General features: G+C 51.2%; 2 protein-coding genes, 1 non-coding gene and 2 pseudogenes across 9 annotated transcripts; 1 reads left to right on the top strand and 4 right to left on the bottom strand.

Moving 5' to 3' along the window:
* Positions 1–20,900: 20,900 nt before the first annotated feature.
* LOC135268915 (5S ribosomal RNA) lies at positions 20,901–21,009 on the bottom strand (annotated as a pseudogene).
* An 11,401-nt stretch (positions 21,010–32,410) lies between these two features.
* On the top strand, positions 32,411–120,248 carry SLC6A6 (solute carrier family 6 member 6). The gene is given in 16 exon segments (XM_064362064.1): positions 32,411–32,665; positions 46,574–46,595; positions 46,597–46,616; positions 74,587–74,822; positions 76,296–76,430; positions 78,166–78,400; positions 88,467–88,599; positions 97,262–97,396; positions 98,540–98,643; positions 98,772–98,896; positions 102,873–102,985; positions 107,728–107,865; positions 108,960–109,062; positions 109,591–109,691; positions 112,712–112,882; positions 115,729–120,248. Coding segments are annotated over 16 exon segments (2,166 nt in total). The 5' UTR covers position 32,411; the 3' UTR covers positions 115,870–120,248.
* A 1,749-nt stretch (positions 120,249–121,997) lies between these two features.
* Positions 121,998–187,001, bottom strand: GRIP2 (glutamate receptor interacting protein 2). 7 transcript variants are annotated; one of them, XM_064362068.1, is made up of 24 exons: positions 186,917–187,001; positions 157,411–157,434; positions 156,940–157,075; positions 155,905–156,050; positions 155,128–155,214; positions 154,519–154,594; positions 153,183–153,328; positions 151,594–151,741; positions 151,314–151,483; positions 148,977–149,102; positions 148,294–148,443; positions 144,919–145,105; positions 144,288–144,433; positions 143,403–143,483; positions 142,069–142,135; positions 141,840–141,985; positions 140,182–140,326; positions 137,301–137,440; positions 136,543–136,722; positions 135,327–135,507; positions 133,586–133,691; positions 126,846–126,989; positions 125,622–125,768; positions 121,998–124,622 (listed from the first exon to the last, which is right to left on the bottom strand). In XM_064362068.1, exons 1-24 carry the CDS (start codon positions 186,975–186,977, stop codon positions 124,464–124,466), a joined length of 3,099 nt encoding a protein of 1,032 aa, XP_064218138.1. In that variant the 5' UTR covers positions 186,978–187,001; the 3' UTR covers positions 121,998–124,463. The 7 variants fall into 7 exon arrangements, with proteins under 7 accessions (XP_064218138.1, XP_064218136.1, XP_064218135.1 ...); XM_064362066.1 differs by having other exon boundaries at positions 142,069–142,132; positions 157,354–157,434; XM_064362065.1 differs by having other exon boundaries at positions 157,354–157,434.
* On the bottom strand, positions 162,022–162,124 carry LOC135268920 (U6 spliceosomal RNA). Its single transcript, XR_010337260.1, has one exon. It is a non-coding gene; the product is annotated as a U6 spliceosomal RNA (small nuclear RNA).
* Positions 187,002–204,513: 17,512 nt separating the features above from the next.
* Positions 204,514–206,389, bottom strand: LOC105731420 (inactive rhomboid protein 1-like; annotated as a pseudogene).
* Positions 206,390–282,085: the final 75,696 nt, after the last annotated feature.

The raw sequence follows: 282,085 nt of genomic DNA on the forward strand, positions 1-282,085 counted from the left end.
GAAGGTTAGCCTTTATTACCATTATGAGCATTATCCGCAAGTTCTCAAGATTGACACGGACTTGAGCAAGAGTCCAGGAAATCTGTGGGGAGCACAGTGAGGGCCAAGCTCCTTGGGGTGTTAGCTGAAGGGTGAGGGGGCAAAAAGACTAGAGGGGAGAGGAAGGAGGAACTGAGTTTAAGCCCCTGCCAGCCACTGCTTTGCTGTGTGACTTTGGGCAAGTCCAGTGCCCTCTCTGGACGTCCATTTTACATTCAGGACATGCACAAAGGCCCTCCCAGCTCTGCACCTGTTTTTTGGTACCTGCTATGGGCAGGTGGAACAAATTAATTAAATTAATTTGAATTCATTTTAAAAATTAAATTAAAATAAAAAAGGTTTAGAGGGGGATTGGAACCCCCATGGCCTCCCCGTTTCTTCCTCCCAGTGGGGCTCACTTTCCAATGAAGGTAATTGAGTCATACTGGCTATTTGGTTTTTCCTATGCACAGCGCTCCTACCCTCCCCACCAGACTGTGAGTTCCTGGGGGTGGCCATGCTTGCTCCCAGTGCTCTGTGAAGCTCGAGCTCAGGTGTCCTTAATGCCAGGCCAGCTCTTCCTCCTCCTTCCAGACTCAGCTAGGCTACATTTCCTCCAGGAAGCCTTCCTGGACCCTGGCTGAGTTAGCTGAGTGGGCCTCCTCAGTGCCTGCACCTCCCCCTCCCATGAGGGGGTCTGGTTTGGGGTCTGTCTTCCTTCCAGGTACCCAGAGCAGGAACCACACTGGCCGGGCATCTGGAGTGAGCAGGGGATGTTGCCCAGCAGATGTCTGTGGAATGGACAGGTCCTGAAGTGCCCACGGGAGCTTGAGAAGAAATCCGAGTAGGTTGGTCAGCTCCAGCTCAACCCCACCTGGCTGGGACCTCTGGCAAGTGACCTACCCTGCCCAGCCTCCCTCCTGCCACCTGTTGGATGCCAGCAAGCAGGCATGTTGTGAGGATTAAGTCAGTCAGGAGACTCTGAGCCTGGCGCAGCTCTAAAGGCAATGAACTCACCTGGGAGAGAGCTCGTCCCCTGCAGATGCTGTCCTGGCCTGCCACCTGGCTCGGGGGTTCACCTCGGCTCCCCTCCACCTCTTGCTATTCTGACCTTTTAGCAAACAGCAAGCACGTCTCTGACTCTGAACTCTCCCAGGTAACAGCATCTACAGAAAATGTGAGAACTGTGCCCTGTCTTTATTATATTGTTTTCATGGTACCTTCTGTTTATAGCAGCCTTTTCTCAGCTATGACGTGGTGCTTCCTTTTTTAAATATGCTGACCTAAGCCAAGTTCAGTGTCTCATGCCTACAGTCCCAGCAACTCTGGAGGCTGAGGCAGGAAGATGGCTTGAGCTCAGGAAGTTGAGGCTACAATGAGCTGAGATTGTGCCACTGCACTCCAGCCAGGGCGATACAGCAAGACCCTGTCTCTAAAAAGATAAATGAACAGGCCAGGTGCAGTGGCTCATGCCTGGAATCCCAGTGCTTTAAGAGGCCAAAGCAGGAGGATCGCTTGAGCCCAGGAGGTCAGAGTTACAGTGAACTACGATTGCACCACAGCACTCCAGCCTGGATGACAGAGCAAGACCCCGTGGCTAAAATTAAATAAGCAAATAAATCAGCGGACCTAGGCAATAGCATCAGGTAGCAGAAGAGCTATGCACGAGGACCCTGAGAGCAAGTGAGCCAGGTTCAAATCCCAGCTCTGCCTCTTCATTGCGATGTGCCCTCAGGCAGGTCTCCTTGCCTCAGTTTCCCCACCTGTACAGTGTAAGGATAGCAGCAGGACCCCTGTCTGTCTGAGGGCTGTTGCGAAAGTTGATGTGTGCTAAATTCCTAGAGCTGGGCTTAGGGAACAGTCAGGGCTCCCTACCGTGAAGACGTTTTACAAAGTGAGCTGACATAAGTGAGCCTGGTGACCTACAGACACCACAGCCTGGGAAACGTAGGCCCAGTCCACCCGCTCCACCTGCCCTGCCCCAGGAGGCCTGCTGCTACCTGCCCACCTCCCTGGCAAGCCCCCGGCAGCACTGCCATAATCCCCAGGCTGGTAAACACATGATTAGGTTTCTCAGCCTTTGTCCTGTTACTCAGAGTGGTTCTCAGGCCCCGAGCACTCCTCCCACCAGCCCCTCCCCATACCCTGACTCCCAAAGCCCTAGGCCCCAGGCCCAACTCAGCCCCTAGTCTGTGCCTCAGTTTCCTCATCTGTGAAATGAGCTCCTGGGGAGCTGCCCAGCACCTCTCCAGAGCACCTTCATTCATTCTGCCTCCACAGTGGCCAGTGCACAGCTCCCAGGCCCTCTGTCTGAGCAGCTCCTCCCCTGCTCGAAGCCTCTGACGGCTCCTCACTGCTCTCAGCCACTCCCCCTGCTGCCTCAGCTAGTGTCCCGGCCAGGCCTCGTGACAAGTGATTCCCCCATAAGTCCCTCATGCTCTTCCGGTTTGGCCTGAAGCCCAGAGGCCTCTTGGACCAGCCCCACCCCACCACCTGCTGAAATCTTATTTGTACTTCAAAGTCTCAGTCATGCCACCCTCCTGGACAGAGCTGGAGACCTGGGATCAGCCAGGCCTGCCTTTATATCACTGCCCACTACTCACTTGCTGCCTGGTCTAGGCTAAGTTGCCTTGCCTCTCTCAGCCTCAGTTTCCCAATCTGCAAAACAGATTCCTACTGGAGGTTAAGGATGATGTAATTTATTGGATGGTTTCAGTGCTCTAGACATGCCGCCAGGCATGTTACCAGCAGGATTTCATTTTTTCTTCCCAGCTGTTCTGTGACGCAGGGCACAACCAGCATTCAGAAGCAATGACATCATATACGCTCATTCATCTAATCCTCGGAGCAATGCCATAGGAGAGGGACTGGGACTACCCCCACTTTATATATGGGGAAACTGAGGCACGGGATGGTGAAGTGAGCAGCCTGAGGCCGCACCCTAATACATGACAGGGCTGGGATTCACTACAGGCAGCCCTGCCCCTGGACCCTTGCACTCAGCCACCGTGTGACAGGATCTCTGAACGTCCCCATTTTAGATGGTGGAACTGAGATCCAGAGAGAAAAATGACTCGTCCGAGTCTGCACAGCTGGGACTCAGCAGAGCCCGACACACAGCAAGTGCTCTGGAAACATTTTCCCGATCCTACTTCTCAGACCTGGGGAATCTGGGTGGTTCCTAGCTGACACTGCCCCTCCATTCCCCTTTCCTCATCCCAGGGGTCCTAGAAGATCCAAGCTGGACATGGTGGGCAGGGAGGAGTGCCTGGTAGGCTGAGGCTGCTTCAACTGCTGCCTCCAGCTGCCCCGGCTTGGGGCCCTGTGCCTGCAGTCTGGGGACTGGGCTGCTGGGCTCCCTGGTGCTCCCCACCCCACATTCTAATCTATCCATCCCCACCCCCATGTCTACCTGTGTGCATTTGCTTCTGTTCTCTTCACTTTTGCCCCTGACTGTATCTGACTCCCAGCCTCCTCTCTCTCTCTCTCTCTCTCTCTCTCTCTCTCTCTCTTCTACTCCATTCCCCATCTCTGCCTGCTTTCTCTGTGGGGTACCCACTCTCTGACTGGGCTCCTCTCTGTCACTCTCTCTCGTCATCTCTGAGGTATGGGACACGTATCCATGGTTCTTTACCACAGACACTTGGGGCTCTCAAAGGTAAGAACGTCCAGCTGGAAATGACTTAGAGACCACCTTGTTCCACCAATGGCCAGTCAAGGCCAGACACACCTGAGATCACTTGACAGGTGAGAAAGGGTAAGAAATTCCCCCACTCCACGGATTCAGCCATGCCGTGCTGAGCATGGGGCCCCCAGGCTCTGCAGCCCCTCCTCCTTCTACCCAGCTCCCAGACTGCTGGGGCCTCCACACAGCAGCCCACCCAAGGTTGGCAGGTGAGGACCAAGGGCTCTGCCTGGTGAAGAATAAACTCCGCAGAAGTTTCAGTGCAGAAGAGAACACTTGGGTGGCTCCGGGAGAGGTTGTAAGGGAGGTAGATACTATACATGTACCTCAGTTCCTCCACCTGTCTCTCTGCATCCATGATCTCTCCATCCCTTGAAGGACCACGTCTGGGCAGGACAATGGGACCATTTTCAGGGCCCTCTGGAAGTGGCCTGCCTGCTGGTGTTGACAAACACCAGCTTGGGGGACATGTTACCCTTCCGTCCTTGGTCACAATCAACTTCTCACTGGGCCCTCTCCCTACCCCAAAACCCAACCTTTCTACGGAGTCCTCCAGGCTCAGCTCAAGAGCCTTTCTTTCAGGAAGGTTCTGTGCACCCCACCCTCAGCTCTAAGGTCCCCATCCATTTCCCCTCCCCAGCTGCCTCACTGGTTGTCTCTCTAGGCTCCCCTGCTTCTCCTCTGTCTCTCTCTGTCTCTGTGTGTGTGTGTGTGTCTCTCTCTGTCTCTCTCTCTCTCTCTCTCTGTCTCTCTCCCTGGCTCTCTGGCTCTCTCCCTTTGCCACCTGCCCCCACATCCCCACACCCTGCCACTTACCAGCCCCACTTCCCTTGCTGTCGGCGTTTACTCCAGAGTCATGTAACATACTCCCCATCCCGCCCTTAAACTCTGTTCCCTGACCTCAGTGCCAGACCCTGTACAGGACACTGCCCTCTCACGTCCCATGGAATCCGACACCCCCATGCAAGGGGTCCACACTGGACAGAAGAGAACGCCGGGGCTCAGACAGAGCAGGAAACCTGCCTGAGGTCACATAGCCCAAGTGGTGGCAACAGCAAGGTCAACACCAAAACCGTCCAACCCAATTCCCGGCTCTTGAATAGACCTGCCGTCTCTCCAGCTGGGATGGGGGCTCTGTTCAGCCCAATCACCTCACATGGGGTCTTTCTGAAATAGATAAACCACAGGGGTGGGATGGGGCCTTGACACATAGCGCCACCCAGAGGAGGCTTCCCAGTAGGGACTGGGCGGCATGAGCCCTGAGCCCTGAACCGTTTCTGAGGGTGACCTGAATTGGCTCTTCCTGCTGGGTCTGTGTTTGTGTCAGGCTGGTGCCTGAGGGACGTGAGGGTGGGCAGGCTCCCCTGGCACAGCTGCCCCTGCCAGGATGGGCAGGGCCTGTACAGGCGCCAAGGGTTGATGATCTTTGCAGGGTGGGCAGCCAGGGCAGGCTGTGGAAATTCTGGGAGAAGCAGCTGCCTCTCCCCAAGGAGTGGGAGGGGGGAGGTGGGGAGAGGAGGGTGGCAGAGACAGCAGGAGGAGGGGTTTTCCTCAGGCTGTCCTTGCAGTGACGTGCCTGCATGTCTGGGGCATGAGCTGACTGCCCAACTATGTCCACGGCCACCTACCAGGGCCCGCCCACCCTGGGGACAGGGCCGGCAGCCAGCGGCTCCAGGCTCCAAGATGCTCATCAGCAGCTTTGTAGGTTTCTTTCTGCCTGGGGACCCAGGAGGAAAGACACAGCCTTGCTTCTAGGCCAGGTGAGGGTCTAGGCACCTCCCAAAGTACACCCAGAGGGGAGGAAAGAGAGGTGCGGAGGAAGCGGAGCAGCCTAGGGTCACAGCCAGTACCTGCTCTGTGATGAGAGCTCGTCTGCTGCCCCATTCTAGCCCCTAATTCTCAGTCACTCTCGGCCCTCCAGAGCCCTGTGTAGCACTTGCCCCTAACAGATGTCCAGTGCATGCTTGCTGAATGAGCGAATGAATGAAAACAGAGAAAGCTGGGATAGAGGCACCTCGATGCCCTGAACAAGGTTCCCGCCTTCCTCTGGGCAGGTACGGCGATGATCCCCATGTTACCAGTTAGGAAACTGAGGCTGAGAGTGGTGTCCTGGGGCAGGACAGTGGGCCCATCCTCAGGGCCCTCCGGAGGTGGCCTGCTTGCTGGCATCGACAGGCACCAGCTTGGGGGACAAGCACCAGCTCAGGACTCTCCTATCGGTGCCCCGGCAGGAGGTGTCTTACAGAGCCAGCGTCCACCCTGTGGCCTGCATCTTGTGTCCCTAAGCTACCTCTAGGGTGAAATGAGGCCACGGATGGATTTGGGGCTGGGAGTGCTTTCCGACCACTGGGCTACCTGCCCAGTGGATGCCAGGTCAAGCCCCCTTCCTGGCCACCCCCTGAGGACTGAGGTGGCCCCGGGACTAGGTCAGCTGAATGTTTCTTCCCCTTTCTGATCACACCATTGAATATAAAGGAGTCTGGGAACCACATCTTTGGAGTTCAACAGTTTTTTATGCCCTTGAGAAGCTGGCTGACCCCACACAGGCTCCTTAACCTCTCTGAGCCCCAGTTTTCCCACCTATAACACAGGACCTCAAATCATGCCACCTGGATCAGAGGGAATCAAACAAGGAACAATAAAAGGGGTTGCAGCCTTGCATGAAGTACTATACAGCAGTGAAAAGGCGTGAATGGCAGCTGCACATGCCAGCACAATGAGCCTCAGAAACACGGTGGAAGGAGAAAAGGCAAGTTCCAGATGAAACATTCGGTGTGATCCACTTTACATGAAGATTTTAAAAACACACATTTGGTATACACTATTTGTCAATATATACATATGTATTAACAGTAAAAGAATAAAAATATACTTTGAACAAGAAGCATCAAGTTCAAAACAGTGGTTAGCTTTCGTGAAGACATGGAAGCGTAGATAGGTATATGTTTATGTTTATGTTTATGTTTATGTTTTGAGACAGAGTCTCACTCTATCACCCAGGCTGGAGTGCAGTGGTGCAATGTCAGCTCACTGTGAACTCCATCTCCTGGGTTCAAGTGATACTCACACCTCGGCCTCCTAAGCAGCTGGGATTACAGGTGCCCACCACCACACCTGGCTAATTTTTGTATTTTTAGTAGAAACTGGGTTTTCATCATGGTGGCCAGGCCGGTCTCAAACTCCTGACCTCAGGCGATCTGCCCACCTCGGCCTCCCAGAGTGCTGGGATTACAGGTGAGAGCCACCACGCCCGGCCTGGCAGGTGTATGCTCAGCCAATCCAAAATACAGGTTTGTTACAATTTGGCCTCCTCAGCATCAGCAGTCCTCCTCTCTCTCACTGTCCAGGTAAGAGAGAATGGGGATAAGTGGTGTTTTAGGGTGTATTTTGACAGGACTTGCTTTGGGGTTGCATGTGCCCCCAGGCAACTACTTAACCTTGCCAAGCCTCAGTTTCCTCATCTGTGAAATGGGGAAACAACCCCTGCATGGAGTATTGAGAGGACTCAAGGCAGCCATGCACATAAAGCCCTTCATGCAGTGCCTGGTACACTAAGACACTCCTTCAAGTGGGAACAGTGGGAACAACTTTGGTCATGACTAACTTTTGAGGTGGACTGGGAGTGGGGGTCTGTGTGGCGAGTCTGAGACTTGAGGCCCCAGAGCTTATTAGCCCACTAGTAGGCCAGGCCTCTGTAGCTCCCCCCGTGGAGAGAGGTCAGGCCTGAAGACACTTCACTCCATAGCAATCCCTGCAAATCCCTTCCCGTGAAACTCACAGGCCCCACTAATCAGTCACATGGCTGACCTTCAGCACAGAAGCTGATCCACACATGGGTCCACCCACCTCCTCCCGCTGCTGTGCAAGCCCTGGCCTGGGGTGTCCGCTGCCCGGGGAGAAGAGAGGCCCAGCCAGCACCAGAAGCCCGGCACGTTTCTGGGAGCTGGACTGAGAGCTGCCACACCTGCATCTGGACTCTGGGTGCCCACTTACAAGGCCTGAGAATAGGCCTGGCCCTGGGTTGGCCTGGCTCTGTGACCTTGACCGGTGCTTTGAGCTCTGAGCCTTGTTTCCTCATCTTTTAAATGAGTGTATGATGGGCCCGCAGCAATAAGATAATGCGTGGAAACTGCTTGGCTGGATGAAGCTTCCTTTATTATTGGTATTTATCTCAAGGTCATCCCTAGGCTCTCTCCCAGACTCAGCAACATCACTTTAACCCCATGAGGTCAGAGCCCCAACCCCCATGTGACACTGTCCTCTACTTGCCTAAATTCTCCTGGACGTCAAAACCAGCTAAATGCCACCTCCTCCTGGACCTTCCCTGGTTTCTGCAGGGCGGGGAGCTTTCTCTGCCCTCTGAGGTCCTGCTGCCCTTCAGCCCAGCTCTCCTGGCACCTCTGGCTGTGAATTTGAGACTCAACTGTGTGCAGTACTCTTGCTAAAGAGGCTCCTTCAGGCTTTGGTGGCTGCATTCATCCTTGCGCCGTGCACAGGGCTCTGTTCACTGAATGAATCCTTTGCCATGGATAGAGTTCTGGGCTTAACTGGAAACTCCACGAGGCCAGGCCTGCTTGCTTCATCCCTGTATGTCCAAGGCCTAGCATGGTGCCTGGCACACAGGGTGCTTGGGGAATGGACAGGGAGGCTAGTGGGCTAGTGAGGCTTTTTCCTGTTCATTGCCATCTGATGCCCATATGCCTGCAAGCTGGTCCTGGGTAGTCTCACCTCCTGAGAGCCACACCCTGTGTGGCCCCCTCCCACACTGAAGGGAGCTGACCTGTGTGACCCAGAGGATATTGCAGAATTGATGGTGTGTGACTTCCGAGGTTAAGTCATATAGGCATTGCAGCTTCTGCCCTACTCTCTGGAACCACTTCCTTCAGGGGAAGCCACGGGTCTAGTACCCTGCACAGAGGAACTGAGTCCTTCCACCAACAGCCAGCACTGATTCCCAGTTTTGTGAGTGAGCTGCCTGGAGAGTTGAGCCTCCAGCCCCAGGCCAGCCTTCTGATGACAGCAGCCCCCCGCTGATACCTTGATGGTGACCCATGACAGTGACCCTCCTCATACTGCCAGGCAGAAGCACCCAGCTAAGCCACTCCCAAATTCCTGGCTACAGAATATAACAAAGAGTTGTGGTTTTGAGTCTTTCTGTTTGGGACAATTTGTTACACGGTGATGGGTAACTGATACGGACAACCTGAACTCCAACCATGTCTCTTGGGACCAGTGGGATTTCAGGCAGAGGCTGCCCCAGGTTGCCAGAAGATGGCCGGCCAAGTGCAGATCACACACAGGGCTGCAGAGGCCTGATCCTCACCTCCCAGACACAGTGGGGGAGGTGTGAGCCTGAGTCCTGGGCAGGGGGAGAGAGTGCTCTGTCCCAGCCCCAAGCTGGGAACTTTGTGTTCCCAAGAGTCAGGCATTGTTTGTCACTCTGGGGTGATGCGCATGTGCTCCCTGAAGGCAGAGGAGAGACACTGGGCCTCCTGGGTGATTCATAGTGTTCAGGAAGGAAGGGCTGAGTGAGTTCCTAATCAGGAGCTGCTGCAGTCCTGCCTGGTAACCAGTTGTTCTGTTTCTGCATTGCAGCATCAAACCCGGTAAGCCAAGGTTTCCCCGAAAGCAAGCACACTCAAGTAGGACCAGGACATCTTCTCTGCCAGACCACAGGCTGGGGGCAGCACACGAAGATGAACTGGCCATGACCTCCATCCTCTGGAAGCTCAGCTCCAGCCAGCTAACATTGATTGAGCACCTTCTGTATGTGGGTGCTAGGGGTAGCACCACACTACTCAGAACTACTTAGAACCCAGCACTTCTCCATTGGGCACCGTCATTGCCTGCTGGGACTGGTGCAGTAGCCTCCTCACAGGACTCCCTGCTTCTGTCCTCGCCCCAAGCCTTACAATCCATTCTGCAAATGGAGGTCAGCAGGGTCTCTACAAATGATAAATCAGATCACGTCTCGGCTGCTCAAAACCCTCCACTCACCCTGACATAAAAATGAAAACTTACCTTCAGAGTGGAGAGATCTGGGGAGTCACCACCTGACCAATCTGAAATCACTGGGACCACCTGACATTTTGGACCTCCTGGTGGCATGAGATATAAGGAAGACAGCCCCACTTGGGCTCAACTTATTCAAGGCATTTCTCTTTATTAGGGAGGCGGAACCCATTAAATGTCCCCGTAAGGAAATCATCAGATACCACAACTGTCCTGGACTCTTCATAAGAGTCACAATTGCCAAACACACCCCAAATGGCCCTCAGTGGGAGAATGAGTAAACTGGTTTCTCCACACCGTGCCTACGGTTCAGCTCAAAAGGCTACAGGACGCACGTGTAATGTGAAGCACTCACTTTGTGCTGAGCAAAAGAGGCCTTGGACACAGTGTACACACTGCATGTTCCATTTCCATGAAGTTCTAGGACAGCCTAAGCCAATCTGTGCTGACAGAAGTGAGGATCTGTGGGTGCCTCACGTGGGGGCAGGGATTGCCTGGCAGGAGCCAGAGGGACCTTCCGGGAGGCTCAAATGTTCTGAATCTTCATCTGGGAGATTACACATGTACAAATTCCCAAGCTGCACATTTAAGACTTGTTTCCTCTACGTCTGGCACATCTCAATATTTTTTAAAAATAATCAAATAAATAAGCTTTTTTGTTTTGTTTTTTGAGACTGAGTCTCGCTGTCACCCAGGCTGGTGCGATCTTGGCTCACTGCAACCTCTGCCTCCCGAGTTCAAGCAATTCTCCTGTCTCAGCCTCCTGAGTAGCTGGGATTACAGGTGCACACCACCACACCCGGCTAATTTTTGTATTTTTAGTAGAGACAGAGTTTCACCATGTTGGTCAGGCTGGTCTCAAACTCCTGACCTTGCAATTTGCCCGCTTTCACCTCCCAAAGTGCTTGGATTACAGGTGTGAGCCACCATGCCCAGCCATAAATAAGGTCTTTAAAAGGTCTATGTGAGGGCCAGGTGCAGTGGTTCATTGGAGGCTGAGGCAGGAAGATCACCTGAGCCCAGTGAGACAGGGATCTTGCTCTGTTGCCCAGGCTGGAATGCAGTGGCACGGTCTCAGCTGACTGCAACCTCCACCTCCTGGGCTCGGGTGATCCTCCTACCTCAGCCTGTCGAGTATCTGAGACTACAGGCATGTACCACCATGCCCAGCTAATTTCTGTATTTTTTTGTAGAGACGTGGTCGTCATGTTGCCCAGGCTGGTTTTGAACTCCTGGACTCAGTGATCCACCTGCCTCTGCCTCTCAAAGTGCTGGGATTATAGGCATGAACCACTTCACCTGTCCTACAAAAAATTGGCAGGGTGTGGTGACTTACCCCTATAATCCCAGCACTCTGAGAGGCCAAGGCGGGTGGATCACTGAGGTCAAGAGTTTGAGACCAGCCTGGCCAACATGGTGAAACCCTGTCTCTACTAAAAATACAAAATTTAGCTGGGTGTGGTGGCAGGCACCTGTAATCCTAGCTACTCGGGAGGCTGAGACCGGAGAATTGCTTGAACCCCGGAGACAGAGGTTGCAGTGAGCCAAGATCACGCTACTACACTCCAGCCTGAGTGTACAGAGTGAGACTCAGTCTCAAAAAAAAAAAAAAATTACCCAAGCATGATGGTGCACACCCGTAGCCCCAGCTTCCTACGAGGCTAAGGCGGGAGGATCGCTTGAGTCTAAGAATGCGATGCTGCAGTGAGCTGTGATCACAGCACTGCACTCCAGCCTGGGCGACAAGAGTGAGACCCTGTCTCAAAATAAAATAAAATAAAATAAATAAAAAGTCAATGTCAAAGATAATGGGTGGGAGACTCTCTGAGTTTAAAAAGGTTTAAAATGGCATAGCAATCAAGTGCAACATGTAAATTTTCACTAGATCATAGGAAATAAATGAAGGGAGGGAACAAGAGAGCAAAGAAGGAAGAAGGAAGTAAAGAAGGGAGGAGGAAGGGAGAGAGGGAGTGGGGACAAAGGGAGGGAGGGAGGGAGGAAGGAAGGAAGGAAGGAAGGAAGGAAGGAAGGAAGGAAATCCATCAGCTAACCCAGGTATGTGAAACATTTTAGGATTTGAATATGGGGTGAGTATTAGGGAGGTATTTGCATTTGATTTTCTTTGGTAATAACGGTATTGTGTTTATGTGGAGGAATACCCTCTCTCTTAAAAGACACGTGAATACTATGTAGACGTAGGAGGCATGAAGTCTGCAAGTTACCTTCCAATGGCTAGGCAAAAAAAGGGCAATGCATCAGAATATGAACAGTGGTGGAAACTAGGTTGGATATATATGAGCGCTTATTCTATAGTCTTTCAATTTTTCTATATTTTAGGACATTTTTATAAAAAAGAATTGAAGGTACAATGAATAAAATCTAAGGTCCTGGCTATGGCCTGTGAGGCTATGTCATCCAGCCCCTGCCTCCTCTGATCTCAGCCCCTTCAATCCCCCCGTTGTTCTCCCTGCCCCCACCCTCCCACCCACACACAGGTACACAAGCGCGCGTGCACACACACACACACACACACACGGCACACGGCACACATACACATAACATTCTCACCAGTCAACCCTGGAGCTGGGAGAAGTGGGGAAATGGCTGCCTCCACTGCACAAAGATGAATCTCTCTTTTCTCCAGCTGAGAAATCTTTCCAAAAAGGCCCCGCGCAGACTTTCTCTTACGTCTAGGCTCCCAGAACCTAGTCACGTGCCCACCACAGGCCTGTTGTTGGCCACAGAGAATGGGATGGCTGGTACTGCTGAACCAATGCAGATAAGTCCCCTGTGGTGGGACCTATTGCCCCCTCCCCCTAAATCAGAGTTCTCTTGGCCAGGAGGAAAGGGGGCGGCCACTGGGGAGACAAGGCCGGGGTGGCCATCGTGCATTTCTGGGACTTGGAGACAGTGAGGCTCTTTTGCATTTGGACCTTCCAGCAGGTCTGGGGAACAGCTGATGGCCTCAAACCCCATTCTCCAGATGGGGCAATGGAGAATCAGAGGGATGGAATGACTTCCCACTCCTGGCTGGTCCAAGCCCTAAATCACTGTAAGTGGAAAGGCTGCGAGGGCAGGATGGGCAGAACGTGGTGTGTGAGAGGTTCCGCCGGGCGGGGAGATACAGCGAGGCTTCACTGAGGTGGGTGGTGCTCGGTGCTTGGAGCGTGGAGGGGATTTCAGTGGAGGCTGGAGAAAATGTCAGGTGGGGCACAGAGAGAGCAAGGACAAGGAGGGCAGAGCACCAGGTGCATGTGGGCAAGAAGGAGCTGGGAAGGAGGGTGGGGCCAGATCTGAAGGCCACTGGAGTGCTGGAGGAGAGACTGGTCTTTGTTCCACAGGCAGTGAGGAACTGCTGAAGATGCTAGGGGTAAGGGCAGAAGCATCTAGAGAAGCTGCGAGTAGCAGAGGAGCGAGATGGAGACCAGGAAACCGTGGAGGAGGCTGGTGCAGGGCTGTGGACACAGAGGTGAGACTCAGAGACAGCTCAGGAGGCTGGGGCTTATGGAGCCATTTCTTTTGAGAGAAGACACCCCAGGAAGGAAGTCCATTCTGTTCCTGGCAATGCATGTCAGCACCTCATACTCGGGTGGTAAGTTCTGCCCATGCTAAATCGAACATGCAATTTCTCAGTCTGATTCCCACGCCACTGGGCCAGCATCCATCGAATGCAGTAAGTAGGTGAAAGCCAAGTCGTGGACAGGTTAACGGTCTGGTCCTGGTGGACTTGGGAGCCAGAACACCCCTGCTGCGCCCCACCAGCTCCATCCTGATGAACTGTGTCCCTGGCCTCTGGAGCCTGTTCCTTGTCTGTGCAACTGGGACCTGAGCAGTCACAGTGGCAGTCCACACGTGTGAGGCCGGCTCTGGGCTCTTTCCCTGCACTGCCCCAGGTAGACCCCCATGGCCCCGTGGCTGGGGGTGTGCAGACACATTTTACAGAGCAAGGGTGGCGCCTGAACTTATGGAGACGTCCTGAGGATGACAGGCATCAACAGACAGCAAGCACAGCTTCGGTGTGAACATTGCCCTGGTCAGGGCACGCGGAAAGTCCCCTCAGAGCCTGAAGAAACAGCCATGGGAATCTTCAGGAAAGACCCCGGGAGGTAGAGAGGGGGTGGAGGATGATGGGGCGGGGAGGTGGGAGACAGCCCTGTGAGCTGCCAGTATGACGCGGAGGTTGTGCAGCGGGCTGTGGGAACAGCACTGCGGGAAGAGGGAACAGCCTTCTCCCTGGCTCCAGGCTCTGGGGTGGCAATGCCAGCGCTGCTGCTGTACCTGGGGAGGACCGCGCTGATGGGCCCCTCCTCCCCTCCCCTCCACTCACCTGTGTGTGGTCTTGGGCAAGCCCCCCACGCCCACTGAGCCGTAGCATTCCTGAGAGAGGGGTCAGCCTGGCTCAGCTCTGAGGTCAGCTCCACCCCAACCCAAGGCAATGACTGAGTTGTACAGGATCCCAGCTCTTCCGGGCCATAGCTGGAATCGTCCATGGCACATTCTATGCTCACACTTGCTTTTCCCACAAGATTCCAGGGAGCCACTGGGAGGCTAGCTGGTGCCCGTTCAAAGCAGCAAGCTGTTCCTAGCCACTAGCCCCGGGTCTGAGAGCCCACCCCTCAACCTTTGCAGTGATCATGCCCGAAAGGGCTGGAGGAAGGGAGAGTCCCAAGGAACAGGTGCTGAGCCCTGTGAGGTGGGATCCTGTCCAGGATGTCATTTCACAGAGGAGGCCCAAGCACCCAAGACATGGCCTAGTGGGACTCCCAGGGGCCAAACCCCCATGACCACGCCCTTCCTGCCACCTTACTAGCAATGACCATGTCAGCGAACCCTGGCCCAGCTGTGGCCCTGAGCCTGGAACACAGGACAGGCCAGTTTTGCTGGCAGGGTGGTGGGATCAAATCAGGGCTAGGGTCTTGGGCTCCCGTTAAGAGAGTCTCTGAGGGTGGCAGGGGTCTGGGGGAGGGACTGAGTTGGGACTGACCCCCTGGTGCCTGGAAGTCCTAAGAAACAGAAAGTGGTCGGGCATGGTTCCTCATGCCTGTAATCCCAGCATTGTGGGAGGCCAAATAGGGAGGATCACCTGAGGTCAGGAGTTCGAGACCAGCCTGGCCAACATGACAAAACCCTGGTTCTACTAAAAATACAAAATAATTAGCCAGGTGTGGCAATACATGCCTGTAATCCCAGCTACTGGGAAGGCTGAGAAAGGAGAATTGCTTGAACTCGGGAGGCAAAGGTTGCAGTGAGCCAAGATCTCGCCACTGCACTCCAGCCTGGGAGACAGAGCCAGACTCCATCTCAAAAAAAAAAAAAACAAAAAAGAAAAGGAGCAGGAAGGCACCAAGAGATGGGAGGCCCCTAGACAACTAGGGAAGGTAAGGCTCAGCCCTTTATTGCACAGATGGAGTCACTGGGGCCCGAAGAAGGCGCCCCACAGCAAGTCGGCAGCAGTTCTGGACCCCAACCCAAGGCTGTGAGCTCCTGATCCTGGCGCCGTCTGCACAGACAGGCACCCTCTCTGTGCCTCCTCTGGAGTCAGGTGTCCAGGATTCCAGCCCTGCCTCTGACCCCCTCCCAGGTAGATTGCTTTATTTCCTTGTTGGCAAAGTGGGGCTGATAATAGCACTTGCCTCATTGGGCTATTGTGAGGATTCAATGAATTGATGGCAAACAAAGACATCAGTACTGCTACCATCACCCCTGTCCCCTCCTTCCTCCTGCCTCTACTCCCCATAGAAGCCTCTCCTCACTTCCTTTTCTCTGCTAAAAAGAAACAAAAAAACAGGCATCCACCTGGTCAGACACGTTTTATAAAAACAAAAAAAGGTGAAGCTCAGAGCTCCCTGGAGGCTTTGCCCACCAAGGGAAGCCTCTTATACCCACAGCATTGTCCCTCCCTGGGGTCTTGCTGCACCTCCTTACCAAAGAGCCCAAAGTGCTGGACACTGTCCCAGCTCCTCGATCCAGGTGAGGACGCTGAGGCCCATGCGGTGAGGTTGTTTGCCCAAGGTCACACAGCTTGGACATTCCAGTGAGGCTGCCCTACTCTATGTGCTGGGGACCCTCGGTGGGGTCCCCAGTGAGATTTCACTCTTCATCTGTCATTCATCCTTCATTTTCGTGTTTCCTGATGGACCTCATGTCTCTTAGAGAAATGTGCAAACCGTCCTGTTTACTTCTGCCACCCCGAGTCCCTAGCACAGAAGGCGCTCCTGACCAGAAGCTGAAGAAACATACACAGAAGAGAGTATTTGAGAACCTAATATGCGTGTGCTTCAGGCCTCCACATGCACACGCAGCTTCCTCCTTGAGCCACCTCCAGCCCCTCCACTCTATGGAACCCCACCTTGCTAGGGCCATCGAGGGCGGATCTCCAGGTAGGCACAGCCATGTCACCTATCAATCCTCTTTCACTGAGCCTTCCTTTAACTCTGTTCATCTCTCTCCTTCCTGATTCCCATGTTCGTCTTTTGGCTTCCATGACACCCTGTCTTCTGGTTTCCTTCAGCCTCCTGCCCTTCCTCTTCAGGCTCCTTTGTGAGTTCCTTCAAAGTGGGAATTCTTGTCTCTCTTAATGTATGCTTTGCCTGGGTATTCTTGCGAATTCTCCATGGTCTAACACCCTGGTCAAGGAAGGCTTTCCTGAGGGACACCTAACCTCAAACCACCAACAGGAGCCTCTCCCTTAATCAAGGCAAGAAGAAGGGAACCAGTCTCAGGTGAAATCTAATAGTGGTAAAAATCACCATCAGGAGAGACTTCCTTCCTTTTCTTTGGATCAATAACAAGTATTCTGACACAGAAGCAGGAGAACATCAGCATTTATTGGGCATCCTCTGTGCCAGGCACTGGCCAAAGTGTAATTTTATTTACTCTTCACCAGTCCAGAGAGGATTGGAGTGAAAGGTGTTCGTTAGCTTCATCTGTGTAACAAGCTATCCAGAAACTAAGGGACTTCAACAATATCTATTCAGCTGTCAGTTCTGCAGGTTGGCCGTCTGGGCTTGGCTCAGTTGGGTGGGTCTGCTGCCGGCCTGGCAGGGTTCCTTATGAGTCTGTGGTCAGCAGATGGGCCTCCCCTGACACGGTCTGTGGTCCCCATGACTGGAGAAAGTTCTGCTCTTGACACCAAGAGCAGAAGTTGAGAGGCATCTAGGTGCCCAGGTTCCCACCACATTCTCTTACCCCAAGCAATACACAGAGTCAGCCCAGATGCATCCTGCCTCTTACTGGGGAGGGCTATCAAGTATTACGGCCGCTTCCCAATATGTCACATGGTCACCCAGCTAGTAGAAACAAAGTGGCTGGGTGGACTCCCAGTCTGGCACCCCCTCCACAGACCCAGACTGAGGCGCCTTTCCTTAGCTCCTTTCTGTGAATGGAGCTCAGGCCTTTGAGTCTGGAGAGACAGGCCTTACCAGAAGGGTGGCTCCAAGGATCCCAGGCAGGCCAGTGACAAGCAGGGGCTTGACTGAAGAGGAGGATTAAGGGCACTAAATCTGTCCCTCGGGCTTGAAGGATGGCCAAGGTACAGGGCACCTGGCCAAATGCAGGCCTCCGAGGAAAGGGGGCAAGCATGCAGGCTTTGCCATCCTGGCCGGAGGGACCTCTGAGCCTCCAGCACACACCAGCACCCTGCTGGGTCCCATGCAGGTCTGGCCTTCACCCCGACTAGCAGCGCACACAGATGCCACAGGCACCATCCCCCAGACGATGTTACCACTTAAGGACCAAGGCTGTGAAATGAAGGGGCTTTGGGACATGCCTGGTAGAACTCTGTAATTCCTACTTTCCAGGTATCAGACCTTGGGCTGGTTACTTTTCTCTCTGCACTTTGATTTCCTCCTCTGCGAAATAAATTTGGAAATTATGCCTTCTTCCCAGATACTGAGGATTCAAGAAGACAGCACAAAAAGTACTTCTCTCCAGGCCAGCACATGGATATGGTCTAGAAACATCAGCCATCATCAACCATAGTCCAGAGTCCGCAGTCCCCTTTCCAAGTTTCTGAGTCCAAATGTGTCTGGCGATCAGAACGACAACTCGGAGCATGTTCCATAAATGTCACATGTCACCAGGTAGGGTGTGGGGTCGCCTCCCATAATCAATCACACTGATATTTCTACAGTGAAATCTATGACTATTCACAGTAGGTGGGCTGGGCATGGTGGCTTAAGCCTGTAATTCCAACCCTTTGGGAGGCCACGGCAGGAGGATCGCTTGAGCCCAGGAGTTCAAGACCAGCCAGGGCAACATAGCAAGGTCCAATCTCTACAATAAAGAAAAGAAAGAAAGAAAGAAAAAAAACCAATAAGTATATGAGCTAAATCATTTCTTTTCTTTTCTTTTTCTTTTTTTTTTTTGAGACGGAGTTTCGCTCTTGTTACCCAGGCTGGAGTGCAATGGCGCGATCTCGGCTCACCGCAACCTCCACCTCCTGGGTTCAGGCAATTCTCCTGCCTCAGCCTTCTGAGTAGCTGGGATTACAGGCACGCACCACCATGCCCAGCTAATTTTTTGTATTTTTAGTAGAGACGGGGTTTCACCATGTTGACCAGGATGGTCTTGATCTCTTGACCTCGTGATCCACCCGCCTCGGCCTCCCAAAGTGCTGGGATTACAGGTGTGAGCCACCGCGCCCGGTCCGAGCTAAATCATTTCTAAATAGTTTCACAAAATTTCAAGTTTTGCCACCGTACTTGGTTTTTTGTTTTGTTTTTTCAGAACTTTTTGAATACGGAAATTGTGGATAGAGGGTTCGCTGGACCATTATAATCCTTAGTGACTCTCAACGTTGGCTGCATATGAGAGTGAGCTGAGGAGCTTCTTAAAGGCAGACTCTTGGGCCTCACACCACACCAGATGAATTTGTCTCAGGGGTGGGCCCGGGCATCTCTTTAAGAAGCTCCTAAGATGAGTTTGATGTGGACTCCGGGAGGAACCACAGTTCTGTAGATTATGAAACCGGATGGGGTGGGGCCTAGCTCACATAGAGTATCAGGGAAGACTTTCCCAAGGACAGGACCAAAGGATGGGCAGAAACCAGCCAAGTGAAGGGAGTCAGTGTTCCCAGCAGAGGGAACAGGGAACACACAAGCTCCCTGTGGTCGGAAGGGAGGCAGCTGTGAGTCAAAGGAACTGAAAGGTCCCCAGAGTGGCGGGAGCTTGGGAGCAAAGGGGACACAGCCCAAGCTGAGTTCTGCTTCTGCAGTTGAAGCAGGGACCCTTCCTGAGGGGGACATCTGTGTAAATAGGCAAATAGACACTCTTCCCAGAGAAAAGTAAGCAGCAGCCATGGTCCTTTCTTCCTAGCCAGGGTAGAAGGGTACATTAAAATCAGAATGTGTGGGGCTGGGAGGAGACACAGATCCACTAATGTGATTTTTTTTTTTTTCAGACAGAGTCTCACTGTTGCCCAGGATGGATGCAGTGCTAGATCTCGGCTCACTGCAACCTCTGTCTCCCTGGGTTCAAGTGAATCTTGTGCCTCAGCCTCCCAAGTAGTTGAAACCACAAGCACATGCCACTTCGCCCAACTAAATTGTTTATTTTTAGTAGGGATAGTGTTTCACCATGTTTGCCAGCCTGGTCTCAAACTTCTGACCTCAGGTGATCTGCCTGCCTCGGCCTCCCAAAGTGCTGGGATTACAGGCGTAAGCCACCGCACCCAGCCTAACCTGATGATTTTACAGTGTTTTCAGCTTTAAAATTATGTGGGTGTCTTTTAGTCAAACAAACTATTTTGCCACTGTCCCTATAATGATTGGAGCAAAGTAGAGGTGATGTTTGGTGTCTGAAGATCTGGATCTCCCCAGATCTCCTTGGGACTCTATGGAACCCAGTTTAAAAACACCAGGGAACCATGACTCAGAGAGAGACCCTGGGATTGTCCAAGGCGCCCCCAGCCACCCCAAACAGGGCTGGAGTCCCTCTCCCAAGAGACTGGCCTGGGCAGTGCTCCCCAGACTTTTAGCTGTCAGGTCTTCCTGCATAAATTTTCCTTTTGCTGCAGCCCATCTGTTATGGATCACATTGTGCTTCCTCCAAAAGATATGTTGAAGTCCTAGCCCCTGCTACCTGTGAATGTGACCTTATTTGGACATAGTGTCTTTGCAGATGTAATCAAGTTAAGATGAGGTCATCAGGGTGGGTCCTAATCCAATAGACTCGAGTCCTTATAAGAAGAGGAACATGTTAACACAGGGACACAGAGGAAGATGGCTACGTGATGACAGAGGCCAGGAGTGGAGTGATACAGCTGCAAGCCAAGGAACGCCAGAGACTGAGAGAGGCCAGATGCTAGGAAGAGGCAAAGATGGATTCCACCAGGAGCCTCAGAGGGATCTACCACCTTGACCTAGGACTCCAGCCTCTGGACTGTGCGAGAACACGTGTCTGTGTTTTAAACCACCAGGTTTGTGTCACTTCAACACAGCAGTCCTAGGAAGCAAACCCACCTCCTAAATCATTATTCATTTAATTTTTTTTCTTCAAACAGACTCACTTTTAAACAACTTGCACACGTTTTGCCAGAAAGGAAAGCTTCCATCACTGCCACAAATGCAAGACCACAATTCTTTCTATAAATAGATGATGCCTTAAAAATGCAGAAAATGAAAACCAGTCAACCTAGCTGGCTGCAGGTGCTTGATGGCCTGATCTGGGAACATTTTTGTTCAAAAAGGAGGGGAGCAAGTGACCAAGGTGGTGAAGATGCCCGAGCACCTCACTGAGGCTTCTCCTTGATTGATCAACTGGATAAATGAGAACTTAAAAGAGAAAATGTATATTAGGGAAGTTATAGTTAACAATCATTTGTTGTCTATTTCAAAGTAGCTAGAAGAAAAGAACTGAATGTTCCCAACACAAAGAAAAGAGAATTTTTTTTTTTTTTGAGACAGAGTCTTGCTCTGTCACCCAGGCTGGAGTGCAGTGGCACAATCTCAGTTCACTGCAACTTCCACCTCCCAGGTTCAAGCTATTCTCATGCCTCAGCCTCCTAAGCAGTTGGGACTACAGATAGACGCCACCATGTCTGGCTAATTTTTGTATTTTTAGTAGAGATGGGGTTTCACCATGTTGGCCAGGCTGGTCTCAAACTCCTGATCTCGTGATCCGCCTGCCTTGGCCTCCCAAAGTGCTGGGATTACAGGCATGAGCCACTGCACCTGGCCAAGCCAAAAGCCTACAGCACCTGGTATTCCCAGACAGTCTCCCATCCAATTACTAACCAGGCCTGACCCTGTTTAGCTTCCGAGATCGAGCGCGTTCAGGGTGGTATGGCTGTAGACTGTGTTTTTCAATAGAGACGAGGTATCTCTATGTTGCCCAGGTTGGTCTCAAACTTCTGAGTGCAAGCAATCCTCCGGCCTTAGCCTCCCCAAATGCTGTATTACAGGTGTGAGCTACTGTGCCAAGAGTCTGAAACTCTAACAAGCTCCTGAGAGTTTGTTATGGACCCAGGCTGTGGGTCCATAAGGCACAAAAGGAATCCTGAGAGTGCAGGGGAGAGGCTCTCAAAGTCTGGCCCCCAGACCAGCAGCTTCACCTGGGATCTAGTGAGAAAAGCAAAGCCCCAGCCCAACCCAGACCTCCTGAATCAGAAACTCTGTTATGGGCCCAGGAATCCTAATCCTACCTAACAAGCCCTCCAGGGGCTTCTGAGGCAGCTGGCATTTTAGAACCACTGCTACAGGAGGTACCAGTTCTCAGCCTTGGTGGCCCAGGGAGAAACTGAAAAAATTCTGAGGCCTGGGGTCCCACGCTCAGAAATTCCCATTTAAATGGGCATGAGGTGGTGGTGGCAGCTGCTGCTTCTTTTTCTTCTTCTTTCTCCTTCTTCCTTTAAAATAAACCTCTCCAGGCAATGTGAATGTCTCATCAGAGCCAGATCCTTGAGCTAGAGGGTGCTGGGACTCTGAGCATTCCGGTGGCCCAGACAGCCCCAGGCAGGCCTGATTCCTCTGCATTCTTGCCCGGGGCCTCCCAGTGACTGCCTTCTTATAGTTGGTTATTTTTCTCTCCCTCCCCAAACACAACAATTCAAAATATTCCCAGCTCCCAGACCATAAACAAAGCGAGAGAGGCGAGCTCCCTGACTGTTTTGTTCCCACTTATGGCCTGATCCAAGGCTGGCCTGATTGGGCCTTCGGGACTGGTCATCTGAGCTGAGGAGGGGTGGGCCGTCTCTCAGGCTGCCCCAGCTCCACTCCTGGATTCCTAGGATCCCTCAGCTCTAGGTGACCCCAGGTACCCCCCAAAGCTACTTCCCCAGGGAAACAGAGGTCAGCTAGTGATTGCATGACACAGAGAAATGCCCAGAAGGTCCCTCTGGTATCTGGTTTCCAGCCTTGGGGGTAGATGTGTGGGCTTTGGGACTCAGATGTATATTCAGTTCCAGGCTCTGCCTCTTACCAACTGTGACTTTAGGCAAGGGATCAACCCCAAATTGAGCCTTATTTTGTCCATCTGTAAAATGAGGATGGTATTAGAGCCCCATCGAGGGTGAATGTGAAGGTCAGAGCCTGCACAACATGAGTGCTCATGATTACCACTGTCATTCTGATGATTTCTGCCAGGATGGCAAAATCAGCCAGAGTGAGCGAGAGGAGAGCCGTGGAGGATGGTGGGAAGGAGGCACAGGAAGTTGCCCATCTGGGTCTCAGGTGCCTGACCTGGGCCTGGGTGTGGAGTGTGGGAAGGGAAGAGACATTTTGGAGTGTGGGAAGGGAAGAGACAGCTCCAGGCTACCAAGGAGGATACTAGACAGGCCCTGGGGAGGAGAGAAGCTAATACCCTCATTGGGCAGGTGACACCGAGGGCGGAGGTGACTTGTCCCATGGGAACTTGAACGTGGTCTCTAGAGGCATTATCATCCCTTGTGCTTTGATGCTATTTGTAGCCTTTAAGCCTGTTATTCTACGCTTGTGTATTGAAAGGCTCGGGCCCAGCACTTTCCTTATTTGACAAATGTGTTGTCCTCTGTGGGTCAGTGGTCGAGAAAACCACTGGGATGACACCAGGACACCCCTGACACTGGCAGAGTTCTACCCCGAGACGACAAATGCTGCAAATACTGTCTCAGTGTTGAAAAGTTACATGTCGGGCTAGTATGCTGTTAAGTACAAGCTACCCTGCCCTCCCACCTTGGCGTGCTTATTTTCATGGTGAGCTAGAGGCCAGCTTAGAATGTAAAATTCCCAGGCTCCTTGGAGCTGGATTCTGCAAGTGGTGGCTGGGGAGTGCCAGCCCCCATCTGAGGCACTGGCCTGTGGCCTTCCCCTCACCCCTCTTCTCCTGCCATTCCCAGCTCTGTCATCCCCCTTGAGCAGCTCTGAGCCATACAGGGGGACAACCCACTTTCCATTCAAGCTCAGCTCCCAAGCACACCCCCTTGTCCACCCTTAAGCCGGGGTAAACACCAGTGCACCTCTCTGCCCTCAGCAGAATAAATGGGGGAAAGGCCCATGGGCAGGGAGTCTGGAGCCTGGGGTACCCAGGGTTCAATCTGGAAGCTGGAGGGCTCTGGCTCAGGTTGGGCACATCCCTTGGACCCTGTGGAATGTGTATATGACCTTGTGGGAAGGTGTGCAGCCACAAGAAGGGGTCCTCTTGGAACTCATAAGCATGAGCTCTTCTGTCTGGGGTCTAAGGGTAGTCCTAGTGCCTTCTGCACAGCGCCAATGCAGAGCCAAATGCAGGAAAGGGCTGCTCATGGAAAGACACACAATTTGGGTTATTATTATTATTTTGTTTATTTATTTATTTTGAGATGGAGTCTCGCTCTTGTTGCCCAGGCTGGAGTGCAATGGCATGATCTTGGCTTACTGCAACCTCTGCCTTCCAGGTTTAAGTGATTCTCCTGCCTCAGCCTCCCAAGTAGCTGGGACTGCAGGCACAAGCCACCATATCCAACTAATTTTGTATTTTTGGTAGAGACAGGGTTTCACCATGTTGGCCAGGCTGGCCTCAAAATTCTGACCTCAAGTGATCCACCCGCCTTGGCTGGGTGCTGGGATTACAGGTGTCAGCCACCGCGCCTGGCCTCATGTTACTATTGATGGTGACATGGAAAGCCTCCAAGGCTGGCCGTACGTGTGGCAGAGAAAACAGGAACTCACAATCTGGCAAAGGCATCGATATTTACTGAGCTCCTACTGTGTGCCAGGCACTGAGCCAGGTGCTCACAGATACTTTCTCATGGACCTCTCCTACTAGCCTGGATGGAGGCTGTTAGGATGGAGGTTCCGGATGGAGGAAGCTGAGGCTTAGAGAGGATGAACCACCCTACCCAGGCCCACACAGTGGAGCTGGGATTTGAATCCAAGTGTATCAGACCCTAAGCTATGAGCCCTGCTTCTTCCCATGGGCCAGAGGAGCAGCAAAAGCTAAGAGGTGATGACAGAGCCGCAGAGATGGGGCAGGAAGGAGGTCGCCACACAGCCAGGGGGAGGGTGAAAGGGGTGTCTGGTTTTGGACATGATCCCAAAGACCTCTGTTATTTAGTGTGTGACCTTACTGACAAGATGTGGGACGGCTGCCTGCAGGGACCCCGATTTTCCTTACGGATGGTCTAGGGAAGTAAGAAGAAAAAAAATATTCCCTTGGGTTATAATAACCTTTTGTTTGAGCCAAATTTTGCCCAAGTCCAACCGCCTTGGAGCACAGTAATAATTCTGCCATCCACCGGCTCTCACTGTTCATGCTTACGACACGCAGGCGGAATCTGTTTGTTCAGCGTTCAGGCTTTAATGCCCTGCAGCGTCCATGTGCTCAGCTCATGACCACCATGCATGACTTGGGACTTCTAAATGGGACCAAGAAGTCTCTGACATGTGATTTCCTGGAAAGCACATAGGAGTTCGGCCCAGATCCAGACTTGGCACCTAACTTGCTATGTGACTGTGGACAAATCACTGAACCTTTCTGGGCATCAATTACCTCAAACATAAACGGAAGGTGGGCAGGGAGGGGACACCCACCTCCGAAGCCCCAACATCCCAGAATGCGACGTATTCAGGTAATAAGGGAGTTTTTCTCTTTTCTTTTTGTTATTTTAAAAATTGATATGTCATAGTTGTACATATTTTGAGGGTCCATATGATATTTTGATAACTTGCATATTATATGCTATGATTAAATCAGGGTAATTGGGATCTCCATCACCTCAAGCATTTATCCTTTCTGGCCAGGTGTGGTGGCTCACATCTGTAATCCCAGCACTTTGGGAGTCTGAGGTGGCCAGACCACTTGAGGTCAGGAGTTCGAGACCAGCCTGGCCAACACAGCGAAACACCGTATCTACTAAAAATACAAAAAATTAGCCGGGCATGGTGGCGAATGCCTGTAGTCCCAGCTACTCAGGAGGCTGAGAAAGGAGAATCGCTTGAACCTGGGAGGTGGAGGTTGTAGTGAGCTGAGATCGTGCCACTGCACTTCAGCCTGGGCTGGAGTGAGACCCTGTCTCAAAAAAAAATAGTAAATAAATTAATTTAAAAAAATAGAAATAATAAATAGGAATAAAAAATAAACAAGAAATTCCGAATCTCCAGCCCCACCCCAGATCTGCTGAGTGAAGTTCGTATGTTAACACATCCCACCGTGAGTATGAGCACTGTTGGGTTGAAGCCGGGCTGGGACGTCACCTTGGCTAACCTCATGCCACAGATGGGGAGACTGAGGCAGAGGGAGGTGGAGGTCCTCCAGGCTTACAGAGCCACTAATGATCCACTCAGGGCCTGGAACCAGGTCTCTCCAGGGGAGATGGGGAGGGGAGGGGGCTCTTGTTGGTGGAGCCAAATGTACAGTCTCAAAGACTGGCCCCTTTCCCCACAGCTACACAAGTGGTTAGCTTTGCAGTTTGTGGAACAGGGTGGTAGTGTAGGGGGCAACTGCAGGCAGCTCCAGCTCCATTCATTCAGCAGAATTTGTTGGACATCTGCCATGGGCCTGCGCACTGCTGTAGGCCCTGGGGACACATGAAGTGGGCAGTCTAGTGTGAAAACAGACATAAACAGGTCAATATGTAAATGATCAAGGTCCATTCACCCCTTATCCAAGTTAGGATGAGAATAAAATGAGGCGATGGCTCAAGGCTGGTGCAGGGGAGGGAGAAGGCGGCTGGGACTGTTGGAGACATGGGGTCCGGGAAGGTCTCTGGGGATGAGACACTGGAGCTGAGGCCTAGAGAAGAGGAGCCAGTCCTGGGTAGGACTGAGGGAAGTGCCCAGGGCAGGGGGCAAGGCAGGAGCAAAGGTCCTGAGGCAGAAAGAGCCAAGCATGGAGTTGGAGGGGAAGTTAAGGGCCCGAGAGGCTAGAGGTGAGGGAGGCAGAGGAGTGTGTCCGAGGTGCGGGTAGGGGGTATCTCAGGGGCTGCCAGGAGTTTGGCTTAGTGGTGGCATGGTTCGGGCCATGGGGTGCTTCAAAGCAGGAAGGAAGCCTGAGTGGGTCTGGGGGTTTTCCTTGGGATTTTTACTGAGTTCTACACTTCCTACGGTAAAACAGGAAACTTGATAGCACAAACCAGTATGGCCTCCCCCAGGTCAAGGTGGAGCCCCTTCCCATCCCTCAGGTTCTCTCACGACTTTCTGATGGACCCCACCTCACCCCACCACCACCCCAACCCCAATCCCCACCCCACCCCACCCTACCTCACCCCACTGCCACCCCCTCACCCACTCCCCAGCCTCCCAGCCTTCTCATCCCACCTCACCTGTGGGTCTGTGGCTCTGGTTTCTCTCACTGGGCTCAGTGTTTTGGAGACACCTCTCTGCCCCCTTGGTTTGGAGCCTCTCCTAGCTCGTTCCTTTTCACCTGTGAGTTGCAGTCCTTCCATTCTCCTATTGATAGATACAGCCAGGGCTATTTCCATTTTGGACTCTATGAATACCACTGCCATTCACAAGTCTTTGGGTGAAGGAACATTTTAATTTCTCTCTGGCCAGTGACCTGGGCGTGCTCATGGCGGTGTGTTTAATTTTATAAGAAACTTATAACCTTATCAAAAACTGCCAGAGTAGCTGGGCGTGGTGGTGTGCCTATAGCCCCGGTTACTTAGGAGGCTGAGGTACAAATCACTGGGGCCCAGGAGTTCGAGGCCAGCTTGGGCAACACAGCATTTTTTAGACACTTTGTCTCAGAAACAAGAAAAGAAAAGAAAAGAAACCACCAAATTGTTTGCTGCAACGGCTATATGCCATAGAGAGTCCCAGGAGTGGAGATGGGCTGCCGGGCAGGAGAGGAAGCCAGGGAGGAAGGTGGCCCCTGCAGTAAGCCAGAAGGGAGAGAATGTGGCCTGGCCTGGGGTGGCTGTGAAGCTGGGGAGCATCTGTCTGCAGTGCTACTGGATGAATAAATGTGCTGTGGGTCCTCAGGCCCCTGCAGGGCTGGCTCCAGCACTGACACCTTCCCTGTCTGTCCAGCTCTGGGGCAGTTTTGCTGTGCCCACTGAAGGAGAAGAGGAAGTAAGCCCAGGCACTTGCCACCCATAGACCACATCCTGCAAGGGTTTCCTGGGGTCCACTGTGCTCCAGGCCCCATGCTGGGACAGCTTGGCATCCCTGCCTCCTGGGTGCTCCCTTTCTGGGGCTCCAAGTTAGGCAGAGACCAAGGCTGCAGGAGGACAATGGGCAAAGTGCTTGGCGAGAGGGAGCAGCAAGGGTGAAGGCCTGGAGGAAGGAAAGCCTGGAGCACACAGGTGGCAGGGGTGGAAGGGGGCCCCTGCTTTTCAGAGGGGGTCCGTGTGCCAGGGACCTGGCTCGATGTTTCACATCAACCATCTCCACTTACTCCACACAACAATCTGCAGCAGAGGGGTTATGATTAATTGGACTGTACAAATCAAAAAACCAAGGCACAGAGAGCTTACGTTATTCACTCCAGGTCACACAGCCCATGAAAGATGGAGCTGAGATTTGCAAGCAGGTAAGAGGAGGGTGGTGGGCAGGAAGCAAATCCCTGAAGGCCCAGATGCTCTGACAAAGGCTCTGCAGCCACCTACACACCCAGAGATGTGGACACACTGCAGTGTGCCAGGAGATACCGGCCAGGTCAGGGAGGTAGCCACTCAGCAGCCCCACCACTGACCCTTGGTCTCTTCAGGGCTGCTCCCAGGATGATGTTCTGAGAGTTGTAAGAGGTTGGCCAGACGATCCTCGATCCCCAGCAGGATCCCTGAGCTGGCCTGGTGGCCCAGCGTGGGCTGCACCTCTCCCAGACATCGCAACAACTCTTGTTGGTCACCTGATAGATGAGACAAACTCTTCCCCAGCAAGGGACAAGAGGTTTTGTTCAAAGTCTTGGATCAATTTTATTTTACTTTTGAGAGCTGTTGAAGAAAGTATCATCAAGTAGCTTTTGAAAAATCCCATTCACTGTTTTTAAGTGGATGGCTGTAGACTACAGTCTGAAAATCGTCCCTCCAGGAGCTCTGTCTGGCAATCGATTTTCATTCTTGAAATGAGAAGAATTAGTCCCAGTGGAATTTCAGCCTAGTCTGTGGTTCTGAGGGGAACCTCTGCCTGGCTTTCCCTGAAGCTCCCTCTTTGTTGCCAAAGCTTTTCATTTCCCTTGTTGCTCAGTTATCTTCGAGAGGGCAGGGTGCACAAAGTGTACCATGGGTCTCAAACGCAGGCCCCTGCAGGGGCCAGTAGGTGACAGAAAGGAGCAAACTAGCCAGGAGGGAACTGTGGCACCCTGGGGAGCCCATGCCCTCATGTAAGAGGGTGGCTAATGCCCTTCAGCTCCAGGACATTGCAGACAGGTGGGTAATGGGTCCAGGTGGGGTGGCCCCATTTTGCCATATTTCAAGAGAAACCAGGCATTCAGGTTTTGTTGTTGTTGCCATTGTTGTTTGGAGACAGGGTCTTGCTCTCTCGCCTGGGCTGGAGTGCAGTGGTGTAATCATAGCTTACTGCAGCCTTGACCTCCCAGGCTCAAGTGATCCTCTTGCCTCAGCCTCCCAAATAGCTGGGACCACAGGCATGCGCCACCATACCCGGCTTTGGGAGGCCGAGGAGGGTGGATCACAAGGTCAGGAGTTCAAGACCAGCCTGGTCAACATGGTGAAACCTGGTCTCTACTAAAAATACAACAATTAGCTGGGCGTGGTGGCGGGCCCCTGTAATCCCAGCAACTTGGGAGGCTAACATAGGAGAATTGCTTGAAACCAAAAGGCGGAGATTGCAGTGAGCTGTGATCACGCCACTGCACTCCAGCCTGGTCAACAAGAGCAAAAACTCCATCTCAAAAAAAAAAAAAGAAAAAAATTTTTGTAGAGATGGAATCTTACTTTGTTGCCCAGGCTGGCCAGAGTTTTGAAATGTGAAATCTCTAAGTTTTTATTCACAGAAATTAACTCCAAACACATTAAAACTCAGTGATGGCTGAAGAAGAGCATCTGGGAGCTGGATTTGGTTTAAGGCCACAGTTCAAGACCTCTCTCCTCACAATGGCTCAATGAAGCAGGGTCTTATTTTATCTCATATTACAATGAGGAAACTGAGGCTCAGTGAGCAGGCCGGCAGGCCCAAGTCACACAGCTGGGAAGCCATAGAGCTGAGGTGGAGTGAGGGTCTGTGGCCCCTGCTCTGAGCTCTGTTCAACCTGTGCCTGCCCCTAGCTTCGGCACCGGCTCCTCTGGGCCCCACCCCCAGTCTGACCATCTCTTTTCCACCTCATCTGCCACCTCTCCCTGGGCTGAGGTTGGAGCTCTTCTTACCTCCTCCTCCTCCTTTCTTTCCTTGGGGCTGGGTTTTTTTTGTCTGGCAATCACCACTGAGAATCCACTCATTCAAGATTGTGACGTGGCCTGGTCTGGGGTGGCTGTGAAACTGGAGAGCATCTGTCTGCAGTGCTACTGGATGAGTAAATGTGCTGTGGGTCCTCTTGATTGGAGCCAAGTGGCCTAGGTTTGAATTCCAGCTCTACTATTTGCCTGCTGAGTGACCTTGGGCAAGTTACTTAACTGCTCTGTGGCTCAGTTTTACCTTCTTCTAAATGGAAGAAATATTCGTACCAATCTCATAGGGGTGTTGTGAGGATGAAAAGGGTTAACATATTAAAATGCACTTAACTGTGCAAGGTATATAGTTAAGTGCCAAAGAAAAGTATGTTAAAATAAATGCATCGGGCTGGGCGCGGTGGCTCACGCCTGTAATACCAGCACTTTGGGAGGCCGAGGTAGGTAGATCATGAGGTCAGGAGTTCAAGACCAGCTTGACCAACATGGTGAAACCTGTCTCTACTAAAAAAACAAAAATTAGCCAGGTGACCTGTAATCCCAGCTACTCAGGAGGCTGAGGCAGGAGAGTTGCTTGAACCCAGGAGGTAGAGGTTGCAGTGAGCCGAGATCGCACCACTGCACTCCAGCCTGGGTAACAGAGTGAGACTCCGTCTCAAAATAAATAAATAAATTAAATTAAATTAAATTAAAATGCAGCAAACACTTATTGAGTACCTCCTGAGTGCCAGGCCTATGATAGATTCCAGGATTCAATGGGGGCAGAAGGAACAGATCCCATCCCTCATGGAGCTGGTAACTGGATAGATGGTTCACTGGTGCGTCCTGCGCCAGCACTACCTGCACAAGGCTCTGCTGGTCTACCTGGAGGTCAAAGGATCCCATGCGCCTTTCCAGATTGCAGCTCTGAACACACAGCTCCTCCTGCCTCCCGCAGCCACTGCCCTTGCTCACTCTCTCAGACCCTCAAGCCCAGCCCTGCCACTGACAACCTTGTTCTCGGCGTCTGCCACAGCAGGCGCCTCTACTAGAACTTGCTTCCTCTCCCACCAGCTTCACTGCTCTTGGCTTAGTCAAAGCCTCTTTTTGGTCCAAATCTCAACCCCAGAGTCCCCTCCCCGCGCTAGGAACTGCCCCTTTTCCCTCAGCCTTTGCATCCTGTGCGACCACACATGCACAGAGCGTCTGAGGAGGTTTTGCTTACCGTCTGTTCCTGCAGCTCGTGAGGGAATCTCATATCTGAAGCAGAGGATATGGGAAACCCAGACACTCCTCTTCCTCAGCTTCCATTTTCTCACCTATAAAAGGGTACAGTGACCCTGAACTCAAAGGAGAGTGCTCAAGTGGCGAGAAGCAGATGTCACATGGGCCACTGGGACCCTAGAGGCACTACTGATCCCCAGGTGCTTCCTGGAAGAAGGGGCACCCACCTGGGCCAGCAGAGAAGGGTGGGGGAGGGCGCCAGAGGCAGGCAAGGAAGGGCATGTGCCCAGTGGTCTGGGTCTGGCTTGGCTGGAGCCAGTGTGAGAAGCGCCTGCTGGAAGGTCAGGTTGCAGTACAGCAGCAGTGGCCTGCAGGAGGACACCAGGGAGAGACAGTGTCACTTTGGAATGCTCCTTAGCATCCTAGGGCTGCACAGGGAGAGCAGCTGCAGAGCCCCTCCAGATGGGGGTCCTGGCCTGAATGGGGGCGGCTCTTGGCCCGGCCTCTGTGGTATTTCTTCTTTTTTTTTGAGATGAAGTCTCACTCTAGTCATCAAGGCTGGAGTGCAGTGGCCCGATCTTGGCTCACTGCAACCTCTGCATCCTGAGTTCAGGCAATTCTCCTGCCTCAGCCTCCTGAGTAGCTGGGATTACAGGCACCTGCTACCACGCCCGGCTAATTTTTGTACTTTTAGTAGAGACGGGGTTTACGCCATGTTGGCCAGGCTGGTCTCGAACTCCTGACCTCAGATGATCCGCCTGTCATGGCCTGGGATTACGGGCATGAGCCACCGTGCCCGGCTGGTATTTCTTCTTTTATTCTCCGTGTAAATGGTGGAAGGATCCGGCTCTCTTCTCCCGCCTTCTAGGTGCAGAGAGAGAAAGAGGGGAAAAGAGAAAGCTGGGGTTTGGGGTTCTCACAGCATTTCCCTCTCATGCTGCCAGGGCGGGGCCGTGGAAAATGGTCCCTGAAGGCCCGTTCATTCAAATAAGGACAAGAATAATGGCACACTCCCCATCTCCATTTAAAAATAGTCACATTAGCTGACACTGGCTTGGCACTTCCTAGATGCCGGGTGTGTTCCGAGCTCTCTACGCTGTTAACCTTGGATCCTCATAACAGCCAGAGGAGACAACCGCCTATTGTCCGTTCCATTTTCTAGATGAGGACACCGAGGCACAGAAAGTATGAGTCACTTGCCCAGGGTCACGCAGCCATGGCAAGGTCAGGATTCTGGAGCTCTGTACCTGGGTTCACACCACAAGCTCAGGCCGCCCTCCCGCCGCTGGGGAGGGCTTGGTGACCGTGCCCACTTTTCGGAGGGGCATACCGAGTCTCCCAGAACGTGGACAGTGGAGTTCGAGCCCGGTCTGGTTTGCACCTGGCTGCTCCAGGAGCCCCGGGCCTGATTCTAGGAGCCTGGCGGGAAGGCAAGCAGTGGGGTTTGGAGGCTGCTGCGAAGGCAGGGTGGAGGCGAGGCGGGTCGGGTCCGTCCTGCTCTTCTTCCGCTGGCAGCAGGAGCCCAGGGCAGGCTGCCACACCTGGCAACAAGCGCCCGCCGCGCGGCATGAGGGTGTGCGCGCGCGCTCGGCGAACCCGGTTCTTTGTGTGTCCGAGTCCATGCGCGCGTGAGTGTGTGCGTGTGTGTGTGCGCGCGCGCGCGTGTCCGCACTTGGGGCGGGGCTGGACGCCCAGGCCCCGCCCCGGCCCCGCCCCCGGCCCGGCAGAGCTGGTATTTTTCCACCCAGCAGGATGGGTGATGCTGAGAGCTGCCTGCTCAGACAACAGACACGCGAGGTCAGGAAGAAGCCGCTTATAAATTACCGCTTCCTTCGCGCCGCCGCCAGCGCCGAGCCCCGAGGACCGCGAGCCCAGAGGCCGAGCCGCGCCGAGAGGGAGTGCGGAGCGTTCACCCCGCGGGCCAGAGAGCGAGCGGGCAGACAGACCCCAGCCGGCGGAACCCGGCGCAGCCGAGTGGAGCGCGGGCGGCGCCGCAGCCACCCCAGGTACCTGAGGGACCGGGAGCCAGGCGCGGAGCCGGCGCTGCCCGCCGTCTGCAGCCCCTCCCCATCCCGGCGTCGCCGCAGTCCCGGCCTCCTCCCCTCCGCGTGCCCCCATCCGGCGCCCCTTTCACCACCGCGGAAGGGACAGAGGGTCGCCTGCTCAGTCCCCCTGGCGGGGCTGTTATTGTTTCCTTGGCGAAAGGGCTCCGGCTCCTGGTGCGGGCGGCAGGTGTGTGTGTGTGTGTGCGCGTGTGTTTTGTGTGTGGTATGTCTGTGTGTCTGTCTCCGTCTGGATGCCTACATGTGCCTCTGTGTCTCTATGTCTGTGTGTTTCTGAGGGTGGCTGTTTCACCGTGTCCCCAGCAGCGTGCACATGTGTGTCCCGGTGCATGTCTGCTGTTCTCTGTGTGCTGGACTGTGTGTGTGTGTGTGTGTGTGTGTGTGTGTGTGTGTGTGAGAGAGAGAGAGAGAGAGAGATACCTGAGTGTGCTGTCTTTGGATGTGTGCTCTTGTGTGTCCCCGTTTGTGTCTGCGTGAATCTGTGTATGGGGGGCTGAGTCTTCCAGGCCCTGGCTGTGTGCACGTGCATGTCCCTGAGTGTGGTTGTGTCTCCAGGTCCCTGGTTGTGGGCACTTATGTGTCCTAGGCTGTACCCAAGAGGGTATCCCCAGTACCTAGAGGGTCAAATGGCCAGAGCTGGTTCTCCAGGTCAGGCGCTGAGGAGAGGTGATAGGGCAGCATGGCTCCATAGGTGCTGCCCAGGTGGTGTGCAGGTGGCAGTGCCAGTGCCCAGCAGTCCTGAGTGGTGGGACCAAGGCCCAGAGGGACAGCCAGGGGGTAGCAGACAGCCGGCAGGGCCAGAAGAACACTTCCTCCTCCAGACTGTTTCCCTTTCTTCTGTGGGTTCCTCTTTTAAGCAGGAGATCCTCGTCCCCCTCCCACTAGGGAAGCCACACAGAGAGAATTCCAGGGACCTCCTCCTACAGCCCCAAAGCTTCAGCCTGGACTGGAGAGGAGACCTGTAGGCGGCTCTCCCAGGCAGGGAGGTGTGTGCCGGGCAGGGCCACTGGCCTGGCTATTTCGGTCACTGCTGGGCCTTTGCCAGATCCCGGCCTCCCTAAGACCAGCCCCAAATGCTTGGGAGGCAGCCTGGGCCCCCATTTCCTGCCTGGGGAAATAAATCAGCTCAGTAACTGCCCAGACACTTGAATGGAGGGTCTTCGGGCTGAGGTTTAGTGGCGCGTGGCTCCATTTGGACCTCAATAAATTGGCTCCTGCTTTGGCACAGCTGACATTCAAATAAATGTTACCGAGGAGATCTTTTTAAAATTTCTTTGTAATTTTTTGTTGGCTACAAGGAAAGGGATCTTGTCCAGAGTCTCCTAGCCAGAAGGAGTTTATTTTTATGAGAGAGAGAACGGGTGAGTGCTTAGCAACCACCTGCCTCCCTCTCGACCAGGGAGTCACCCAGGGAGTGTGGGGTGGGCATGAGGTGGTGGGGGGAGGAATTTCATTAAGATGGTTTTGGAGAGATGTTGGAGAGGGCCTGGCACGGCTAAGAACCCCCAGTAGGGTGGGATTGGTAGAATGGTGGGAGGTGTTAGGCCTGGCTCAGCCCCCAGTTGACCTTGGGTAACCTTTTTTTGGCCTCAGTTTCCTTACCTGTAAAATGGGTGGGGAAGACTGGTTATAGAGCAAACCAAGGACCAGAGGTAGGAGCTTGTCCCCAGGGAACTGATTTAAGTCCTATGCTGTGTTTTAATGGGTGAGTGACCTTGGTTGATTCCGTTGGTTTCTTTGAGCCTCGGCTTGGCTGTCTGGGCAGCAAGGACGCCAGTGCCGGCCTCACTACGTCCTTGAGGGGATTGAGGGAAATGGTAAGCTGCAAAGCCGGCCTCAGCTGTAAAGGGGATTGAGGTCCTTGTGGTAAGCTGTAAAGCCGGCCTCGGCTGTAGAACTGCTGATTAGAGGGTGTCACGAGGTCCTGGGTCACTGTGGTGTATGGCAAGGGCCAAGGTGCATTCTGGAGCCTTTGTCCTCTAGGGACACCCTTGTACTAACCCATGTCTCAGCTGCAATCATCCTCCCCCACCTCATTCTCGTCACCTCAACTTGTGGTGATTGGGCCACATCTGCTTTGCAGAGTCTGGAGGCCTGGTGAGCAGTACCCATTTTACAGATGGACAGACTGAGAGCCACCTAAGAGGCTTTGCCTTGAGTAGACAAAATTCAGTTTCAAAAGGCTTTCCCTAGCTCAGCTGTGAGTTTTGGCCCCATGGGGCTTTGGTCACTGATATCCTGGGGAGTTGAAATTGAACTGGGGCCTGGGGAAAATGAGGGACAAAGGTGCCCCAGTCCTCAGCAGGAGAGTGAGCATAGGGGACCCATTTGCACCTTGCCTCTGTCCCTAGTTGCTCATTCTCCCTTCTTTGTGCCTTCCCCCAAGCCCTGCAACCCATCCTGCTGCAGGGGTCAGCTCTCCACGAGGCAGTCCAGGCTCTGGGGACTGTGTTTTCTAACCTGAACTCGTCCGCCTGTCAGTTTGTCAAAGGATTTGAGAGCTGTACTTCTGAAAGTCTTTCCAAAGGTCCTGAATGATAAGACACTTGTGAGTCATTGAACACATTCCCGTATATAGAAAAGAGCTGAGAAATAAATTATAAGGGCTCCCCGAATGCAGCTCAACTGCAGCCGGGGGGGTCTGCCTAGGAATTGGGGTTGGCATGGAATCCCAGGGCCACCCTGGCAGGTAGATGCCGATCCCCCACTTCTGCAGAAGGTCATGAGCAAGTCAGATTCTTTGGGGCTGCATCTCACTTTCCTATGTTTGCCAGCTTGGCCAGAGCGGTCGTTTGAATTTATGGGTTGTGGGGAGGAGCTGTAGATCTGCAAATGCCTAGGGAAGTCTTCAAGTGAGAACGAGAGCTCTTTTTTAATGTGCCTCATTTAGTTGGTTAATAGACCTTGGTTAAGGTCAGCTCTAGGCCGGCACTGGGTTCAGGGCAGAGTGTTGGCTTTCTAGGAGCTCCTGTCCCAGAGATAGAAGCATGTGGTAGCTGCAGTGGCCATTACCACCCATGGGGTACAATGAAGAAGACCCAAGGAGCGGCTGAGTGTGCAGTGAGGGTGGGGTAGTAGGCAGGAGGCACTTTTGCTTCTTAGAGGACGCAATCTCGGAGTTGCCATTGTCTGTGGGTAGAGAAACAGGATGGGCTGTCATTCTCAACAGGGGGCAGAGCAGCTACAAGGGCACCATGGCGTAAAATAACCAAGCATGTTTGTAGAACAGGTTCCTTGCGTCCTGGCTGGAGAGAGGAATAGGAGCCAGATGGTGGGGGGTCTTTTTATTTTTTATATATAAAAATAGAGACAGGGTCTTACTAAGTTGCCCAGACTGGTCTTAAACTCCTGGGCTCAGGCAATCTCCTCGCCTTTCAGCCTCCCAAAGTGTTGATTATAGGTGTGAGCCACTGTGCCCAGCCGGAGGGCCTTGAATGTTGGGTAAGTGGGCTTGGGCTTTCTCCTGAGGGCAGCAGGTGGAGAAATAGGATCATACTGAGTTTAGGGATAGTGAGGGAGAAGCCAGTCAAGCCTGGAGCCCAGGAGACCCCTGATGGTAAGTGAAGAACGGAGCTGGGGTCCTGGAGACTGAGAGCCACCAAGCCAGTATCAGGAAGGGCACAAAGCATTTTCTGTACCAGTGAGTCTTGCCCTGAGCTCTTTCTGTAAACATGATGGTGAAGGCCTGAACATGCCATTTAACAGGTACACAGGCCATTAACTTGCTGGCTTTGACCTCCCTGAAGCATACAGCTCTAGTGTCTCTAGGTGAGTTATGCCTGTCCTGGACGGGGCTGAGGAGTTTCCCTTCCCGCCTCACCTGGTCAGAGGCTTCATTTGGAAACCTGGGCAGAGGCTGCTGCCAAGGGTGGGAGTTAGAGGTATGAGAGGGAAAGCAGAGAGACTGAGGAATTGTTGTTCTGTTTCTAAAGCTGTAGCTTGCCATGGCCAACCAACTTTCTCTTGGAAAAAATCAACATACAAATAATAAACCATTTAAAACAAAAGAGTGGGGAGGGAATGGTGAGGGAGGCAGGTGGGCTGCCCTAACTGTGGTCAAGCCTCAGAATTGCCTGGGATACTTAAAAACAAACAAACAAACAAACACATTCAGACTTCCAGGCCCAGCCTGGACATACTGAATCAGAACCCCCAGGTGGTGTGGAGCCTAGGAATCTGTATTTTTAAAGTTTTTCTTGTGAATTTTTAAGACAGAGTCTCACTTTGTTGCCAAGACTGGAGTGCAGTGGTGCAATCACAGTTCACTGCAGCCTTGATCTCCTGGGCCTAAGCAATCCCCCCACCTCAGCCTCCCATGTAGCTGAGACTACACCTCCAGGCTAATTTTTGTATTTTTTGTACAGATGAGGTTTCACCATGTTTGCCTGGGCTGGTCTCGAACTCCTGGGCTCAAGCGATCCTCTCACTTCAGATGATTTTTTAAAAATATTTTTAAATTAAGGTATGATTTACATGCAGTAATATGCAAAGATTCTGTTATGGTTTGATGAGTTTTGACAAATGTATACACCTGTGTAACCACCACCCAAATCAAGATATAGAACATTTCCAGCACCTCAGATACTTTCTCGGTTTTTTTTTCTTTTCTTCTTCGTTTTTCTTTGAGACAGAGTCTTACTCTGTCTTCCAGGCTGAAGTGCAGTGGCACAATCTCTGCTCACTTCAGCCTCGACCTCCCCCGGCTCACATGATCCTCCTACCTCCTCAGGCTCAGGTGATCCTGCCACCACAGCTTCCCAAGTAGCTGGGACTACAGGCACATGCCATCACACCTAGCTAGTTTCTTCTGGATTTCTTGTACGGGCAGGGTTTTGTTGTGTTGCCAGGCTGGTGTCAAACTCCTAGGCTTAAGCGATCCACCCATGTGGGCCTCCCAGAGTGCTGGGATTACAGGCATACACCACCATGCCAGGCTCACTTTCCAATTTCTGTCACCATAAATTAGTTTTGCCAAGTCTAAATCCTCATATAAATGGACTTGTGTAGTATATACTCTTTTGTGTCCATTTTTTTCTGCCTGACGTTGCTGGGATCCATCTGTGCTGTTGAGTATATCAGTAATTGATTTTTTTTTTTTTTAATTGCTGAGTAGTCTCCCATTGTATGGATGTTCCACAATGTGTTCATCCATCCTGGGTTTTTTTTTTTTAACTATTTTTATTTTTATTTTTTGAGACGGAGTCGGACTCTGTTGCCCAGGCTGGAGTGCAGTGGTATAATCTCTGCTCACTGCAGCCTCCACCCGCTGAGTTCAAGCAATTCTCCTGCCTCAGCTGCCTGAGTAGCTGGGATTGCAGCCGCCTGCCACCGCACCTGGCCAATTTTTGTATTTTTAGTGGAAACAGGGTTTCACCATCTTGGCCAGGCTGGTCTTGAACTTCTGACCTTGTGATTCACCTGCCTTGGCCTCTCAAAGTTCTGGGATTACAGGCGTGAGTCACCGCGCCTGGCCTGATCCATCCTGTTGATGGACATTTGGGTTGTTTCCAATTGGTGGGGGCTATTGCTAATAAAACTTCTATCTGCTTTTAGGTACAAGTCTTTTTGTGGTCATATATTTTCCTTTCTCCAAGACTAGAGCTGCTGGGTTGTAAGGTAGACATATGTTAACTTTTTGAGAAACTGCTAAAGCATTCACTTTTAATTACAAAAGTAATATACCTCAAGCAATACAAAACTGCAGAAACTAAAAAGTGATCCTTTCAGATCATTTAAAAAAATGTACAAACTGATCTTCAGTCTGTCCACCTGCCTGACTGTCTATCATATCTCTTTCTTGTTTTTTTGAGAAGGAGTCTCGCTCTGTTGCCCAGGGTGGAGTGCAGTGTCGTGACCTCGCCTCAGCTCACTGCAACCTCTGCCTCCTGTGTTCAAGCAATTCTCCTGCCTCAGCCTCCCAAGTAGCTGGGACTACTGGCATGCACCACTATGCATGGCTAATTTTTGTATTTTTATTAGAGACATGGTTTTACCATGTTGACCAGGCTGGTCTCTAACTCCTGACCTCAAGTGATTCACCTGCCTCGGCCTCCTCCCAAATGCTGGACAGCCTATCATATCTCTCTCTTTTTTTTTTTTTGAGACGGAGTTTTGCTCTTGTTGCCCAAGCTGGAGTGCAATGGTATGATCTCGGCTCACTGCAACCTCTGCCTCCCGGGTTCAAGCAATTCTCCTGCCTCAGCCTCCCGAGTAGCTGGGATTACAGGTATGCGCCAATACGCCCAGCTAATTTTGTGTTTTTAGTAGAGACGAGGTTTCTCCATGTTGGTTAGACTGGTCTTGAACTCCCAACCTCAGGTGATCCGCCCGCCTCAGCCTCCCAAAGTGCTGGGATCATAGGCGTGAGCCACCTCACCCAGCTCATATCTCTTTCTTAATATAAGGTTATACATTTCCCTCCGCATACAGCTTAAACTATATCCCACAGGTGTCCACGTGGACATAGACTCCTTTTTGTTACTTACTGGATCAGTTTTCACTTGAGTTTTGATTTCCTCTTCGATCCAGGCATTCTTCGGGATCTGTTTAGAAGCTAGCTGTGGTTTGGTTTTGTTTTTAACAAAAATGGCATGATACTGTTCTTGGTTCTGCCACTTGGTCTATTCCAACAGCAGGCCATGTGGACTGCAGCACATCAGAACGCATGGATTTGCCAAGCCATTCCGAACAGCCAGCCTGCATTTGGGAGCCACTGACTTCGCATTTCCTGTCTGATTACCCCCAGTGCTGTCAGCTCAGTAAATGAAACACCCCACCCAGGACTTGCCCGGGAGGGTGCAGAGGAGCTGACCGAGCCCATTCAGCATTCTGAGAAGGGAAGGAACTCATATTTATTGAGCATCCACAGTGCTTCCCCCTTGCTGTTTCAGAGATGAGTTCATCAGAAAAGTGGTTGGCCCCAGCTCACTCAGCTAGGAACGAGAGGAAGGAGTGCTGGACCCAGAGTCCACCTGATGGCTCAGCACATCCTTATCCCACTGGCTGCACTGCAAACATTTATGAGTGCCTACTGTGTGCCAGGCACAGGGCCAGGGCCAAGAGGGCAGGGAGAAATAAACAGCCCCTGTGCTCAAGGAGGGAGGGTAGATCTGTATCGGGAGGAGGTTAATGAACAATCTAAGATGGTTTATGCCAAGGGCAGGCCAAGGTGGTGAAACCCTATCTCTACTAAAAATACAAAAATTAGCTGGGCACGGTGGTGGGCGCCTGTAATCCCACCTACTTAGGAGGCCTAGGCAGGAGAATCACTTGAATCTGGGAGGCGGAGGTTGCAGTGGGCAGAGATTGCGCCACTGCACTCCAGCCTGGGTGACAAAGGAGACGTAGACTCAAAAACAAACAAAAAGGAGCCATTGTTCATAGATGTGGCTCCCCTGCTCCCCGCTTCCAGCCATACCCACCATTCCCACCATTCGTTGCTTCTGTGAAACACCCCTTGGCAGGGAAGGATTTAAGGACAGTGTTAATGCCTCTGCCTTAAACCTTTTATGATATTGTTCATGACTCTCAGATCCTGGTTTTGTCACAACTCATGGGAAAGGGAGGTGGGAGGGCAAAGCTCTATCAATCGCAAAGATTCCTTATGGTTTGGCTGCTCAGAGACACCCCCAGAACCCAGGATGGGGTTCCTGGAAAGCTCAGGAAGGAGCGTGGAGCCTAACACATGACGAGCAGCTCTGGCCGCTGTGTGGACTAGAACGTGGCAGGTAGGGAGAGGGCTGGTGGTCGCCAGGAGAAGGGTTGGGCTGGCAGTGGAAGTCTTCCTCCCTCAGTAGGTATCCGAGCAGTCCTGGGCTGGAAGGCAGAGGGCCGAGCCCTCAGAGTTCTGCTCATGTTGGGTCCTTCCTGACCTGGAGGCTCAGGACCACATCTCTGCGTGCTCCCTCCTCATGCTGGGATGCCCTGAGAAGCCCTTCCTTTCAGGACTTTTCTTTGCACATAAGTGCCAAGTGACTCCCTGCCATGTTCCAGTGGAAAGTCCTTAACCCGAGGCTGCTGGTTGTTTGGTTGGAGGGGAGGAGTATGGCTGGCCAGCGATTTCAGCAGTGTCATGCTTCGTGGGTGAAGGGTGCCGGAAGGGGGAGGTCCTAAGGGACCCGCCCTCTTGCCCCACGGCTAGTCAGCACTGTGAGGGAAGACTCAGGTCATGATCTCAAGGACATTCATTCCTTCAGAGATGACACCTGGTGTCTCCTCTGCAGGTGGACATCACACCAGCCCAAGACAACAGCCTCTTCACTAGCCTCTGTGCCTCCTAGGGACCTCTCTGTGCCATCCGGGGACCAGCTCTCTGCATGCCACTCTCTTGCTCAAAAGCCTTCAGTGGCTCCCTAGTGCTTTGTGAAATCAAGTCCAACCTCCTTAGCCTGGCATTGGAGGCCCTTCGCGATCTGGCTCTTGGCCAGTGTTCACGCTCACCTACCGCAGCTTCTTTCCTCTGTTTGTAGTCCAGCTGGTTTCTGCTCCTCGCTAGCCCGAAGCGTCAGTCTCTCTCGGCCCTGCCCATGCTGGTCCCTCAGCCTGCAAGGCCCTCCCTCTCATCTAAAGGGCGAGCTTGGAGCTGCCAGCTCTAGGAAGCATTCCTTGAACCTCTTAACAGTGCCTGGCACGTAGTAAGCACTCAACAAAGATGACGTGAGTTAAAGTGGACTTCAGCTTGCCCTGCTCTGAGCGCTGTGGTCCTTTCCTCTGGCCTGAGCTCAGACCTTTATGGTCTTACCTTATACCCATGCACCTGACTGGGGACACATCAAGGGGAGGGACGGATGCTCCAGCATTTAGCATAGGGGTCTGGCACACAGTGGGTGCTCAACATACAAATCAAGATAGCCTGATTCCTACTCTGAAATGAGAACCTATGGTGAACATCTGGGTGGCTGCAGGCTTGGAAATTACATTCACCCGTCACCATCCATCCATCTAACAAATACTTGTTCCAGGCCCTGTCCTAGGCCCTGTCCTAGGCCCTGGGGATGTGGCTGGTGAACAAGACAGACCAATCTGTACCCTCATGGAGCTGTCTGTCTGGCAGGGCTGTGGATGTCAAACAAAAAATTACACATGCATAGCTAATGCCCTTTTAAAATCAAAGACCCTGCATCTGGCACTGCAACACAAGGCTTAGAACGCCCTTGGCCTCTGACTTGCTCTGTGACCTAAGTGAGTCCTTTCTCCTCTCTGGTCCTGTAAGGGGTGGCCCAGATTTTGTATTTAAGGGAAATACCTTCTGAATAAAGAGAGAAAAGACCATTCTATCCATGTGGAAGCGCGTGTCACGACATGGGGTGCTGTCCCTGCAGGACTCCTTTAAGGATGCAGTCGTCCTCTTGGTGGCTTTTTAAGATGTCCCAGCCTTGGCTCTGAAAGGTGTCCTGATTTGGGGACAGGAGTTCTAGAGTTACTCTGAGCAGAACTGTAGCAACAGGCTTTTAGTAAAGAACACTGTCTTGAGGAACAATAATGTGGATTCTGCTTCTACCATTAGTAGAAGAATATCAATTAGAACAGACTTTTAAAAAAAGAAAAGCAAAATCTTATCCGGGTGCGGTGGCTCATGCCTGTAATCCCAATACTTTGGGAGACCAAAGCAGGTGGATTGCTTGAGCTCAGGAGTTTGAGACCAGCCTGGGCAACATGGCAAAACCCCATCTCTACAAAAAATATAAAAATTAGCTGGGTGTGGTGGCATGCACCTGTAGTCGCAGCTACTTGGGAGGCTGAGCCTGGTAGGCAGAGGTTGCACTCAGCTGAGATGATACCACTGCACTCCAGTCTGGGTGACAACAATGAGTCAGCACGCCTAGGTGGGGTCAGGGGCCCTGAATTTCTAACCAACTCCCAGGTGCTGTGGACAGTGCTGGTCTGGTGATCACTCTGAGTCAAGGAGATAAACAGTGCTGTTGGGTGCCTCCTGTGCATTTAAAACCAGACCCTATGTTTCCTGAACATCCTCTCCTTGATCCTCACCGAAGACGCCATTATTCTCATTTTGAATACCTGAGGCCCAGCTGAGGGCAGGTAACTTGCCCAAGGTCACACAGCTGGGAGCCTGCCGGCGTTCGCGCTGGGCCAGTGCCACCTTGGAAAGGATGCTGTTGGGGAAGCCTTTTACTACTGAAAAGCGTCCTTGCTCCAAAAGCCGCAGGAGGCTTTTCAAGACAGCCAAGTCGGATGTAAATCAGGGGAGAGCCCAGGGCCAGCCAGACTGCTGACAGCGGGGCGGCCTGGGTCACCGTGTCCGGACAAGGCCCACAGCGGGATTTGGAGCTGGCGTGCTGCCTGGGAGTGGGGGAGCCGTCAGGGATGCTCTGGGTGCCTGAAAGACCAGCCTGGAGATTGCTGGAGCCTAAAGAGGCACCTTAGCCTCTTACATCCTCCCCCATTATTTAGATACATTCTAGGGAAGACGACTGGCTGGAAGGAGCAGCAATGGGATTGCATGAACTGGGACCTGCTGCTTCTGTTGTTTAAAGACTGGCTCATCCCTGCAGCCACGCGGGCATTCTCCATAATCACGGTCTGCTTTGAGGACAGAGAGGGCATGGTCTCCTGCTGGCTGGGGCTTTATTTTCACAGTGAGCTATCTTCAGCAACTGGGAAACTTAGAACATATAGTGAGTCTGAGTCCTCAAATGCTGCCCCTGGCCCAGCACTATGGGTATCACCTGGGAGCCGGCAGAATGCAGAACCTCAGGCCTCACCCAAGACCTGCTCAGTTAGACCTCAGGGGTGGGGCCCGGCAATCTGGATTTTCAAGAGCCCTCCAGGCAATTCTGCTTTGTGTTTAACTTAGAGAAGGGCTGATGACCTCTCTGGCTGTGTGCCTGGGGGCGGGGTGGGGCTGGGAGGGAGGGTCAGGCCTAACCCTTGCCTGTGATAACTAGAGTGACAGGGGCTGCGGCAACCTCAGGTGTTCTGTCATCCACATCCTTCCTCTTTTTATGTGGTGGGGGGAGTGTGTCAGAGACATACATAAAATTATGCAGCAAGTTCAAGGCAGGGTATAGGTCTGGATTCTTATATTGCAAATGGCAGAAATCAGTTCAAACTGACCATTTTTATTTTATTTTATTTTTTCTGAGATGCATTCTCACTCTGTCTCCCAGGCATGAGCCATCACACCCAGCCCAAACTGGCTTTAAAAATAAAAAAGAACATTTACTGACTCTTTTAACATAAAAGCCCAGGGCCATACTTCAGCCCGAGTTGGGATCCAGGTGCTGAAATCTGTCTTTGGGACTCAGTTTCTTTCTCTCATTTCCCGGCTCTGTGTCGGTCTATGCCTGCTTCATTCTCCATGGGTGCCCTAGCTGCTCATCAGCGTGGTGCAGCAACCCCCCTGCCCCACCAGTGTAGCCATCCCAACCAAGAAAGAGCCTTCTTTTTCCCCAGTATTTTTAGCAAAAGTCCGAATCACCTCCCTTTTTGACCAGGCTGATCAAGTGCCTATCGCTGAGCCAATCATGACAGCCCCCTTCTGATTGACTAGGGCTGGCTCACATGCCCACCTAGGAGGAGGAGATAGAGTCAGCCCATCTAGACCCCATGGGCCAAAAGCAGACCTGTGTGGGCCTCCCAGTGGAACAGGTTTAGGCTGTCCCCAGAAGGGCCATGGGTACCAGCAGGCTAGATATATGGACTTTAGTGCTATTCTCTTTTTTTTTTCTTTTAAGAGACAGGGTCTCTGTCACCTGGCTGGAGTGCAGAGGTATGATCACTGCTCACTGCAGCCTCAACCTTCTGGGCTCAAGCAATCCTCCCACATCAGCCTCCCAAGTAGGTAGGACTACAGCCATGTGCCAGCATACTCAGCTAATTTTTAAATTTTATTTTTTTGTAGACAGGTCTCCCTACGTTGCCCAGGCTGGTCTTGAACTTTTGGGCTCATGATCCTCCTGCCTCAGCCTCCTGAAGTGCTGGGATTACAGGCATGAGCACACCTGGCCTTTAGTGCAAGTCTTATCCTCCTCTCTGAACTGGGCTGGTCTCGTGTAATTGGTAAGGTTTTGCCCCAAACAGAATTATGCTCTCCTTCCTCTGGTTCTCTTAACATTGTGCTTTAAATAGGCTGCCTTCATCTTTCACTTTATCCCACTTCCCTGTATATGGTCTAGGATAGGAAGGTACACATTGCTACTTCCACCACTCAAACCCATGGCAGACATTACTAATCCACCCAGCCTCACAGAGCCCAGAATGGAGCTGTGATGGCCTCTGTGTCATGTGCCCAGCCTCTAGCCCATGGTTCCAGGGTTTATGAGCTCAGAGACCTTGGCTGAGTTGTCCACTGCTGAGTTTCATGTGCCCAGTGCAGTGCCCAGTACAGTAGGTGCACCGTAAGTTGTTGACTGACTGTTCCTACCTCACAGTATCTTGGACTCAGTTGGCGCCAGTGTGAGCCTGTTGAATGTGAAGGCCCTAATGAAACAATGAGGTCATCTAATTTGGGGGACAGGGAGCTCTGGAGCCTGCTGGACTGGCATTTACTGACACTGGCAAGTGTGCCTCTGGGTCTGGGAAAGAGACTGCCAGGGCTGGGCTGCAGCTACAGCAAGGAAAGGGGTCCTGGAGGCCTCTGCCTGCTCTTCCAGACCCACTCTCTCACACCCTCTCCCCCAGAGACACCCCTGCCCATCTCTGCTAATCCCAGTTTAACAGTTCATTGAAAAGATGAGAAGAAACCATTTCCTGACTTTGTGCACTTAGATTCCAGGAATCCAGGAGAGCCTTCCAGCCTCAGGGCAAGGAGCCTTGCTGGTAGGAGGAGGTGATCTGCCCCCAATTGCCTATTTCCCAAACTGAGCTTCTACTGAAAAAAACAACAGAACCAAAAAAAAAAGTCTTCTGGGTTAGGCACTTCTGGGACTGCTTGGCTCAGCAAAGCTCAGCAGATTTCCTGGGCACAGTGATTCTTACCTCTGAACTGGTTGGTGAGGACCACATTCCCCAAGGATCTTCTCCAAGGCCCCTTGCTCTGGCCCTGCTATGCTCATGTGCCCCTCAAGAATAGTCAGGCCACGTGACTGAGCTGGTGGGGCACTCAGGAGTGTGGGCTTTCTCTGGCTGGGGCTGTGGAGCAGCTTACCCATTTGCAGCTGAAATCTGTCCCCCTCTGACCAAGGGTAACATGCTGGTTCTTGTTGCTGACTGAGTTTTGGGGACCCGGCATTCGGGAGAGGGGCATGTGTGAGTGAAAGTGCATGTGTGTCCCATGTGGGTCTGTGTGTGGCTGTGAATGTGTGTGGCTGGCACAGGCAAGTGTGTGTGGGGCTGGGAGTCTGCATATGATTACACATGTGTCTGAGTGTGTCTGTGTGTGAGCATGTGTTGGCACATGTGAGTCTGTGTGTATGAGCCTCAGCGTCCTGGCCTTCCATATGGGTTGGTGAGCCCCTCCCCAGCACACGTTTGGTGGTTACAAGTGGATGGAAGAGCTGGGCGCGGTGGCTCACGCCTGTAATCCCAGCACTTTAGGAGGCCAAGGCAGGAGGATCACGAGGTCAGGAGTTCAAGACCAGCCTGGCGAACATGGTGAAACCCCCATCTCTACTAAAAATACAAAAAAATAGCCAGGTGTGGTGGCAGGTGCCTGTAATCCCAGCTACTCGGGAGGCTGAGGCAGAAGAATCATTTGAACCCGGGAGTCAGAGGTTGCAGTGAGCCGAGATTGCACCACTGCACTCCAGCCTGGGCTACTGCACTCCAGCCTGGGCAATGGAGCGAGACTCTATCTCAGAAAAAGAAAAAAAGTAGGTGGAAGATCGGGGGCCCTGTGCACAGTCTGCCTCTAACCAGATCTCTTCTTTCTGTCTCTTCCTCTCTTTGCAATAGATCCAGAACCAGAACCACAGCCCCTTCTGAGGAGCTTCCAAACGTAAGTGACCTTGGACCTCCCGGTGGGATGGGTGTCTTACACTGTGCAGTGACCCGACGTGGGGGGCTCAGGAGCTCTGTGTCTCCTCCAGGCTCTAAGAGGAGAAGACAGGACCCCTAAGGCCTGCAGACCTTGTCCACACCTCACCTCCAGGTGGCAGGTCCCCTGGCCTGCGTTGACCACTCTGTGCCTGCTTGGTCCTCAGCCAGTCTGTGCCAGAGAGGGCACAGGAAGGCCCTGCAAATGGGCCAACCACTGGTTTCAGAGACCCAGCCTGGGCCCTGTCCTGGTTCTGCTGCAGAGTAGCCTGGGGCAAGACTGCTGTGGGGAGGAGGCCCTCACTGAGTTGATTCTGAGGATTGAGGGTCTGAGCTTGGCTCCGTCTCTAATCTATTAAAGATTTGTTGTTTTGAGACCAGGTCATACTCCGTTGCCTAGGCTGGGGTGTAGTGGCGTCATCAGGGCTCACTGAGCCTCCATCTCCCTAGGTTCAGGTGATCCTCCCACCTCAGCCTCCCTAGTAGCTGGCACTACAGGCATGTGCCACCATGCCCAGCTTATTTTTGCACTTTTTGTAGCAACAGGGTTTTACCATGTTGCACAGGGCACGGTGGCTCAGGCCTGCAATCCCAGCACTTTGGGAAGACAAGGCAGGAGGATTGCTTAAGGCTAGGAGCTCAAGGCCAGCCTAGGCAACGTATTGAGCCCCATCTCAGCAAAAATTAAAAATAAATAAAATTATAAATAAACAAATATGCAAAATGGAAAACCTTTGCTAAAGTTGCAAGAGTATTACAGTGGCCTCGCATTATGCCCTTCGTTAAGATTTTCCCATGGGTAACATTTGCTACATTCATTTCATCTCTTTCTCACTAATATGTTAAATAAAAATAACCATGTGAATATTCTTCCATTTTTGCTGAATCACTGGGGTAAATTGCAGGCGTGATGCCCCTTAACCTCAATCCTTCAGGTCTTTCATAAGAGCAAGGCCATTCTCTTATATAACCCTGGCACAGTTACCTACCCCAGGAAACTGATTTAACATTGATGCGATTCTGTTATCTATGGATCTTAATGGCATTGTGCTGATGGTCTCAGTGTTTACGGCAGCTTTATTTTTCTTTTAGTTCAGGATCATCATCGTGTTTTTAAAAAGGGTTTAAGGGGATGTCTTCTTCACTGACTTAAGACATTAACTACTCTAGGGACTTCCAGAGTCTTTTAATCCTCGGCATTCATTAAATACATTTTACAATGGGATTTGGCCTGTGTGCACACATACGCAAACATGCGTGTGAAACTCAAACTCTGAAACTGAGGTTTCTCAGATTATCCTCGTACTCACCATCTGCTGTGCTCTGGTATGCGTCTCATTTTGTAAAAATGATGGTCTTGACCCCTTCCCTTGATGTCAAGATCCACTGTGGACTCTGCTTTGGAATTTGAAAACTCTGGCTTCCTGGGCAGAAATTTCTAAGGGGGAAGGTTAAGCTCCCACTAGTCCAGGGTTGGGATTGGTTGATGTGGGGTCCCCTTGAAGCCGGGACCAGACAGGCATTCATTTGTGGCCCAGAGCTCCTCAGCCTACTGCTGCTGACGGCTGGACCAAGTCCTTCCTTTTCATCAAGCCCCTCGGGCCTAGAATGCTTAGTCACAAGCAGCCCGATCCCAGGGAGATGGATTATTTGCGCTGTGACATTGGGCAGGTGTGTTCCCCAGCCAGCCGCTAGGCAGGCGTGGAGGTGACCTACACGATGCTGGCCTCCAGAGTCATCATCATCATAATTATAGACGTCAATAATAATTGCTAATACTTCCTGGACTCAGCATGCTCAGATGGTGCGGAGAGGTTTCATGTATTAACTTATGTATCTCTGTCAACCCTAAGAAGTTGGGTGTGCTCTTGAAAAAATGTGACATAAATTTATTGAGTGCTTCCTGCACATCAGGCACTGCTAAGCATGTCACAGACCCACACACAGCCTCCTGTGGGGTGGGTGCTGATGTCATCCCCATTGTACAGATTGGGAAACTGAGGCTTGGAGAGATGAATTGATTGTTCTCAAGGTTACACAGCTAGGAAGGATTTGAACCTAATTGAGCTGACCCTAGCCCACTTCCTTAGGCTGGGAGCGGCCTCTGGTTCCAGCCTCTTCCTCTTAAGGCCTTCCTCCTGGTTAATGAATAGTCAAGGGCAGCTGGGGAATGAGGCTTCTGCTGCTGTGAGGCTGGAATGTGAGTTCTGCTTCCAGATAAAGAGTCTTGTGCAAGGGGCCCTGCTTGGGCTGGCAGCTTTATAGGTGTAAGGTTTGTTCTTGGGTTCTTGCCGAGTTTAAAAGGAAGAAACTGAGGCCAACACAAGAAGATCCAATATGAAGGAATTTATTCAGGCTCCCGGGCGAGGTTCTGCGGTCCGACAGGAGGGGCCGGAGAAGTCGCACGGACTCCTCTCAGACGTGGGGTTTTATAGGGAGTGGAAGAGCTCGATTGGTTGTGGGAGAGCAGGACTACTATTGGGTAAGGTAACCTTTGTTTGCATACAGGACTTGGCTGCTATTGGTTAGAATTACTCGGCTGCTATTCGCTAGAATCACAAGACCCTGCTTGCATACTGGGTTCTTTAAGGGAAAGCCAGGCTGTGCGAGAAGGGGAAAAGGGAACAACCCGAGCATGTCTGAGCTTTCGGAAAAAAGAGAAGGGTGGGGGTATGCGTCCAAGCTCCCGGCGAGGCAACCGGCCTTACAATAGGCAATAAACAGAGGTTGCCAGTTCTTCTTTTTGAGGCTTGCTGATGTATTTGCATGTGGGAGCCCATTTTATAGAAGAGCCTGAGAGGCAGGTTTGCCCCCAGATTTATCTGATGCCTCCTCCAAGCAGCCCTCTTGGCTTACACTTTCTGAAAGGGCTCCTCGTCCCCCTGACATAGCAGGGGTGTCTAGAGGAACAGGGTGGAAGAACAGATGCTGTCACCTCTGAAGTCTGAGCACTGATGATGTCCGCCCTCCTCGCTGGGCACGTCACTTAGGGGCTCAAACCTTCAGGTTCTCATCTGAGAAGGGGCATGATACGGATATGTGAATTGATTGGTTGTTCAGTGGAGCCTGAACTTTAATGAACCAGCCCAGAAAAGTATTGCTGACAGGGATCAACCCATGTAGTGGAGTCCATGGAGCTGGGGAGTCAGGCAGTCCCTAGTTCAAATCCCAGCTCCAGCCCTGCCGGCTGCATGACCTGCAGGGGTCACTGAACTACTGTGAACCTCAGCTAACCCACCCCTAAAGTGGAGCAATAGCAGCACCCAGGAGGGTTAGAAAGACAGTGATCCTGGGATTTTGGGGTGGGGGTAACCTCACCACTTTTTTTTTTTTGAGATTGAGTCTTGCTCTGTCACCTGGGGTGGAGTGCAGTGGCACGATCTCTGTTCACTGCAACCTCCACCTCCCTGGTTCAAGTGATTCTTCTGCCTCAGCCTTCTGAGTAGCTGGGATTACAGGTGCCCACTACCATGCCTGGCTAAATTTTGTATTTTTAGTAGAGATGGGTTTCACCATGTTGGTCAGGCTGGTCTTGAACTCCTGACCTTGTGATCCTCCCGCCTCAGCCTCCCAAAGTGCTGGGATTACAGATGTGAGCCACTGTGCCCGGCCAACCTCACCACTTTGTAAGCACAGTGAGGTTAAGTGCTCAAAAGGCCTAGCACAACAGTGCCAAGCACCCCACATGCAGTTTCTCATTTTATACCCCAAGGTGAGCCCGCAGAGCAACTCCCCATGCCCTCAGCCATGGGGCCAAGTCCAGAAATCAGATTCACCTTCCTGGTGCCTGGGGTAATTTAAGGAAGAAAGGAGATTCTTAACAGGGAGACCCACTCAGGACTTGTCCTGAGATCTCCCATGGGGTATCTGCCCCCATGCCCCCCACCCATTGTAAACTGGTAGATGTAGGGGGTGTTAGTATAACAAGCCTGTGACTTCCAGTGTTGTCAGAAAAGGCCACCTCAGTCCTGTTCAACAAGAGTGCCAGCTTCAACATTCGCTTCCTGGAAGGCCCAAGACCATAAAGATATTTATTGTTTACTCTGATTATTAAAGTCATGCATTTTTGGCCAGGCAAGGTGGCTCATGCCTATAATTCCAGCACCTTGGGAGGCTGAGGTGGGCGGATCACTTGAGGTCAGGAGTTCAAGACCAGCCTGGCCAACATGGCAAAACCCTATCTCTTCTAAAAATACAGAAATTACCCATGCATGGTGGTGCGCACCTGGAGTTCCAGCTACTCTGGAGGCTAAGCAAGAGAAAACAAGCTGCTGGATTTGGCCCAGTGGCCTGTTTGCTGACCTTGTTGTAAGCAGTGATTTGTTGAATAAACCAGCATTTATTTAATTAATTCCCTAGTGATAGGAAATTGGCTGGTTACAGTTTCTCTGTCTTGTAAACCACTTTGCATTTTGTTTGTTTGTTGAGACAGGGTCTTGCTCTGTCCTCCAAGCTGGAGAGCAGTGGTGCGATCCCAGCTCACTACAGCCTTGACCTTCCAGGCCCAAGCCTTCCTCCCACCTCGCCTCCTGAGTACCTGGGATTACATGCATGCCACCATGCCTGGCTAATTATTTTTTGTAGAGACCGGGTCTCACTATGCTGCCAGGCTGGTTTCAAACTCCTGGGCCCAAGTAATCCTCCTGACTTGGCCTTCCAAAGTTCTGGGATTATAGGCAAGAGCTTCCACGCCTGGCCTCTATTTTCAACTTTTGTAAAAGACACATAACGTGAAGCTGACCATCTCAACCACTTGAAAGCGTACAATTCAGTCGCGGGAAGTAGATGTAAAGCGTTGTGCAGCCAGTTTCCAGAAGTTTTTCATCTGGCAAAACTGAACCCAGTGAACGCCTTTTGAGTGGGCGTCTTTACAGGTTGGTCCGGGCAAGAACTGGGCTTGCTGGTCGAATGGGGTGCACATGTTTGAGATGCTGGGCATGTGTTGATGAATCATTGACCCTGCAGAGGTTGCCCTTATTTACACTCCGGCCTGATATCACTGACAGCCCTGGGGCATCGAGATGGAGTGGTGGCACCTCCCTGGGGAGCTCCTGCCTTCAGGACTTTAGGAAAAGGGATTTAAAACGATTTATCCTAGAGAAGCAGCTCCCAGTCTGCCAGCCTTCCTCATTTGGGGAAGACAAGAAAAACCCAGTAAGCAAAAAATAGCTCTGAATACTGGGCCAGACTTGAGGCTGAAAAACACACCCCATCCTCTAGAGGAGATGTGCCGGTAGCGCCTGTGCTCAGGGGTCCCCTGAGCCTCAGTGTGAATGTCATTCGGTTTCTACCCTGCTCTGTGACTCTGGGCACATCCTTTAACCTCTCTGTGGGCTCCAGGGTCCTCTGTCAAAATGGGCCTGAGGTAGAAGCTCCCTTCTCTAGCTGTGAGGGTCAGGAAAGAAAAACTATGAAAGTTCGTAGCGCAGGGACAGGCACATAGCAGTTCTTCAATAAATGATAGTTGTCATTGTCATTGCTAGTATTATTGTGATTGTTTTTGGCACCTCTATCTCAGAGAAGTCTGAATATATGCATAGTAATCACATCTGCAGCCCTCTGCAGTTTGCACGGTTTACCCAGCTTTGATACCTGCATCATCTTGTAGGGTGGTTATTATTGCCCCCCATTTACAGGTGAGAAAACTGGGGCTCGGGAAGGCAATGAGAAACTGGAGGTCAGCCACATGTCAGGACAGGGAGCCTCGGTTTAGCCTGTGTCTTTGGCTTTGGTCTTGCACATGGCTGCTGCTGGGAGACGGGGCTGGGGCAGGCAAGTGCCTCCTGTCTGGCCTCAGCCTTGCAGGAAAGCTTGGGCCTCAGGTGGAGCAAGGACACCTTGGATGCAGCTTCTTGACCAGGCTCTTGGACCCAGCAGGGGGCAGAGGGGGATTTCTTCAGGGAGGGGCTTTTTCAGAATTGGCAGGGACGTTCAGGACCTTGGCTGCCCACCTCAGTGAAGTCTGAGGGGAGTTCCTGGAAGGCATTTCCATCTGTCCATGTGTTCTCAGTCAGTGGACAATTAAGTCCAGAAGCCTCCATAAAGAGCAGTCACCTCCAGGATCCCTGGGGCTGCAGACAGCCTCGGGGGTTTTGGGGGGCTGGCTCCTCAGGTGCCTAGGAAGGAAGGTGCCCTGGGGTCAGTGTTCAGACCCAGCTGCCCGCAGGGACCTCCAGGGTGCCTTTGTCTGCTCATGTCTCCACCCACTTACTGGCGGAGCTGGGACAAGTCCCCAAACCTCTGTGTGTGTGTGCCCTCTGATTCACAACATGAAAACGAGTGAATAGAGTAAACCATTTATTCCCAGGGTAGGTTCTTGGGGTAGCAGTGCCGAGCTCGGGTGAGAATCTCCACCCCTTCGATTTAGGAGCCGGTGCCCTGGTGCGGGGGCTCTCCTCCGAGCTGAGCGTCCTCCTCTGTCAGGCACAGAACATGTGCAGTACAGGGCTGGTGCCCAGGCCCCTCCCCAGCCTGGCTGCTCAGTGGCTCACCCTCTGGGGGCCTGCACTCAGGCCACCCGGGCTTCCTGTCATTGCTTCTCAACCCTGCCCTCGTCCCAGTCAGAGGTAGAGCTAGAGTCGCATCCCTACTCTTCTGCCTGTCAATTCCTAGCGGCAGCTCAGCTCCCGCGTCCAAATCCCCATCCTCACTCTTCTTACTCTGTGGAGTCCCACCTGGGCCATTGTGTTACAACAGACTCACCCTCCTACCTCCTTTGCCACCTGTGTCACAGGGAGGGGCTAGGTTCTCATTTGTGTTTTTGGGTTGAGTTTTCCTGAGAGCTCTGCTAGTCTCACAGCCTCTCAAGTCTTTTCTGGGCATCCTGCCTGTCCCTGACAAGGGTCTGTCTCTTGTCTCTTAAGTGACTAGGGGCCCAGAGAGACCAGATTCCGATGAGGAATCCAAGACTGGGTCTACATCAATGAGAAGGAAGCCAGGATTGATTAGCAATGTCTGTCAAGGGGGCAGGGTGGGAGGAGGTGGCATGTGTGTCGTCCACGTGACACCCTTAGTAATGGGCATTTGCTTTGGAAAAACTGTAGAGGAGCCCAGAGGACTTCAAAAGGACTCTACAGCCAGCAGGCAAGAGGTCTTCTGGATGGGAAGAAGTGGACAGAGTGCCTCTGGAAGGACAGTGTGCCCAGGGGAGCACTGCTGTGCCAGGCCTTCTCATGCCTCGGTGTGATCTCACACCTGAGATGAGTGTGAGACACTCACACATGAATGTTGCGGGACAACATTCATTCACTTCGTACTTACTGAGCAACCGCTGTATACCAGGCACAGTGCTAAGTGGGACAAAGGCCCTAAAGATGCCGTTGGTGTAGAGCCAGGAGGCTGGGCCTCATCTAGAAGGAAACTGTTTGTGCCTGTGGGCTTGTGAGTCTTTCTGCCTCCACTTTTTCATCCACTCTTCCTTATAACAAGCCTCCTGAGGCTCAGAGAAGTGCAGTGATCTGCTCAAGGTCACACAGCACCTTGAGACCTCAGGCCTCTGCTCCTCTCAGAACCACCCTTCCTATTGTGGGGCTATCAAGAGAATAGTCTTTGCTGCCGCTTCTTTGGGCAAGTCCGTCTTCCACCTGCGCCTCAGTTGCCCCATCTGTAAAATGGACCCTATGATATCTACTGGGTTAGCAAGTGGATATAGAAGAAAGCAATTTGGTATTTTGAAAATACCAAATGTGTCTTATTAATTAATATTGGCCATAATTCAGGGCAGATTTATTCACATTTAACAATCCAGGCATTCAGGGAAGTCTCTCACCCAGAAAGAGACAATTAGGGAGTGTGGCCTTCTGTGGGCCAAGCGATCCCTGTGCGGCGCAGTCCGGAAGCCTCACTGCTGGGTTCTGGACCTGCTGGATGTTCTGGGGAGAAGGGTTTTCCCAGCTTAAGGTCATGGAGTCAAGACCTTTTGTTTCTCTTTGGCCTTTCTAGTCCATTTGAGGAAGTCACCTTTTTAAACCCCTGCCAGCTCTGCTGAATAGGGGAAAGGCCCCGGCAAGAGTGTGTGACGTCAGGGGAAGTTTGGGGAAAATCTCTAAGCATATGAACATTGAGAATTGAAAGTCTGATCAGTCATTTAAAAGTTATGGACTTTTGCTGTGGCTCAGGCCCCAGCTGTGGCTGAGGCCCCCAGAAATGAGCCGCCCTCTGTTCAGCCTGGGAACGTGTGTGGGAAGATACTACAAATCAGGACCCTGTCAGGGGTGGGGAGGGTCTCTTGAAGGTACTCTGGGCACGAAAAGTTTAAAAAGAAAAAGCTCCCAGAGGTCTTGAATGACAGAAATATGCCAGTTGGCCATCAGACAGTGAGGCCATTCCCAGTAGGGGAAACAGCCCAAGGAAAGGCCTGGTAGACAGTGGAAGCCTGGAGTGACTTTCTAGAAGCCCTAAAGAGTACAGCTTGGCTGGGGTGTGTCCTGCTCTGGGCAGTGGGGAGGGGACGGGGTGGGGGTGGGGGTGGGTCTGGCTCAGTGACCTCGGATCTGTTCAGAGTGATTGGTCTTGATTCACTTTGGGGGACCAGCCCAGAAACAGGAATCCTTATTTCATGGTTCCAAGTGCCCCTTAAAGGTGGTGCTTGTTGTTTTGACAACTGGCTTCTGAGCAGACAAACCCTGACTTCACCCAAACAGGAGAATCACAGGCGCGGCCACAAGTCCCCAGAGGAAACCCACTCTAACGAGGTGTCTAACCCAGTTTGCTGACTCACGTGGTTTTGGGAGCCCGTGGAGTGCATTGGGAGGGAGGGGATGGGGACGCAGCACTGTCAAAGGAGGCTCCGTTGAAGCTGCCTGTTTGACACACAATACCGGATGGAGAAACCATTTAGCTGGTATTTTCCCAGTGTGGCAGTTCTGGAGCCCAGAGGTGTTTGTTTCTGCCTCTCCCAGCACTTAGCTAGTTGCTAAGAAGGGGCGGAGTCAGGGTAGTGTTGGTTGAAGGAGGGCATGAAATGAAAGATGGCTGATCTTTCTCGAGCATGGAGTATCCTGTTTCTCCTGAGAGTAAATCCAATTGTGTATTTGAGGCACTTCCTTGTACTTTCCTTGTGTAATTTGAGATGGCCCATTTTACAGATGATGCAACTGAGGCCCCCAGGGAGAAGTGACATTCCTAGGTCACACTTGCAGCTGGTAAGGGGTGCAGTGTTAGGTTCCGACTAAAATCTTCTAGGTGATGCAGCATAGGTGAACGGTGGAACTAGGCAAAGCTTATTTGGGAAACAGTCCCGCAGGAGCTGCCTACACTGGTAATACAGAGCCCAAGCAGCAGAGGCAGGGAGGGCCCCTCCTCCCCACTCACATTGTGGGGAGGAATTATGTAGAACTTGGCCATCTGGGGGTCAGAAGGAACTGCTTGACCAAATAAATAGATGGGTCAATTAAAAAGGACGGATTTCTTGGCTATATATAGTTGTGGCCTAAATCTCAGGTATCCTTGCCCCCAAGGAGTAAAGGGAGCCGTTTTCAGAGGGCCCAGGCTATGGACAGAATAAGCTGATTACATCCTGGGCTACAGTGGGTGGGATGCTTTGCAGGAGTGAGAGGAAGCTCCAAGGAGGTGCTGGGGGGGGACTCGGGGCAGAGAGGGAGCAAGGCAACAATTGCATTTCCAAAATGATGTGGGTTGGGAGACCACCCTTGGATTCTGCTCCTTCCCCTCATCAACTTATTTGAGATTAGTCACACCTCTGGATATCAGCCACCTACTTGCTCAGGCCAGTCTGAATTCAAATGACTAAACATTTCTTCCCTAGCCTTCAGGGTCAGTATTTAGTAATCACAGCCGGTATGCAGAACTGTCACCAATTATGAGTATAATTAAATAGGAAGATCCATGCAAGCACTAAGCACTGGACCTCGCACAGCTGGGGCTGTCAGCGGCTGCTCCTGTGATTGAGACCAGCTGCCATCCGGCTGGTGAAGACACTTTTGATCTGGGCTGATTCAGGAGACCTGGATTCTAATCCTTGAGTTAATTTGAAAGTAATTCCCCTGCCTTCTGCTGGTTTCAGTTTCCCGGTGTCAGGTTGAAGGGGAGACACTTCCTGGTGTCAAAGGTCACAACCAGGCGGTGCCCCAGAGCCCAGTGGTTATGGATCCACACTCCAGTCAACCACTTCCTGGCTGTGCAATCTTGGTCCAGTCACTTATTGACTCTGAGCCTTAGTTCCTTATCTCCATTTGGGGTAAGTCCCCCCGCCCCCTGCCCCCCGCCGCCACGTCTCGTAGGGTGGCTGGTTAAGTATTGAGTAGAATAATGCATCCACATGCTGATTCCCGAACCTCACACGCAATCACGCAGCGCAGGGAGCTGGGATTGCCCACGGGGTTGGAGGATTTTGCATACATTTAACGCATTTCGAGTGTGCTTTTAAGCCCCATTAGACTAAGATGCTACAAAGGCTCACTACTTTTGGACTAATTAAGAGAAAAGTAAGCTGCTGTAATCAGTGAAACATGATTTAAGGAAAGAAAAAAACATTTGGCATGATTAAAACATCTCTATTAGCTAGAATTCTGTAAAGTGCCATCACAGTGCCAGACACACTATGTCAGCTGCAGTTATTATTATTTCAGCTATACAAGAACAGGTGGAATTAGGAGAACCAAGGGTTGCTATGGCAATAAGCTGAGCCCCTCCTCATCCCTACCTAGGAGGAGGCCTGGCCCCACCCAGAGCTTCCTGTGGTCTTAGTGGGGAAGAAGAAACTTTTGGACCGGCTTCCCAAGGGAGGCTGCACCTGAGGACTGAAGATGAGCAGGAATGTGTCTTCCAGGGCCTAGGAACGGTAGGGCCTCCCAGAGACAGCATGGAGGTGGGGAGCTCTGTGATAAAGGAACCCCGCTCTGGTGTTAGTTCTGCTGCGGAGCGTCCTTATGTGGTGTATTTTCCTGGAAAACACAGCCTCCTGGCACCCAGCGCTATACTGGAAGGGGCATTGTGACCTCCTGCTCAGATATTCTGAGGCACAGAGGCTGGGCGCTGGGTGTCTTCCACACTCTCTCTGGCTTCTTCTGTGCCTCAGTCTCCCCTGCTTCCAGTGAGTAAGTGGTGTTTGCTTGTCCACTCATCGTGTCCCCTTCTGCTCACAGAGCCTCTGCCCCTTTCCAGAACCACTCTGGGCTCCCTGCTGTGATCATGCCCTGTGTGGTCACCTGAGAAATGGGGTTCAGTGGGCTCTGCCCGCAGGGGGAGTGTGCAGGAGGCCAGTGTGGGAGCTCTTTGTTCATACTTAATTCCTGGCCACCTGGGTGGCCCTGTCAGAGCCCCAGTGGGACAAAGGTCTTCCCCAGAGGCCCGAAGCTTGGAGGAGGGCATGGCTTCTCTCACTGAGGATACTTGCCCAGGTTGCCCCTGCAGACCATCAATGGGAGCCTCAGTTTTCCCACCTCAGCCCAAATCCTTGCCGGAGGCAGCCTCTCAGTACCTGAGCTGACCCAGGGCGGGTCGCCAGGTGGACAGGTTTGGTGGAACCCTCCGTTGGAGCCAAGAACCTCCATGGGGTTTGGGGCTCTGTGTTTTCTAGGCCTGGGAGAGAGCTCCCCAAATCAGTAGGGAGCCCTGCTGGTCCTAGGACATCCAGGCAGCAGAGGAGGGAACTGGAGGTGCAGACCAGACCTAGGACATGGGAGACCAAGGCTCTCATCCAGACTCAAGCAGCCCTTCTCCACTTGGACCTCAGTTTCCCCACCTGTGCAATGGAGGCATTAGGCCAGATGATAGTGTTGAATTTCACAAGCTACTCCAAGTTCAAAAACAAAATTTGGATTGAGAGGTGGAGTGGCCTGCCCTTGGGCTGGCACACTTTTTATTTGACCACCATATGGGGATTTTTTTTTAAGTGACCAACTGCTCTCACCATGATATAAAAGGGAAAACCACATAGCAAAAAATAGTAAGACCCCCAAAAGTGTAAGGCTGTAATGTTAGAAGGCAGGGATGTGTCACACTGTGGGCTGGGGAGGTTTTCATTCCAGAGTGGCACAGCCTGCAGCCTGGCCTCGGGCAGCCACAGAGTAGAAGCCCTTTGGGAAGATCTAAGAGCCAACCACAAGAATTGAGGCTGTCCTGAGTCCTGCTACAGGCAGGCAGCCCTTCCAGATTAGCCCCAGCCTGAGGAAGTGTTCCCCTTTACATGTGAAGTTTTAAATGTACACTTCTCTGGGCACCCAGCCATGTCCTAAGCAATTAACTTGGTGTGATCGCCATCCACCCTGTGAGGTCGATGCCATTATCAGCCATGTTATAGGTGAGTAAACCAAGGCACAGACCATATGCTGCCCAGAGTTGCAGAGCTGGGGTTTGAGCCCTGTCAGCCTGGCTTCAGAGCTGCCTGGCTAGCCCCACCTTCCTTTCCAGGCTTCCATCTCCTTACTGTATGTGAACTTGGCATTAAGCTGTTGGACTGGGCCGGGCATGGTGGCTCATGCCTGTAATCCCAGCACTTTGGGAGGCCGAGGAGAGTGGATCACGATGTTAGGAGTTCAAGACCAGCCTTGCCAAGTTGTTGAAACCCTGTCCCTACTGAAAATATAAAAATTAGCCTGGCACTGTTTCAGGTGCCTGTAATCCCAGCTTCTCGGGAGGCTGAGGCAGGAGAATCGCTTGAATCCTGGGGGTGGAGGTTGCAGTGAGCTGAGATTGCGCCACTGCACTCCAGCCTGGGCGACAGAGTGAGACTCCATCTCAAAAAAAAAAAAAAAGATGAAGTTGTTGGACTGATGTGTCACTCAATGATGCCTAAGTGAGGTGTCCCCAGTGCCCAGGGACCTCAGCCAGGAGCTGTGGGGTTTCAAAGTTGCCACGTCGAGGGGTTCCAGTGTCTGATTTCTGCAGTTGCAGCCATCCTGGGGGCTGCTAGCGAGGTAACATTCCTCTCCTGAAGGTTTTCTCTCCAGCTGCCCAAGGTGTCCATGGTAACCAGCAGGTGGAGAGAAGCTTCCTGGCCACCCTGCTCCAATGAGCTGCCCTGCTGTTCCCTCCTGTGGGTTGTGGGGACTGCTCTGCAGGTCCACAGCAAAATCCTTTTCTACTCTCAAGTCCAGTTCCCAGCCTTCCATCTCCCCAGCTTAGCAGGTGCCACTATCTCAAGGGCCAGAAGGGTACTCAGTACTTTGCATGGGGAACTGCAGGCCCTGGTCTGGTCCCCCACTCCTGCACTCTGCTTTCTGCCCTGAGATGCTCCCCTAACTGCATCCTAAGGGCTAGGGAAGGGAGGTGACAGCAGGTTTTCACATCTGTGCTCAGATCCCCAGGGACCCACCAACCCAGGGGACCCACGTTGCTCAGTCAGCAAGAATATTGATGGGGACCCCAGGATCTCCAGTCACACCCACTGCAGAAGAGGAGGCTGGCCCCTGAGAAGCCTGGGGAGAGACAGTTGGAATAGAAAGGAAGGGGCAGCTAGGAAGAGGCCCAGGTGTTAGGATGACACCCCGAATCTCAGAACCAGTTGGCCGGTGTTCTTGGCTCTGTGAGACAATCTGTAAAGCACTCAGCGGGCATGGCACCCAGGAGATGCTCAGCAGGGCCTCAGCTCAGAGTCCGTGCTGCCCGGCATTCTAGGGAGAATGCTGGCCAATTTTGTCATCATCCTGATGGCGTGAACTTTCTAGGTGCCTGCCATAGGCCAGGCACTATCCTAAGCAGTACATGTTTGGTTCTTTAATCTCTCAACAACCTCACAGCCTAAGTACTGTTAATTACCCCCATTCTATATTTGAGGAAACTGAAGCACAGACAGGTTTATTTATGGTGTGCAACTTTCTCTCCTGGAGAGGGTCCTTTCACCAAGAGAAGGGCTGTGTGTGCAGGTGTGTGGGAGGGACAGTGGGGACCCTGCACCTCCAGGCTGCTGAGTCTCCTGAGAGCAGGTCTAAACCACAATCCGGAATGGGGCAAGCCTCACCTTGGTCAAGCAGTGTCACCAGTGCCTCTGGTGGCCTTTCCTGCCATTGGTCCCTATGCCTAGGGAGGTGATGTTTAAGGGACAGATGTTTCTGCTCTTGGGGAAGCCCCACCTGCTGCCTCCACTGGAGAGAGAAAGTGACCTCCCTCTGCTGGGGTGACAGCAAGGGGTGCTCCTGAGTCCCAGGCAGTGTGTCTTGCAGCTCATTCCTGTCCTTGGAGACACTGCCTGTGGCCTGCTTGGCTGAACTGTGCCCCTCACCTGCTGCAGAGACAAGGCTGGCCAGGCTTCTTTTTCCCTCTGCACCCCCCGGCCCCCAGGAGTCGGGGTTGATTCCCAAGGCTTCTCCCCCCAGGATCAAACATGCAGGCCCCACTCAGCTGCCCAGCCCCAGAAGCCCGAGGTCACCCCTGCCAGCCTTTGCCTTGATTTCTCAAACTGCCTTTCTCTTTAGCAAGTGGCTAAAGATGTGTTGGCTTTGTCCTGGGCCTGCATCTGGGTTCTGCCGCTCGCTACGGAGTAACCTTGGCCAGGCCATGTCTCCTCTGAGCCTCGTTGTCCTTATTTGTGTTTTTAGTAGAGACAGGGTTTCACCATGTTGGCCAGGATGGTCTCGATCTCTTGACCTCATGATCCACCCACTTTGGCCTCCCAAAGTGCTGGGATTACAGGCCTGAGCCACCACCACGCCTGGCCTGTTTTCCTTATTTATAAAATGAGGGCCAAGGTTCCCATCTGCCAGGGCCCGGTGAGGAGCAGCAGCAGTAGGGAATAAGAGACCCTCTGGCAAACTCTCAAGTCCAGAACAAATGGCTATTGGGGTGATCCTGGACTTAGTGGGGCTGCAGAAGTGAAACTCAGCCTGGCCCAGCCCCTAGATGCTCACAGTCTGACAGATGAGACGTCTGCGCACACACACATCACATGCATGCACTCTCATCAGCCAGCCTTAATCTCTTTCCTGAGCTGATTTTGTTTGACGTTTTGCCCAAGTATCTCCCAGTTTGTTAGCACCACCATTCCCAACCTCACCTGATTTTAAGATTCACTTGGGAAGCTGGTTAAACAAGATGGATTTGTGGGCCCCCACCTCGAAAATTCAGTCAGTAGGTCTGCAAGGGTCCAGGTGTCTGCATTTTTAGCCAGTGTCTCAGGTAGCTCTGCTGTTCCCCGTGTGAGGATTTTGGTCATCCACTGATGCCTCCTAAGATCCCAGAGACTTCAGCAATGAATGACTTTACAGATTATGAGGCCCGTTTACAGGTCAAGAAACTGAGGTTTCCCAAGGAGAAATTTGAACTTTATCCGTAGTTGCACAGTTCTGAATGAGAGTCCAGTGTCTGGTGGATGGTGGGGGTGATTCGAGCTGGAGGATGTTAGACAGAAGAGTCTTGGGTGGGCAGGAAGGGCTTTTGCGGGGTGGTGACACTTGGGTCAGGGTCTTCAAGCTGGGTGGGATCTACCTAAATAGAAGAGAACCCACAGACCTGAAAGGGGCAGTGCCAGGGAGACTCATGCTGGGCAAAAGGAGAAATAAGGTGGCAGAGACTGGGAGCAGGGCAGACAACTCTGGTGAGCCGGAGATTCCAAGAGGAGAAGTTTAGATTGTCACCCAGGCAGCTGGGAGTCACTGATAGTTATTGAGCTGGGGGCTGACATGGGAGGCTTTTGGGGTTTGCTAGAAACAAACCTGGCTAAGCAGGTGGGAGCAGAGGTCAGGGCATGCCTCCAAGGAGTTTCCAGGGGTTTCCAAGAGGCCACAGCACAAGTGACAGGCCACCAGAAGGTATACCATATCCCCAGCACTCCCAGAGTTTAGGCAAAAGTGCAATGGAAGGTTGAGGGAGATGGCTCCCACTGGCAGTTGCCCTGGGAGGTGGCCTCCGCACAGAGGAAGACCACAGTTGAGAAGTGTCAGTCCTCCCTGCAGCCCAGCCCCACCCAAGTATGGACTGTAGTGCTGAGCTTTTCCTCTGGCCAAGCAGTAGCTGCTGTTAGGCACCATCTTGTAGTGCTGGAAGTTGCTGCCTCCGCTGCACCAACATCTGCCAACCTGACAGAATGAGATACGACCCTCATCCAGCCAGGTTTGGAATAAGAACTTACATTCGCCTCTGGTGCCCACTGTATCCCACCGGGTTGGGGTTGTCGGGAATGTCCTGCCCTCTGCCACATCTTTCAGGCCTCAGTTTCCTTTCTGTGAAATGAGTTCCTGCCAGCTCTGATGGGGCCGTCTGTGGAGGAGGCTGAAGACTGTAGCTTTGTCCTGTCCTTGATCTGCTGTGGGGCCTAGGCCTCAGTTTCCTCATCTGTGAAGTGGGCTTGCATGTGGTTGTGCCAAGACCTCCGAGGCCCCGTTGTGAGTCTTTGATTTTGTGTGGGATCCCAGGGGATGCCCTGGCACTTGGCAAACCTTTAGAGACAGGAAAAACTAACTTCAAAGTCATTATTGGAAGATGCTCAGGAGCAGACATATTGTTGTTGTTCATCTGTAGAGTTTTGACCATTTGATGGGAAAGGGTGCTCAGAAGTTGGGAGCACATCCTGGTCCACCCTTCCCCACTGTCCACAGCCCCCAGCGTTTGCCATTGCAGTTTGCTCTGTTGCCCGTAGAGGAGCCCTCAGAATGCCTGACATGGGAGGCTGTTTGTCCCTATGTGGAGTGTCCCCAGAGCCCTGAGCCCTCAACATTCCATCCGACAAATCCTCATTGTGCTGGGCCTTATATTCTAGACGTCAGGAAGCAGGCCCTGGGTGACTGGGGAGTGACAGACAGCGACAGTACAGGCTGGGAATGCAGGGACAGAGCTGTCCTGGAGGCTGGCCTATCCAGGCTGTGAGGGGTGCCTGCTCATTAGGCAGGGGAAGAGTGGGTGGGACTGAGGGCACAGCACAAACCAAGATGTGGGGGCCTGAGAAAGCACGGTGTGTGCTTCAGCAGCCCCGGGGGTCTTGGGCCGATTCCGGATGGTGGAGGGGCCTAGGAATCGCCTTCCAGATAAGTGGAGCAGGCCCCTGTATTCCGGAACACAGCGGCCACCAGTGACAGACGGTGCCAGTTCCCCTCCCTATCTTGCTAAATCCCAGGCTGTTCGGCTCCTCTAGCACCACACTCTGGTTGAGCTGAATTTCTGAGTCTGAGTGAGGTGGGGCAGAGGTAGGAAGGAAGAAGAGGAGAAACATGTTTAAAAGAGGAACAAGGAGCGGGAGGTTGTTTGCAAACATTTAATGACGGAGGAGTTTCACATACTGTAGACGGGATATTGTACCCATTTGAGTGAGGGTAACGCTGAGGCTGAAGAGAGAAGATGACTTGCCCAAGGCTGTATGGCAGAGCGCCCTGGCTGGCAGAGCCCTGGTGACAGAGTTGGGGGTGGCCCGGCTCCTGCACGCGCACCCCTTAGCTGACTCTCTCACTGGGGCCTGTATCCTTCCAGTTTCCATAGAGCAAGGGAGGGGCCGCCTTCTGTTTGCTTTCACAGCCAACAAGGAGCAGAGCTTTAGGGTTCTTACAGCTTAAAAGGGGAAGGTCAAGAAAATGGCAACCAACCTTTCTCTTTTCTTGAGTTTCTTTTTTGTGGCCTCCAGAAATAATCCTGGGCTCTGCAGAGCCTGTTTCAGGCTCATGGTCTACACTACCCTGCCCCCATTTCCGGCAAAACCAGGCTGAGGGCTGGGCTGCTAGCGAAGCTGACAGCAAGAGTGACAGGCCTGTCCTGTCGCTGGTGAGTCAGTGCCAGGAGGTAGCTGCCTGCTGACTCACCCACTCCTTCCGCAGGCTCCAGGGGCCCCTGCAACAGCCTGACTCCAGCCAGACCTGGGCCATGGGTGAAGCGGGTGGAAAAGGGGCTTGGCTCCCTCCAACCCTTCGCCTAGCCCCTGCACCCTGGAGCCGGGCTGCAGGCAGTGTGGCCGTTGTGCTGTCATTGGCCTAAACAGCATTGCAACAGGAAAACAACCCCAAAACTCCAGCCTTAAGAGCAAGTCCAACAGTGCGCGACTCCCCAGGTCAGGAGCCAGGCTTTGCGGAAGCCCCCATGTGCACAGAACCTGCAGGTGTGCCCACTCTCAGCCCTGCCTCTGGCTGTGGAAACAGGCCTTCGAGTACCCAAGGTAGGCATCGTGGTGGCCCTCCCGGAGCTCCTCCTCCTCCTCCAGCCCAGCTGTGGGCACCAAGTGTCCTGGAAGCCTACTGAGTGGTGTCCAGGGTCCCCTCAGACAGATCCCAGGGACTTGACCGTCCTCCATGCGTCCAGCTGTCAGGCCCAGCTCTCAGGGGCTCTTTGACCAGAGGTGTCTTTGAAGACTACTCTTGACCAGACACAGAACCTTGTCCTTCGTCTTAACTTGTAGAATAATTTTTGTTACTTTAGCAAAACAAGCCCCTCCCTCCTTCTCTAGATAGACTAAGTGCTGTGAAGGCGGGAAGGTGACCCGGTACCCCTGTGATGGCCCTGGGCCTGGCGTGTAGCAGGTACTAGGTCAGCCAGAGCTTTTGCTCCCTCTGGCCACCTCCCTCAGGGAGAATCACCCCAGGTGGGCGAGTGCCTGCTCAGAGCAGAGTGGGCAGGTGACTTCCCCAGAGCACATGGCAGCAAAGGGTGACCCTGTTCTTTCAGAGCCTGGCTTCAACCGTGGAGCCGGCAGGGTTTGGGCTTCGTGCACAAGGATGTGGTTGTGTTTGTGCTACAGTCTTAGGTGTTAGGTCCTTGGCCAAGGGGAAGACATTCCAGCCACCTGCCCCACAGGTTCTCAGATGTTGGTGAGGAAGCCAGGCAGCCGAGGTGTGGGGTTAAGGACTCCACAGGCTCTACCGGAAAGTGTTAGCTGGGCGTGGTGGCTCACATCTATAATCTCAGCACTTTGGGAGGCCGAGGCAGTTGGATCACTTGAGGTTAGGAGTTTGAGACTAGCCTGGCCAACATGGTGAAACCCGTCTCTACTGAAAATACAAAATAATTAGCCGGGTATGGTGGTGCATGCCTGTAATCCCAGCTATTCAGGAGGCTGAGAAACGAGAATCGCTTGAACCCAGGAGGCAGAGGTTGCAGTGAGCCAAGATCGCACCACTGCACTCCAGCCTGGGCAACAGAGCTAGACTCTGTCTCAAAAAAAAAAACCAAAAAGTCACAAGGGAAAAACCCAACGTGGGCCTTTAAGTTCTCTTTCAGAGTAGAAGGGAAGGATTGGCCAGGTGGTCAGGGACAAGCCAGGGCTTTTAGCCAAAAGCATTGAGTCCTCACTGGGGCAGCACAAAAATCAGGATAAATCCAGGTTCTAACCATGGCCTTAGGGGCCCCCATCCCCTCTTCCTCTCTGCCACACACTGGCTTTCTGTTTCTTCACTATGTGCACCTTGGCCCTCTTTGCTGTTCCCTGCTGTTTGTTTTTTTTTTTGTTTGTTTGTTTTTTGAGACGCAGTCTTGCTCTGTGGCCAGGTTGGAGTGTAGTGGCGCGATCTCGGCTCACTGCAGCCTCTGCCTTCCAGGTTCAAGCGATTCTTCTCCTCAGCCTCCCAAGTAGCTGGGACTACAGGCACACACCACCACGCCCAACTCATTTTAGTTGAGACAGGGTTTCATCACGTTGGCCAGGCTCTTAGAACACCGTTCCCCCAGTTCTTTGCCACTCAGGTCTCAGCTTCAGTGTGGTTAAAAGCTTGTTTTTTAGAGCCGAGCTTCTGGGTTTGGATCCCAGCTGTATGACCTTGGGCAAGTGGCATCACTTCTCTGGGCCTCTTTCCGTCATCCCGGCTGCTGAGGAGTGAGTGAGTTGGTGCCTGGAAGGGGTTTGGCATAGGGCCTGGCCACAGCGAGTCCTCAGTGAGCTGCTGCTGTTATGAAGTGTCACCTCCGCAGAGGGGCCTGCTTTGTTGCCTTCTCTGTGCTGGGCACTGTCGTAAATATTTGCTCATTGATGTGTTTTAATTTACGTCTATCTCCCATTCTGCAGGTCAGCTCGGTAGGGCTCACCCACTGTCTCCAGTTCTAGGGCAGTGCCTGGCACATAGTAGGGTGAGTTAACAGCCACTGCTTGCCAAAGCCACCCATGCCCTTGTTCTACCCCTGGACTTCTGAGCTGCAGAGGGAAAATGACTTGGCCTGAGTGACCCAGCTTTCTGGCCCCGCCCACTGCTCTTTCCCTGACTCAGCTGCTTGGGCTCTGCCGTGGGGTACCTCTGTTTGCAGCATGGTGTGTGCCCCACACACCTTCACCTAGGGCAGCGCTGGCGACCCTGCCTTGTCCCGGCCCTTCCCAGGCCATCCTGCCACCAGGAGCCTGCCATGCCTACACCCCTCCCCCTGCAGCTGGCACGGTGGCACTCTCCTTGCTGCCGCTCCTCTGCTGCCAGGCTGTGGTTCTCTGGGGCTTTGGGCCAGGTCCTGCCACTTCCAAGGAGATGATAAAACAATTTGGACCCAGTCCCCAGACCTTGTGTTCACCTGCCAACGTTTTTATGAGGGGAAGGTGACAAGTTGGCTGTCTGTTGGACTCATATGGTGCGTTGCCACCCCCAGCGTTGTTCCAGAGGCCCGTTCTTTGCAAAACCTGCTCACTGTCATCTACTCTCCCCCAGCAAACCGCAGACCTAAGAAGAACTACCTGGTCTCTCTGGTCCCCGTCCAGAGGTCACCTTGCGCCTGGGTGGCACCAAGGCCATGGAGTCGGAATGTGGGTGCAAATCCTGGCCCACTGCCCTGTAGCTGTGGGACCTGGGACAAGCCTTCCCCCCTCTCTGAGCCTCAGCCTCCTGATCTGTAAAAGGTAAGGCTGATGAGGCTGGCGGTGAGGTAGAGGCTTCTCTGCAGGTTGCAGGCTGAGTGTGATCCAGGCAGGGGGCTTCCAGCAGAGGTCGGAGGTCTCTGAGGGTAGACCCATACTTTGGTGGGGTGGAGGTGGCAGTTAGGAGAGGGGAGGACCTCACCCAAAGATGTTGAACCCCAGGTGGATAGCAAGCCCTATCCCAGAGATGGCAGGCCGAAACAATTTCCTCAACAGAATTCACTTTCACTACGACCAGAATATTTTTGCTCATTGTTTCAGCTTTGTTCCGGGCAAAACAATGCCTGGTTTCCTGGATGACCTCACCGGGACAAGCCATCAGGGCTGTAGGCCAACCTGATCAGCATCTCCGCACGAGCCCATTTTTCCCTTTGCCATGGACACCCTAGGTGACCTGGGGCAATAGTGTGACCGAAGAGGACAAACTGGCCACAGGCCGAGTCTGACCCCCTCTGTATTTGTGTTTGACCCAGGTGGTAGTTTAGAAACTGAAAAATGTATGTGTGACTACAACCCAGATTTCAATATCTCTTGAGAAATTGGAGGATCCAGTGCCAATGGGCCCCAGTCCCAAAGGCACCTGCAGCAGTGGGATCTGGGGAGAGCTGCCTGTGAGAGTCCAGAATCCCCCGTCCCCTGGTTGCCACTCTTCCCTGCAGCCTCCCCACCCCAGTGGACTCCTGTCCTTTGCCCACCAGGCCCCTGGAGGCTTTGGAGCTCGCCATGCTTCAGTTAGCCTTTCCCTGGGAGTAGATAAGCAGCAGATACAGGCCAGATGATACAGTTCAATGCTTCAATCTCTTAAAGGTGTACTTTAAAAATATATACAGAAGAGGAAAAAAAGCCTTTGATTAGTTTCCACTTAAAACAGCTACTCCACTTAGAGTGGTGGAAAGCACTTCTGCTTTTTTTCTCATCTCTTTAGGGACAGGGTCTTGCTTTGTCATCCAGCCTGGAGTATAGTGGCGTGATCACAGCTCACTGCAGCCTCCAACTCCCAGGTACAAGTGATCCTCCTGCCTCAGCCTCCTGAGTAGCTGGGACTGCAGGTGCGCACAACCACACCTGGCTATTTTTTTTTGACTTTTTGTACAGACAGGGTCTTACTGTGTTTACCAGGCTTATCTGGAACTCCTAGCCTCAAACCATCCTTTCACCTCAGTCTTCCAGAGTGTTGGGATTACAGGCGTGAGCCACCATGCCCACCCAGGAATAGCACTCTTAACTACAACTCAGGTTTTTTTGGTGCTTAATTGTTAAACACTAGGGCCAAGGAGGGTGCCCTTGGCAGGCATCACTAATAGATCCCGGCCTTCCTGCTCACTGAGCCTGTACCTAGCCCGGAATCTATGGAGACAGTGGTCCAAGGAACCCCATCAGGCCCATCATATGCTCCCTGTTTGCTAGAGGAGTGCTCCAGTCCACCATGCCATCTGTCCTGCCTGAGCCTGTGCTGTTTCATCAGCTGGCCTGGCCCAGCTCTGTGGCCCTTGGCACTGACTGCTCCCCAGGCCCTGTCTGACCTCCTGAGCCCCATCTCCATCATGTGGCCCTTCACTTCCCTGTTTGCCCTTGCCTACTTCCCCAATTTGTCAGCTGGCTTGCAGCTGGCTCCTTATAGACACCAGACCCCATTTCATTTTGTAAAGCAAGTGACCCATAGCAGCTACAGTAGTTGAGAGCATGGATTTCTGAGGCCAAGACAGACCTGGGGGCATTTGAAGCTCAAGTGGCCTTTTCCTCACTGTGTGACTGTGGGCAACTAACTTCACGTCTCTGTGTCACATCAGCACAGGAAGGATGGTAGCAGCACCCACTGAGGGAATTAGCTAAGAAAATGAAAACATGCTTGTAGTCAGTGCTCTTTTTAAAAAGATGCATATTCTGCTTGTGTATACGGTCAGTGCTTGATAAATGCAGCTATCTTTTTCTTAAATTTTTATTTTTATTTAGTAACTTTTTTTTTTTTTGAGACAGGGTCTTACTCTGTCACCGAGGCTGGAGTGCAGTGGGGCAATCATGGCTCACTGCAGCCTTGACCTCCAAGGTTCAAGTGATCCTCCTACCTCAGCCTCCTGAGTAGCTGGGACTGCAGGCGCATGCCGTCACACCCAGCTAACTTTTGTAGTTTTTGTAAAGATGCCGTTTTGCCATATTGCCCAGGCTGGAAATTTTAAAATTGATAAAAATTTTATATATTTATGGTGTATAATATGATGTTATACATACGCATCCATTGTAGAATGGCTAGATCAAGCCAGTTACATATCACCTCACTAAGCATTTTTTTGTATGTAGTGAGAACACTTAAAATCTACTCTCAACAGTTTCCAAATACACAATATGTTACTAATTCTAATCACCGTGACATCGTGACGTACATAATAGAGCTATTGAACTTATTCCTCATGTGTAACTGAAATTTTGTGGTTTTTGGCCAGCAATTCCCCCATGCCTCCAACCATCCACCTTTTGTTTTTTAAATTATTTATTTATTTATTCATTTATTTATTGAGATGGAGTTTCACTGTTGTTGCCCAGGCTGGAGTGCAATGGCATGATCTCAGCTCACTGCAACCTCCACCTCCTGGGTTCAAGCAATTCTCCTGCCTTGGCCTCCTGAGTAGCTGGGATTATAGGCATGTGCCACCATGCCCGGCTAATTTTGTGTTTTTAATAGAGATGGGGTTTCTCCATGTTGGTCAGGCTGGCCTCGAACCCCTGACCTCAGGTGATCCACCCGCCTTAGCCTCCCCAGGTGCTGGGATTACAGGCGTGAGCCACTGCACCCAGCTGAGACCTCCTTTTTCTAAGTTTTGCTCAGTGCCTGAGGCCCAGGCAGACCAGGTGGGAACTATGGCCTTGAATCTGTCTCCTTTCCACCTGTGTGTGTAGCCTCAGCGAGGGTGCTTGCCTCCCTGTGTGAGCCTCAGCTTCCCTTATCTGTAAACTACCAAAGTGTCTCTTCCACACTAAGAGTGTTGTAGGAGAACAGGAAACTGTTTTCACAAACAGCTCAGCCCAGCATGAGTCCTTACAAATCTTAATATTAAACAGAGGGAGAGCAAAGGGATGTTGTATCAAGCCATGGTGTCACTGGCACGGGGCTGTGTCTGACTGCGTGTGTGCCAAATCTGACCAGGTGATCTGCAGTTGGTTTCAGGCACGGCAGGCTCTGGCTGTCACCTCTGGAACACAGAGACAAGGAGAATGTTCAGTTGGGCACGGGAGGAGGCTTCATCCCATAGCCTCTGTATCAGTCAATTCTAATCGCTTGTAGCTATAATAACCAAAGAGGAAGCTCTTAAAATGGGGAATCATGTATCTCGGCTGCTGCAAAATAACCCTGGGCCCAGTGCCAAGGAAAACAGTCCTTGTTGGCGGGTGCAGGGATGCCTGTGGAGGAGGACTCGCTCCTGAGCACTCACCGCGCAGCGGGGTGGCCAATTGTGTGTGTGTGGAGGCTGGGGTGGCTGGCCTAATTGCAAGTTTGCGGAGGTGCACGGAGATACTCCAGGGACTTCCTGGAGGGTGTCATCTGAGGTCAGGCTGAGCGCCAGAGAGAGTGGAGGTAGAAGCGCCTAAAGGCTTAGCTACAACATCACGATCACTGTTACTCCCAGCTGAGTGACCTCGGGACGTCACTTGTCATCTCTGGGCCTTGCTGATCTCACCCTGGGGAGTATGAAGGCTTTATATACCCCAAGGCCAGGGGTGGACCGGATACCAGTGATAGTGGTAATGAGAGGAGATAGTCGCAAGTCATAATAGTAGCTGCTGTGTGTGGAGTGTGTGCCATATCCTTTTCTAAGCACCTTCTGCACACCCCCTCATTTAACCCTCACGACACTCCCATGGGGAGGAAGCAGCTACCCCATTTTATGGATGAGGACACTAAGGACCAGTGGAGTTGAATGACTTGCCTGAGGTCACCTGTTTGGGAAGTGGCTCTCAGCTTCTGGGTCGAGGCTTATACTCTGGTCCCCATAGGGGCCAGGGTGCCTGGGGCAGCTGGCAGGGAGCCAGGGGGCTTTCTACACTGTGGCTCCAACAGCCAGGGGGAAGGTTCCGAGGGGACTGAGCCTGAGCAGTAGGAGGGACTAAAACAGCTCTGTGTGGCCTGTGTCCCAAGGAGAAGGGGAGGGGGAGGTTGGGGCCAGAGGGTTGGCAGGGGGGCGCGCTGGGACCTGGTGGGCTGTGGTGAGGAGGCTGTGCTTTTTTCTAGGGGTGATCAGAGGGTTGGGGGGGCATGAGGACCTGATTATGCTTTTTAATCTGCCTTCAGCTGCTGCGTTGAGAATAGATTGGGGCGGGCAGAGTAGCAGCAGGGAGACCTGTGAGGAGGCCGCCACAGATGCCCATGCAAGGGCTGAGGGGCCTGTCACTCGTGGTTGCCATGGTGACGGAGCGATGTGGGTGGATGCCAGGAATGTACAGGCGGGTCTTGCTGGAATGGGCTTTTGCAGGGACAGGGCTACTGGCTGTGTGTTCTTCAAGGCATGTGAACCTGTGGCTGCAGCCCCCACAGGTGGAGAGGTGGGTGCACCTTGGAAATGAGGAGTCGGGAGACCCCCACCATGCCAGGCATGTGACAGGTTCCCACTCTGCCCTATTCGAAACCCTCACCCCATCCTGGCTCAGCCCCAGGTGGTGGGACGATGGGGTCCTGAGTGTGGAAGGGTGTGGAGGCCTCCTTTTGTAGGAAACCAGAGCCTAAAGCAAAGGGACTTGGGGAGCCCCGTTTGCTCTTCCTCCATGTTTCTAGAGGGGTCTCTGAGTGTTACTGTAGCAAGTGGGTCTGTGTGACCAGAGGGCAGAGCTAGGACTCTCAGACACAGTGAAGCAAACCCCCCAACGCCTTGCGGGGATGAACTTGACCCATCCCAGCTGCCAATGAGGTCATGAGCTTCTGGGTGAGGAGGCTTCAGGGTCATTTCCTGAGAAACACCTTCACTCGGAGGGAGTTGAGTCTCACATCCTCCAATTATGCACCCACCAAGCCAGCCCGCAATAGGCTGCCCTGATAACCATCGGGGGGCTGTGCAAGTCAATGCTGGAACAATGCTGGCCGCTAGGACTATTTTTACAGTAGCCATTGGCCTGCCGCATCCCGCGCTTGGCCCCGAGGGAGCAGGGCAGAGAAAGGCGGCGCAGATGCTCTGGTAGACAGAGGAAGGGCTCCGTGAGCTGCCCAGCGGCTTCAGGAAGCCTTTCTTAGTCTGCTGGCCGCCAGATAGTGAAACAATTGGGGTCCCCCACCCCGAGCCAGGGAGAGGAAGGAGGTGTGGGGGAAACAGGGGTTTTGTTGTGCTTTTGTGCCTCTGTTCCTCGAGCACAGCCCCTGTGGCCCAGTGGCTGGGGCCAAGCCAGCACATCCCCTCTCCACACCCCAAGTCCTCAGCCAGCTACTGCCTCACCCTGTCTACAAGGCCCTAAGGCCAATTGACTCTCCTGGTCACACGATTGGCAAAGCCGGGGTTTGCAGTTATCACCAGCTGCCTGTGGATGCCACTCTGGGATCCATCTACTCAGCAGTTCTTGCCTGACAACCTACTGTGTGCCAGGCATGGTGCCGGGCTCTGGGACACAGTAGTGAGCAAGGCAGGTGCGGTCCTTGTCCCCAGGAGCCTCTATTCTAGTCAAGGAGATAGACGACAGGGACTCGAGGAACTGAACAAGATTACTTTCAGGTAGTGTTAGGTGCTCTGATGAGAAGACAAACTCAGATGCCCACCAGAGCCAGCCAGGCGAGTGCATCCTAAGCCGAGTGGCAAGCTGGCCAGGGTGTGGCCACGTGACAAGGCAATCACATCTGCTCCAGCCAGTGGTCACCATGAGGAGTATGAGCTCACCGTGGTCTGATCTTCCAATTTTTCAAGAGAACTTAGAATTCTTGACTTTTCTCTGAACTCTGATTATTTCAGTGTTGGCCACCAGTTTGATCATGAAGACAAGTTGTATCATGGAATGCTTGGCTCTGAGTCAGCTACTTCTGCTGCCATCCTTTTTATTCTGCAGGTGGGGAAACTGAGGCTTAGAGAGGGGCACGTAGGCCTAGTAGCTCTGGCTTTCCCTGCTCATCCGTTTTCTGTGTCCTTCTGTTATGTCGTGGGTCAGCCCTTGAAGGCAGGGGGCCCGGCCTTGAGCTAGAACTCAGAATGCTCTTGGTAACCCTTGTCAGTTCTCGGAGAGCCGGGGGTATCTGCCTTCTGCACAGATGGCTGCACTGGATGTGACTGTGGCCGGGGGCTGAGCTGCCAGGGAGAATGAGCACTTGGGGACCTTAGGAAGTAGAGAAAGAAGAGGCTCTGGCCTGGCTGGTGGCAGACCTCCCTCTAGACTGGAGGCCAAGCAGAAGTGGGCTAAGGGTTACCATGAACAGCTGCAGGGAGCCAGAGGGCAAGGGAACCTGGCTGATAGGATCTACAGCGTCAGCCCCTGGAATCAGAGCAAGCCAGAGGATGGTTAGAGAAGGGTGAACAAATGGGGATTAACAAGCACTCTTGCATATTCCTCACCAGTGCCAATCCCATATTTTTTTCTGCTAGAGATGTGACTGGTTAATAAACTACAAATCTGTTTCATAAATACCCATTCTCTATACTTGGATGGCAACCCATTCTCAAATACTGTTTTCTTTCCAGCCTAAAACCCTATTCCTCGTTCATTTCCATCTATCCTTTTTTTTTAACTTACAGTTATAAATGGTCACCCCTGTGTGCTAGGCACTGTGTTAAGGCATTTGCAAAATAGGAGCTTCCATTTTTTTATTTTAGAAATCCAAATTTAGAAGATAGTATCTGTTAATTTCTAGAAACTGCATGCAGGCTGTTATTTGGCAGATGCCTAGAACTGCCTGGGTGTGCTGCATTTTGTGAAAGACAATGCTAAGGCTGGGGTGCAGGCTAAAGTGTGACACTCAGGTGACAAACATGGGGGCCCCTGGTGCTTCTTTTCAGCAGGTGCCTGGGGAATGGAACCTGCCGATTCTGTGGGCTGCAAGTGTCCACAGCCTGAATCTTGAGGTTCCCGGTCCCATGAAGGGGTCTGAATGACTCCTGATGTTGCTGTCAGAGCATTGGACAGACGAGGGGATGCCTCACCCTCTGCCACAGGCCTGGGCAGGTGGGAGTCAGCTCATGGATGATTGGAAGCAGAGGTTGTATCTGAGACACACAGGCAGTCTCTCATCAGCTGCACCATGCTCTCTTTTGTCCCCCGTAGAAAGAAAGGAGATGGCCACCAAGGAGAAGCTACAGTGTCTGAAAGATTTCCACAAGGACATCCTGAAGCCCTCACCAGGGAAGAGCCCGGGCACACGGCCTGAGGACGAGGCTGAGGGAAAACCTCCGCAGAGGGAGAAGTGGTCTAGCAAGATCGACTTTGTGCTTTCTGTGGCTGGCGGCTTCGTGGGCTTGGGCAACGTCTGGCGCTTCCCGTACCTCTGCTACAAGAATGGTGGAGGTGAGCCTGGGTCAGGCCACAGGGGAGCCCCTCCAGAACAGAGCAGTCTAGGAGCTGGAGGCTGGGACCAGAGCATGGGTGGCCTCTCTGTGCCCTGCTTTCCCTGGCCCCACCCCCTTGACCTCCGTGAGGTCAACCTGCCATGCCCCTGCCAATCCCCATCCTTAGAGACAGGGGATAAGTCTGACTGAGAATCAGGGTGCTGTTCTGCAGGGCCTTGCTGTGTTACCTTGAGTAGGTCCCTCACCCTCTCTGATCCTCCAGTTTACCATCTCTGAAGAGGCGGGACAAGGTCAGGCCTGTGTCTCCCAAGCCCCAGACATCCACACACCTCCTTATCTGTCCCCCATGTCTACTTGCCTCTGACTGTTTCTTTATCTTTCCTTTAACATTCATATTTGCTTTTCTAACTTCACCAAATGTACTCCAGAGCGCAAACTGTTTCTCACATAAATGGAAAACTGGTATCATTTGTCGTGCTACAAAGGGATCCAGGAATATAAAGTACAGGGAAGATAGTCTTTAAATGTAGTGACTGCGCTTGGTTGGGTTGATGAGTTGGTTGGCTTGGATTTTTGGACTTTGGTTTGCTTTCGTTTTTGTTTTTGCCTCCTGAAGGCTCTGAGCAGGAGCCCTCTGCCAGGTCTTCTGTTACGGGTGTTGACGTCAAGCAGCACCTAATGATTTAGGTGCTTTCTTGCTGGTGCCACGAGGGGCTTGAAGAGAACTGGATAGGGAGGAACTGCCCACGGCTGGTTCTGCTCGTTGTCAGATGCTTGTGTGTCAGCGGAGATGGGCATGCCTTGTGCTGCTCACATCGGCAGAACCACCTTCTGGGGAGTTCTCCCTTAGAGCCTGGTTTCTTAACCTTCTGTAGGTCTCAGGCCCCTTTGGGACTCTGTTGAGTGTCCTAGACGCTCCCCAGAACAAAGCACATATACTAGACCCAACTTGCCCACAGTTTCAAAGGGTTTATGGACCCGCTGAAGCCATTAGTGGACAGCAGGTAGGATCCCGTGCCCCAATGCTTTGCCCCACCTTCCTCCCCTCAGTCCCGTCCCCGCCAGAGATGCCTACCCTCTACCCCTTACCACTGGGCAGGCCTGGGGAGGGTAGGCAAAGGCCCCAACAAAGTGGCAATGTTTGAGTGGGTCTTAGAGGCCAAGCAGACCTTGTTTAGAGGGACGGATGTGGAGGAGGCAGGCAGGTAGTAGGCACAGCTGACACGAAGGCTCTGAGGCTGGAAGCCCCTGGTAGATTTGAAGGTGAGAGGGAAGGCACACTGGAAAGGCAAAACCAGCTGGCCAGGCGGGCAGGGCCTGGAGCATTTCCCACCAGGTCCAAGAGTTTGGCCTTGAGCCTCATGTCCCTTGTGCATTCTCTCTGGTTCCATTGCCTGGGAGGGCTTGGGAACCTTCTGCATCAGCGCTGCCATGGCCACAGCCTCACCCTTGCCCATTCTGCTCTCTGCAGGTGCGTTTCTCATACCGTATTTTATTTTCCTGTTTGGGAGCGGCCTGCCTGTGTTTTTCTTGGAGATCATCATAGGCCAGTACACCTCTGAAGGGGGCATCACGTGTTGGGAAAAGATCTGCCCCTTGTTCTCTGGTGAGTATGGGACAGAGGTCATTTTAGGGGCAGCCTGGTACTCATCAATGCCACACATTTTTATTGAACACCTATTGTCTGCCAGGTTCTTTGGCGTCTCATGCACATCACTTAGCTCTGTGCCTGACACACGATAGCGGCCAGTACAGCAGCAGTGTGGTGCAGATGCTGCTGCTTAGGAGTACAGGGAAAGGAGATGTGGCAAGTGCCTAGCAAGCAGTAGCTGCTCAGTCAGGACCAGCATGCCCACTTCCCTAGGTTGTTGCATAGAGAAGCCAGCCGCCACGCTATTCACAGTAGCAAAGACCTGGAATCAGCCTAGGCGCCCATCAGTGGTGGACTGGGTAAAGAAAATGTGGTGCAGATATACCGTGGAAAACTATGCAGCCCTGAAGAATAGCAGTGTGTCCTTTGCAGCAACATGGATACAGCTGAAGGTCATTGTCCTAAGCAGTATTAATGCAGAAACAGAGAAACAAGTACCACGTGTTCTTGCTTATAAGTGAAAACTCAACCTTGGGTACACATGGGCATAAAGATGGGAATGATAGACACTGGGGACTCCAAAAGGGGTGAGAGCAAGGGTTGAGAAACTACCTGTTGCATACTGTGTTCACTATGTGGGTGACGGGATCGATGGAAGTGCAAACCTCACTTTCGTGCCATATACGCCTGTAACAAACTTGCACCTGTACCGCTGAATCTAAAGAAAAAGGAGAAGCCTGTAGCTGCCTGGCAGTAGAGTGCAGCACATAAGTATTCAGGTTCAGGAGACCTTCTCTGAGTTCAAGTCCCATTTCCTCCCCTTGATGGTTTTGTGACTTTGAGAAGGTCACTTTGTACTTCACTTTTCTCATCTATAAAATAGAAATATAGTTGTGTGCTTACGTCACAGGGTTGCTATGAAGACAAAATAACATCGCCCTGTAGAAGTGCTTTGTACACAGTCAGCATCAAATGAATTGTAGCTTAATTAGTCCTATGTTTAGAACTTAGTATCCACACAAAATCATCACTGTTATGATTTAATTGCCAGGGATAGGAATATATGTGAGTCTGTTCATTCGGTCATCCACATAAATCCATTTATCCTTAAGCCTTTCTTCCATTAAACCACTCAATAATTAGACTATCCATCCATTTTCCATTCATCTACCCGTCCAGCCATTCATCTACCCAAGCTTCTAACCAACTACCATCAATCCATACATCCATCTAACAAATTATCTATGCCACAAATGAATATCCATCAATCCAGCACTTACCATTTTAGCTATTTATCCATTCATCTAGCCATTTATCCAATCATCTAACTATCCATCTGTTTACTCATCCATCCATTTATCTCATCCATTCAGCTATCCAACCATCTAACCATCCATCCAGCCAACCAGCCAGACATCCAATCATCCAGTCAACCATCCTCTTTATTATCTACCTTTGCATCCATCCATCCATTTATCCATCCATCTAACCATCCAATCATTATTCTATCCCCTCTGCCCCCAGTCACTCATCCTTCAATTCATCTAACCATCCCATTTACCTCACCGTCTGTTGTTTCACCCGTCCATTCGCCCAGCCGTCCATTTATCCTATACATATTTGGTGGTCACTGTTGAAGGGCCTCTTATGGCCTGGGGCCTGGGGATACCATGGCCTTCCAGTTGAGTATGTGGCCATGGTGGGTCTGGCCTCTCGTGATGTTTGCTCATCTTGTTTGCCCAACCTGCAGGTATCGGCTATGCCTCCATTGTAATTGTGTCCCTTCTGAATGTCTACTACATCGTCATCCTGGCCTGGGCCACATACTACCTGTTCCAGTCCTTCCAGAAGGAGCTGCCCTGGGCACACTGCAACCACAGCTGGAACACGCCCCACTGCATGGAGGACACCATGCGCAAGAACAAGAGTGTCTGGATCACCATCAGCTCCACCAACTTCACCTCCCCTGTCATCGAGTTCTGGGAGTAAGACCACCTCATTGAAGGAAGGAGGAGGGCATGGGCGGGGCAGAGAGGATGGCCCACTTCCTTATCTCCTCCCTTGGGATGTGGGAGCCACTGTCTTCCGGGCATTGGAAGGAGGATGCAGATCTGGAGATAAATTTATGCCTTTGACCACAGACAGACCTGGAATCCCAGTTCTGCCACTTACTGGCTGTTTGACCTTAGGCAAGCCACTTCTCCTTTCTGAGCCTCAGTTTCTTTACCTGTCAGATAAAGAGAATGAATCATTACTACCCTGATGGGATCCCTGTGAGGCAGGTATGCATACTTACGTTGTCTAAAAATGATACAGTTTTCTTAATGTATTTTAGAAAAAATATATTCTCTGTTATTGCACAGAGAAAAATGTGTATATGGAGCTGAAGTAGTTAAGTGAAAAGTGAGTAGATAGAGTGAAAAAGATGCATCAGTTAGCTTTTACTGTGTAACAACCATCCCCAAACCTGGTGGCTTTAAACAAGCATTTATTTAGCTCTTGATTGTTTTGCTTGTTGGCAGTTTGGGCTGAGCTTGGCTGGGCAGTTCTGGTCTTGGGCTCCTTCATGTGTCTGCAGGCATCTGTAGGTCCTCCGGGTATCTCTTCTGGGGTTTGGCTGGCTATTGGCTGGGGTGTGAGGGGTACTGGTCCATGTGGTTTCATCACCCAGTAGGCTAACCTGGGCTTGTCACTGGCTGCTAAGCAAGCACTCTAAGAACAAGAAATGGGCAAACCCCAAAGCCCAAGCGCTTTTCAAGCCTCTGTCTATATTATTTTTGTTCATGTCCCTTTGGCCAAAGAAAGCCACAAGACAAACCCAGATTCAAGATGTGGAGGAAATAAATTCTGTCTCTTCATGAGAGGAGTGAAGAACTGTAGTCAGTAACTACAGGGAGGATACAGAGGACAAACATCAGAAAGGTGGGATGTGGAATCCTGATTTTGGGGAAGTCTTGAGTGAGCTGATGTGTAGGGAAATTCTTCTAACATAATGCTTAGAGGCTGATCAAAAATAGGCTAGTGCATCATTTTCCTCTTCATCATAAGCCAGCCTTGGGGCTCAGCACTCAAGTGCAGCCCCTTGACCCTGGACATAACTGAGATGAGGCCTTGTGTGGAGGTTGTGAGCCAGGGCAGGGATGCTGTTAAGGAAGAGGGTGGTTCTGAATCATCCCGAGATGATAGTCCCTGTCTTTTGTGTGTGGTTTTGCCGTTTTCAAGGTGTGTACCCACCTCTTAGGAGCTGGCCCAGGAATGGGCCAGAGAGGAGGGAGCAGCCTGGTGACTGGCCCCAGCCATGCTTTGGGGTCAGGGCTGGGGCATCCTTGGCAAAGAAGGGGTCGGTTGCCCTCACTGCTGTGGAACCCTTACTTGGGTGCTCCATGTCACCGGCCCTTCAGTGTATGCTTAGGGCAGGTCCCTAGGCCCACTGTCACTAGGGGTTCCTCTTACATATTGTTTGTACATGTATATTTTCCACGTACAAACAAAAGGGACATTGGAAGCACAATCATCGCCCCTCCGTTCCCTGCTCCCTGGGGAGCTGAGTTCACAGACAAAGAAAGGCTGGTACTTCCTTCTTCTCACTTGAATGGGGTCCAAGGCACAGCCCTGTCCTTTCTCTGCTGTTCTTGGCACAACCTGAAGACTGGGCCTGCCCGACTCCTGGACGCTGGCACTCAGCCAGCTATTGAGGGCGTCTGCTGGGACCTCCTTGCCTCAGCCATTGACTGACCTGCCTGGGTTCGAACCCTCAGTCTGCCACTTGTAGCTTGGACAGATGCGTCCCACTCTCTGGGCTGTGGTGTCCTCACCTGCATCTGGGGAGACGGCATTGCTGCCCTCCCAGGGTTGTAGGGTGGCCCTGACTGCATGAGATCATGGGTGGCCAGCCCTTGGAATCTATTATTATTATTATTATTTTTGGAGATGGAGTCTCGCTCTGTTGCCAGGCTGGAGTGCAGTGGCGAGATCTAGGCTCACTGCAACCTCCGACTCCCCAGTTCAAGTGATTCTCCTGTCTCAGCCTCCCGAGTAGCTGGGATTACAGGTGTGCATCACCATGCCCAGCTAATTTTTGTATTTTTAGTAGAGACAGGGCTTCACCATGTTGGGCAGGATGGTCTCAATCTTCTGACCTCGTGATCCGAACGCCTTGGCCTCCCAAAGTGCTGGGATTACAGGTGTGAGCCACCATGCCTGGCCAGAATCCATTATTTATCCAGTACCCTTAGTGCATAAAACTGCCCCTCCTGGCAGTTTCTTTAAGCGTTATGACCTTAAAGAATCACCCCCTGTTGTAAAAGGGCCATTCTTTTCTCGGTTCTGCTTATCTCCCTGTTGTCTGGGACCCAGGGGTCTTGGAGAAGGAACTCATGGGAGCAATGTGAGGTCCTCAGGGTGGCCAATCCTCACTCACACCTTCCAGGAGGACTGGGCTCTCGGGGGTATTCTGGAACCCTTCCCTTCCAGAATCTTCATTCTGAGCACCCCAGCTCCATGTTCCGGCCTGGAAGACACTGACATTTATCTTTGGAAAGTGTCTGGTTCTTCAGGCACCTTCCCAAGCTCCTGCATAATCCACGTGGATTTGCTCTATCCAGAGAGCCCTGGCGTCCGGCCTGGTACTCACCTGCTCCGGCTGTCACACCTATCCTACCCCTGCATCCCCAGCCCCAGGTTCCAGCAGAGCTTTGGGAGACCACTTGAACATTCACAAATAACTTGCCCTCTTTCTAGAACCCTGGGGAAGACTGGGGGCCATGGAGCAGGGTCCTGGAAAGCAGGCTTAGGCAAGGCCAGCGCTGCCTCCTGTGACCTGCCTTCGCAGCGCAGGCCGAGGCTAGAGAGGTACGCCGGGAACAGCTCAGTTCCAACCCTGAGCCAGGTGCCATGGGCAAGAAAGACCCGGCCTCCTGCTTTCAAGAGCCTTCTCTTTTCTTGGCATGCAACCGTGGAAAGGCAATAGTCGACTCCCATGAGCATAGTACTAGGAACTTGCCCCGTCATTTCATTCAGTCTCTGCATAGGCTTTCTAAGTAGGGGAAATACCTAGGCATCATGCAGAACTCTTCTTTCTACCTCGAATCCCACGTCCAATTCACACGTCCCCCTGGCTCCCCCTTCAGAGTATACCCAGAATCTGAGCACGGGCCCCATGCACTGTCACCCCCACGGGACCCCCATTGTCACTCTCCTGGACACCAGCACTGGTCTCTTGGATCTCCCCGCTGCCTTGTCCTTGTACTTCTGTCATCAATTCTGAATCCACCCTGTTATTTTCCAGCTCAGAACCCTCTCATGGCTTTTCCCATGCTATGATCTCACCCTGCCAGAAAGGATTGAGACTATTTCAACACAGCAAGCGCTCACTGGGTGCTGAATTTCCTCATTAGTTCTTTGTCTTCATCCACCTGCATGGAGCAGCAAGTCACTACCTCTCTCTGACCTCACTTCCCCATCTGCAGCTGGAGGAGCATATAAGCTGGGCTTTGAAGGATGAGTAGGAGCTCACTAGGCAGAAAAGGAGAGTGGAAAGACAGTCTAGGTAGGAGGAACAACCCATGCAGAGTCCGCATTCTGAAAGCACATGAATGTTTGGGATGGTTTGGCTAGAGCATAGGATGCACGGGTGAGTGATAGGTGGGGCCAGGGAGAAGGGTCGAAGCCTTGAATGTGAGGCAGATACATTTGGGCTTTGTTCTCTTGGAGGAGGAACCATGGAAGGCATATGAGAAGGGGAGTAGTGTGACTGAATTGAATGGGATTTTTGGACATCCTTTAGAGAACACACTGGTGGGAAAGAAGCTGGATGTATGCTGAGCACTGACTGTATACGGGGCCTCAGAGGGCTCGACCTTCAGAAGGTCTGGGTTCCCTTTGGGGTGAAACTTATCTGAATCCCCCTGAAGATAATCACCAACCTGCAGTGTCTGGCTCTGGGGTTTCTCTCGAGTGAGTCTTGTTGGGAAATTTTTGCACGTTGCTGTCTAGGAGCTGGTTGGGCAGCAGAGCGATGAGGATACCCAGGAAGGTTAGTCTTGGCAACCCTCAAGCTGAAGCCCAGCCCCAGCCCTTGCTTCCTTTCACTTCTCTAACATGCCCCAGACGCATAGGTCCCTGGCCTGTCTTTTTCTTCAGCAGGAGTTGCTGGAAGGTGCTCAGGAGTCCCTGGGTGTCAGGGATACAAGGCACTGGGGGAGCAGAGACATCTCCCTGCTTCTGGGTATAGGGAAGGTCCCTATTGACCCTCCCTGCCAGCCCCTCTTCCCTCTGTTTTCACAGAGGAGGCAACAGAGCAGCAATGGGTGACATTCCCCTTTCCTTTTTGGGGGAGACACAGCCCAACTCTGGCTCCCACACATCCCAGCTGCACGACCTTGAGACAGTGCCCTCACCTCTGCACACCCCCTTCTCTCCTCTGTAAACGGAAGTAGCACGGCCCCAACGTCTCACAGCCTGGCTTGAATGTTATGGAGCAAAGACCAGGGATGTACTTTGCAGGGGGCCAGGGGACACTGAGGATACAAGATGTACAGTGCCCTGCCCAAGGTCACACGTGCAGCTAGAAGGAGCAAAGCTCCCAGCCCTGGCATTCAGCACTGTATTCTGCCTTCAGCTCCCTTTCTGTCTGTGTCCCCACTAGCCACCAGCTAAGAATCCAGGCCAGGCCTGGGAGTCCATGTCCACAGTCTCAGGTCACATTGTGCCACATGTGTGTCTCCCTATTCCCAGGTTACTCATGGGGTCTTCTCTCAGCTTGGACCCCTATGCCCACCCTGTGTGCAATGCCAAGTCACCATTCTCAGCAGGAGCTTGTGAGCTACCCTTTCCCAGATCCTCATGAGAAGCCACTGGGGCCCCAGAGACAGCCGAGTTGCTCTGGGACGGGGAAGCAGAGTTTTTATCCCCTGCTGGTCCTTGCTGTCTGGGGTCACCTCCATCCCAGGGTCACCCTGGAGGACAGAAGAGGCCAGACCTGGCCAGATGCCCTCCATCAGCCTGGAGCCGAGTCTTCCTCCTAGGCTCCTCCAGAGCCCCCTGGGAGCTCCGCACGTATCATTAGACTTTATTAGAATCAAAGAAATGAGTCATATTTGCAAACAAGGCCTGCTCAGCCAATCTTCCCCTGCAGCTGTCGGAAGGAGGAGGCGGTGGAGAAAGGCTGCATGGCCCCGTGCTCTGGGCGGACGGGCCCTTTTATAATTGTTGCCTCCGCCAGTCTCCAGGGGAGAGCTATGGCCAATAAATGGCTGGCCTGCCGTCAAAAGGAAACGATTTGGCCTGCTAGGAGGACGTATTTACATCTCTGAGTGCCGGCTGGACGGCAGCAGGGCGGCCAACTCAAAACAGACGTCCAGGCGATTCTTTTTTGGATCCCACCCTGGAGTGAATCATTCCTATTCTTGGATAAGAATGCAGCTTACCTCGAAGTCTCCTCCCTCTGTATGAGAGAGACGGGGAAGCTGGGGATGCTGGGGCCCTTGCCAAGGCCAGCACCAGGCCCAGCACATGAGATGGCTGGTCCCCAGGGTGGCATCAGAAAAAAGGAACCAGGTCCAGGGTTGATTTCTATCTGAGTGATTTCAGGTGAATTCCTGAACCCATCTGAGCCTCAGTTTCCCCATCAACCAAATGGGTATAATTAATTTACTCAACTAAGGTCAACTGAGCCCCAATTGCATGCCAAGCACTGTTCAGTGATAAGACAGACATAGACCCTGCCATCTTGGGATTGACATTCTAGTAGGACAGACAGACATTGAATAGATAGCACATATAAAATTGTAATATAAAAGCAGTAAGTGATGAGAAATAGGGCCAGGGCAGGGGAAGGAGAGTGACCTGGGATACTTTTGACAGAGACCTGGGATACTTTTGACAGAGGGTGGCCAGGAATGGCTGCCCTGGGGAAGTGGTCTTTGAACAGAGACCTGAAGGAAAGGGGCGAGGCATCTTTGGAACAAGTGGCCAGGGGAAGCAGCTAGGTCCAAGTCCTCGAGGCAGGACCGCATTCAACCTGTTCAGGAATGTCGGAAGGAGGAGGCGGTGGAGAAAGTCTGCACGGCTCCGTGCTCTGGGTGGACGGGCCCTTTTATAGTTGACTTGCTCGGGGCAGCTGACCAGCTAGGGTGGCTGAAGGAGGAGGAAGTGACCATGCAGTCTGGGGGATGAGGGTGGGGCTTGGGTGCCCACACCCCCAGCCTGCCCAGGACACTTCCCCTTTACACCCGCTGACCTGTGTGGTTACTAATTGGCACCCACTCACTCTTAAAAGTGTCTGAGTCTGAATGGCAAGGTCAGGAGGGCCTTGTTGGCCAGGGAGTGGGAGCCTGGGGAGGATGTGGAGCAGAGGAGGGAGGCGGCCTGACTTAGGTATTGACAGATTCCCTCTGACTCTTGGGGAGTGGAGGCAGTGGGTGGGAGGGTGGCAGGAGTGGAGGGAGGAGAACCAATGAGGAGGCTGCTGGAAATCATCCTGGGGGCGTCAGGCCTGAACGGGGCGGAGACAGTGTGCTGGGAGAGCTGTGTGAACACTACGGGGAGCCCGCCAGCCTCCTCTTGGGGTGCTTAGGAGGCACAGGTGAGTGGCAGTGCACCATGGCGTTCCCTCAGCAAGGCACTCTACAGTTTACTGAGCATGCCCTCACCTCTGGGTGGGGATTGGCTGGGGTCCTGATCGGCTGCTTTGTGGCTGGGAAGACCCTAGAAGTCAGACATGGAAGGGACTGGAGGGCCCTGCCTGAGATTCAGCCTCCATGGCTGCCCGAGATGTCTTTGGAAAGAATGTTGGTTGCTCTGGCCCTGAGCCTGTGTCAGGCTGTGTTGTGACAAAGCCTGATTGATGAGATACACTGGTTTCAGTCCTCGTACGTTCACATGGCCCATTGTAAAGCTTTTCAGGAATTTAAAATAACTTTTTTAAGGGTGATAAGTGCACATTAAAAACATTGAAATAGTGAAAAAAATACATTGCAACGTGCACCTCCCTCCCCTGCACAGGCAGCAACTGCCACCAGCTTTTTGTGTGTCCTGCCAAAAATAGTGTGTGCGTATTCAAGCACAAATGTGACTCTGTCTCCCTCCCTCTTTACACAGTAGGGAGCATGTCACATGCACGGTTCTTCACCTTGTTTCTCTTCCTGCATTTTATCTCCAGGACATAGCTCCTTAGTAGGACACTGAGAACTTTCCCATTGTTTCACAAGCTGCATTGTATTCCAGCGTGTGCCTGCTCCTCTTGATGGCCATTTGAGTCGTTTCCAATCTTTCACTCTACAGACAGCACTGTTTGGGGTAGACACTATGTCTCTGGCCACCCATGCAGGTGTAATTATAGGAGATCATCTTAGGAATGGAATTGCCTGGTCAAAGCCAACGTCCCTGGATGGCACCATGAGAGCCTACAAAGGGACTACCACCAGCAATGGCGAAGCAGGCGGAGGACTCATTTTCTTTGTTGTGGACTCCATAGCTGGCCAGCTGCCCCAAGCAAGCCAGGGTGGCAGCCTCCCATCAGTACCGGGCACCACTGGTTTGCCCAGCATGGTGGTGGGAGAAGAGCAGATACTGTTGGATGAGCTGGCTGCCGGCTGGGTATGGTCAGAATCAGGGCTCTGGGGCATTAAGCTGCTCATCCAGCTTGCCCTGAAGAATCAAAGGAAAGGTTGTCTTGTGACTGGGCATCTCATCTGCATATAAACCCCTCGTCCTTGCGATGTTCAGGGTCTGGTGGGCAAGACGGACATTTCCCCAGTGTGGGACAGGACAGCGGAAGACAGATGGGCTCTACAGTGAGGATAGGCACCTGCTGGGTCTGGGAGAGAGTGGAAAGGTGCTCTGCCTCCTCTGCTGGTGCTGCCCATTCACAAGGAAGTCTTGGGCCTCTGCCCAGCCCGCCGTGGCTTTCATTGAAGGTGCTGAGCCCTGCAGGCTGAATGAGGAAAGGCTTTTTGTTTTAAAGCCATGGCAGCCGCCAGATCCACATGCTTGGCAGAGCCCCAGCTGGGATGCAGTTGGCTGCCAGCCTGCCCTATAGAGATGCCCCCGGCCCCAAAGTGCCAGGTAATCCCAGCATGTAGCAGAGGACTGAAGACATTGTTTTTAAAATTTAGGCTCTGTTTTCTTTTAAAATCAGACCAACAGTGTAATGGAGTCAGACAGGCATGGGCTTGGGGTGGCAGCTCTGTGTCACCTGCTGGTGCTGTGACCATGGGCAAGTGGACCCTCCAAGCCTCGGTTTTCCCCGTCTGTGAAATAGGGTGAATGGTCTCTACTCCTTGGATCAGATGAGATAAACTGAAAAGGTCTTGAAAAGCAGACAGTTGCTGGTGGCTTTTATTTGCTTGTCAGCATTATCATGATGTCATCACTGGTGCCAGGGGGAGCCCACAGATGTCACTGTGACCAGCAAGAAAGGGGCAAAGAAAAGCTACCCCGTCTTATGGCTGTAAGTGGGAGTATTTTGCAGATTGGTGTACAGTGACACGTGAACTTGCCTCCTCCCAGTTGAGTCTTTTCATTCACTCATTCACTCAGCAGGTCCTTATTGAGCCCCTCCAATGGGCCAGATGCTGTTCTAGGTGCTGGGAACACAGCAGTAAACTAGAGAAAGGCCTTGCTTGAATGCCAGCTGAGAAGGGAATCTTGGATTTATTCAAAGTGCTTATGTTGAAGCTTCTTTAGGAAAAAAAAAAGACATGATAAAGGGTCTAGCCCAGTGTGTGTTCCAAGAACCAGAGCCCTGACTGTGGGAGTAATCCTACGGATTGGCTGAGAGCTTGGGATGTTCTGGAATGCTTTCCCAACAGCATCCTGGTCAGGACCTGTTATTCCCATTTTACAAAAGGGGAAACTGAGGCACAGAATCATACTTCACTCCCTGCCTTTCCTGCATGGGAGCGTGACCTTCAGACAGGGAGCTGACTCCCATTAGAAGGAAACTTAGCTTTCTCCAGGGGTTCGCAAACACCCTGGAGCATGGGGACCTTGTCTCTTGTGCAGCAGTCTGTGGTGGACAGGTAACCTGGGAGGCCCCGTGGACAGGGCCGCTGTCCCTGTGCTCAGCGTGGCTGTCCTCAATCACTGTTGCAGCAGTCATAGCTCTGGGACCATGGGTGCCACTTCTGGGCATCAAGTTTCATGGCCTGGGCTGTCAGTACCCTGCACCGCCCTGGCCTGCTTTCAGATTCTATCGTCCGCAAGAATGTCTGTGAGTAGGTGCTTGTGTGCCTGTTTAGCAGGACAGCAGGAATCAGCACAGGTCAATGGGAAGCTTAGGTCTGGACTCCGAGGACCCATGCTCTGCTGTGTCATCCTGGGCAGGGTTGATGGCTGTCCCATGCCAATTATTTTTAAAACTGTTTACCTACTTCACTCTCAGACCCTCAACACCCTGGCAGGGCCGGGGAGGAAACCAGCACTGGTCAGGTGCCAGCTGTGTGCCTGAAGCTTCCCTGGACATCTGAACACCACAGTCACATCTGTATATGTCATCAAGTGCTAGCTGCATCCCAGACCCTGAAGTTAGGACCTTGTGTGGCTTACATTTTAGTGAGAGATCCAGGTCACACGGGGATGAATAAAATAAAAGGGACAATGTTGGGAGAAGGCAGTTACCCCCATTTTGCAGATGAGGAGTGGGAGGTCTGGAAAAGTTGGCTAACTTGCCCACAGTCAGTGACTGAATGAACAGTAGAGCTGAGAATTGAATCTAGTGTTTGGCCCATGGTTGGCACTGAAGAAGGTTCTGCTGAAGTCCCAGCGGAAAATCAGTGCCCATTTCACAGATGAGGAGACTCAGGCTTAGGGGTTCCTTAACTTAAACCTGGGTTTGCTTGAGTCCGGAGTCTGAGTCCATCCTTTTCTTGCCTTTCCAACAACACCGTCTCAAGACAAAGGGGATTCCTGGGTTTGGAAAGGTGAGGTGACTTGTGTAAATGCAGCACCTCCGGTGGGATTTGACCCCCAGCCTGTTAAGGTCCTGGCCTTGGCTCTTCCTGCCCCGGGGCCAGGCCCCTCACTGACTCCTGGCTCTGTGTTTGCTTCAAGGCGCAACGTGCTGAGCTTGTCCCCTGGAATCGACCACCCAGGCTCTCTGAAATGGGACCTCGCACTCTGCCTTCTTCTCGTCTGGCTAGTCTGTTTCTTCTGCATCTGGAAAGGCGTCAGATCCACTGGGAAGGTAAGTTGGACTTCTGTCCCTCCCCTGCCTCCTGGAGAGCTGCTTCACGCTGGCCCTCTCCCCTTCTTCCTGCCCATAATAAGCCACACCCCAGGAGGGAGGTGGCCAGTGGTGGTGTGCTAGTGAGCCCGCCCTCTCGGAAAAAGTAAAAGCCAGGTTTGTAGAGTTGGTATGGGTGTCAGTGCTCCCAACGTGTCTGCTTTCAAGCTGTTGACAGTTTAATGACCAGCTCACAGAATTCCTGAACACTGAAGAATCAGGCTCTCTGGAACCTGCGTGAGCTAGTCCCACCCACCAGCTTTCTCATCTCAAGCTATTGGCAGTCAGTGCAGATGGTAGCAGGTAACTAACGTTGACCTTCCAATAAATAGGTTAGGTGGTAACAGGAGGTTAGCCAGCAACCGTGGTAAGAGCCATTAGCTCTTACCCTCGCTTTGCAGAGGGGGCTGCAACCAGCCCCATCAACATTGCAGGGAGCTTCGTGGGCTTGCCCCAGACCTGCAAACCCAAAGGCTGCGTTGTAACATTATCCCCAGATAATCCAAAGGCACTTTATGGATTGAGAAGCACTGGCTTAGATTTTAGCTCTAAATCAGATTAACTGAGTTGTCTTATAACTAACATTTCAACTGGCACCTCCAATGTTAGTTGTTCACGGAAGTGTTAGCTGATAATTAAATCATCCACTCATGGCCAGGATGTTAGCTGTTAACTAAAGTATTATCCATAACTGGAGTGTTTGATACTGATTAGTATGTCACACAGTGACTGAGATGTTAGTGATTAACAAATGTAAAATGTTAGCTTGTAATTTTAAGGTTTTAGGTATAACTGATATATTAGCAATAACTTGTAATTTTAAGGTTTTAGGTATACTGATAATATTAGTAATAGCTTGTAATTTTAATGTTGTAGGTATACTGACATATTAGCAATAGCTTGTAATTTTAAAGTTGTAGGTATAACTGATGTATTAGTAATTGCTTATAATTTTAAGGTTTTAGCTATAACTGATATATTAGCAGTAGTGAAAATGTTAGCCAACGTCTGAAACATTACTTGCTACTAACTAGAGCCAAACTGTTCCCTGATAACCTAGACACTGGCTGTTGTCATGGCTGTGCTGATGCCAAAGGCTGATGCAGGGGGTTGCTGTGATCAGAGGTGTGAGCCTGAACCCAGAGCCCTAAGCTATAAAGAACAAAGGCGTTTGCTCCTCTGCCTTTAGGCAGTGCTCTGTGCCTTCCCCAATGACTCACATCCCAAAAAAGCGAACATTCTCTTTAAGACCAAAAAACCCCCCAAAGTCAAAGGAGTGTGTTAAGGTAGCATTCCAGGTATAGCTGTGAGCAGTGACCTTAGCTGCACCAGCCACAGAGTGGAACTGAGGGTTGAGGAGTGTGCTCTCCCTGGATGAAGAGCCCCTAAAGAGGCGAAATCGTGGATTTGTACAGATCCAAGCAATTACTGCAGTCACCCACCCAGCAAGGCCTGGAACTCTGGGGTTGCAACAGGTAGAATGAGGGTGATCCTGTGCACCCCCCGCCGACACACACAGTGCCCTCTGCCTGTTTCTTGGGGCAGAGCCACCCTGCTATCCTGAAGCCCCGGCTAGAAAGGAAGCAGCCCAGACCTTGGACAACTGCCCCTGTACACCAGGGAGCACGGTCCAGGCAGGAGCAAGGAACGTGGGTATTTCCTGCACCTCCTTGGAGAGCACCCTCACTGTGCTACCTGGTTCTCTGTCTTACAAGCACACCATTTTATTCCTTTCTTTAAGCAATGAGAAAACTCAGGCTTATGGACATGAAGTGATTTGTCCAAGGACACTTCCTCTGCTCTGAGCCTGTTTCATCATCTATAAAACAGGTGGTAGTGAGGGCAAAAATGAGGTGTATTAAACATCCACACAATGCTTGGCACAGACAGTTCTGTAAATGCTAATTCCCTCCTTTTTTTTATTTTTTTTATTTTTGAGGCAGGGTCTGGCTTTGTTGCCCAGGCTGGAATGCAGTGGCACGATCTCAGCTCACTGCAGCCTCCACTTTCTGGGCTCAAACCATCCTCCCACCTCAGACTCCTGAGTAGCTGGGACCCCAGGCGCATGCCACCCTGCCCTGCTTCGCTCTGCCTCAGTTTCCCCACACGGAAGTGAGGAAGTGTCTGTGGAGCACTGGTCCTGAGCAGTGCTGGAGACATCATCACTTACTTATGCACTAGTGTTTTTTGAGCCTCTGCTGTATGCCAGGTGCTTTGTAGAAACAGGGCCAGGGGACATGCAGTAGTTTACAAAACAGAAAATTCCTGTGCTCCAGGAGCTGATGGCCTGGCAGGAAGAGTCAGGTTGCAACAAAACGAATATGAAAAATGTATAGGAGTCAAATGGTGATGACAGCTGTGGGAAAAAGTCAAGCAGAGGAGAATGGGGAGTGTTGGGAGCAATTTTAAATAGGGCGGCCAGGCAAGGCTTGCCAAGAAGGTGACTCTAGACAAAGATATGAAGGAAGTGAAGGGCTGAGCCAGGTGAGTATATGGAGGGGAAAATCTCTAGGGACAGGGAATAGCCTATGCAAAGGAGGTGTGTTTGACCCAGACCCTTGGGGAGCACCCAGTCTGTTGGAGGAGGCTGATGTCCACCAGGGACAGTGAGCAACTTTTGAGACGCAACGCAGAACACAGGAGAATAGTGTCAAAGCCAGAAGAGAGAGTGCCAGGCTGCAGCTGTGGCTGAGCAAAGACGTGACCTTCCCGGGGTCCTCCCATCTCACCCCTAGCAACAGCCTCCTTCATGGGGTGGCTCCAGGCCTCGCAGGGGTGGGTGTGATTCCCAGAACAATAGCAGAGCCTGGGCCAGGCCAGAGAAGCCAAGACAAACACAGTCAGGCTTTGTGGACTTCCTCAAGCCCCATGGCTGAGAGGCTGTCTGCTAGCTGGCCATGGCTTCCAGCCCTGGCCACAGACCAGGTTTGTGGCCAACGTAGGGGCTGGGTCCCCAGGCAGCAGACGGGGCTCATCCTGGCCAAGCCCCTGCTCCCGTGCATGGTCCAGCAAGGAGGAGTTGAAGGGTAATGGAGGGAGGGCCCCAGCCTGAGAGGCTCAGGACCTGAATTCAAGTCACTTTGCTTCCCTACGTTGCAGTTTCCTTTTTTGTAATTTTCACTGTTTTGTGGGTCCGAAACTAGGCTGCCATTAATCCATTCAACAGATAGTGATGATGGTGGCAAGAGCGCAGTAGCCCGTGAGTGCTGGGTAGCATTCTTAGTGCTGCTAGGTAGCTCACTCAATCCTCCTCATGTTTTGGAGTATGTGCTGTTATTTGTCCCATTTTACAGATGGGGAAACTGAGGTCCAGGGGGGCTCATTACCTTGCCCAGCATCACACAGCTTGTCAGTGGCTGAGCTGGGATTTGGACCCAAGCAGCCCCACTCCTGACCTGGGTGCCCCACTCTCTTCCACCTCCTGAGAATGCAGTAAGTAGGGAATGTGGCAGGCATGGCCCTGCTGTCACAGAGAGGGGTCTGGGAAGGGGGCAGAGATCCAGACACTCATACAGGAAGTGCAAAGCCTGCAGACGCAAAGAGGAGGAGGCCCCGGAGTGAGCACAGACGTTCACTGAGGTTGGGCTCTTCCTTGTCAGCCTTTGGAGCAGCTCTTCTTGTCTGGTTGGAAACAAAGTAGGGGGTGGTCAGATCTAGACCTTTTTAGCTCTGGATCCCCCAAACTGCATGACTTAGGACAAGTCCCTTTCACTTTCTCAGCCTCACCTTCCCCATATGTGAAATGAGTTAGTGACGCCCCCCCCACCAACCACGGAGGCTCTGACAACCCTCAGGGCCTGCCTAGGATCTCTGGGATCAATGGCGAGCCCTGCTGCCCAGACCTTTACCTCCCAAAGGATGCCCAGCTCCCCCTGCTGCTCAGCCACCCTCTTTTCTACTGCCCCGAGGGGAGGGAGAAAAGTTGCCCTTGAGAGTTTCCCGAACAGTTGGGCCACAGAGCTTTTGGGTCTAGGGCTCAGAGGAGCCACAGAGGTTCACCAGCAAAAGTGGAAAAATACCACGTCCCATGGCAAGCCTGCTGGGCCAGCACCAGAGGCCCCTGGCAGCGGCTGGCACCAGCCTCTCCCTTGCAGATCCCGGGGGAGCCATGGAAAAGTTGAAAGCATGGCTCTCAGGGGCTTGTCCTTGGAGCAGCAGATTCTGCAAAGCAAGGGTGGCTTCCAAACACACAGTTGTAAACCAAAAACCATCTGAGACAGGGGCTCAGTCAGCTTAGAGGTTTATTTTGCCAAGGTTGAAGATGTGCCCAGGAAAAAGAAACAAGAGCCACAGTAGGATCTGTGATCTGTGGCCTGCACTTTTTCCAAAGGGGGTTTTGAGAACCTCAAAATATATAAAGGGGAGGCCCAGCCCAGTGGCCCACACCTGTAATCCCAGCATTTGGGAGGCCAAGGAGGGCAGATTGCTTAAGTCCAGGAGTTCAAGACCAACCTGGTCAACATGGTGAAACCCTTTCTCTACTATAAACAAAAATTAGCTGGGCATGGTAGCGTATACCTGTAGTCCCAGCTACTCGGGAGGCTGAGGTAGGAGGATTGCTTAGGCCTGGGAGGTTGAGACTGCTGTGAGCTATGATCGCACCATTGTACTCTAGCATGGGTGACAGAGACCATGTCTTAAAAAAAAAAACCTGTAACAGGGAAACAGCAGGAGGGGACAGAGGAACAGGTAATTATACACAGTGTCTCTGCATTTCCATAGGGTGGGAGCACACACAGTGGAGGGAGACACATACCTGGATGTGTGGGCGGTTGGGTAATTTCTCGTCTCTTTGTGCCCTACCTGTGAAGATGAGCTGGGGGTTTACATTGTCAGATACATGGCCTGTATCTCCCAGCTCTCTGCTGGAGAATAGAAGGCAGGCCAGTTTGTTTGTTTGTTTGCATGACTCAGTTCCCACGCTTAACTGGCCTTGCATGGTGAGTTTGGGTCCTGAGAGTTTCTCTTCTCATCACACCGCTGAGGTGGCGTGACCAGGGTGTGGGGAAGAATGATGACACACATCCCAAAGGTGTGGGGACCTGACACCACCTGCCCTAGATACATCCCGCCTCCGCCAGCACTAACTCTGTGATTGGGCGGTCTCCTTATCTAGAAAATGCAGATGATGCTGGCGCCTGGCTCTTCTAAACTGTCTGAGGAGTAAATGAGTTAAAACTCATAAAGCTATTAGCTGAGTGCCCCACACACAATCCGCACTCCATAGTGCTTGTTAAATAAACTAACCAGGGTAAAACAGTGAAAACAAGGAAAGCCACCTCCACACCCCTGTCCCCACACAAAGCCCTCTGGCCACAGCCCGGCTGCTTGGCCCAGTGGAGGCCCGGCTGGCTTTGAAGTGGCCGCCCTCTGGGGACCCCTGTGGGGCTGCTGTCAGCAGCTATTGTTCGCCAGCCTGGGTGTGGCCCACGGGGGGCCGCAGAGGTGGGAACTGGTGGGGCGCCTGGCCGCCTGGCCGCCAGTCCTCAGGAAGGGAGAGGCAGGTTGGTTTTCTTTTTTCACTTCTTTCCCCGCTTCTGTGGCTTCCTGATGTGCCCCCGCCCTCCACGTCTGCCTTCCCATCCTTGGGAAATCATGTGGGCTCCTGGCCTCAAGGAGAAGAGATGCCGGTGGCTGGAGAAACTGAGGGCTGGAGGAACAAAGGATGCCCGGGGGCAGAGGCAGGAGTAGGGCTCACCCTCTGTGTTGGAGGGCCGGCCTGACAGTGCTAGCTAGGAGGCTTGTTGAATGCTCACGGCAGGCCAGGGGCTAGTGAGCAAGGTAAGCGCTCCTTATCCTCAGTGGACAGATGGGGAAGCTGAGACCCAGGTCATCAGCTAGGAGTGGTAGAGGCAGCGTGCGACCCCTGGTAGAGGCAGCTCCCCAGCTGATCCACAGCTTCTCCGCCCCTGGACCTGGAGTGGCAGAGTGGGAGGCAACCTCAGAGCTCCTGCAGTCCCAGCCCCTGACTTCCAGGTGGGGAAACAGAGTCCCCAGGGGACAGCAGCTTCCTGGAGGTCTCATGGCAAGCCAGCATCTGAGCTTGGCTTCAGACCTGAGGGTCTGCCCACCGGCTACCCTCTGGTCTCAGGGAGAATCAGTAAACTGCCAGTGGTGGAAGGCTTTTTGCCGCCCTTCTCTGTGTGGGCTGTGGGGCAGGTCCCCACTCTGCTGCTTAAGGCCGTGTGACCCTGGGCAAGTGATGGACTCTCTCTGGGCCTCAGTTTTCTTGCTTGCAAAATGGAGGTAGTAATAAAACTTACTTCCAAGGATGAGGGCAGGAGCCAGTGAGAATAGATGTCACAGCATTTGAAATAGTGCTAGGCACACAGTAAGTGCTCAATAAATGCTGCCTAGGGGTTGTTGGGCTGAGGGCAGCTGAGCTGAGCAGGCCCTGAAAGCTTCCTTTTTGCCCTTTTCTAAAGCCCTTTTTCGTTGTTTCTACTCAAAGGGATCATGGCCATGAGAATTTGCTCTGTTGAGGGTCCTGGTGCCAGCTGGGTGAGGGTTTGGGCTCTGTCACTGTCTGTCAGTGTCTGTTACACACTTGGGTCCCAGCAGTGCCCTGGCACTATACCCCCAACTCCATGGGCACATTTGTCCTGTTCTCTGCATCTCAATTTCCTCTCCTGTAAAATGGGTGCATTCCTCCCAGGTCCCCTGATCTCCAGGCATGGTGGGGGGCTCTGCCAGCTGGTCTGTATTTCAGGGTGGCCACCATGAACTTGCATGTTGAAGCAAAATACTTCATGCCTTTCTGCACAGGTTAGCCCTCCACAGGCTCTGGGTTCAAATCCTGGACTCCACTGATGCCCTAGATGAGTCCTTAAAGCCCACTGAGCCTCAGTTTCTCCACTGTAAACCACCGTCCTGGGGTCCGTGGTGAGGATGAAGTGGGCTTGTGCCTGGGATGTCCTTATTCAGCCAGTGCCCTGCCTGGTACACTAGGATCTAACTGTCCACTCAGCCAGCCAGGTACCTTCATACTCCTCGCAGGCATCCACCCTGTCTGGAAACTCCTTGTGTTGGATAAGATGGGAAAGTCCATCCGTGAGAACTGAAGCCACAAACAGCACTTACAGGACAGGAGGAGAGAAGGTCCTTGGAAGGAGATGGCCATATCATTTCTAGTCCCCACCTCACACCTGATCTTGGCCTGTCTGGAACATGCAGTGTGACCCAGGGAAGGCCATGGGTCTCCCAGAGGCCCAGCGAAGTGGGGAGCCTTTTTCATTCCCAGTTAAGGGCCTTTGAGAGACCTCATTTTCTTCCCCGAAGGTCCCATCCTTCCAGCAAAATCAGTGTCAACAACAGGCCCCCTTTTTGGAGCACATACTGAGTGGCGGTGTCACAAGCATCATCCCATTGAATCCTTGCCTCAACCCTTGATGAGGGGCTTCTATTACTCTTATCTGAATTCTGTTCATGGGGAAACAGGCCCAGAGAGGTTAAGCAACGTGCCTAAGATCACACAGCAAATGAGGGGACAGAGCTGGGATTTGAACCCCTGCTTATCTGACCCCTAACCATAGGAATTATACTAAGGTTATAGTTAGTTGTTAGCTAATATGATCTGCATGCCATGGGCACATGCCATGGTTGGCGACCACTGGACTGGGCCTTCTACACATGCACGTGATAGCTTACTGTCTGATCTTGCATTTTCCATCTCTACCCACTGGCATGTCAGTTTCATGGAGACAGAGATTTGTTTTCTGTCTTATCTACCACTATGTTTTGTGCTGAGATGGTGCCTGGGACAAATTATCTATAGGATGTTTTTCTTTTAATCTCAGTAAATCTGTGAGGTGGGCCGGGCACAATGGCTCACGCCAATAATCCCAACACTTTGGGAGGCCGAGGTGGGTAGATCACTTGAGGCCAGGAGTTCAAGACTAGCCTGGCCACTGTGGTGAAACCTCATCTCTACTGAAAATACAAAAGTTAGCAGGGCATGGTGGCGCATACCTATAATCCCAGCTACTTGGGAGGCTGAGGCAGGAGGCAGAGGCTGCAGTGAGCAAAGATTGCACCATTGCACTCCAGGCGACAGGGCAAGATTCTGTTTAAAAAAAAAAAGAAAGAAAGAAATCTGCCAGGTGCAGTGGCTCACGCCTGTAATCCCAGCACTTTGGGAGGCCGAGGCAGGTGGATCACCTGAGGTCATGAGTTCGAGACCAGCCTGGCCAACCTGGTGAAACCCCGTCTCTATTACAGATACAAAATTTAGCTGGGTGTGGTGACAGGTGCCTGTAATTCCAGCTACTCGGGAGGCTGAGGCAGGAGAATCACTTGAATCCAGTAGGCGGAGGTTGCCTTGAGCCGAGATCATACCATTGTACTCCAGCTTGGGCGACAGAGCGAGACTCTGTCTCAAAAATAAAATAAAACAAAAAAGAAATCTGTGAAATGGGTACCTGTATACACCCAGATTACAGATGAGGCAGCTGAGGCCCAGAGTGGTTAAGCAATGTGCCGAAGGCCACACAACAAGTGAGACAGCAAACTTGGCTCCAGAACCCCTGCTCCTGATCAGTGCTCTCCCTTGCCCTCTGAGAGGATGCTCAGACTTAGCAGCAGCAGGTGATGCCCATGGCCCCCTGAATCCCTCTCACCCTTGCAGGTCGTCTACTTCACAGCCACTTTCCCATTCGCCATGCTCCTGGTGCTGCTGGTCCGAGGGCTGACGCTGCCCGGCGCGGGCGCAGGCATCAAGTTCTATCTGTATCCTGACATCACCCGCCTCGAGGACCCACAGGTACTGCGGGACTGGGACACACCATCCTCCCTCCCACCCAGGGCTGGGCTGGCGCAAGACAGGGCAGGGTGCAGAGGCCACTGGCAGCACCTCTTCCGTGGTTCTTCAGTGCACAGGTCTAGCTGGGCCACCGCCCCCTGGTACTTTCCTGTGGTGGGTGTGTCTGTCCACAGTGCTGATGGACCTCTCTAGTTGTGTGCGTCTCTTTTCATGTCAAGGATCCCTGAGGCTGGAGAATCTGCTGATTCTCCAGAATCAGAGAGGCTGCTTTAGGCCCTGTACCAGGTAAGGGGGGAGAAATCTGATGAGCAAGTCTCCCCGCCAGACCCAGCTTCTGCTCACTGCAGCCGCAAGGGCTGCTGCATCCTGTGGATGGGAGAGTTGGGGCCTGGAGAGCTGCAGGCTTTCTTGGCTGAGAGTGAAAATCAGAGTTGATGGCTTTGGAGGGTTGAGGGACAAATACCGAAAGCCCACTTTCCAGTACTCAACCTTGTGACCTCAGGGAGGTGGAGAAATCCCTGGGAGATTTTCTGAGTTTGTTTGAGGACCTGTATCCCCAGTGCCTTTCAGTTGCTTCCCAAGGGCCTCTGCTCTCCCTTCCCACCACCCTTCCCCCTGGTCAGGACACAGGTGGGAAAGGGGGTGGCCAGCCTCGGAGTGCAGCTGGGAAGGTGGCTGCCTGGCCCTCCGGAGCTGCTTGGTGAAGACTCTGGAGAGCAGCTCTGCCTGCACAGTCCCTCGGAACCTCCTTTCACATTCTAACTCGGGGGTGCACGAGCAGTAACATCGATGGCGGTGATAGCAACCTTGACTTACGGGCTTGCCATGTAACTGGCACTGGGCTGAGTCTCCAATCTTTGAACCTGGAAAATAGCTCTATGGGGTAGGGCCGTGAAGCCCATTTTCTAGATGTGAAAACTGAGGCTGCAGGAGTGATATTTACTTGCCCACTGTCATTCCAGGGTTGGAATCCAGATCTATCTGCCTCTGAAGCCTCTTAACCCTGATACTAGGTCACTGGGAGGTGGGGTGTTTGATTTCTGGGGCTCTTTGCAGTTCAATATTGCCCTCGCTGCTTCCTCCATCCAGGAAGCCAGCTCTAACAGCCCCCCCTCTCTTCTTGCAACCTCCCTCCCCTCATAGGTGTGGATTGATGCTGGGACCCAGATATTCTTCTCCTACGCCATCTGCCTGGGGGCCATGACCTCACTGGGGAGCTACAACAAGTACAAGTACAACTCGTACAGGCAAGTGTTGCGCCGGCGGGTCTGGTGGACTTTAGAAATGATGATGATGTTTAAAGAAAAAGAGAAGTAGGGAGCGTGGCTTCCTTGTGTTCTGAATTAACTTGCTCCCTGACATATGTGTAACTTAGGGACTGTATGCTGCTGGGATGCCTGAACAGTGGTACCAGTTTTGTGTCTGGCTTCGCAATTTTTTCCATCCTGGGCTTCATGGCACAAGAGCAAGGGGTGGACATTGCTGATGTGGCTGAGTCAGGTACGGTGGTATCGGTGGCAGTGGTGGTGGGCACTGCCACCTAGTGTGTAAGCCAAGTACTGCAGGCATGAAGCCAGACCCCAGGGGGCTTTGGGGGGGGACGAGCCTGGTTTCTAAAATGGACCCCCCCCACCAAGACGTCCCCCAAATATCAAAGAGTACAAAAGCCAAATTTTAAACATTTTTATTGCGATTTGGCCCAAGGGGTGGCAAAAGCATGGGGGGTGGTTAAGTTGGGGAATTTTTAGCTACCTTAGTGTGGTCTTCCCCGCCCCCCACTCCTTCCCCAGCAAACTCCTGGTTTCCACAACAGAAACCACTTTCCTAACTCAGGCCCAAGTCAGCCACCAATCGGCATTCCATCACCACCTTCTCAGCCTTGGTTTCTGTATTTTGCACTTTGCTCCCAGCACGCTCCCTCTAAGCAGACGCATTCATCCATTCCACCGATTTCTTGTGAACGAGTCCCCACTCTGTGTCAGGCACCACCGTAGGCACTGGGTGCAGCGTGTGAGGGGAGGGGGGAGGTGAGGGGACGACCTACTGGGACGGTGGCAGATCCAATTGGGGGTGGGTTATAAGCACAGTGTCACCCCTCGGGGTGTGGGCCCTGTTGACCAGGAGCTCTTCCTCGGACTACCTGGAGTCAAAGACATGGAGGATGACAGTATCTTAGAATCACGGACTCTGCACAGACGGAGACCTTAGGAATCTGGGATCCCAGCGTTCTGGCAAGGTGCTTCTGGAACCTGAGAATCATGGGGTCTTCAGTTGTTAGGATCTGCAGCCTCTCAGGTGTCTTGATTCTGGGACTTGGCTGTGGCTGTTTGAGGTCCTGGGCCTGCAGCTTTAATTGCAGTGTCTTGGGTTATGGGATTCTCTCAGGTTCCCAGGGTCCTCCAAGTCCACCTTTCTGGCCTCTTCACCCTTTCCTGGCCCTGCACAGTTCACTTGGAGGGTGGTCATCAGTTGGTTTTGTTACTTTACATGCCAGGCCCCCAGCCCCACACCATCCATGTCCTCATTTCTTACAACCTCTTTGGGGCCAACTGGAGGCAGGCAAGGGTCCTGGGCTGAGGCTCCTTCCGAGCTGATGGGAGAGCATGAGGGTTGTTAACTTCAGGGACCATCTTGTGTCTGACTAGGAGCAGACACAGCCGGAGGCCCCGCCCTTCCACTGCTGTTGACCTCCTGTGCCATCTGTATTTGGAACATGAGGCAATGTCCTGGTCCCTGAGTCCTAGAGCCCCAGCATTGGAGGGTCAGAAAGCACCTCAGCATCATGCATCCAGATGTTCCCTTCTCAGATGAGGAGACCAGTAGCCTCCGAGCAAGGGCTTTGCTTGGGCTAGGTGGGGCCACAACAGGGCTTTCTGAACACCCTGTCCACTGTTTCTCCACCCGTCACACGCTGAACAGGCCTTCTGACACAAGGGTCCCTCTCCTGCCACCCGCCCCACCCTGGACACATGCAGCACCTCTGGCCTTCCAGTGTGAGAATTTGTCTGGGCCCCATGTGGCCTAGCAGAGCACCCGGCCCCTCCTCACTGTCTTCTTTGCTTGGTGGAGCCCTGCACTGCCCAGCCCCATCTTTCACCCCAACAGCACTGCAGGACTACCCTGGCAAATCCACGCAGCACCCCCACACTCCTCTCCACTGTCCCTGCTTCCAATGTGGACCCTCAGATGTTCCTCCACCTGGCCCAAAGAGCCCCCAAAAGCAGGCCAGAGACTGAGAACACAGAATGTAACTCCAGAAGTCCCCACACCCCTTTGGGAGTTTGGCAGTTAGAATGGTGAGGGGGAGCCAGGGACGATTTCTACCTCCTCTGCAGATGGCTTGCTTTCAGCTGAGGGCTTGCAAAGCAATTGCAGTTGAGTGGGAATCTCCAGGAGTATGGAGTGAATTTGGCAGTGGGAGATACAGATAGACACATACAATAGATCTTCCTCCATGGACAACTAGGTACTTTCATAGACACATATATCGTCAATCTAAGTTGTTTCTTCCTCCCATCCACTTCAAACACCTGTCATTTATTCCCCACGGTGATGTCTGAACAGCCGGCACATCAAGGGTGATTATTTCTCTAATAAGCTTTTAACAAGCACCATATTGAGCGAAGTGCATTTGAACAAGATAATTATTTAGCCTAACGGAGTGCAAACAAGACGTAGCATGGCACACTGTCTGCTAGCAGAGAGGCATCCAGAGGTTCTCGGAGTGGCTGGGTTATGTCTCCTGGACTTCTCTCTCTTGAGTTCACCATGCACGTCTAATGAAAGACACTCAGACTCTCCTGGAGGCTGGCTTGAGAAAGGCAAAACTGAAATACAGAAACGAGCGAATTGAGAATCTTCACAACGTCCCTGGCGGGTGGGGGTGGGGGGGCCCATTTTGCATCTGTCTCGCAGCTAGCTGGACTCGATTTCTCTTTCAGTGTGGACCAGTCAGGGCCAGTGCCGATGCGCTGGGGGGTGCCAGCGGGGCCCCAGCCTGGGTGGGAACACCGCGGCTTTTGACTCCAACTTCAACTTTGATTCCAAAGCCATCTCATCGGGTCCTGGGGGCCGTATTTTTCTGAACCTGGCCCTGGTTCCTTTGGGCATGTTCTGAGCAGTTTTGGACTTGGTAAACCCCCACTCCTGGGGGGTTTTCCAGCATCTCAGTGACCAACCACCCTGTCGCTGCCCAAGGATGTATTTTGGTCGGGTTTTCTCTGGATTGTAAAAGGACGCACCCTTCCCTGCCACACTGGGGGGTGTTAACACCGTATGATGTGGTTTCTGGTTCCAATTTATTGTAAAGCTGGGTTTTGCTTTTTGTTTTTCATTCTTGAGCCATTCATCTGGTTTCTAATCCCTGCTGAACAGCTTCTGCTCTGGCCCGTTTTGTTTCCCGCTTCTTGACTTTTTTCTTTTTTTTAAGTTGTAGATTTTACTTTATCTTTTGCTGCCCTCGCTTCTCAGACCCAGAGGTCTCAGTTAACAACTAAATTCTTTGCGCTGGCATCCACTTTCAGGCAGGCTGGGAACAGGAGGAGACATTTCTTTCTGTCTCCAGAACATCTCCCATCAGAGGTACCCCTCAGCTGGCAGAGCTCCCGTCTCCCCAGCGCTGCCTCAGGTTCTGTCCAGATCCCGTCTTTTGAGACCCAGACCCCGTTTCTAGGGACATGACACCCACCTCTGAAATTCTGAACACAGGAAGGCTCTTTGTGAGTCATTTATGGCCACCTGCCCCTCACTTTTCAGGTGGGGACACTGAGGCCCTGAGAGAGTATGGGGTAATTCAAAAAGGAAACTGGGGGAGGAAGATTTGGATGCAGGCCCCAGGGCTTGCAGGCCTGGAACCCTGCCCCTGGGCCCATGTTCCCTCAGCTCCGGGCCCTGGTTGGCCTAACCTTGACCTTGTGGGGTCTGAGCTTGCCAGGGAGGGCCCTGCAGATGCACCCCTGAAGAGACATGCCCCCTATTGGGCATATGGGCATGGTTTTCTATTGTTTTTCTTTCCACTCCTATGGTGTTTTAGCCATTAACTCAAAAATAGAAACCTTCCCTTTGCAAAGGAGACTGTGGGTGGTCAGGTCACCACCGCACTCCCCCACCTCCTTCCAGCAAAGGCTGTCGATGCGATGGCTTTGCTTTGGGGTGGGGGGATCCTCCCTTTCCTGCAGACTGAGCCCCGGGCTCCATCTGCATCCTACCCCAAATAACCATGCCCTGATGGATGCTGGTTTGTGAGGAGGCCGTGTGTGCTGCGTAGGAGACAGATGCTAAAACCGGGCCCCGCCTGAGCCCCAGCGTGTCCCACCCAAAAGCGAGACAGGCCTGGTCTCTTTCCCCAGGCCAGAGTTCAGACCTGGCTCCCCGCTGCATTTGATTCTGAGTGTCTTTGTGTGAGCCTGGGGTTCCCAGTGGCTTGGTGGCTGATGTCTCCTCCCCTGTGCCCCTCCCCATTTTCTCTCCTTTCTAGGTCCTGGCCTGGCCTTCATTGCCTACCCAAAAGCTGTGACAATGATGCCGCTGCCCACGTTTTGGTCCATTCTTTTTTTTATTATGCTTCTCTTGCTTGGACTGGATAGCCAGGTGCGTATAAGTCCTGGGATGGCCCTCGGACAACTGCCCCTGTGGGGAACCTGACTCTGGGACAGCTTCCTTATTCCATCTGGGAGGTGGTCAACCCCCTTCCCCACTCCAGTCAGACTTCCGGTGCTTCAGCTGCAAGGGTTCCTCCAGGGCCCCAGGAGTAGAAAAGGCTCAGGGTCCCCAGCAAGGGGACAGGAACGACCAGGGTGTGTGGTTAGTCAAGCCACAAATGAGGAATTGGAGGTCGTGACTCAGTAAGTCATGATGCGCTCCAATGGAGTGTCCAGCGGGGTGCAGGAGGACGTGGCAGATGGGCGAGTCAGACAAGGGACCGACATTTCTGTGTGAGCTGATCATTGTCTGGACCATGGTAATCAGTTGCAAGTGCTCAGGAGAAGCCTACGCCAGACTCCGGATTCTCTGTTCCCCGGAGCGTGCGAGGGGCTAAGCTCTGGCTCCCTCCCGAGCTTCATAAACGGCACAGGCAGGGAGCCTTGCGCAAACCCACCCTGACCTCTGGCTGTCCCAGCTTCTGCCCTCCCAAGGCAGGACTCTTATCTCCACTGAGCTCTTTCCTGCACTTCTGAACCCTACATCCCACCCCTCCAGGGCTCGGGCCTCCACTAGAAGGTGACTCATGGCCAGGGAATGCCAGTGAGAGCCACTGAGTGCTGCGTCTGACTGTAGAGCAGCCCGTGCCTGGTGCAGTCAGCGGCGCTCGGAGAACAATTCACTTGAGCTCCTGGGCCCCTTTCCCTGGAAATAGGTGTGTTTTTGACACGGTCTTGTTGAAACGACAGTTCAGAGCACAGACAGGACTCCAGGAGTGGGGAATTAATGGCATGTGGGGCAGGCGGGTCGCGCGCTCAGGCCAGCAGGAGTCTCGCAGACGGCACCATGCAGGTGGGCTGCTGAGAAGCAGGTAGGATGAAGACGGTGTAGTCGGGGTCTGGGGGCCTGAATGACTCTTGGGAAGCTTTTGAGCAACTGAGACCCCCTGAGAGGTTGGAGCCTGCAGCCAAGGTGGGAAAGCCGTCTGTCCCCCTCCCCACGGGCCACAGTCTTCAAAGCCAGTGTCCCAGGAGGGTCCCCAGAACCTGGTAGAGGAGAAGTCTCTGAAGGTCAGGCAGAGGAGGGTGAGTCCAGAGAGAGGAGGCGGCCAGCCAGCAAGGTCAAGAGCAGGGCGGGGGATTTGGCAGAGAAGGGGGCAGGATTAGCGGAGAGGACAGAACGAAAACATCAGGGAGACGGAAAACAAAATCCTCCTGCAGTTGTGGATGGACTTGAGCTAGATAAACAAGCAGGAGGACTCCATTAATCATTCCTAGTTAATGAGTTTGGCCTTCGGAGGCCCCAAGCAAATGGCTTTTATAACTTCTTCCAGAGCTCTAAGTGAAAGAAAAAAACAAAAACAGAAGTTAATAAATGACAAGGCATGACATCTTCATGGGCCCAGAATAGGCCACTTGGGCTTTGGAAACGGCTCCCTGAGCAGATGGAGGTGGTCACTCATTAGATTTTCTCCCCAGGAGGTGGGGCCTGGTAGAGGACACGCATCTCTCAAGGAGGCCCCATGCCAGCGGCACACATAGAGAATGTCGTGGGCCCTCACAGCCACTCCTCCTGTTTTGCAGAGCAAGGAACTCAAGGCTCAGAGCAGTTAGATGACCTGCCAGGGACAAGGGTAGAAACTGAACCTGAGTCACTGGACTCCCAGGCTCCGTGTCCCAGGGAACCAGGATGGGAATCTGGTGGCACTGGTTGGACTTCCTCCTTTGCATCTATTTGCTTTGTGAACTTGGGGAAATGGGGAAGGTTTTGCAGATGCCAGCAGTGTGCCTCATCCACTGCCAGCACTGTGACAGGATCAGAGCCTGCCCCCGACCTTGAGAGGTGTTCACTGGGTGCCAGGCCTCAGGCCAGGCTTCTGTGTGTGTGTTTAGGGTAATACACACATTTTCCATCTTGACCAGGTTTAAGTGCACAGCTCAGTGGTGTTAGTACCCTCACACATTGTGCAGCTGTCACCAACATCCATCTCCAGAACTTCTTCCTCTCCCCAGATGGAACCTCTGTCCCCATTTAACACTGACTCCCCAGTCTGCCCGCCTGTTTTTGTACATGAGCTCCTTAAGCTGCAGTGTTGCGATACCTGGGTACTATTATTACCCTTCTTATAGCCAAGGAAACTGAGGCTTAGAGAGACCAAGAACTTAGCCAAGGCTCCACACAGCTAGTTAAGGGCTTGACGCCCGGTCTGCCTGTCCCCAGAAACTGTCTCTTATCTGCTAGTTTGTCCTCATTGGCCTTCCGCTTGAATCCCCCAAAATAACTTCCTCCTGTCAGAAGTATGGAGACCTACAGCCAAAAGACAGAGGCCTCCTGCTGATATCATTGCGTCCTGGGCAGGGGAGCAGGGGGCGTGACCCTGGCTCATCAGGGGTTCCCACCATTGATGGGAGCAGTCTGTCTGGCCTAAGAGCCATCATACTGCTGTGTGTTTCTTGGTGAGACAGGGTAGAGAAGTCAGCCTGGAGGCAAATGCCTATTGCCATCCAGACTACCCAAGAGGGACACGGTTTTTTGTTTGTTTTAAGATAGTCTTGCTCTGTCACCCTGACTGGAGTGCAGTGGCACAATCTTGGCTCACTGCAACCTCCACTCCCTGGGTTCAAGCGATTCTCCTGCCTCAGCCTCCCAAGTAGCTGGACACTACCACGCCTGGCTAATTTTTGTATTTTTAGTAGAGATGGGGTTTTGCCATGTTGGCCAGGCTGGTCTCAAACTCCTGACCTCAGGTGAGCTGCCCACCTCGGCCTCCCAAAGTGCTGGGATTACAGGTATGAGCCACTGCCTCCAGCTGGGACATGGTTTTTTAACAAATTGCGAGAGGAGATGAGAGTTAGAAGCCACTCCTGCTGCATGCAGAGAGCTCACCCAGCCCGCTGATTGGGTTAACGGTTATCTTCCACTTGCAAATTTACTCTAATCATTTCAAATCTTTCTCAACATACCTGCCAAGTGGGCAAGATACTCCCATTTCACGGAGAGGAAAGTGAGGCTCAGAGAAGCTGGTCGCACAACTGTTGAGCGAGGGAAGGCTGAAGAGGCTGGGAGAAGCATGGTGTTCTCCAGAAGGGCGGAGAACTGAGAAATGGGGGTTTGTGCTGGTCTTGGCCCTGATTCACAGCGACACTGGCCCTTCCTGTCTTTAATTTCCCCATCTCAAAAAAGGAAAGAAGTTTTGTTTTTAACTCCTTTTGAAGCTTAGCATTTGAGCTGCAGGTTTGCTGTAATTCAGTGGCTATTTAGGTTCAAAACCCCTTCAGCAGACACATCAGTCAGAGGTCAAAAAAGCAGTCCCTTCTCTTGGGTCCCTCTCGAGAGCCTCCTGCTCATCTTTTCCCTTTTTCCTGGAGGCAGTCTCATCTCTCCAGCCCCCTTCATCACACCCAAGGAATTTCTCCTCGTTTGTTCCTTCCCTGGCTTGTCCTGCGATGTGTCCCAAAGGAGGAAGGGGTTAGATTTGTCTGGTAGGAATGCTGGGGAAACGTCCTTCCCCAAAGCCTCGTTCAGATGAAAGAACAGCTGCGTCCAGGTTGGATTAGCTCTTCAACTTTTGAAGGAATCAGATAGGTCTTGGAGGGTGTGTTGGCTGGCAGGGAAGTTTGGGTGTAGCCATCCAAATTTAAAGTGCTGCATGTGCTCTTTAACCCCGAAGCTTCTCTTCTGAGGCTGTGCTACAGGCACATGTGCACAGGTGCCTTCGCACAGGAGGAGAGGAAGAGTCGAGTCCGTAGAGCATCCGTTGGGCAATAGATCAATGGCAATGCCTACCCACAGGGTGGAGTTTTATCAATTACAAAATGAGGCAGCTTTCTGTGTAATGATGTGGAATGACCCCCAAGATAAATGGTTAGGCACAGAAATGGAAAGGTTTAGAAAGACTGAGAATCCCCCTGGAATGTTGCCTACAGAGGGGCCTTTTCGAATCAGCTTCTTTACCTTTGGGAGCCCAGGGATAGGGTCCTGGAGTCCCAGGCAGCAGGTGATTACACACACAGCGTGTGCACACGTGCAAAGTCCTCTTATGGGCCCGTGATCCCCAAAGGGTTAAAAGCCACTGTGTGAATCTGACCTGAACTGCCTGCCATTCCACTGATGGGGAAACTGAGGCTCAGACTTCCCCTGAGCTGCCAAGCAAGTTGGTGTTAAGGTCCATCCATTCATCGCATTTGCTGAGCAGCCAATGTGTCTGGCTGGGCTCAGCATTCAAGGCCCAAAAGTGAGTGTGATACCACCCTTATCTTTTAAGAGGGTGGAGATCAACGAGGGAGGTTGTCATGGCAACACATTCATGCCCCTGGATGTGCCAGAGCAGAGGGTCAACTCTGGCTTCAGAGGTGCAGTTGTTCTCAAGCTGAGCTTTGGAGGGTGGGGAAAGGCATTCTGGCGGCAGAAACAGCCTAAGCGAGGATGCAGAGATGTGGAATATTTGGGGAGCTGGGTATGGATAACCACACGTTGTAGCATCTGGCTCCAAGGAGTGGATGGCAGGACTGCCCAGGCACAGCCAGGGAGGCCAGGCTTCCACGCTTGGACTTGATCTCACAGGCCAGTTCTGGACACAAGGCTGGTCTCCTGTGCTCCTGCATTGCGTGTGCCTGGGGCCTTCCCTCCTTGCATCAGGCAAGGGTGTCCTGAGCATCGGCCGCTCACCAGCTCTCTCTTCCCCTCTTCAGTTTGTTGAAGTTGAAGGACAGATCACATCCTTGGTTGATCTTTACCCATCCTTCCTAAGGAAGGGTTATCGTCGGGAAATCTTCATCGCCTTCGTGTGTAGCATCAGCTACCTGCTGGGGCTGACGATGGTGACGGAGGTAGGTGGCTCTCTCACTTGTGTTTTGGGCTTGGCGCTCCAGTGCCCCCCTCAAGGCCATAGTGGAGGCAGCAGCTAAGTGAGAGGGCCAGGCAGGGGCTTCATCTCCCAAGCCCACACAATTCAGGGGTCCTGCGTGGGCCAACACTCGGGGCAGCGTGAGGAGGCTCAGGAGCCCACAGCTGACCCAAACTACCCAATTATTTTGTCTGTTGCCATGGCAACACTGTGGCCACCCGCTGCCCTCTGTCCTGCTAGGCCTGGGAAGAGGATCTTCAGCTGAAATCCATTTTCACAACAGCTCTGTTCACCCATGACTATGTGCCCTTCTCAGGCCTGGGGGGAGGTGGAGACATTCTCAAGGGTAAACTCAGGCCTCCTAGGAAGTACCACGTAGGTCACCTGCCACAGGGCCAAGGCCTAGGGGGTGTGGGTTGATGGCGGGGGCGCATACACTATTCAGAGGGTGGGCAGGGGCCAGGAGGATGGGTGATTTCAGATGCAGACAAGAGAAGCAAAGAGCAGAAGGGAACAGGAACATCTAAGACGTGTCTAGCAAGAGACAAGCCAGAGGAGATGAAGGTGGTACTAAGAGTGGAAGCCCAGCATCAGCCAGGGCATGCTCTCTCCTGCATGCCCCCCACCTCCCCTGTTTCCCAGGATCGGGTCCCATTTAACAATTCTCTGAAAACCCAATTCAGGGCTTCACTTCACCATTTTTCCTTACCAGAAGGAAAAGTGTTTTTCTGGAGGTGTTTATAAGAACCCCCACCCTGGAAGTCAGATTGCAGGGCCACTCCCTGAGCAGCTGGTGTCCCTAGAATCTTCTCTGTCAGCTGCACTTGGTGTGAAACATCTCCTTGGGAAGCAGGTTCCTGTGGACCTGTCATTTTGCTTTTATTTATCCGTGTATGTGTTTTTAATTACACTTGTCAAACATGAAGTTGAGCATCTTTTTATATATGTATCTGGTCATCATACCTTTGCCATTTTTCTCTTGGGTTTTTAATCTTATTGATATGCCAGAGCTCTTTGTGTATGAAAGAAATTAGAGACCAGTAGGAAATTGACCTTCTGTGGTTTTTTTCTTCACAGGGTGGCATGTATGTGTTTCAGCTCTTTGACTACTATGCAGCTAGCGGTGTATGCCTTTTGTGGGTTGCATTCTTTGAATGTTTTGTTATTGCCTGGTTATATGGTGAGTACCGATGTTTTCACTTCCTTTCTCAAGGCCCTCCTTTGGGCTTCTCTACTTAGAAGCTTCAGAAGCAGAGGAGACTAACGGGAATTCAATTTGAGTTGAGCAGTAGGCCCTGCCTACCTAGACTACAGAAATAATCTCACTGTAGCCACACTGAAGAGCCTCCTGGTGCTAATGGTGCGAGGTGTGACTAGATGCTTTCACACACTTGGAACTTGGTTGTGCAGGCCCCAGAATGGTCCCTTTTTACCTCCTTGAGGCCTTGGGTTTGGGTTCGGGCTGTGCCTAAGATTGCACACCTAGGGTTTGGGGTGTGCCTAAGATTGCCAGAAAAATGAAAGATGCAGAGTTACATTTGAATTTCATGTAAATGTCTGTTTCTGCCATACTTGGGTATCCATGGTGTGTAGATGCAGAGGCCTGGATCAGGTCCCAGAGAACCCCCCTCATGGCCCCTGAGCCCCTGCTGTGCTGATGCTGGCCTTGGACGCTGTGTCAGCACATGTCGCCCTCTGTCTCTTGCAGGTGGTAATAACCTTTATGATGGTATTGAGGACATGATCGGCTATCGGCCCGGGCCCTGGATGAAATACAGCTGGGCTGTGATCACTCCAGTTCTCTGTGTTGTAAGTTCCATTCCTGTGGCTCTGGCTGGTGGCCTCTTCTCCCCAGGGCTTGACATTTTCACCTGCTAAACCATCTTTCATGCAGCATCTCTTCAGTGTGGGCTTGTAATAAACCCAGCTTCAGTGCTGCCTGGGAGAGGGGAGGAAGGCTGCTCCAGGCGGTTAGCTTGAGTAGAGTTTTGAAGGGTGAGTAGGAGTTTGTCAGGAGAAGAAAACAGGAAGGGCATTCTGGCAGAGGAGTCAGCCTGTGCAAAGCCAAGACATCCTGAAAGAGGAGGGTATATCTGGGGCATGTTGAGATATCCAGGGGATCCAGAATTAAAAGCACATCCTTTCCCCAAACCCTTCCAGAGCTCATGAGCTCAGTTTGGGTCACTGGGGAAGAAGAAGGGCCTTTGGGATATCTAGTAGAGAGGTCATAGCCATTGGAAATGGGAGTGGTAGCTTAGTGAGGGGAAGTCCTGGGTTCTCCCAAGGATACGGAAGCTTTGGACTCATCCAAGCCCAAGGGTACTGGTGTGCCACGTTGTTCTTCCCATGAGGATGCTCTCGCCCACCATGTTGGAGTTGGCCTTGGCACCTGTCCATGCCGTCTGCTTCCTGGTCCCACTCCAAGGTCCCAGTGAATGGGAATTCCTCCATGGCAAAGCCATCAGGGTTTGCAATCAGTCGTGACCATTGGCACTTATTGCCAATGGGCAATAAGGCAGGGAGACAACATCCACCCTGCCTTCCTCACCTCCACTCTGGGGAGCACAAATGGCCCAATACTCCTTGGATTTAGAAACCAGGTGCTGAGGAGAAATAGGCCCTCCCCTCCGTGACCTGCTGTCAGGCCAGACTAAGTCGATGTTACTGTTAACTCATGGTATGACATCGAGCAAGTCATTTCCCTCTGTGGGCCTCAGTTTCCCCACTTGTAATACCAGGAGACTGTGAAGTAGGCCCCCGACGGCAGCTCACAACCTTAGACTGCTACTGTTAATTAACATGCATGAGGCCTTTTCCTCCGAAGTGCAGATTTCCCCCCACAAAAATAAGTAACGGTCAGAGCCAGTAACCACAAGAGTTGGCGGGTTTATCTTTGGAGATGAGTTTAGTTGGCCCACTCGTGTTCTCATCCTGGCTTATTGTTTGCTTGTGAGTAGCTCTTCTCACCACTCTGACCCTCAGTTTCCTTATCTCCCTCCCCGAGGAGCTGGATACGTCAGAGACAGGCTGCATTCCCAGGTGGTGAGATGAGGTCACCCTCATGGGGAGGAATGGGAAGCAGGCTGCAAACTCCTCCTGCATGGGAGGGCCCAGGGCAGCATCTCTTGGGAATCACTCATCTGAGCCACAGCCCTATACATAGGGACAGGAGCAACAGCAGGGCCAGGCTTGCAGTAGGTGCCCAGTAAAAGGTGCCTGCAGGCTAGTGCTCTCCCTCGCCCCATTACCGACTCTGCTTTAGAAAGACGTGTCTTCCTGTCAGATCCCAGTTACGAGGTGTTGAAGAGTTAGGCCATTTTCACATTGTGGACCAGTCCGAAGCCACCCTGGGCCTTCCTCAGAGACACTGTCATTCTGGCTAGAAGCAGAAGCCCCAGGAGCCCCCAGCCAGCCTTAGGTGCTCTTCTCACAGGGAAAGGTGGGCTTTGCTCCCTTTGGAGGTGCAGGGCTGACCCCACCCCACCACTCATGCATGCTGATGGCCACTGGCCATTAGCAGGGACCCAGGGCTGGCTGTGGATACTGAATAGGGCAAGGCCCAGTTGTCCAAGCCCCTGGGGACTGGGTCAGGGGTCACCCTGCTGCCTGCAGCTCAGAGATAGAGATGTGTAGGGCAGCTCAGAGATAAGAGACGGAGGGTGGCTCAGAGATAGAGATGGAGGCGACTCAGAGATAGAGATGGAGGCATCTCAGAGATAGAGATGGAGGCGACTCAGAGATAGAGATGGAGGCATCTCAGAGATAGAGATGGAGGCGGCTTAGAAATAGAGATGGAGGCGGCTCAGAGATAGAGATGGAGACGGCTCAGAGATAGAGATGGAGGCATCTCAGAGATAGAGATGGAGGTGGCTCAGAGATAGAGATGGAGGCGGCTCAGAGATAGAGATGGAGGCGGCTCAGAGATAGAGATGGAGGCGGCTCAGAGATAGAGATGGAGGCATCTCAGAGATAGAGATGGAGGCATCTCAGAGATAGAGATGGAGGCGGCTCAGAGATAGAGATGGAGGCGGCTCAGAGATAGAGATGGAGGCGGCTCAGAGATAGAGATGGAGGCGGCTCAGAGATAGAGATGGAGGCGGCTCAGAGATAGAGATGGAGGCATCTCAGAGATAGAGATGGAGGCATCTCAGAGATAGAGATGGAGGGCGGCAGTGGGGGAAGAAAGGCTTTCATCTACACTGCTAGCAGTTATTGTGCTCCTGCTATAGGTACCTGGAGCTGCACCGGGTGTTAAAGAAACTGGACAAGATGCACACGTGCCTACTGTCAGATTCACAGTCTGGCAGAACACGTGTGCCCAAGGGATGGTTACAGCCACTCTCTTTCTGGAAGGAGAGGTCTGGGTGGTGCCTGGGCAAGTAAGGCAGGCCCAGTGGAACGAAGTCAGGATGAGAACAAGATGAGGGGGAAAGAGGGCCAGGCAGAGGAAACAACCTGTGCCAAGGCCCAGAGGCCAGTGGTGGAGGAGCTAGAAGGAATTTTTCAGGGTGGCTGGAGTGTGGGCGTGGAGGGAGAGCTGGGGCAAATGAGGGAGGAAGGGGCGCAGCTCCTGCTGACGCTGCCGGCCACACCGAGGAGTTTGGGCTGCATCTGCTGGCGCTGGGAGCCACAGAAGGGTTTTGAGCAGGGAAGTGGCTTACTCTGCACCGGGCGGAGATCCTTATGGCAGCAGAGAGGGTGTGAGGCCTGAGCCAGTCCTTTCCCAAGGAGAGAGACCCTTCCCTCGGGTTGAGGCCTGTCCTGGTCCCAGAAGCCCCCACCCTCCAACACTCAGGACCCCTCTCCTGACCGCCCCCATCTCTCCGCAGGGATGTTTCATCTTCTCTCTCGTCAAGTACGTACCCCTAACCTACAACAAAACATACGTGTACCCCAACTGGGCCATTGGGCTGGGCTGGAGCCTGGCCCTTTCCTCTATGCTCTGTGTTCCCTTGGTCATCATCATCCGCCTCTGTCAGACTGAGGGGCCATTTCTCGTGGTGAGTGCTTGGGCCCAGCGCCAGGGGAGGTGGGAGAAACGAGGCCAGAGGTGGCTGTTGTCACTTTGCTGCGTGACCTCGGGCAAGTCACCTGCCCTCTCTGAACCAGTTCCCTCAGCCGTCCAGTGGATCAGCTTGTGGGCAGGAGAATGCATTGTAGGAAGGCAGGAAGCAAGCGCAGTTCTGTGGGAGAGGCTTTACGGAGAAGGGAGCAGGGCTGTGGGCGAGGAGGAACTTGCCAGGTGGAGAATGTGGGAGGGAAGGGTGTTCCTGGTGTTGGCAGGGTAGGTGTGGGCAGTGAGGCTGGAGAGGTGACTGTAGCTTTGGATGCCAAGCTAAGAGCTGGGACTTTATCTTGGGACCAGTGGGGCTGTGTTCCTGAAACGATGAAATGAAGCCAGGAGCCTGGGGAGGAAGCCTGAGCCCCACCCAGATGCCTTCTCTTATTGTGGAGCCAAATTTAGGATCATCCCAGCCCCTGCTGGGGTCTTGCTCTGGATCTGTGGCGGCAGCCAGACCTCTGCCCCCATGCCTGCCAGGGCCTTCCCTGGCCCCACCTACCTCCAGCCTCCTCTCAGAAATTCCTCCAACAGCTCTGGAGATCCTAGGCCCTGGCAAAGCCCTGGCTCTTTCCAAGAAATTCTTTTCTCAGAATCTCCCTTAACCTTTTGAGCTTGGGCTGGCTCCAAGAGTGCACTGTTTTGTTCTGGGCTGTTTTTATTGTTATTCTCTTTTAAAAATCTGGAGCCAGGATGTCCTGGGGTCCTGGCTCCCCCCATGGGCTGGGTCCTGTTTCCTCCTGGGCAGGGGAATGGCCTGGAGATGGTGCTGGTGGTGGGGGAGGGAGGGGAGACTGAGGAAGCCAGCAGGGGCAGGAAGAAATCCTTGAAACTGGCGAGGCCCCTGGGGTTTTCCTCGAGTTCTAGACCCTTTCTATTTTTTTCAAAGGATAGAGGGCAGGACCACAACCGGTCTTCAGCCAGAACGCTGAATGGCCCTGTGAGCTGTTAACAGACTGAAATACTGGGCCTGGGGACACACAGGGAACAGTGATTGTCCTAAGCCCTCCAGCTGCCCCCTCAATACTCCAGGCCAACCCAACCAGAATTTCCAGAATGTCCTTACTGTCCAGAAACCAGAGGCTTCCTTAGGGCACAGCAAGGGTCTCTAAGGTTCTGATTGGTCTAGGGGTCTCTGTCTGATTGGTCAGTACCCACAGCAATTACATACCATTTGTTCAGGGGACACCCAACAGGTCACTAACTTAGTGTCCTTTAAAGCCTCATTTAAAAATATTGGTCCAGCCCACATTTAAAAGTTTGGGCGGAATGGGGTTGGCACGGGGGAAAGAGGTGGGGAATGGGTGAGGGCAGGCTCCACCCCACACTGGTACCCTGTCCTCATGTGCCAATCTGACTTCACCAAAGCCCCCTCTGAAGGCAGCTGAGCCACCATCTGTCTCTTTTCCCGTGTGCCCCTCCGGGGCTCCCACCTGCACAAGTCATCAAGGTGTCCTCCCACCCACGAGCGTCTGTCTGAGCCAGGTTCTGGCAAACCCAGACCTCTGTCCCAGGATGACTCCAGCTGCGCCTGACACTCCTTCGTAGGCAGAGCCCCAGGTGGCTGCCTAGGGGTTTGACTCCCCTCCATCCTCCCATGCGCAGCGCATTGTGTGGACATGGAGAGGCAAAGTGATAGAGGGAGAGCTGCCAGGTGGCTCAGGTGAGGGAAGCCACGAGGTAGGGCTGGGAGCAAACTGGAGAAGGTGCTGAAAGGAGGGAACCAGAGCCCACAGTTGCCAGATCTTGCAACTTTTTAAGAAAAGATGGAAAACTGGATTAAAAAAAAAAAAAAAGAGGGTCTTGCTCCTTTGCCCAGGCTGGAGTGCAGTGGCACGATCCCGCCCTCAAACTCCTGGGCTCGAGCGATCCTCTTGCCTCAGCCTCCTGAGTGCTGGGACTATAGGCACATACCACCATGCCTATAGTCCCAGCTTTTATAAAAGCAGCTTTTAAATACTCGTAACATACCTAAGTTGAATATAAATGCCTAGAAAGAGGGCTTTTTTTTGTTGTTCTTTTGTAACTGCTGGCCTATTCGAGTCTCTGAGTGGACACTTGGCAAGAGATGGGCTGGGGGTGGGAAACTGAGTCCCAGTTCTGACATGGATTTTCTGGGTGTCCTTGGAGAGGGACCCTCAACCAACTATGAGGGCAAAACTCACCCTGCTCAGGAGTAATCTAGAATTCCCATGCAGCTCCTCTTCCTTGGAAGGGCAGCTCAAATGCAAGAGAGGTTCTCCAAGGCCTTAAGACAGAAACCCTGCTGGGAGGACTGGATGCCTTCAGGGAACTAGGGAAGACCTGTCTCTGCAAGAAGGCAGGAAGTATAGCTTATGGGAGGCTGAGGAGTGTGGAGCTTCTCCTTGGGGAAGGTAGGAGCCATGGAGGCTTAAGACAGTTGTCCAACTCAGGGCATACACAGGACAGGAACTAAGCTGCTGCTTTGCAAGGCAGAGAAATCGGGGAGGGAATCACAGGGAGGCATATTTCAGTTCCATAGAAGAATAAAACATGTGAAGGGCGAGTCCCCTGTCCCTGTAGGAATGTAAGCAGGTGTTGGCCAAGGAAGGAAATTACCAACAGGAATTCTGCCTTGAGTCAGGGCCTAGCAGAACGTTAGGAGCACCTTAGTTCAATTAATTCCGTTATTTCCAAAAAGGACAAAAACAGGAGATCCAGAGAAGGTGTAAGTTTGCCAAAGACCACACAGCACATCAGCCAGTTCAGGAGGAGTGAGATGGCCCACCTGACTTTTCCTCCCCACTCCTGTCTTCCTTCTTCCAGAGAGTCAAGTACCTGCTGACCCCAAGGGAACCCAACCGCTGGGCTGTGGAGCGCGAGGGAGCCACGCCCTACAGCTCTCGCACCGTCATGAACGGCACTCTCATGAAACCAACACACATCATTGTGGAGACCATGATGTGAGCTCTCTCGGGTCGACGGGGCCGGCCGCTTTCCTGCTGTTTACTAACATTAGATTCTCATAGGACCAGGTTTACAGAGCTTTATATTTGCACTAGGATTTTTTTTTTGTAATTGTCACAGAAAATGTAATTGTTCATGTGTATGTGTGGGGGTGTGTGTGTGTATCGTGCGTGTATGTATTTTGTTTTGATTTGGGGGATATTTTGTACAAAAAGAAAACCCACGGGAAAATGTCCGTGGAGAGGCAGAGCTTTCATACTGAATTAGATGTATTTTATGGGAATTTGGTAAATTTTTCTTTGTGTTTTTTTTACATATAAGTATATATACACTTAGAGATTGTGATAGACTTTTACCACTTGAATCGGTCTTCTTGCCAGCAATAGATCTCATTTTCAAAAGCAATTCTTCGGTGCTGTGTAGCTGGCAGGAAGTTCTGTCCAGCAAATGCAGGATGGAATTTTCCTGGGACTCCAGACCCATCTTAAGGTGGTGTACCTTCCAAATCCTGGTTCAGATGGAAGAAATAGCAGGCCAGTGGATCCACTAGCTGGCAGACCCAGAGGGAAGGAGAAAGGAGGGTGGTGAGGAGATACCTTATGAATCTTGGCTTAGCGAAGAAGAAAGATTCCAAATGAATGAACCAACCCTTCACATAAGAGACTGGCTGAAGCTGAATGAGGAAGCCCTATAGCAGATTCTCATTCTAAAAGCAGTAGAAACTTGTACCAGATGCAAAATCCCCCTTTTAATTTTGAGATGGTGGGTGGATAGTCAATAGACAGTCAGAACTATTGGCCAGAGAGGGAGCAGCTGGAGATCCAAGAAGGCTGGCAGGAATGGGGCTGACAGCTTGACCTCGCAAGAGGTGGCCAAGGCACAGGGGGCCACAGTCCTTCCTGGAGCACTGGAGGCAGAGAAGGACCAGAGGTCCTCCCGGCAGGAGCTGGGGTCTCAGGGCTCAAATGAGTCTGTTGCATTTGAACGGGGTCATAGCAGGTTCTGGTCATGCCCCAGGCAACATCTCAGCATCTCTTAAAGTTGCCTGCAGGAATGAAGCACGACACACCTGTTGAGGGATGAGGGGAGCGGTGGGGAGGTGAGTGGACCAAAGGATGTGGGCGCCAGGCGAGCAGATGGGCCCCGTGTAGGGGAGGGGTGCTTTCTTTCCTCATCTTCCCGCCCTCAGCTCTGTGCTCATCTCCCAGAGCCTGGGAGACTCCTGCCAAGCCCTCATTCAAGATGCCACCCCGGGCTGCCCTGGCACCTAGCACAGCACACCAAGAGCAGCTTTTGAGTCTGGATCCTCCACTGGGGGAAGTGCTCCCGGTTCAGAACAAGGGCAGCCCGTGGTGATGACCTAGGCTATAACAAAACTCTTCACTTCAAAACCCCTGCAATAGCTGGTGTCAGACATTCACCACGTGGGAACCCAAAAGAGAAGGCTAAGGAGAGTTTTCTAGAAGGTTGGGATTGTCGGGGTCCTGGCCCGCACAGAACTGGCTTGACCAAGGGCCTTATATAGAGCAGAGGTTGTCTGAACCAGGAGAGAAGGTACTACACCTTTCAAATCCCGTGGGCGGACACACCCCACCCAGCCCCTATTTGGACCTAAACTGTGCCATTTGAACAGTCACTTCCAAGCTCAGTCTAAATGGAACCGAAGCGTGATCACGCACAAAGGCAGTGACTGCCTCGAGGGGTGCAGACTGGAGAGTTTTCACAGCAGGGGCTCTTGGAACCCTGGAACCCCCTTTTTAAATTCGGGAGGAGGAGTAAGCCTTTGATGCCCCCCTCCCAAGGGGCAATTCTGAACCCCGTCTTTGGCAAGCATACACATTTCACTGTTTCCAAAGCTATCTACTCTGCCAAACAACACCCAGTCCTATTCCAAACTCTCCCCGATTCTAACCTGTTCTTATTTTTGTATGTATTTATGGTTGCCGTGGCGTCTGATTTGATTTTACTGTTTCTTCCTGATTTTATGGAGTAGCATCGTGACCTATTTTCCTTTGTCTTATGTAACTTTAGTAAACTAACCACTGTCAATGATTGAGGGCAGGTGGCACGTGGGGAAGAGGGGGCTTGGCACGCAGTGGCTACCTGGGCATTTGTGGTCATTTCATGCTCCGTCTCCCCAGCAGGGGCTCCTCCCCGGGTGAAAGGCCACAGTATTTTGGGTTGGTAGGCAAATTGCAACATTCTGGACATGGCCTGAGGAAGGCCTCTTCTTATAAGATTCCCAGACCAAATTCTAGACCAAAGACATATGCAGACCAAGTCCCCAGGCCCCGCCTGGAAGGAAGGCCGGCCACCTTCCCCAAGCCGTTCCTCGACCCTCCCCCGAGGCACCTGTCTCCAATCGCAGCCCTCTCACCCAGCCCTGGCTCTGTGTGCAGAGCATAGCTCTGCGAGTACCTGTGTAATAATGCTCAACCTTCATGTCTCCGTATAAACGAAACTCCATGAGAGCTCGTGACTCTGGTCCACTTGCCTATAGAAAATGGGCAAAGTCCTTCACCTGCTTTCTGCTTGGGATGGGTCAGAAATGCTGGTGCCCGCACATAGCCCAGCCAGCCAGATCTGAAAAGGAAGTGAGGGAGTTGTTTGAAGCAACTTTTTAAGATGGAGAAATGGGAGATGCTGTGTTGAGATGGGCCATGCTAGGGCCACAGTGGAGATTCCTGACTGTCAGGGAGACAAGGGCCTCCAGGGTTCCCTAACCCAATGCCCTGGTTGTAAATGAGGAAACTAAGGCCCAGGGAGGCACTGTGAGCCAGGAATGGAGCTGGACGTTCTTAAAGCAGCTCAGCGGCAGGTTCTCCGAGGTAGGTGCAGGGAGTAGTGAGGGTAAGACCAGGGCTACGTCGAGCAACATCTTCAAGGTCTTTCTGACAACCAAGGACAAGCCTTGATGAAAAAGGAAATGCCCTGCCCACCACGTTCAGGGATGAGGGGAGTAGCAGCACCCACACTCCCACCACCCTCGCAGAACAACAGGGCCCATGCTGTGGCTTGGTGAGCTGGGTAACTCTGGCCTCGGGTAGAGGTGGCGAGCACCTGCACACCCCAGCGCTGCACGGGTGCACCCTTCTTCCTCCCAGCAGCCCTTGGCGAGATTGGAATTGAGATCCCTGTTTGCGCAAGAGGGAACTGAGATGCAGAGAAGCCAGAGGTGGGCCAGATCCTTAGGCAGGATTTAGATGAAGTCACCCTGGCTCCAGACTGACCCCAAGGCTCTGCGGGGAGTTCGCAGGCAGCATGAGGTGGCCTTGGATGCTCTCCTTCCAGGACAGCATAACCCTTTGGGCCATGTGCAGCTCCTTCACTGCCCCCAGGCCCCCAGCACACCCCAAAGACAGTGGGGAAGCACAGGTGGGAGCAGAGCATGTCCCCCCAGCCCAGCTCAGGGCATTCTTGTATCACCCGGGTACTGTCACCCAATGATCCCCTGCCCAGCCAGCATCTCCCAGCACAGCCCCGCTCCCTGGGGAAATGCTCTGGGCAGCCAATCTAAAGGCAGAGGCACCTTACTGGCCCACCCACCCCCCCACACCTGAGACTCAGACACAAGCCAGGAAAGGACCCAGGAGAAAAATCCTTCAAGGTGGCCTGAGGTCCCATCCATCCCTGAGACCCCTGTGGTCCCAGGCCAGGCTGTCTGTGTAGATGTGGTAAATACCTCTGTGTGCAAAGTTGAAGTACAAAACCACAAGACTAAACAAAATAAACCCAGCAAAACTTGTAGAGGTGGGCAGTCCAGAAACCAGGGGGCAGCCTCCCCCTTTCCTTCTCTCCCTGACCCCCAGAATATGTATTGTTTTAATAGGAAGCAGTTTTTCATTGTTCTCTTGTGGATGTCACTACAGGCATGTTCTGACGTGTTCTTTGAGGGATGGAGCATCCTGTTATATATTTGGCTTCAAATTGAGATGTTGGCATCATTTTTTTTTTAACCCAATTAATCTTCCAATCCCTAGCAACTGTGACTCTGTATTTAGCACAAGAGAAAGCTGAGAACGTGGGTCTTGCCTCCTTCCAGATATATGTCTGGCTCATCAGGACATTTTTTTAAAACTTCAAAATATTTTTAAGGTATTTTAAACTTTTATAAAAAAAAATCAACCAACAAGAGACTCTTCTGAGGAGGAACATTTGTATTTGAACAAGATCCGTGGTGTGTAGTTCAGTCTTGCAGTATACAAGCGTTTGTGTGTAAATGTTTTATGATATGATTCCCTGTATTTTGCAGGGGTTTTTTCTCTTTTGCTTTTTAGATAAATATGTATATCGATATTTTAAATTCATCTTTGCTTTTTTTAGAGGAGTTTGTAATCACCTTATAACGTGAAAATAAACATTTCCTTTTTAAAATCCAACACGTGTGGGGGTTGTGTTCTGGTGAGGGATTGTCCCCCGCCATGTTTGGCAAACACTTTACATTTTACAAAGCGCTTCCCATCCAATCTCAGGACGCTCCTCAAAGGTAGGTATTATCCCAGGTTAGAGGCTCCAACACGGATGCTCACAGGAAGTGGCTTGCTCAGGGTCACAAGGCTAGTCCATGAAAGATCCTGGATTCACACCCAGGCCCACGAGCTCGTGGTCTGCTCTGACTGGCTGTACTGATTCTACCTGCTACGTGCCTGGCCCTGTACAGCTGGGAGATCTGGCAGCAGTCACCCGAGCCTCAGTCTCCCCATCTGGAATAAACCATTGTCCCCATCAAGGCCACCAGGAGATTGGAGGGGATGCTCTTAGCCTTAGGTGCTCACCTGCTGCTGCTGTCAGTCCCTCCTTTTTAGCCTTGGGCTGCCCTCCTGGAAGTGCAGGAAGCAGAAGGGTGGCCGGATGGGGGAAGGGTAGTGAGGAGCTAACCTGATCGTCCTCCTCCCACTCCCCCACCACCAGGCACAGTCACTGATTAACACCCAGTTAGGGGCTCTCTGGCCTCAGAACTGGTCTGTGTTCGGGGCAGCCTTCCTGCCCACAGCCTCCCCCACCCTTTGGGTTGGACAAAGTCGGGAATCATTCAGGTCCTTTGCCCAACTAACCAGTCAAAATTCTCAGTAACTCATTTATAGACAATGTTGAATAGAACACCACCCTACCCCCATTTTCTGGCTCTCTCTGACAGCCTCTGCCTCCCTCCCTCCCTCTCTATGTGTCCTGACCATGTGGCTTGTGTTCAAGCCCTGGTTCCATCCCTTGCTACCCGTGTGGCCTTTGGCAAGTTACTCAAACTCTCTGTGCCTGTTTCCTCATCTGTCATGATGGGACAAGAATAGAGCCCACCTCCAAAGGCTGCTGGGAGGATCCAGCAAGTTCTTACCAAGCGCTCAGAGCAGTGCCTGCTGCCTGCCTCGGCCTTTCCCTGCCTGCACCGCTCCCAAGATAGGATACTCACTTCCTGGGAAGAAGCTCTTCCACCGATCACAGAACTGTGCCCCCCGCCCCCCGCAATGGGGCCTGACCCTGGCCTCTGGGTCCCAGGCCCCACAGCTCACCTGCCCTAGATACCCTCTGGACACTCCAGGGCAGCAGCTGGACCCCAGGCCGGCCTCCTGCCACTACCTTCCCACCCTGGGCTAAAGAGACTCCACACGCAGGCACCATTGTCTGCCTCTGGTCTTCTGCTGCACAGGGCATCAAATCCATTACCTCTTCATGCCTTCTAGACCACTCCCTGCTACCTCCAACCTAGTCTCCACCCCATTTCCCTCCCAGGCCTTCTCTTCCTTGAAACCGGCAAACTCATTCCTACCTTAGGGCCTTTGCACAGTTGGCTGTGCCTGCTGCCTGGGACATTCTTCCTCCAGGTCTCCAGGGAGGCTGGCTCCTGCCTTGTTAGTTTTTTGTTGTTGGACTTTATGCCTTTTGAAATCATTCTTTACTTGCTTACTTGTTCATTGTCTGCCTGCCACCAGAATGTGCAGACATGACCTAAATCTGTCTGATTCATGTCGTATGCCCAGGGGCTGGATGATGGAAGCAAACGGCAAACTTTTTGAATTAATGAATTCATCAAAAGCAGGTGAGATGTCATGAGACCCATACAGAAGCTGACTCTTGCCAACCCATGATGTTTTTTTTCTTTTAAAAAGCAAACACCCTACGCTAGGTGGATTTAAATAATTTTATTTTAAAAAATAGTCCCCATAGCACTTACCCCCAAGCCACTGCAACCCCTGGTGGGACAAAGACTTAGACGAGGGCCCCAAACAGACCATAGGCAGCCTTTGCAATACAGCCCCTTGGCGTGCTGTGCTTCCCAAGAGTCCTAAGAAAACCCGATGTAGAAAAATACTTTACAAGGAATATGTTCTAATCTCAGCCAGAGAAAAATACAGCTTTGGGGGAGGGGGCAGGTAGAAGGGGACATGTCACAGGGGCTGTTCCCAAAATGCATAGGCAGGCAGGACGCTCGCTGGGGCAGGGTGTCAGGAAATGTCAAGTCTGGGATGAACCATCCCCATGAGAAGCCAGGAGAAATATTGCATATGAGGAGGCCGGCGTGGCTGGGAGGCCCGCCGTGGGCCTGATTGCATACGTTTGGGAAAATGGTAGAGGCCTCAGCCCGAGGAGGGAGACGGGGTATTGGTTAGAGTCGGGGTACATCTTCCCTCGCCTGGAGTCCTGGAGTCAATGCAGTTTTCCCAAGCCGAGAGGCCCTGAGAGTGTGTCCTGTTCAGCCCTGTTGCTTAGCAGAGGTCCAGAGAGGCTGAGCCACCTGTCCAAGGTCACACAGCTATGGCTGCTTGTGTCCAGAAGCCACACCTGTCCTGTGCCATGCTTTCCCTCACCTCCAAAAGTGAGAGCTCTCGGCTTTTGCTTGGTGCCCTGTGACAGGCAGTACCCTTTCACCCTGGGCTGAGAACACAGGAATCTAAGATGGCAGAGGCGCTGGGCACCCCAGGCACAGGCATGCCGGGCCCTCAGGGAGGGTGCCTGGGGAAGTGGAGGGGAGGGGTGAGGGGGGCAGGCCCCCTGGAGACAGCGTGGGCAGGTCCCCAAGGAGGCCTTGGTGGTCCAGCAGAGATGGTTCTGGCCCTGACCAGGAGGACTATGTCTGCTCAAGACTGTCCACCCATGATCGTCCAGAGGGGCTAGGGGTCCAACACAGACTGGGTCACACAGCAAACAGATAACAGACCCAGGGCGAAAAGAACAGGCCTCTTGACTCCTCGTCTGTTCCCTCCAATGGAAAAGCACGTTTCTAGCCTCCAGGCACCCCGGGTTGGAGACAGGTGGAGGTGGGAGTGGGTGCCCCGTTTTCCTGAGACTCCTGTGAGAGCTGGGCAGGCAAAGCACATCCCCAGCCTCGACTTCACCCCTACCCACTCCACCCCAGGCACCACTCGCCAGACCACCAGGGAGGCCCGCGCCCTTCTCAAAATGAAGACGGTCTCTGATTCGTGGACATTGAGGACAACAATTTTAAGGGATGCTGGTGCTTCCAGATTTCAAGTGGGAATAGACTTATTTTAATGAGCACTTTGGACACCCTCCGCTGGGCAAGAGTGTCCCATCTTTTTCTTCGGCCTGTGTCTCTACCATCTCCCTCCCTCCGCTAATCTGGCTGTAAAGAGGAGTGCTACCGCCTCCCAGGTCCTGTGTCCATCGCTTTTCGATCTTCATTGGATGGCAGGCGAATGAAAGCGCCAGGGTCTTTTGTCCCAAAATGACCCCTCCCACGTGGAGGAGCTTGGGCTGAGTGGGTGTGCAGATGGGTCAGCGGCCACACGACCTACAGAAGAAGCAGGAGGGCTGAGAGCCCAAGGCCCACAGAGCCTGCCCAATGGGCCCAGAACTACAGTCTTAAGTCCCAAAAGCTTCAGACCAAGATGCTGAAATGAAAGAATCACCCACTTTCAGAATCAAAGGGCCAGCACTTCCTGGGATCCCAGATGCCCCAACTTAGGAGTCTCATAAGTGGGGACCAGACTCTGGGAATCTCAGAATCTCAGGTCTGGGAAGCCCCAAACTCCCATTCTGGAGAAGAGGAGCTGAGCTCCCATCTGAAGCAGCGTCCTTCCTGGCAGCTGAGTCTCTAGATGAAGTGGCTCCCCTTCAGGAAGCCGATCCCCTGAGTGTGTGCGCACGCATCATGGAAACGCCTCATGCCCCAGTGCATGACTGCGCTGGGGTATCTAGTTCCTGCCTGCTCACGTCCTGTGACCCAGAACTCACTCCTCCTCGCAGCTCATTCCAGCTCCATGGCTCTGCTGGGAGGAAGTGCTCCCTACATCTTCGACCTCTCCACAGAGGTCCCACAGGGACCCGGGGCAGCCCCCAGGCCTCTCTCCTCTCGGCTGAGCAGCCCGTCCCAACCCTTCTTAAGGGAGGCTCCTCTGGGCATCTTGGAGACCCAACTTAGCAAGAGACCCCAGTTGTCATTCCAACTAGGGTGGACCTCCCTGCCTGGCACCCCAGTCACCACAGACCTGGGGAACAGAGACCAAGCCTCATCCCCAGCTCAGGGTCTGCCAGACCAACAGATGGATGAACGGGTGGCCATTTCTCCAGCCCAGCTACGTGTCTAAGAGCCAGGATCTGCCTGGTGGCGCCTTAGGAGTCCGGCCCACATGCTGACTTCAGAGCATCCGGGGACTGCTGGGGCCTGGCGCTCGGGGGGCCCGGCTGCTGTGTGCCAGCGTGTTGCGGCTGATGACCAGCTCCAGGACATCGCCCGCCTCGACCAGGAGTGGCACCACCAGGCAGCAGTCGAAGTCCCGTGTGCGGACGTGGTTGACCTGCATGGGGCACAACCAGGGGAACAGAGCCAAGGCGTCAGCCTGGCTGGGCGGAAGGGTACAAGAGCCATGTGATGTCCTCAAGGTGGGCCCCGCCCCCGCCTTGACACAAGCCCTGACAGCTCCAGCACCACACACAGAGGAACATGCTTCCTCTCACTTGCTCTCAGTCCTTCCCTGATGGTTCATCAAAGCGAAAGTCCTAGGAAGGGGCGGGGCTCCCTTTCATACCCCTCTAACTTTCACTTTTCTCCCTTTCTCCCATGAAAGAGCAGACCACACACTCAGAGAGCCTCCTGCCTAGAACTGTGTGATGTGACACTGTCTTCTATTTTATTTGCATTTTACACCCACTTCCTATTTCAAAGCAAGGGTTGCTAGATTTTTCACTCTTAATGGAGACAGAAAGTTTCCTTTCAAAGTAAATGTAAGTTGAAAAAGCGCCGTCAATTTAGAGAAAACATGAATTGAGTAAATTTCATATAAATATGGCAAAAACCACACTGAGGGAGGAAAAATAGCCAGGGCATGAGAATGGGCAGCTGGGGTGCCCAGCACAGGATGCGGCACATCTCCCAGGCTCCCTCTCGGTTAGGAAGGTCATATGAGGGGTTTGGTCCATCGGCTGTGAAGCAATGTGGCGAGTGTTGCTTGTGGGTGAGGGCAGAAAAAAATCTGCGTGTGACTGTACAGTCTGTCTGTTTCCTCTGCTGTGGGGTCTGAGGAGGCCATGTATCTTAGAGGGTCAATTCCAAGCTGGGTGGATGCTCCATCAGCCCCGGGAGAGGAAGGCCCCCACCGGCCCACAGTGGGCATGGGGTGTAAGTAAAAAGGTCTGTGTGTGCTCGGCCTCTGAGGCTCAGGGTGCTGGGGCCCACAAAGCAGCTTAGGCTAACCTGACTCAGACGAGCACATTGTCGTGCCCTCTTCACAGCCCATAGATGCAGGCTCTTTCCCCACCCTCAGGCTCCCACTATGGCCCCCCTGCCCCAGCGTTACCTGAAGGACCCTGTCCAAGGGACGGAGGCCCCCACGGTGGGCTGGGCCGTCAGGGCGCACAGTGTGGACGTAGACACCTTTTTCCAGGAGGCCATCCGAGACACTGAAACCGAAGTCATTCCGCATGGGGTCCTTGTGCAGGGTCACCTGGAAGCAGCAGGAGGAGGAGGTTCCTGGAACTCTGACCTTTGCCCCCAGCCTCCCACAATAGCCCAGGTCCCTTGGTCTGGCATTCAGTGCCGCTGGCCAGTCACACACCCCCCAGGCTGCAGTGCCCTAGCCTCCTGCCCCTGGGTATTCACCCACTCCCGCCCCCATCCCTCCTCTCTCCCCCAGCAGATGCTCCAGACCACGACACTCCAGCACAAGGGAGCCCTTAGGAGTGACTTCCTTTCAGCCCTTCCTCAGTCCTCTGGCTCTATCAGGGAGGAGACCTGGCCAGGGCGCTGTTCCCTCCCCTGACCCTCACTCGTTCCCATTTACCAAAGAGCTGCTCAGAGCTTCTAAGGGCCATTGCCTAGGGGTTGTCCTCCTCCATGTATCTTATTTTTATATAGTGACCTATAGATGGCACAAGACACTGGCTTCTCATTGAAGGTAGTGATGTAAAGATGTGAGATATGTACAAATCACACCCACACATAGAAGGGTTTATATGTTGTAGGTAAATATGTGTGTATGATATATAAACTAAGGCCGAGTGCAGTGCTCACAACTGTCATTGCAGCACGTTGAGAGCCTGAGTGGGCAGATCATTTGAACCCAGGAGTTTGAGACCAGCCTGGGCAACATGGTGAAACCTTGTTTCTAAAAAAATACAAAAATTGGCTATCTCTAGTAGTGCACGCCTGTGGTCCCAGCTACTTGGGGGGCTGAGGCAGGAGGATCACTTGAACCCAGAAGGTCAAGGCTCCAGTGAGCCATGATTGCACAACTGCAGCCTGGGCAACAGAGCCAGACCCTGCCTCAAAAAAATACATAGATAAAATAACTTAAGTGGGGAAAAAAAAGCACATCTACTTAAAGAAAAATAATAATAATAGACAAGTGTGTATCACAGGTGTGTGTGTCACCCAAATGATGAGCATTTTGGAAAACTCAACCAGGTTTTGTGGTGGAGGAGACTAAAGCCCGAGAGAGGCAGGGCCCCTCTGGAGTCCCACGGCGGTGCTCATGGCGCCAGGACACAGGTCCAGGTCTCCTGTGCTCACCCCCAGTGCCCACCTTGTGCATCTCCAAGGGTGTCGGCAGTAGCAGTTCCTCCATCTCTGCAGGGGAGGCTCGTACCTCCCGGCCCCTCTGCCAAGGCCGGTGGCCAGGCCTGCCCTCGAGGGCCACCCTCTGCACGGTGCCTGTCATGATGGATGCCTGCAGGGACACGGCCCTTCTTTCAGATGCTTGTTGGCTTGCCACAGCAGGCAGTCAGCCTGCGCTGACACCTACTATGTGCCAGCCACAAAGGGAGCAACAGTGAACGGGACAGACGTGGTCCCTGCCCATTGGGGCTGGGTCCAACAGTGGTGGAGTGGAGGGTCATGAACCAATCACACTAACAATGAGAATAACCATCACTGGCGCTTCATCATTCGCGCTCACCCAGAGCTAGGTCAGTTCTTAGCACTTCACACCTGTAACTCCTTTTATTCTCTACAGTACAAAGAGGCAAGTAAGTACCTTTTTGTTTTCACTTTACAGATGAGGAAACTGTTTATTTCCTTAGAGAGATAAATAAGATTTGAACCCAGAGTCTAGTTCCAAGGTCAAGAGTCTTAACCACTCTGCTACATGGCTAATCACAAACATAAGTAAGATAAAATTATGCCCTGCAGTAAGCATTACAGAGGTGAGGCGCTCCGGAAGTGAGAGCCTGGGACAGGTGGCCCCGGTCCTGTGTGAGGGATCGGGGAAGCGTCCAGAGCTGAAATGGAAAGGACAAGGAAGAAGAGGCCGGGGAAGAGTCCCTGGCAGAGGAAACATCACGTGCAAAGCCCTGCAGGGCTGGGCGGCAGATCTGGAAGCAGGCTCTGTGGCTGCTGGCGATGGCCCAGTCCTGCAGTGCCCCGTAGCCCACAGTAAGAAACGTGAACTTCATCCCAGGAGCAGCAGGGAGTCCCGGAAGGACTGAAGCCGGGTGGAGAAGGTGACATAACCAATCTGTGGCTCTAGAAGCGTGTGCCGACTGCCACATGAAGACTGGATGGCAGGGGCGGGAGTGGAGGCTGGGAGGGAGACCTGTTAGGAGCCATGTAGTTGTCCAAAGAAAAGACACCGGTGGTCTGGACAAGGATGGTGATAGTGGGGAAGGAGAGAGGGAGCGGAGTTAGGATGGGCTCAGGGAGGGAGGGCTGCGCAGTCGGAAATGCCGAGCTCTAAGCTGCCAGCGGAAGTGTGTGGCCCTGAGGGAAACAGCTTCACACTCAGGCTGGGAAACCCAGAGATGGAGGTGTGGGTGCTGGAGCTGCTGGGAGGGGAGGATGGACTTCTTACCTGTGACATCACACAATCTCAGAGGCACACAGGTGTCTCCCCAGCCTAGAAACATCTCTCCTCCTGCCCATCACAGTAGCTGAGTTCCCACTATTAGTGCACAGTTCTATCTGACCATTTGGGGTGGAGGGTTTGGTCTTTTAGGGATCCCCTAAGGGAAGGTAGATTATGATTAAAATGTTTTAGGCTGGTCACAACGGCTCATGCTTACAATCCCAGCACTTTGAGAGGCAGAGGCAGGAGGATTGCTTGAGCCTAGGAATGCAAGGCCAACCTGGGCAAACATTGCAAGACAACGTCTTTACAAAATACAAATATTAGCCAGGTGTGGTGATGCATGTCTGTGGTCCCAGCTACTAGGGAGGCTGAGGTGGGAGGATCATCTGAGCCTAGGGGGTGAAGGGTATAGTGAGCTGAGACCATGCCACTGCACTCCAGCCTGAGCAACAGAGCAAGAGCCTATCTCTAAAAAATAAAAACTGTTTTAGGGTCAAACTGTTGCATTGGAGTGGGGAGGAAGATAGGAAAACGGGGGAGGGTATTGAATAACGAGGCAGGGAAGTACCTTTTTCTCATCTTAGAAATGATCTTCACCTGCCTGGAAGCCAGCATCCAGAAAGAAAGACACGAGACTCCTCACTTCGGGAAAACAGAGTTATTAAAACATAGAATCACAGAGTCCAGGCATCACAGGGTCTTGGACTCCTGAAACTGTAGAATTCAAGGACTTCCAGTTAAAATACAGACTGAGCTGATACAGGAATTTTACACCTCCCTCCAAACACATAGAGATTATAGATTTCATTTTTTTAAATAAACACTTTCAAAGCAAGCAAGAAAGAAAAATTCAGAGACAGGGATGAGCAGGAGTGGAACCGTTTGGCTTATGGAAGTTAGTGGCCCATGGAAGGTAACAGAACGAGACATACACATTTGGAGCTGGGGTACTGTTCAGGGAAATCAGAGTGCAATCTCAAAGCAGAAAGCTGGGTACCATTCCGGAAAGCGAGTGCCGTCTCATTGCTGGATGGGGACTGGAAAATGTCTGTCCGCAGGGGTACAGAAGGGAACCAGCAGGACTTGAACAGGTGGGGATGGGGAGGATCACCTGCGACAAACTGGAACCCTTAGCTTCACGTGTGCATGAGGGTGGGGCCAGAATCTGCCTTCCACAATAGTGCAGAAACACTGAGCTGAGGAATGACTTCAAAACCAGTCTGGAACTGGTGCAGTTCAAAGGCCAAAGCCGAGATGTGTGAGGCACAATATCACCAATAGGTCAACAGTGTGGGGCACAGCAAGGCGTGTGCCTGGGAAGAGACCACAGCTGGAAGCAGTGCAGTGATAAGATGAAAAGGCCCACCTGCCCACAGACAAAACAAGTAGGCAAATCCACACCCCGGGAACTAAAAACGAGGAACTTGGCACAGTGGCTCAAGCCTGTAATCTCAGCACTTTGGGAGGCTGAGGCAGGCAGAACACCTGAGGTCAGGAGTTCGAGACCAACCTGGGCAACATGGCAAAGCCCTGTCTCTACTAAAAGAAAAAAACTCAAAAATTAGCCAAGCATGGTGGCATATGCCTGTAGTACCCAGCTACTCGAAAGGCTGAGGAAGGAGAATTACTTGAACCCAGGAGGTGGAGGTTGTAGTGAGCCAAGATCATGCCATTGACTGCACTCCAGCCTGAGCGACAGAGTAAAACTCCATCTCAAAAACAAAACCAAAAAAAAAAAAAAACCCTTGAAATAAGTCTGTTTACAGGGGTGTCCAAACTTTTGTTTTTCCTGGGCCCTATCAGGGAAATTGTCTTGGGCCACACATAAAATACACTAACAATAACTGATGAGCTTCAAAAAAAAGTGGAAAAAAACTCATAATGTTTTAAGAAAGTTTATGAATTTGTGTAAAATTCAATGCTATCCTGGGCCACATGTGGGCCACAGGTTGGATAAGCTTAGTTTAGGATATGTAGAAAAATAAGAAAATAAAAAGCAAAAGTCATTAAAAAAAAAGACTATGAAGATTTAAAAAAACAAAAAATTATAGGAATAAAAGATGGAGAAGTTGAAACATGATATCTAAGAAATGAGTTACACAGTAGAATAAATACAGCCAAAGAGAGAACTCGTGAATTGGAAGACAGATTAAGGAAAGCAGCTAGCACACAGTACAGAGAAAATATGAAAGAAAAGTTAAGAGACATGGGGGGCAGAATGCTTGGAGGACAGGTGCCCAACATACCTTAACAGAAGGCGACAATAAGGAGGCAATATTGAAAATACCATGACTAGGAATTTTCCAGCATAGAAGGCAAACATGAGCCCTCCGACTGAAAAAACAGACTGAATCTGTAGTAAGACAAATAAACTCTTACTGAGACACATCAGAACAAGACAGCCAGCCATCACAGAGAAAGAAATCCTCAAATCTCCTGGAAAGAAAAGACACAGGACTTTCAAAGGAATGACAATGAACCTAACAGCAGCAACGATCATTGCCAGAAGACAACAGAGTAATATCCTCAAAGCCCTGAGTAATTGCTTAATTTCATAGTCAACTAAACTATCACTTAAGAGCAGGGGTGAAATAAAGACATTTATAAACTTCTAAATTGATTGGCAAAAAAATAAATAAATAAATAAAGACATTTTCAGAACACAGAGCCTAGAGCAGTTTACCACCTAACAAGATTCTCAGTGAAAGAATATCTTAAAGGATGAACTCAGAAAAAAAAGGGTATGCAAGAAGCAAAGGCGGTAACAGAAATTGTCAAATATTCTGATAAAGCCCCACGCTCATGAATTTTGAGTAATTTATAAACAAGTTGGGAGATGAGAGGAGATAGTCTGGAGAGAAGTGAAAGAATCCTATAGTGCATGTCTTAAGAGGAGGACAAAGGTATTGCTTAGACATGTTAGAAAAACAAGTTAAGAAAAGATACTGAAAATGTAAGGTGAGGCCAGTGGTCTCTCCAAATAATTGTTTAGCCATAAGAAAGGAGGAAGTACTGACACATGCCACAACATTAAGCTAAGAGAAAAAAGCCAGACACAAAAAGTCAAATACACACTCCACTTTAATGAAATATCCAGAATAGGCTACTCCATAGAGACAGAGTAGATAGTGATTGCCAGGGGATGGGAAGAGGCAGGAATTGGAAGGTACAAGTTTTCATTTTGGGGTGTTGGAAATGTTCTGGAATTAGAGCCACTAAATTGTACACTTTAAACTGGTTAAAATTGCAAATTTTGGGCCGGGTGCCGTGGCTCACACCTGTAATCCCAGCACTTTGGGAGGCCGAGGCAGGTGGATTACCTGAGGCCAGGAGTTCAAGACTAGTCTGACCAACATGGTAAAACCCCATCTCACAAAAATAAAATAAAATAAATAAATAAATAAAACTGCAAGTTTTATATATGAGTTTTTATCATGATAAACAAAAATTTTACATTAGTATCATTTAAAAGGCACTGGACTAAATAAAATTAAGAGAGACTTAAGAAACATATTGATCAGCTCCAAGCATGGATTAGACATTAGTTTGGACAATTTGGGTCCAACTGAGGAAATCTGAATATGGTCTTGGTATTAGGAAAGATTAAAATATATAGAAATGGAAAAATGAAGTAGCTAGCTAAAAAAGCAGTCTACAGACAGTACATACATCATGATTTCATTATCTGAAAATACACATAAACTCATTAAAACAGTAACAGTGGTGATCTATGGGTGGTGGGAATGTTGTGTCCTTTTGTTTTATTTTTACTTATTTTTTGATTTACTCATTTTTTTTATTTCTTATTTTGATTCTGCTTTGCTTATCCAATTTTGCACCATACACATATATAACTTCAGTAATAATAAAAGGTTTCAATGTAAAAACTGAATGTTGAAAGTAAAACAAATGAATTAAAGATATCGCTACAAGAATACAAACAAAATTTACAATTTCCAAATTGGAGATTGTGGAGAGAGTGAGCAGTAATGAAAAATGTATCAATAGAAAAAAAATGAAAGATGGATGATCAGGAGGAGTATAAAGAAAACAGAATAAATATGAAGTATAAATTATATACTAGAATTAAGTTTAATTATATGTTTTTTCAGGTGTACCTCTGATTGAAAGGTTTAATTATATTAGTAGTCACAATAAATATAAGTAGACTAAATTTATCTTTAATAAAAAGAGAACACACTATGTATAGTATACAACAGAAACATATTTAAAACAATGATACAGTAAATTTGAAAACAAGCAAATTGGCCAAGCACAGTGACTCACCCCTGTAAACCTAGCCCTTTGGGAGCCTGAGGCAGGTGGATCCCTTGAGGCCAAAAGTTCAAGACCAGTCTGGCCAACACAGTGAAACCCCATCTCTATTAAAAATAGAAAAAAATTAGCTAGCCATGGTGGCACATACATTTAATCCCAGTTACTTGGGAGGCTGAGGCATGAGAATCACTTGAACCCAGGAGGTGGAGGCTACAGTGAGCTGAGATTGCACCACTGTACTCCAGCCTGGGCAACAGAGTGAGACTCTGTCTCAAAAAAAAAAAAGTACATTAGCAAAATTTGGGATGCAGCCAAAGCAATACTTATAGGTAAATTCATAGCTTTAAAAAATACTTTATTTGAAAACAAGAAAGACTGAAAATTAAGGTGCTAAGAAACCAAGAAAAGTATCATTACTTAAACATAACAAAAGAGAATATCAAAGCTAAACAAACAAATGAGTAAACCAGAAAATAATAAAGCCAAAAATGTGTTCTTTGAGCAACCTAGTAATTGGCAAGACTAGTGGAGAGGAAAAAAAAAGACCCCAATCAACAATATTAGGAATAAAAAGGGAGCAAAAGCACAGATAAAATAGAAATTTAAGTAAAATAAAATTGCTCTCAGAGTGGAAGCTAGATCCTCTCTAGATCCTCCTGGGCAGCTTGTTGTATTCACTGAACAGTGTTGGCCTTACACAAAGCCACATTCACCTCTGGTTTCCCACAGTCCCTTATTTCCTGTGTCGTCACTGATGTTAACACCCACACGCTTCCACAGGGCATGCCCAGAACCACGTTCATGTATCACACGTACATACACAGATACTAAAACTGCCCCAGTGCACCTACATGTGCACACTCACACATGTTCTGAAATACACTCTGCAAGTGAGTGTGCATGAGCATGCTCCCACGCATGCATATACATCCGCTCTCAATGTACACAATGATGTCACACATATTCCATGTCCACATAGATAATATGTAGTATCACAGTGCTCTCAATCACACTTGCACGTGAGTCCATGCACAGTCTGTACATATGTGAAGACACCTTTCCCCAGCAGGTGTCCAGGTGAGTGCGTACATACACGTTACACATGAGCACGATCCCATCAACATGCCTGCCTCCCATTGCACACATAAGAGGGTGCACAGCCCCAGGTGCCCCACACAGGCCTGCAGGGCAGGTGGCCATACCTCCAGTTCCCTCAGCAGCTCTGACTGACCACATGACTCCAGGTCTTCGAGAGCTTCTCCAAACACTCGCCAGAAGCCCTCCTCTCGGGCAGGGCCAGGGGCTGGGCTGTAACGTAGGAACCAGAGAGCGTCAACTCCTGGTACGTGGGTGGGCGGGCTGGGGCCTGAGGAGTCTTCGGGGCCCCAGGACCCAGCGCTGGGCTCGAGAGGCCATAGGGTAGGTGGGCGGGCAGGCAGGCAGGCATCCTCAGTGGCAGTTCTGGGGCCCCAGGGCAGTGGTTGGTGACACAGAATAAGGGAAAGACGCAGTTAGGGGCGACCAGGACTGTCGGTGGCCAGTTAGAACAGAGGCAGATGAGACGGGGTGGAGAGCGGTGACACAGGATGCCTGGGAAGAGAGACAGAGGACAAACAGACGAACAGACAGAGAGGAGATCCATGGTATAGCCCCAGAGGACGGCCCCTGGCCCCGCCTAGACACATGGCACCACGGAACAGTGACAAGGACAGAGCTGGAGCCAGCAAAGACACAGATGGATGGAGAGGATGAAATATCTGTGCTGGGGAAGGGGTCGAGACCACCCATAACTCCCATCACAGGTTGTATGAACCCATTATCAGCTCTAACACTGAGTCTCAGAAAGTTAACAATTCACATGTTCACACTTCACAAAGCCACTTGCCAATTACAAAGGCCTCGGCAGTTACACGGCATGCTGTGGTTTGCAAAGCACTTGCTCTTTTATGAGGGCACATGGGCTTTGCTCTCTGAGGGAGCTTAGGAATAAGGATGTGCTGCCTCCTTCCCTATCCATGTAACAGATGAAAAGACAGAGGCTGAAGGACACTTGCACCATTCAAGTCAGTTCCACAAACATTTCCTGAGCTAAGTCTTCTGCTGGGCACAGGGATATAGAGGAGAATAAGGTGTGGCCCCTGTTCTTACAGAGCTGGAAATGCATCTGCAAAATATACCTGAGCACGTACTAGGGGCCAGGCATGGAGCTGGGGTGCCACCAAGTAGAAATGACAGCTAAGTAATTAACCAGATAGACATGAGGTGGTTAGGCCACCAGGAGACTTGTAGGAGCAGCTGTGGGTACCAGAAGGGAGGGAGGAGTCCCTTCTGCCTGAGAAAGACGGGGAAGCTTCCCAGAGGCAGGAGAATTTGGGCTGAGTTTTGAAGGATGAGTAGGGATTTGCCAAGAGAGACCAGAGGAAAGGCACTGAGGCGGAAGGACCGCCTGATCAAAAGCACCACGGTGCAAGGGTGGCCTGGGCAGATGAGGAACAGCATTTCTCCACAGCCTGCTCTCTGCAGGAGCCTTCTCCAGCGGCTGAGCCACTCAGAGCCACACGGCACAGCCCAGGGATGGTGCCGGTGAGCTGAGGGCCCTCGAAGAAGGCCATCAGGCCATCTGGGGTAAGTCAAATGGGTCTGGGTTCAAGTCCTGAGTCTGCTGCTGCTCTTCTGAGAACAGGAGACGACCAGAGTTGGGAAAGGCAAAGCAGGCTGCTCCCACCTCCACACCTTCGTCCCTCCGTGCCCTCCAGCAATCTGCCCTTCCCTCTGTCTCGGTCTGGCTGAGGTGGCTCTGCTCAGTGCTTCTCTCCCAGGAGGCGCCTCCTCAGGAGCCCACCAAGATCCTACATTTTCCCACCGCTCTGGCACAGGCACCCTCGCCCACCCCAGCCAAGTCACCATGGCTCCCTCCTCCTTCATGGTGCTCCCACCACAGACCTCGTTGGCGGCTCCCAATCCTCCTCCTCCTCCTCCTCCTCCTCGGGGAAGCTCTCGTCAGCGGGGGTTGGGGTATAGCTCGTCCTCCGGGGCTCGGTGGGTGGGGGGCTGCCCCTCAGCCGGCCGGACCTCCACTCCTGCGGGGTCACTCCCCGGGCTGCCGTCTGTGGCGTGTAGGACCCTGGCGGTGGAGAGAGGGCCTCTGAGTTCTCTGCGACCTCACCTTGCTTTCTTGCCTGCCACATTTCCAGCTGCGCTGGGTGACCTTGCGGAGATCTTTGGTCCTCTCTGGGCCTGCGTCTACCCAGCCCTCTGAGGGCCTCTGCCTCCTAGCATCTCCCTGGAGCTCCCGGTCATCCAGAAGTTAATGCCCGGGGCTCTGTGACTGTCCCAACTCCATCGGCCTGGGCTTGGCCATCACCCTGCCAGGGAGGGAGGCTGAACATGTGGCCCACCCTCCACCTCCTGCCTTTGGGAGCTCTGTAGGTCCAGCCCTAGGAAGTGAGCTGAGATGCTTACGGAGAGCTGGAGACAGGGAAGCTGAGGCCCAGGGACAGCAGGTGTCGGCAGGCAAGGACGGGCTGCAGCCACCCACGGCCCGGAGAGGCCTGGCTCCACTAGTCCTCTGAGGTGGACCGTGGGGAGTTCCAGTGGCTCTGGGCCACTGAGGCCAGCCAGCCAGCCACCAGACTCAGACGCCTCCCCGAGGCCACCCCAGGTCTCAACGTGCATTGGCTGGGGAGGGAGCCCCAGAAGTCTGCCCCACATCGGGTCTTGTAGGCTGGGATGGGAGGGGGCTTTTGGCTGCCCTATTTTCAACTGGATGGAATGAACATTGTTGAGCACCTACTGTGTGCCAGACATTGGGCTAGGAAGGAAGGAAACAGTAGAATAAAGACCAACTTGGTCCGTAACTTCACAGTGGGGAAAGCTAAACAGCCAGGGTGGGGCCCACGGTTCTAAATCAAAAGATAGGGCTGCAGTACACGCTCCCAGGAGCAAGGGGCCCCAGGAGCGGCTTATGGAGCCAAATCAGGCCTTCCTTCAGGAAGGGCCCCTATAGGATGCCAGGAGAGGCGCACAGGAGGGACGGGCACAGGAGGGAGGGACGGGCACAGGAGGAAGGGACGGGCACAAGGAACAGTCCCGCACAGGTCCAGCAGCTGGGGTGGCCTGGAGAGAGCATCTCACTTGCCCAAGGGCCCCAAGGTGCTACCTGGGCCCCCAAAGCCACCCTCGGTGGTCGAGCTGTCCCAAGACTCCACAGCACTGTCCACACTGGGCACAGCAGGCGAGAAGCGGGCTGCTGGCATGCCTCCCTTCAGGGCCTCTGCTGGGTCCTCATCAGCATCGCTGGTCTCACTGTGGCTGCCCGCCTTGTGGGGTAGGAGGGGGCCTGGGAGGAGAGCGGGGCGTCACTTCGGACTTCACAGACACTCCTAGCAAGCCTCAGTTTGTACATTTCAGCCTGGTCTGGAAACTTACAGACAGTGAACCCTTCTGAGCTGACATATGGCTGTGGCACTAATAAGCAAATCTGTTTCACAGATGGGAAAACTGAGGCTCAGGGACACTGAACAGCATGTCCGAGGTCACACAGTGAGCACCAGTGGAGGCTGGATTAGCTCAGGCCCCTTCCACTGCCTATGGTGGCTGTTCTACCAAGGCATGAGGGCATATTCAGGGGCCACTGAGGAATGCATGAGTTACGGCCATGAAGCATACACACATGAGCACCTTAAGAGGCAGGAAGTCATGAAGAACAGGGTTCAGACCCAGATTCTGCCCAGCGCCAGCTATGTGGCCTTGGGCTCATCACTCCCCTCTCTGAGTCTTATCTCCTTTGCCGTTGGAGGCCCACCTCCACAGGGCTGCAGTGAGGACTCTGTGAGGGTGTGCAGGCAAAGCCTGGCACAGAGGGATTGCCCTTCCTAAACGTGCTGGGTGGCCCCCAGGACATGAAGCAAATCTCACGGTCTAGCTGCTTCTTGATCTTCAGTGTGACGGTCTCTCCAGCCACCTGCAGGAGGTGGATGGCCTCGCTCAGCGGCCGGCCCTTGAGGCTAACGCTGTTGATGGCCAGAATTCGATCCCCCACATGGATGGCACCAGTCCTGAGGAGTGGATGCAGGGAAGAGAGTGGGAGTTAGACACTCAGGGCCTCAGAGGGACGGTCTGCTCTCAGGGAACCCAGGAGAGCCACAAGGCACAAGTCTGGCTGACCCCAGTTAAACCTAGCTGCCAAAAACAAAAGCATGAAAGTATGATCTTGGATCACATTAATTGAGATATAAAGTGTAGAATCTGGGAGGGGATTATCCCACCTGACTGTAGAATTAGGTTCTGGAACAAGTGTCCAGCAAAGGTTTTGAGAATGGTTTGAATCCCACATACTAGCTGCCAAATACTTGCTATGTGATCTTGGGCCAGTTTCTTAAACCCTTGAGCTTCAGTTTCCTCATCTGTAAAATGGGGGTGGTAATACTAATTTTATTATCAAATCATAACTGAAGGGTGAATGAATGGAATGGATTCCTACTTCCCTCCAGCAGACACCCTTGGTAGCTATCGCCCTTTCCTGGGCCTCAGTTTTCCCACCTGGAGAATGGGCATAATCACCAGCGCCCAGCAGACCTCACAGCAGAGCATGAAGGGCTGACGAGGCCAGGCAGTGGCACTGCTCTGGCCCAGTGGTTTCTACCTGGGCACCCATTACAATGACCTGAGGAGCTTTTTGAAAATGCAGGTGCCTGGGCTCCACCTCTGACCAATTAAATAGTATCGTTGGGGGTGGGACAGGAAGGTGACTCTGAGGAGCAGCCAGGGCTGAGCAGGGGAGAAGCTGTAGCAGCTGTTCAGAGGACCTGAGCCGGGTAGAGGAAAAGGAGGAAGAGGACTAGGGTCAGGGGTCTTGAACCTCTGGGACTGTAGATGTCACCCCAGGAGAGTCATGCTTGGGCATTGCATGAGGGTAGTGAGTGAGGCAGGGGATGGTGGGTTCAGGGAAGGGACCAGAGCTGTGGTGTCCAGTATGGCAGCCACCAGCCACAGGTGGCTGCTGAGCCCCTGAAATGTGACTGCCCGAATTGAGATGTACTAAAAGCAGACAATTCACACCAGATACGGAAGGGGTAACATGAAAAAGATTAGAAAACATGATCGTAATCATTTTTATGTTGGTTATATGTTGAAGTAAATATTTATATATACTTTTTTTTTTGAGACGAAGTCTCGCACTGTCCCCAGGCTGGCGTAGAGTGGTGCGATCGTGGCTCACTGCAACCTCCGTCTCCTGATTGAAGTGACTCCCCTACCTCAGCCTCCCAAATAGCTGGAATTACAGGCATGCACCACCACACCCGGTTAATACTTGTATTTTTAGTAGAGATGAGGTTTCACCATGTTGGCCAAGATGGTCTCGATCTCCTGACTTCATGATCCACCCACTTCGGCCTCCCAAAGTGCTGGGATTCCAGGTGTGAGCCACTGCACCCAGCCATAAATATGTGTGCATATATATATATATATATATATTTTTTTTTTTTTTTTTTTTGAGACGGAGTTTCGCTCTTGTTACCCAGGCTGGAGTGCAATGGTGCGATCTCGGCTCACCGCAACCTCCGCCTCCTGGGTTCAAGCAATTCTCCTGCCTCAGCCTCCTGAGTAGCTGGGACTACAGGCATGCATCACCATGCCCAGCTAATTTTTGTATTTTTAGTAGAGACGGGGTTTCACCTTGTTGACCAGGATGGTCTCGATCTCTTGACCTCGTGATCCACCCGCCTCGGACTCCCAAAGTGCTAGGATTCCAGGTGTGAGCCACCGCACCCAGCCATAAATATATATTTAAGATGAATTTCATTTCTTTTGCTTTGCAAATGTGGCTACTAGAAAGTGTCTGATTAAATTTGTGGCTCGAATTATATTTCAGTTGGACAGCACTGAGCTACATCAGCCCGGCGAAGGCAGGAGGGTTGTCGGTGCAGCCCAAGCATCCAGGACGGAGGGGACAGGCACACACAGTAGGTGCCAGCACCTGCTCTAGCTGATGAAGACATTGGGGTCAGAACGTCCCACACCGACCTCTGCAGTCTGCCCGGAGTCCAGCAGGGGGCGCTCCAGGAGCAGGGTCCAAGTCCCGGAATCCCTCCCATTCTCTCTCCCCACCCGCCGAGCCGCCGCCCCTCCTGCGCCGAGCCCTCCTACCGGACGCTTGCCTCTGCAGCCCCACCCCGCCATGCTCCCCTTTCACAGCCAGCTTGGCGCTGTGTGCTGGGAGCTCACCGCTTCCTTGCCTGCCGGATTCATCCCTGCCCAGCTGTGGGGAGAAGACTCGGTCTCACCCACACTGGGGGTCCGGTTCCACCTCTGACCTTCACCCCACCCTGGGGCAGGGCTAGGACACCCTTGTTCTCACAGCTCCCTCAGCTGCTACAGTTTCAGAGTCTAGGGGCAGCAGGGACAGTCCCCCAGTGCCTCAGGAAGGCCACAGGCAGTGCTGGGACCAGGGTACTCGGGCACTGCCCCATCCTATTCAGCACACAGCGAGCGCTCCAAATGGGCCGACTTTCCAGAAACAGGTAAGCGGGGAGCAGGAGGATGCACACACCTTGACCCAATGCCTACCTGCGCCCAGGAGGTCCGCTGGGGTGCGGTCCTCTGCCCTGGCAGGCAGGGGCTGACACTTTACAAATGCAGACCCGAGTCTCAGAGAGGGGAAGTGACTGGCCTGATGTCACCCACGGTGTCAGTGTTGGCACAGGGGTCAGAATCTTGCTTGGCTTTGCCAAAGCCCCAGCTCTTGTTTCCTGGGTTCCCCGAGCCCACCCTGTGTCCCCACAAAGCCCCAGCTCACCTCTCAGCCAGGCCACGCTTGGTGAGGCCTGAGATGACGATGGGGTCAAAAGGTTCCTCCGTGCCCGAAATGGTGATGCCCAGGGGGCCCCCGTAACGCTTCAGCTCCACCGTGTAGCTGACAGCACCCGTGGTCTCCAGCTCGTCTGCAAACAGGGGAACCCATGAGGAGGAGGTCCCCAAGGGGCAGGACAAGGAGCTGGTTACCCCCAGCTCCCCAAAGCCTTGGCCTCACTCATTCATTCATTCATTCACCCAGTCACTCCTGCTCTGACTTCAGGTAGCACAACCTGGGGACCCTGAGGCCGTCTTCTGCCCAAATACCAGTAAAGAAAAATCACACCTCACCCACAGTAATCACAACAACACCGATGAGAAGAAGCAATGGCCTCTCTTCCTCCAGCAGCCAGCAGGAAGCGAGCAGAACCCCTGATCATCTTTTTCTTTTTTCTTTTTGTGACAGAGTCTTGCTCTGCCACCCAGGCTGGAGTGCAGTGGCTCAACCTCAGTTCACTGCTGTAACCTCTGCTTCCAGGGTTCAAGTGATCCTCCCACCTCAGCCTCCCAACTGTCTGGGACTATAGGCAATGTACCACCAGACCCAGCTAATTTTTGTATTTTTTGTAGAGATGGGGTTTAGCCATGTTTCCCAGGCTGGTCTCAAACTCCTGGGCTCAAGTGATCCACCCACCTTGGCCTCCCAAAGTGAGGGGAGTACAGATATGAGCCATTGTACCTGGCCCAACTTTTCTTTAAAAAAAAGAAAAAAGGGCTGTGCGCAGTGGCTCACGCCTGTAATCCCAGCACTTTGGGAGGCCGAGGCGGGTGGATCACGAGGTCAAGAGATCGAGACCATCCTGGTCAACATGGTGAAACCTCGTCTCTACTAATACAAAAAAAATTAGCATGGTGGCGTGTGCCTGTAATCCCAGCTACTCAGGAGGCTGAGGCAGGAGAATTGCCTGAACCCAGGAGGCAGAGGTTGCAGTGAGCCGAGATCACGCCATTGCACTCCAGCCTGGGTAACAAGAGTGAAACTCTGTCTCAAAATAAATAAATAAATAAATAAAATAAAATAAAAGAAAAAAGAAAAAAGAAACCTGCTTCCTGCAGTAACCTTCTTTCACAGGGTGGGAGCTGTGATCTGGAGACCGCCCCTTTGAATCAGGAATTCACTTTGTAGTTGGTGCAGTCCTCACCCGTCCCTTTTGCCTCTCCAATCCACACAGCTTTTCTTACTCACCGATGTCACAGTCTGGCCTCAGTGGGACCTGAGTCTGCAGTCTTTGTGTATCCACTCACAGCCTGCCACTCCACAGGGCAGCCTCGCTCCTCCCCCGCCCCACCCACTCATCTGTCCACCAGCTACACCCAGCACACCAGGCGGGTCTCCTCTGCTGGGCTTGGTGCTGGCCATGGAGGCTACGGGAGTGTCTCAAACTCCTGTCCACCTCGTAGAGGCTCTGGAGGGCCCCAGACGCTGGGGATAGTAGGGAGTCTGTGGTGCTGCCCGCTCCTCCATTTGTTCATTCCAGCCAGCCTTCGGCAGCACCCACCACCCTCCCTTCCTCGGCCAGAGGGAGCCCTCAATTGCAAGCTGGGAACCCGCTGGTTAAAGGGTGGGCCTCTAGAGGTGGCAGGGCAAGGTGAGGGCCATACCAGAGTTGTCCTCATCCTTCCGGATCTTCAGCTTCACCAGGTCCTCACACTGTCGCAGGATTTGCACAGCGTCCTCCATGGGGCAATTGTCCAGGCGGATATTGTCGATGGCCAGCAGCTTGTCGCCTGGCTCCAGGGTTCCCGTCCTGCATGAGTCGGGGGTAGAGGGGGTGGAAGGAGCCTGGCGCGTGTAGGTGCTGTACCCACTGCTGTTGGCCGCTGCTCCTACCTGTGTGCCACGCTGCCTTTCTTGATGTCAGAGATGATCAGGGGCTCCCCTCGCTTCCTGCTGGCTGCTGGAGGAAAAAAGACCATGAAATCAACCTTGGTGGCCTCAGCTTAGGGCGGGGTGGCAAGCATGGACTCAGAGCCACTGGTCCTACTCACATCCTGGTCCCACTGCTTCCTGGCTGGGTGACCTTGAGCAAATCAGCTCACCTCCCTGTGCCTCAGTTTCCCCCCTGTAAAATGGGGATGGCACTGTAGACCTCATGGGAATTTGGTGAGATTAAACCAGAGAACGCAGGCACAAGATCTAGCATGGCTCTTCCAATGCCAGCTCTTCCTTCCTCCTGCTCAGCCCACCCACCAAGCAAACTGCGAGCTTTGTTGAGGGGGGCCGTCCGCTTGGTGTCTGTGTCCCCAGCACCTGGTTCAGGGCCAGCACCCAGGCTCGGGGCGGGGGAGACACAGAAGTGAACAAAACAGACAGGGATCCCTCCCTGCCCTGCCGGAGCTGGCACTCCAGCGGCGGCCACAATCAACAACATTTCAAAGTTGGTAAAGTGTGCTGCGAAGAAACCCGAGGGACAGGCCTGTGTCGAGGGCGGTAAATGTTCAGTTGGGTGGTCGGGAAAGGCCTTGTCAAGTGACATTTGGGCAAAGACCTGAAGGAGTCAGGGAAGAAGCCAGAGGAACAGTCTCAGATGCAAAGGCCCAGAGGCAGAAGGAGCGGGTGCGGCAGGGAGCAGCTGGAGGGCTTGAGGAGGGGAGAGTGGGGACATGAGGTCAGAGGTCGTGGGGACCAGAGCGCAGAGGGCCTCACTGGGGTCTGAGGCCTTCAGCTTTTACTCAGAATAAGATGGGAGCCATGGGAGGGCTTTCACCTTTCCCATCCTCACCTATTCTGCGTTTCTTTTTCCTTCTGCATTCCTCATTTTCATTCCTTTGACAAACATGAATTAAGCACCTACTGTGTTCCAGGCCTTTGCTGGGCTCTGGGAACGCAGAAGTAGGCAGAAAACCAAACCCAGCCTGCATGTTTGTCACTTCCAAAGCTCTCTCGCCATGGGCATCTCACCAGCTCCTGGGAGACCCGTGAGGCTAGGGGACTTCCATTGTGCAGAACGGGAAACTGAGGCTTCGGGAAGCTGGGGTCTTGCCTGAGAGAGAACACGCAGCTGGGTCCTACGGAAGCCAGTCTCCCCACACCCCTAAGCCTTTCCCCCAGGCTGTGCAGGGTGTCATGCCATGGAAATGCTGGTCCGAGCTGGGCACGCTCTTTTTCCCCAGCGGATGAGCTTGCTCGCTCCCTGGGGCAGGCGGCAGCGGGAGAAGACTCACAGCTGATGGTGATGCCCAGCTCCACCCCACGCTTCTTGGGCAGCTTCACGTGGAAGGTGCCACTGCTCGGGATGACGGACTCTGTGAGGAGATGGACATAGACCGACGTGAGGACCCAGATGAGGAGTCTCAGTGAACCCTGGCTCCATGCCCATTCTGGCTGTGCTGGGAGGGACCCCAAAAGTCACAGTCCTAATCCCATCCTGCTGCTTCCTCCCGACAGAGGAGGAAACTGAGGCAGGGTGAGCTGACAGATTTGCTCAAAACAACTGACCTGCTCTAGTCAGAGCAGAGTCAGGACTGGAACCGCCTCAGGCCTGAGAGCTGGTGTGGTGGGCGGGAAGGGAGCTCCCCACAGCCAAACAACCCAGTGTGAATCTAGCAAATGTTTCCTAAGCACCTACTATGTGCCAGGCCATGGCTGCGTATTTTCATGTTTTCATTTCTCTTGGGGCATATGTCTCACCTAACCCGAATATCACCCCTATAGTGAAAAGATCCTATCCACTATTTACAGGTGGGGAAACAGGGTGGAGGGAGTGCCCTGTCCAAAGCCGCATAGTGTGAGATCACAGAACCAGAATTCTGACCCAAGCTATTCTTCGAGGTTCTTTGCCTAAGACATACTGAGAAGGAGCCTGGAGTATTTTCAGCTCCCCCTCCCCATCCCCACTTGGTCCTGCCCCACTGCAAAAGTCACCTGGTGTAGAAACTTCTCCCTCCCTCACCAGGCCTCCCTTCCCACCATAAGCTGCAAAGACCCTGGGAGAAGGGCCATGGGCACAGAGGAGGATGGGCGGAGCATTTGCACAGGCAAGGCAAGATAAAGAGAGGAGGGGTGCAGTGCCCTGAAATACGAGGAGGGAGCTCAGGCCACTCACTCACCTGCCACATCGAACTCCACCTCCAACACGACCTTGTGGGCCAGTGCGGCATCCCGCAGGAGCTGGTTGGCTTCCTCCATAGTCCCATCCTCAGTGGCGATGCCATTGATGGACAGGACTCGGTCCCCCACCTGCAGCAGCCCACACCTGAATGCAGGGGGCCCAGCAGAGAGAAGAGGCTCCGTGACAGGTCCGTGGGGAGACAAGAACTCGGTGCAGGGCAGAACTGAACCTGGGCCGCACCTCCTGGCCTGGGGTGACTCTTAGCTCCGCCCTGGCCCACCTGTGTATCCTCAGGAATCTGGCTAAGGGCTGGACCTTGCTGGGCCTCAGTTTCTCTGTCTGTCCAATGGGGATGATGCCATGAGCCTTACGAGATGTATATACAGTGGACTCTGACTTCAGGCAGACAGGGGTTCAAGTCCTGGGATTCCATGAGTGAGCTGTGTAATCCTGGGCAAGTGGGTCAGCTTCTCTGAGCCTCAGTTTCCTCGTCTGTAAAATGGGGCTGGTGCTGGGGCTGATGCGATGGTTAAGCGAGACACCCTTGTGAAGCTAGGGCTTGAGGCTGTGACTCAGTTTCTCCCATTTGGGGGGTGGCAGGCTCAGTATGGAGGGGGCAGCAGGCTCACCTCTCAGCCGGGCTGTCGGACTCGATGAAGCACACAAGGGGTGGGGAGGACAGGGTCTCAGTGGCGAAGATGCCGCCCTGGAGCTGGAGGCCGAAGCCGCTGAGGGGGTCTCCGCAGAGCACGACCTCCGTGGTCTCTGTGTGCACAATCTGCCCACCTGGCCCCACCGTGCTGGAGGCCAGCGACACTGTGGGACAAGTGGGCCAGCATTCAGGTAGGCTGCCCCACCGAAGTCTTCCTGCCCAAGCCTGCCCATCCTGGGGCCCAAGGCACTGGAGCCAGAGCACAGGGAAGTGGGAGCCCTGACTCGATCTGGGGCAGGCAGATCACAGCCCACTCTGAGCCTCGGCTTCCTCATCTGAACAATGGGACCATGATTCCCACCTCGTGGGGTGAGGCAAGGACTAGGGAAGACAGTGCCTGGAACTGAGGGGGGGCAGTGTTATTTTATTATATTTTGTGCTGTGATCTACTGTAGTGTTTATTATATTACGTCACTCTGCTTTTTGGTAAGAGCTTTATTGAGCTATAATTTACGTACCACCGTAGTCACCTATTTAAAGGGTACAATTCAATGGTTTTTAGTGTATTCATGGTTATACAAACATCACCACAATGCATTTTAGAACATTTCATCACCTCCAAAAGAAACCCTGTTCCTGGCCAGGTGCGGTGGCTCATGCCTGTAATCCCAGCACTTTAGGAGGCCAAGGCGGGTGGATCACAAGGTCAGGAGTTCGAGACCAGCCTGGCCAAGATGGCAAAACCCCATCTCTACTAAAAATACAGAACATTAGCTGGGCATGGTGGTAGGTGCCTGTAATCCCAGCAACTTAGGAGGCTGAGGCAGGAGAATCGCTTGAACCTGGGAGGTGGAGTTTGCAGTGAGCTGAGGTCATACCACTGCACTCCAGACTGGGCAACACAGTGAGGCTCCATCTCAAAAAAAAAAACAAAAACCCTGTTCCCTTCGGCCATCGCTGTAGATCTTCCCCTGTCCCTCAGCCCTAGGCAACCATGAATCTACTTTCATCTCTGGATGTGCCTGTTCTGGGCACTTTATTTAAACAGAATCATGCAATATGTGGCCTTTGCGACTGGCTGCTTTTACTTGGTATATTGTTTTCAAGTTTGTCCATGTTGTAGCATGTATCAGAATTCCATTCCTTTTTGTGGCTGAGTAATATTCCTTTGTATGGATACACCACATTGTTTATCCATTCATCCATTGGTGGATCCTGGGTTCCTTCCACCATTTGGCTACAGTAAATAATGCTACTATGAACATTTATATACACGTTTGCAGGTGGAGATGACATATGTTTTCATTTCTCTTGGGCATATACCTAGGAGTGGAATTGCTGGGTGATATGGCAACTCTGTGTTTAACTATTTGATACATAACGTTCTTTAATAAATATTGTTTTACATTCCATACATGAAATACATTTGCATCATTAATATGAATCTTGGAGGTGATTTATTACCTATTAAACAAAAATTTATTTAGTATTTCTTTTTTTTTTTTTTTTTTTTGAGACGGAGTTTCTCTCTTGTTACCCAGGCTGGAGTGCAATGGCGCGATCGCGGCTCACGGCAACCTCCGCCTCCTGGGTTCAGGCAATTCTCCTGCCTCAGCCTCCTGAGTAGCTGGGATTACAGGCATGCGCCACCATGCCCAGCTAATTTTTTGTATTAGTAGAGACGGGGTTTCACCATGTTGACCAGGATGGTCTCGATCTCTTGACCTCGTGATCCACCCGCCTCGGCCTCCCAAAGTGCTGGGATTACAGGCTTGAGCCACCGCGCCTGGCTTAGTATTTCATTTTATTAGTAATTATATTATTGTCATATTATCTTAGGAAATTATATTTTATATTATACATTACAAAATGTGTAATATATTATGTTTTTAGGTATATTGTGTTTTTATATTTATTAATTCATTTGTTTATTTATTTATTTTGAGAGCAGGTCTCACTCTGTCGTCCAGGGTGGAGTGCAGTAGCACGATCTCGGCTCACTGCAACCTCCGCCTCCGGGGTTCCAGCAATTCTCTGACCCCCAGAGTAGCTGGAATTACAGACATGCACCACCATATCCGGCTAATTTGTTGCATTTTTGATAGAGACAGAGTTTCGCCACGTTTACCAGGCTGGTCTTGAACTCCTGGCCTCAAGTGATCTGCCTGCTCAGCCTCCCACAGTGTGGGGATTACAGGCATGAGCCACCACACCCGGCCCATTTTTTCACTTTCACTACTATATCCCCAGTGATAAAAATGGTACATAGAGGTCAAATTTTTTTGTTGAGTTAATTAATGAATTATTATCAATAGCAATAATGATAGTGCTTCGTTAGTTACCCGTCCTAGGAAGGAGACAGGTAGAGGAGTCGTAAGAGCCTCCAGTCTCCACATCCCCCACCTATGAACAGCATTTCTGCATCTTTTCATCTACACATTCTCAGCTTTGGTGGCCAGGAAAGATGGTTAGTCGAGGTATATTTTATCTCTCATCTGATTCTGAAATCTGTTTCCCATTTCCCCTTGGCTGCCAGGAAGCATGGAACCATATTTAGCTTCTTTCAGACACCAGGTGACCTGTACTCCTCTCTTCCTTCACCTGGTTCTATCTCAAATGGCCCAGTTTGATCTTCTGTCCTTCCTGGAGGCCTCTGCAGCTCATGTGGCACGAGGCTGAGGACCCTTTCTGCATCAACAAAGGAAAGACTCTTCCCAAGATGGGTTTCAACATTCTAGGCATTATTGTGTCTGTTGCTTCCACATGCCTCCTGCCTCCTCATTCACCACTATTTGTCTTCTATCTATTTACTTTTCTTAATATGTAAATACCTTCATTTCAAAAGGAAAATTTTGAATAACAAATAAGCAGAGAAGTAAGACTGGAAATTATTACATTCTGGACAGCTAGAGCCTCAGGCCTGTGTCTTTGTCTTGGGGAAATTAACAAATGGCAGCGAGGTGGTGAGGACATCGCAACGCAGCACTGAGGCTTTATTGGCGAATGAATCGGGACTGAATGGCTAAAAATGTGAAATCTTCATGCAAATCTGAAAAGACACCCTTTCCTCAAGATACTTTAGCACCAAGTCCTAGGAATTTTTCATAATAAGAATACAAGAGAAAAAGTGTACAAGGTAGCTAGCACCCCTCAGTGGTGCTCTTGTGCGGTGTACAACCTGCCCAACCACCCATGACAGCCTGGTGCTTCACTCATGTTATTTGACATTCCCACGCATACAGCTGGGGCTCTGCCCAAAAATACCTCCCCTCGCCCCCACATACACCCTTTGGCAAGGCTCACTCTCAGACATACAGGCAGCCCGAAGAGGAGGGAAGAGACCACGGCTTACACGAGCTTTTGTGTTCCCTTCTTCGCTGCCTCCTCCGCCCCATCGTAGTTCGGGGACTCATGGGCTGGGATCCACGAGGAAGGGTGCTGGGGTTGTTGCAGGAAAAGGCGTGGTTCAAGGTCGGCGAGGAAAAGGGAGTTGAAGACAAGGCTGGGGAGATGAGAGCACAGCCCCGTGAACTCCGGCAGAGCCCCTTCACCCCTCACACAGTGGGTGCTGGGGAGCCACCCGACCACAGGGAGAGATGGGGATGCCTTCCCCTTTCATATCAGTTACTCATTGTGTGACTCAGGCAAGTCTCTTTCCTCTCTGGGCCTCAAAGACTGCAGGGTTTCCACAGACCCTGTAAAACTCAGCCGCTAGGGACAGGGGCCAACCTTGCCACTGGCATGCTAGATGACACTGGGGCAGGCCACCTAATCTCTCTCTCTCTTTTTTTTTTTGAGTTGAGGTCTCGCTCTGTCACCCAGGTTGAAGTGTAGCAGTGTGATCTTGACTCACTGCAGCCTCAACCTCCCAAGCAATCCTCCCGCCTCAGCCTCCCGAGTGGCTGGGACCACAGGCGCGTACCACCACACTCAGCTCCCTAATCTCTGAGTTTCCTTCCCTTAGACAACAGGCATCACCCCCTCCCTAGGAAAGGCCACAGGACTGGCTGAGCTACAGCGGGGCAGGCACATTACATCGGCTTTGGTCCTGGCCAGCAGGTGTGGCCCAGGCGGGCATCCTGCAGTGCCCAGGCCGGGGGCTGTGGCAGGAGGGCACGCAGGGGTCCCAGCGGTGCGGCTGCTCGCTCCTCTGCACTTTCACTGTAGCCAGCAGAGAAAGAGGAAAGAGAGGTGCAGGCGTTAGTGGCTGAGCGTACTACGAAGCCAGGAAAGCAGGAACCAGAAGATCCTCGCGCTTCCCCTGAGCCAAGCAAGGGATTTAGTATTCTGCTCACGTGTCCCGGACACCCACAACGTGCCGGGCACTGTGTTCAGAGTACAGCTGCTGCCATATGGCAGCCTAAGAGGCAGGGACAGGAGAGGGAGAGGAGGCCAGGCCGAGGCCCACAGCTGGGAGGTGGTGGAGCAGGGATTTGAACACAGGTATCCTGCCCTGGAGCCAGAGAGGTTTACGGCTGTGAGTGCTGCCCATGAAGTTTCTCCAAGGAAGAACTGGTGAGGAGTGCAGCTGGCAGCCGGTGTCCAGCCGCAGCACTTTGGGGATCTGCAGTGACCCTGCAGCCCAGGCAGCCTCGGCCAGCGGCTGAGGGCCAAGGGGACTAGGGCCTGGCCTATCTGCCCCACGCTGGACTCTCCGGGACAGCCTTTGCTCCGGGGCTCCCTGCGGGGTTGGCCAAGGCTGAAGTGCACCACGGGCTGAGGCTGCTCCTCCTTCCCAGGCTGCAACCCTTCCCAGCCTTATCTCCAGTGAATTCTTTGCACTCCTGCTCTAACAAGTTCCCAGAGAGCCCCCCAGGCCCTCTGGGAGACCCTGCTTCCTCCACCTGACCCTCCAAACTGGCCACCATACCACACCTCTTCGCAGACTGCCCAGGCCAGCTCTCCTGCTGCGGGCTTTGTGTGGTCTAGTGTGTGCACAGATGGACAGGCGAGGACTCAACTATCTCAGCCCGTTGACTCTGTCTACTTGAGCCACATCTCCACAGCCCCCCTCCCCAGGGCATGGCCCACTCTGGAGCTGGTCGCCTGGGTCAAATTCCAGCTCTGTCACTGATCAACTGTGGGACCTAGAGGAGTCACTTGGCCTGTCTGTACCTCAGTGTTATTATCTGTAAAATGAGACTGAGAGAGTGGCCACCTCCTAGGGTAATGGGGAGAGTTAGAATGAGTTAATAATACAACATGCTCAGAGCAGTGCCTGGCACTTAGTAGAAGCTCAGTTAATGAGAGCCAGGGTTGTAAGCAGATGTGTAGCCTTGCAATGTGACCTCAGCTTTCCCTGTAAACTGGGAGGACAGCAGGACTAACCTCAGAGAGGTGTTATGCAGAAGAAATGAGGTGTGCAGGCTGCAGCACCGAACCTGGCACACGGCAGAGGCTTGATAAATGGTACGAAAACGAATGACACTGTTCCGAGGCCGAATGTCGCCCAGATCAGCCCCTGGACTGTGGCTCGGTGGGGATTTTGCAGAAACCGGCAGAGACCATAGAGATGGAATCTCCCCAAGGACTGACCCCCAGTCAGATGTGGGGGATTCTGTTTTCTTCCAGAAGATGGGGTGGACGGACTCCTTCTTCACCCTCCAGCTCTGCCGTTAGGGCTGGGATTCATAGGCCTGGACTGTGCCCTGTCCTTTATCTCCAGCCTCCCCCATGTCTGCGCATTCGAGGTGCTCCCTCCCTTTTACAGATGAGGTGACCAAGACTCAGAAAGGGAAAGGCACTTGTCCAGCTGCTGGGAGCAAAGATGGGATTTGTACTTGAGGCCCGAGGTTTGGGCTGCTGGAGGTGCTTTCCTGCCCTGAGCTGAAAGCGGCTTCTCTGTGGCCACCCTCCACCCTGACCCTGGCCACAGCTGTGCCCTCTGGACCCCCAGGCCACCCATTTCCTCTGCTCTTGGAAATGCCCAGCACCCAGCTCCCTGCTCATAGCTGGGAGACCCCAACTCTTCACAGGAGAAATTCCAGGCCCTCTCTACCTTCCCAGCTGCCTCCTCTGGCTCTGCTGAGGGCCCCTGAGAAGAGCCCAGGATGCAAGCTCTGAGTAGCACATGTCATAGCACTGTTCCCTCCCTCATTCTAGCCCTTATACTCCTATTAATGCAACCAGTATAAATCCAGCTTTGGGGTATCTATGCCAGCAGACTCAATTCAAACCCCCAAGTTGTTTCTCTGCCTCACCTTCCCACCCTCAGTTGCTGCTCTTGATAGTTTGAGCTTCTCTGTGCAAATGAACATTTGTTCTAGTATGTTTTAGTCTGCTCCTCCCAGTCTGCCCAGGGCTGGGGTCGCAGGCCTCTCAGGCCTCATGACTGCCCAGATTTGGGCCCTGAGATCTGCTAAAGGGACCTACCTGCCTCTGAGGGCCTCAGTGGCCGCTGACTCTGGGGCACAGGCAGGATCTCCAGCCGCACCTTCTCCGACACGCTGGCCAGGAGCTTGGTGGCCTCGAGTAATGAGCAGTGTTCTGTGCTGGTGCCATCGATGGACAGGATGTGGTCTCCAGTGTGCAAGGCTCCACTCCTGGCCAGGCAGGGGAGTGAAGCGGGAGTCTGGGCCAGGCCAGACAAAGCTCTGGGCCGCCACTCCCCTACACACACCTCCACGGTGGCAGCACCCAGGGTGCACCTCACCTGTCCACTACACTGGCTGGCTTGATGCGGTCGATGGTGATGACCGACTTGTTCCGGTGGGAGGTGGTGGTGAGCGAGATTCCCAGGGCAGACCCTGGCGTCTTGACTATTTCCACCATCAAGGGTCCTGAAGCATTAGCCACCGTGTCTGGGACAATGGAGAAAAAAAAAGTGTGAAACACACATATCAAGCACTTTCCTCCCCAGCCTCACTCTGCCATCCTGATTTAACCCTTGCTGCCTGGAAGGAACTGTTTCACCCATTGATTAATATGATTGTTTTATTCTTTTTTTCTTTGTTCTTTTTTCTTCTACCAAATGTTATATCCATTTGACAGACAAGAAAAGTGAGGTGCAGAGAGGCAAAGGCCTTTTCAGGTTCACACAGCAACTTAGCAGTGGAGGAGGGCAGGAATTCATGTCTGCGGGGCTGTGATCCCAGGGCTCTGCTGGGTGATAGGAATTTGCTTGCGTTTAAAGAGCCTGTGGTATACCAGCACTAAACTGTAGGGTTCACTACAATCCATCCCCATCTCAGAAAATGGCACCTTCCTTAACACACCCAGTGGTTGGACATCAAAACCTTGGCAGCACCCTTCGCTCCTGCCCTCGTCCCCCATGTCCAAATCTCAGCAGATCAGGCCAGCTAGACTGTCATCATATTTCCTGAATCCCACGCCTTCCCCCTCCTCAGCCACCAGCCTGGTCCAGTCACTTGGCTCTTGCTTGGACAGCTGCTGCTGCTTCCTACAGCCTCTCAGCTTCCACCTCACCCTGCTCTGCCCTCACCTCCTTTCATTCACCTGTGCCAACCACGGCAGCCTCCTCACTGTGACCAACTATGCCGGCCGCAGCCATGCTCTTGCCTCAGGGCCTTTGCACTTACCGTTCCACCCTCCTGGAATGCTGTTCCTGGACATTCCCTCCCTTATTCATTCCCTCACTCCCCTAGTTAGAAAGCAATCCCCAAGCCTTTCCCATCTCTCCATCTCTCTCCCCTGCTTCTTTTTCTTTTTTTTTTTTGGAGACAGAGTCACTGTCACCCAGGCTGGAGTGCAGTGACACAATCTTGACTCACCGCAACCTCCACCTCCTGGGTTCAAGCACTTCTCCTGCCTGGGACTACAGACACACACCACCATGCCCAGCTAATTTTTTGTATTTTTAGTAGGCACGAGGTTTCCCCATGTTGACCAGATGGTCTCAATCTCTTGACCTCATAATCCACTCACCTCAGCCTCCCAACGTGCTGGGATTACAGGCCTGAGCCTCCATGCCCGGCTGCCTCTTTTCTTTTTCCCACAGCAATTACTGCCATCTGACATACACCATATCTTATCTATTCTGGATAGCATCCTCTTCCCACCAGAATGCCAGCTCCGTGAGCACAGAGACCTCAACTCTGTTGTTCTAGCCTGGATCCCAGCACATCAAACAATGCCTAGCACATTACTATTTATTGCCCGGAAAAGCTGTGACTGGCCAAAGGTCATGCAGCCTTTGCCTTAGTGAAGATCCACGGCCACTGCCCCCTCCCCGATCCTCGGCCTCCTCCTGCCCCAACCTGCACACCCAGGCCCCCAACTCACCAGGGGTGGCCACATCATACTCCACCTGGAAAAGTGCCTCGTGGCTGCACTGCCGCAGGGTGGCCAGGGCGGTGGCATGGCTGGCCCCGTGCAGTGGGATCCCATCGACACTGAGCAGCCTGTCGCCCACCTTCAGGGAGCCCTCCCTGCAGGGAAAGGCCAGTCATCAGCCTGGCCCGGCAGCAGCACTGGGCACAGCATGTCTGGGAGGGTGCTGGTAAGGGGGGCGTGGAGGACAAAGGAAGCAGGGAGGGGATGGAGGAGGAGGGGGTGGGTGAAGGGGCTCATGAGTGAGTGAAAGAATGAACCACTTCAGCATGAAGCAAGCGGGGATGAAGACAGGAGGGGGCAGTTCTGCCGTCTGCCACTCCTCCAGGTGCATAGTAATTCACAGACTCAGTGAAGAACCCTGAAATGTCTGAGCTGGGGGTGCCCCTCAAGCGCTCCGCCAACTCCTGCCCCAGAGACAAAGGAGAGCACCAGGGCCCAGGGAAGGTGCAAGCTGTGCCCAGGCCACACAGCATTGGGGCAGGGGTGGGGGGGAGTCTGAGGCATCCTGGTCCCTTCCCATTGCTCCACCTTCACCCTGGTTTCTCAGCAGTGATTCTGGCCTGATGACAACCAGCGGGTGCCTGGGAAAGAACTCAGCAGGGGCCAGGGGAGGGGCCTAGCAGGGTTCACCTCGGTTTAGGTCACATCCCTAGCCTGGAATGCCTCTCCCAACAGGTGGCCAAAGCTATTCTGGGGGGCTCTATGAATAGCTCATCACAGGGCCCTGTCCCAAGGACAGATTTAGATTTCTGACAAGGCCGTTCCAGGCTTCTCTTAAAATGGCCAGGAATCTCCCTCTGGGGAGGTCAGAGGATCAGGGCTGGGAACTGGACACGTTCTTTCCCCACATTCTCTCCTCCTGGCCCTTCTGGGCTGGGCCCTAGACAGGGCTGAGCTGAGCAGATCAGCCAGGACCCAGGAGACTGAGTCACACACAGCCACAGCAGCGGCCAATCAGCGTGCCCCCAAATCTCTCACAGCAACTCTTAGGGACCATTCCACAGAAGGGAAAACTAAGGAGCAGGAAAGGGAAGAACGACACCAAGGCTGCCCCTCCCCAACCACCCCAACATCCAAGACAGTAGGATGTTGGGGTAGAAAGAGCTCGAGCTCCACCAGCACCCCAGCTCCACCAACAACTCCCTGAATGACGCTGGGCAGGGAGTATCCTCTCAGGACCCCAGTCTCTCATCTGGGGAAGGGGCACAGTGGCCCTGCTCCGCCTTCTTCGCAGGGTAGCTGGGGCAGGTCGGTGCAGTGTGTGGATTGCTTGTGCCTTGCTCACCTGTCGGCAGGGCCACCGGGCCGCACGTAGGTCAGGACAAGTGGGCGGGACTTGTGCCCATCTTCATGGGCACCTCCTGGACAGGATTTGACAAGAGGCAGGAATCATCCACCCACCCCTTCCCTGACATCCAGAGACCCCCACACAGCCCCTGAGCAGGTTCCTTCAATAAAACCTGTTTGAAGATCTTGTGCTTGCTATTCATGGACCCGTTTATGAGACACCAACAATAAATCCCCCCACCAAGAGACGGTGTAAGGGGTGCGCAGCATGACCGAAGTCCTCTCTCTGTTAAATGGTTTGCTTCCCTTCCTGTGACCTCATCTTATTTCCCCTTTTCCCTGATCTCTAGGAAGCTCCAAACTTTGTTCTCGATCACTGTCGCAGCTTTCACCATCATTTTCCCTTACAATTTTCTCCTCTCACTCTCCCCAACCAAGCATACTGCATTGCTTGGTAATTTTTCCCATTTAATACTTACTTTGATGGTCCTGTGTTCCTTAAAGTCAGAACTGAGATATAGTGACATTCAAAGCAAGAGTGCACACATGGAATTAACATTAGCCTCTTTCTTGCTGCCCCAATACCAAGGGCAATTCTTTCACTGACCTCTAAGGACAAAGCCAAAGCTATTGCCCTCCTTGTAGAGGGAGACGTCCACTGTCTTTGAAATGATCCTTGGGTTATTCTCAGGAGCTGGGGAGAAATGGAGGACTCCTTTGAGTCCCTCAGTCGCATCTCCAGGCTAGCAGATGTGCCCAAAGCTCATTCCAGGAGAGCTGGGTGATCAGTCACAAAGATTACAGGGAGGGTGAACCCTTGCCCATTTTACAGGTATAACAAGTGAGGCTTAGAGGGATCCTCTTCCCTAATCCCACTTAGTCTACCACTGAGACAGAGGAAAGGGCCTGCCCATGCTCACAGAGATGACAGCAGAACTCAGGCTTGAGTCCATGGTAGGCTCAGGCCAGGGTTGAATTCCAGACAGTTACTCCAACTTCACCACTTTACACCAACTTTGAAAACCCCGAGCTAGGTGAAACCTCACGTCACCATTACTTACTGCAGGGCAGTGGAGCTCGGGCGTGGTAGGTCAGGGAACAACTTACTCAGCTAATGTTTCCAAAACCTTAGCCGCTAAAGGAAAAGCATCTGGAAACTAAATATGTAAAATGACAATGGCTATAGAGTCCCACCACCTCCTGGTGACAGCGTACTGTGGTTGTAGGCAAAGTCTCCAGAAGAGGTATGGATGCTCGTGGCCAGTCTCCAGGTTCCACCCACTCCGTCTGGCACTATCCCCACCACCCAGGCCCTGGTGGGGAGACAGCCATGTTCACCCGCAACCGAGGCAGTGGAGAAAGTTCCCCGTCCAAGGGCACCCACCGGGCGGGGGCAGCTCATACTCCACCTCCAGCACCACGCGCTCGCCCACATTCTTGAGCAGGGTGATGATCTCATCGTGGCGGAGCCTGGTCAGGTGGATCCCGTTCACAGACCGAATGTAGTCACCAACATTCAGCAGATCACTCCTGGAGCAGGAAGGCCAGGGCACACATGGTGACAGGCGCTGGCCGGTGCAGTCCTGGCATTCACACCCACCCTCCTGTGGGATCCTCATTTCTCAAGTGGGGAAGCTGAGACTCAGAGAGGTCAGACACTTGTCCAGGGTCACACAGTGAGTCAGAGAGTGCGGAGCCTGATGCCTAGGACCCAGGCTTTCCCCCTACACTGGTCTGTCTGCTTTTCCTTGTGTGTTGGGGGGTGTCTCAGACGAGCCTGCAGAGTGGCCAGATCATCACATCCTTTGCCGTTCCCTAATGCTCCTTCTGGCTTCTCACCACCAACCTTCCTTCTGCGCAATTAGACACTTATCTGCACCTGCCTTGTGCAAGGCCCAGGGAGGCAGTGACTGAGAGACTAACTCCCAGGTCTCACCTTCGAAAGGAGCCACAGGGGTAAATGATGGGGGAATCACGACAATGCATGCAGAAATGTGCTTGTGGGGCTGCAGGAACAGAGCAGTGCAGCTGCCTTGGCCTGGGGTCAGGGGCTTTCTGGAGGCAGTGACCTCTGTGTTGAGTGTGGAGGGGTAAAGAGGTGTCTGACAGGAGGATGCTGTGGGGAACAGGCTTTCGGACATAGGGAACTGCATATGCAAAGGCCTGGAGGGCAGGTATGGCCTGGTGACTGGGGGGTGCTAGGGCCAAATCCTTGGTAGAAAAGAAAAGAGAAGCCAGGGCCTAGAATTACAGCCTGCATTGGAGGCCTTCCCTCTGCAGACACCAAGCTGATGGGTGCTCCTGAAAACAGCTGCCTGACTGCTTTGCCTAAGGCCTTAAGTACGTTTTCCACTGGCCCTGGGCTCCCATTCGTGCCTCTGCACCTGCCTCCTGCCGCCATGCCAAGCCCACTTCTCACCTGGCCGCAAGTCCCCCAGGTCTCAGGTTGGAGACCCTCGGCTTCCCATCCTTGTCGGTGCCACCTGAGATAGTAAGGCCCAGCGTGCTGCCTTCTTTCTTGATCAGCTCCACCACGGTGATCCCTCGGAACTCCTCTGCCAACAGATGGGGTTGGGGGCTTGAGCCGGCAGCTGGGGCCGCCCTGGGCCCCCAGCTCCAAGACAAGCAAGGCGAGCACATGGTTAGCAGGGCACTCTGCTGCACTGCCCTGGGTGGTGATCACCTCCTTTTTACAGAGGAGAATCAGAGAGCTTAAGTGAATGGTCTAAGGTCATAGAGCGAGTTAGCAGCAGAGCTGTTGCCGTCTGACCCCCACCCAGGGCTCTCTGTGCCTGCGGGGCAGAAAAAGAGGGAATGAGCGAGGCCTCATTACCTGGAATGCTCTGCCTGCGGCTCGCCAGGGAAACATCGGCCCCTCCTGCGTCCTTACCTCCTTTGGAGTAGGGCCCATCGTCTGCAGGGGAGAAAGAGGGAAAGGCCCTAAGTTCCACTTTCATTTCCATTCCTGCAGACCTCCGCTGCTTTGGTAATTTTCCACTCTGTGGACGTGGCCTGCAAGATGGGTTTCCTCTTGTCAGCGGATCCACCTGATTCTCTGCTGGAGAACCCTCATGGCTGCTCCTCCCAAAGAAAGCTTGGCCCCTGCTCTTGGGGCTGAATAACATTCTTTGAGCATTACACAACATATTGGGAGCTTCACAGCCATTCTGTGGTTCATTGTCTCAACAACCCCATGAATGGTGTTACCATGGGTCAGATTATTCCACTGTACAGATAAGGAAGCTGAGGCTCAGGGAGGCCAACTCGTGCCCATTGTCACACAGCTGGGGAGTTGTGCAAAAATCTGCATTAGAACCCAGGTCTGCTGACTCTACTACACTGGGCCGTGCTTGCATACCTGTTGGGATGGGGAGCTCTCTCACACACAGGCACCACAGCTCATGTGAGACAGCTCTGACCAAGAGGAAACTCAATCTTGGGTGGACCTGATTAATGCTTCCTCATGAGGACTGCACTTTACAGTTTATGAATCACATTCTCAGGTGTTCTAGCAGCCTGGGATAAGTCTGTCCTCCTTCACTCTAATTCGAGAAAGCGCCTCGTTGTATTTCTTCAAATATTGTTTCCAGCAGCTGTTTCTTTTTTGAAAAGCTTCATAGATGTACTTCAGGACTTTCCATTTTCTACTCCGTGACCCACATCCACCCTTCCCTCATATTTTCCATGCCTTCTTTATCTCTCTAAGATACATCTAATCTGTAATGAAATCTTTTTTGCTTCTTTTAAGTTAGTAGAAAATCTTTCATACATTTCAAACGTAAAGAAGGTAGAACAGTATGATACAGAGATTCTCAAAATATGGTCCCCAGGCCCGCAGCACCTGGGAACTTGTCAGAAATGTAAATTCTTGGCTGGGTGTCGTGGCTTACGCCTGTAATCTCAACACTTTGGGAGGCCGAGGCAGGTGGATCACTTGAACCCAGGAGTTCAAGACCAGCCTTGGCAACATAGTGAAACCCCATCTCTACAAAAAATGCAAAAATTGGCAGGGCATGGTGGTGTGTGCCTATAGTCCCAGCTACTTGGGAGGCTGAGGTGGGGGGATCACTTGAGTTTGGGAGGTTAAGACTACAGTGAGCTGTGATCGTGCCACTGCATTCCAGTGACAGGGACTCACTCACTCTGTCTCAAAAAGAAAAAGAGAAAGACAGAGAGACAGGAGAGAGAGAAGGGAAGGGAAGGGGAGAGAAGGGGAAGAGAGGGGCAAGGAGGGGAGAGGAAGGAGGGAGGGAGGGGAAGGGAAGGGAAAGGGGGAGGGAGGGAGGGGAAGGGAAGGGAAGTGAAGAGGGAGGGGAGGGGAGGAGAGGAAAATTCTTGGCCCCAAATAGGACCTAAAAAAGCAAACACTCTGGGGTGGGCTCCAGGAATATTAGTATATTAGTCATATTTTTCTCCACTTTTTAACATTTAAACCGGGCATGGTGGTTCACACCTGTAATCCCAGCACTTTGGGAGGCTGAGCCAGGCAGATCACCTGAGGTCAGAAGTTCAAGACCAACCTGGCCAACATGGCAAAACCCCATCTCTACTGAAAATACAAAATTAGCGGGGTGTGGTGGTGGGTGCCTGTAGTCCCAGCTACTCGGGAGGCTGAGGCAGGAGCACCGCTTGAACCCAGGAGGTAGAGGTTGCAGTGAGCCAAGACCGCACCACTGCACTCCAGCCTGGGTGACAGAGCAAGACTCCATCTCAAAAAATAAAAAATAAAAATAAATAAAAAATAAATAACGTTAAATACAGTAAAATTTCCTCTTTGTAGTTAGCGTGTCGATGAGCTTTGGAAAGTGTCTCCTGACCATCACCACAACCAAGCTTGAGAACATTTCTGTTGGCCCCAAAATTCTCCCTTGACGTTCCACTGTAGTCAGTCCTTGCCCCACCCTCTGTTCCCCACAAGCACTTATCTGTATTGTCTCTATCATTTTGTCTTCTCCAGAATGTCATGTGAGTGGAATCACTCAGTATGTAGGCTTTTGAGTCTAGTTTCTTACATTTAGCATAATCATTTGAGATTCAGCTGTACTGTCGTGTATATCGGTAGTTTGCATCTTTTTATCGATGACTTGGGTTGCACTGAACGGAGGTACCAGTTTGTTTAGCTATTGACCTGTTGGAAGGCATTCCTGTTGTTCCCAGTTTTGAGCCATTTTGAGTAAAGCCATAATAAACATTTGCATACAGGTTTTTGTTTGAACGTAAGTTTCTGTTTCATCCAGGAATGGCATTGCTGAGTGATATGGCAAGAATATGGTTAACTTTATAAGAAACTGCCAAACTATTTCAAAGTGGCTGTGCCATTTTGCACCCTACCAACAATGTAAAAGAGTTTCAATCGCTCTGCATCCTCATCAGCACCTGGTAATATCAGTTAGAGTTTAAACAAAAAACTGTAGGCTGGGCACATTGGCTCATACCTGTAACCCCAACACTTTGGGAAGCCAGGGTGGGAGGTTCTATTGAGCCCAGGAATTTAAGACCAGCCTGGGCAACACAGCGATACCCTGTCTTCCAATTAAAAAAAAAATTAGTCATGCCAAAAGATGTGCAGAGGTATCTTATTGTGGTTTTAATTTGCATTTGTCTAATGACTAATGAGGTTGGGTACTTTTTTATAAACTTGCCATTCACCTAGATCTTCTCTGGGGAAATGCCAAAGCTTTTGGCCATTTTTAAGTTGGGTTGTTTGTTTCCTTGTTATTGAGCTTTCATATATTCCAGATACAAATCCTTTGTCAGATGTAATAATGTGTGCTTTGAAAAGCCTTCTAGGTGAATATGTGTCACACTAAAGTTTGAAAAACACTTGTATCATGAATTGGATTTACTAACAGGTAGTTTTAACAATTATTAACACTTTGCCATATTTAGCCCATTTATTTTTATCTATGCTGAAATATTTTAAAACAAATCCTAGACATAATGCAATTTCACCTTTAAATATTTCAATATGCATTTATAAATAGGAACATATCTCTTATATAACAAAAGTACTATATCACATCTTACAAAGTAATATCATAATTATTAGTCTAATATCCATTTCAAATTTTAATTCCAACAAGTATATTTATGCCTCTTGAAAGCTTTGTTCGATTATTTTGCTTATCTCTTTGCTCTGTTTTTATATTTTGTTATTTCTTTTTCTGTTGCTCCTTATGTTTCTAATAACTTTAAATCTTTTGAACATTCATCTATTATTCTATTTTTCCATTATCTCAAACTCTTGGGAGGTATTTCTTCTGCCTGGGTGTCTGATGACTCTCCCTTACAGTAGACTGTTCTCTCATGTGGTTGATAATTTTTGGATTGTGAGCTCATCTTTAAAGGGGCTTCAATTGTGGGAATTCTATTCAGCCTGGTTGCAGGGCTCCAGGGTCCAGAGAGAATTTTCTATTCCTTCCCCTGGGTACTTGCCAAAGTATCATTACCCTGATGCCAATGATTATGGGTATTTACAAAACTCATTAGAATTTACAATACCCCCATGGCATTGTAAATACCAGTCTTGACTCAAAGACTCCAGAACCATAGGGGTATTAAAAATTCTAACGTTCACCAGAAACAAGGGGAAGACTTTGGATCACAAATCCTCAAAACAGATCACTGGAGGCGGAGTTGAGACAAATAAGCCTTTGTTTTATCCCCTTGATAGATGGGTGAATATTTTCCAAGTCTCCTCTTTCACTGAGGGTAGAGGTCTTCAAAGATCCTGGCTTTATGCAGGGGTCTCAATCCCAACTAGGGGAAGGTACGAGGTATCCTTTCCTGTAGCTCTGAGCCACTAAAACCCAAGCCCTCGGCTACCAGAAACACAGACATCCTCCCCACCCCTCATTCCTGCTGCTACCCCAGTAGAGAAGCCCCAGCAGCACCTGTACTCATCCTGCTAGTTTCCATTTCTCTTCATTTTTTGAGTGGAAATGCATTGAATTTATAGGCCCATTTGTGGAGAAGTGATGTCTTTTTCTTTGGAAGACCGTATTGAATCTTCCAGTCAGTGATCACAGTATATTCCTCCATTCATTTTGTCTTTAATTTCTCCCAAGAACAGTGTACTTGTATGAGAAAAAGTCTTATACCTCTTTTCATTAAATGTATTCCTAGGCATTTAAAGTGTGTTAAAGCTAGAGAAATTGTATTGTTTTTTAAATTTCATTTTCTATTTGTTCCTGGTGTATAAATAGACAGTTGGTTTTATATTCTGAACTTTAAAAAATTATTTTTAATTCTTGTGGGTATGTAGTAGGTGTATATATTTACAGAGTACACTAGATATTTTGATAAAGGTATGCACTGCATAATAATCACATAAAGATAAATGGGGTGTCCATCACCTCAAACATTTATCCTTTGTGTTACAAACAATCCAATTAAACCCTTTTAGTTATTTTTAAACATACAATTACATTATAATTGACTATAGTCATCCTAGTGTGCTATCAAATACTAGGTCTTATTCATTCTTTCTATTTTTTTTTGTAAAAATATGGAATGCTTCACAAATTTGTATGTCATTCTTGTACAGAGACTATGCTAATCTTCTCTGTATCATTCCAATTTTAGTGTCTGTGCTGCCAAAGCAAGCAGATATTCTAAACTTTTAAATTCACGTATTACTTCTAAGTTTATCCATAGAGTCTTTCGGATTTTCTATACATGTAATCATATAATCTGTGAAAATGACAGTTTTATGTCTTACTTTCTAACTTTTATGCCTTTCGTTTCTCTTATTTGCCTTATTGGACTGGCCAGAGTTCCCTTACAAAGCTGATGGGGTGATTACACAGACCATCCTCATCTCCTTGACTGTCTCACTCACTTCATTTCTGATGACTGAGGTTTTCCTTACTTTCCTCTGAATGCACCTGAGCATTTCAAAGAAGTTTGAAGCCGAAGGCTGTCTGGTCACCTGTTGGGCCCCAGCCTCCCTGCAGCATCCCTCATTTTGCACATGCCTCATTTTGCATTTTGTGGTGCTCAGCCTGAGTTAAGGGCGAGGCTCAGCCTGATGGGCATGTTCTGGTTTCTCCACTATGTGCTGACAGAGAGGGGAAGGAAACTCACAGATCCTGCAGCAGCCATGCCCTGTGCACACCACCACATGATCTCATTCCACTTCATTCACTTCTCACAGAGACCTTGGGAGGAGGTAGGTGCTGTGATCACACACATTTGACAGATGGGGAAACAGGCTCAGAAAAGGGAGGTCTTTGGCCAAAGCAGCTTCTACCAAGAGCTGGGACCAGATCCCAGGCCTCTTTGCATATTCTACCCTGTGCTCGAGGCCCTATCGACCAGGTCATTTTTTTCACATTCCTCATCTAAGTCTCCTTTCTCAGTACTGGGCTGACATGAGCAAGAGCAGGTGCCAAAGCGAGAAAGGACACACCATCAAGCTGGTGGGTTCCCTGTGCTGCCTCAGGGCTCAGCCCTCCGGGGCACCTTCTGCTCCTTCTTCAGGCCTTGCCTGAGCCTGCACATGCTCCCCTCACCCTGCCCTGGCCCTTGAAGAAGGGTTCTCCTGCCACCCCCACCTCTGTGGCCCCAGCTTAGCCCAGTGTTAGCAGAAGAGGCTCTGAGGTCAGCCAGGACTGAGTAGAGATCAAGGCTCTGCCATTCACCAGCTGTGGGAACTTTGCTCTCCTCCCCCACCTGACAGCCATGGAGAGTGAGACCTGACCCAGCGGCCCACACACCCTCCTATCCCCAGCGGCAGCGGGAGAAAGGAGGGGGAGAAGGTTCAGTCCCTGCAGGTGGCAGAGGCCACTTCTCCCACCCCACTCCAGTCAGGTGTTTTTCATGAGGGGAGGGTCTGATTAGGGTTCAGCCAGGTCTGGGTCAGTCAGGATATGAGTGACCTGAGTCAAGGTCAGGACTCAGCCTGGGTCAGGGTTGGGGCTCAGCCAGAACCAGGAACAGGGCTCAGTCTATGGGAGGTTTCTCAGCCTTAGCACTATGAGTATTTTTTGCCAGGTGATTCCTTGCAGTGGGGGCTTCTCTTCTGCATTGTAGGAAGCTGAACAGCATCCCTGGCCTCTAACCACCAGATACCAGGAGCATCTGTGACAACCAAAAATGACTCCAAAGATTGCCAAATGTGCCCTAAGGGAATCATATCGCTCCCAATTGAGAACCATTGCTCTACAGTCAGGAGTGGACTCAGCCAGGGTCAGGGGTGGGACTCAACCTGAGTCAGGGAAGGAGCTCAACTTTGGTCTGGGCCAAGGCTCAGGCCGAGTTGAGGGAGGGGTTCAGCCTGAGTTAAGGGCGGGGCTCAGGCAGAGTCACAGGTGAGGGGCTCAGCCTGTGTCCAGGTAGGATCCTGCTGAGTTGAGGGCGGGACTCAGCCTGAGTCAGTGTTGCCACTCAACTTGGGCCTACGGATGCTTCAGAGCATTTCCACCTGCAGCTGTAACCACTGAGAAATGTCCCAGTTGCCAACTACCCTGCTCCACCAAACCAGGGCTGGGTTCCCTTTGCTTGCCAGCAGCTGACAAATAACAAATCAAATAGCAGTTTAGCCAGGAATCATTTCCAAGGTCCCTGGGGTTGGGTCCTCAGCAGCTCCGCTCATCCCCCTCCCACCTCCAGTTCACAGCAGCCTCCAAGGATTCAGGCAACACCCCATTAAGTATAATGCCTCCCATTACAGTTTCCTAATACGCACTTCATTTAGATTCAACAAGATGTTTCTGAGCTAATAAAATTAAAAAGACTGGGTTCTATCAACTGTGTGACAGTGAACGTCTCTGGTATTTCATGAGGGCAATTCTGGAATTAAAATGTCTTATCCTGTGCAGATTAGATTCTGTCCCTGAAAAATCCCTCTCTCTCTCCAGCTGTCTTGGGAAGACCAGAGATAAGCTTGCTAGCTCCAGGTTTATGAATCCTAAGAGGAAAGTGGGGGAGGAAGAAGGATTATCTCTTAAGGAAAGGACAAGGAGCCAGAGCCCAAGTTCACCAAATTCAGAGCAGTGGAATCCCAGAGTGGACGTGGAGCTGCGAGCCCTAATTGTAAAAACAAGCCAGAAATCCAGACAGAGGAGCAATGGCACCCCTGAAAGCTGGATGCTGAAGCACAGGGTGCCCAATGTTGGCTGACAAAGGGGAGGACCCATGCCCTGGGTCTCTGTGGTGCCCTCCGAGTTTATCTCTGACACTGCCTCTCTTCTCTTTCCTCACCCCAACATTCAGATTTTGTGCCAGTGCACTCCTAGGTGCTAACCCGGTTACAATGACACCATAGGGACAGCGGAGGTGCAAGAGCCCGATAGTCTCAACACTGAGTGGCCCCAACTCCCTTCCTGCTACAATTTTTGGCTGGTTTGGGGCTCAGGCTGTGAACCATCTCTTTTCCAGCTGTCAAAGAGACTTGACTGTGTGCACAAAACTAGTCATACTACTGTGTGCAGACAAAGAGTGAGTGGGCAGCAGGCGAGGTGTCCAGAGACTTCCCTAGGGAATGCGTGTGCATCGCAGGGTGTGGCCATGGTGACCTCTTGTGGAAGTCAAGAAGCCATTCTTGATAGGCAAATTGTCAGATAAGAGGCTTCTGAGTACCCAAGACACCTGGCATAGTCAGAAAGGTGCCCGGAAGGAATGCTAGTGTTTGCTGATGCCTATTCAGAGGGGACATAGGGCCTCCCTTTCACGAACATCCTCAGATGGGGGGAAACTGAGGCAGCATCCAAACCAAGAATCAGAGCAGGGTTAGAATTGCCAATTAGCTGTGTGACTTGGGCCTCCATTTCCCCACCTGTAAAATGGGGGTGTCTCTCCCATGGCTGACTCCAGCTGGCCAGAGCTTGAGAAGTTGAGGGGATTACTCTATTTATAGAAAACCCCTTGGGGGGTTCAGACCCTAGGCCCCCTCCCTCAGAGAACATGCTTGCTCTCTCCCACTCTCTTCTTTGTTCCAGGACCTGGTAATTATATGCTTAGAGATGAAGGCTTTTCAAAAACATCTTTCCCACCAATTTTCAGCTGGAAACGTGCATAAAAAAACAGAGATATTTTTAACCATGTTTTTTTTCCCTTGTCTCCTCCTTCCAGCAATGGGCAATTATGAGCTTTTGCCTTCAGTCAATTGTCCTGTAGGAACTCGCTTCAGAGGGAAATTCATTTCCGCAGTGGTGCCAGCCAGTCCCGGCAAATGTGGGGTGTGCAAGTCAGGGGAGGAGGGACAGAGGGAGAAACACTCTTAGAGCTCAGACCTGTACACCTGGTACTCAGGCCCACGCTGCAGCCGGGGTGGGTGGGTGGGTGGACTTTTTTTTATTTTATTTCTCTTGAAATCATTGCTAATTTGCCTTCATTAGCTCCCTCTCTCTGGGGCCCCAGGGGGCTATTGAGCTTTGACAAAGGGAAAAGGAAGTCAGCTCCTTGCCAGGCTGCCTTCGCCAGGGTCCTGCCTAAGCAGGGTTGCTGGAAAGAAGCTTGGGGGTACTGGGCGGGACTATAGAGTCCGTAGGCTTTGACTTTTGCCCTGTTCTGTGAGCCTCGTGGAGGGAGGGCTCCGCATCGGAGGGGACCGCTGAGAAAACAAATGCCCAGAGGCTCCACTTGGGGCAAACAGGACCTGATTTGCAGGGACGGGGAGCTGTCAGCAGGACCATGACAGCTCACAGGGCCCCTGGGTGCCGAAGAGGACACAGGCGCTAAGCACTCCACAAAGAACGGTCCAGCCCGGGCTGGCTCCGCCCCACCGTGGAAGACATTATTGATATGGTGGGAATGGAGGGATGGGTTTTGGAGTCAGTCCAACTTGGGACTCTGATTCTAAATTGGCTGCCAATGGCTAAGGGATCTGGGACAAGTCACTTCTCTCTGAGCCTCAGCCTTCTCCTCTGCAAAATGGGGGTACTGGTGCCCACATCATGGGTTGCTGGGAGGAACTGTGAGGAAGTGTGCACAGAAGCCATAAAACATAGCAGTTCGGCCAGGTGTCGTGGCTCACGCCTGTAATCCCAGCACTTTGGGAGGCTGAGGCAGATGGATCACCTGAGGTCAGGAGTTCAAGACCAGCCTGACCAACATGGAGAAACTCTGTCTTTAAAAAATAAAATAAAACAAAATAAAATAAAAACATGACAGTTCCCTCCCTGCCTGCTTTCCTCACCTTGTTGAAAGATCAATCATGATGACAGCTCCTAGTGATTCAGTGCCGGTTTCTGTGCTTCCTAAGCATGATCTCACCATCTTTAATCCTCACCACCTTTGAGGCAGTAAAATCATGATTCTAATTTTACAGATAAGGAAACTGAGACACAGAGAGGTTAAGTGATATCCCATGATAAAGGGCAGGGCCAGGGTTTGAACCCAGGCCTACTGAGGCACAGAGAGGCCAAGGGAACTGCCTGTGGGCTCAGAGCATCTAAGTGGCAGAGCCAGGATTGAAGCTCAGGCCTCCTGGCTCCCTAAGGGGTCTGGCCCTACTCTCCGGGCCCCTTCCTGCCTACTCCTCCATCCATGGCAGGCCTGGAGGGTAGAGCTCAATGCCTGCAGTCCCAGGGCTGCTCAGCTCCAAGCAGAGCCCCAGCTCCTTTAGGCATTCCTCCCTGGCCACTGAGGGCTGGAACGGGGCAAGGGCTCAATGGAGATGCCTCAAAGCCAGTTACAGGCTGACCTCAGACTGACAGTTCCAATCCCCACGGCTGACAAGCTTCCCGGGAAGCCCAGTTTCATGGGGAGAGTAGCATAGAAAGATCAGATAAGCTCGGCAGAAGCACATTTTTAAGGGAGACAAAAAGAAACTCATCAATAGATTTAAAGTTTTGAAGCCTCAGTCATTTGTTGCCAAGGATTGCAAAGAAAAAAAAACCAGAACCTTAATAAGTAGCACCCAGTGTTGGGCCCTTCCCTGGGCCAGGTCTGCTCTCAGCACCTTATGGATGCTAAGTCAGTTACTTGTCCTAAGACCCACAGGAGGGAGGCTCACCGATTGTCCTCAGTTTACAGATAGGGAGTCTGAGGCCTGGAGAAGCCACTGAGCCGGTGAGCAGCAGAGGCATCTGGAACCCAGGTCTCCCTGACCTCCCAACAGACCACATCCTGAACCCTCAGCTCTGCTCTCTCCCTCCAAACAGGAGGCCACAGACCCCAAATGAGACGCATCAGGGCACTGGGAAGGTGGCAGCTCCAGCACCCCAAAAGCCCTTCAGTTAGGGCTCAGGCACTCACAGGCTGGGTGCATCAGGGCTAGTGGGGGCCATGGCATCACCTGGAGAGGCTGCCAGCCTCACAATCCTCCTCCACACAGGGCGAGGGGCCCTGCCTGGCAGGCCTGAGCCACAGGCAGGCCAACATCCCACCATGGCAGAGAAGGGGTGCAGGCTCAAGTTGGGGGTTGGCCTTCTGCATTCTGGGTCCTGCTCTCCTGCCTCACTCTAAAACCAGCAATATCAAGGAGTGTGACCTCAAAATTGGGTCACCCACAGAACCATTCAATTTCCCAATGGTGGCTGCCTGGAGTCGCAAGAAGACTCTGTTCAGCTCAGGGAGAGTAGAAGCAGAAGTCCCCAGCACAACTGTCAGTCCCCGGCCCCCTGACCTCACCTCCTGACGCTCCCCCTGGCTGGCTCGACTCCAGCACACTGTGCATTTTCTCACTTAATCCACATAACCACACTGCCAGTTGGGCACTGTTATTCTCTGCATTTTACAGCTGGGAGAACTGAGGCACAGAGATGCTAAGTGACCTGTTCCAGGTACATAGCCAGAAGTGACAAAGCTGGGATCCAACCCTATGGGCCCGACGCCACCTTGGCAACTGCGCTATAAACAGAGGCGAAACCTTCCTGGCCTGGGCAAGTCTGTCCTTTCGACCCAAGGCCCACCAGACTCACACCCCACTGGGCCTTTGCACCGGCTGTTCCCTCTGCCCACAAAACTCCTCCCCAGATATCCACAAAACTCCCCTCTCTCGCCCTCCTTCAGGCACTTGTAGAAATGCCGTCTCTTCAGGGAGGACTTCCCCATCTGCCTGTTTGAACTTACACACCTCCCTCTGCTCCCTCCCTGCTTCATGTCCCTCTGGGCAATCAACACCATCTAACTATTTATGACATATTTTTTAATCTATCACCCTCACCCACTGGGATGTCAGCTCCAGGGGGCCGGGCTTCTGTCTGTCTGCTCACTGCTGGACACAGTGTAGACAACATTGTCTGGCATGTAGTACATGCTCAGAAAATATTTTTTGAATTCAATTCCTATTTACAGATTAGGAGAATGAGAATCAAAGAGGTGGAATGAGCTTCTCAAGGTCAGAGACTAGCAAGAGACAGAGCCAGGATGCAGACTCAGGCGAAGGGTCTCCCATGGCCAAGCCCCTGCTGTGGAATAGGAGGCCGGGCCTGCCCGAGGAGTCTCAGAGCCAAGAGGTAGGCTTGGTGAGGGTCCCTCAGAGGAGTGGGGGGACCTTCACACATGTACAGCCACACCCACTGAGCCTTCCCTGCCCCCAGCATGGCAGAAGGGCCCGCTCAGACCTAGCAGGCCCGGAACAAAGATGTCTTTGTGGCTGCAGAGTCAGAGCAGGCCTCCCATCCTCGAGGCAGGAGAGTGAACATGGAGAGGGACTTCCTGCCAAAATCTGTGTTCAGGCCTACTGTGTGCCCCAGCCCTGGCCAGCTGAGATAGGTCACGATCCCCTCCTGCCCGAGCTCTGGGATTAGTGGCAAACAAGACTCCCTGGAGTGAGACTGGACACGCCCAGGGACCCACCCAGACAGAGTCCATCAGGAGCAGAGAAAGGGCACAGAGCCGCCCGGTCCACAAACCCAGCTCCAATGCTGGTGCTGACTGAGGCACGCTGCCAGTGGCTGACTTCTCAGGGCCACAGACTTCTCTACCCCAAATGTGGAGGTGTATGGAGTGGCCACCTGTTGGCTGCCCTCATCAGCTCCAGGGGAGGCCACATGACCAGGCCTGACCAATCAGAGGCTCAGTGGTCTGTCAGAGGTGGGCATGTGATACAAGCTGGACCAATGAGAGCCATTCCTGGGGCATTTGCTGGGACTACTGGAAATAGGCTCTCTTTCCTTAGGAATGACTGAACTGGTTGACCTTAAGCTTGAAGGTACCAGGAACCCTTAAGGAGAAGAGAGTGTCTGCCTGGAAATGAAGCTCACTAAAGTGAAGCAGAGCAAGCTATGAAGAGACCCAGAGTCCTAATGATATTAATTGAGCATCTGGGTCCTGCTGTGCCTGAAGCTCCATCTTTACACTTTTCAAAAGAAGAGTCTTGGTGCTGATGCAAACTGAAGCAAGTGTGATCATGAGATTCTGTGATCTGGGGAGGGGACCCAGGATGGCGCTACAGTGGTGAGGGTAATGGTCAAGTAAGTCATCAGAGAGAGAAAATGTCAAAGAGGTCAGGAAGGGCCTTGAATGCCAGGCTCAGGAGCTGAGCAGATTTGAGTTTTGGCAAGCTTCCTCCCATGGCAGCAAAGAGGTGGAGGCCAGGAGGCCAGGGAGGAGACTGGGCAAAGGCCCAGGCAGTCGATGCTAAGCCTGGGTCGAGGTGGAGGTCATAGGCCCATGAGGAGGGGGAGACACCCCCCGGCAGTACCCCAGGTAAGGTCTCCAGGGCATTGCTGCCTTTGTCGCCCTGACCACAGCAGACCAAGGTGACCCCACTCACCTGGACCTTGGGTTGAAAGAACAGATGTGCCCAGGCCAAAAAGACAGTGCCTCCATTTACAGTGCAGTTGCCAAGGAGGGGTGGGCCATCAGGTCAAACCCCAGCTTTGTCACTTCTGGCTGTATAACCGTGGACAAGTCACTTAGTATCTCTCTGCCTCAGTTTTCCCAACTGTAAAATGGGGGAGAATAATAGTACCCAAATGGCAGTGTGGTTATGAGGATTAAATGAGAGCATGCACAGAAAGCTTAGAACGGAGCCTGGCCCAGAGGAAGCTCTCAAGAACAGCCAGCTATTATGATTATTAGTGTTATTTTTCTGGGGCCCTAAGGCTGGGTCCAGAGGTGACCTGGCTCTGCTCCTCACCATGGGAAGGGAGGTGGGAATGAAAGTCTGCTGGGCCCTCAGAAGCAGGGTTGGGGGTTCTGCTGTAAAAGTCATCTGAGTGTCAATCCCAGCTCGGCCACTGCCCTCCCTGAGCCTCGGTTACTTCCTTTTTCCACTAGGACCACAGTCCCTGCCCTTGGAGCTGCTGTGCAAAGATATGTCAGGAGTGTGAGAAGGGACCAACGGGGCAACCCCAGGGCACTGAATGTAGTGTGTCCCGGCCCAGGCCCCAGGCTCCCTCTTTGGAGGAATAAAGTGAGCCCAGGCTGAGGCTGGAGAGACAGATAGAACAATCCCTGTCTACCTCTCCCTGGGTCCCAGCCTCAGCAAACCCAGGAACGTGGCAGCTGTGACCTCCCACTTCACACAATGCCAGAGCCCCAGGGGCTCACCAGCCAGACCCCCAAGCCAGAGCTTCTCCTCCTGCTGAGGTCCAGCCTCCTGCCCCCCTGTGCCAGCACAGGAACTCCTCACCACCACCTTGCCCGTGAGCCTTGGGCTCTTACCCCTCTGAGTCGGACACTCATTCCCACCAGGTAGCTGTGCAGATCCTGAGATTGGGCAAAAGGCTTCCCTCACACCCAGGTGGGACTGGCCTTCCTCCTGCAGGGCTGAGCACTACCCTCGGAACCTCCAGACCTGCCTGCTCTGCCTGCCTGTGCTGGGGAGGCTCAGCCATTCTGCTGCAGGACAGTGGCCAGGGTCAGACAGACAGCCCCAGCTAGTGTCCTGCCCCACCCTCCCCAAGCCCTGGGTCCCCAGTCCCAGATCTCAGTCATCCAGTCCCCTCTCTCTGGGCAGCAGCTTCGGAGGGACCTACGTGTTCAGCCCCATCACTCTGCCCACAGACCCCCCATTACATACCCGCCTCTCCAGGGGTCTCCCGGCTGAGCCCACACAGCATGTTCGCTATTGTCTCCCCTCTGCCCACCAACTCCCTCTGGAGCCACGCTGCTCAGCCCTCCCCAGGGAGGGGCTGCAGGAGGGAAGCTCACAGCTCCCACTGGCTGGGCACCGAGTCCACCCACTGCAGCGGGCGGCTCTCTGCTTAAAGGGGACATGGCTGTTGTCAAGGCTGGCCCCAGGACAGGGTCCGACATGCCCCACCCCTGCAGCGTGGGTCTGGACAGGGAGTCTTTTTGAAGGTGGCATGCCTGGGGCTTTCCACAGGGCTCTCAGGCAGAGAGCAAGCCTGCTCCTAACTCACCCTGGGACTTTGGCTTCAGTTTTTTCATCTGGAGGCAGAGAACAGAGCTTTCCAAACTTTTTTTTTCTAAGTAGCAGATTCCAAGAGAATTTGCACAGAACCCCAGGACATAAGTTAGATGAAGTACAGCCTCTCTGACTGCACAAACAATGCCAGGGCGTCTCTGCAGGTCTCAGCTTAGAAACCCTTGAGATTGGAGACCCTCCAGGGCTCCCCCACCACCAATGTTCCAACTACCTCTCCTAGGCCTCAGTTTTCTCTTCGGTAAGATGGGACTTAGGGAAGATGAGCCCAGCAGCCTGCTACATGGAGGGGCCACCCAGCTTTTTGCAAAGACCAAGTGAGCTGGGTGGAGGATATGCCCGCCTCTGGGCTTGATAGGCAGGACCAGCTGGTCACAGGCTCCAGCCACAGCAGGCAGGCTCTGCCTCCTCCCAGCTGGGCCTTAGCCTTGCACACTCCTAGGATTCCTCCACACCGGCTCAGGACTCACTAGCCTGATCCTAATGGACACCTGAAGCTCCCCCTCTACCTGACCATGAGAAGGGATGGCAGGCTGCGCCCAATTGCTCCTGCCGTCCATCCCACCAGTGTGTGCTGGCACCAACTGAGCATCAGACACCAAGAAGGGTGGGGTGATGGTGACACAGGGCACTAAATGATGCCCTGTGCAGTTGTACCGGTTGTTGAATGGTGGGTGTCAACAACCTGAACAACTGCACAGTGCATCCGGCAACAGAGAACCAGACAGACCAGGCCTGGCTCCCATGGAGTTCCTGGGTACATGGGAACACACGAGCCTCACATTTTTTCCATGTGTCCTGCAGCTGGTGGGAGAGGGCTGCCCAGTAATTAGGGACCAGAGGCTTCTTGTGGGTTCCCTCCAGAACAGTGATCCCCAGCATGGAATTTAGCCACAATTCTTGGGCCGCCTCACACTGGCTCCTGCCAGCCCAATACTAGTGGCAACTTTAGAATAATCCATGTTCTAAATCTGGGGTGGGGCTACTTGCACCTTTGTGTCTGCAAACTCGAGACCCTATCCTGTCACCCACTTCCCAAGGTGCCTTCCTCTTTGAGCAACTTCAGATGTGTTTCTGGGGTAAGGGGCCAGAGGCCAGGTAAGTTTCCCTTGACCAGCAGGGATGCCAAGGTCTCAGCCACAGTGGGCCTGGTGAGGGTCAGGTTACAAAGGGAAGACCTGAATTTGTTGGGCATTTGCTGGACGACTCAGATCATGCCGGGAAGGGGGTGCAGGCACTCAATGTGGCCACCAGCACCCTGGCAGTGGTCAGGGAGAGGCTCACCATGAAGACCCTGACCTTCACCAGGGCACAGAGGCCACTTTGGAGCAGTCTTAGCATCAACTAGGCAGGAAGGGATGCATGTGAACTGCTCCAACAGACCCTCACCCCACGCCTCCATTCCCTCCATCCACAGCCTCTTCAGGGAGGACAGGTGCGTGGCGCCCAGCCTGTTGGAGTTACAGCTGCCCTTTCTTTTCTTTCTTTCTTTCTCTTCTTCCTTCCTTCCTTTCTCTTCTTCCTTTCTTCCTTTCTCTCTCTCTCTCTTTTGGAGACAGCGTCTCACTCTGTCACCCAGGTTGGAGTGCAGTGGTGCAATATCCACTCACTGCAACACACTGGCTGGGCTCAGATGATCGTCCCACCTCAGCCTCCCTAGTAGCTGAGACTACAGGCAGGCGCCACCACGCCCAGCTAACTTTTACATTTTTTGTAGCGATGGGGTTTTCACCATGTTGCCCAGGCTGGTCTCAAACTCCTGTATCTGCTCCTTCTCTTAAAAAAAATTTTGCTCTCCATACAGATGCATTTAAATGAGTGATTAAGATTGGCAATTGGAAGCCTTGCCATGTTTCTGTCTCTCTCACTGCTCCTTGGAGCTTACTTTTGTGGACCCAAAGCTCCTGGAAAGGTCATGCTGTGGATTATGATAGAGCTTCCGTGCGGCGTTTCTCTGAGTGCCTGCCATGCTCTGCACTCTAGGACCAAGACACAAGGAGGCAGATGGGAAACAGCGTCTCCCTTTTGCCCTCTGTCCCCAACACCCTACTGAGCACATCTTCATTGGCTTTTATCCAAGTGTATGTTCAGAAGCAACTACTGGTCCATTTTGGAACGAGACAGAATTTAAATAAATAACTTGGCACAGAGAGGTTAAGCAACTTGCCCAAGGTCACCCAGCTGGTAAGGATGGAGCCAAGTTTCACACTTAGGAGGCCTGGCACCAGCACTGCTATTCTTAATGGCACTGCTATGGGCCTCAGGATTTCAGGGATTTGTAAAAGCATCTGGGAGTGCAGAGGAAGAGGAATTAGCTCTGTCTGGGAGTCCACTGAGAAGGGTTTTTTAGCCTGACTTTGAAGGATGGGAAGGAGTTTGTCGACGAAGGAAAAAGCCATTGCATGTGTGTGAATCCATGGATGAAATCCCACATGACTAAGTGAGGAGACAAGGAAGGAAACAAAGATACAGCCAGGCCAGGGGTGGTCTACTAGAGTCTCGCTCCTCCAAGTGCAGTCTGAGGACCAGCAGCATCTGCATCACCAGGAGCTTGTCAGACACACAGATACTCGGGCCCCGCCCAGGCCTGCCGAATCAAAAGCTGCAAGTTAAGAGAGTCCTCAGGTGATGCGTATGAAGTTTGAGAAGCGATGTATTAAGGGGTTTGTCTTCATCCTGCAGGAAATGGAGAGCTAAGGATGGCTGTAGTGCAGGGGGTGAGACAGCTCTGCAAGGACCTCAAACATGGAGTGCAGGCTGCCAGGAGGTGAGAGGAGGATTTCTGGCTGGGAGGCAGCCTCGGGATGAGCAGCAAGAGCTCCTTCTAGGACATGAGAGCAGGCAGAGCTGCCGCTTGATCACCCTCCAAAGACAATCCTCCTTGTCCAATGCTGCCAACTTCAGGGAAGCAGAGGGAAAGGGGAACAGATTGCCTGGGCATGTAAAGTGGCTGGAAGCCAGGCCTGCCAAGCACCCAGGCCACCAGGGGCTCCTGAGGACAGCATCTGACTGCTCCATGATTCAAATGCTGTGGGGGTACTGAGCAACCCAGGGGAGATGGCAGGGCCACTGTGCTGGCAGGCAGCTCCTCCGTGGTCAGAAGGGGTCCTGACACTCCTGTGTCCCCAGGTTTGTGAGACAATTGGAAGACGGATTGCTGTGTGATCGGGGCACTCGTCCAAACCTCTGTGGACCTCAGCTTCCTCGGCTGCAGAATGAGAATAATAAAAACACCCACCCCCTAGGGTTGGGAAGACCATGTATCAATGAATCAGAAAGCGTTCATCCACCCACTTGCCTGCCAAGAGTCTCACACTAATGCCACCAAACAGGCCAGAAATGGAATTTCAAGGGAGCTAAGCATACCAGTCAGATGTGCCCAGGTTCAAATCCCAGCTCCACCACCCACAAGCTGTGTGACCCTGGGCCAGTCACAACTGTCTGAGCTTCACTTTGCCCCCTGTGAGGAGTGAGGGTCCGAGACCTTGGAAGGTTTTGCAAACTCACTATCACCACATGCTCTTCCCAACGCAGGGCCAGGCCTGCAGAGCCCTCACATTGCCTCTCAGTGGGGCACCACTGGCACTAGAGCTGGGGCATTCTGCTGTTCAGGGCTGCCTCTCACACTGCAGGGTTCCTAGCATCCCTAGCCCCTCCCACCCAGAGGTCAGTGCCACTGTGGTTGAGAACCAAGCCCATGGGAAAACTGAGGCCCAGGAAGGGCCTTGCCGGGGGTGCCCCACCAGCACAGTGAGGGTCTGGACCCAGGCCTCCGTCTTTCCACTCAGACTCCAGGGCTGAGTTCATCATAACACAGGCGAGCCATGTCCTGAGCCCACCAGGGACCCTGAGTGACAACCGGAAATGAAGTCTGGGTGAGAGGGAGGCAGAGATGGCAATTCAAGGAAAAGAGAGATAAACCTTTATTGCTCTGGGCTGTCGGTTGCTTCTTCCTCCATCCCTCCTCCCTCCACCCCAGGGGCCGGGCCAGGACAATTGCTCCCTCCCCGCCTGGTCCTCTCAGAGCCTGTGTCTTTAAACATTTCAGCCAGGTAGGCATTATCATACCCATTTTACAGATGGGGAAACTGAGGCTCAGTCTGAGATTCCACCAGCCACAGGGGAGGACCACTAGGTGACCCCCTCTTAGGGGGTGCTGTTTGGTCTTTTCCCACTCTGTCCAAGGCACTCCACATCTCCCCAGCCCCCACTGACTTCAGGGAAGGCTGAGAGGAGCTCCAGGGTAGCGCCACCCAGTGGGCTGCCCCAGTGGACCTCAGACCCACAGAGCCTGCCAGCCTCCAGGAAAACACTCAAGGTCACAGGCCAAGGAGGCTCCAACAGCCACAGGAGCAAAGCATGACAGCTATATGGACAGACCCAGGAGAGGAGGTTTCCAGAATGTTGGGAAGAGCCAGAGGTTTCCAGAATGTTGGGAAGAGCCACTGTCAACATAATCGGAGCAGAGACTCCATGCACCAGGCCTTGTGCCAGCATTTTGCACACATTTTCTCATTTCATCCCAGTGACATCTCCACATCTCCACTTCAGAGATGAGGAAGCCAGGGCCCAGAAAAGTGAAGCCACTTGCCCTTAGGCAGAACATCAGGGGGAGTCAGGATTTGAAGCCAGCCCTGCCTGATGGCATCCCCATCCAGTGACCCCAAGAAATGCGTGCACCGAACCACTATCCACAGCCCAGGCATGCGAACACAGACTCAGGAAGCCCAATGCAGCCAGACAGAGACAACACATGTTCAGAGGGGCTGGGAACCCCCTGCCTGGGCAGGGTCAAGTCACCAGCAGGCCAGAGGCCTGGCCACAGATGGGACAGCTCCCAGGGACTCCCTCTTGGGCTCCATGCTTCCCTTGACACCCACAATAGCTTTCCTCCTGGAGGAGAGGACATGGGAGCACAATTGTACAGTGGGCCTCTCTGAGCCTCAGGTTCCTCCTCTAAAATGTGAATGAAGTTGTCTGTACTAACAAGGTCTTTGTTGAGAAGCTCAGAGAATGAGCAAAATACCTCAAAAAACTACAGCATGTGGGCACAGGAAGGTGGCCAGCATGATCATGGCCCTATCCTGACTCTCTGGTCACTCATTCACTCGGAGAATATTAACTAAGCACCTATTAACCTTCCAGAGGTCAGCTGGGCCAGAGGTTTCAGCAGTGAACAGAGCAGGCAAACCCTGCTCTCTTAGAGCTTCTGGTCTAGTGGGGGCCAGAGATCCAGCAAGGAAAACAGACAGATAGACAGACAGCATTTGAGATGGTCCTGAGGGCTGTGACAGACAGTCACTATGTTGGCGCAGAGAATACAAAGCAGGTGGTCAGGGAGAGCATCTCAGAGTAAGTGACTGTTAAGCTGAGGCCCAGGTCTCCTTCACCAGCATTTTCACACCCCTTAGGGACCTGTGGGCAGGGCGGAGGGAGGAGAGTGCTCCACAGTAACTGCCTAGAGCTGGATGAGAAGGCACAAAGGGAGGAGGAGGTTCCAGGTAAGCAGATCAAACTCAGGTGCCAGGAGCGGCTGAGGGGCAGGTGCAGCTGAGGCTCAGAGACAAGGTAGGCAGGGCCCAGGGAGAGGAGTCAGGATTCTGTTGAGTGTGAGGGGAGGGCTTACAGCAGGGTCATCATGTGACCTGGCTTCTGTTTTGCCAAGGCAGCTACCGGGGGTGGGTTGCAAGGATCAGGATGGCACAGGGGTGAGGGGTCGGGGGGAGGAAATGGGCCAGGCACTTCAGAGGCAGGAGATCTGGAATCCAGGCCCCTTCTGCTCTGAGCCACATTTTCCCTTTCAGTTGAACATCAAAGCTCCTCTAATGACAGCCAACAGGGCACGTTTGGGGAACTGCCAGGTGGGAGAGGTCAGAAAGCATGGACTCAGGATGTATCTTGATGCAAAACAGGAAGAAAAAGAAAAATGGGCACCAGCTATGAACAGGCGAGGCACAGAGCACAGAGGACAAATGGCCCCAAGTTCATGCAGAGCCGTCCCAACTAACTGTCGCCAGAGAAGTGAAAACAGAAACAGCGAGCCCTCACCTGACTCTCCTCAGAATGGCAAATGCTAGAAACGCAGACAAAACCAAGTGCTGGTGACGATGTGGGGAAATGGAGATGGAAAGTCACAGCACCGCTGGTGGAGGGCAAACGGAGGCAGCCACAGTCACGGCACCTGGCAGTGTTAGGAGAAATTCCATGTCTGGCCACCTGTGTCCCAGCCCCCTCACTCCTGGAAGTTATTACAGAGTAATCCCACCCCCTCCCTAGGTCCCTAAGGGGCGTGAACTCTTGAGAAAGTTGGTTAAGTGACCTGGGACTCCATCCTAGGGTAGGGGACAGGTAACGTGGTCACTACACCCATGGAGTGTGACACAGAAGTTATAGACACAGCAATTAGAAGTGCAGCCACGGGAATGGACCTTAGAAAACCTAGTGTCACGTTAAAGAAAGAAAGGAGGAAAGGAAGGGAGAAAGGAAAGATGGAAAGGAAGGGAGGAAGGGAGACAGAATGAGATCTACCCTGTGGTATCATTTATGTATTGAAAGCACACACATAAAGCACTATCTATGTTGTAAGGGCGCACACAGACGTAAAGACCATTTCACCAAGTGCAAGTTTAGAGGGAAGTAATTCGGACTGGGGATAGAGCATGAAGGAGAAGAAATCAGATAACACAGAGCCAGATCCAGCGCTGGGATGGCCCAGAACTATGTGTGCTTAGAACTGAGAAATTTAGCTCAACCTTTGGAACTTGGAGTTTAAAAACTAAAAATAAATAGGTGCCTTGAATGGCATGTTGGAAGTTGGAATTCTTTCGTGAGAACACTGCTGGAAGAGTTGGGAGGGAGAGAGGGATAGGGTCAGCTAAGTGTCTTAGAAAACTGTCTTGAATGGGTGCTCAGAGCACTCCTGGGTGAGGGGTCGGGCCTCACCGTCTGTCCATGCTTCCCATCCTCTTCCCCTCAGGGCTGCTCTGACTGTCCACCTGCCCTCTCTCTGCCTCCTAACAGAAAGCAAAACATGGAAATAAATGGACAAGCTGTTGGAGCTCAGCTCCAGGAAAAAGCAGCATTAAATGTCCCAATCTCAGGATGACAGGGTCCCTCCCTGCCCTGTGCTAGGGAAAGTCCTGGGCTGGGACTCAAGAGACCCAAGTAAGTTCAAAGTCCAGCCACTGCTCATACAGGGCCTACTGTGGGTCAAGAACACTACACATGCCGAAATGTCAGCATCTCTTATAGAAGGGACTACATCCAAAGAGGATCTGCCACGAACCCACCCAAAACAAAGGTGGCTATGGAGTCAGGGATGCTCAGAGGAGGAGTCCGGCAAAGCTGCGGGCGGCGGGGGTGGGGTGGAGGCAGTGTCTGAGCCAAGCCTGGAGGAACAAAGAAACACTCAAAGGTAAGGAGGGCAGGGACTTCCAGGCAAGCACACAGCCTGGGCAGAGGGTGGGAAGTGGGAAGGAAAGGCACCACCGAAAGGCCTCCAAAGGGCAGGTGGGCTGCCTAGGCATGCAGGGCCGGGTTCTGCAGACACAGTTCTGCAGAGGAGAGAGGGCACTGTATCGGGGCATTCCTGGCACTGTGACCGGCCCTGTGGATGACATTTAGGAAGGAGCAGGCTCTCCAGAGGCCCCTCCGGTGACGACACAGAGAGCGCGTGCAGCTGAACGCAGGCCAAGCCGTCAGGAGCCGTGCACAGACCTCAGCACCCTGGAGTTGATGCAGCGACTCCCCCTTGTGGCTAGTAATCAAGGCATGAGGGTAGTGGATGAGGCTTTGGGAGGGGTGGGCACAGCTGTCATCCTGTGCCCATGACCAGCTTTGGTCCCAGAGTCAGCCTGTAGCTAACACGTGCCCGGAGTCCGACCACTCACCCATGGATCAAGCACACCCTCCGTCCAAACGCAAATGCCCTAGAGAGAAGGAAAGGACCAGCATTTGCTGAGCACCTACTGGGTACCCAGTACTTTATGTACACTGTCTCATGAAATCTTTCAAGGGTCCTATGGGACAGACGTTGCTGTTCCCATTCTACAGTGTGAAACTGAAGTCAGAGAGAGGAAGGGACTTTGTTAAGGCAGCCAACTAGGATGGGCAGAGGGCTGGCCCGTGAGAACCACGTGCTCCCTCCTCCAGCGCTCTGCGCAGGCTCTTCCCTTTGCCTGGAATGTTCTTCCTCACTTTCATCCTTAGAGTCCAGGCTGATACCCTCCACCCAGAGGCCCATCCTGGCCACGTGGGGCGTGTCTCCTTTACCTCCCTCAGCCTCTCCTCCGATGGTTTTCATCTCAGCTCTTCCTCCACCTGTTCTTCTCCACTGAATGGGAGACCCACAACTGTCTTGCTCACTGATTTCCACCCCATGCCCGGGGCAGGGTTGTGCACCCAGGAAGTGCTACACAAGTGTTTGCAGAATGAATGAGAAATATATGATGAATGTATGTAAGCTCTGAGTTGCCATATTGGAAAGAAAACAACAATTCTTCCCTTCCAACACTGCAGTTCAATGCAGGAATCCTCTCTGCTGTCTAGCACAGCTTGTACACACCCATAAGTGGAACTCACCACCTTGAGCAGCCCTCCTTATTCCTGAAGAGTTGTAAGGGGTGAGAGTCCCTCTGTTATCCCAGCTGCAGCCTGCCTCCCTATGGCGCTCTGATCCCACACCGTGGCCTCTGAGCCCTGGCAGGAGAGGCCACGACTCAGTCTGGATGTGGCTTCAGTGGGGACCCAGTGTGTGGCTGGACACGGTGGTGGCCGTTCACCCCGTTATTCTGGGGCCACCTCCTGGGGGGCTCCCCCAACCAGGAAGAACAAACCATCCTCCCAGATGCTACAGCATCTGACCATGCTGGACAGACATCCTCTACACCCAGTACCTCATTGTCCAAGTGGGAAACTGAGGTTCAGAGAACATGGGAACATAAGCCTCTAATAATGACAATCCCAGCTGGCCCCTACCTGACACCCAGATTTCATACTGCTTCTCACCTCCAGGGACCTTTACTTCAGTCCCATGAGGCTGGGGCCATCATCAGTTGTTTCAGTTTACAGACAAGGAAATTGGGGCCCAGAGACAGCTCAGTTCTCTGGCCCCAAGGCCTTAAATCACAATTCAGTTCACACACATTCTCAAAAGGGCTTGGTGGATATGGTGATCACCAGATTTTGTGTCCTCATGGTAGACTTGAATATTGAAAGAGAACCCAGGAGCTGTGGACCCATGGCGGACCCTCAGGCAGGATGAGAACACGGGAAGGACCATCCAAGGACCCCAGGCCGCTCGGCTGAGACTATGCCAGAGAGATCGGGTAGAGATGTGGGGGTGGGAGCCCCGCAGGGTTTGGAGGTCGGCCCCGGCAGAAACCATGTGTTTGAGGACAGGGCTTGACCCTGGGATTTCCAGGCCAGTGCCTGCTGCCTGGCAGCTGAGTCCCCTGCACCCCCAACTCACCAGCCCTCTCCAGCCTCCCCACCTCCCATTCCCAGCACCGAGTAGCAGAGCCAGTTCCCACCTCCAAGCCTTTGACTACCATCCTCCAGGAATGCTGTCTTCCTAGTCCCTGTGTGCCAGGCCAAATCCTACCAGTCCTCCAAGACTGCTGCCCCCTCCATCCCCAAGGACGCCCTCCCACTGGCTGGGCCCTCATCTGGGGCTCCAAGCCCTTGGCACCTCTCAGTCCCACTGTGTGTCCACTCACTGGCCACCGTCCCACACGCTTCTTTGCCCACCTACCCCTAGAAGAAGACATCAGCATGGTGATGAAGCACGAGGAACATTCTGGTATGCCATTTTCTTCACAGCAGCTCTGCTGGGGCTTCAGGGGGGCCCTGAGTTCAAGTCCTGGATCTACCTCCACCTCTGACTGGCTGGGGGACCTTGGGCAAAACCGGCCTCAATCTCCCCATGTGTAAAATAGGAGTACACGTGTGGGAGGAGTGGGACTTGCGGTATCTGGGGCTGCTTCAGCTCTGACCTCTGCCAGCCTGGAACCCCCTCACCTCCATCCCCAGCTTGAATTCCAAATGACCTTTGGCTGCTTACAAACCCCAAACAAACCTTCCTCAATAAACCCACTCTGCACATGGGCACCCAAACACAGCAAGGAGCAGGGATCTTGCCCAAGGTCATCCTACAGGGACCCCAGCCACCCCAATCATATGGCTGTTAGTGGCTGCTGGCCACGTGCCCTGCTTCGCCCGCCCACCTGCCCACCACATCTGCTTATGAGTCACCATCACCTCGGCCAAGACAGCAAAATGTGGGAACCAGAGAGCCAAGGTTAGCCCAAGGGGAGTGAGTGGGTGGATGGGGGTAGGGTCCAAGGCTTCCAGGCCTGGGAGAGCAGGGCCAGGGGCCCAGAAGGAGACACTGAGGCCAGGAGGAACAGGGACCTACCAAGGACCTATGGGGAGTCGGGGTCAGCCTCAGTCCCTTGGCTGATGGAGGTGGTTTCTGCTCCATCTGACCATTTCCCCAGTGGGTGAGGAGACAGGGCTGGGAGCCTTCACAATGATCCGGACAATTAAGACAGGCAGATGGTCGTGCTGGACTAAACATTCAAGCCAACAGATGGAGACAATGCCGGGATCCGAGCTGACGAGATCAGCATCCATTCTAGAGGGAGACACGCGCAAGCAAGGCCAACGTGCAGTTGAGACATCCAGGGAGAGGCTTGGCACGTTCTGCCTGCTCTGTCTGGCTCAGACCTCCCCAGGCCCTGGGCTCCACTCTGGGCTCTGCTCTGCACAAGGGACACAGAGAGGATGGGGTGTGGATGGAGGCAGCAGCCAGGTGGAGAGGGGCGAGAGACCCTGTTCCGTGGAAAGCTGGGCTCACTCAGTCTGGAGCAGGGAGACTTGTGGGCAGGCGTTGCTGTTTCTGCAGGGCTGTCTTGGGACAGGAGCAGCAGAGAGAAGGCAGAGGACTTGGGGGAACCTGGGGAAAGCAGACCAGTGGCCACATGTTGGGAATACAACTGAGGGGTCCCTTGCACCCAGCAGAGGAAGACAAATAAGCTGACCACGGAGAAACGCCCCCACAGTGAAATGGTTGGACTTGGAAGTCAGGCGGCCTGGGTAGGCTCATGCTCCACTACTTCTTTCCTAGGTGTGTGACCTTGGAAAGTAACTTCGTCTTTAGGCCTCAGTTTCCTCAGCTGCAAATGGGGCGATTTAGTTCATAACCCACAGGCCTGTTGCAAAGGTGAGAAAGTACATGGGAAGTGCCTGGCACACAGTAAGTGCTCAATAAATGCTTGGGAAACAAAGAACAGGTCTAGAGGTTCACTCCAGGCTTCCGGCATTCTGCAATTCCAGGACAAGAGTTTATCCCTGTCTTCTTGATTCAAAAAACAGTTACCTGGTCTCCGGGCCACCATAGCTGATCTGAAATTCTGGTGCCCCCTCAAGGCATGGAGGAGGGCAGAGGCCCAGAGTGGGGCACTGGAGGGAGAGGGCTCATTTCCACGCTGGGAGTCAGATCTGAGACCCTGATGTGGCTGCCAGGAGAAATGCCAGGAGCCGGATGTGGAAGTGTGTGGGAGGCCAAGGGGAGCCTCATTAAGGAGGAGAAGGAAGGAGTGAATAATTAATCACAGAGCGGGCACAGGCAGACAAAGCTTAGGAGGGCAAGGATGGGGGCTTCTGTCTATCTTGTTCCCCCTTGTAGCCCAAGGGCCTAGAACAATACCTATGACATAACAGGTGTTCAATAAATATTTGTTGAATGAGTAAATGACACAGGCTATTCTGCCTCGACATCTGTTGATTCTGCCCACCCTACAGTGCTGGCTCCTTACCTTCTGCGTGGGCCCCAACCCAACCCCACCTACGGTCTGTAGACCACAGCCAGAGCCTATTCTTTTTTGTTTTTTCTTTTTTGGCACAATCTTGACTCACTGCAACCTCTGTCTCCCAAGTTCAAGCGATTCTCTTGCCTCAGCCTCCCAAGTAGCTGGGATTACAGGCATTTGCCACCACTCGTGACTAATTTTTGTATTTTCATTAGAGATGGGCTTTTATCATGTTGGCCAGGCTGGTCTCAAATTCCTGGCCTTAAGTGAACTACCTACCTCAGCCTCCCAAAATTCTGGGATTATAGGCATGAGCTACCGCACCTGGTCCAGAGCCTATTCTAACACTCGAAGCAGTCCTCCACTCTCTCCTGCTCAAGAACCATCCATGACTCCCACTGCCCCCAGGACAGGGTCCAAGCTCCACAGTCTCACCTCCTCCACTCTGCCTCCGTCCTCTCCCCACACGCTTCATGCTGACCAAAGCTCTCACGGGGTCTTGAGGCAGATCTTTCAAGCTTCCAGGCTTCTTTTTTTTTTTTTTTTTGAGACAAGGTCTCACTCTGTCACCCAGGCTGGAGTGCAGTGGTGCAATCTTGGCTCACTGCAACCTCCGCTTCCTGGATCCAAGAGATTCTCCTGCCTCAGCTTCCCAAGTAGCTGGGACTACAGGTGCATGCCACCATGCCCAGCTAATTTTTGTATTTTTTACTAGAGATGGAGTTTCACTATATGCTGGCCAGGCTGGTCTCGAACTCCTGACCTCACGTGATCTGCCTGCCACAGCCTCCCAAAGTGCTGGGATTAAAGGCGTGAGCCACTGCGCCTGGCCACCTCCAGGCATTTTCATGCGCTGCTCCCACTCTTATCTACCTGGCAAACTCCTATTCATCCTTAAATACCCCGCTCTGGGATCTTCTTCTGACCTCTCTCAAGCAAAATCATTGCTTCCTTCTCGAGGCAATAACTACAACCTCAAGTCTCAGTTTGGGGGACGTGGGAGGGGTCTCACATGGCCATGTGGCTCGGGGACCTCCACCCAAGTAATCACAGACTGAGAAACCTTGGGGGCCTTACCCAGAAAAGATGAGCAACAGGATGGCCCATTAAAATAATATAGGCTAGAAATGGAGAAACGTGTCCCAGGCATTTTTTGAAAAAAAGATTATGAAGAAGAAGACAGAAGAAACATCTTCCCTCCTCTGACATCACTTGGCTTTTCCTCCCTTGAGGTTTTGTGTTCGTGGATGTGCAGGCTCGCTGCATGTGCAAAGCAAGCTCCTTGTTCCTCCCTCAGTGCCCTCCGTGAAGCAGTGGAGAGGGTCGGGCAGGAGCCTGGCTCAAGTCTGCACTCAGTGTGTCCTCAGTCAACCAGGATGCACCCTCCTTTTTCCTTTGCTTATTTTCTATGAAGAGCCATGCTGGCCCCAGATGTGACTGCCCTGAGGACAGCGGTGTGTGCATGGGGAGAGGAAGTAAGTGGTTGGGTCACTAAAGAGAAGGCAGAATTAAAAATTCCAGGAGTCTATTGTGTGTCCCAAACTTCCCCAGCTGGCACTGCAATCTCAGAAGGGCGATTTTGGGGGCTCATTTTACTGGGAGAGGAACATGAGGTTGAATAGCCATCCAAGGCCACACAGGGAGTAAGAGGCAGGACAAGATTTGAACCCTGGACTGTTTGGGCCAATACAAGCATTTCCTGTACTCCAAGATGCAGAGCCTGATCTCAGCATTCAGCAGGCTGTTCTCCAAACCCCAGGGAAGCTCACATCTGCAGCCAATCCAGGATTTCATCCATCCCTCCAGCCTGAGGATCCCCTGGGCTCTTAGGGTCTGTGGACCTGAACGGAGGACAGCAGCCTCAATGGGGGAGGGAGCATCTCCTGTGGGGGTGGTCTCAGCCCAGGAGTCTCTGGCCAACCCCAAGGAGAGCCCTGCTCCTGATGATCTCCAGGCACCAGCCACTCTGCCTCTGTGGACCAGGCTTTCAGGGAACTTTAGGATGTCAGGCCACCAGTTGCCCATAAGCCAGTGCAGGACTTAGAGCCCCCTGCTGCCCCACAGACACCCACCCCCATCTCCCCACCTCCCCGAAGCAGACTCCCCCTGTGTAGGCCCCTTAGAGTCTGGGAAATGCTCACAGTTACAAGCTCACTGGCTGGAGAGCCTCGGTATGTCAGCTGTGTGGCCTTAGTCAAGTTACTTAACCCCTCTGTGCCTCAGTTTCCTCCTCTGCACAATCAGAATGAGGATGGGACCAGCCTTGCAGGGCTACTGTGAGGAATCAATGAGTGAACGCACTGCTTGGCACACAGTGGCACTGAGTGAATGTCTGCCACTGCTATTCCTGTTGACAGTAAGATGATTCTTGGTCCTCAGCCTGAAGCACAGACTGTGAATGCACCACCTCCCTCCTCTCCCAGCTGTAGATGGAGAAACAGGCAGCATAGGTGAAGCCTGGGGCTTAACTCCAGCTCCTCCCCACCCCGACTCCAGTCTTGCTCCCAGCTTGAGCCCCCTCAGCACCTTCCCAGGGGCTGAGCATGTGTCCAGGGATGGGACCCGGCACAGGCTGGGGCTCAGCATACAGTCTTCCCCAGAGCCGGGCAGCCTTTGCCTGTGGCCCCCTGTCCCAACTCCCCACCTACAGCCGCTTGCTCCCTCCCACCCCTCCTCGACCACACACAGCACCCCTATCAGGCCACCCCAGCCCATCTGGACAGCCCCATGGCCTCACCAGGAAGGAGAGAAAAGGCTGCTGGGGACATACCCTGGGAAGGGGTAGGGGTGATGAAGGAGAGACACACAGGAAAGTCCAAAGAGATCCAGGGAGAGACAGCGACAGTGGAAGAGGAACAGAGAAAAGCAAGACAGAGACAGACAGAGTGGGAGAGAGAAGGCAGAGCAGAGGCGGGGGCAGAGAACCGGGCAAGGGAGGGCAGGCAGCAGGAGAGAGAGACACACAGGAGACCCAGAGGCCAGAGAGACAGTGGGAGAGAGAGGAGAGAGAAACAGAGAGACAGTGAGAGAGAGAGGAAGAGAGCAGAGAGACAGTGGGAGAGAGAGGAAGAGAGCAGAGAGATTCAGACAGACAGAGAGATGGAGCAGAGAGAAGGAACCAGAGGGATGGAGAGAGGGGAAGGAAGTGGAGTGGTCTGGGGCAGAGATACAGAGGGAGAGAGAGAGATGCAGCAGAGAAACCCAAAAGGCTCCGAGAGAGAGGAGGAGGGAGAGCAGGGGTGACTGAGGACAGGCGGGGAGCCCGGGAAGTACCTCTGGGCCCCTTGCCCTCCACCCAGACTCACCGGCACCTTTGAGCCGCCGCCTCACCACGCCCAGCCGCCACTTGAGTGACACCGCCAGCATCGTGCCCTCCTGCCCGCAGGCAGAGCCCTGCGCAGCCTGCCCCAGCCTCCCGCGCCTGGAGCCGGAGCTCCTGTGCCCGCTCCAGAGCTGCCTGCTCTAACTGGCACAGGCTGGGCGCTCCCTTCCTCCGCCCTCCCGGAGTTGCTAAAATAGATAATCCTCCCCGGAGCCAGCGGTGGCATTGGTGGCGGCAAGGCCCTTCCTCCACCGAAGCCGGGCCTGGGGAGTGCAACTCCGGATGTTCTAGCCTCTGCAGCAAACCTCCATCGGGTCCCACCCTCAAGTCCTCCTTCCACCAAAGTGCTCACCTGTCCCACTCCACCTTTTGCTGAAATCTACCAATCCCCTCCTCCCCTCTTCCCTGGGCTGGCTGTTTGATTGCTCCAGGCCTTTGCACCTGCGAGGCCCTCCCCCTAAAATGCCCTTCCTCTCTAGCAGGACTCCATGCATCCTCTCTGGGAATATTTGCTCAGCCTTCAGAGCACCCCGCCTGCTGGATCTCAAGCATTTCATACTAGGTTGAGATTATCTACCTGCCCCCAAGACTGAGGAGCTCCTGAGACAAGGACAAGAATCCACTTGTCCTGTGTCCCCAGCAGGCAACACAGCACTGGGTATGTGATGGGGCCACTAGCGTAGAACGAGGAGACCCAGGGCACCACGTGTTAACTAGTAACCCCTACAACGATAATATGTAACATGGGGATACCCGGAGAAGCCGCTCAAACTGCTTGGGGGGTGGACTTTGGGGACTATGTGTGAGTGCTCAGAAAACACATCCAGCATCCCTGCTTGTCATACACAGGGCTAGCCTCCTCTCTCATCCCACAACCTGACCCCTGAGTCTGGCAGGGCAGTGTCCTAGGAGAGACTGAGGCAAACAAGCAGTGACTTGCTTGTGGTCCCAGAGCATGTACGTTCCAGAGGGGGCTTTAGAACCCCAGGTTCCTGCCCTCTCTCTACAAAGGCAGGTGCTCATGCTTCCTCCATCCTTTTCCCAAACCATGAAAGCCCCGCTCATGAATCAGGGTACAGACCACACTCATAGGAAGGGCAAGACACCCACTCGGGAATCATGGCTGTCACAGAAATCAGTCTTCGCTTGTGAATCAGCAGTGAGGGCCTCCCTTGAGAAAGTCGGAGTTTCCCCCACATGCAGAACTCCTGCCAATCCCCAACACTTCACAGTAATTCTGTCTCTGGAATGCTTTGGGCCAGCATTCACCAGTGTGCAGGATTCCTAGGATGGATGGAGCACAGGGCAGTTCTGGATACACAGATCCAGCCAATAATAAAAATGAACTACACCGCGAGGAAGTGATTCCCTTCTCAGCAATCTCCCAGCCCTTCTGATTCCATGCAGGAGTCTCCTTTTGTTTCTACCATGCTACCTCCCTGAAACTTCCAGACAAATAATTTTAAACAAAGAGGGAGCAGGCCCCAGGCTCAGAGGCCCCACAGCATGTGGATTCCAGTCCAACGCGTCAGGAGGCAGTACTGGCAGAAGGTGAGCCTCAGGGAGCTCTGTTGGGGCGACTCAGCTAGGCTGGAGGTCCCGGGCTCCTTTACAAGGACTCTACTGAGGGGTTCTGTCTTCATTCTAAAGGTGTGGGTGGCAGAGGCCTCTCAGGGCCAGCCGAGGAAGCAGGAAGTGGGCACTTGAACGGCATCACCCAGCTCCTTCTTGAGAGCTGAGGACAGCGTGAGGGCTGCCCCACTGCCATAGCCCCTGTCGCATCCCCACTGTAACCCTCTCCTCTGCAGATGAGAGGCGTGGGCCTCTAGAGGAGCAGCAAAGCTGTGGCTTAGCTGTGCAGGGAGGAAGGGAAGGGAGCGAGAACACATGCATTTGGGAATGGGCAGATCTGAGTTCAAATCCCAACTCAGTGTGCCTTAGTTTCCTCATCTGACAGATGGAGCTAACAGTTCCTGCCTCCAGTATGGCAGGGCTACATGACATCACAAGCATAGAGTACTTAGTGGAGCCTGGCACACAGTAGGTGCTAGATAAATAATATATAATCAGGATTAATGTTGTGGTTATTCTGCATGGAGCCCAACCCCTTGTGTGTGAATGGGGATAGGAGGCCCAGCAAGGTGAAAGCAGGAAAGGCAGGAATCTGATGTGTTCCATGAACTATCACATCAAATCCTTAGAGTGCATGAGGGTGGTCCTCGGAATATTCCTATTTTACAAGCAAGGAAACTGAAGCTCAGAGAGGTGCAGTACTCCACCAGAGTCACACAGCACACACGTGACAAAACAGGTCTCAGATCTCAGCCATCAAACTAGGCCACTGCCACATCTAGGCCCAGGAAGCAAGTACTCCTTATAAAACCCCTACTGCGTGCCGGGCTATGGACCGAGCGCTCTGCTGGCTTACCCCAGGGAGGGGAGGCTGTATTGCCCGGGGTTGTGCAGACTGTTAAGTGGCAGAGCTGGGTCGGGAGCTCTGGCCATGGATGAGGCCACTTCCCACCTCCAGCAGTGCCTTTGGTAAGAAGAGAAGTGGCCCAGGTGGTCTGCAGTGCCAGCTCCAATTGACGCGTGGAAAGCACAGCAATAAATAAGTAATAAATAAATAAATAAAGAGGCCAAGGCTTCCAGGGTGCCGGAGAGGCAGAGTCCCGACCTGGTGGGGTGTCCTGTCACCAGTTAACCCTGGAGGGTGCCCTGTAAGTGTCCCAGGCCTTACAGGTGAGGACATCCCCAGGACCACATCTAGACCTGGATAGGAAGTGGGTCTGCCAGCTCGAGGCTCAGCTCTGGGTCTCTGTCCCCTACACACCCACCCCAGAGACCCCATGGGCTTCAAGGGCCCACTGCAGGAGGCTACAGTTAGGTGCAAAACTGACGGTGGAGCCCAGCCTGAAAACTTCCCAACTATGGGGCCTTAAGCCACTCCCTTCCCTGGGGTGCCTCAGCTTCTTCAGCTGCAAAAGGGAGGTGATACCCTCCCCCAACCTGCCCCTTATGGCTGTCTTGGCTCAAACGCTCTGAGGGCAGGGTGGATCTGTCCGTTACACCTGGCACTGACATGGAGGGGGCAAAATGCTTGTTAGGTGCAATCTCAGGAGTGTTTAAGGGTGTGGACTGCGGAGCCAGCCTGCCTGGGTTCAAATCCCAGCTCCACCACCTTCTAGCTGCTCAACTAGACCGTGTTACTTACCTGACTGAGCCTCAGTTTCCTCACCTGTAAAGTAGAGATGATAATAGGATGTACCTTCCTGTATGCTGTGAGAGTGAAATGGGATCAAACGAACATGAAGCTCCTCACACACACTCATTACAAACACAGAGCATTATTCTTAAGATTGGTGCTGTTAGGTGTAGCAGAGTGCCAAGTGAAGCCGGAATTGAGTAGCCCTTGGGGAGTCAAGTGGACCAATGGCCAATTCCTTGGTTTAAGTGGAATTTGGATAGACCCTGGTGGGTCTGGTAAATTAGCAGTGCAGGTGAGCCAAGGTGTGTGCTGAAAAAGAATTTATCTTTAAAAAAAAAAAAAAAAAGGAGCCAAGAGAGATGCTGTGATCCAGTAGCTTCTAATGGTGGCATCCCAGCATTATGGTGGGTCCAAGAGAAGATAGCTGTGGAGGGGAGTGGCCGGTATATTTTCCCACCTTGTCCCAAGCTCAGGGCATCATGTGTCACCTGTCTTGGGAGTGCAGGATCCTCCAGAAGTCACCAGGGCTCAGCTTGTTCAGAGCTAATTTGGGAGGTGGCTCCACAGATCCCAGAAGATCCAGGTCCCACTGAGGAGCTGCCTGGCTACAGTAGGTGTAATGCAAGCAGCAGAACTGAGGAAGACATGGTCCCTATCCTCTAAGAACTCCTAGCAGAGACAGATGTTGCATCTCCCTGAGCCTCAGTCTCCCCATCTGAACACTGGGGTCAAGAATCTGCACCGCGCAGTGCTGCAGGAAAGAAACAATGATTCCACATAACTCCCAGCCCCATCCCTGTGTCAGCAGAGGCTAAGAGGAACTTGAAGCCAGTTATGATTTGATGATTTATGCTAGGCATCTGAGGCCAGGATTGGTGGGTCAGCCTCGTAATTCCAGCTCTCTGGGAGGCCGAGGTGGGACGATCACTTCAGGCCAGGAGTTCAAGACCAGCTTGGGCAACATAGTGAGACTCTGTCTCTACAAAAAAAAAAAAATTGTTTTAATTAGCCTGGCATGGTGGTGTATGCCTGTAGTGCCAGCTACTCAGGAGGCTGAGGCAGAAGGATTGCTTGAGTCCAAGAGTTTGAGGCTGCAGTGAGCTATAATCATAGCACTTCATTCCAGCCTGAGTGACAGAGCGAGATCCTGTCTAAAAAAACCCAGCAACAACAAAACAAAAACAAAAAGCATCTGTATGTACACAGTATACAATATACGGTCAATACGCTCCTCCCGCCACGTGCAGTCCAACTTCTCCAAACTGCTAGTCCCTTTTCTTCCAGCAACGTCACCTCTATTTCCCTTGGGGAGCCACTCCTCCCTTTCCCAGGGGAGGAGCTTTGTCCTTCAGCTCCAGGAGGGCCTTGACCCAAAGCAGAACAAGTAGCCTATCCCAACCCCCAGCCATGGCAAACAGCTCAGGAACGGGCACGTGACTCAAGTCAACCCAAGGAGAGGCTATTCTGGGGCTTTGGATGAAGCCACTGGGAAAGGGAATTTCCTGGAGGTGTGGAGAAGCCGTGTCAGTCTGAGGCTGCTGGTGGACACTGTGTCAACAAAAAGAAGAGAGAGAAAGACAAATCCAATCCTGATGATGATGTCATCTCAGCACCTGGAACCCACCATGCCTGAAGTTGGCTAACCCTTTTTAACTTAAGCCAATACATTTCTTTCTTTGATTAAGCCAGTTTGGGTTTGGTTTTTGGTAACTTGGGCCCAAAAGAATCCTGATTAGTCCAGTGTCTTCCTCATCTCAGATTCCAGCACACAGCAGGGGCTCAGCAAGATCTCAGTGAATGAGAAATGGAACATGGAATAATAGTCTCCCCAACTCTGCCTTCAGCAGAGGCCCCCTGGGCCCTCAACTTTAGTCAAAGGAGGCCACAGCTGGATCAAGAGTTCCTGTGGATGCAGGGACCCCAGCTGAGCAGTTCGACTGGAAAATCAGGAAGACAGCAGAGGGAGGCTTGGGGTCCTAGGTTCCAGCCATCTGAAGCTTGCTCATTACCTAGGCCACACCTGCTAGGCTCCCCTGTGCTTCCCAGATTCTTGCAGGCTCCTTCTGCAGACGGCATCCCCAGGGAATTGTCAGGGAACAGAGGCCCCCCTTAAAGGAGATGAACCCATGGGTGCTTCAGGCTGAGTCATCAAGAAAACAGCAAGGGCAGATCAGCCCAGCTGGGAGCCAGGAGGCCTGAGCTCAGGGCCCAGCCAGTGTGTACTACTATGTGGCCTCAAGCAAGGCTCTGCTGTTCTCCTGCCTCCATGGGCTGTACTCCATGGTCCTCCCTAAATTCATCCTCCCTATAGCATTCTCACTTTCTCTGTCCCAAGGCCCAGAGAAATTCCCCCTGTTGCCTAAGCTCACACAGCTACTAAGGTAGCCAAACCAGGATTCAAACACAGGACTATCTGGTTCTCCTCAAAACTGAGGCTGCATAGAGCCCAGGAGATAGGTTTAAAAAAAGGAAAAGATCACAGAGGAATCCAGGCCAGTCTCCACCAATGCTGCTTTTTCCATTCCTGCCTCAGCTTCACAAAGCCCCAGAGGCCCTGGGTTGCTGCCACCCCCACCTGCTTCCAGAAACAAATTAGCATCTCATCAGAGATGCCTTTAATCTTCTCGGCCTTTTCTTCCCCATGAGCCAAGCGGTGACATTTCTGCTGCCCAGCTCCACTGATCTAAATAAGACCGAGGCAGGCTCTGTGGTTGGAAGAGAGGGGGCTGGGGGCAGACCCTCTTGACCGCTTTTCCGGGCTTGGGGAGGGAGAGGATGAGGGCAGACTTGGGCCATCCATCCATCTCTCCATCCATTTGCGCATTCAGCAGATCTTTATTCAGCACTGTCTGTGTGCCAGACGTGGAGGTACAGCCACCAAGGCCTCAAGGTGCTAATATTCCAGTGAGGAAGACAGGATAAATGACAGATGGAACAGGTAAGTAAAGGATACAACATGTTGCGAGGTGAAAGCTAAAAGAAATAAACAGAGCAAGTGAGGGGTACTGGAGCACAGAGGCGGATGTTGCCAATTACAAAGCGGCTGGTCTCCCCAAAACCCAGACTCTGCACTCTAAAGTCCTTTGTCCAGCAAAAGGACCCCCACGACTCCTGAAAGCAATAGATGATTCCAGAGCGGAGGCAGGGAAAATGCAAGATGAGCCGTTCTTGTAGTCTCGGAAAGTAAAGAAGTGCTAAGAGTCAGTGGGGAAATGGGAGGACACAGGAGCCAGCAGGAGGGGTCTCCCACCAGCCAAATCTGGGACAACTGGAACATCAGAAAAGAATCATGATTACAAAACTGTAGAGATCCATGTGTTCCTACTGATTCTGAAAAGAAAAAATAAAACCTGGCTGGTTCCTTTGGGGGTGGTTAACATACACATCATTTTTCTGTGAACAGAGACATGAAGGTAAAGAAAGAAGCACCTTTCCTGTGTTTCCTGTATACGCAGAGTTTTAGGCAGCCCTAATACGGGAAGGGCATCCTTCAGAAAAGAACCACAGCAAGGAAGTGCTGAAGAAATGACAGAATTGGAAAACCATCTTTGTACAATCCTAGTGAAATAAAGGATCCCGCATTGCCTCTGTAACAGAGGGACGAGGCAGACAGTCCTCAGACCCCCAGACAGGTCTTAGTGTCACCCAGAGTGGACCTACATGGCATTATGGGCCCTGGATGGGACATGGAAGGAAGCCCACAGCATTCCTTTCCTGCAAAATTGGACCTGAATCAAATCCAGCTTTAGCCCAAAATACCAGTTGGGAGAAAGTACAGTGGGGCAGAAGAATGAATTAAATGAGATCATGAGAACATTCCACAGGAAAAACGACCTGGGTTCTCCAACAAATAGTGAGAGTGGGGAGAAAAAGAGGGAAAGGGACTGTTACAGATTAAAAGAGACTTAAGAGACTCATCAACCAAATTCGACAAGGGACTGCACTTGAATCCTGATTTGAATAAACCGATCGTGATGAGACATTTCGGAGACAACCAGGGAAAATTGCACAAAGACTGGGTACGAGATGATATGAAGAAATTATGGTTAATTCTGTTGGGTTGCTGCTGTTGTTGTAATTAGAGTTGAGAAAAGTCTTCATCTGTGGAGATACAGATGAAACCCCAAAAAAAAAAGATCTGTGATTTGCCCTTAAAATGCCTCAGGGGTATTCCTGTGTTATATGTGCTATTTGGAAGTAAATGAAAATTTAAAATATAAAATAAAAATAAAAAGAGGGGGTCATAAAAGTCCTTCCTAAAAAGGTGACATTTGAAAAAAGGCTTAAAAGAAGGAGAAGATTAAAGTGCTGTGGTGGGCGGGGGCTGGAGGGAGAGTGTGCTCCCGAGGGAGGGAGCAGCAAGGGCCTGCAGGGTCTCCTGAGCATCTGGCTTTTCCTCTGAGGTTATGGGAACCTTGCATGTGGCTTTAACACCATCCCTCCGGCTGCTGGAGGGAGAAAGTGGGGAGGAGGGGTGTAAGGGAAGGGCAAAGGCAGGCAGAGCAGGGAGGAACCCTGCACTATGCAGGGGAGTGGTGATGGCCACTGGACTGAAGTAGGGGCAGAGGAGGGAGGCGAGGAGTGGATTCAGGCTGCCTGTGCAGTCGAGCTGCCTTCCTCTGCCAGAGTTCAGCATTTGCAGAGCAGCCACTCCTCTGTCTGGCTTAGCAGCATGAGCTCTGGGGTCAAACATACTAGGCCTCAGTTTCCCCATCGATAATATAAAGGCTGATGATGAAGTACTCAGACAATCAATTGGATGCTCTACGGAGACAAAGCAAGTGAGAACATCCTGCAAACTTATCAGGACTGGGCATGTGTCACCAAGAGGGAAGCCACCTTTATTGGGCACCTACTGTGTACCTGGCACAGAACTCGGGGCTCCACAGTCATCAAGCCTTACCTTATCATAAGGTGATGTCACCCGGCTGCTTATTAGAATTACAGGGGAGCTTAAAAGAACTAGTGCTGGGCTGGGTGCAGTGGTTCGCACCTGTAATCCCAGGACTTTGGGAGGCCAAGGCGGGTGGATCACAAGGTCAGGAGTTTGAGAACAGCCTGGCCAACATAGTGAAACCCTGTCTCTACTAAAAATACAAAAATTAGCTGGGCACGCAGGCGTGGTAGCAGGCACCTGTAGTCCCAGCTACTGGAGAGGCTGAGGCAGGAGATTGACTGGAAACCGGGAGGCAGAGGTTGCAGTGAGCCAGGATCATGCCACTGCACTCCAGCCTGGGCGACAAAGTGAGACTCCATCTCAAAAAACAAACAAAATAAAACAAAAAGCTAATGCTGAATCAGAAACTTGGGGGTGTGGAGTCCAGGCAGTGGCCACTTTTTAAGCTTCCCCATTGATTTTACTGAACCCTGGGGTGAAGAGTCACTGTCACTTTGCTGCCCTGTAAGGAAGACAGGAACACTGGCATTCAGAGAGGAAAAGTGGCTGCTTCTGCTTCACATGGTGTCCAAGTGGCAGAGGAAGGATTTCCAAGAAACCCCTCTACCCCTACCCGTCTCCTGCCCTTCACCCTCACCAGACTCGCTCTGAGGCTCAGGAAGCAGAAGAAACAGTCCCAAGGGAAGCTAAATCCCTGCCAGGAAAAGCAGCTCATCCATCTGATAGCTCCCAGACATTCCTGAGCCAAGAAAGAAAATGCCACCAAGCGTTTTCAGTATGGGCTAGGGTGGCTGGCCGACAGGTGCACCCACAGGGCCACCTGCCAAGAAACAGGTGGCATGCCTGTTAATGTTCCTGGCACTGCCTTTAAAGAGCAATAATTAGGAGCAAAAGCCTGGGCAGGCACCATTAACTAGTACGCAGATTAAATCACAGGGCATGAGGGTGGAGGTGTTGGAAATGCTGCCATTACAGTCCTCATGTGCCACAGGGCAGCAGCTCCACCAGGGCTTCTCCTCAAGCCAGGCCACAGTAGTGCCAGCCACCTCCTCCACTCTGAGCCCGGGCTTTCTCCCCACACCTGCAGTGTCTCAGGATGGAGACAGCCTGCTGAGGGAGTTCAGAGTCAGACAGTGCTGGATTCAAATCCCACACTGCTTGGCCATCCCTAAAGTCAGTAAGTATGGCATTACCCAGGCACCCAGCAGTGTGATTGTTTCATGAAAATGACACGAGTCTGGGGTTTGCAAGGGCTCTGTGCATGGGACCTGTCTTAAAATTATGTATCAGGTATTTCTCTTGCAGAACCTCAGTTTCCTCATCTGAAAAATGGGGAAAGCGGATAGAGATGAATCAAGTTAACAATCACTCTGCAGCAAAGGTAGACACTGTTCCCAGCCCCGGATGCACATTAACCTTCTCCAGCATCCCACCACGTGGGGCCTAATTATGCCCACTTCATGAATGGGGCGATCAGGCAGGGGGTCAAGGTCATGCAGCTTGGAGCCGAGCAGGAGTCTGAATCAGGTGCTGGCTAGGCCCACCCTGGGACCCACCCTGCCACTCTAAACACAGATGCACTTATTGCTTGGCTCCGTGCAAGCATGTGGGTGGTATGATTCAATACAGCAAACATGGCACCAAGAACAAGGGGCATGGCACAGTCCATGGCTGGGCACCTCAAGCTCCAGAGACCCCTCTGTGCCAGGGGGTCTGCCCGGCATTTCTGGGTGTTGGGAGGGCTCTTCGGGGTCAGAAGTGGGAGGTGGGATCAGGCTCCTGCTCTTCCCTGGGCACCAGCCAGTGAGACCCTCATCTGGGAAACGAGGCAAGAATTAAGGGAAAGGGGTAAAGGCTGGTCTGCCCTTGGGGAGAGGGTGTTACACGAGGGGTTCTTGTCCCCTCTGGCAGGTGGGATAATTGAGAAGGGGAAAAAAAAGCTCAAGGTCACAGAGTCCACTGAAAGCAGAGTCAGGGCTTGAACCCAATGCTGGGCTCCCAGGGGCTGCTGTTACCGCTTAGCAGATGTGCCTGTGGGGCCGGTGGCTGGAGTGGAGCTGGACCCGCCCCCTGGCCCCCGACTACTGACAGGGTTTCTCAGGGACTCCCAAACACAGGAAAAGGCCTCCAGCCTCCACATCACAAGAACCAACCCACAGGGCTGGGCAGGACCCTGCAGTCCTGGGAACCCTGCCTCTTCTCTCCCTACCTCCCCAACAGATCCCACACCCCAAGTCCTGAAGGTCTGGAGAGGTGGGAGAGCAGAGTTGTGCCACAGGAAGAGAAGGGGCTGTGTGAAATTTCTCCACTCCAGGTTTTGATGTCCTCAGCGTAAGTGACCAGCAGCACAGCACCATCCTGGAAAAGTAGGTGTGACAGACCCTTGCAGGGAGCTATGTCCCAGCATCACCCTTCCTTCAGGCAGTCTGCAGGTCTGTATCTCCCACCTGGTCCATAGAAAACTGGAAGTCCCCACAGAAGGGCCCTGGAGCTTGTACTGGTCACCTCGTCACCAGCGCAGCCCCCATCCTGTCATGCGTTTCACCCCCAAAACTGCCAAGCTCAAGCACAGAGAAAGGAGGGTGCCCGAGGTGACACGGCTCACTCACAGCTCTCTAGTGGCAGGGCCATCTCTGGGTACTGCTTCTTGTGGGCCACAGCATGGGGGCTTCTGGCCCCAGATGAAGAAAGGGAGGAGCACATCCCAGATGTGCCACAGATAGCCCAGCCTGGCTGCAGGATGGCCAAAATCACACAGATGTGATTTTTTCCAGGTCAGCAGGGTCAATGATCTGGACAAAGTCTCATCACTCTGGCCATTCAAATGAGACACCGTAGTGTGGGAATCAGGGTCCAGCAGGAAACTAGGTGACAGATCATGAGAGCCACAGGGCTCTTAGACAAGATCACAGAGCCACATGACCACAGGGGACTGGGTAATAGCCCACGAGGCCACAGAGCTTCCAAGGATGGGGACGCAGAGCCACACACCACAGGGGACCAGGTGACAGCCCACAAGGGCACACGAAATTGAAACCCTGGAGCCCCAGATGGTGGCTCCACAACTGCAGGGCATTACACTCACGGATCCATACCCACCACACTGGGGTCTGGCCACAGGCCATTAGAACCACAGCAGAGAATGCCAGAACTCCAGACAGAAGCCACAGCGGCGAGTGGAGCCAAACCACAGGTTATCAGAGTCAGAGTGGGGATGGAGCAAAGCGATCAACCCCTCCAGACCATTCAGGGATCAAAGGGACAGTGTAAGCCATCCGCGTTGCTCACCAAGCAAGCTGTGACCCCCCCAACAAAAGCTCCTTTTCACAGCCCCTGACCCCCCCAATCTTGCCCTTAGCTCCAGAGAGCTCCAATCTTGCCCTGAACCCCAGAAAACTCTCCTTTCCATGGCTTTCAGTTAGAGATGCAGTCACATGGCCACTGTGTGACCTGGGATGATTCTCTGCCTACTCTGGGCCTCAGTTTTTCCACAGTAGAATTAGGAACTTGGCCTTCTCTGAGGCCCTTTCTGATTACTGGAGGTGGGATCCAATAATCAAAGGTAGGGTCAACCTCACCTCCAATAATCTGTGAAATGATCACATCACTTCTCTCCCTCTCTACAATCTTCCGTGGCTCCCAAAGGACTCACTTGAATGAATGAATGAATGTGAACTGCCCAGCCTTGAGGTATCTTCCTGCTCTTTGCCCTCAGTCCTGCCCATTGAGGCCAGCTGGAGCATTTGATGATTCCCCTCGATTTCCCTTTCAGTTTGGGGCAGATTCTTAGGCGACTCACTCAGAAGTGAGGGCGAGGCTAGGGACACAAACCCAGGACCCTTAGTTCCATCAGTTCCTGAGCACTGGAAAAAAACACCTACAAGGAAGAAGAAAGCAGGCCCCCAACAGGAATCTTGGCTACAAGTCATTCCAAACCCCCTGCTTCTGCAGCATGTGTTCCCACTCAGTAAGGCCAACCATCCCTCATGCCTTCCTTGGGGACCCTGCATGCCTCTGGGCTGCAGTGTCACATGGCATTCCAGGAGTGAGGAGAGTCAGCACAAGGTTCAGGCTGATCCCACCACTCCACGGATAAGGAAAATCAGGTGAGAACAAGGTCACCACACACACTGGGGGCTTGTCTAGTCCTCAAACAAGGATTTTCATGAGGCCCTGGCTGTGGAAGCATTGATGATGACAGGAGTATAATCTAGTAGCATTTATTCCCAGGCCCAAAGCATTCAATTGTGACCATCATTCATTCACTTGCTCATGTGCTGGGCAGCTCTTATGCTGCAGCAGTGAGTATGGCTTCCAGCACTTACATTCTACTCAAAGAGACAAAGACATGACAAATATGTAATACAACACACTGTATTGTATTAAGTGCTTTGAAGAAAAATGTGAAATAAGTGCTTTGAAGAAAAACGAAGTGGGGTGAGATGGTTATGAGGTAGGGGGAGGTTTCTGTGATCAAGTCTTTACACAAATGAAGGGAATGGGGGACCCAATCATGCCCAACAATGCAGATTGCTGAGCCAGGCAAAGAACACAGCCCATGCAAAGGCCCTGGGACAGGACATGCTTGGTGTGTTTGAGGCCTAGAAAGGAGGCCAGGGCTGGAGCTGAGTGATGGAGGGAGCAGCAGAAAGGATGTCGGGGGGTGTTAGGGGCAGACCACCAAGGGCCAGCTCAGCTGCAGTGAGACTCTGGGCTTCCTCAGAGGGAGGTGGGAGCCATGGGAGGGTGTTGGGAAGAGGAGGGAGTGATCTGACCTAGGTTTTAGCAGTATCCCTGCGGCAGCAGGGAAGGGACAGACTGAGGAGGGAGTGAGGGTGAAGGTGGGAATACCAGTGAGGAGGCCACTGCAGTCATGCAATTAATAGATGCCGGGGATGCAGACCAGGGCCGTGAGAGGCAGCCAGTCATAGACATTTTTTTTATTATTTTTTTTTATTTTTAGACAGAGTTTCACTCTTGTTGCCCAGGCTGGAGTGCAATGGCACGATCTCGGCTCACTGCAACCTCCGCCTCCTGGGTTCAAGCAATTCTCCTGCCTCAGCCTCCCAAGTATCTGGGATTACACGCATGCGCCACCACACCCAGCTAATTATATATTTTTAGTAGAGATGGGGTTTCTCCATGTTGGCCAGGCTGGTCTTAACTTCTTGACCTCAGGTGATCTGCCTGCCTCGGCCTCCCAAAGTGCTGGGATTACAGGCATGAGCCACCGCACCTGGCTGCAGACACATTTTAAAGAAAAGTAGTGACTCATTACAGACACACACAGCTCTGTGAGGCCAGGAGAAGTATGTCGACTTTACAGAGGAGGAACCTGAGGCTCAGAGAGGTTAAATCACCCGCCCAGTGTCACACAGCAAGGGAGTGTCACCGCTGGGATTAAAACCCAGGCCATCTGGTTCCGAGGCCTGTGCTCTCTCATTCTGTCATAAGCATCTCCTTAGGACTCATACCTGACTCACGTGGCACAAGGTGTGGGGTCTGAGATTGGAAGTGGACTATCCCCACCCCCATCACTACTGTCAGGATCAGCTACAAAGCCAAACTGTAAAGAGGACCAGAAGTATGCCTATGTTGGGGAGACAGAGAGATGGGATGGGACCCCTGAATATGGGACAGGTAAGAGCAAGGGAGGAAGTAGCTAGGGATGTATTCCAGCTTTCTAGGCCTGGATGTGGAGCGTGAGTCCAGCACACCATGAGCACTTGGCAAACAACTCCCACAGGCAGGCCATGCAGTCAGACAACCGAGGGTCCAACCCTGATCTGCCCTTCGCCAGCTGTGTGGCCTCCGGAGCATCACTTGCCTTCTCCATGCCTCAGCTTCCTCGCCTGCTCACTGGGGCTGTTGTAGGGGTAATACAGGGAAAATGCTGGCCCAGCAGCTAGCAGAGTGATAAACCCAGCTGACAGGCAGCAGCTGGGCCACCAGGATTACGAGGAGGGGCTGCAGTAAGAGCCTTCCCTACTCTGCCCAGATGCCCCCGCCCTGTGGGGCTTTGCCTCCCACCACTTTCCATCTTCTGCGGTGGACTTGGGGCCTCCTTCCTGTCTGTGATTCAGGAATGACAGCCAAGACTGAGTTGTGCCTGGATGGCTGGAATTATGACTTCAGGGGAAGAAAATGATTAACATGGTTGCAGAAGGCTGGATTCTTAGAATCGTGCTGTGTCAGAGAAATCTTCTGGTCCAAACTACACCCCACTTGTTTTACAGATGGGGAAACGGAGGCCAGGAGAGAGGGCACATTTTCTAAGCCACTGGACCCCTAGGGCCTGGTGCTTAGTCCCCTGCCCGGGAGTCCCGTGGAGGCCTAGGGGATACAGGCAGGGCGATGGGCTTGGCCAGTCAGGATGGTCAGGGCCCTACTGGGCCACGCATTGAAGTTCTGGTTGCCAGATCATGGGAGATCCAGGGGTCCTGGGGGAGAGACCTGGAGACACTGGGTGAGGATACCTTGGGGAGGCAGTTGTTCCAGCCAGTGTGGGGGTGCTGCAGTATTTTAACACCAGCCACACATACACCAGGGCCGGCTGCTTCCTCCACCACCCCCCTCTTGCTCTGATTGCTGCAGCTCCTTCCAGCCTCAGCCTCAGCCTCTGCGCTGCACCCTTTATATGTGTTTTCCTCTAGAGCCTCACAAGCACCCAGAGAGGCCACATTTTTAACCTAAAGGACCACCACTTGCCGAAGGGAAGTGACCTGCCTGTGGTCCCACAGCTGGTTTGTGGCAGAGGCAGAAGTTAAGTCAGGCCCTGTTCTAAGCACTTTATGTATATTAACTCATTTAACTCTCACAAAAAACTTTGCATGAGGACTATAATTATCCCCATTTTACAGTGGAGGAAACTGAGGCTCATAGAGGTGACATCTCTTGCTCAAGATCACCCTCTTGGCTAGTGGCAGAGCTGGGATTTGAACCCGGGTTGTCTGGCCCCAGAGCCCAAGCAAAGGAAGAGGGGTTTGAGGCAATGGGGTGAAGGTGAGAGGAAGGGTGGGGGAGACATTCCCCAATGGGGAAGGACTTTTGAGACCAGGGGTGTCTAACATTCAATTTTGTGTGTGATGAAATCCCTTTTGTCACCTCCTTCCTGCCAGCATCACAGAGCGGTTCCTCTTTGGTCTTGGGAACATGTGTGTCCCAGCCCGACCCCAGATCAGCCTCTTGCCGACAGAGACAGCCCACCTGGGATAGGGACATGACCCTTACACTGAAGTGGCAACAGGAAGTCAGAGCCAGGGGGCCGGGAGGGGAGCTGCCCTGGGCACAGTGGAGGGTGTCTGGGCCAGCTGCGGCCGGGACCAGGGGTGCTAAGGCCATCAGAGCCTCAGTCAGATTAAAAGCAGAGCTACAGAAAGTGCAGCTGCAGACTCAGTCCTGTCTTTGAACTATTTGTCGCGGGACAGCTCGCTGGACAGCGAGGGTTACGTTTGGAAACAAACATTTGAGAACCAACGGTTAGAAATGGTTACAGCAATTTCACACATTGCCACAATATCCAAGTGCCTGATCAGTGGCTTGTATTTTCAGGTCTTTGTTATTCTTTATTTCATTTTCAATAACTCGTTGTTAGTGTATTTTTCTCAAACATATCAGTCTCCAATGAATTGAAAGTAAAAAAAAATACTGGCCTTCCGCAGATAGCCCGAGAGGCACTGCTTTTACCAGAGCTACCCAGTGGTGAGAAGCTGGTGCCCGACCTGATGTGCAATTCAACCTAAAATAAAGCTGTAAAGTAAAAGTTCTGCTTTGAAATAACACGAAACTTTTATGTGGGCCGAAACAGATGTAACTTTTTTTAGATCAGGGTTTCTCAACCTCAGGCAGTATTGACATTTTGGACCAGACAATTCTTTGTGGTGGCGGGGAACTGTCCTGTGCACTGTAGGGTGTTTGCAGCCTCCCTGTTCCCTCCCACTGGATGCCAGTGGCGCATACCCTCTCCCCACGTGTGATGACCCAAAATGTCTCCAGAGATTGCCAAATGTCCCCTGGGGAGAAAAATCATCCCCTGTTGAGAATGGCTGGTTTGGATGTTCTGCCTTCCTGTGTGTGTGAGAGAATGTGTCTAGGAGGGTGTCTGTACGTGCAGGTGTGTGTCTGTGCGTTCCAGAGCATGTGTGTGCTTTATTACAGGCACATCCTCCTTACTTACATTGCCTGACCCTGTAGGCGTCTGTGTTTGCAACCCTGGTGCCACCCATTACTCTTAAGTAGCACCCATCAGTTCTCCCCTTCCTACAGTCAGCCCCTCAGAGGAGGCATGGCTGTCATTGAGGCACAGTCTACAAAGGTTGTCATGGAAGCCAGGGGACCCTCAGAGCCACTGTCTGTACTGGGTGAAGCTGCCCTCCAATGCCTCCCACCCGCCTCTCAGATCCCTACCCACACCTCACCTCCCAAGGCGCCAGGGCACAGACAAGATCTCAGCAGTGGACAGAAACCAAGGGTCCAGTCAGAGAAGACCCTCGGGCCTGAAGAATGACAGCCTGAGGTTAAGCAAAGTGGTCATCAAGAACCAGGAGTCAATAAGAAGCTGAGCGGTCGCCTGGCAGGGGAGCTGGTGGAACAGAGGCTCGCGGTGGGGAACACGGGGGAGTGCACCTTGTTCAATCTGCACACATCTGTGCCCTAGCCCTGATTCAGGGGACTCTGACTCAGAATAACCTGGGCAGGGTCCCAGGGCCTGTATTTTTAAAGCTCACCAGGTGGTTTGGATACACAGCAAGAGTTGAGAATCCCCTGAGAAGTGTGATAGAAATATAAATTCATGGCAAAACCAAAGTAAGGAGTCTAAGGAGTCTGACAGCACCAAGCATTGCGGAGGGTGTGGAGCAACTGGAACTCTCAGACACTGCTGGTGGTGGTGTAAGGTGGTACGGCTACTTTGGAAAGGTGTTTGACAGTATCCATTAACATTTCGAGATATGCATATTCTAAACAATATCTCAATAAAGCTGATAACACATGCATATCCTATGGGCTGGTGAGTCCACTTGAAGGTATATACGCAATAGAAATGTATGCATTCAGCTACCACAGCCATGTTTAGGCACCAGAGAGCTCACAGCAGCATTTTCCATAAAAGTCAAAAATTGAAACAAACTGAAAGTCCAACCACAGCAGAAGAGATTAATACAAATGGTGGCATATTCATGCAATGGAACATTTTTATTTTTCTAGTTAATGGCAGCTAAAACGCTCCCACTCCATGTATTGGCCACATGAGGTGGTCGTCAAGAGACAAGTTAGAAGGATATCGCAGGAAGTAGTATAATAAACGCCCGGCAGTACGAGTGGTTCAACAGAAGTGAGCGAGACACAAGAGGCCTGTCTCCAGGACACAGGCCAGTCCCCCACATGGAGCAGGTGACTCCTGTAAGCCTGTGAGGCTCACGGTTGCCATGTCTGCTCTGGCCTGCAGGAGCTCACGGCCCCGGGAGCCGCAGCCAGCTCAGTGGAGCTGAGCATCCAGTTCCTACTACTCACAGAACTTGTCAGTGAAGGAGATGCAGGTGAGGAGCTCACACCACTCACAGTGGACAGGATAGGAGTAGAAGAGGACCACCAGGCCAGCCAGAAGGCCCAGGAAGACCACCTGAAAGATGATGATCTGGCAGTGTTTCCAGTGCAGGTTGAACTTGACAAAGCTGATGTAGGGTAAGACGGCGAAGGAGAGGAAGAAGCCATTGATGAACCCCGAGAGGTGGGCAAAGTTGTCAATCCAGGGCAGCAGCCCAACGGTGAAGACGAAGAACACCACAGCCAGCAGCTTGAAGAAGGCATGCCAGGGCCGTGCCAGGATCTGCTACCTCTGGAAGAGCTGGCCAGGATCCCAAAGTGGGATCCAGCCAGACCCACCACTGCACAGTACAGCAGGAAGATGCCACTGGCCAGTTTGTCAGTGACATCATTCAGCAGGTAGATGATGGCTATGTGGTGCCAGTCTGCCAGCTTCTCCAGGTCCCACAGGACGGTCATCTGGAAGCAGATGGTTACCAGGCAGTGCAGGATCCTGGCGTGCAGGAAGAGGGACAGCCACAGGCGTTAGAACTGGTCAAGGACCTTGGGGTTGAGGAAAGGCAGGAGCCCACACACATCATCCATGCAGTGCACCTGAGAGCAGAGTGTGGCCTCCTCAAGGAAGTAGACCGGGAGGTGATCTCACACCTGCCCTTGGTGCCAATGCAGCAGGGCTGCCCTGTGATGCCACAGTCCATGTGGGGTAGGTTGGTGTGGTTCCCAGCACTGTTTTTGGTGCAGACTGGCCACTTGGTGATGTCTTCTGACCAATCATGGGGGTATTCAGAGGAGGGCTCATCACATACCCTGGCATCCTGGTGGCAGACAGAGCCAAACTGTCTCTTGTGGCTGGCCAGCTCTGGGGTGCTGGGATGGATGGGCCACTTTACGCACACTGCCAGCATGGATGAGCACTCCTCCTCCGAGGTCTGCACTCAGCCCAACCTGTCGTTGCACACGTAGCAGGCTGAGTGCTTCTCGCAATCACGCGCTGCGCGAATGAAGCTGTTCACCTGCAGACCCTGGTGCGTGCAGGGCGAAAACTTGGCACCCAGGTGAATGAGGGCCTCCGAGCTGGGCCCGATCCAGTTCTCTCGCTGCACATACTTAACGTTCTCGTAGACCCTGCAGCTCCGCAGCTCCGCGTCCACTGTTTCATGCTGAGAGAAGCCGATGGGCGCGATGCCATGGATGCACACGGCTAGAATGGTGATAAGCCTGTGCACGAAGGTGACCCAATAGGTGAAGAAGGGCCTGTGGTCGTCCATGTCCTCGATCTGGTGCTTGACGAAGCTGTCGATGCGCTTGCGGTACGTACGGTTGGTAAACCGTCCCACCATGCCCAGCCCAGACGGCCATTTCGCCCAGGCGAAGACTTTGCGCACCAGCACCGCGATGCGCTGGCCCCGCCGTGTTCCAGCAGTGCTCACTACCTCCTGTCGGAGCCGCCCCTTGGGCTGCGAGGCTGCGGCGCCCTTCTGCTTCCTCCAACCTCACTCCAGGGGCAGCATCAGGTGGCTGCGCTCAAGCTCACTGCGGTCCAGGGCCCCTCTGGTGAGGTCCGCCTGCTCCAATGTCTTCTCTCAGCCCTTGAGCGCTGCCTTGGATGGGAACTCGAAAACTTCGTCAGGTTTGTGGACAGCGCTTCATGGAGGGTACCTTTCCAGGCAAAGAAGGATGTGTCCAGCTCTTCAGGAAAATCAATCCAGAAAGCTGGCTGGAGTGAAGCTTCGACGCTGTGCCCGGCACAAGGTGCCATCCATAACCAAGCGGGCTTTCATCAGTGCTGTGGCTGCCGGGAAGCTCATACCAACTCTCACTTCACCCAAGGGAACTTTACATAACAAATAAAACACTGCGCAACATACAACGAAAAGGATGAATATCAAAAATATCATGCTGAGGCCAGGCGCAGAGGCTCACGCCTCTAATCCCAGCATTTTGAGAGGCCGAGGCAGGTGGATCACAACGAGGTCAGGAGTTCGAGACCAGTCTGGCCAACATGGAGAAATCCCTTCTCTACTAAAAGTACAAAAATTAGCTGGGCGTGGTGGTGGACACCTGTAATCCCAGCTACTCAGGAGGCTGAGGCAGGAGAATTGCTTGAAACTGTAAGGCATAGGTTGCAGTGAGCTGAGACTGGGTCACTGCACTCCAGCCTGGGCGAAAGAGTGAAACTCCATTTCAAAAAAAGAGAAAAAAAAAACCTCATGCTGAATGAAATGGCTGGACAGTGAAGAATATATGCTGTATTATTACATTGATAGAAAATTCAAGAACAAGTGAAAACAAATTTCCCTGTGCAGCGATACACATAAGGTGATAATACCATAAAGAAAAGCCAGAGAATGATTTTCAAAAAAGGTCAGGAGGGTGGGTACCTCTGGGTGGAGCAGGAGGGGAATACAATTTGGGATGAGCCCATGTGGCAGGATGGGGGGATCGTCTAAGGGGATGGCAATGTTCTGTTTCTCAACCAGAGTGGTTATGAGTATTTACTTTTCATTATTCTTTATGCTGCACCTCTATGTTAAACTCACACGTATATTTTATAATTTTAAGTAAAAGAGGAGAAAAAAGATGCACTTGTGCCACTGCCTTTCAATGCTGATTCCTTGTGTTTGGGCCGGGGCCTTGGATGAGCATTCTGAATATGCCCTCACCACCCCCAGATGATTCCAGTTCACAAGGTTCTCAGGCCACACTGGGGTCTAAGATGTCTGCTGAGCACATGTGGGGTGAGGAGCCCAGAAGCCAGCCTCAAATGGGTGGGTCCCGCCTCTCCACCATTGCTGGTTTTGAGTGATGTGTGGTACCCGAGGTGGGAGCCCAGCAAGCCCCCGGCATAGCAGTCGGCCACCCTAAGTGGATGCCAGTCCCCTACAGAATTGTCCTGTAGGATATCTGCTTTAATAGAAGCATTCTGGGCTTACAGAGGGACTCTGGATGGGAGGATGGGAGTTCATCACCAGTCACTGGAATTCCACAGCTGAGGCTGGCAGCCCAGCGAACGCACCCTGGAGGCCAAGCCCTTTAACAAAACAGTGGGGAGGAAGCAACTAAGGGGCTGTCATGAGGGAGGCAGCTGACATCTGCTGGGGCATCTGCTGAGGGCCCCCCTGTCTCCCCCGGAGCTTGAGGGGTGGGCCAGCAGGCAGGAGAAAGGGGCAGCTTCAGGACCATCCTCTGTGTGAGAAGTCACAGAAGACAGCAGCTGCATGGAGGCTGTGCTCCCTTATCAGCCAGGACAGCCTTCGGCAGGTAAGTCTTGATCCCACCCCATCACCACCTAAGGTGGTGATTTGTTGATCACCTGCTAAATGCAGGCAGCCATGACCAGTGCTGGAAACGGGAGGACCCACCCCTGCAGGGTTCAGGACTGCTGTCATAAAAGGCAGTGAGTGGATCAGGGGTGTGGTGAGAGAGTGTAGCAGGGAGCAGCTCCAGGAGGCTGGGGCCAAGGTCTGGAGATTTGTGGGAATTAACCACAACAGGGGCCCCAGGCAGACAGAAGAGACTGAGCAGGGTGTGGGATGGGCTGACAGTGAGCACAGGCTGAGCCTTCCACGCAGCAGGCGTGGCTCTCAAAGCTTTCCTGTATTTACTCAGTCCATCCTCAGGATGGCACTGCAACGCGGGTGAGTCCCATTCTACAGATGCAGAACTGGGCTGCAGCGAGGTTAAGTAACCTGCACAAGGTCACACAGTTCATCAGCAGCTGAGGCTGGATTAGAACTCACTGCATTATGCGGCCTCAAATTCGGCTTGTTTTTCCCCAAGAATGGAAAGGCCAGTGAGCAAGGAGGGCAGGGAGAGGTGAGGGTGAGAGAGGCCTGGTGCTGGGCCATGCCGGGCCTAAGGGCCGTGGGAAGAGTTTGAACTTGATCTTCACAGCAGTGAGGAGCCACTGACCGTAGAGAGGAAGTAATGATATCAGATACACTTTTTACAGGTGCTCTCCTGCCACGTAGAGCCTGACCATTGGGAACACAGGCCAGTCAACAAACACGGCTTCAATCGTGCAACATTTGCTGAGCACCTTGTGGGCACTGTCTTCTCTCCTGGCTGTAGGTTCCATTTTGACCCCACTGTTAGACAGCAAGCACATCTCAAATACCAATGCACAAATTTTACCGACTTTGATGACCGTAAGGAAGCCCTGTCCGGCACATACCCCATCAACCACTAGAACCATGGATTTATCCTCTAAAAAGCACAATTCGGCCACTTTCAAGTTTTTCCATTTTCAGTCTTGCTTTGTTGAGATAGGTTTCATGAAGTCTTTCCTAATTAAAATTTGTAATGAGGATTTGATTCATCCATCCATTTCTTTGCTCGTAGCTCCTATACCAATTGTAGACAACTTCTACCACTGTGGAGTTCCTTTCCTGCCCATTATTTCCTTCGACTCCAATTCTCTCCCACCAGATTTTTGCAGAATTTGATGTTGGCATGGAGATTGGATTCGTCTGTCAATTTTTAGATCAATAACTATTTTTACTGTGCACAGTTTTAGTTGATGCCAGTTTTATTTTGTGTTGACTATTTCTACTAGTGATGTTCATGATGAATTAGATAAGAGACAAATGGTGCATGTTTCTTTCTTGGGAAACCGATGAGAAATCAAAACATGTTTGTGAGTCAGAAAAAGAAAAGTCAGAAAACCAAGAGAAAGAGACCCAGAAAGAGACAGAGACTGATAGAGAGGAAGAGACAGGAAGACACGGAGACAAAGCAGAGAGAGACACATGCAGTGATGGTTTGGCTCCCGGCCACTCAGTGGAGTCAAATGACAGTGTCCATCCTAGTGTGGCCCATCACCCTGCTTCCTCTCCAGTCAAAAGCTGGACATTCCCACCTCCAGGTAGTTGCCTCAACCTGGAAGGTCCTTTCCTTCTGGACTCAGCTCAGTGTTGCTCATTCAATTGCTCAGGACAGCTTTATCAAAATAAGATAAAAGGTCACCCAGATGGTATCCCAACAGACATGGCCTCTGGGAAGATACTGACCAACGGACAACACCCCAGGCCCAAGTAAAACCAACTCAGTCCTTGGCCTGGACCTAGGGTGCATGTGAGGCTGGAGGTCCCACTGGTAAAGTACCTAGCAGGGCACTGGCACACTGTGGATGCTTAAATAGTGCCCCTCTGCCCCGATGTCATCATGGTCCCCACCTCAATAGGCTGGCTAAGGATGGTACAAACCCTCTCAGCTTGGCTTCACTTGCAACAGAACAGTGGCCTCATCCTTGCCCAGGCCCTGTGGGGTGAAGAGGAGGTGAGCTTAAGGTCTCCCTGGCTCAGCCTTCAGACTGGTGAGGGGTCCTCTGCAGGACAGACCTAAAGACTCTGAGATTGAGCAGGGTCAGACTTGGTTGCTCTTCTCTTCCTGCCATCTCCACTGTGTGGAGCTCTGTGTTAAGAAAGCCTCTGAGGCTGAGTCTTTCGGAAGAAGGGTGGTGATCCATGAGCACGGTCATCGACAAGGCCCGGGGAGCTTGTCTTGTGTTTCCTGCATCTTTAGCTGCTATACTACAAAGACCAAGAGCACAGAGCGCTGGGTCTGAGCCTAGGCTATACCACTACCAGCTGGTGGTTGTGGGCAAGTCACGTCACCTCTCTGAGCCTCAGTTCTTCATCTGGGAAATAGGAATAAATACCATGATTTATCTTATAGGGTTGTCATGAGGACTAAGTGAAGTGGTGCATATGTAGGTGCTAATAAGAATTTATGAAGGGCCGGGCACTACAGCTCATGCCTGTAATCCTAGCATGTTGGGAAGCTGAGGCGAGAGGATCACTTGAGGTCAAGAGTTCGAGACCAGCCTGGCCAAGATGGTGAAAGGCCATCTCTACTAAAAACACAAAAGTTAGTCAAGTATGGTGGCAGGCGCCTGTAATCCCAGCTACTCAGGAGGCTGAGGCAGGACAATCACTTGAACCTCGGAAGTGGAAGTTGCAGTGAGCTGAGATCATTCCACTGCACTCCAGCCTGGGTAACAGAGAGAAATTCCGTCTCCAAAAAAAAAAAAAAGAATTTATGAAGGAATGGCTTTTTTTCTCCCTTATTTATCAGGTAAGTGAGCAGCGAGGTAGAAGAGCTCTGGTCTGGGCTGGATTATTTTCACATGTGGTAATCCAGGCCAGCTGTTTTCTCTCTCTCTGGCCTTCAATTTTCCCTCCATAAAGTGGACCTAACAGTTTCTTATAAAAAGCTGAACACACACTTAGCATGCAACCCAGCAATCCCACTCCTAGGTATTTAGCCAAGAGGAAGGAAACGTATATTCACATGGCACTTGCATCTCAGTGTTTAGGGCAGCTTTACCCACGGCACCCCAAACTAGAACCCACACAAATGCTCACCAACAAGTAGACAGATGAACGCACTGAGGTGCACCCACTCCCTGGAAGAAAAAGGCACCGACATGCGCAACCACAGGGTGGGTCTCAAAACAGCCTGAGCCAAAGAGGCCGGAGACAAAAGACACCCACACTGTGATTCGGTTTATATGAAATCTCTTTTTTTTTTTTTTTTTTTTGAGACGGAGTTTCGCTCTTGTTACCCAGGCTGGAGTGCAATGGCGCGATCTCGGCTCACAGCAACCTCCGCCTCCTGGGTTCAGGCAATTCTCCTTCCTCAGCCTCCTGAGTAGCTGGGATTACAGGCACGCGCCACCATGCCCAGCTAATTTTTTGTATTTTAGTAGAGACGGGGTTTCACCATGTTGACCAGGATGGTCTCGATCTCTTGACCTCTGATTCACTCGCCTCGGCCTCCCAAAGTGCTGGGATTACATATATGAAATTCTTAAAGACAAATCGCATACATACCTGGAGGAAGATTAGTGTGCCCTAGGTCTGCTGGGAAAGTTCTAATTGTACCTTGATTGGGTTGGTGGCTTCACAAATGTATACACTAGTCAAAACGTACTAAACATACAGTAAAAATGAGTGTGTTTTATTGTATATACATTAGACTTCAACAAAGTTAATTTTTTTAAAATGTCTCTGAGGCAACCTTCCTGCAAACTCTCCAGGGCTCGCGTGTGATCAGATGGGAGGATGAGCATGTAGAAACTTTGTCAGGCAGGAAAGCACTTCACAGGTGGGAAGCATTGTAGTAAATTCTATGGCTGGTACTGAAAACAGCAACCACAGCCCAACAATGCAGATTCCGCTGAGAGTCTCCCACCAAGGTGAGAACGCCACAGCCCTGGAGTCAGGCCCAAAAAGGCTGGCATTCAGTCTCCCTCCTTCACAGCCTGCTCTGCCACCTGCCTGGGGTAAAGTGGCCTTCCTACTCAAGCCTCTGTTTCTGGAACATTCCTCTCAGCTTGGCTCTGGGCTGAACATGAGGTGTGCCATCAACCTCAGCCAATTTCTCCAGTATCCCATTGACCATGTGACCAGGGCAGAGAGGAGAAGCCTCCCTGGGGCTCATAGTTCTGCAGCAGCAGAAGCAGCCAGAACCCCACATCCTTCCACACCATTCCTGGGCTGGCCTGTAGGCTGTATTCAGTGCCATACGGGGTGGTGGGGGAGGCTGTCCATCACATGGGTAACAGGTTCCCTCTGTGGCTCTCGTGGCAGTGGCCGGCAGCCTCTCTTTTCAGCACAGAGGCTGATGGCTAAGTCACTGCATGCCAGGGCACTCAGAACTACTGCGTCCAACATGGGACTCCACGTTGGTCCCTGTGGGGCAGAGGCTGGGGCTGGTCACCTCCACACGCTAGCACCCAGAGCAGATGCTAAGCCAACCCTCATTTACAAGTGGTCCATGAAGACCAAGTCATGTCAAGTCCTGGTGGCCCCAGGAGGTTCTACTCCCTCCCCCTCTACTAAGGCCCCGTGGCCTCTCCTGCCCTTCCCTGAGTGGTTTCTTCCAGTCTCAGGTGGGAAGGGGACCACACATCTTCAAATTGCCTCATGGTGTTGGATAAGCAACTTTCCTTCCCTGTAACGGTTCATTTATGTGTCAACTTGGCCAGTCTGGGCTGTGCACAATGGTGCACACCTGTAATCCCAGCACTTTAGGAAGCCAAGGCAGGAGGATCACTTGAGCTCAGGAGTTCCAGACCAGCCTAGGCAACATAGTGAGACTTTGTCTCTACAGAAAAATTTAAAAAATTATCCGGTGTGGTGGCCCATGCCTGTACTTCCAACTCGAGAGACTGAGGCAGGAGGATCACTTGAGCCCAGGAGTTTGAGGCTGCAGTGAGCTGCGATCACACCACTGCACTGCATGCACTCCAGCCTGGTCCACAGAACAAGACCCTGTCTCTAAAACAAAACGGAACAAACAAAAAAACCAAAACCGAAACCGCAAAACTTGGCCAGGCTTTAGTGCCCAGTTGTTTGGTCAAACATGAGTCTGGATGTGGCTGTGAAGGTATTTTTTAGATATGATTACATTTTAAAAACAGACATTTGAGTAAAGCATTTTACCCTCCACAGTGTGGGTGGGCCTGATGCAATCAGTAGTGAAATTAAGAGCAAAGACTGAGATTCTCTAAAGAAGAAGGAATTGCCTTCAAGGCTATAACACAGAGATCCTGCTTGAGCTTGCCTGGGCTGCCCTGCAGATTTCTGACTGCCAGCTCCACAACTCTAGATAGACATGATAGATGAATGGATAGATAGATGATAGACAGATAGACGTGCGGATAGGTGGATAGATAGATGTTGGGACGGATGGATGGATGGATGGATGGATGGGTGGGTGGCTGGGTGGGTGGAACTATTGGTTCTTTCTCTGGATAACTCTGACTAATACACTTGGAGCCCTATCCTCCTCATCCAAATGAACTGAGGCCCCCACAGTGGACATCAGTTGTTTCTGCCTATCTAGCATTCAGACTTCCTTTTGGTAACAGCACCCTGATTTTGCTCTGGGGAAACCCCCTCCCCAACCCCCTGTCCATGTGGTTCACAGGGCTGACACTGCTTCCAAGACAGGCATAAGCCAGGTTTATCCAATCAGAGCAGTCCTTTCCCCAGGCCACAGTGACTGGCTGAGGGACAAGCACGTGACCCCACACTGTCCAAAGGGAGACAGCCCCAGGACTTTTGCTGGAGCCATCTGCATGTTATTTATGATATGAGTCTGGAGAGCCTGCCCAAAGCAAAGCCAAGAGCCCAGAGAAAGAGAGAGGTGAAGGATGGGAAGACCAAGCTCTGATGTTGTCCCTTGAGTCCTGGACGCAGCCTGTCCTGAAACTGATATGAGAATTGAAGTTCTCTTTCTCACCTGGGCAAGTTGGGGATAGGTTTCTGCCACTTAGAACCTAACACTGGCTGCCTGCTACTGCCTTTTTGGAAAGGCGTGAGAAGGAACAGGTGATTGTGGCTCAGCTGATAGAGTTTGGCCTGGCCTCTGTTTTGGATGCTGGCATTTGCAAGCTTGGAAGCAGAGCTGAGGAGTAGGGCAACACAGGAAAGACTGTGAAAGAGGGAGAAGTAGTGGGAAAAGGAATCCAGCAGCAGGGCTGTGCGGGAGACGGGCTGAGGGAGACAGAGATGCAGGTCAGGGAGCATGACTGTGTTGGAGTCATGCTCAGGGACTCCTCAGGAAAGCCACAGTTATACTCCCACCGCAGGGTATGGGAGTTTTACAGCTCCACCTCCATGCAAATGTGCAAACACTTGGTATTGTCAAAGTTTCTAATGTCAGCCCTCCTGGCAGGTATCCACTGTGGTTTTCATTTCCATTTTCCTCATGTGAGAAGCCGCTGGGCACCTTTTCATGCATTTACTGGCCACTTGGATCACTGCTCAAGTCACTAGCCCAATTTTCTATTGAGTTGTCTATCTTCTTCTATAGGGTTTAAATACAGCTGCAAGGTAGACACAGGGTGAGACCGGGGGCCACCCAGAGGAGTTAGGCACATCTGGATGGATCTAAAGGGGGTCTTTGCACAAATCACCAAGTCTTTCTAGCTTGGATGTTTTAGGAGTCTTTGGCCTTCACTCCTAGATTACAGGAAGGATTGAAACAGGAGATCTGGAGAAGGGAGGAAGGGAGGCCCCACGGATACCTGCTTCATTTCCAGAGCAGCTTCACCTCACTGCGCTGCAGCCACCCTGGCCTTCCCTGAACATACCAAGCTTGTTTGCACCTCAGGGCCTTTGTATTTGTGAGTGCAGTTCCTTCCAGGGCTGGCTCCTTCTCAGCATTCAAGAAGTCTTCCCCGAGCATCTCAGCTGAGAGGAAGTCTCTCTCCCTCTCTATCCCCTGATTCTGCTTCATTTATTTTTCATTCCATGACCTAATTAGCATGCACATCTATTTGCTGACATGGTGCTTGGCTGGCTTGCCCATTAGAATTTAAGATGCATCAGGGCAAGGTCCTAATCTCTGTCGTGTTCACCACTGGGTCCCCAGGGCCTAACGCAGTGCCTGGCACACAGTAGCTGCTCAGTAAACATTTGTTGAGCGAATGAGTGAACAAATCTTACCAACAACCCTGTTAGATAGATACTGACTATATACTCATTTCCCAGATGAAGACACTGAGACTCAGAGAAGCTGGGTAACCGGTGTAAGGTCTCAGAGCAAGTGGCTGAGCAGGAATGGAACCCAGGTATTTCTGACTCCACAGGTTGCCCTTGCTCCCCTGCCCCTGTCCAGCTTTCTTTCGGCTCTGGGGTTGGCAGTTCCATGAATTCTTACCCTGTCTTATAACTGGGTTTCCTCGCTTGTGGATGAGTTGGGTGAGAGTGGCAGGAGAGACTGATTGCAGTGGCAGGGGGACTTGGGAGCTGGGAGCCCTGTGATGAGGCCAGTGCATGAACTGGATGCAGGGCAAGTTTACAAACCTAGGCCCACCTTACTGGTCAAACCATCACGAGAGATGTCTCAAGAGATGTCCTGAAAGTCTCCTAGTCCAATCCCCAGCCAGAACAGGAACACTTTTGACAGCAACCCTGATGGGGGCCCACCACCTCCCAGGGCAGCCCAGTCCAGTCTTGCCCAGCTTTAAGGGGAGCAAAAGCTACTTGGGCCTTCCTTGATCAGAGCTCAGCTGGGAGGCCAGGAGGCTGGGAGGCTAGGAGGCTGGGAGGCTGGGAGGCTAGGAGGCTAGGAGGCTGGGAGGCTGGGAGGCCGGGAGGCCAGGAGGCCGGGAGGGAAAGCCCAGCGCCTCCTAACTGGGAATTCTGAGCACTGCTGGAAGTGTGGCAAGAAATTAGGTTAAAGGAAGAATAATCGGCTCATTAACCCCCTCGCCAGACTCCACATGCTCACAGAGCCCTGCTTCTAAGCTACGCTGCTGACTGTCACTGCCTGCCGGGACCTGAGTGGAGTGGTACAAGTGAGATATTTTATTTGTGTGTCATGCATATTTATTAGGAAGAGGTAAATAAATTAGCTGCCTGCCATCTGCAACCACCAGTGCATGCCAAGTTCCTTCCCTCCTCCTCCACCTTGGGAGGGGCCACACCAGCAAAGCCCAAAACTTGTGAAAAGGAGGGGCTCCTTTCTAGTTGGATTTCCTCCTTAGTTTGAGCAGCCCTAGAATTAGAATTTTTCCAAGAGGAAATGGATGCCAGTTACTATCCTAGGCCACTTGCCAATATCTGATCTTCCCAGCAACCCTGAAAGGCGGGCATATTGCCATCCACATTTTATAGACAAAGATACTGTGGCTCAGAAAGGTCAGGTCACTTGCCCAGGGTCACACAACAGGTGAGGGGAGTAGCTCAGCTCAAGTCACAGAGGCCCAAGGACTTCTGTCCCAAGCCAGAGAGAAAGGCTGGACCAGGAGAAGACTGCGTTCTTCTAGTTGCTGTGGGGTCCAGGCTGGTCCCATAACCCTCTTGGCCCTTCTCTGTTGAAACGGAAAATAAAACACAACAGAACAGACTCCATGTGGGGCTGTGTGGAGAACCAAGTCACCATTCATCCAAATCCTGAGTGTCCTTCAAGCCCACTCCCACTGTGGAGGCTCTTGACTCCGTGAAGGGGCCACATGACCCCCAGGCTTGCTGTGTGACTGTCCGTATCAGTGGGCCTTTTGGAGCCTCAGTTTCCTCCTCTGTTACGTGGAGGGGAAGGGATGCTTGCTGCAAGGAAGAGGATTTCGCTGTGTGGAAATCCTTGTAAAACATATGTCCAGTGGGAGGTTGGCAGCAGGCTGGGACCACACACTGTGGACAGAGGAGGGGTGACAGAATGCCCAATGGTGCTGCAAAGCCCAGAGGGGGCCATGACTTGCCCAGGCTTGCACAGCAATTAATGCTGTTGGGAGCCCCAGAACACCTGCCTCCCAGACTGCAGAGAAGGATCCCAGAGCACTGAGCCTAGATCTGACTGTTTTATGGAGCACCATACGTCTCCCCTGGAATCACTCCTGCCCACAGCCCATAGGTCTGGCCTCACTGCCTCGCTGCCTCTGCCTCCCTACAGGATCTTTTCATTAAATTAAGTGCAGAATCCAATGTAATTGCTGTTGATTTTCCCCGAGGGGCCACCTGCCACCTCCTTCCAGGATGCCTGCAGGGCTGGGACTGAGGCAAGGCACTCACATACCACCAAACGAATATTATGGAGATTTCAATATAAAATATTATTTTTAAAGGTGTTTGATTTAATATCTTTGGACCTGATGTTAGTGAGCCCCCATGAGGCCCACACAGCCTCCCTATAGCTCTGGGAGGTAAAAATGGCCCATTTCACACGTAAGAGACAGTTCAGAGTAGACACAGGCCCATTAGGCCCCCACTTCTGGGACCGAGGCAGCTGGAGGGGAGGCCCCCAGGGTCTAATGCCTGGGACCGAGGCAGCTGGAGGTGAAAAGGACTGCAGCTGTGCAGAGCCACCTTGTCCTAGGGTGACAACTGTCAGAGAAAACAGGTGTGAGCTGCAAGGAGGAGGCAGGCTGGGCTTGAAGGAGGCCAGAGAACAGCTCCAGTGAACTCTGCACAGTGAGCAAACCTCAGCCCCCCAGCTTCCTTCAGGAGGAATATCCACAGCTACTCAACCAAGGACCCACTGCACACCAGGCACCGACCATCATGCTGGCTCATTTAACTCTCACCACCTCTCCAGCAGAAAGGTACCATTATTATTCCATTTTACAGATGAGGAAATGGAGGGTCCCTTCAGCCTAAAGATGACAGTCAGAGGGGAAAGCAGGTGCACAGTCCCGGGAATGAAAAATCGAGTCCTATGTCAGTACCCCGCTTAAAGCACAGCAAAGGTTTCCCATGATGCTCAGAAGAAACCCAAATTCCTTCCCTTTGCCCAGTGCCCCTGCTGACCCCTCTGCCCTTACCCCATTTCACTCTCCAGCTCTCTCACGGCGTGGCAGCTACACTGGCCTCTGTTCTTCGAACACACCAGGCACACTCTTGCCCCAGGGCCTTTGCTCCTGCGGTTCCCTCCACCTGGACCACTCTTCTTCCAGGTCTTCCCTTGGCTGGGCCCCACACGAATGTCACCTCCTCTAGAAGGCCCTCCCTGACCACCCCATCAACTTCTATCGTTCATCCCCTTGACCTGTCCTCCAAGCTGCACTTCTTTCCCCAGTGAACTCTTACTTATTTGTCCTGTTTCTGGTCCATCTTCTCTGCTCCACAAGGGCAAAGACTCAGTCTTATTCACTACTGTATGCCAGCACGTACTGACTGGCACATGCAAGTTAAACAGTTGTAGAATGAATGAAAGAAGAAAGAAGGAATCTGTTTGCAGGGCTGGGTGCCAGGGCCAGGAGGCAGGCCGAAGAGGCAGCAAATGCCTGGGTCCGGCAGCGACGGTGACAACAGCCCTGCCCTCCCCCTGCAGGCAGGTTCCCTGAATCAAAGGTGCTGGGGTTGGGGGCACTTCCCAGAGGAAGTGGGGAGGCTTCATGGGATGTGGAGAGGGAGAAATGGCCTAGAAATGAGGAACAGCCATACTCCGGGAGATTATGTGGCCATTAAAAATGACAAGTGTAAGAAATAACATCTGCGGGGGTAGGGGAGAAGCCTTCCTGAATGGCATTATAGACTGATGGCAGCCCAAGGAAAGCTCAGTCTTACTGCAGGCTTGTTATTAAAAAAAAAAAAAAAAAAAAAAAAAAAAAAAAAAAAAAGCCAAGTGCTGGGACAACCTTGATGTCCAACCATGGGGGAGCAGGTAAATAAACCATGCCTGGTATGACCACTCCATGATGCAACTCAAGGGCTTTTAATAATCCTGGGAAATGCTAATCCTATAAAGCCAGCTGAAGAAAAAACAAAACATATGTGTGTGGTATGACAGCAACAAAAATAAATGATAGACAAAAGACTGGAAGGAAATATACCAGAGTAGGCCTGGGGAGTCAGCAGGTGGAGGATATTTTCATTTTCTTCTTGGTCTTTATTTTTAAAATAGTCCATATTTAACAATGATTACATGTTTAAGCTGAGAGAAAGTCATTTCATTTAAGAGGATTTATTTTTCTTAAAGATAGCCAGAAGTCAAAGAAATGTGTCCATATCAGTTCTGTATGGAGAAGGGAGTCCATTGCATGGCAATGTCTTTGTTTACTGATGTTGCTGTGCTTAATTATTAAAACTAGTTTAAATGTTCAGCAAACATCTTATGTGTTTTACAAAATTAGAAATGTAGAAAAAAGAGGAACCATGAAACTGGCCAACAGGAGGACCGAGAGTCTAATCCTAGCTCAGGCACTAAGTTGGGCAAAACCCTTCTCTTTTAGGCCGGGGCAGGTGGATCACCTGAGGTCAGGAGTTCAAGACCTGCCTGGCTAACACGGTGAAACCCCATCTCCTCTAAAAATACAAAAATTAGCCGGGTGTGGTGGCGGGCACCTATAGTCCCAGCTACTTGGGATGCTGAGGCAGGAGAATCACTTGAACCTGGTAGGCGGAGGTTGCAGTGAGTCGAGATCATGCCACTTCACTCCAGCCTGGGCAACAGAGTGAGACTCCTTCTCCAAAAAACAATAACAACAACCCTTCTCTTTTCTGGGCCTCAATCTTCTCATCTGCAAAATGGGATTAACTGTCCCTGACTTCCATTGTTTGGTAGGATTCTGGCCTCTACAGAAAGAGCTGTGCCTGTGCCCAGAACATGGTAAGTGCTCAGTAAATGCTGGGTGCTCTTTGCCCTCCAGGACTCCAGCTCAGTGTCTTTCCAACTACTATACTCCCAATAGGTAGGCAGGGCTCCTCCTCAAACCTTTTCTATCTTGCACCCTGTCTGTAAAACATGTGCATTCCTCTGCAGTGACACATACATTTTATTCATAAAATATCCATGCATTAATATATTTGCTCATCATGCACATTATACAACATACACAAAAAGAGAAACAAACTGTGATAGAAAACAAATGTAAATGGAAGCTCTTCATATTTGTTCCCATCCTCCTCCTCAGGAGACTGTCCTGGGCATGGCTCCCACACCCCACTTGGAAGACTAGCTGTGTCTGAGTTCCCAGAGGGCAGAGTTCACCAAGGTCTTAGTCACTGCTCTGCTCCCAACAAACTGTTGGCACTCAGTCAAGAGCTGTTTAGTGAGCTCTGTGGTTCAGCCTGATTTACATTAGAAGAAACAAAAGAACAGCAAAAAGCAAATCACTCAAGCCAGAGTCTGACTCCTTGGGTATGAGAAACCCTGGCCTCCCCTGGGAACTTGGGCCACCCTCTCTGCTTCTCTGGGCACTGTCTCCCTACCTATTACCCAGGAGAGTCAAACCAAGTGGTCTCTGAGAACAGGTCCTTTCTGCTGTCCTCAGGCATCACCCCCAATCCCCTTCCCACCCACTCAAGGTGGGTGGCCTCTCCTGGGACCCAGGAGGCCACTGACATGCACCCTCCTGGGGCCCAGCCTCACTGTGAAATACAGCTGCACCCATCCACCTGCCCTCCAGGACTCCCGACAGCCCAGAGCCAGCTGCCCACAAACCCCCGGAAATAAATCTTGAGGCTCAGTTCTGTCAGCACAGAAGGCAAGCAGTAAATTTAAGGCACCAGGGTCTCTGGCAGGAAGGCTTCCTGGGAGAATTCATTTTTCACCCTACAATAAATTACTGTCCTGGATGAGAGAGGGGAAGCATTTGCTCATTTGGCTGAAAAGTGGTTGTTTGAAGGGCCCCCCTACATCTCCCACACAGGGGATCACCAGCAAGCTCCTAGCTGGCTCCCAGCTTCCAGGGCTACCCATCCAGGGACCTCCAAGACAGGCGCCTCACGGCAGGCCTCTCACACCCGACCCCCCCAAACCTGCCTCCATCCCTTTCCTCCAGGCTGTGGTCTCCACCCTGCTAAGCAGAGGCCTGGGGCTGAAAAGAAGCCACCTAATCACTCAGGACCTTGAACAAGCAAAACTATCTCAAGTCTTTATCCTTTTTGCAAACTAACACAAATAATAAGCGGGAGCATAAACTGGAACAGCCTTCTTGGGGAGTCCATGCTGGACGCATCCCATTTCTTCAGCTGGAGAATGGGTGCACTGGGGAAGTCTTTATACTGCTCTTTAAAAAGTACAAATGTACCTATCACTCTTAGTTGTGTACCATATACCTCGTGATAAAACAGCAAGTGTAGAAGTGCATGATACTACACAACCATCTGGGTAAAAAGGGGGAAAGATATGTTTTCACAGTTGCTTCTATAGGCATAGAAGAAATTTCTAGAAGGATATGCTAGAAATGGATCATAGTGGTTACCTACCATGGGAGAGGTGGGCACTAGGCAGATGGAAGACCAGGGTTGGAAAAAGGATCTTCACTGATGTGTTTTGAGGTTTCTTTTACCTGAACAAATGTGACTGAGTTCTCAGGCCAATCTTTTATGGACAGTTGGTTTATTCCTTTTTAAAATTTTATTAACACTGCAACAAATGTCCTTATTCATGTTGTCTGGTGCATCTGTGAAAAATTTTTCTCTAGAATAGATATTTGGAAAAGGAATGGCCAGATCAAAGAGCGCCAACACTTGCCATATGGACAGGTAACTGTCAAACTACCCTCCACGATCGCTCTACCCACTTATTGTAGATGTCAGCCTCTACTTCCCCCACAATCCCACCAACACTACAGACTACGCTTTTTTTTTTTTTTTGAGACAAGGTCTCGCTCTGTTGCCCAGGCTGGAGTATAGTGGCATGACTATGGCTCACTGTAGCCTTGACCTCCCATTTCGGCCTTCCTGCTCAAGCAATCCTCCCATCTCAGCCTCCAAGTAGCTAGGACTACAGGCATGAACTACCACACCTAGCTACTTTTCTGTATTTTTTGTAGAGTTGAGGTCTCACTTACTGTGTTACCCAGGCTGGTCTCAAACTCCTAGGTTCAAGTGATCTTCCTGCCTCACCTCCCAAAGTGGTGGGATTACAGGTGGCTGCACCCAGCTAAACACCACAAATTTTTTAATTTCCCATTAAAATTGATATTGCACGTGGTATCTGTGAGTGCTTTCCTCATGCTAACAATAACCCCCAAGAAGGTGAGGCTGGCCTTCTTTCAGCCCTTTCTGGCTGTCTGTGTCTCCCCTTCTAATCGCTGCCTGCTCAGGCCTGTTCCCAGGCTCCTGGATGCTTAACTTTCTTATTGATTTGCAGATCTTTGTGTACTCAGGATACCATTTTTTAGCTGGGATGTAGGTTGTAAATACCACTCCTCCTCATCTGTGTCTTGTCTTTGAACCTTCTGAATGGTTTCTTTTGTTATACAAAACGTTTTACTTTTTATTTTCCATTTTTTCAATCCTTTCCTTCATCACATCTGCATCTGGACTTTTTCCCTCATCTGATAAGGCTGATACCCCGCCTTGCAGGATTATTACAAGGAGTAGAGAGAGAGTGAATGAGTCTCCCAGAAATGCTGAGCAAATGCTCCTAACGTGGCAAGGACGGTCATTTCAGGGGTTGCCCTGCCTCCACTTGCTTCTCTCCCTCTAATAGCCAGCAGGAGCTTTCTGAAGACATCACTTTTGCTTAAAAACCTTTCAACCGCCTAACGAGGATGAAGCTCAAATTCATCTAGGGAGTGAGTTCAAAGTCTCAAACACAAAGGCCTCTACCAGCTGAGCAGGTGATTAAGTGTATAAATGGGCTGGGTGGAGATACAACAATGTGTCCCCCCGGGGAAAGCAAAAATGCACACCCAGGGTTGCCAGATCTTCTAAAGAAAGGGATAAAGCTGTATTTTTTCATGTGAACGCCCCCCCTATTGAAAACCTACTGGTAACTGATTTTTTAAGCCACTGTTAGAGTCAAACAAGACCCACCTGTCATCAGCAGATGATCCCTGCCATCAACAATCTGGCCCCAACCCATCTCTGCAGAGTCGTGCCTCCACATGTTGTAGGGGCCAGTCACACAGATGTGGGCACACCACACTTATCTCCACTCTGTGCTTTTGCACATGCTGACCCTTCTGCCTTAAAAGCCTTTCCCTGCTCTTTCCTTCTGGCTAGCTCCCACTTGCTCTTGAAAACCTAGGTCAAGGCCGGGTATGTTGGCTCACACCAGCACTTTGGGAGGCTAAAGTAGGCAGATCAAGAGGTCAGATTGAAACCTTCCTGGCAAACATGGTGAAACCCCGTCTCTACTAAAAGTACAAAAATTAGCTGGGCATGTTGGAGGACACCTGTAATCCCAGCTAATCAGGAGGCTAGGACAAGCCCAGTGTCACCACATACATGAGGACACTGCTGGGAACCAATGTCATCCCCAACCCAGTTCAGCCTGGCCTGGATTTCCCCAGCTGCTGGGGGTCTTAGCTCAGCACAGCTCAGGTGCCAAGTTCCTGACACCCCTGTCTTCCCCTCAATCTAACATGGGGAGCACAGTATTTGTCTCTGCGTTTGGCTTACATCTTGAGAGAATATTATTTGTATTACAAAGAAAAAACACTCCTGAGATAAATACTTGCTCCAAAAGCCACTCCAACTTTCCTCTGACTCAGTGTCTTGTCTGGTTTCTCAGACACAGGTATAGGGGCCTCCCCACTGGGCCACGAACCCGGCTGATCCTCATGGCTCCTGCTTCTGGCCACTCGAGAATCAGGTGAAGACAACTTACAAACATTTGCTGTGTGCATCACCAAGCGTCATTCAGTCCTGGCCAGTGGACAGAAGGCATCACACAGACCAATGACACAGTCTCCATGGGGGTCCAGCGCTCCTACAGTTCTCCCAAGATGACGCTGCACATGGGTTTTGGGTGACAAACCAGCAATGATGCCACCCACGGTTCACAAGATGCAGGCCAGCCTCCCTCTTCACAGCTCTGGGGTGCACTGCAGGCTGGCAACATCCCCCATGCTCCAGAGGCTAAAGGCATCGAGGTTCCTCGATAGGGATGCTGCTGGCATTTGGGGTGGAGAGTTCTTTGGGCAGGACTGTCCTGGGTATGCCAGAGACACAGCATCTCTGGTACCCTCCCACTAAAGACTAGCAGCCCTGCTGTGATTATAACAACACAAAGACACCCCCATCTAGGCCCAAATAGTTGAGATCCACCCTCTAGTCCAAACTTTCAAACCACACCCCCAGTGAAAGCTCATCCAGGCTCTATTTGCATGACCCTGATGGTGGGGGGCTCACCCCTCTCAAAGCCCCCAGCCCATCCCTAGCCAACTGTGACCAGCAGAAAGCCCTTCGCTGCAGTTGTTGCCTCCCTATGACTCCTACAGGCGAGGCACAGCCCTGCCTTTTGGGGGACCTAGACCTGCCTATTCTCTGTGCCTGGATCGGCCCTGAAGAGACCTGGTCTCCCCAGCCATCGAGTACTGCTATGAGCCCTCCCAGGATAGGCACTCTGTCTCTCTGCCTCTGACTCAACGCTGGTCTGTCCCTACTCCTCTCCCAGGGTAGCAGGTACAGCCAACAAGTGTCTCTTTCACGGTCTTGCTAAACACTGGCCCAGTCTGTGCTGGGAGCTAAGGGGCCCTGGCCTTCCCTCAGCCCTGCCCTGGGCTCTGGGGATGTAGGTCAGATGTCCCAGGGGGAAGAGCAGACTCAGGGCAGGTATGTATGGAAACAGTGACCTGCTGCCACACCCAGGACAGAGGCTGGGAGCAAGCATGGCTCCCAGTGGCATCCTTCCTTCCCTGGGACAGAGGCACTCCCTCACCTTGCCTGAGGCCTGTCTGGAGAGTCCCAGACTGGGACTCGGTCTCCTGGGATCAACAATCAACACATGGGTGAATTCTGGGGCGGGAGAGAAGCTCAGCTTGGGGTCAGGACAGGAACATTCTAGGACCAGGACAGGCACATCCAAAAGATGCTGCAGGAGCCACATGGAAACCTTAGCCCTCATTCACTTCCCACTGGTTAAAAGCACATCCTCTAGCCTGGGTTCAAATCCCAGCTTTGCCCCCTTAACTGCTGTGTGCCCTCAGGCAGGTCACTCAAACTTTCTGCTCATCTGAAAAGTGGGATTAAGTGTAGTACCTACCTCACAGAGTTGTTATGAAAATTAAAATTGTTAATACATAAAGCGCTTAGCCTGCATGGAGGAAACCATTAATAATGGTTCACTGTTATTATTATTATTAAACAGAGTCTCACTCTGTCACCCAGGCTGAAGCAGTGGCACAATCATAGTTAACTGCAGCCTGGAACTCCTGGGTTCAAGCGATCTGCCCACCTCAGCCTTCTGAGTAGCTGGGACTACAGGTGTGTGCCACTACACCTGGATAATTTTTGTGTTTTTGTAGAGATGGTGTCTCACTATGATGCCCATGCTGGTCTAAAACTCCTGGGTTCAAGTGATCCTCCCACCTCAGCCTCCTGAGTAGCTGGGACTACAGGTGTGTGCCACTACACCTAGCTAATTTTTGTGTTTTTGGTAGAGATGGTGTCTCACTATGTTGCCCAGGCTGGTCTAGAACTCCTGGCCTCAAGTGGTCCTCCTGCCTCAGCCTCCTAAAGTGCTGGGATTACAGGTGTGTGCCCTGGCACCCGGCTGTTGTTATTGTTATTATTATTTACCTCAAACACTCTCATCAGTGCAGTCCCTGCTCCAGCACACTCTTCAGCCCCTCCCCCACACCCATTTCAGGGGCTTCCACAGGTACAAGTCATCTGCACTTTCAAACCACTTTCTCTTTCATTTTTACAAATTAGATGCACACAGCATCCCGTTGGGAGAGAATTATTTTCTGATTTTTCTGAGTAGGAAACCGACGCCCCAACAGGTCAGGCAGTCACCACAGGAATCACTCACAGAGCCGGAAGGACCACAGACTTCTGCCCCGCTGGCTCAGGCACTGTCTGAGACACCCACCCAGACTTGGTGTGGCCCTATGGGTGCTACGGCCACAGAGAGAGTAGGGTGGGGACGCACACAAGCAGGGAGGGGCTGCCTGGGTCTGCAGGTTGGCCCTTGCAGACCAGGAGCTGCGACCAAGCCATTTTCCCTGAGCCTCAGCATCCTCATAGCGGGACCATGGTGAGGGCCAGATGTGAATGGGAGCAGCCCAGAGCCTGGCTCGCAAAGGTTGCGTCTTCCCCATTCTTTTCTTTGTTTCATTCACCACTCTCCTAGTGAGCACTTACTGCATGCTGGCTTCTGAGCTGGGCACTTCAGACTCACAGAGGAGTGGGACGAAGTCCCTGCCCCCATGAAGTTCTGTATCCAGTGAGGGAGATACAAGCACATGCTTTTGTACCAACAAAGTGAGAGGGGCTAATTCTGTCATGTTGGTGAGGACGATGGGAAGCTGCACCCCCAGGCCTGGCCTTGGGGTCAGAACTGGAGGAAATCATCACTTGTAGGGTGAAGAAGAGGATGGGGGAGGCATTGCAGGCAGAGGCAGCTGCCTGAGAAAGGCTCCGAGGTAGGAAGGAGCAAGCCCTCTGGCAGGGCAAGGAAGGAAGAAAGGTTACTGCAGCCAATCACAGGGCTCTGAATATCAGAGGCCTCAAAGTGGGGACACCTGGGTTAAATGCAGCTCAGGGAGTGCATTTGACCCTTAGGATTTTTGTTGTTGTTGTTTAGATTGGTGGTGAACTGGAAGAGACAGTATGTAAAACTCTAGGTTTTTAGCTTCTCTAGAAAAATCAGAAACTCTGGTGGTTGAACCAGGAACTCATAAGGCCCAGATTCTCTGGTTCGAATCGACACTGTCCCTAGGCCCATCTCACTCCCTCACTCCACAAATATCTGTTGAGCAGCTACCGTGTACCATGCAATATACTAGTCACCAGGAATACAGTGGAGAGCAAAAAGACAGAAGCACAGTCCTCACAGCACTTACTACAGGGAGAGAAAGGTGATACATGAACACTTAACATAAAACTCAGCAGTGCAAAGGGCTGGCAGGAATAGGAAACTCACAGGATCAAAGGATTGCTATATAATGTGGGATGGCTAGGGAAGGCTTCTCTGAGGAGGGGACAGTTGTATAGATCTTTTTTTCTTTTTTTTCTTTTTTGAGACAGGGTCTCACTCTGTCCCCAGGGCTGGAGTGCAGTGGTGTAGTCATGACTCACTACAGCCTCAATCTCCCAGGCCCAAGTTATCCTCTTACCTCAGCCTCCTGAACAGCTGGGACTACAGGCACACGCCACCATACTCAGCTGATTTTTAAAAAATTTTTAGTAGGAACAAGGTCTTGCCATGTTGACCAGGCTGGTCTCAAACTCCTGAGCTTAAGCAATTCTACCTGCCTTGGCCTCCCAAGTGCTGGGATTATAGGCACAAGCCACTGTGCCCAGCCAGTTGCATAGATCTAAATGAAGTGAGTTAGTGAACCAGTGGAAGACCAATCCAGCAAAGGAAACAGCAAGTGCAAAGGCCCTGGGGCTCCCTTCACTCATCTTTTGGGTGAAGACATTTAAGCATAAGACCCTACTATAAGTAATGGAGTATAATAACCAATGTGTAAACAGGTGAAAACCACCTTCCAATGTATGTTTCAGATAAAACATCTCTGATCAGTGGTGGAAGAGATATGAGAAATAGGGAGCTGTGTGGAAAGCATATGATGATTTTTTCCAGTGGGGGAAAAAAATCCCCATTAGGATGGCAGGGAAGAGGCAGAGAAGGCTCATCTGTGGCATGCTGAAACCTGAGCCAAGGACAGAGAAGCCAAGAACACAAGGGGAAATCCTCATTTCCTTCTTCACCAACTGCGTCATCTGCCAAGCCCTGCAAAGTGGAGGCAGGGCAAGGGGAAGAGAGACCAAGAATGCTAAATCTTCTGCAGCCCTGAGGCTGTTTCTTTGTGTTTTGGTTTTTTTAAAAAAATTATTTTCCAAGTCTACCCAGGCTGCTGCTTTAGAAAGCCAACTGAAAAGAAATTGCTTTGATGGGTTTTGTGTTTCCCCACCACCGTTCTAAGCCAAATTAGAGTGTAGATTCCTTGTCCTTTTACCCATAAAGTAGAAGAAAAAGAGATAAGATTTTAAAGGAGAGGATAGGAAAACAAATCTACAATCTATATCACCGTTTTCAGCTAGGGTAGGGATTTGGGGGGGCGGGCAATTCTGAATGCTGACATCATGGTCCATGGCATGGGAAATGACTTCCACCATTCAAAGCTTTATTTGCATTTTTTGGAGGTACAAGGAGACATTTAAAATCAGCTCCGGTGTTGACACTGCAGTTATTAAACCCAAACAAAAGATCCCTTCCAATGTCTAGCTGGTTCTCTATAAATTTATCTGGGACCCCACTACCTGATTTAAGGCAATGAGCAGATGTTTCACAGCAGGAAGTGCATTAGCTCCAGATGCCGCTTTGTTCAAAAAGTGTGCATGCACCCACGCACTGGCAACCACACACAAACACACACACAGAAACATACAGGGACCTGGGGCAATGAACATTCACGGCTCCCCTTCCAACATTTGGCATGACCGCATGGACCATTTGTAACCTCTGCCTGCGGTTCTGACAGAGAGATGAGCAGCAGGAGTGAGGAGCCAATCAAATGCCGCCCTATCGTCTTCCCGTTGTCTCCTAGGTAACCGGCATAGGGACACATCAGCTAGCTGGGTACCACGGGGACACACACACACACACACACACGTACACACACACACAACACCATGTTCACTTAACGGTCCATAACCGCAGAAACGCTAGATGTGCCCATCAGCACCCTGGACAGATCCCCCAGAGCCCTCAATGCCTTTGGTTAACTACCTTGACAGCCTCATCTCCCACAGCTTTCCTACCTCCACCCCTTTACTCATGCCGTTTCTGTGCCTGGGATGCCACTCCCTACTATGATCTCTATCACCCAAAACCTTGGTCAACTTCAGTACTAGCCCAAGCTCTTGGTCTCCCAAGAGCTCCCTTGGGGCCCCTCCTCCAAGGACTTCCATCACAATAAGATCCACACTCCTTTCCCTGGCAGTCAAGACCCTACACTAACTTTTCATGATTTGGTTCCTCCAACCTTATCACTTTCCCTCTGCTTCAATTCTTCTTTCTGTTCCTCCAACAGATCAACTATCCTCCCCACACAACCCCCTGCAGACCAGGCCTTTCTTTGTATTTGCTGCTCCCTCTGCCTGCATTGCTTTTCCTTCTGCTCTTGGTGTGGCTGGGCCTTCCCACTCTTCAGTCCCAGATCAAAGTCACCTTCCCAGGGATACCTTCCCTGACCATCCTAGACCACCCTGTGAATAGAAGCCCCTCCCCTGGGACTCTCCTCTATATTATCCTGCATTCCTGTGTTGTCTTTATATCACTGATGACTTTCTGAAACTCTCTCATTCACATTTATTTGTTCACTTGTTCTTTGTCTCCTCTTCTAGAATGTAAACTCTGTTCCACAGGGTCTTTGTCTTGTTCACGGCCTTTGTCTTGTCCCCAAACACCCAGAACAAGGCCCAGTAAATATTTGTTGAATGAATGAAAAGTCATTTCCTTCTTGCTGTGTCTGTGTTTCCCCATCTCTCTAATAAGAGGGTTGGATCTGATGACTTCTATAACTCTTCTGGCTAACATTCTAAGGGCCTAGTAGAGACAGAAAGGACCAGCATAAAGAGGGAAATTAATCAGGCCACACCACAGGAAGAATTTGCTGGTGGAAATCTGACCTTCTCAACTGGGTCGCAGCGCCTTCCTCCTCTGAGCAGTCTCCCCAATAGAAATTTGCTGCTGCCCTCAACTCCACACTCCCCAAGCACCGGGCACTTTGAACTTTTGGTATCTGAGGGATTGGGGGTAACTTGAGGCTAAGAAGTGGCTTTTATTTTTCTGGCTGTGCACAGAGACCAGCCAGAGCCTGGGGAGGGGGAGTTGAAAACAGGTCCTCTGGAAGCATTTGCTGCAATAAAAGAAAGAAAATGGCAAGGGGGAGGTTCATTGAAGCACACGTCTCTCTGCGTGTGTGTGTGTGTGTGTGTGTGTGTGTGTGAGAGAGAGAGAGAGAGAGAGAGAGAGAGAGAGAGAGAGACTGTCAGTTCCAGCTGGTCTCTGCACAGAAAAATAAAAGCCAGTCCTTAGCTCCAAGTTACCCCCAATCCCTCAGATAACAAAAGTTCAAGGTGCCCAGTGCTTGGGAAGTGTGGAGTCACACACGCACACACAGTCACACACACACAGACATACACACAAAAAACTCAAAACATCATAGAGCAAGAATCACAGAGTACCCCAATCCCAGCAGCTACATGTGTCTCTCTTCTGGGAATATGACTGCTGTTTAAGATTCTAAATCCTGTATGAGTGATTCTGACACATGTCCTATGTAAATCTGTAATGTGCATAACCACACTCTTGTCCAATCTCACTGGGCAAGAGCAAGCCATGAATTCAAGCAGCCACATGGTAGACACAAACCTACTAGATTCCCCTAAACCCTAGCAATGGAACATCTCAAGCTGGCCACTCATGACCCAGAAATCCACCCTGAGCCCTGAGTTCTCCTCTGACCAACACACCCAACAATACATCAAATCATTTCTCCAAATCTGAAGTTAAATCAGATATAATAATCCAGAAAGGGAGAACAGAATTGGCATTTCTTGAGCACCTACTATGTGCTGGGTCCTGTACTAAGATATATTAGCATCGACTTTTTCTGACCACCCTGTGAGGCTGCCCCTCCAACTTTACAGATGAAAGCAACTGAAGCTCAGAAAAATTAAGCCCCTTCCCCAAGGCCACATAGTTAGTAATCAAAGGAACTTAAGAAGGCCATGAGTCTGTTCTTTAAGCCCACTTCTTTTTGTTGAGGCCTTAAATTATACAACCTGGTAGGTAGAGGAACTGGTCTTGTTCAAAACGATCCTCCTGCTGGCTGGGGCCCCTCTCTGAGAGATGCCGGGTGGATGGCCCTGTCCCTGCATCTGTCCTTGTCACTCCTGGGCCTGGCTGACCTCTCCCCACAACATCTTGTCAAGTAGGACTCACATCTCCAAGCCTCTCATTTGAGACCCAGCCCATGGGGATCAATTTTCCTGGGGCCCAGAGAAAGCCGGAGATTTTGCCTTTTTAAAATAGTAATTTCCTGCCAGCACGGGTGGATGCACCAGCCACCCTCTGATTTAGTGAGGAGCTCAAGGATCAATCTCGACTCAGATTTTCCAAGGAAAAATCAAATGTGGGGCACCTCCTGGCATTGAGGAAGGCACTGGCCTTCTCTCAAGAGATGTGTTCAGTGCTGGGCAAAGCCACTGTTGGTGTCACAAGACTCTCATGCCTCATACATGTCACATACATGCCTTGTGCACACCCACATGCATCTCAAACATGCCACCCCCGTCTCCATGCATTCCACACACACGATTCACCTGCCTCACCCATCTCTCTCTCACACTCACATACACACACACACACACACACACACACAAGACGGGGGTGGGGTGGGGGCAGTTAGAAGCAAGAGAGCTACATCCTCCCTCTCAGGACATTACTGGCCCCACTTCCAAGCCTGCTCTGGGCTGCATACTGTGCTGGGGTGCCTCATTTCATCCTTCCTAGGGCTCCAACAGGACAGGTTGCCCCCCACTCCTTTAAAGAGACAGAAAGTGAGCCTGAGAGAGGCTTGTCCAAGATCACAGGGCATGCTTAGAGGAAAGTTGGTGCGGAGGGGGTGCTGCGCTGAGTAGGGGCGCTCCTCCAAGACACCGCCCCGCCTCCTTATTGGCAACCCTTCTCCCCTGCCTCTTCCCTCAACCTCAGGGAAGGAAACCTAGGCACCCTCTCTACCCTAAAGCTGCTTCATCCTCACCAACTCAGGTCAGACGAGGGGAGGATGGTCTGCTCCCTCGCTGGGCACACCTATAGGCTCACCAAGGCCTGGAGCACCGGCTAAGGCCTAATGGCTGTCTAAGCAAGACCCTCCGCGGGCTCTGTGTGCAGCCCCTCACAACCCAGGACCGTAGTGGGGCCTGGATGACAGACCCTATTTGGCCCTGGGACAGGACAGGAGGGGCAGGAACCAGCTCTCTCCATCTTCCTCCACCCTCCCCCAAGCCCCACACAGGAGCTCTGGGCCTGGGCTGGAAATGGAAACTTTCCCACTGGACTGAGAGAGGCCCAGCCTCAGGGGCAGACTGGAAGAAGGTAGGGGGCCTGGAAACTACCAAAAGCTTGCGGGTCACATTGATTTAGGTTCTTGGGCAGCTCTACCACCTGCTGGCTGTGTGACCTTGGGCAAGGGGCTTTACCTCTTTGAGGCTCAGTGTCCTTACCTGTTAAGTGAAAAAAAAAAAAAAAAAAAAAAAAATAGCGTCCTCCTAAGGGGGTGATTGTGAAGGTCAAAGGCAGGGGCAATGTGCACAATCTGCGGGGCCTCTAAGTCAGCCATTATGCCCCTCAAAGTGAGCAGGGGGTGCGCAGCCGCCACTGTGACCTCACCCTGCCCCCGACTCCCAGTTCTGGCAATTCTTCATTAGCACCAAATCCAAACTTTTCCTCAGCAGTGGCAGGACCCGGGCGCGGGTCCTCCCTCCTCCCGCCCCCTCGCGGTCAGACAACAGGTACGCGGGGAGCAGCCCGGGCGCCCCGCACAGGGGTTGAGCCGCAGCGCTGCGGCAGGGGCAGGCCCGGGCAGGGGGCAGTGCGGCGAGTCAGCCCCCTCCCCGGCCGCCTCGCAACTTTGAGTAATTGAGGACTCCGGGGTCAGCGCGGGGTTGCCGCCGGGCGTGCGAAGGAAAGTTAGATGCGAGGGACCGCAGCCTCGGGGGCCAAAGGACCCCCACAGCGAGCGCAGGCACATCCCGAGCCCCCAGCGGGCTGGCTGGACGGAGCAGGTGAGGCACGTGGGCGCCGCCCCGAGCCAAGGCTCGCTCTAGGAACCCGACACGCCAGCAGGGCCGGTGGGTGCCCCCTCGAGGGCTCAGACCCTTCGCTCCCGCCCCCGGCGGGCGCCCTGCCCCGGGTCCCACACTCGCGCGCCCCGTGGGCCCCACTGCTGGCTTCCCCGGACCAGGCTCCGCTCCGCAGCGCGCGTCCTGCGGTGATCCTCCAGGATCCCAGCTTTCGGGAGTCCCCCTCCCGCGCCTCGGGTGCTGGCACCCGTCTTCGCCTCCCGCAGGGACCCTCCCCAGCGCCTCAGGCGAGTACGCCCCGGGCCGGCTCAGCTCTGGTTCCGCCCTCCGCACCTCACGCCGCGCCGGCGCTCACCGGCCAGGCAGCGGCCGCGTCCTACCTTCGTCCGGCAGCCGCTGCAGGCAGAGCGCGAGGTTCCTCCGCCAGCCCCGCATCCCCGCGGCCGCCCTGCGGCCCGGCCCGGCCTCGCCAGCCCGGCCCCGGCCCCGCCCCCGCCGGGCAGGGCGGCGCAGCGCAGCGCTGGGGAGGGCCGCGGGCCCAGGGCGCCGCGGGCATGGGCGGCCGCCGAGGGTGGGGGTGTCGAGGCGGCCGCCAGGCGCTCCTCTCCGGCTCTCCAACCCGCGGCTGAGCAGCGACGCTCTTCGAGCGCGCGCTTTCCCCGGCGCGGGGGGCGGGGGAGCGGCGGGGGCGGGCGCAGGGAGGGCGGCTGGAGGGGAGCCCAAAGGCGCCCTAGCCGTCTCGCACCCTCCCTGACATCCAGTGGGCCGCCTCACACACTGTCCCCAATCTCCCCCACCCCAGGGCTCTCCAATTCACACCCAAATGACTCTAACCACCACGAATTAGTGAATGAATGAACGTGTGAATAAGTGAGTGAGTGAATGAATGAATCAATGCATGAGTGAATACACAGGTGTATGGATGAGTGCATAAGTGAGCGAGTGAATGAGCAAATGAAGGCAGGAAGGAAGGAATGCACAAGTGAGTGGTAAAGGCCTAAATAAATATCGATAAGTGAGTGGGTGAATAAATGAACGAGTTAGTGACTTTATCAATGAGTAAATTAATAAGTGAGTAAATGGGTGAAGGAATATGTAAATAAGTGACTGAAAAAAATCAATGAATTGAGTGAGTGTCCCTTGGCCTCAGGCTTGTAAGAGGCAAAAGTGATCTAAGACCCTCCAGACGAGCCCTCAGCTCTGGGAAGGAGGCCTCAGGGTCCTACCTTGCTGATGAGGTCTAAGAGGCTTAGAGAGGGCGTGGCTTGTGTTTGGGCACACAGCAAAGGCTGGACTGATGGAGATAATAATGGTTCCTTTCACCAGGCTGAGGCCACTGAGCTCACCTGATCTCAGAGGCTCTGGGGATGTACCACCTGGGGATGGAGCAGAAACGCCTATCTTCAGAAGTCAGATTTGCTTTCTCCAAGTGAATGAGTGGAGAAAAGGTGAGTGTGTGCAAGTACAGACACACACACACACACACACACACACACACACACAAATCCAGCTAATGGAGCACTACACAGCCCTGAAAAGGAGGAGGCCGTTCTTTGTGTCCCAATGGGGAGCCATTTCTGAGGTGCATTGTTAAGTGAGAAAGGCAAAGTGAAGAACGGTATTTATAATGTGCAGAAAGGAGGGAAAGCTCTGTATTCACATTTGCTCAGCTCTGTGGAGAATTATCTCTAGTGGAAACACTGGCCCCTCTAGAAGAGGACTCATGAGGCCAGGGGCAGGTAGGAGAGGCTCACTTTTCATTGAATCCCTTTTTGTGCCTCTTGAAATTTTGAACCCTAGAAATGCATTATCTACACAAAAACTAAGTTGAAATTTTAAAATAGACAAATTTTTACAATATTAAAAGTGTTTATACCTCAGGAAAGCCTGCCTCTTCCCACCCAGTCAAGTCAGCCTACATGCCAGGATGCTCTCCCTCCCCGCTCTGGCTCAGAGAGGAAGAGGGTCTTGCTGGTCAACAGCACAGTGAAATACAACCCTGGTGGTCAGTGCAGAACACATGGTAACCACTGTGAGGTTTGGGAGGAAAGCAAGCAGCCTCTGCTTGAACCCTGGGTTTGCCAGGTTTAAACTGTATGTCTCTGGGCAAATCACCTGTCTCTTTGAACCTCAGACTCCCCATCTGCAAACCAGGGATCATTATAATGTCCTAACAGGGCCAAGTGTAGCTGGGCTGGCTGCTTATGTTCCAAAAGAGCATTCAGCAGTGGAATCCCAGGCATCTTGGTACCATCAACGAAGCCATTCGAACTTCGGCATGCAGAAGTTCCACTTTTGTAAGGAAGGGAATGATCTTGGGTCCCCAATAATCCTGCAAGGTTGCTATAATTAGCCCCGTTTCACAAATGAAGACGCTGGGGCTCAGACAGTTTAAGTGTCTTGCCCAAGGTCACACCACCAGCAAATAGCAGAATGGGCATTTGAACCCAGATCTGCCCAGCTCCACAGCATCCCCAGACAGTGCTGCCCACAAAGTCCATCGATATGTTTGTCTCTTATTTATGTTCCTAAGACCCTCGATGGGTCACATTGCAGCTCTGTATTCATTCTGAATTATTAACTGCTTTAGTAGGTAGGGTGCAGGGCCAGCAGGTTGAGTGAGGGAGGGGCAGATCAGCAGGCAGGCCTGAGTCTGAGGAGTGCTGACTCCAGAGCTTGTCTTAATGGCTGTGAGCTCTGACAAGGAAGTGAGCCTCCCCCAGCAGCAGCATTGTGAATCACTCCTGTCTGTGCTCAGATTGATGGTCTCCACAGCTAGGATGCCCACTGCTCTGAGGATGACGGAGCTGGAACTGCTGTTGGGAGAAGCAAAGATACCAGTGCCAGGCAAAGGAGGCCCCAGCAAAAGAGACCAGTTAGGAGGGCAGGGTGCTGGCCCAGGAACTCCCCATAAGAAGACAGGGGGTCCTGTTAAGGCTGCATAACAGGCCTCTCTAAACATAAGTGCCATAGAACAATCATTTTATTATGGTGGTGAGCTCTAGGAGTAAGAATTTGGGCACAGAAGGCAGAAAGAACATGTCTCAGCTCCACATGGTCTAGGGCCTCAACTCACTAGGAAGACTCAAAGGGTGGAGTGGGGCAGAGTTGGGGCTGACCCAATAGCTGGGGGCTGGAATCATCTGGAGGGTCTTCACTCACTGGTGCCTGGCCTCTGAGCTGGAATGGCTCAAAGGCTGGGCTGAGCTGGAACAGTTGCCCCAGTGCCTACCCATGGTGTCTCCACGTGGCCTGGGCTCTCTCACAGCATGGCGGCCTGGGGGCAGTTAAACTTCTTACATGGGGCTGAGCTCTAAGGGCGAGTGTTCCAGCTGTACAAGGTGAAAGCTGCATCCTCTTGGATGACCTAGCCTCAGAAATCCTGTCCCAGAGCTTCCCAGCATCCCCGATCCGTCAAAGCAGTCATAAGCCCTAGATTCCAAGCAGACCCCACCTCTTTTGGGAGAAACGTCAAAGAATTTGCAGCTATTCTAGAAACCCACGGAAGAGAAGAAAGCAAATCGTTTTTTCAATAGGAGTGAGAGATCACAAAATTTCTGAGGTCCCTGTGCAAGGGTAATCACCCCGGTCCCAAGAGGGAAGAGAAGGAAGAGTCACAGAGGATGTCCTATGAGTAGAGGAAGTAGTAAGAGAAAATGCAACAGGGCTGAGGAGGAGTCAGAGAGAAAATTAGTTACCAGGAGGAGGGATAGAAGAAGTAGTAATAGGAAGAGGAGCGATATTGGGAAAGGTACCATTCGGAATAGTGACAAGAAAAGGAGTGGTGGCGTGGATAGGAAGAACAGCGGTAGGAAGGGGAGGAATAATGGAGGAGACAAAGCTGTCGGGTAGGGAGAGTAAAGGGAGAAGGTGCAAACAGAAGCCCAGTGTTGGAGGGAATCCTATAATAAGAATAGTTACTAGAATGGCGGCAAGAGCAGTGGAAAAAGGGAAAATGTAGTGGTGATGGGGCCATAACAGGAAGATGTAATCAGAGGAATAGAAATAGGGGAGAAGCTGGGGGGAGGGCATTAGGAGAAAGAGCTAATGCATGCTGGCCTTAATACCTAGGTGATGGGTTGATAGGTGCAGCAAACCACCATGGCACACATTTACCAATGTAACAAACCTGCACATCCTGCACATGTGCTGTGGAACTTAAAAAAGGAAAAAAAAAGAAATAGGAGGATAAATCATGGAGAAACCAGCTATCTGGTCTCAAATCCCCTCCAGACTGTGTAGCCTCTGGTGAGTTCCTGAACTATTCCTCAATTTTCTTATCTGTGAAATGGGGATGGTGACACTAAAAATACCTTCCTGATAAGGCTATTGTGTGGATTAAATGAGTCAATACATGTAAAGCTCTTGGTGCCTGACTCACAGGAGGTGCTATGTAAGTGTTTGCCACTATTATTAGCTGTTTTTTTTTTTTTTTAAATGGGGTGTCGCTCTGTCACCCAGGCTGGAGTGCAATGGCGTGCTCTCGGCTCACCGCAATCTCCACCTCCCGGGTTCAAGTGATTCTCCTGCCTCAACCTCCCAAGTAGCTGGGATTACAGGTATGTGCCACCACGCCTGGCTAATTTTTGTATTTTTAAGTAGAGGCAGGGTTTCACCGTGTTGGTCAGGCTGGTCTCGATAGTTGTATTAATACCGTGGAAATGGGAGAGGCACCTGAGGAACCTCAGCTGCAGGGAAAGCGGGGCCAGCTGATCCGAAGGCCTCCTTGGCTGCTGTTGTCTCGGTGGTGCTCAGGGTGTGTTCCCCGCTCCACCCACAGCCTCTGAGTGAGTCTCAGCATGACCTTGTGCAGGAGGCTGGGTGAGGACTGTAACACCTGTCACAGCTGGGAACCAAGCTCAGCCCAGTTTATTCACCAAAAGGTGGCGGGAGCTCAGCCCCAGCCTGGTCTCCAGGCCCCCAGCCAGGGATCCCAGGGAGAGAAGGGACGGGGCTGGTGCACTTCCCAGGAGCCTGCCAGCCTTTGGAGGGGGCTGGGCACAACTGTGTCTGGTGAGGGAGGGGATGCTGAGCCAAACCACTGGGGTGCAGGAAGGAACTACTACTACTTACCTTTCTTTTTATTACCTAAAATTATTTAAAAAGGAAGCTTTGCTGGTATTTAGTATATGGATTGACAACGGCACATATGTTCAGTTTACAAGTACATGCACATTTGGGGGACATATGTTCCCAAATCATTTTATCAATGGGAATGAGAGATCACAAAAGTTCTGAGATCCCTGGGCGAGGGTAATCGCCCCGTGCCAGCAGGCTCTCTGAGGGATATTTGCATGCAATTACACACTGACAATCACTCTGCAATTACTGCAGGACCCAGCAGGGCTCCAGAAAAGCCTTCACGTTTTGCTTTAAGCTCCTATACAAGGCCTCACACCTCGCTTCTCTTTTCAAGCTGGAAATCCAGGACTGGCCTCCCCATTACCCTGAGCTTTCACGTTGCTTCTTCCCGGATGGTTGCTATCAGGCAACCCATATTCTACATTTTTATGTGTCCTTCCTCTTCCAAAAAACATAATCCACGTATTTTCAACTGGTCTACCTGGAGACCATGTTGAGCATTAAAAAGAGCAAAAGCTTCGGAGTCACCCAGCTGCAAGTCCAACTCCCAGCTCCACCGTTCCATTCATTTGCTCACTGGGTATCTGTTGAACATCTGCTACATGCGAGCCATTGCACTTTGTATTGAGTACATCAGTGATTTGGACCGAAAATTCTTGCTATCACAGAGCTCACATCCTAAGGAAACAGTTTATTTGCTACATGGCCTCAGGCAAGTCATTGCACCTCTCCAAGCCTCAGTTTATCTGTCTCTAAAGGGGAACTTGTGGCCGGGTGCAGTGGCTCAAGCCTGTAATCCCAGCACTTTGGGAGGCCGAGGCGGGTGGATCACGAGGTCAAGAGATTGAGACCATCCTGGTCAACATGGTGAAACCCCGTCTCTACTAATACAAAAAATTAGCTGGGCATAGTGGTGCGTGCCTGTAATCCCAGCTACTCGGGAGGCTGAGACAGGAGAATTGCCTGAACCCAGGAGGCGGAGGTTGCGGTGAGCCAAGATCGCGCCATTGCACTCCAGCCTGGGTAACAAGAGCGAAACTCCGTCTCAAAAAAAAAAAAAAAGGGGGGGGGAACTTGCAAACCCCAAGCTTGTACTGTGGCTGAATACAAGCAGGTAAGGGGCCTGGGATGTTCGATGAAAGGCATCCCAGGTGCCTAGAGCTGGAAGGAACCTCATTCTAAGATTATTCTGCAGCTGTTGCCAAATGCAGACAAGACAGGGGCTACAACTCAGTTCATCCAAGTCCACTCAGTGAGGGAAGGCAGAGCAAGAATGGGGGCCAAGGTGCCCTTTCTTGTCCTGCTTCCCTCGAGCCTGATGCTCTCTGTGTGGTCCAGCCAGGGCTGAGAAGTGGAAGGAAATTGCTCTGCCCCCAGAGGGTGCCCTTTACCTCCCCTCCAGCGCCTGAAGCTGGAAGCTGACTTCCCTCCTCTCACGTCACCAACGCACGGTCCTGGGAAAAGTATAGCCTGACTCCCGGTTGGAAACAGCAGCCTCTAGTGTCGGGGCCAGAACAAGGGCTCAGGAGGAGCCCCAGGCAGCCCAGCTTTTGAGTCCAGTGGAAATTACTATTCTCTAAATACCAGTTCAGCCAATTATTCAGGGAAGAGGCCCAGCACAGATTGGGGAGGGTGAGGAGGAGGATGCGGGGGCCAGAATCAGCTTCTCTGTTGTCAGCCCCTGCAGTTTAGCTCTGGCAGCAAACCTGCACATTTTACTCAGCAAAACCAAAGCCTGATCCCTGCCTTGCCTCTTGTTGGAAGTCCATGCAGTGGACATGCTCTGAGAGATCTCACCCTTCCTCAGGCTGCAGGGCCTCACCCAACCACGATTCCTTTTAACCCACAGAAGACTTTACCCCAAAGAGTCCTGGAATGCCTCCTTTTCTCCATCTTGGGACATTTTGGGGCTGTTTTTTTACCCCTCTAGATGGGGTCACCAGAAAACTGCCCTGCTTTCCTGATTTTAACCCATCTCAGTGCCTATGGGAATGGGCTAAACATCTCCAGAGAAATGACTTTAAATAAACAGATTCCACACTTGAGAGGAGGACAGAAATGCCTAAAACCATCTCTGTTAACTCTCTCACATTTGTGTGTGCTTTTTTTTTTTAAGCCAATCAGGGTCTTTTTTTCAAAAACCATAAAAAAATAAAGAATGTTAATAGCTCCATTTCACAGATGGCAAAACTGAGGCTGAACATGGAAAGTGACTTGTTGGAGGCTTTGTGGTTAAGAAAATAGATGTGTATCTCTTTTTATTTATTTATTTATTTTTTGAGACAGAGTTTCACTCTTGTCACCCAGGAGTTTGGCTCACTGCAACCTGTGCCTCCTGGATTCAAGCAATTCTCCTGCCTCAGCCTCCCAAGTATCTGGGATTACAGGAACGCAACACCATACCTGGCTAATTTTTTGTATTTTTAGTAGAGACAGGGTTTCACCATATTGGCCAGGCTGGTCTTGAACTCCTGACCTCAGTTGATCCACCCGCAAGAGCCAGAGAGAGTGGCTGCCAGGCTTGGCTCTGATACTTTCTAGTTGTCCGGCTTTGAGTGAGTTTCCTGACTTCTCTATGCCTTGCTGGTCTCATGTGTAAGATGGGAACCTACCTCCCTAGCTCTGGGGCTGCCATGAAGATGAAATGAGCCAATGTGAGCAAACTGCTTGGCACAAAGCCCAGCACACAGTAAGTGTTGTCTAAATGTCCACTTTTTAAAATTATTTTTATGACTTACATCACATAACCAAGCTTGTTTTGTTTCTTCCTTTGTTTTACCTCTATTGTCTCACATGGATTTTTATAGACTTTATCTGGAAAGAGTTTGGTGTTTTAAAATCTAAGTTTTCAGCTTGGTAATTTTTTAAATTAAGGTATAATTTACATAAAGTAAAATTCACTCTCTTTACTGCACAGTTTTGTGAGTTCTGACAAATGTATACATTGGTGTAGTCACCACACCATCTAGATATAGAACCGTTCAACGGCTTCTAAAATTCCCCCAAGCCCTTTTGTAGCTAACGTCTCCTCTCACCCCCAGCTCCTGGCAACTACTCATCTGTTTACTGGTTCTATAGTCATTTCTTTCCCAGAATGGAATTGTACAGTATGGAGCCTTTTGAGTCTGGCTTATTTTACTTAGCATAATGCACTTGTGATTCATCCATGTTGTTGTAGATGAAAGTAGTTTATTCCTTCTGCTATGGTTGGAATATTTTTCCCTTCCAAAACTCATGTTGAAACTAATCCCCAATGTGACAGTATTGAGAGATGGGGCCCTTAAGAGGTGATTGGGTCATGAGGGCTCTGTCCTCAAGAGTGGATTAATCCATTCATGCATGAATGAGTTAATGGCTTAGTGGGTTATCATAGGAGTGTGACTGGGAGCTTTATAGAAAGAGGAAGACAGACCTTGGCCCCCTTGCCATGTGATGCCCTGCACCACCTTGGGAGTCTGCAAAGAGTCCCCAGCAGCAAGAAGGCCCTCACCAGATGCAGCCCCTCAACCTTAGACTTCTCAGCCTCCAGAACTGGAAGAAATAAATTTCTTTTCTTTATAAATTACTCAGTTTCAGGTATTTGGTTATAAGCAACAGAAAACGGACTAATATACCTTCCAATTGCTAAGTTGGATTCTGTTATATGGATGTGCACAGTTTGTCCATTCACCAGCTGAAAGACAGTTTTGGTTACTTCCAGTTTTTAGTGATTAGGAAGCAGAGAGAAAGAAAGAACTGGGTCCTCAAGGATATCATTGAACAATTGAATTAAAACCCAGAAAATGCCCATCTCAGCTGCTATAAACATTCATGTACAGTTTTTTGTGTGGCTGTTACAGGGCAGGTGAGCCTCAAATTGGGGCTTAGTTCGGGAAACTTCTTGACTTTATTAGGAAGTAATTCAAGAGCAAGCTGGTGGCAGAAGAAAACATCTTCATTGAGGCAGCATCTTTATAGCTCCATGAGAGTAGCAGCTTAGGGGCAATTCTTCCCACTTTTAATTACATGCAAATTAAGAAGCAGATTATTCAGAATTTTCTAGAAAAGGGGTGGTAACTTCTGGGTTGCTGTCATGGAAAGGGGCAGTAACTTCTGGGTATAGTTATGTTAATAGTAGACTGACATAGCCCTGGGCATGTCTTATGGAGAGGTGCTTTTCACTGTTTCCCTGTTTTAGCCAGTATTCAATCTGGTCTGGAGTAAAGTCCTGCCTCCTGCCTCATGACCATAAGATTTCATTTCTCTTGTAGAGGTAACTCAGAGTGGAACCGATAGATCATATGATAAATGACGTTTAGCTTTATAAGAAACTGCCAAGCTATCTTCCAAAGTAGCTGCACTACTTTGCATTCCCAGGAGCAATGTATGAGAGTTCCAATGGTTCACACCTGGAATCTCTGCACTTTGGGAGGCTGGGGCAAGAGGATCACTTGAGCTCAGGAGTTTGAGACCAGCCTGGGCAACATAGTGAGACCCCATCTCTATGACCAAAAAAAAAAAAAAAAAAAAAAAAAACTATGAGAGTTCTAGTTGTTCCATGTCCTCACCAATACTTGGTATTTTTAGGGCTTTTTCTTTTTTAAAAAAGCTACTTGAATAGGTGTGTAGTAGGATCTCATTGTAGTTTAAATTTGCATTTCTCCAAGCTTGTTTTTTTATTTCCTTCACATCTCAGTAGTGCTTTCTCTATTCCTCTTTTTTTCCTTACTGGCAGAGCATGGCTTATTCAGGTTATTATTCTATATCTGAGTGACGTGGGAATAGGTGACCTTTTCTTAGTCTCTAAGGATCAAACTAGATTGATCTATATCAGTTATGGAAACCCCATAATGGTCCATGATTGGTTAGAGTGGGCTTATGGCTCAAGTCTTTCCAACAAGACTTGAGGGAATGTCTCTTTGGGGATTTCAGGGAAAGGTGTCCTTATCCTGCACCACCATGAGTGGGGATGTGATGCCTGGAACTGTGGCATCCACCTTGTCAAAGTGAGTAAGAGACTGTGAGAGTGAAGTAGATGTTTCTGGAGACTGTAAGGTGGAGAGAAAGAAAGAATTGGGTTCTCAAAGGTATCACAGAACAACTGAATCAAAACTGCCCATCTCAGACTTTTTTTTTCACTGTTTAATGTTATTGTTTAAATCAGTTTCAGTCCGTTTTTTTGTTTGTTTGTTATTTGTAGTCTAAAACATCTTGACCATGTTTCAGTCAGTTTTTTTGTTTGTTTGTTTTTTATTTGTAGTCTAAAACATCTTGACCATGTAACCCAGGGGTGGAAAAGTGGCATACTCGTTCTATGGAGCCCAAGAAGACAAAATTAGGATCCACAATGGTGGCAGTATATTGTGATTAAGAGAACAAATTTTCAGTTCCTTGTCCAATTGACTTTGCCTCTTAAAGTCTCAGCTGGCTTATCTGTAAAATGGGTAAAATAATAATACCTACCTTAGACGACTATTGGGAGGATTCGAGACTCTACACAGTTGGGCTGGCACTTCATAAAGTTCTCAAAATGGTATCTATAATCATTATTATAAAGTACTATTTGGAGCCCAAGGCGGGCAGATCACTTGAGGTCAGGAGTTTGAGACCACTGTGGCCAATACGGTGAAATCCTATCTCTACTAAAAATACAAAAATTAGCCAGGAGTGGTGGCACCTGTAATCCCAGCTACTTGGGAGACTGAGGCCAGAGAATCACTTGAACCTGGGAGGAAAAGTTTGCAGTGAGCTGAGATTGTGCCACTGCACTCCAGCCTGGGTAACAGAGCGAGACTCTCTCAAAAACAAAACACATAAATAAAATAAAAGAAAGTATTATTTATTCAACTTTGGTAATGTTCCCATCTGTCCCTAATGTAGTTTTAGGATTTGTGGTTCATATCGACTTTGAGAACTCCTTATTTTAGATACAACCAAAGAGATATGCTCCTGACTGTGATAAAGTCATTGGTACCCACCAGCCTGCTACCAACTACTTTATCATAGCCAAATGTAGTGTACGTATATACACACCATTTTGTGTGTGTGTGTGTGTGTGTGTGTGTGTATCAGGGATCTGCAAGGCATTCAGGACTTGAGGGATCAAGATCCCAGATAGAGAGAAGTTCATTGAGATGAATTTCTCTTAGGGCATTTGCCAATTCTTGGCACAGGGTGAAAGACTGAGAAGCCCAACAAGCTCTAGACATCAAATTTGAAGTTTGGGATCACCAAGCCATCAGGACAAGGATCCTGTAGAGAAGCGAGACACAGAGAAGAAAGCCTGACCCTCAGTACCAGTTTTTCCCTCTAGGCATTTGCCATTTCTTAAGCTCTGTAGAAGAGGAGACTGAGAAGTTAAGGAAAAAGCAATGGAAAAGCAGAGTGGGCGTTCTTCAGTCTCACAGCACTTACAAGAAAAAATTGGAGTTCAGAGCCCAGTAGGAAGGAGAGGCCCTGGTAAATATCCCAGGCTTTCAGTTGAGACCAGTGGATGGTTATAACTGGATGGGTGAACAAGAGGTAGAACAAGACTTACGAAAATTGCCACCCGGACTTGAATCAGCTCAGTCCATGATTAGATTTAGGTGAGATGCTCTTACTTTATCTATTGTCACAGGAAAGAGTACTCTTCTCTGGAGGAAGGTCACATCATGAAGATCCTCTTCAATTTTTCATGCACAATAGCTGGCATTAAATTTTCTTAAAAAAACTTTTTTCCAGACACATCAATAAACAGAAATACAATGAAAAAAAAAATAGCCAGTGGAAATAGGCTCAAAGGTAACCCAGATATTAGTATTATCAGGCATGGACTTTAAATAACTGTGAATGGTATGTTCAAGAAAATGAAACAAAATAGCAGATTTTATCAGAGAACTAGGGTCTTTAAGAAATAATCAGTTGAATATTAAAGAACTGAAAGATATGATAATTGAAATCAAGAACTCACTAGATGAGTTTACAGACAATTGGACACACTCAAAGAGGATTAGTGGATTGAAAGACGGGTCAGTAAGCAGAAAAATATCTCAAGAATGAAGAGCATAAAATACAGCTGGGCACAGTGGCTCACACCTGGTATTCTTACCACTTTGGGAGGCTGAGGCAAGAGGATGGCTTGAGCCCAGGGATTCAAGGCTGCAGTGAGCTATGATAACGCTACTGCACTCCAGCCTGAGTGACAGAGCAAGGTCCTGTCTCTTAAAAAATAATAATAATGACAGCAAAAATAATGGAAAATATAGGAAAGAGATATATGGTATCTCTTTTCCACCATCCCATTGGAAAAGGTCTAACACACACATAACTAGAGGCCCAATGAGGAGAACAAATAAAATACACAATCAATATTTCTGATAATAATCAATAATTTTCCAAAATTGATAAAAAGACATCAAATCACAGTTCCAATAAGCACTACAAGCCCTAAGCAGGATAAATATAAGACAAACCACATCTAAACATATGCAAGTAAAGTTAAATTCAAAGGCAAAGAAATAAGAGCAATCAGAGGAAAAAAGACACATTAACTTTGAAGGATCGATAACACTGACAGCTAACTTCTTAATAGAAACGCTAGAAATAAAAGACAATAGCACAACCTCAAATACTGAAAGGAAACAACTACCAACCTCAAATTCTGTACTCAGAGAAAATATTCTTCAAATATGAGGGCAAAATAAAGACACAGACAACTAAGAGAATTTTTACAAATTGACTCACACTGAAAGAAACACTATGGGGAGTTCTCCAAGTAGAAGGTAAAATAGTCCCAGATGGAAACATGAACATGCAGAAAGGAATGAAGGGTAAATTTGGATTAAATTGAAATAAACTTGACTGTATGAAAAAAGCTGTAATAATGTCTTCTGTGGTTTAAAATATATGTGGAATTAAAATGCACGAGAACAATGGGAGAAGTATAAATGGAGTTAAAATAGTCTGAGATCTTAGCATTGTCTGTAAGTGACAAAAGTAGACATTTGCATTGGACTTTAACGAGTCAAAGATGCATGTTATAATATTGAGGGTTAACCACTCAATAAATTATCAAATGATGTAAAACTAACAAACAAACATGGGGGGAAATGAAATGGAGCCACCCAGGTATCGGGGGGGATTAGTGTGAAGATCTCCCCAGAGATGACCAAAATCGGCAGATGCTCAAGTCCCTGATATGAAATGGGATAGTATCTGTATATAACCTGTGCTCATCTTCTCATATATGTTAAATCACTTTCAGATTACATATAATACCTAATAGAATGTGACTGCTATGCAAATAGTTATTATACCATATTTTTAGGGAATAATGTCAAGAATAAAATCTGTACATGTTCAGTATAGAAACAATTTTTAAAAATACTTTTGATCCACAGTTGGTTGAATTCACAGTGCAGAATCCACAGATATGAAGAGCAGACTGTAATAAAAAGTGCTTCTTGATTAATCCAAGATAAGGAAAGAAAAAAAAAGAGGAAACTAAACAGGTGGGGCAGATAGAAAACAAATACTAAGATGGTGAATATACAAAAGAAACAATTTGATAAACTTTTTTAGAGCACTTATTAAGCACAAGGGACTGTGTTCCATGCAAGAGACACATAATTAAGGCACATTTCCTTCCACTGTATGATTTAGTAAAGATTTAAGGAGAGAGAAAAATCTGGTAGCATCCTGTTGAAATTCAAGTAAGGCTTCTTGTTGAAGGTGGTATTTAAGCTGAGCCTTTAGAGTTGGGCAAGATTTTCACAGGAGGTAGAGCTGGTCAGCTAGGAGGACATGTGAAACACAGGCCAGAGGGCAGGGGAAGGAAGGGGCCCTGGGGAACCAGAGGGAGAAGAGTTTGGACAGAGCAGGATATTTGCACACACAGATCACGGGAGAGAGAGTAATGAAGCCCTATTGAGCCTGATGAGGAGTATACCTTATCTGTCAGCCAAAGGAGTAGGGACCACATCTCCAAATCCTGAAAATAGAAGGAGCAGTGGAGTTCATCTACTCAACCCTCCCATTTTACAGATAAGTAAACTGAAATTTGTAAGCAAAAAGAAAATTATTTAGTATTGGCATAATATAGACCGATCTAGGCTGTAGAAACCTCACCCTGTGGCCTTTGGGAAAATGGATGGGAGGGAGCAAGGCTAGTGGCAGAAAGACCAGTGCGGGCTGGTGTGATGGTCCCCGTGAAGGCAAGGAGGCCTCTCACTGGAGCAGTGATCGTGGAGACAGCTGAAGAGGAGGCACACATGCATGACATTGTGTGATGTGGCCATGCTCAAGTGAAAAAACTGGCTGAAAACCTGTGGTACCTATCAAAGGAAGAATGAAAAGCTTCAAAAATTTGGAAAGGGGAGCTTTATTTCTCATAAAGAGTTGCAGCCTGTAGGTGGCCATTCTGACAGGCTGGAAAGCATAGCTGTGGCCAGAAGCCGGAAACAGGCACTTTGAGATCGGAAGAATAAGACAGGGATTTATGCTGAATAGGGTGACTGAATATGCATACTCAATAAGCCATAGGCAGAGTCATGAATAGTTAGAAAGAAGAAACACAGGCACAGTTGAGTCCCTTCGGGGGTTGTAGATACAAAAAAGGGTGGTATTAGCACGATCCCAGGATGGGGTTTTCAGACTTCTGATGTTAAAAGGTGAAGCAGAGAACACAAAAGCCCTCCCTGAGCATCCTCCATATTCTGGCCAGAACCACTCTGTGGTCGGTGGTCTCTTATAGGAAGAGATGCTGGCTGGTTATGTGTCGAAACTGCAAAAGAGAAGGGTAGCTTTAGGCAGCTGGCTGCAATTAGTAGTACAGTGAGTCTTTTGAAAGGGCTGGTTTCTGTGCAGCCCTTAGGGAAGAAAGTCTCATGGCAGTTAGCAAAGGAAGGGGGTAGAATGAAGTGGGTCTGATCTCCCATCACATCACAGCCAGGAACTCAATCTTTTTGGAGTCCCCTTAACCAAGAGGAGGTCCATTCAGTTGGTTGGGAGCTTAGGATCTTATTTTCACTTCTCACAGCCATAGACCCTTCCACCTAGCATGGTCACAAAGAGGCTGAGGCCCAAGCCTAAACCACACCATGTGGAAGTGTGTCTCAAAACTCAGGCGATGACATCATGAACCTTTAGGGGAAAGAAACTAGCATTTATCAAACCCCTGTTTTTTGCCAGGCTTAGAACCATGGCTAAGCATTATCTCATTTAATGTTCACAATGACCCATAGAGGAAAGGCTTATGTTTTTTTCCTTTAGAGGTGGGGAAATTGAGTCTCAAGTGGGATGACTTCACAAGGTTACACACTGTGTATGGCAGAGGTAGAACCCAGACTTTAAGTACAAAGCTTGCATTTTTTTCCTCAGCATAGGACTTGAGGGTCACAAATGATTTAACCTCAAGTGTATGAGTCATAGTAATGTTAGCTGCTAGGTCAAACAGATTCCCAAATGCATAATAGCTCCAATACAATAGATGTTTATTTCTTACTCACATAAAGTCCAAAGTCACCCCCTCCATGCAGGGATTCGGGGTTCAGCTGGAACCCTGTGACCCACTGTTTCAACACAATCATACACGTGAAGTCAATAGAAGGGGAAACAGGAGACAGGATGGGGTTTGGGAGGTTTTCAGGGTCCAAATCTGGAAGTGCCTTACATTACATAGAAGACATATATTTAAAATATATCGTCTTAGATTAGGTTCCCTGGAGGCAAAGCCTTAGACAGAGACTCTTACTCAAGTGTTTATTGAGGGAGAGCTCTTGGGAGAAACCAAGCACAGAGGAAGTTTCAGGAAAAGTCCAGCCTCGCCCAACCCCATGGGAGCTCTGGAGCAAGAACCATACCAGAGAGGCTTTTCAACCATCCCACGGGAAAAACGCAACTTCCCAGACATCCTCCTGGGAGGCTCCTGTCAGCCGAGGGCCATCTGCAGGAGAAAGGTGCCGCTGTGAGATGTTCACAGCCAACACTCCCAGCAGCGGGGAGATGATGGGCACGGGATCTGGCATGGGGATCTAGGTGGGGCCAACGGTATCCACTACAACAGGAGAGAAAGGGCAGGTTCCATGGAGGAGACGGCATGACTGGGTTGAGAGGTGGGGGGAGGGGCTTACAAGACGGGGACATTGAAAGTTGATTTGGCACCTACTATGTGCCAAGCTCTTTCCTCATACCTGAGCTGGTTTTCTCCCCAGGGGCAGCCTTGTCACACTGTATGCTAATGAGCACACTGTCAGTCATGTGATCATTAACAGATGATCCTGGATCCACTTCAGTCTTCATCAGTGCCCCATTATCCAGCTCCATGCTGTGTGCCAGGCTGCAGGTGCCAGGATGTCTTAGATGAGGTCCCTGCTTCCAAGGTGCAAGGGGCCAGCAATGGGCAGGAAGACCCAGGTAGATGGGTCAGCTTGAGACAGGACTGGCAGGAAAACTCTCCAAGGATGTTCTCAGCACCTGTCATTGGGGTGGTGCAGAAGAGCTGCGAAGTGTTTACTGGATGAAGGAGCAGAATCTCCTCCCTAAAGCACCTCAGGTCCCCAAAGGCCTAGCCTGGTTCCCAGCATAGAGTAAGGTGCTCATGAAAAATGTGTGGAATGGATGTCCCTGGGGCCTGACTGGGGCTCACAAATGGCTGTACTTGCTAGCTACTCTAGAAGGTGGTGCTGGGGAATGTGTCTCTATGGACTCCTGAGCTGCCATCCTGTATGCAAGTCCCCATCCCCCTGGACAGGCCAGACCCACGCTGTTTTTTCTCCCCTACCCTTCCTGGTATCTTTGCAGGAACAGGATATTAAGCACCTTGAGTGCTAGAATTAGAAACATGTACTTCAGTTCTTCATCCACAATGACCAACTTCTATGTGACAGGACAGGGCATAAGGGTGAACAAGATGCGCAAAATCTTACCCCCATGAGGCTTCCATTCTAGCGGAAAGCAGGGAAGAAGATGGGGGAAAAGCTTATGACTATGTGGAAGAGCTGATCCCAGACCATATGAACAAATGGGAGGTGAGGACATAAAAGGGGATGTGGCAGAGACGAAGCAGAATTGACGACAGCAAGGATAATCAGAGAAGGCCTCACTGAGGAGGTGGCATTTCAGCCAACTTAAGTGGAGGGGAGGTGATCGTGAGAGGGGTAAGAAGAGAGAGTCTGGGCCCAGTGAATGTTCAAGGACAGAGGCCCTGAGAGAGGAGCCACCTTAGCTCATTACTAAGTGAGGAACCCATGGCTGGAAGATTCAGCAGGAATCAGACTGTGGTCAGAATTGAAGTTGGGAAAAATGGCAGGGACCAATCCCAAGGGCCTTCTAGGTCCCAGTAAGAAGTTTGAATTTCATTCGAAGGGCAATAGAAAGCCATGGAAGGATTTTAAGCAGGATTTTAATCCGCCACAGTCAGATTTACATTTGGAGAAGTTGCCTTGGATTCTGGGTGGGGAGTGGCCTGGAAGGGGGATGAAAGTAGGGTGGAAGTCAGAGGTTGGGTGCGGTCTAGAGTTGAGCTGGGGGTGGCCTGAGGTGAGGCCATGGCTTGGGAATGCAGAGTCAGTGGGGGAGATTACACCCAGCAGTCTTCATTCTTCACCACCTGCAGCCTCCTCCTTGCCATTTAACTCTGTAGCAACCACACTCCATGCTGGGCTTGGCCTCATGATTTGCTTGATCAATAAAATACCAGCAGGTGTGACATCAGCAGAGACTGAGATGGGCCTGTGCCCTTGGGGGCAGACTGGCTCTTGTGCCTCTGCCATCACTGGCCGTGGGGCTGGTCTGGTGAAAGAGCAGAGACATGTAGAGTTGCCCCAGGCCAAGGCTAACCTACATCATCCCACAGCCAGCCAAACCCCAGACACATGCGAGCCCTGCAGAGATGAGCAGAGCTGTCTAGCTGACCCCAGACACATGAACAGGTGCATATTGTTGCATACACTAAAGGTTGTAGTTGCTTGTTACACAGCAGCTTTGTCATGCCAGATAACTGATGGAGAAGGGAACAGACACACATGGATGGTCTGTACGTAAGAGGGACAGCACAGGAGGAGTCAAGAAGACTCCCAGGGTTCTGGATGATTGGGGCACCCTACATCAGATGAGGAAGGGTCAGGAGGATAGCAAGGGAACAGGTTTGGTGGGGAAAATCAAGAGTCCTCTTCTCTCTGAAGGATAACAGGGAGCCATTGAGGGCTCTTGAAGCAGGAAATTGACCTGGTCAACATGATGGTGATGAAAGGGGGTCTTGAACTGAATGCTCTCATCAACAAATGTGTTTCCTGCCTGGGGCTTTACCAGAAGGTTGAACTTACACAAATGTCTTTTGTCCATTCTATTCCCAGAGAGAAACAGACTTCATTTTCCCGTTTACCAGTTGCTAGGACACTAATCTGTCTGAGAAAGGCGTGGGAACATCTGGTTGGTGGGAACCCGCTTCTGGGAATTTCTTGTGTATCTGCAGTTCTATTGATTCTCCTGTCACTCCTGATGGCCAAGGCTCTCCAGCTGGGGAGGAGGCAGGTCCTGGCTGGTCATGTGGGCAGCTGTGCAGGAGAGCAGGCAGAGGGGAAGGGGACACGGTTAGTGAGCATCAACTAAATGCCAGGCCTGTGCTCAACACAGGTGCGTGGGTTCGCTCATTCACCCCAGAGGGGCCAGTGCTCAGACAGTAAAGGAACTGCATGAGCCTTAGCCTGTTTCTTTCTTCCAAAGAAAGATACTAGATTTGGTCTGATATAATCTGTCTCTCCTCTTAGAACACAAGCTCCATGCCACTGATTTTTTGTTTTGTTCACTCCTGTATCCCTGTTGCATAGAAAAAAAATCTGACACCTAGAAGTAGTAGATAACATTTATGGTGTATTTGCTAGGCGCAGGGCACTTTGTGAGTTCTTTAGATATTACTAATGCCTTCAAGCTTCAAAATGACCCTAAGAAGTGGGTATTGATTTTGTCCCCATTTTATAGATGAAGAAACCAAGGCACAGGGGAAGAAATAATTTGCCCCAGGAAGGAATAGAACTGGGAATCCCAGGCAGCTTGACCCCAGAACCTGTGCTCAGAGATAAGCCCTCAAAGATCATGTTTTGAATGAATTAATGACCTTGCCCTGAATCCTACAGGGAAATGGGGTTTCAGACCCTGACAGTGCTGACTCCAAAGTCCATGTTCTTTGAATTTCAATTTGAAATCAAATCAGCCGGCCTGGTGTGGTGGCTCACACCTCTAATTCCAGCACTTTGGGAGGCTGAAGTGGGTGGATCACTTGAGGTTAGGAGTTCAAGACCAGCCTGGCCAATATGATGAAACCCTGTCTCTACTAAAAAAACGAAAATTAGCTAGATGTAGTGGCACATACCTGTAATCCCAGTTACTCAGGAGGCTGAGGCAGGAGAATTGCTTGAACCCAGGAGGTGGAGGTTGCAGTGAGCTGAGATCAGATCACACCACTGCACTCCAGCCTGGGCAACAAAGCGAGACTCTGTCTGAAAAAAAAAAAAGGAAAGAAAAGAAAAAGAAATAAAATCAGCAGTTCTCCCTCAGGACCTCCTGTCTCCCTCCCTCACACACACCACCACTGAGCCTCATCTGCCTGCATCTTCCTGAAGTGTGGGAGTCCAGGAGTAGGGGCTAGGGTTCCCCACTAAGGAGGGGAGACCGCAGGTGAGTTGTGCTCAGAAGCACCCTAGTGTGGGATCCCGTGCTTCCTTTAGCACCCTGCCAGGCTCCAGGCTCAGCTGGAGTAGAAGACGGGTAGGGGTGCACACACAAGGTGACTCCAATGCAGCTGAAAACAACCCAGGACACAGCTGGAGTCCTTCCTGCTGCCCCTGAGCAATGGTCCTCACTCGGGGCTGACAAGGACAGCCAGGACCCCACAGGCCCAGGCCCCTTGCCTGGACCCCACTGACACTGCTTATCATGGCCGCCCCATCCTCCCTTCCTCAGGTGGGAAACTGTTCAATATTCTGAGGTCCAGGTCATCTAGTTCTTCATCTGTTCTTTCCAAATCTATTGATTAGAATGTGAGCCTATGCTCTGGCTCAGGGATTGGATTCCAAAACCCAAAAGGCCAGACACAGGAAAATCTTGGTCTTGGAATTCAAAGTTCTGGCATTTGAAACTCAAAAATCTTGGCTTTTGAAGCTCAAAGATTTCTGCCCCCCTGCCTATCATGTTTCTGCCTTTCATTCTTTCCCTGAAACAATGAATGCCACTAGGAGATGGAGAGAGAGCAAAGGATTCAAGGAACGGGCAGGTGTGTGTGTGTCTGTGTGTGTGTACATGCATGCACATGCACGTGTACTCACATATGTGGTGGAGGGAGGCCATCAGTAAGTATTCATGGATAAATGGTTAAGAAACGCTGTCTCCTTTTAAGAATAAATTTGACCTTGGGTTAACTTACCAGCGCTGTCAATCCTAGAACCACATAGAGGTTGAATGTCAGCTGTGTTGCCAGGCAACACTGTTTATATTAAAATGACCTTTGATTGGTGAATTAGATCTGAACTGGGAGGACCACGAAGGAATGACAAGTGTCCGATGGAGACGTCATAATGCTTGGCTTTCCCATGTGCAGTGACTCTTGTAGCTGGGTATGTCCCTTGCAGGCATCCGGGGGCTTTGCACACGGAGCTGTTGTTATAAGCAGCGTTAGTGCCTATGGGCATGAGTCTTTAGGCTCACATTGCAATGCAAGTGTGGCTCTCATCTCCTGGACCTCAGTGGTCATCTGGTGACCAAACATGATCAGCTCTCTGACTACTGCAAAGACTCTGGGATGGAAAGGGCCCGGTGCCACCCTCAGGCATGCTTTCTGGACTGTGTCCTAAGTGACAAGTGTGTCCCATGGTCAGGTGTGGTCATTCATTTTCTAGTTGAATGCAAAGAAACCCCCAGGCATCATTCCCCATTAGCTTACTTCTTTGTTTCAGTTACTGTCAGGGAGGCATTAGCAGGAATGATCTCTACAAAAGGGAGGAAGGCAAGTGCCTACTGCATGCCCAGGGCTTCTGCACGCTGCACAGAGCTCATACCAACCCAAGCACTCTCTTCAGGTAAGAATAACCAGGCCCATTTCACAGATGAGGAGACTGAGTCTCCCAAAAGTAGACACTTGCTGAAGGTCACATAGCAAGCTGGTGGCAGAGCCTGGATTTGAACCTCAATTGGTCTGGAAGACTTATATTCAAATACTGGCTCTACTGGCTATAAGCTGGGAGACCTGTGTGCTGCTCCAAACCTCACTTTCTTCCCTAAAATAAACAAATGCAATCACACTACCATACAGAGAGGCCATGAGGCTGGAGATAGTCTTCTTTCAGATGCCAGGCACTACAGTGCAGAAGAATCCAAAATCTCCCCCTACCCCCACCCTGTCTGCTGCCAACCCACCCCAGGGGCTGTACTTCCTGACAAGTTTTTAGTTGCCATCAGCTATATGGCAGATGTCCCCAGTTTGGCAGAACAGCATTTCCTTGGCACAGATTGTCCCAGGGCACAGCTGGGACAGAGGTTCTGGCTATGTCAGTGGTTAACTCTGATTTAAAATGGGAGGCCGATTGCCAGCATTCCAGATCGTCCCTAGTAAATGCAAGTAAACAGAGCTGTTGTTAAAGCACTTGGAGTGAGTCCACTCATTCAGTAAATATTTCATGGACACCTACTTTGTGTCTGGCATCGTGGATACTGTTATCTGTGAGCACACATAATCTCTACTCTTAGAGTTTCAATCTCAATGGAGACAGACACTAATCAAGGAACCACTTAAATTACTACATAGTTTTTAAAAGCCAGTAAATGTTACAAAGACAAATTACAGGGTACTATGAAACCTTGTAACCGGAGGTCTGTTGTAAACTGCTGTTGTATTGCCCACTCAGTCTAATGACCTCATCTTCTTAATTTTCCTTCAGGGACATACTTTTTCCTTCCATCAGTCCATGTAACTCAGGTGGGGAGGAGTTTAGGGTGGGCACATGACCCCGGCTCATGGGAACGCTCCATTCCCTGACCACTCCAATGATTGGTCAAAGATATGCATGTGACCTAAGTCAGGCCAATGAGATTCAACTCTGGGACTTTTGCAGGGACAACTGGAAGAGGGTTGTTCTCTCTCAACTGGGGTTTCCAAGCTGGAAGCTCAATTATCTGGAGCTTACATAGGAGCCCCAGGGGAGAGCTTGCTTAAGCCTGGCGCCTCACAGAGGAAAGGTGAGAGATTTGTCATTAAGCAGTTTCTGGCAATGTCATCTGAGATCCTAGATCTAACTATACCTGAAGCCAGATACTAGCTGGGCTTTTCCATTATTTGAACCAACAGTCACCCCTTTTTGACTTCAGTCACTTTAAATTGGTTTTCCACCACTTGCAATCAAGAGCTCTGCCTGATACAGGACTAAAAGGTTTTGGAAAGCTTCCCTGAGAAGTGACATTCATGCTGAGTGCTGAAGGACAAGTAAGAGTAAACTAGGCAAAGAGGCCAAGTCTGAAGTCAGCAGTTTGGGGGCTTAAAAACCTTGAGAAATTGGGAAAGGGAAGGGGCCTTCATCCTGTGTAGACAGAAAAAGAATTAATGAAGGGAGATCACCAGGGAGAAAAGGTAAGGCACAAATCACACAACACTTAAATCATTTGTTGTTTTTTATTTCAGTAAACATGGAAATGTTCACCCCTATTCATTTTTGGTAAGACCTGTATTATAATATGTTCCCTTTGCAGACAGAAGATGCCCTTCCCTGCACCAGCCATTCCCAAGGGGGCGAGGTCCGAGCCTGCCTTCAAAAGCACCTCTGCTTCTGTCTTTCGGACACTTTTAAAAGAAAGGAAGAAGGCAGGGGGAGGAAGAGAGGAAGGGAGGAGAAATAAGAAAGCAAGAAAGAACAATTAAAGCAAAAAGCAATAACAGACTGTAAATGGGACCTGCTTTTAAATGCAAATAACCACTTCATAATTTACTAGTTTTATGACATTGTATAATTTTGTGTCTCAGATTTTCTTAAATTTTAAGCGTTTTTTTTTTTTTTTTTTTTTTCATTACAAAAGTAATATAACCACATTTTGGAATGTGTAGAAGAGAAACAATAACTCTTTCGAATTTCCTTGTTTCAATCCAACCAAAGTTAGTTTTTTGGCATTTTTCTTCTTTTTGTTTGGCCAGCAGTACTACTTTTCAAGCTTCAGTGTGCATATGGGTCACTTGCAGATCTGTTAAAATGCAGATTCTGACTCAGTAGGTCTGGGGTGGGGCCCAGGAGTCTGCATTTCTAGTAATATTCCCAGTGATGTTAGTGCTGGTCCCGGCCCACACATTGTGTCAGAAGGAGCTGAGGTCAACTCCAGGCTCTGTGGCCTCAGGCAACCCACTCAGCGTTTTGGTCCCAGTCCCTGAGTTTTAGGGGTCTCCTGTTGACCCATGAACTAGATGAAGGGGACAGAGAGTCAGCAGGTATCTAAGGCACCAATGCCTAAGCACTGCTAAAATGTCCCTGGGAGAACCATGTGGGTTTGAAAGCATAGCTTTGAGAAGCTACTGAGGTGGGGGTGAGACCCTTGAAAAGGCTGTTCCACAGGGGACTCCACGGAGGGTGGGCCCCAGTTTCTTCTTCTTTTTTTTTTGAGATGGAGTCTCGCTCTGTCACCAGGCTGGAGTGCAGTGGTGCGATCTCGGCTCACTGCAACCTCTGCCTCCTGGGTTCAAGTGATTCTCTTACCTCAGCCTCCTGAGTAGCTGGGACTACAGGCACGCACCACCATGCCCAGCTAATTTTCGTATTTTTATTAGAGGAGGGGGTTTCACCATGTTGGCCAGGATAGTCTGATCTCTTGACCTTGTGATCCGCCTGTCTTAGCCTCCCAAGGTGCTGGGATTACAGGGATGAGCCACCGCGCCCGGCCGGCCCCAGCAACTTCTAAGAGGGTGGTGCAGTACCTGCAGGGCTGCCTTACGGGGGTGGGCGAGGGATGCAAGTTTGGCACCTGAGTGCAATTGCTCAAGCAGTGGAGCAGAGGCCAAGACTGCTACTCACATCTTCCTCTCCCCTTCCTTAGACAATACCACTCCTCTTCCACATAAATGCTAAACACATATTTAATTAGATTTGGCTGTGTACGTGGGCCAGATGATTAGCTTGTCCAGGTTACCTCAGACACCAGCTTTACCACGTGTTCACAGAACACATTCCCAGCTGAAATCTTAGGACATTAAGTCCTTAAGATGTCTGCTTGCAGGGGATGGGGAGATACTTTCTGCAGGAGACATTCATTAAGTCTCCACGGCCCCAGCAAGGTCTGACTCACCCTCTCTTCTGCTTACCACATTCAGGCATCTGCCCTCCCCCTACTCCCACCCTCTCCCTTAGCCCCCCAAACCTCTAACCCCTGCCCAGGCCTCCCACAGGAGAAAAGCCTCCTAGCCTAGCATTCAAGTTCCACGATCTGGCCCCTGCTCACACCCCTGCCTCATCTGTACACCAGCCACACAAGAGCACTGCCAGTTTCCACCTCCACGCCCTTGTGTGCAATCTCCTCTGCCTCAAATGCCCTTCCCTGCTTTGGTCACCAAAGAACAAACTTCTTTTCATCCCTCAAAGCCTAAAATCAGAGGCTTCCTTCCCCAGAAGTCTTCCCAGTCCCTTTCACGCAGTGCTAACCTCCTCCCCGTGCCTTCTTTGTGACTTGTACAGACCTTACATAAGGCATGAACTCTTGGGAGCAAATGGCTTGGGGGAAAAAAAGGAGGAGGAGGATTCACAGGCTCATGTAGTAGAAAAGCTCAGGTGTTAGACACAGGCTTGCAAGGCAGCTGAGGCGAAGGGTGAAACTGTGCCGCTGGGTGCCTGCCTCTAGCTGTCTATCCTTCCCGCCTTCCTTCATGTGGGCTTCACTCTCAAGCAGCGCCCAGCAGCCCCTGCCTTTACCCTGCCTAAGTTCAGCAGACAGCTTCTCTCTCCCAGTAACCACACAAGGTCCCAGAATTGATTCTCATCGGTCCAGCGTGGGTCACATGCTGGTTCTTGAACCAATCACTGTGGCCAGGGGATCAATAGCTCTGATTGGTCCAGCCTGAGTCACATGGCCACCCATGGAGAGCCAGAAGGTCTGGAGTGGGCAGGGGCAGATTCTGGAGGGAAATGAGGGTCCCAGAACTGCCCTGTGGGGAATTCCGCAGCCAAACCCCACAACTGCCCACCACAGACATCTCTTAGAGCTCTTTTCACAGTGTACCATGTGTGCACCTGTAGTCCCAGCTACTCGAAGGCTGAGGCAGGAGAATCACTTGAACCTGGGAACCTGGGAGGCTGAGATTGCAGCCAGCTGAGATCGCACCACTGCACTCCAACCTGGTGACAGAGCAAGACTCCATCTCAAAAAAAAAGAATCCACAGTGTACCATAATTTACATCTCTCCTCCAGGTAGGTAGGGTACCAGCATTCATCTAACTTATAACTCCAGAACATCATTCCAGCCCAGGGGACGAGGAGTTTACAAAAGGATCATTAAATTGTACTTTTTAGGCATTTACTTGCTATGTGACCTACATAGCAAGTAAATCAGAACAGAGTCTGACAAGGATTTTTGTGACATGTGTATTAAGGTAATACTTCTTGACATCTTTAAAATCATAAATTGAGGTTTTGCTCAGTGTCCATGTTTGTTCAGGGTGAGTCCATGTGTCTCTCCTTGAATCCTCATTACACAGCAGGAAGAGGGCTTCCTCCTTGACAAGTGACAAAACCAAAGCCCAGAGACCTTAAGTAGCTTATTGGAGGTGACACCGCTGGTGAGCGGAATTGCTGGAGGTACATCCCAGGTCAGCTGCCTCAAAAGCCGAGTGTCGTCTATTGCCCCTGTGCAGAGAGGGTGGCATGCTGGGACTTTCTGGTGGTTTGCTGAAGAGTTTCTCAATTCAGCGGGGGCAGGGAGGGGAGGATCTCAGAAGCACCTCTGTGGCTTGTTGAAAATATTCCTTTGTCTTGGTTCAGGCTCCCACAGAGGCAGACCCTGAGGCAGGGATGCAAGTGCAGGCATTTTCCTTGGGAGGGGAGGCAGGATGCACTGCTAAGAGATGGCCTAGTGAGACGGGGAGGGGAAGACAGCCCACCAAGAGAGTTCAGACGCCAGCCACCTCCACAGGCAACTGGAGTGGAATGCCATGGAGATGTGCCGAGAGCCAGGGAGGACCAGAACTCAGTGTTGTATCTGAGGGGAAAGGGAGCTGGCATGTTTACTCCCCGCTATCTTCATCCATTGGTCCGGGCTGCTCCCAGGGGCAGGAAGTTGCCAGCCCATCCAGCAGTGAGAAGGCGGCCTTGGGCACTGCCGGATGGACAGGGTGGTGTGGCCTGAAGAGGCTGGGGCCTCCCGCAGAGCACAGACAGAGGCTGCTAGAAGCCTTTTCCTCCCAACCTGGGAACCACTCTTTACAGAAAACAGGCCCAAATACTGAAATCAGGGCATCACAGACCCTTACTGCTAGAGTGTCTCAGGCACCTGGTCTGCAAAGCCTGGGGCAGCCCCTGGCCAATGTGGCCGACTGGCCCCGTTCTTGCCAGGATTATTCCTTCTCTTTGCTTTTCCCTTCTTCCTCCTTGCTGTTTTCCTCAATTTTTATGAGTATTGCACAAAGATGCTCATAAAAAATATACTGGGGACTCAAAATGTAGCATCTGTGGTTCAGTAAACAACACAAGGTAATTACGTTCCATTTCTTCTAAGAAAGTTACACAATTATAAAATATCCCAGACACACACAGAGGAGAAACAGTAACACAATGAACGAACACCCATGCATCTACCCCTAAGCTAAAGAACTAGGCCATTGCAAGCTGATTCCAACACTTCAGGAACCGCCAGCTCCCAAGAGAGCATGAGACACAGAGGCTGGAGCCTAAGGACTCCGCTCTGCCCCTTGCAGCTGTGGGCCTTGCACAGTTCACTTCTTTGAGCAGTTTCCTTATCTATGAAATGATAATGCTAGCACTTACCGGCAGTGGGAAAGTGAAGAAATCTGTGAACTGATAAAGTTTAAGTAGCTGGTGCCTTCTCTTTGGGTCTCCTTGTGTCGGAGTCCCTCTGCAATGTGGTCTTGAAGCTCCTCCCATTAAAGAGAGAGTCTCTTCCCCCGTCACTTGAATGCGAGCTGACTTCCTGACTTGACTTGGCCAGGGGAATGTGGCAGGGGTGACTGTGTGCCAGTTCTGAGCCCTGGCCTGACAGAGGCTTGCGTGCTTCCTCTCACTCTCATGCCATGAAAACAAACCTGACCTAGGCTGGGTGCAGTGGCCCACACCTGTAATCCCAGCACTTTGGGAAGCTGAGACAGGCAGATCACTTGAGGCCAGGAGTTCGAGACCAGCCTGGCCAACATAGCAAAACCCCATCTCTACTAAAAAATATAAAAATTTGCTGGGTGTGGTGGCACATGCCTGTAATCCCAGCTAGTCAGGAGGCTGAGACAGAAGAATCGCTTGAACCCAGGAGGCAGAGGTTGAAATGAGCTGAGATCGCACCACTGCACTCCAGCCTAGGTGACAGAGGGAGACTCTGTCTCAAAAAACAAACAAACAAACCAAAACCTGATCCAGGCTGCTAGAGGGCCAACATTTTTACTGAGTTTCCTGTTAAACTCAAAAAGTCCTCTCCATCTCTTTCCCTCTTTCCATGGCTGCAATCTTTGCTGAGGAAGTTTCCATGACAATAGAGGTCTCAGCAACAGCAAGCCTGGCCACTTACTTCTCAATGTGTATCAGCAAACACAGATGCAAGGATACTCACTTCCTCCCACCCCAGCAGGGATCCAGTGAGCTCGTCAGTGCCAGGGAGCTTGTTACATCAGCAGTATTAGCATATTTGCTTACACAGGTATCCCCATTGCTTACGGGGAAAAAGATGTGCATGAACTTCATGTCAGTGAAGGCTACCTCCTGACACATGTTTCTTGTTACATTTCTTTTTCCTGTCACAGTCATTTTTGGTCATTTTTATCCTGTTACCATAACATACAAATATCCCGACATTTCTTCAGAGATCCTTGGAAGTCCTATTTCCTCCCAACTGCCAAGAAGAAAAGGACAATGAGACCTTATATCTTAAGTCATCCTAAGTCACACCACTCCCACCCATCAAGAACTACTTCAGAACAGAAGTGTGTCAGTTAGCTACTGCTGTGTAACAAACACTACAAACTCAATGGCTTAAAACAGTAAATGTTGCTTATGAGTCAACAGGTCTACAGATCAACCAGGTGATTCCTCTGGTCTGAGCTGGGCTCACGCAGATATCTGAGGTCAGCTGGGAGTCAGGTAGACAGCTCTGCCAGTCTGCCCTGGACTCTCTGCCTTGTTTGGAGGTCAGATGGCTACAGACTAGTGCAGGATGTATGCTGGGACTCCTGGGCTCCCCTCCACGTGGTTCAGCACCCTCCGGCGGGCTACCGAGGATTTGTTCTCATGGTATGAGAGTGAGAGGAAGCATGCCATCAGCACCTTTCAGGCCTGGGCTTAGTACTGGCACACAGTCACCCCTGCCACATTCTCCTGGCAAGTCAAGTCAGGAAGTCAGCTCGCATTCAAGTGACAGGGAAACAGACTCCCCATTTTATGCAAGGAGCTGCAAGGTCATATTGCAGAGAGATGCAGACACAGAGAGGCCATTAATACAATCAATCTATTACAAAAGGGAAACGTTCTGGAATGGTTGGCTTGTCTCATCTGCCACTATCCACAGATGAGGACTGCGATCTTCAAACTGGCAAGATTCAGCCTTGCTCCAGAGTGGAAGGGAGGGAGAGAAGAGGATGGGAGGATTGGGATGTGGGCAACCCTCTGTTCTCTCCCTGTCTACTTACACCTGAGGGGCTGGGGAGGATTTGCTGAAATACTGTATGCTCCACACATCCAACTTGGAGCTCCTAATACTTAATAAGTCTCCAAGATAGTCCTGTGAGTTGGCTTATTAGGGCATTACTGTTACATAAACTAGCCACTAATTGTTAAACGTATTTACCCACGTATCTGAGCCACAAGATAAACACTCGTGTTCTGGTGGCATCACTGCCTTGACAATCAGGCTTATTTAATCCAGAGCTCCTTGCAAGAATTGCATGTTGAAGGGGTGCTTCTTGCATGAATTTGGAGGGACTCTATTAGAGAGATTCCAGGAAGCTGTCCCCTAGTCACACAACCTGCCGGCCTGGACTTCAGAGCCTCCTCCATGCCATCTCCCCTGCAGCTGAGGCTTTGTTGCCCTGCTGGGCCCTTGACCAGCCTCGCTCGTCTCCCGTGTGCTTTTCACTCATCTGCCTGCTTGAGACAGACCACATAGCCTTCAGAGTCAGATTTGGCTTGGGATCTGGGCTCCATCACTTTCCTGACTTGGTCTGGGATATTTAAAAAATCTTCTCTAGAATTCCATTTCCTCATCTGCAAAGTGGATGTCAGAAGATCAATATTGCAGTGGAAGTTTACTCAGAGTGAAAACCAAAGTCCTTTCAAAACTCTTAAAGTTTAAATAACCTGGCCTCTGTTCCCCCTCTGAACTCATCCTCTGTTCACCTCCCCTCACTCATTAACCTCCAGTGACATAGGCCTTCCCGCTCTTCCAGGCACTCTGCTGCCTTGAGGCATTCACATATGCTGTTCCCTCTGCCGCAGTGCTCTTCCTTCAAACATCATGTGGCTCCCTCCCTTACTGTCTGAAGGTACTTGCTGAAATTCACCTTCTGCCTCCCTGCCAGGCCTGTCTAAATGCAGCCGCCCACCACAACACCCCACCTTCCTTCCCTGCTTGGCTTTCTCCTTATTTCTCAACATGGTCTAACTTACTGCACAGTTCATCAAATTCAGATGTCATCAGTAGAAAAATGAGCTGCTGGTTTATGCACCATGAAGAAAGAAAAAACATGCCAATTAAATGGCAGAATAAGATTAAGATATCATCGAATGTAGGACACACTCTGATTTCAGAAATGTTAAATGTCAGGGGGGAATCAGCATCATAGAATTGCTGAAGTCTGGTGTATTTTAGTTATTTATGTTGTTTATTGTCTGTTTTCCCCGCTAGAATGGCAGCGCCATGAGGGCAGGTTCTTTGCCTGGTTTGCTCACTGCTCAGTGCCTAGGACAATTCATTGCATGTAGGAGGTGCTGGACAGTTCCTTGCATGTAGGAGGTACTTTTTAAATATTGTTGAACATTGAATGATTTCTCTCTCCCCCTCACAAGAAATTCCAAGACCTGGGACTTCCTTAGTACTGCCCAAACGGGCTATGTGAATATGCGACACAAGATAGGGCATGAACTTTCCTGGCATCAGAGCAGTAGCCAGCACACAGTAAATGCTCAACAAATATTCATTCATTGGATGAGTGATTGGATAGTCTGAGATGCTGTCTTGGATCCAAAACTCAATACTGACGTAGGGCTGCTAGAGAACCTGAGACCAAGGGTTTGCCTCTGACGGGGCTGTGCCCAGGTCATTGCTACACATGGGTGGTGCCCCCAGGGCTGCATGGCACATTGCTTGTTTGGTGGGACCTGGCCACCCTGGCTTCATGCCTGCATGCCCTGGGGGCTGGACCCAGTAGGAAAGGGGGTGTGGATGATGTGTTACCACGGGACAATGTGAGCATGGCAGCTCACAGGATCTGTCAGGGGCTGGGGAGTGGTAACTTGCCTCATCCTCCCATTCACAAGGGCCCTCACACATTCACTGGTGATGTTTCTGAGATGGGGGTTACATTTTATGTGAATTTGAGGCAGTGTTGTGTTAAAATGTTAATGAAGTCTCATTTTAAATGCAAAACTGGAAATAATACAAATCTTCTTACCCGCTATCTCCCGCCCTGCACACACACACTAAACAGTGGCAGGAAATTCAAGTGTCAGGTGACACTTTCATAGTGGGCAGGTTGGGACTGTGAGTTGGATTGCACTGTGGCCACACGGTGGCGCCACACCAGCCATAAGCAGAAGCGGCTGCTGTCTTTTCCATGTTGGTCTCGAATTACGAGTTTTGAGTTCTGCAAGGTCTTCAGGAACACATCCCTCACATACACTTTCTTGTGCCTCAGGGTTATGTTGTTAAAACTCTTCATTCACTCATTTGAACTGTTTAAAATATGCCACTTTATGACATTATTTCTCCATGATTTATGATATCAGAGCCCTCCCAAAATGGAAGTGGCCTCTGAGTCAACCCAGCACCCCTCCATGGTGGAGCCTTCTCTGTGAACCCCCTCCCCACGGGACAGTCAGCATCTCCTCCTGCCTCCACCCATCCCCATGAACTTCCCACATACAGTCATGAAGCAAATACTCCCAGCACCCTGTGTAGCAAGGTCTTGTGCTGGGAACTGGATGTTGGAGATGAATCAGACAGGACTTCCAGCACCTAGGAGCCATAGGTGCCCAGGGAAGGCATCAGACAGGAGTCTGGGGCAGTCTCCTGGAGGAGGTGATGCCTGAGCTGAGTCTTGACATTCTTTGGGTTGAGAGCGTGGACATGAACAAGAAATTATCAATTACCCATCTAGGCATTTGTCTCGTTTGTTGGATCGTGATCTCCTTGAAGTTAGCAAATGCATGGGATTTATCTGTTTTCCTGCCTTTCTGCTTAATATTGGAAATGGCCAAGTGAGTTAAGTATGGCAAAGGGCTTAGAACCATGCCTCATGTGTAGTAAAGATTATGTAAGTGTCAGCTGTTATTCTTGTTGTCATTGCTGCGATTGCTTTTGTAATTATCCAGAATCAATGTATATGGAATAACTCAGGAAATGAAAGACTGACGGATGTGGTGGAAAGAGCCTCAGACCAGAGATCAAAAGCTTGGGCTTGAGTCCAGGGTTTACCCGTAATTAGCTGAGATCCTCAGTTCAACTTCTATAAAGTAGAGATAATTAAACCATTCAGGCCAGGGTGTTACAATGGTTAGAGGAAATTACAGAGCACACATATGAAGCAACCAGCATATGGTAGATGCTCAGTGTGAATTCTGTTCACCTTTCTTGTTTTATGGTGCCAAGGCACTTAGCACAGGACCATGTGCATGTATGTGCTCAATAGATATTTGTTAATGATTTGATGAGTAATATGCTCATTGTTTAAAGAATATTAATCACATGTTCACTGTCTCAGACAAACTCTTAGCCAGGAATGGGAAACATATGCTGTATGAACCTCTGCTCCCCACTCACTCACCCAAGGCAGACACTACTAATCAATGGTGGCGCTCTGTGTTAGTCAGGACTCTTTTTGTTGGAAATGGCGAACCAGCTTGAACAAAAAGGGTTTCGTTATATGGATACTGGAGTAGCTCAGAAAATCAAAGAAGCAGCTGCAGGCAGCAGCATAACCCCTGTGTCCTCCTGGGAAACTCACTGGACCCCTCTCTCTCTTCTTCATTTCTCCTCTAAGTATCTGCATGTTTGCAAGCATTCTCTCAGGCAGGGCTCCTGGGGACAGCAGCTGGTAGCTCTGAGGTTACCTCCTTCCCGGTTCATTATTCAGGAGTAAGATGGACATTACGCTCCCCTTTCCTATCCTGAAAACTTCAGGGGAGGCCTCTGGTTGGCCAGCTGGGTTCATATATTCAGTGGCAGGGGGGCTCTTGGTTACCAGAACTGGCATCCCAGAGAACCACATGAGTCGGAGAGGAGCCATGTTCCAGAATAAAGGAGAAAGATAAGCTGGGAAGATACCAGTGATGAAGGTCCACTCCTGACCACAGAGCCGGGATGGTGCCTCAGAATCCTTCTCAACACAGTGTGCAATCAGAATCAGCACTCAAGACAAAATCTATTTGAGATTTAGATGAAGCCTACACACAGGGAGGTTCATGGCATAATATGAACCTGCAGAGGATTCGACTGGAAACTAGCTGAGCCTGGGTTTGAATCTAGGCAAGTTGTTGCAACTCTCTGAGCCTCAGTTTCTTCATCTGGTACAATGGGCTGAATGCTTGTGTTCCCCAATAAATTCATATGTTGAAATCCTAATCCCCAAAGTGATGGCATTAGGAGATGAGGCCCTTGGAAAGTAATTAGAGCATTAGGATAGAATCCTCATGGATGGGATTAGTGCCTTATAAAAAGACATCACAGAGCTTACTTTCTCTCTTTGTTCTCTGCCATGTGAGGACAAAATAATAGATGGCCATCTGCAAACCAGGATGCAGGCCCTCTCCAGACACTGAATCTGCTGCTGCCTTGATCTTGGACTTCCCAGCCTCCGGAGCTGTGAAACATAAATGTATGTTGCTTAAGCCAGCCAGTCTAGGATAGCTTTTTTACAGCAACTTGAGCTGGCTAATACCTCTGGTAAGTCAGTATAATAATGCCAAACTCAGAGGTTTTGTAAGGATAGATGAGACACTATGCAAACTTCAGCACAATCCCTGGAAGATAGTCAACATTCAATAAATGTTAACTCTTCTCTGAGTGTGGGTTCCCCTAGAAGCAGACTCTGACACTAAGATTTCCATGCAAGTGGTTTAGTCGGTAGGTAATCCAGAAGCCAAGATAAACACACAGGGAAGCGAGAGACAGCAATGATGGTACCAATGAGCAAGTTACCACTGTGGGCAACTGAGGTTCAATCCTGCTGGGGACTTCTGAGAAGTTGCTGTTCCCCAACCCTCATCCCATGAGGTATGAGGGAGCTGGGGTATTTATGCACCAGTTGCCATCTCTGGTTGAGGGCTGCTCTGGATATTCACTACCAGGCATTTCCAGCCTGCCCTTTGCCTGGGCTGAGCTTACTCCAGCAGCCAGAGAACCACCGCAGGCGGAGTCACAGGTGTTTGCAATAAGAAGCCACCAGCAGGAGGGCACTGACAGTGGCAGAACCACTTCAGATGTTATCAAGGGAATCCGTAAGCCTCACAGCTTGGCACACACAAGGGGTGTTCTTACCAAAGTGTTTCTTCTAGGGGAGATGGAGTTAAATGGCATGGTCTTTCTTCAGCTCACAGATCCTGGTACCCCATTTTCTCCTCTGAGTTCCTGACCAGTTTTTATCTTCCACACAGAAGTTTTTTTCCTGGTACCAGAGTATGCTATTCTTCACCTCTGATCTAGGTAGAGCTCTAGCTCTCTGGAGAGCAGGAGCAATTTTCATTGGGCAGGCTGGAGGCTGACTACTTCCTCCACACTGAGGCAAACCCAGAAAAGTGCTGACTTCTGGAGCATCCATGCTGGGCTCTCAGAGGTCAAGTGCTGGACATTCAACCAATGCATAAACAGGGCATTTGTATGACAAATAAGGTGAGTCACAGATTCCATGCACCCCTTATGTTCTTACCCAGCCATTCATTTCTGGGCTGCTCCCTTCTAACCAACCTTCATCCACATGAACTAGGTCCTGCCTGGCTTCTTCCAGCTCCTCCCAGGACATCTGGTTTTTCTCTTTAATATAGCATGTATTTAGAGACACTTAATATAAAATATAAGTCATGATTTTAAAGCATAAACTTCAGTGGTTTTTAGTACACTCAGTATTTTGTGCAAGTATCACCAGTATCTAATTCCAGAACATTTCCATGATCCCCAAAGAAATCCCATACCCTTTACCAGTTAGCCCCAATTCTACTCTCCCATTCCCTGCAATCGCTGATCTACTTTGTGTCTCTATGAATTGGCCTGTTCTGCATATTTTATATATGGAATCATACAACAAGTGGCCTTTTGTAACTGGTTTCTGTCACTTAATGCAATGTTTTCAAGGCTCATCCATGTTGTAGCATGACTGGTAGGAACTTCATTCATTTTTAACAATGAACAATACTGCACTGTATGAATTTACCATACTTTCTTTATCCATTCACTCATCAATGGACACTTGGGTTGTTTCTGGCTATTGTGAATAATGCTGCTATGAATATTCATCCACTGTACAAGTTTTTGTGCAAATATGTTTTCAGTTTGCTGTGGTTTAAATGTGTCCCCAAAGGGTCATCTCTTGGAAACTTAATTTCCAATGCAACAGTGTTGGGAGACAGAACCTAATGGGAGGTGTTAGGTTCTGAGGGCCCTGCCTTCATGAATGGATTAATATCATTACTGTGGGAGTGGGTTAGCTTTTGCAAGAGTACATTTGTTATAAAGGTGAGTTCAGCCCTACTTGCCCTGTCTTGCTTTCTATTGCCCACGTGTTGCCTTACACTATGTTATCATGCAACAAGAAGGCTCTCACCAGATACAGGCGCTTGGTCTTGGACTTCCCAGCCTTCAGAACTGTGGGCCCAATAAATTTCTATTCATTATAAATTACACAGTCTGTGGTATTGTTATAGCAGTACAAAATGGACTAAGACACAGATCTCTAGATTATCTAGGTTGGAGTGGAATTGCTGGCTCATATAGTTATTCTGTGTTTAACAGGTACACTGTGAAGAACTGTCACACTGTTTTCCAAAGTGACTACACCATTTTACATTCCCACCAGCAATGTATGAGAGTTCCAGTTTCTTCACATTATTGCCAATATTTATCCTCTGTTTTTGAGGGTTTTTTCCATTCTAGCCATCCTAGTGGGTGTGAAGTGATATATCATTGTGGTTTTGATTTGCATTTCTCTGACGGTTAATGATGTTGAGCATCTTTTCACAGAGCATCTACTTTTGATCACCACCCAACATGAAGGGAAGCTCTTAGTTTTGGGCTTCAGTTTTTGGCATCTGTCAAACTCAAGCTTTGCCTCTCCTCAGCCGTAAGTGGCTCCCTCATCTGCTCTCAAACCAAGCCTTGCCCTCAACTTCCTGGGAGCTTTGACCTTCTAGTCAAATCAATGCCTTCTCTTCATCAGGATTCTTTTGGTTGAAAGTGTTAGAAACCCAATACACAAAAGGGGATTTACTGTCTCACCCACCTAATAAATCCCAGGGCAATGATAGCTCTGGGCATGCCTGGATCTAGGTACCCAATGAATGTCATCTAGAAGTTTTCTCTTGCTCCCAATCTGAGCTCTACTTTCATTTAGGTCAGCTTTATTCTGTGATGGGCTCTCTCCTCTTGGTGGCAAGAAGATTTCTGGAAGCCCCAGTCTCAACTCTTTGCAGTTAGCAGTATCAGTGGAAAGAAGCATTCTCTTTCTCAAGAGCTCCAGCTAAGGTCCCAGGATTATCTCTAACTGGACTAACTTGGGTCATGTGCCCATCTTAAATTAATGACAGTGGCTATGGCAATGGAATTTGCTGATTGGCTAGGCCTGGGTCAAATCTGCAACCTTAGAGCTAGATGTGGCATCAGCTCTTCCTAAGCTGTGTAATCTGATACATGGTTTATGTATCTAGGCTTCCCAAAGTTGTGGCTTCCCACAATAAATTGGGGTGCTACTGCCAGAAGGGAGAATGGATACTGAACAGACAGAAACTTCAAGTCTCCACTGGACCTCTAGACCTGCCATCAAGAGCCTTGTCCCTATTCCTATGCCCCAGCAAGATACTCACTGTCTAGTCTCATTCCATGACAATGCAATACATTAATGTCTGAGAACCTATCTCAGGTGAGGACAGTCAGAGAGAGTGAAAAATTGGTCCTTCCAAGAGACCAGGGGAAGAATAAGCAGAAGCCGTACAAAACTTATACTTTTGCTTCTTGGTGTTTTTCATTTGGGCTGTGATAAAGCATACCTTAGGTTGAGTGGCTCACAAGCAACAGAAACATATTTCTCACAGTTCCGAAGGTTGGGAAATCCAAGGTCAAGACGCCAGCAGAATCGGTGTTTGGTGAGGGCCCACTTTCTGGTTCACAGATGGCGCCTTCTAGCTGTTGTCAAGTGGTAGAAAGGGTGAGGGAGCTCTCTGGGGCCTCCTTCATAAGGGACCTACCTGCTGATACCATCATGTTGGAATTTAGGATTTCAACATATGAATTTTGGGGGGACACAAACCGTCCATCTATAACATTTGTCCAGAATTTATTGTGAGAAATTCTCTGTTGATTTGTTTACACAAAGAGAAATCCATTTTTTTAATGATAAAATACTTCTCACATTAATGATTTTCCCTAGAGCTTATAAGAGTTGGGGTTTGATTTGGGATATTTTTGTTTGTTTCCTTTAAATTACCAGGAGGACTTTTTTTTTTCTTCCAGTGGCAGGAAGCAGCATTCCACCTGAAGAAAAATCATCATCATCATCCCTCTCTGTTCCTTGGCAGCCAATGGCTGACTCACTCCCTTGGCTCTGGGAGGCTTGGTTGCTCAGCTCTGATTGTGAAGTGTGTGTAGATAGTGTGTTCACATCCAAAATCATGCATGCATGCACACACAACTAAACACAACCTCATGTGTTCTCTGTGCCAACCATGCAAATGCACCATGCCTGAAGGGGGTGTGTCCTCCCCACACAGTGAGGTGCCGACAGAAGCCATTCTGCAAAGGCTTGTTAATTCTTAGACAGTCGGGTGTGAATATCGTGCTGACATTTATAGCATGTCTTCACCACACTCTGTCTCGCCCACGCTGAACCACGCACCTGCAGGAGGGAATGCTGGTATCAACGCAGCAGATGTTGTGTGCTCTGGGAATGCTTAAATATGTACTCTCTACAGAAGGCGTGTGTTACCCAAACACAGACCTGAGGGATGGGGAACAGGAGGGAAGAGAGAAGGGGAGATGTGGTCTGGCTTCCCCAAGCCTATCTCTGGGTGCTCTGGATGCCTAATAAATTCCAGCCTTGGATGAAAACAAAAGGCTTTATCTTTTAAAACAAGTTTAGGAAGATGTTAGAATTTATTATATAGAAAAATATAAGGCTGGGTGCAGTGGCTTACACCTGTAATCCCTGCACTTTGGGAGGCCAAGGTGAGTGGATCACCCGAGGTCAGGAGTTTGAGACCAGCCCGACCAACATGGTGAAAACCCATCTCTACTAAAAATACAAAAATTAGCCGGGCATGGTGGCAGGTGCCTGTAATCTCAGCTACTCAGGAGGCTGAGGGAGGAGAATAATTTCAACCTGGGAGGCAGAGGTTGCAGTGAGCCGAGATGGCACCACTGCACTCCAGCCTGGGCGGCAGAATGAAACTCCATCTCAAAGAAAAAAAGAAAAGAAAAGAAAAAGAAAAATATAACAAACAAAACATGGGCTGTGGAATCAGAGAAACTTGGTTTTAAGTCCCAGTTCTACAATTTAACAAGCTACCTAACCTTGGGTCAATCACTTAGCCTCTCTGAGCCTCCTTACCAGTAAAATGGAGCACCCAGAGGCAACTACTTCTCAGGGTTGTGGTCAAGGAAAGTTAGGTTAGTGATTCATATGCTGGAACATAACAAAATAAATACTTACTTATTTGAACTTCTAAGTCATGGGTGGCATGCCTGGGGTGACTGTGTCCTGATATGAGGGTTACTAGGGTCCTTTTCTAGTTGCCCTGGGTGTCAGCATCCTGCCTCCAGCCCTGGTATTCTCACGCCTACCAGGGCTGGGTCCATAGATCATCTCCTCTGCAGAGTCAGCCCCTTCCCAGTTCACAAGTATCTCTGGGCTTGAGGGGAACATGTATTTATTATGTTGCTTAACACTGTCCTGTGTTAAGTGACAGACAATGGAAGTTTATTGGTTTGCGTGATTAGGAAGTTTGAGGATGAGTGGGTGCAGTTGCTCACACCTGTAATCCCAGCACTTTGTGAGGCCAAGGCAGGAGGATCACTTGAGGCCAAGAGTTCAACACCAGCCAGGGCAAGATAGTGAGACCTGTTTCTACAAAAAAAAATTTTTTTTTTTTTTTTTAATAGCCAGGCAGGCCACTAGCAGCACCAGGCTCATGCCCAGATGAGAAAAGGCAAGTCTCTATCCCCTCATCCTTAGCAGCAACCCTGAGATATGCTCTGGCTGAGCAGGCACAGTGCCTGGAGGAATGCACCACACCTATTGGCTCAGACTTGGGTCACGTGCTAAACCTGAGTGGGAAGCCTCAGCTGGACAAACGGTCGGAGGCTAGCTCCCCAAACAAAAATTGGGGGTTCTTGCTAGCAAAGGAGGGTTGGGATGCTGTCAAGACAAACCGCAGCCATCTACTGCATGTGTCAGCTTCACGTTGTGGCCTAGGGACCTCTGCATGGAGCCTGGTCCTGGGTGCTCTCGCCTGGGACCCCGTGTCCCTGCTCTGGCCACTGACCCCTTCTACAGATGTCTTGGAAGAATGGGTTTGATACCACCTGCTTGTGTGTTGTGGGCATTTATTGGTTATAAATGCTTAGTTCATTGTGCAGAGGCAAGTCTTTATGCCACCCAAAGCATCTTCTCCTGGATCTAGGAAGACTCATTCCCTAGCCTCCCTTGCAAACAGCAGACAGGCTGGGGCCATGATGCTGAGGTATGGCCAGTGAAATGTGGATGGAAATAGTGTACAGGTCTGTACTTGCTTCCAGACCTGGCTATCAAACAGCCCATGCCCTCTTCCGTGGTATCTCCCTGGCCTATGATATGGAAACAAAGGGCTCTGAGATGGTGGAGCCACCTGATGCAGTAAGTCTCAATACCTGGGTGCTGTGGTTTGAATAAGGTGACCTCCAAAACATACATTGAAGTATAATTGCCGTTGTAACAGTATTAAGAGGTGGGACCTTTAAGAGGAGATTAAGCCATGAAAGTGGGATTAATGCTGTCATAAAAGGGCAAATTCAGCCGCTTCTTGCTCTCTTTTGTCCTTCCACCTTCAACCCTGTGCAGAAAGATGTTCTTCCACCGTATGATAGTGCAGCTAGAAGGCCCTCACCAGACACCAGCACCTTGATCTTGGACTTCCCAGCCTCCAGAACTGTGAAAAAATATATTTCTGTTCACTATAAATTATCCAGACTGTGGTAAGACTGGAGAACAGTCTTCAACAGACTAAGAAATGTAGTCACTGTGTGCAGGAGAGCAACATAAACCTCTGATATGTTCAGTCAGTGGTTCTCCAAGAGGCAATGTCTGGAAGTATTTGTGGTTGTCACTACTGGGAACGGGGTGGGGAGCTAGTACTGGAATCTAGTAGGGAGACACCAGGGATGTGGCTAAACATCCTGCAATGCACAGGACAGCCCCCACAACTAAGAATTATTCAGCCCCAAATGTCAGTAATGCTGAAGTTCAGAATCCCTGCTCTAAAATGTGGGCACCTTTAGAGAAGAGATGTTGCCATTGTCCCGCTGAAAACCCTCCCATGGCCTCTATCACACTCAGGATAGATTTCCAGTCCCACACTTTGATCCACAAAGCCCCACAGGTCCTGGATCCTGCCCACCACCCGTCCTACCTCACATCCCACTTCTTCCTCTCACCCACTTCTGGACCTCTTTTGAACCTAAGGATCTCAGACTTGCTGTTAAATCCTTAAATACATTTCCCCCTGTTCTTCCAGGTATTCAGTTACGGCTTAAATATCACCTCCTCCAAAATACCTCCCCTCGTCGCAGTCTGTATTAGAGTCATTTCCATCTCTTGATTCTCTATTATTGCACCACACTGCCATTATCCTTTCATAGCAATGACTGTGATGTAATGTGCCCTGCTGCCTTGTGGGGTGGGGTAGAGGTGGTGTCTGCCTTCCCCCTGGAGTGTGAGGAACATGAGGACTAGATAAATAATGGAAAGAGCCATCTTTGTAGTCGGATACCCTTGGATTTTAATTCTGGTTCCAGCACCAACTGTGAGTCCCCTCGCTCTCCCGGCCTCCATCTCATCTGCAGAATGGTAATACAAATTCTCACAGGTTGCTATGAGGATTAAATGGGATAGTGTACAGAGAGCACTTGGCCCAATTCCCAGCAGAGAACAGTCACTTGCAAGGTATGTTGACTATCAAATGTATGAATAAAAGTGTAAGGACAGTCAAGTCCCTGCATGCTGTTGTTTTAGGAACGACCTCTTGGGAGGAAAGTGGAATTGGGGTGCCTAGGTGGACGCTTCTTGGAATGGAAGGATGAAGAAGGTGTGTGCTCATGAACAGAGCTTGGTTTCCCCAGGCAGCTTCTGCATCTCCCTCTCTTGAAGACACAGCACCACAGAGGCTGGCAAGCTCTCATTGCTCCTTTAAAACTGCGACCCTAGCTCCCTTCCTTCAAGTTGCTGTCCCCAGGGCTGTTCTCCCTGATGCCTCTCTCTTGCAGGACCCAAGAGAGAGGCAGCCACCACCATGATGGTCCTTCTTTCAAGAAGCACACCCCTCCTCCAAGGGCACCTCCCAGCACTGTCTCTATCTGTGTCTATCTAGACCAGGCAGGAAATTAAAGTGGGTATCAGGGCATTTGCAATAAATAGCTCAGGCTCCAGACTGAGACCTGTGAGTGTCTACAAAAAGGAATGTGATTGAGGGACCTCTTTCAAGTACAGTCTTATATCAGACTGTTGGGGCCACAGAGAAACTCGGATTGTTTCCACCTCTGCATGTATGAAGGTAAGGACAGCAGGGAGGATGCAGAGAAGGTGGCGAACCAGTGGGGACACAGGTCCAGGAGCCCTGTCTCCTGGGAGAGGCAGGGGACTCTGAGCTTAGGTGGTCCCACACCACTGCGGGTAGGCCAGTGAACCTCCCACATCCCTAAGCCTCCATTCCCTCATCTGTGAGGTGGACATGTTATCATACCTGCAGCTTAGGCTGGAGTGAAACTTAAGTGAGTTAAAATATGTAAAGCACTCTGATCTTTAAGATCTTCCTTCTCCTGATTTTGGGCTTAGTTTGTTCTTTTCCTAATTCCTTGAGTTGTAATGTTAAGTTCCTTAATTGAGATCTTCCTTCTTTTTTGATGTAGGCACTTATTATAAATCTTTCTTCTTTTTGATGGAGGCACTTGTTCATTGCAGCATTATTCACAATAGCTAAGATGTGAAAGCAGCCTAAGTGTCAATCAATAGATGAGCGGATAAAGAAAATGTGGTACATATATGTATGCAATGGAAAATATTCAGCATTAAAAAGGGGGAATCTGTCATTTTTGACAATGTGGATAAACCTGGAGGACATTATGCCGAGTTAAGTAAGCCAAGCACGGAAAGACAAATACTGCATGACCTTACTTACATGTAGAATCGAACAAAGCTGAACTCGCAGAAGCGGAGGGTAGGATGGTAGTTAGCAGAGGCTGTGGGAGAGGGGTGGATGGGGAAAGGAGATGTCGATCAAAGGGCATAAAGCCTCAGTTGGACAGGAGGAATAAGCATTAGCGAGTTACTGCACAGCACGGTGACTATAATAAATAATAATACATTGTATATTGCGAAATTGCTAAAAGAGTAAATTTTAAATGATTTAACCACAAAAAAGAGGGAGGTATGTATGTGAGGTGATGATTTGTTAATTAGCCCGACTGAATCATCCCACATGGTCACCATCTATCAAAACATCATTTGTACTCCATACATATGTACAGTTATTATTTGTCAATTAAAAATAAAATTTTAAAAACTATTTACAGTACCTCTTGAGAGTGGCCTGGTCTAAGTGACTTGCTTCCAAAACATCGAAAAGGAAAGTGGGGAAAAGTGACTTTGCGGTGGAGAGACCTGGCAGACGCTACCTCGAGCCAGGTGACTGAGGTCACTATCGGTGAAGTCTTTCAACACATGTACCTCTGATATGATGCGATGGAGATGCCACTTCACCTCTGCGGTGTTCCTCCCCAAAACTCATAATCCCATGCAAAGGCTGAGAAAACTATCACATAAATCCAAATTGAGGCATATTCTATAAGATACCTGTTCAGTATTGTTTAAAATGATCAAGGTCATCAGAAACAAGGAAAGTCTGAGAATTTGTCACCAAGCAGAGGAGACTAGGAGACGTGAGAGTCAAATGCAGTGTGGTGTCCTGCATGGGACCTTCACGTGGAGAACGGCATTGGGAAAACTGGTGACATCCAGTAAAGGGTGGAGTTTAACTAACAGAATGCACCAAGATTGGTTTCTTAGTTTTGGTGAATGGACAACAAAGTAAAGTAAGATGTTAGCAACGCAGGAAATGGTGTGGGGTGTGTGGGAACTCCACCATCTTTGCAACTTTTCTGTATGTATGAAAGTGTTTGAAAAATGTTAGAAGTTTATTCAAAGAAAAAAGATACATAACGTACTTAGCAGAGCCGCTGGCACACAGCGGCTGCTATCTGAAGGCTCACAGCTGGTGGACATAGAGCATGTTCTGTTTGGTCTCTTAGGCAGACACCTGTCCTCAAAACAGAGGCATACTGTCGCCTCCCTTGCTGTGTGTCTGTGGGAAGCCATGTTGAGTTGTTAACGTTAAGTTACTTATTTGAGACCTTTCTTCTTTTTTTTTGATGTAGGCACTTGTTATAGGAAACTATTCTGGCTAAAATAGTCTCTTCCCAATCTGGCAGCCACCGGGATCCTGTGAAGCCCTAAGTTGGGCCACGGCCCTCCTCTGCCTAGTGTCCTCCATGGCTCCCATTTCACACGGAGTAAACTCCAAGTCCCTATAAGTGGCCTGTGAAGCACCAGGAGATGTGAGCGCCCCCATTCCATGCTCTCTGGCCTCCGTCCTATCCTGACTCCTTCAGCCATGTGAGGCTGCCGGCTTGGGTGCTGCTGGCATCTGGCCATACTCCACCCAGATAGCTCCACTCCCTGGAGCCCCCGTAAGGCAAGAAGGAGACTCTCCTTCTCTGTGTGCCTCCCCAAATTCGAGTGCTCTCCTTTTCACCGTTGAGCTCCTGCCTGTGCCCCACTGTGGTTCCAACCAAAGTTTGTTTCCTCCTTCCTGCTGTGGGGAGTGAGGGTTGCTGCAGCCCACTGACTGGCCTCACTGGCGGAAAAGGGCAGCCAGCTCCCCAGCAGCTGGGCCTGGACGGGACATGCACACAGAGCAGTTCTGTCCCATCTCATCTCTGCTTCGGGCAGCCCCTGTGGCCGTCCACCGCTGTCATTCCTTCATGACCCCTCCAGCAGTTCCCTTCTCAGCCAGTTTATAACCCCTGGCTCTCTAGGACGGATCTCAGGTCCCCCCTCCCATCGGTACCGAGGGTCTCTGCTGGTCCTTTTCAAGACTGACACTGGGGCCTGTTCTGGGTTGAATTGTGCCCCTACCCTGAAAGAAGACCTGTTGAAGTCCTAACCCCCAGTACCTCAGAATGTGGCCTTATTTGGAAATAGTGTCATGACAGACAGATCAGTTAAGATGACGTCACACTGGAATACAGTGGGCCCCTAACCTCATATAACCAGTGTCCTTTTAAGAAGAAAACCGCATGAAGACAGGCACAGGTAGAAGGTCATGTGAAGAGAGGACTAGAGGGATGCATCTAGAAGCCAAAGAAAGCCAAGGACTGCCACCCAGCATCAGGAGCTGGGAGGAGGCAAGGAAGGATTCCCTGCAGGTTTCGGAGGGAACCTGGCCTTGCGACGTTGATTCAGGAGTTCTAGCCTCCACAACTGTGAGATGATAAATCACTGTTTCAAGCCATCTAGTCTATGATATTTTGTTATGGTGGTCCTAGGAAACTAACACAGTGCCAAGAAGAAGGATCGGGACCAGGGATGCTTCTAGCTGTGATGTTTCTCTGCTTTCCCTACTTCTGCTGTGATGTTTCTCTACTTTTCCCTACTTCTTGGGTTCAGCTGGGTCACCTTTGAGACCCACCCCCCGACCATGACATCACCAGGTGTCTGATTTCACCTCTGTTCCTCATCTTTGGGGTGCCTCACTGGCTTTAGGAGTTTAGAGAAATGTCCCTCCCATCCCTCTCTATGAGGCCAACACATAACGTGGATGGCTCTCTCTTCCACTTCCCTGCTGCCTCTCTAAATGGTAGTATGGCCAGGTGGGTTTCAGCACCATAAAGCATCTTCTCCCGCTCATAGTAAGCCACTGGGTTGAGGTTGGGGGTCAGCACTTGGGCCCCTATTAACAGTTTGAGGCTGTAGTTTTTAGAACCTCTTGTTTTTAGCCATGGCCTCAAGCACCCCAGGCTGCCAAAAAAGCCCCATAGGCCATCCTGTTACTCCAGATTTGCAAGCTCAGCTGGGCGCTCCATGCTACCAAATGATCCTTGTCCAGTTCTAGCTTGCATGGGTCAGAGCTCCTGGCATTCACTCCCTTAGTCATCTCTGCTTGCAATGACCTAAAGACAGGTCCCTCCTGCAGAAATGTTCTGGGGTAGCTCCCTAAAATTTCCCCGTTCCCCAATAGAGTTGAATCAATGAATGAGTGAATGCAAAGCTAATATAGTCTCAGATCCAGTGAGGGAGGACCGGACAGTGTGGGAGTCCTGGAGCTAGGCTGCCTCAACTCAAATCCTGGGACCAAGACTGGCTGTGTGACCTTGGACAAGTTACTTACCTTCTCTGGGTCTCAGTTTTCTTCATCTACAAAATGAGAATAACAATAGCACCTGCCCCTGAGGTTGTTGCAGGAATTCAATGAGATAACGCCAGTGACAGATGTCATGCCTGATGCTAATAAAGCTTAGCTTATTTGTCATGCAGGGCACAAGTCCAGGTATCTTTATGCCTCATCCTATGCCCGTGCTTAGAAGCTAATTTTCCTAGGTCCAACCTAATCTTTTTTCACACATTGGACTAATTCATTCACTGCTGAGTAATTTATTGTTAGAGCCATCGGTGTTGAAGATAGAACAAAGGTTAAGATGCTTCAGGCTGGACACATGGGGGAGAGACACATTTTTAGTTTGAGGAAGCAGAAAAACCATTTTCACAAGCTTAAAGGAGCCCGGGACTAAATTAAACCTCTTAACTTAACCACTGATTAAAACATTATAATAGCAGCACAGGCTACAGTCGGCGAGTCCAGCCTTATGAGGCTTCATATTGGAAAATGACTGCAGATCATTCAAAATAAGAGCATGACTTGGTGGCTGTGCTCAGGGGGAAATAATTGCTGTCTGCTTCAGAAGGTTTCCTCTCTCCTCCTTTATTTAAAGCACCTAGGAGACTTGATAAACAATTAAAATCTAATGAGAGATGAGAAAACTGGAGGTCAAAACACTGCAAAATATGCAGTGTCATAACATAGACTGTTGGTGTGCACACGCCGTCTGCTTCGAGAAAACTGGCACTGAGTAGAACTATCCTGCAAGTGATGTGTGCACAGCATTTTCAGTTTGCAAACCATTTCTACACTCTTTATCTCAAACATCCTATGTGCCCAACTGGGCAAGAGAACTGAGGCTCAGAGGGAAGATGGGAGGTGACCAACTGAACTAAAGTAAGGAAGGTAGATGGGACTGAGTGCTAGTGGCCTCGGAGGAAATCCTGTGCTCGTTTCACCAGACTAGGGTGTCCCTGCACTCCCTTTCTTCTAGGACAAACCCAAGTCCATGTGTTTAGAGGGTGACTGGGTAAAGAACATACTGGGCTGGGCTTCAATTTTTGTACTTGGTAGAGGAAGCAATTCCAGATAGACCCAGACGCTTGGAACACATAAGGGAAGAGGAGAGTTTGAGGAAATGGGATCTGTGAGAAATCATTTGTATGCCAGGAGAGCATTCTGGTCAATGCAAAATTTAAGTTTTTTTGTGCTTTTGCAGCCCACAAAATGAGTGAGCCTGGGAATACAGAGGACTCACTAGCATGCTCCTGGTCATTTAAGTGGCTTGGGAGGTGGCTGCCATCAGCTGGATGCCACTCTAGGGAGAATTTCTGACAAGGGTGATGGCGCAAATCTGCATCGCTAAGATGGAGATGACAACCAAGGACCCTATCAGCCATTATGCAGAGAAAGCTAAGTTCTCCTGGTCTTCTGGGACATTCACAGGCAACTAGAATTACTTTTTTTCTTTTTTTTTTAAGACGAAGTCTTATTCTGTTGCCCAGGCTGGAGTGCAGTGACATGATCTTGGCTCACTGCAACCTCCACCTCCCAGGTTCAAGCAATTCTCTGCCTCAGCCTCCCAAGAAGCTAAGATTACAGGTGCCTGCCACCATGCCTGGCTAATTTTTTTGTATTTTTAGTAGAGACAGGGTTTCACCATCTTGGTCAGGCTGGTCTTGAACTCTTGACCTAGTAATCCACCCATCGCAGCCTCCCAAAGTGCTGGGATTACAGGCTTGACCCACTGTGCCCAGCCTAGAATTTCTTTCTAGCTTCTCAGGATCAGAACATTCACTGGCCTCATTGCCAGGGGCTAGCTAGGCAAGAAAACCAACATTCATGGTTTAGAAGCTTCTTCTATATAAATCATTTCTTCACTTTCTGAGATGAAATCAATTGTATTGGTTCTCCTCTTTACAAGTAAATAGCACGCAAATAATTAACTTGGTTTTTGAGTTATTCTTTGACTGCAGGTGTAAGGCCGATTGCCTCACTGGGAGCTCGGATGCAACACCACCCGCCCCTTTTTTTCCCGAAAGCTCGGACAAGCTCGGGCGTGTTCCCTTTTCCCCTTCTTGCACAGCCTGGCTTTCCCTTAAAGAACCCAGTATTCAAGCAGGGTCTTGTGATTTTAGCCAATAGCAGCCGAGTCTTTCTAGCCAATAGCAGCCGAGTAATTGTAACCAATAGCAGCCAAGTCCTGTATGCAAACAAAGGCTTGTAACCTTACCCAATAGTAGTCCTGCTCTCCCACAACCAATCGAGCTCCTTCACTCCCTATAAAACCCCACGTCTGAGAGGAATCTGTGCGACTTCTCCGGCCCCTCCTGTCAGACTGCAGAACCTTGCCCAGGAGCCTGAATAAATTCCTTTATATTGGATCTTCTTGTGTTGGCCTCAGTTTCTTCCTTTTAAACTCAGCAAGAACCCAAGAACAAACCTCACAGAAGGTTCCGTCACTTGCTAGCTGGAAAATGACTTCTGGCATGCCATTTAAGCAACTGAGACTCATTTTTCTTTTCCTTTTTTTAAAAAAATTATTACTAATATGTTTAAATGTTTCACATTTTCTTTCAGAAGATTTGTAACAAAAATACATGGGATTTGGTATGTGTTTCAATAAAATGGGTAAATACAGAATCTGAACAAGACAAGCCTATAAGGCATAATCCTTCTTGTGGGGACAGAACATTCCACTCCACTAGGAAAAGAGAATCACAACATTATTAGGCCCTATTATCTTATATTGCTTACTGTTCTAATTTCAGAGACTGGCAGATTTGGAGAAATAAACAAATGAAAAATAAATACGACAACACAGTCAGTCAACTGCCTCAATTCCCCTCTCCGTTTCCCTCTTCTCATTTTCTTCATACAGCCAGATGAGATGAGAATGTGATGAGCCTCATTTTTCTCTTCTGTAATATGGGGGATAATAGTTCCACTTCTAGGATTCTTGCAAGGATTATATAATATAATCTATGCAAAGAATCACACACATATACTAAATGCTACTGTTACAATCATTATGATCACTTTCCTCTTACTGCTGTAACAAATTGCCACAAGTTTAGTGACTTAGAACAACATGAATGTATTCTCCTAGAGTTCTGGAAGTCAGAAGTCTGAAATGAGTGTTACAGGGTAAAATCACCGTGTCAGCAATGCTGCATTCCTTCTGTGGACTCTGGAGGAGGGTCCATTTCTTTGCTTTTTCTAGGGGCCTTCTGCATTCCTGGGCATGTGGTCCCACTCTCTCTCTACAAAGCATTTCCGACCCTGGCCCTCTGGAGGAGGGTCCATTTCTTTGCTTTTTCTAGGGGCCTTCTGCATTCCTGGGCATGTGGTCCCACTCTCTCTCTACAAAGCATTTCCGACCCTGGCCCTCCTGTCTCCCACTTATAAGGATGGTTGTGATGACAGGGGACCCACCTGCACAATCACACAATCAAGGCTGGCTTCCCATCTCAATAGGTTTAATTTCATAATCTCTGCCAATTCCCTTTTGCTATATAAAGGTCACCATATATCCAGATTCTGGGGATTCCAAGGTAGACATCTGGGAGTGGGGCTGAGGGAGATTAGTCTGTCTACCATAATAATTAACATTTTTATCAAGACTAGCTCATTTAACTCATCTAATCCTCACTAAAACCCATGAGGTAAATAAAATTATATCCCCCTTTGGAAACTGAGGCACAGGGAAGTTAAGTAACTTGCCCAAGGTCATGTAGGCAGTAAGCGGTGAAGCTGCGGTTCACGTCCTGTTTTGTTTTTTTTTTTGGAGTTCACGTTAAGAGCTGAAATATCTAAAGTGGCACACAATTAGCACTATAGTAATGTTAGCTATTATTATTGATATTTCTGCTAAGATTATAATAATCCTTATCTCGTACGCTCTTTTAAGAGCCAACCATTTAACGTGTGAAAAGTGCCAGACAGCAGGTCCTCGAATTGTAGTTAGATTCTTCGGGTCTTCCCAAACCACGTTTTCCGAGACGCTCGAGTTCACTGACT

Source organism: Aotus nancymaae, unplaced genomic scaffold, assembly GCF_030222135.1.
Source record: "Aotus nancymaae isolate 86718 unplaced genomic scaffold, 86718_ANA_hifiasm-v0.15.2.pri h1tg000046l, whole genome shotgun sequence".
Classification (NCBI taxonomy): Eukaryota; Metazoa; Chordata; class Mammalia; order Primates; family Aotidae; genus Aotus; species Aotus nancymaae.

Coding starts and splice junctions, on each gene's coding strand:
- GRIP2 (XM_064362065.1), bottom strand. CDS start 186,977: ATGCTGGCGGTGTCACTCAAGTGGCGGCTGGGCGTGGTGAGGCGGCGG. Junction 149,103..151,313: donor ACTGAGGCCCTCAGAGGCAG/GTAGGTCCCTTT, acceptor TGCTGGCTACAG/TGAAAGTGCAGAGGAGCGAG. Junction 135,508..136,542: donor GGGTGGCTTTGGGGGCCCAG/GTAGCACCTTGG, acceptor CTCCACCGCCAG/GGTCCTACACGCCACAGACG.